Source organism: Cyrtonyx montezumae, unplaced genomic scaffold (genome assembly GCF_038088225.1).
Source record: "Cyrtonyx montezumae isolate F1298 unplaced genomic scaffold, pur_monq_1.0 scaffold_9, whole genome shotgun sequence".
Lineage (NCBI taxonomy): Eukaryota > Metazoa > Chordata > Aves > Galliformes > Odontophoridae > Cyrtonyx > Cyrtonyx montezumae.
In genome coordinates, this window is record NW_027072100.1 from 10699867 (window position 1) to 10966592 (window position 266726).

Sequence of the window (266726 nt, forward strand, 5' to 3'; positions counted from 1 at the left end):
GGCCCCGTGTGCGGGGACCCCGCGGGGCGGTGCGGGGCGGTGCGGGGCTGCGGGGCCACATCCTGTGCGGTCTCCCCGCACTCCTCGGGCCGGCACCGCTCCAGCTCCTCCCGGGGCTGCGGGACGGCCCCACGCGGCCCCACAGCCGGAGCCGCCGCGTCCCGCAGCCAGCCCCCTTCCTCCCCTCCCCCGCGCTTGCACTTTTTCTTCTCTTTCTTTCTTTTTCTTTTTTTTTTTTTTTTTTTTTTTTCCAGCAGAGCCGCGGGCGGGGGGAGGGAGCAGCCCGTCCTCCGGCTCCGGGCGGGCCATGGGGCGGGGGGGGGCGGCAGCCCCGCAGGCACCGGGACCGCACCGCGGAGCCGCAGCCGCCGAGGAGACCCCGCGGGCGGGAGGCAGCGCCGGGCCCCGAGGAAAGACGAGGGAAGGCCCCCCCGGGCGCTCTGCCACTGCCCATTAACCATGGTAATGCCTTCTGCTTCGCTATCCCTTCCCCAACACCTGCCCAGCGCGGAGCCGTCGGGGGGCGGCGGGGCCGTGTGCGGGGCTCGGGCTGATCCGCCGTTCTGCCGGGACCGCGGGCGGTGAAGCGGGGGCCGAATTATGGCTGAGTGCTGCTCTCCTCTCCTCTTCTTTTCGGTGCTCCCCGCGAGTTCCGACCTCACTCCTTCCCGATGGGGGGGGGGGGGGGGGGGGGGGGAAGGAGAGGCCAAGCAGTCGCTCCGTGGCTTTGGGCACGAGTTAACCAACCTTACTGCTCCAAAACCCCACTGCCCTGCCCGTCTCGTCAGGATAAGCCACCGCTAGAAGTTATGGGTGTTTGGGGAGAAATATCAATCTCTATTTAACAGCACTTTGGCTTATTAAAATGGAAATGGCTTTGCAAACGTAAATCTTCTTGTGCTCCCTAATGCCTTTTGTCTCACTCCCTTGCAGCTGGAGGAGGGAAGGGGGCTTACTGGGTCCTGTTTGGTTTCTCCCCACTCCCCACTCTCTCCTCAGTCCTCTGCAAGAGCACAAAGCTCTGCACCATGCTCACCCCAAAGCCTCTCCCTTGATGAAGTGCTCTGTGACACAAAACGTTTCTGGTCATTGTAGGCCAGAACGCCCTTTGGCACAGCCTGGGCTGCATCCGGTGCCTCCATCCATCAGCCAATAGTTTTCCCCAAGATGCTGTCCCCACTGCGTATGGAAGGTCTATGTATTTTTAGCCCGTTCCCAGGAAAGCAGATTGCTTCATTCCATTGATCCATCCACAGGGAAGCTCCTTTGGTTGGGTTTCGTTGGGGTGAGGAGGAAGGTTCTCATCTTTTTCTCTCACTGTAGGGTTGTCCCGCTGTGGGGTGAGTCCAGGCTTCTTCCCCAGCACCTTCCCCATCCCAGATGGGGGAGCAGCGTGAGGTCGGGGCACACATCCTGCTGCCCCAGGGTGCTGTTCCACACAGCACCAATCTGCCCCTATATCTGCAACCCCTGCTTTGGAGCTCAGCTCCAGCATTAATGGTGCCTGGAGCCAGAGCCATGAGAAGGGCACTGCCTGCTCGCTGCCAAGCTGAGTGTGCATGCTTGTTGTTGCCTCTCCACGTCTCTTCATGTCTTGCTGTCACAGCTCTCTGCTCTGCAGCCATGTGCACATTCTCCCTTGCTCTCCTCACATTGCAGCTGAGGCTTAAGATGAACACTTGGATCACTTCCTCCCATGGGCTGCTGCGTCCACGAGCTCTGTTCAATTAATGTCTTTGCAAAACTGGGGAAGCAAAGTCAGTGGGCGATCTGATGCACAGCCCAAACCCTATGCCTTTGCCCATTTGGAAAGCTGTGCTTTGTCGGTGATGGGGCTGTGAGCACGCAGAGCCCTTCTCAGAAAACCCTCCGGTGATTAATTTGGAGTTCATCCTATCCAGCAAAGTATCTGAACCCAAACACCCCATCCATCTCCAGCTGCTTGTCCTTCCTCCTCTCCTCCAGCCACTGCATTCCTGGGAGCTGCTGAGCGCACATCTCTGCTTGGACTCCGCTTAACCCCTCAGCTGCTGCACGGCTGCTTTCCCCATCAGGGCAGCATGATGCGGGGTGCAGTGGGGACACGGGGTGCAGTGGTGTGGTGCTGGCTCTGAGGGATGGGCGATGGCACCTTGTTGCTCTCCCAGCAGTGCTGCTTTCCTCCCACAGGACGCGCAGTCCCTCGACGCAGCGGTGCAGAGTGCCCTCCGTGCCCTCTATCCGCCCTTTGAAGTGACAGCCCCGACAGTGCTGGGCCAGGTGTTCCTCCTGCTGGAGAGCAGCTACCAGGGTGATGGGCTGTGCTGCCTGCTGGACTTCCTCATCCCTGCCAAGCGTCTCTTCGAGCACGTGCGGCAGGCGGCCTGTGTAAGCTGGCGAGCTGCCCCATACCCCATTGTGCCCTAAAGTGTGATGCCCTGCGCAGCTGAGCCATGCCCTGAGCTGCACGCCCCATCCCTGTCACCGTGCCCCATGCTGTGGTGTGCCCATCTCCCCAGGACTGCCTGGCTCGTGTTGTCCCACTGATGTCACCATGCGGGGAGCACACAGCCCCCTGGGAATGGCCACGGGCTCAGCGGGTTCATGGGTGGGATCTCAGTGCTGAGAAGCACAGGAGCTGCAAAGGCTCCTGCTGATGCCCTGCGTTCTCCCTCCTTTGCAGGCTCCCTACTCCAACTGCATCTTCCTGCACGAGGGCTGGCCCTTGTGTCTGCACGAGAAGGTGGTGGTGCACCTGGCACCTCTCAACCCACTGCTGCTGCGCGCCGGAGACTTCTACCTGCAGGCAGAGCCCTGCCAGGAGCACGCAGCACGCATCGCCCTCAAGCACCTCGCACCAGACCTGCACAGTGTGCAGGAGACACCCATCCCCGAGGCCACCTATGCACTGCTCTTCACCAACGAGTGGCTGGAGGAGATTAATTGCAACCATGCTGGGTCCCCCCTGCACACCTGCTTGGTGGCCACTGAGAACGGCATCACCCCGCTGCCGTGGAGCAAGATTGCCACACCAGAGTTTGTTGACAAGCCCAAGGCTGGACCCAGCAGCACACCCGTGGGTGCACCAGGCAGCTCCAGTCTGGAGCCAGCGGCACCAACTGAGCCAGAGGCACCGATCGCACCCACAACCCATGGCACAGCAGAGAGCACAGTGCCCTACAACAACACCACCAGCATCATCCCGGGCTGCAGGGACAGCTGGAAGCCAAACCGGGGGAGGTACCCAGGGCTGATCAAGGTGGAGCAGGCAGGGTTGTGGCAGAAGCCAACCACGCTGGCCGTGCCCAGCCTGCAAGAGATCATCAGCCAGAACCTGGAGGGGGAGTACGTGGAGCTGTTGCAGCATTCCCAGCAGGACCTGGGCCTCCTAGCCACATCCCGCTCTGCAGCAGCACAGCCCCAGGTGGGCTCCTGGCCCTGCAGGGGAGCACCGAGCTCTCAGGAGGTTCCCTGCACCCCATGCCAGAGGAGGAGGCTGAGCGGGGAGCCGGAGCAGCACGGCCCGCGCTGCCGGCACCGCGACTCCTACCTGGCTGCCCTGCAGAACCCAGTGAGCTTCGGCCCCGCGCTGATGGCGGCCATCCTGGAGGAGCCCGACATCCCCGCACCCTTAGCTGAGCCTCCTGCACCGGGGGGGAGCAGGGCCGGCACCTCCTGCACCCGCAGGGCCCGTAGTGGGGGATCAGGAGGGCAGGCGGTGGGGCAGCGCAGCCCCCATCACCCCATGGCCCCCACCCGCTCGGGGGCAGCGGGCTCCAGCCACAAGTTCTCCTTCCTGAAGGGCCCTCGCCTCGGGGACGGCACGGGCAGCCAGCACGAGGGCGGCTGGAGGAAGGTGTCTGCCATTTATTCACCCAGGATGGGCAGAGCCAAGCCAGCCAGGAAAGGTGATGACTGCACGGGGCTGTGGGGTGCTGCGTTTCTCTGCCCCATCCCACCTCACCTGCCCCTCTCCTCTGTCCCCATGCTCAGGAGTGGATGTGGCAGCCACAGCCCCTGCAGAGGAACGGTCCCCGCAGAGCACCACCGGTCAGGACGGCCCCTCCGTGCCCTGGCAGGAGCTGCACGCCGGGCTGCTGCGCTCAGGCATCGTCTGCCTGCCAGGTACAGGGTCAGCCACCTTCTGCTGGGAAGGGCTTTGGGGGGGAGGGCTCAGGGCTTTGCCCTCAAGAAATCCCCGACCTAAGGAAATTTGCCTTCAGTTGGGCAAAAAATAAATCAGGCAGCGAGCTCTGAGCAGCTGACGGCTCCCAGCTGCACGCAGCCCTCCCACACCATTCCTCACAAATGAAGCTTTTCAGCTTTCAGCTGCCAAATGGCGAACGTTCGGATTCTTCCTTTTCCCAAGAACTGAAAAACTGTGGCAAAAACATCCTTGTTTTTTTTTTTGTTTTTTGTTTTTTTTTGTGGGGAAACCATCCCCATCTGAACCACGGCATTCCCAGGGCTAGTGACAGTGTGCAACCCCGGGGGCTGGCACAGCCCTCACTGCCCCTCCAGGGAGTCAGGCACAGCTGGAATCAGGCAGGTCTTGTGCCTGACCCCCGTGCTGTGAAATGCCAGTGTGGGCTGTGCGGAGCCCCCGGGGCTGGCTGGGCAGGGAGGGAGGGATCACTCTCCTGCTTCTGCTCTGCAGGCGGCACCGACAAGCTGGGCAGGGCCCTCCTGCAGGTGACCACCAGCAGCAGTGCCTGGGGGGCTGCGTGGTGCTCTGCTGCTGAGCTGGTGAGGCTGCTCCTCTGCCTCTGCTCCCTCCCCAGGTAAGGGCTGGGAGGACCTGAGGGACTCATTTGTGTGCATCTCATGTGCTCCTTGCCATGTCCACGCTCCCCACTGCAGCCACCCCCGGGCAGGGTGTGCAGGCCCTGTGCCCCTGCACAGCACTGGCAGTGTCACTTCGTGCTGTGCTGAGCTGGGGTTATTCATGGGGACAAATCTGCGGCCCCAGTGCTGCTGTTCCTCCTGAGGACAGGCCTCCCAGCGGGTTGAGTCCTGGGGAGCACTCTCTGCTGGCTTGTGTGATTTGCCTCCTTGTCACTGTGCTGTCTCCCCATGGGCCAGGAAGGATGCAAAGGACAGCGGGTTGACAGCTGTGGTGGATGCCAGGAAGCAGCCCCCCCCTCCTGCCCTGTACTCTGCTCTCCGCTCGGTCCAGGTACGCCGGGGCTGTGCTCTAGGTGCCAGCTGTGTGCCCACAGCCTCTGTCCCATGGCAGCTGCAGTGCCAGTCCTCTTGAGAGCCACATCCCATCCCCCCAGCTCAGAGCAGCCCTACTGGCAGCCTAGCCCTGAGATGCCTGAGGCTCTGCTTTTATCTCACTCACAGATTTTCCCTGTAAGCACCATGGTGTGGGTTTACTGGGACAGACAGAAGCATCCCGCAGCATCATCACCATGCATTTGTTTAGAAAAATCACATCTCCTACTGCCTTCTCATCCCCACATTCCTACAGGACTGGCAACACTCAAACAACTGCCCCTTTGTTCCCAGTTGCTGCTCAGTCTCTCATTCTGGGCACGTCCGCAGTGGCGCGGGAAGTCCCCAACCAGGCACAAAGACCCCATTTCCCCTGAGCAGAGTCCCCCATGCAGACAAGTGCCACTGGTATGAGGGAAGGTACTTGTTCACGGGCCCCTTTCCATGGGCTCCTTCTGCCAGGGGAGCTGCTCTGTGGGTTGGGATGGTGATATGGGGACTGGTTCCTTTTCCCATGCCAGCGAGTTCAGGACCCTTTTCCCTTGGTTACATGTGGCTGTGGCCAACTCGGGTCCAATGGCTGCGGCAGCACGGCAGAACGCACAGGGGGGACTGTCCTTCCTCTGCAGAGCATTTCACCGGGCTGCATCCACACCGTGCTGCTGCTGGCTGAGAAGGAGCTTCCCACCCCCCGAGAGAGGCTGCCTGGGCTGCAGGTGAGGGCTGTCAGCCCCATCCCCTCCTCATATCCCTCTGTTGTATCCCATGGCAGCAGCATTCCACATCCTATGGGGTGACAGCAGTCTCCCCGTTTGGAGCACCCTCCATCCCCTGATTGGGGATCCAGCTCCCTGCTTGGGGGGGAGGGGGGGGGCTCACCACTGCCACAGCTCTTCTGGGCTGTGCCAAGGGCTGCCTGCTTCTTCCCCATCACAGCCAGCAGGTGGACACAGGTTTCAGGGTGATAAATCTAAACCCGAAAGGGTATGTTTTTCATCTAGTGCCACTCAGTGTAATTAATATCATGTGAAATACGAATGAGCCCAATTACCTCGCTCGGCTGTCGTGGCAGATTATTGCAGTCCCACTGACGTCCCATGCATTCAAACACAGCGGAGCTGCGGAGGGACTGCACTGCACGCTCAGCCCCACGAGTGCAGGGCCATAGGGGGATGAGGGCCATGGTCCTCAGCTCCAGGCTGTCCCCAGGGGACAGAACCCACGCGGTCCCACAGCACTCAGGAGCCCTGTACCCCACAGGTGGAGACCCTGACGTCGCTGAAGGCTCTGGGCCGCTTCGTTGACAGCTCCCAGGTGACGGCAGAGCTGGAGGGCTCCTTTCCCTACTGCCACGGCGAGTGGGTGCAATTCTTCCAGGTGTCTGTGACTGCACCGTCAGCCACCTCCTCCCTTCCTGTGGTTCCCCTCGCTCCCCAAAGTGCAGAGCATCCTCCTCCCATCCCACTCCTGTCCCCAGGATAGGACAGCTTGCTGCTTGCCTCGCTCCTGCCATCACTTCCCTGGCCATCTCCACTCTGTTCCTCACTCTGTCAGCTGCTCTGGCAGTGATCCTCCTGCTCCTGCTCCCTGCTGCAGCCCCTGCTCGTGTCCCACTGCCCTCACAGCCCCGCTCACCCCTGTGCTTCCCCGCAGAGGCTGCAGCCCTTCACCACCAGCCTCGGGCGGGCATCGGAGCTGCTGCAGAGCTGCATCCAGGAGCTCCGGAGCACTGACGGTGCGGCAGGGACGCAGGTACCGGGGCTGTCGCCATTTCTCGTGGCTCAGCCCGAGCTGCCCATCCACTGAGTGCCGTCCCTTGGCAGGATGCGGCCGCATGCATCGAGAGGCACCAGGAGCTGATGCGCAGGGTGCTGAACGACCCGCAGCTGGTGCGCCTGCAGCGCGAGGGGGGGGCCGTGCTGGCCCGGCTGCGCAGGGATGCTGCCCGGCTCCACGCCTCACCCCACGCCAGGTACGGGGCAGAGGGGCTGGGACCACCCCCCCGCCGGCAGCATCTCGCAGCGCTGGCACCCGCTGCCCTTCACCCTCCTGCTGTGCGCCTGGGCAGTGCCGTGCAGGAATCCCGCGGGGGAAGCGCGGTGCGCCGGGCTCTGTGCTCGCAGCTCACGCCGCCTGCAGCCATCCCACGGGCCTGTCCCAGGCAGAGCCACTAGATGGGGCCAGGCCCCGGCGCTGCCGCACACGTCCAGCGGTGCCGCTCCCATCCAGCAGTGCCCATCGCATCCAGCGGTGCCGCTCACGTCCAGCGACGCCGCACACGCTCCCTACACAAGGGCCCGGCCCTGCGCTGCCCACCGCTGCCCATAACCCTAACCTCAACCCCGAGCCCACCCCTAACCCCTGTCCCCACGCAGGGCCGGCATGGATGCGGCCGAGGCGCGGTACGCGCAGCTGGAGGAGGAGCTGCATCTCTTGGTGTCACTGTCCAACAGCCGCCTGGAGCGGCTCAGCGCGCTGCGGGACGTGCGGGAGCTGCGGGCCGAGCTGGACGAGGTGTGTGCCGGAGCCGCCCCGAGGAGGAGGAGGAGCAGATAACGACAGGATTGCTCAAGCTTTGGCTTTAGTTCCGGGCGCTGTGAATAACCGAGCAGTGCAGGGAAGGGAAGGGCAATGCCGTGGGCTGTCCCACCGACCCCCACCCGCTCCCTGCAGCTCGGGCGCTGGATGGATGGGGAGGGAGCAGCACGGCTGCGTGAGATGGGAGCTGAGCAGTGGAGCCCCGACGGCTGCGAGAGGTCCACGGAGCACTGGAGTGAGTTCCTGCTGCAGGCAGCGGTACGTACGGCCTCCGGGGTCAGCTCCCACCGTGCTGCCCAGCACTGGGCACAGACATGAGCACTGCAAAATTGGAGCATGGTTCTGACGCCCTCGCTGAGTTTGGTGTACTCGGCCCAGCTCTCCGAGCCTGGGCATGAGATCTCTGTGCGAAATGGGTTTCCAAGGCCTGGCTGTTGTTCCCAGCTTTGCTTTCCTGGGGCTGCTCCCCTCTCCCAGCTGTAGTTGAGGCCCTTAATTTCTCACTCTGCACTCAACACAGACACACTCGGGGCGGTGCAGTCCACGTGGTGCAAAGCCAGGCCACGCAGAGCAGAGATCTGCAGAACACCCAATGCTTTGCTGCCTCTCACCCGCCCAGAGCTGCCTCTCTGCGTGCACTGAGCACACAGCTCTGGCTCCAACGTGGAGTGCTCAGAGCTGAGAGAGAGCCCTGAGCCATCAGCACAGATCTCAGTGCGGTGCCGCCCTGCAGGCCCGGCACCGGCACGGCCTGGAGCTGTGTCAGCAGGCGGACGAGCTGCAGGATTCAGTGTTCCCAGAGGCTGAGCCCTTGCAGGCGGCCGTGGCCCCGTTCAGGACGAAGCTGATGAGCTTCCAGCAGCGCGTGGAGCGGCGGCAGGCAGAGCTGGAGATGCTGCGAGAGCTGCGCCGGTTCTCCGGCAAGGTGCGTGCGCGCTGCCCCGGGGCACGGTGCAGGCGGGCGGCAGGACGTGCAGCTCCGTGCCTTGTTTTGCAGATCGCGTGCCTGAACGCGGGCTGCAGGCGGTGCTCGGCGCAGGCGAAGCACGGCGGGGTCCCCGCGGGGCGAGCCGAGGCTCTGCAGAGCCTGGAGAGCTCCTTCCAGAGGCTGTCGGTGGAGTTCTCCACGGAGAAGCTGCAGGAGATGCGGGCGCAGCTGCGTCGGATGCAGAGCAGCAGCGGGACGGCGGCGTGGACGGCGGCGTGGCACAAGTACCGGGAGACGAGGCAGAGCCTGGAAGCGATGCTGGCCGAGCTGTGGGAGGGGTCCGCAGCCACCGCTCCCGGCCACGGGGCCGCGCAGGTTTCGGGGCAGCCCTCGGCCGGCGATGCGTCCCGCTCGGCTCCGAGCTCCCCGCGGCCGCGCTGCAGTTCCCTTCCGACGTGCGGCAGCGGAGCCCCACCGCGCCCCAAAGGGAACCCCTCCCGGCTCCGCAGCCCTCCCCGCCGCGTGCCCCCTTCCCCTCCGCGCGTCCCCCCCCTCTGCAGCTCAGCAGACGCACGGGCCGATGCCGCGCAGTACTTCCAGGTCTCCAGCCACAGCAGCTTCTCCTCTGAGGACTCGGACTCACAGAACTCACCCGAAGAAACCCCAGCGCTGGTCCCGGCCGTGTCCCAGGACCTGGGACCACCTGGCAGCCCCGAAAAGCCCCCCCCGATCGTGTACCTGGAGAACCACCGTGCCGCGGGGCTGGGAGGGGCAGACACCGAGTGAAGGTGACCCCCGAGCCCGGGCTGTGCTGCGGGAGCCCCACGCGTGGGGATGTGCCCTGCTCAGGGCTGGGATGCGTCAGGGCACCTCTGCCCGATGCTCAGAGCCCATTGGTTTTTCAGTCTTTCAGCATTTAACAGTCCGTGAAGTAGCTGTAACCCCACTTACCGGCCCCCACCTGGTTAACTGTTAATCTGCAAGGCGTGGCCATCCTCCTGCAAAGCAGGTTCATCAGCCCCAGGGCTGGGGGGCACTGCCAGCAGCCCGTGTCCCAGCACAGAGCTGGGGTTGGGGGAGAGCCCCATGCCCCCACTACCACGGTGCCATCCCGGCAACAGTGACAATGGGCACTTTGTTTGGATGCATTCATTAATATGCCACTAATTATATTAATGCCAATAAAACCCCAGTGGGGAACTGTGTCCTGCTGGGTCCTGGGGGCCAGTGCTGCTGGGAGCCCCCACTGCACTCTGCAGGTGCCACAGCCCCAGTGCTGACCCTTCCAGCAGCTCGAGGTCAGACTCCCCAGCAGACAGGCCTGGGGCAGCTGATGGGAGTCCTCTCTGTGTTGTTAGGGTTGGGAGAAGCAGCTCTCCCTCCATCCCACCCACTCCTGCAGGTCCCTGGGCATGATCCCTCCCATCACCATCCAATCCTCAAGGCCCTGACTGCTCCATCCCACAGTGCTGCATGGGACACGCAGTGCAGGCGGGGCCAGGACCATGAGCTAACCAAGGGAGCTCTTGCAAAATGCAATATCTCACATAGAGACTGGTCCAGAAAAACACAGCCCTACTCCCAGATGTCATACGGGCACGGCTCGCGGTCCCACGCGGAGTGGCTCCACAGCTTAGTGGCTCCACATGGTGCCCATCCCAGAGTTTGTAAGCATCAGTCATACCCCCACTGGCCTTGTTTGTGCCAAGTTCACCAAAGTGAGCTGGTTCCCGGGGGGTAGGAGCTGGCAGCACAGTGATCGGCCCCACAGCATCTCCTCAGACCCCACTCCAACCCACTGACCCCGCTCCCACCCACTCATTTCCCTGGTAGCACTTGGGTCAGTGCCTCCCTGCAACCCTGACAGCTGAGCTCTGTCCCATTCCTTTTGGAGTCACCCCGGAGAGGTGCGGGTGGGTCTGTGTGACCCGGTGGTGTAAGGCCATCCTTACATCTGCTCCATTCTCCCGTTTATCCCCATGTCCCCATTGCACTGCGGCCCATCCATGCTGGAGTGACTCTTCACCCCTTTCACAGCACCGCCGCAGCCCCAGGGCTGCCGAGAGACAAAAACACTCACCCATACCTTTGTCATTTTTAGGATGGATTGTTCTAATTCATCCCGGATGCTCTCAGCCCGGTGTGAATGGATGGCTGCAGCCACACCGCGTGGCAGCGAAGCGGGATCTCCTCGGTGCCATCATAGAATTCAGGAGATGAAATCTCCCCAGCAGCCACAAGTCAAACCCTTACTGACTGCAGGGTGCTCTGCAATAACCCCTGCAGTGCTCCGGGAGCTGCTCGGGGCCGAGATGTTCCCCTGAGCCATTCCCACAGGTTACACGAGGTCAGCACCGGGGGTCTCTGGGGGAGCTGGGGGGGGCTGGGGGTCCCGGCCGTGCAGGGAGCTTTGGTGATGCCCCACTGCCTGGCCCCAGCCTGGCCCACACGCCGTGGGTTTTCCATGTTGTTCTGGAAGTCAGAGCGGAGCAACGTTTCCCATGGAGAAAGAAAATCATCTCCCAAACCCGGTTAAAACCTCTTCCCAATAAAACAAACAACAGCTTTCCTGTTGCTTTTCTTTTTCCAAAAGAAAAAAAGAAAGGCTATTTTGCAAACCCTGAGGTTAACTGATAACAGATCGCAGAGCTTCCTGTGCCTCAGCACAGGGAACAGTGTTTTGCCACAGTGCTCAGAGCTCCCTGCCCCCCCTGCCCCTCTGCTCTGTGGTCATGGTGGGGTGCATCGTCCCCAAAAGTGTTTTTGCATCATTCTGCACAAATTTTCCTTAGCTCCACTGGTCCTTCAGCACCTGATTTATGGCTCCGGGCCTGACCAATTAAGCTATAACCTTTCCAGAAAGGCAACTGCAGGAGTTAATCAATGTCTCTTTCCCACCCAGGAAATGGCAAAGCCATTTGTCAGGGGCTGCGGGGGGTCCCCGTGAGCTGAGCTCCCCGCAGCCCACCCATGCTGCTGCGAGGAATGCCTCCTCCCAAAGCAAATGAATGAATGAACGATGGGTGCAGAAGGAGGAAAACAGAGCCAGGCAGTGGGTGCATGGACAAACCAAAGCCCTGAGCGGGAGGCCGTCCTGATCCCAAAGATGTCTGTCAGAAAGCACAGAGGTGTGGGATTACTGCAGAAACACAAAAGGCACAGCGTGGGGAGTGGGACTGGGGTTCTTCCAGAGAGCTGCTTGGAATGACAGCCAGCTGCTGGAGCTGGGCTCAACACGGAGTAAAGCTGCTCTGCTAACAAAGAGAGTGCCGAGCCCCACTCCACACCACGAGCACACAGTGCCATGTGATCCACACTGTCAGAGCCCGGAGCTGGACCCAGCCCAGAGCTTGGAGCTGGATAAATCAGAGGGGCAGGGAGGGCTGGCTTTTCCTCATCTTGAATAGAAAACACTGGCCGGGCTGGAGAACAAAGGCTGTGAAATCACGCATTTCTCCTGGAGCATCCCTTGAGCCATGCAGCCAAGCACTTTGTCCCCATGGCTTCCAGAGAAGGCACTGATCAGCTGTCCACCCCTCCCCCCCACCGGGGTCACCACTCAGCTCTCCTTGGCTGTCCTCAGGAGCAGATTCACTCAGCTCAGCTTTTGCCTCTCCACCTCCGTCCTACACCAGAGAGGGGTGACAATGAGATGACACAGGGATGACACCGGGGTGACACCAGGGTGACATCAGGGTGCCACCAGAGCACACCGCACCCCTCAGACCTGCTCCTCCCAGACCCCCACGACAGCTCCCAGGGCTCCGTGGTGCCTGGGGGAGCTCGGGACATCCCCACCCACATCTGCCCTCACCCCAGCCACGCAGTGAGCACCCGAGGGCGGAGGCAGCCCAGCACAGGCAGGGCACTCAGAGGCAGCTGACAACATAGCTCAGGGCTCGGGGAAGACACTGTCCCTTTCAGGGTTTGTTTGCTCACCTAACTCAGGATGTGCCGTGCGTGGGGCCGGGTGCTGCTCGCTGCACACCCAGCACAGCAAACAGCCGGGACACGGGCACGGCCCCTTTGAAGCTGCTCCAGCAGAGGGTGGGAGCGGGGCAGGCACAGCCCTCCGCGGAACACCTTGAGCACATGGGCTATTTTGGGCATCCGGCAGAGCAAACACCCTCTTAATGCATCCTTGTCTTACTAAGGAGAGTAAAAATAACACCATCAGCGCGGCCACCTCCCGCCTGCAGCATTTCCACTGCGGGGCAGACAGAACCCCCCCTTGTGTGTGGGGCTAAATGGAGTGGGCACCAATTTTGTAAACGGGGGGATTCCTTCTGCAGGAGCGCTGGGGCAGAGCCAGCTCCCAGTGCTCCCAGTGTCCCATCAAGAGCACAGCCACAGCCTGGGTACCACCCCTGCTCTGCTTGGCCCAAAAGCCATGCAGGAATCAGCTCCATCATCAGCCCCGTGCCATCAGCCCCAGCATTGCACCCACCGGGCACACAGACCCCTCTGGGCAGCTGCCCCTGAGCCGGGGCAGAGCTGGGAGAGAAAAATCTGCTTTGGATGTCCCCGAGCAGACGGTGCCATCGCACGGCTGTTTGTCACACACCAACAGGAGCAAATCAAACGCATCCCAACGCTGCACCCCGGGCTGCAGAGTTTATCCAAAGTTCACATGTGGTGAGAAGGAAGCGAGGGCTTGTGTGGGCAGAGCTGAGCCTGCACCCTCAGGGTGAGCCCGGGTGCACTGGCACTGCACTGTCACATGTCACTGCTGGTGGCAGAGGCTCCGGCACACTGAAGTGGGGCTGGGAGCGGGGTCAGCTCGGGACAGGCAAAACCCTGCTGCCATGAAGGGCCCCAGTGCCTACATCCCTGTAGCGGGGAGAGGGGATCCAGTCCCTGGGAGCTGGCAGCCCCTGCAGGCGCTGCTGCCCCACATCCATGGGAAGATCCAGCCCTGTGATGCCCATGGGGCCGGCACTGAGGGGACCATTGGGAGGGAGCGGGTTCCTTCCCACTGCTGCCACCATCACAGCCGCAGTGTGCACACAGGTGATGGAGAGAGATGCAGGGAGGCTTCGAGTTACCCCTGAGAGAGCGGGGTGCGCTCGCTCGGATCCCCTCCCACCTCTGTCTCTGATGCAGAACCAGCAGTGTGATGCAGAGCAGAGCGGGGTCTCAGATGGGGTCGGGGTCTCCACCGTGCTGATAGGGTTGGGGTCTTGGCTGTGGGTTCTGATGGGGTGGGGGCACGGGGAGGGCTGCAGTGCTGCTGGCAGGGAGCGGGCCGGGCGCTGTGGGGCTGCGGGTGCACTCTAGGAACCCTCCGGCAGATTTTCCCTCTGGCATCGACCCGAGCCGTGGTTACGGGAAGGGGGCGGCTGCGGCGGCTCCGAGGCGGCTGGGAATGGCCGCGTATGGAGATAAGGGACGGGGGAGGAAAACTTTATAAGGAGAAAACATTCCGGAGCTCCTGGCACCGCGGTGGGGGCTGCGCAGCCCCTCTCCCCTCCCGCCTCGCCCCTTCCAGGAAAGCGCTGGGGCTGAGAGAAGGGACAGCTCCGGGGGTGGGGCGGCAGGTGCGGGTCCGGCGTGGCCGAGCCCCCTCCACTCCCGTGGGTTGGGATTATTATTTTTTTTTCCCTCGGTTGTTTAAAATAGGTGGGACCAAACCCACTCGGTTTCCTGGAAACTTTGTTTTCGTTCCCCCCCGGCCCCGGCCCCGGGGGAGGGCGCTGCGGCCGCGTTATAAAGGCAGCGGGAGGCGGCGGCACCGGCACCGGGACCGGACGGGACCATGGCCGAAGGTAAGGGCACGCCGCGACCGTGGGGCTCCGGCCCCGCCCCGGTTCCGACCCCGCGAGCTGCGATCGTGAACGCGAAGGGCGGCAGCGGGACCGTCCTCGGCCGCTGTCGTGCGGGACGGAGCGGGAGCCGTGCCACGCACGGGGCTCCGCGGGGCGCTGCGGGACCGGGGCCGTGTGCCCGCACCTCGGCCCGGTTGGAGGAGGCGGTCCTCCCGCGGAGCTGCTGTGCCGGACGGACCCGACGGAGCCCTCCTCCGGAGGGTTTTTGGGAGCCTCGTGCGGGGCGCGGGCAGCCCGCACCTGTCCCGGAGTCCCCGGGAGCCGTCCCACCGCCTTCTGAGCGCTGACGGCCGGGGGAGAGCTGCTGCCTCTGTGCAAAGCTCCGCTCTGGGCTTAAACCTGCGGGGACGAGCCGGGACGAGGGGCAGCTGCGGTCCTGCACGCTCGTTTGCAGCGTCCCGAATGCGGCTCCTCCTCCAGCACGGTGTCACTGAGGTCGCTGCTCACACGGTGTGCGTGCTGGGGTAGCACGGAGCCCCGCCTGCAGAAAGGCACAGCCGGAGAGAGCTGAGCGAGGCCAGCACGGCCCCAGCCACCCCACGGCCCCGGCTGCTGCTGAGCTTGCTGTGTGCTCTCCAGCGTTAAATGCTCTCGTTTACTCTGGCAGCTCCGCTCTGTCTGCCGGCACAGCGTTCAGGGGTCACCGGCCCCGAGTGATGCTGAGCGATGTCAGCGCTCCCTGCTCCCAGCACACAGTGCAGCGCTGTCACGGCGTGGCCGCAGCCTGGGAACCAATCGCTGCCTCTGTCACTGCGTTTCTGTCCCATTTCTCAGCAGTCACAGCGCAGGAGAATGGCCCGCAGCTGAGGCACAGAAACATCTCTGGCATTCCCAGCGCTCAGCCAAGTTCCCCAGCACAGGGCTTTGGAGGGGACGTAGACAGCAAACTGGCACAGATCCTCCCAGAAAGCGAGAATGAGCGCTGGGCTTTACTCTGATGCTGGGTGCAGCAAGATGCAGAGCACGGCCGTGCCCTGGGGGTGCTGGGCACAGTGGCTGCACAGGGCTGCCTGCTGCACGGGGGACTGTGAGGCCCCAGAAATACCCAGGGTGGGGTTAAGGAGAAATCTGGAGTGGGGGGTGATGCTCAGGGCACATCCACTGCTCAGGGCTGGGAAATCCCTGGGAGACACTGCTGGGGCAGAGCCTCACACAGTGCTTCTTGCAGAGCTGGTGCTGGAGACGTGTGACCTGCAGTGTGAGCACAATGGCCGCGAGCACCGGACGGCGGAGATGGGCTGCCAGCAGCTGGTGGTGCGGCGTGGGCAGCCCTTCACCATCACCCTGCACTTCGCGGGCCGGGGCTACGAGGAGGGGGTGGACAAACTTGCCTTCGATGTGGAGACGGGTGAGTGCTGCAGCTCCCACCCCACAGCTGAGCTCAGGGTGCCCCCGCCATCCATGCACTCACAGGGAGCATGCAGCTGCAGGCAAACAGAGAGGAAACTCCGTCTGGGGCAAGTTATTTTAAGGATGCCATATCCTGCTGAGTCAATCAGGCCAGAACTCAGAGTGAAACTGCACCAGGACTCACGCAGGGCAAGGTTTCCTGGGAAGCTGAGCTCCTCCTCGAGGTGACACTGCACACGTTCCCTGCACGACACTGAGCAGCACGCTACCGGGGCCCCTGGGTGCAAAGGGTGGGAGGCTGCAGGCTGGCTTCCAGCCACCGCGCTTGCACAAAATGGGCCAAGGAGCTCTGGCTCCAGCCGAGGCACAGCTCTGCTGGCACAGCACAGACCAGCACCCTCACCAGGAGCTGGACCCTGGAACTGCCAGAATCATCCTCTGGGGAAAACAAAACTGCCTGGGGATGCGTGCCACCTCCTGCAGGACAGAGGGGGATCATGCAAAAATAGCACCCGTATTTTTAGAGCTGATGGATTTGCAGAGCCCTGCCCAGGCCCCCGGGATGCTGCAGCGGGACAGCAGGTTCTGCAGGGGGAGGGGGTGGAGGCAGAGCCCAGTGCTGCCAGAAGGACAGGGATAGCTCAGCCTGGCCTCCCCGAAAGGGCAGAGAGGAGAAACTGTGTCACTCTCATGAGTTCATGAGTATTCTTGGTGGCTCACTGGCGTGCCGCCCTCGCTGCGGGCGTGGGCTGGCGGGGGACCGCCGTGCAGCTGCTCCAGGCCACGATGGCCACCAGCCAACCCCATCAGCACCGGCAACCAGGGCTGGGCCGGGGCCGGTATCCGTGCTCCCAGGAGCAGCGCGTGGAGCCAGCCATGCACGGGTGGCTCGGGTTTGGCTGCGGGGCCCCACGGCTCAGGGGGGAGGCACGGATCGCTCTGTTCTCGGCTCGAGCGCTGCGGCCGCTGAGCTCATGGCTCACCGTGGGCTGTGTGCACGCAGCAAAGCTCCTGCTGAGAGCAGCCCCGTGCTGAGGGCTCCGGGCTCTGTGCCGAGGGCTGCGTGCCCGCACGGTGACCCAGCTGCATGGTGATGGGGGGGGGGGGAAGCTCATCAAAGCCTCACCCCTGGGCTGTGTGCAGGTCTCTCAGAAACAAAACCGGATGGGAATGGCCCCCTGCCCCCATCCCAAAGCCTCTAAGCCCAGATGGGATTTGTGTGGTTTTTCTGCCCGGCCCCGCTCCTGGTTCCCAGCAGGTGGCTTCTGTCCCCCCTCCCCCCTGCCCTGGCAGGCATGGGGATACCATGCACTGCACAGCCCTGCACCAGAGCCCTGGTGCTGGGGAAAGCTGATGTCCCCTTGCTCACAGGGCCCTGCCCCATCGAGACGTCGGGCACCAGGTCGCACTTCACATTGACTGACTGCCCCGAGGAGGGGACCTGGAGTGCAGTGGTGCAGCAGCAGGACGGGGCAGAGCTCTGTGTCTCGCTCTGCTCCCCCTCCACTGCCCGCGTGGGCCGCTACCGCCTGACGCTGGAGGCCTCCACCGAGTACCAGGGCTCCAGCTTCCACCTTGGGGACTTCTTTCTGCTCTTCAACGCCTGGCACCCAGGTGAGGCTCTCACCTTCCTGACACCAGGGAGGTCCCAGGGCTCTTTCCCCTCTCTATGGCTCCCTGCAGCAGGCTAGAAACCCCTTCCTCTGCTCAGGATGCAGCTCCTCATGTGGGCACTCAGCACCCGATGGCTGTAGCAGCAGCTCACAGCTGGGGAGAGGCCCCAGGGAGCTCCCAGGGATGCAGCGATGCAGGAGGCAGCACACAGACCTGCTGGGGGTTAATTACAGCTGGCAATTGGCAGCCACAGTCCTCATCTGCTCACATCCTTCTCCTGCCCCAGGAGCAGCCCCGCACTGCCCTGTGCTGACCTTGGATGAGGGACCAATTTCCTGAATCCCAATGCTTTGTGCTGGCTCTGGAGATAAGGGCTGTGAGGAAGCTTTGCTCACCCAGGGCTGATGCCACAGACATATGGGATTTGTTCCTGAAAGCGTTTCCAGTAAGGGGGGGGCGTTCCCAGCAGTGACCCCTGCGTGGGCCCCGACGTCCGCCAGCACTCCCAGTTCCCATCATTTGCTCCTCAGCCACAGAGCTTCCCAATCCTGGGGAAAAATACCCACAGTGTAAAACAAAGGGAGGGAAAGTGAAAGAGAAGTCAGGACTGAACAAAAAGAGGAAGTGGGGGCCCACTGATGCTTTCCCATCAGCTCAGGTCAAACTGGGTGGAAATTCTTGACCAGCCTTTCATGCAGGAGCAGCCCCAGCCCCCAGTGCCCCATCCCTGTGTCCCCATCCCTTCCTCTCCCCACAGAGGATGCAGTGTACCTGCGGGAAGAGGAGGAGCGCCGTGAGTACGTGCTGTCCCAGCAGGGGCTCATCTACATGGGCTCCCGGGACTACATCACCTCCACACCCTGGAACTTTGGGCAGGTGAGCACAGCACAGAGCAAACAGATGAGAACCCCATTGCTGAGCTGCCTTCAAAACCTGGGAGCACATGGGGAGCTCAGGGCTGCACGCTTCTAATCGGTGCCAGCAGAGAGCTGGCCCTTGATAGCAGCTCCCCAGGGCTGCACCAGCTGTGCTGATAACACAGCACCGTGAGCTGGGCTGCAGCACCCAGTGCTGAGTGGGAGCCCTGGGGCCTGGAGGGGTGCAGCCACATCCCACAGCTCCCTCTGGGGCCACGTGCGGGGCTGTAGCTGTCAGAACCACCCTCCCACACCCATCTGCCGGTGGAGAAATAGGTGGTTTTCCCCTGGAGATTTCTTTTCCCTCCATGCCTGCCAGCTGTCCCGGCAGCAGGATGCAGCTCCTTATCACAGCAGCACAAACGGGACAAAGTGTGCTGCCCCCACCCCCACCCTGCAACGCCTCACCCGTGTTTTCTCCCCTCTCCCTCTCTCACACACAGTTTGAAGATGAGATCTTGGCTATCTGCCTCGAGATGCTGGACATCAACCCCAAATTCCTGCGGGACCAGAACCTGGACTGCTCCCGTCGCAACGACCCTGTGTACATCGGCAGGGTGGTGAGCGCCATGGTGAGTGCTGTGCCAGTGCACACCCACCCTGTGCAGCACCCGCAGGGCACCAGCACCAGCACGCTCCCACATCACAGCCGCGTGCATCCTTACACCGCAGCCACGCGCAGCTCGTGCCTCTCCTGCACTGTGGCTGCACGCACCCCAGAGCGGCTCTGGCTGCCTAACGACGGTGGCAACACGAGGAGCATCTCCTCAGTGCCATCTCCTCGTGTCACCCCCACAGGTCAACTGCAACGACGAGGACCACGGGGTGCTGCTGGGGCGCTGGGACAATCACTACGAGGACGGGATGAGCCCGATGGCGTGGATTGGCAGCGTGGACATCCTCAAGAGGTGGAGGAGGTTGGGCTGCCAGCCTGTCAAGTACGGCCAGTGCTGGGTCTTCGCTGCCGTGGCGTGCACCGGTGAGCACGGCCCCCCATATTCCCCCCCCCCACAGCCACCTGCCACCCCACATGCACTGCAGGGAGGGCCGTGGTCGGCTCACCTCGGCCGCCGAGCAATTAAGCTCTCTGTTATTTCAATTTGTCAGGAAACGGAGAGGAAAAAATGATAAAGAGCCGCTCTGGCTTTGCAATTAGCTCTGTGCTGTGCCAAGGACAGCCCCGGCCGGGAGGGAGGGGCTGAATTTGTGGCTCAGGAGAAGGAAAGCGGCGTTAAGGTCAAGTTTGCAGCGAAGCAATGAATCCACTGAGATCAAAATAATTTCAGTGCCATCACGACTGTCAGTTTGGGGCAAAAGAGAAGGGAAATCCAAGGCCGTGCCCTGCTAAATGCACAGACACGTGGGCACGCTGCAACGCTGCCTGGGCTGCAAGCGTGCACGCCGTTGTATATTTCACATCTCTGGGATTCTGGAGAGGGGGGAGAAATAGCTGAGAGCTAAAGCAGATTTCCTGCGAATCAGAGGAGCTGACAGCCCTCCTCTGGAACATTACAACTGCTGCTCCCCGGGTGCCTGCACACAGCAGGACAGCACTGAGATGCAACGCAGGCTGTGGCACTCCACCTCCACACTCCCCCCAAATCACTCCCAGTCTCTCTCGTGCCCGTTCCCCCCTGTGCCACCAAAGCCAGCAGTGTCCCACCCCGTTACCACCCCCCGAGGCACTGCTGGGAGTCCCCCAGTGCACACCCCAACACTGCCCTGCCCCCCGCAGTCATGCGCTGCCTGGGCGTCCCCTGCCGGGTGGTCACCAACTACAACTCTGCCCACGACACCAATGGCAACCTGGTGATCGACCGCTACCTGAGCGAGGCGGGCGTGGAGGAGCGGCGCTCCAAGGACATGATCTGGTGAGTGCTGACACCACGGCATCCCCGGCACGGTGGGACGGGGCAGGAGCTGCTCAGCACCACGCTCCCCTTGCAGGAACTTCCACTGCTGGGTGGAGTGCTGGATGGCCCGGCCCGACCTGGCGCCTGGATACGATGGGTGGCAAGCACTGGACCCCACGCCCCAGGAGAAGAGTGAAGGTGTGGCACGGCCGCGTCCCCCCACGCCCTGCCCTCAGATGGGGTGCCCCTGTGGCCCCCACGGTGGCAATAGCAGTGGCCCCGCTCCCTGCAGGGGTTTACTGCTGCGGGCCGGCCCCTGTCAAGGCCATCAAGGAGGGGGAGCTGCAGGTGCAGTACGACAGCCCCTTCGTCTTCGCGGAGGTCAATGCCGATGTGGTGTACTGGATCGTACAGAGCGACGGCGAGCAGAGGAAGAGCACCCACTCCTCAGTGGTGGGGAAGAACATCAGCACCAAGAGCGTGGGCAGGGACAGCCGTGAGGACATCACCCACACCTATAAGTACCCCGAGGGTATGGCGGCCGCAGAGGGAGCGCGGGGTCGGCACCGAGGAGGGGGAAACGCCGCTGACCAGAGCTCTTCCCGCCCCGCAGGGTCCGAGAAGGAGCGAGAGGTGTTCTCCAAGGCAGAGCACGAGAAGAGCTCGCTGGGCGAGCAGGACGAGGGGCTGCACATGCGGATCAAGCTGTCCGAGGGCGCCAACAACGGCTGCGACTTCGATGTCTTCGCCATCATCAGCAACGACACGGACACGGAGCGCAACTGCAGGCTGAGGCTGTGCGCCCGCACCGCCAGCTACAACGGCTCCGTGGGCCCGCAGTGCGGCTCCAAGGACCTGCTGAACTTCACCATCCAGCCCCGCATGGGTAAGGTGATGTGGGGAGGGGGTGAGGGGGGCCCTGCTGCAGTGCTAGCAGCCGCCCCAGCACCAAGGCCCAGCTCGTGCTGGCAGCTTCCCAAAGAGGAAATCCTTCCTGCAGCCACTGACCGCGCGCACTGCGTGCACAATGGCTTGAGCAGCAATAATATCCGTGCAGATGTTGGCCTGGGCCCAGGGCAGGGTGCTGTGGGGTGAGCAGAATGCACTGCAAGGCACCCAGCAAGCACCCAGCACCCACGGGTCACCGGCTCAGCGCTCCTGGCTGGCAGAATGCAGCACTTCTGTTTAATCTCGTGGCACAAAGGCAGCATGAAAGCCCTGCTTTAACCCAGAGCAGCAGCCCTGAGCTGCCCCTGCTTTCCCAGCACCCAGACAGCCCCCACCAGCTGCAGCTCTGACCCACCCTGCAGCAAGCAGTGCCTCCTCAGCGTTCTGTCCACACTGATATACCACTGTGGCTTTTTAATCTTTAACAAAAGGATAAAGAATGCTGCACTTGGAGCAGGGTGGAAGCTCTGTGCGGACACAGCAGGCGGATGAGCACATCCCAAAGGGCTGCATGGGATTTTCCCAGCAGCTCCCACAGCCTTCAGCTGGTGGGAAAAGCAGCATTGAGCTCGGGCTGTGCCTAGCAGTGCTGACGTGCTCAGCATCCCCTCTGCAGAGGACACAACCTCCTGTCTGCATATTATTTGAGCCAGAGCTGTCCTGGCCTGAGCCCAGCACACCGCTGAACCCTGCTCTGCTGTTGTTACAAATTAGCATCGCTGCCTGGTAATTAAACACCGCTCATGATTTACATCATCTTCCTACAGAACCTTCAGGGTTTGGAAATGCTGTACAGCTGATACACTGGAACAAGCTAACTTTTAACACCAGCCAAGCTTTGCTCTCCCTACAGGGGCCCATAACAAATGCAATCAGCAGCTGCACGCTGGGATACAGCGAGCAAACATTCACTCCCCGTGCAGCCCAGGGAAGGAGATGCTGCTTTGGACCTGCAGGCTCCTGCATGCTGTCAGACCCTCCTGCAGCTCCTCTGACCCAACCCTGTGTTGGCTCAGGAGTGGCACTGACCCTGCTCTGCTCTGCCTGCAGTGCAGAGGGTGCCCTTGCGCATCCTCTATGAGCAGTACGGGCCCAACCTGACCCAGGACAACATGATCAAGGTGGTGGCTCTGCTGACCGAGTACGAGAGCGGTGACAGCGTGGTGGCCATCAGGGATATCTACATCCAGAACCCAGAGATCAAGATCAGGGTGAGCAAGGGCTCAGATGCTCCCCCATCCATAGGAGCTCAGTCCTGGCATGGTGCTGAGGTCCAACCCTCCATCTCTGCTTACAGATTTTAGGGGAGCCCATGCAGGGGCGAAAGCTGGTGGCAGAGATCACGCTGGTGAACCCGCTGGCTGAACCGCTGAACAACTGCATGTTCGTGGTGGAGGGCTCCGGCCTCACTGAGGGGCAGAGGATCGAGGAGCTGTAAGAGCCACAGCTGGGCAGAGGGGAAGGGGCTGGGGGGGTCCTGGGGCCCATAGCAGCCCCACAAGGACAAGGTGGGAGTGGGGCTGAGCTGGTCCCAGGGCTCAGCTGTGCCACATGGGACCTGGAGGTGCCATGGCACAGGGGGAAGGAGGCCCTGGGGGGCCCCACACACTTGACCCCTCCCCTCCCTACAGTGAGGACCCCGTGGAGCCGCAGGGAGAGGCCAAGTTCCGGATGGAGTTCGTGCCACGCCAGGCCGGGCTACGCAAGCTGATGGTGGACTTTGAGAGCGACAAGCTGAGCGGGGTGAAGGGCTACCGCAACGTCATCATCGCACCCCTGCCCAAGTGAGGGCCTCCCTGAGCCCCCACACTGCTCCAGCCCTGGGCAATGCTGCAGACAAACAACTGTAAACCTTAGCCTGACCCACACCGAGGGCCCACTGCCACCGCAGCCCCTCTCCATCACTGCCATCCCCAGGGGGTGGGTGGCAGCAGATGCTGCCAGGGCCAGGGGACAGTGACAACCATGGTACTACTCCCTGTGCAGCCGGGGCTGAGCCATCCCTTCTCCTCCTCTCCCTCCCCACGGAGGTGGATACAGCCCCAGCTTGGGGCCCTCCTGCAGCAGCCCAGCAGAAGCCTCACTCATTTCTGCAGCTCTAAACACGCCCCTGGGACGCAGAGCACATTTCATAACGCAAACAATAGAAAGACAATCTTCTCCCGCACCGATCGCGCAGCAGCAGCACTCAGCCTGCCAGTTAAAATGCTCTGAATGCCATTTGGTAGAGAAAAGATTGTATACTGTGAGCACAAAGCTGTTTATATGCTATATACACATATAGCATAAATCTATTTATAGCTCTATAAATACATACTGCCTAGACCCCTGCTGCATAGGTAAAGCAGGTTATTTGCTATAATAACTGTTCCTGTCACCACAGAGATGGTGTGGTGAGGAATGGGACGTTGCCTTGACGGGAATTAACTATGCAAGCACTGAATAAAACCTCTATTTTTCACTTATAAAGCCATGCCTGGCTCCTGAGCATCCTTTCCCCCAGAGGGGCCCAGCAGGGCCTCGCTTCCCCTCCCTCCCCCCTCTCCTCCTGGCTTCTCACCCTCCATGCAGCACTGAATCCATGGGGCAAAGATGAAGAGTGCCCACCCTACAACATAGGGACCACGGCTCTAGGGGCAATAGGATGGGGTTTGTGCCCACCCCCTGCAGACAGGGGAGCACGAGTCAGCCCCACACACCAGCAGCACCAAACCTCAGGGATGGCCACTCCAAAGCACGGCCCCAAAAGTGCCCCAGAGGGTTAAGAGGGATAAGCCCAGCACTGCTCACCCTTGGCAGGAGCATTGCTCAGAGCCAGAGATGATGCACAGCCATACTTTAAAGAGCATTTGTTACACGCAGCTCTGCTGAGCCAGGCTTCAAGCTGCTCAATGCCTGGTTTAAAAATAACCAGCAGCTCCTCTGGTTCGAAGCTGGGTCCTGATAAAATAAACATTAGCACAGCTCTTTCTGAAGGTCACTGCCATCCATCCAAAGCACAGCAGAGCAGGGCTGCTTTGACAAGGAACAAAGCCTGCATGGCAGGCACCAAACGCTGCAGTTATGGTCTGTCTCTGGAGCTGGGCTCTTCCTGGGTCCAGTTTCTCCTGCTTTATCCCCAGCCACCCTGCAACCCCCTGCACAGTCCAAGCAACTCCACGCTGTGGGTTTTGCCCTATATGCTTCCCAGCTGATCCAGCAGTCCCTAAGCACAGCACTACACTATGGGCACAGCCATGGCCCTCCTCCTCCTCCATGGCTGCTCTGCAAGCAGTGTTATAGATATATCAACACAGACAGCACCCGCTGCCCAGGAGAATTCTTAATGCAGCATTAGCCCAAGTGCCAAAGCTAAGTGAGACCATTCACACGTGGAGGAGTGGTTATTAATACACCACAGCTTGCTGAGATGCTGACTGGCCAAGAATCAGCTGTGAGCTCATTTCAGTCCCAAGGACCTCTAGCTTGGCTTTATTGATGGACCGAGACAAGGAAAAACCTCCCATAAATCAGAGTGCTGCTGAGAGTTCTGAGGGATTGTCAGGTCTCACCAAAGCCCTCCCTGATGAGCACGGGTGGATTTTCACATTCACCCATGGTGCAGGCAAGAGAAAAAGCCAACACAGACACAAGTGACAATGCAACACAGTGGTCCTAGCACACCCTTTACCCTCAGTTTCCTGGACAGCACTCAAAGCATCTTACAACCCATTTGTGACTGCTGCAGTGGGGCAGATGACCATCACCTGCTGTGCTGTCACAGCAGACATCCCATCACCTCCCTAGAACAGGAGCTTCAACAAATGCAGCAAAAGCTGCACTGATCTGCAGCAAGAGGGTGCCAGTGACAGAACCAGCACAGCACTGAGAGCAGCCAGCCCTGCACTGCCCCCCCCTGCAGGAGGACCACAGCCCACCCCCACCAGGATCCAGCGACCCACAGAGCTCAGCCTGCAGGTGTGCACAGCTCACACTGCTGCACTCCAACCCTGGGGCTGCTCAGCCCGAGCCTCCCCAGCCCAGCCCTCCCACCACCATCCAACCACAGCCCGCTTGTGAAACCACTGCTGGTATTTCCTGGAACGCAGTGCTTGGAATTTGAGGCTCTTTACTTGCCACATTTTAAGAGGAACATTTGTATCCTTCTTCCCTGTAAAGAAATGACTACATTTCACTTGGCTACTCAGACAAGAATTTACTTACTAAGGCGATACAAAGGTAATGCATACCGTGCTAATGCAAATTCCTTTACCTTCACAGCATGGTAAAACGGAACCTCCAAGCTCTCCAGCTTCCCTGTTCTTCTGGGCATAGCTCACTTTTCTTACTTGCTTATCCAAACGTCTCCAGAACACAGCTAGCCCCAGGAAATCTGGTGGATTCCAAACTTGCAAATGATAGCAAAGTTCAGATGGGAAAGAAGCAGCTGATTCCTCTGGCACTCCCCTAAAGACAAGCAGAATTTCCTTATCTCACCCCTCTCACCAGACCATCACAGCAGCTATGTATGTGATGACTCGAATATATACATATATATATTTATTCTTTTTTAATGAGATTTGTATTTTGTTGGTTTGCTTTGTTCTGCACAGCTCTGAATGCTAAGCCACCTCTGACCCGACTTCTTCCAAAGCTACAGCTCTGGACAGGCTCTGACCTACAAAATAAGTTGCCCAAGGTATAAAACCTGTTGACACATACCAAACTTGAGAAGTATTTAGGGCATTTGTTTGTCCTGAAGTTTCCTAAGAACAGCCTGCCTTCATCATTTTCCCACTGTGGACACTTGGCAGCAGTACCCACCTTCCTTTTGGCACTACACACATAGGGGATTTACCCCATACCACTGCTCATGACAAGATTTACAACCCTTTCACCCACAAGGGTAAAGATTTGCCATTAAGATATAACTCCTATTTCTTCTGACAGTTCCTTTTTTTCCCCCCCACCTCTATTTCATGTTATCCTTCATATCCTGAGAGCTAAGGTGCTGCTCCAGCTACATTGCAGACAAGCCCAGAGCTGAGCAGCTTCCTTTATGCTCTTTCCCCAGACTGGTTTGTGGGGGCCAGCTACACCAGCCTTGCTTCTCCACCCTAATTATAACCTGTCATCTTACAGACCTCAGCAGTAGTTAACCAGAACCCAGCTCTCACTCCCTACAGATGTGTAAGCCGACGTCAGTTCATTACACAAATACCTGGTGAGCAGGAAGACTGAAGGGAATACACCACAATGCACTGAAGTAGTTAACTGCATAGGGAGCTGCAAAATAGCTTGGAGGAATTTGTTTCAGCTCTGCAGAAAAAAAAAATATATAAAAATAGAAAAAAATCTCAAAGGCAAGAAAGGACATCCAGTACTCAGCCACATCTCAGGTCACCGAAACCTCTCTAGTTCCTACCAACACCATACAAAGGCTGCTTTCCACTGGAAGGAATCGTTTCAGACTCCCTTCTTCTCACAGGGAGCTGCAGATCAAACTTCCTGCAAGTCAATTACAAAAGCAGACTAAATATAGCCTCCTTAATGAAAGATTTGTAAATTGCTAAAATTGTAAGCAGCTTTACTGACACTCTCCAAGGCACACGAAACAATTACCAAGTTTGCCCAAAGAGACTACTGAATAGCAGTTAATTGGAGTGAAGAACCCACAAGCTCCCCCCAAAACCTCTAAGAGAATTAATACACAAGAAGATGTGAAGATCCTCCTCCTCTAAAGCAGAAAGGCTTTGATTATGCAGCATCAAAACCCTGCAGGAGCAGCAGCCCAATGCTTGCACAGGGAAGTCAGTTTCCCAGCTTCCAGGTTTGGTTTCTGTTTGTTTCAAAACCTAATTATTTACTTGTCCCCTGTACAACCTGAATTAGTTCATGAGTTAGGAAGCCAGACCTCCATGCCTTGTGCTCACCACGTCAGAGCTCAGTTCTGAGGAATGCACTTTATTTCTGCTGCAGCAGTGAACTGAGAAAGCCGTGCATCGATTCGGAGTCTTACTGTTAGAAAATGCAGATCACAATTTGGGTTTGTCAAAATAATGGTCACGTCTTCAACCTCGGCCGTAAGGACAGCTCAGCAGCCCCTAGCTTCAAATACAGAGGGGAACAACACAGAAGTAAAACCCACAGTGCATCCGAGCAGCACCTGCACTGCAAATAAAAATGAGTAAAACCACCACTATTCAACGACACCCTCTTTATTCAAAAATATAGATCTATGAGACATTTCAGAATATACTGCTGTCACAAACGGCAGCCTATATGTCTAAATTAATTCCTAAAACAATTAATATACAGATTTAAGCATTAAAAAAAAAGAGACACACCTTGGGGAAATCGGTTTAACCTTGAGAACGTTACTCAGTCCAGCAGATGCCCTTTGCCCAAAAAGTAAAACCCATGAGACTTAAGTTAAGCAAAATAAAACACGCACGCACACTTGGAGGAAAAAAAAATGCAAAAACATTTCAATAATAATAATAAAAAAAGAGACATACCACTTCCTCACACATGATCTGCCCAAAACAACAGCACGAGATGGCAACACATCTGTATCTTTTTTTATGACAACTTGGAGTTGGGTTTTTTTTGTCTTACAATGGATACATGTAAAATCTGTGGCCAAAACCACTACTGGTTACAACAGAAATCCACCTCCTGGTTTGGGATGCTGAGCTTTGGGTGGGTTCCTTCGTTTCCCTTGATTTTTTATGTTTTAATTTTTGGCAAAAGCAGAAAGAACAGGGTGCTTTACATAAGTGTCATTTGGTCCACAAATGGTTGCAAGATCAAACCAATTCATGGAAAGAAACAGTTCTCTGCCATTGTAAAATTTCCTGTAAATGAAAAAGAAAGCACATTTCTTGGCTGGGCAATATGGGTGCAAGAAGTTTCCTTTAAAAAAAAAAAAAAAACTGAAGTTTTTAACAGCTAAATGACCAAAAACGTGATGTTATTTGACTGAATGCAAATAGGCAACTGAATACTCCACAAAATAAATTAATGAGGACGAAGACCAAGATTTGCATTTCTATAGGTATCTTCTCACATCTTTGACAGCTGCAGCTTAAGACTATAGTGAGGCACAAACACAGCACATCAAGGTAACTAACTTCAGCCCCTCTGTGACAGAGCCCGTGTTGTCAGACCAAGTGTTTCCAGAAACTTCAGGTGCTCCATAGTGACAGATAATGATCAAAACTGAATTTTTTTCCCAAATCGGAATGGTTTTCAATGATCAGAGTCCAGCTTGATAGACCTAACAAACAAACAAATCTAAAGACATCCATGGCAGCTAAAACATTAGCTAGCAAATGAAGAGTATTTTAACTTTTTTCCCCAATAATAAAGTCAACTCACAATCAGTGATACAAAATTAAGTACATCCTTCTAATACCTACATGCATAGATATAGCACATGTGCATACTGGATGTGTATATGGGTCTACTTCCTAGATTAAAAAAGTGTTTATATCACATTTAAATCTCCGTTCATCAAATAACTTGACTAAAGCTACAGGGAGAATGTATAGGATGCTTTCACAGCGTGACCACCTTCGGAGTAATCTGCCACCAGGATCTGACCCTCCACAATCCACCATTCCAACCTCTCAGTTAAACCAAAGCTTCTGCAATCATTTATTTTGTATAATGAAGAGAAAAAATATAGTATAAATCTAAGGTAGCTAGAACAAAATTTACTTCCACTCTCGTTTAGGTAATATCCAGTTCTGCATGGCTCAGCAGAGCTTAAATTATGAAGCTCTCTAATTCACAAAGAAAAGCTGTTTATTTTTATTGCCTGTGGTGAGTTTCAATTTATGTTCATGCCAAAGAGGAACTATTTTTTATGTGAGGCCTACAACAGCATGAGGAACTGTAGGTTTAAAATATTTGTGCCATTGTTCAGTAGGTGCCTTTGTCCTTCACTGACATGATATAGTACCTGCAGACACACATGCACGCACCCCTACGAAGCCCACTAGCCACTACTGCTTTCAGACACGAGGTTCAGAAACCCAGCTAAAACAGGCAAGACATTCTGAAATAATACAATAGTTTTACAGAGGAAAATGTTACACGGTCAGCCTTTCTTCAAACACTTTCCAGATATATATGTACATGATTCTTATGTCTTCTGTGGGGTTACAAGTGCTAAGAGCCAACAAACTAAAGGATAAGGAAAAATTATAAGAGAAGATTGATTATATGGACTATCCCCACTCCCTTAAGAGCTCACAAAAACTCGCTCTTAATCCTGCCCTCCTTGTGAGCCACAGAGAGAGGGTGAGCATGAGCAGCCAAGCAGGTGAAAGCAGGGTCTGAAAGTTCTTTCCTACTGTACATCGGGGAAGACTGGATTTCCAGTCAACATCAGTCTTCTTACTTTTGCTGGTAATAATGGAAACTAGGGGACACCGTTTGCTCTAGTCTGTTGAAAAGAGGTCACCAGCAGATGGCAGAGGTGCCAGACCTCCTGTGACGTTGGGCAGCAGTGACAGATCTGGAAGGCTCTGGATGTGAGATTTCAGCTCCTTGCGGACCTGGGTTACCCGAGCAAGCTTCTGTTTATATTCCTGAGGGAAAGAGACAAGAGACCAAGCATCAAACACAGGTTAACTCAGACTGCTTTTAGTTAAGCCAGGATTATTACTTTTTTTTTTTAAATGAGGATTCTGGGTTTAGGTGGCAAGGTACTGGTCCTCTCCACAGCTACTGCACAACTGCAGAGCTGTCATCTGCACCCAGACCCACAACCTGCATCAACAGGAAGTCCAACAGGAAGCTATGACATCTCAGAGCCACTGATCTTGCCATGATACTTCAGCACAAGTTACCTAAGCGTCCATACATCCACTGAGACGTGGTAGATATATCTGATAGAACTGCCATTACATAGTTGCTCTATTCTCCAGACAAAAGGCTTTTGCTCAGAGCTGAAGGAGGAATCTGACATACCGTTCTTCAGATGCATCCCACTGACAAAGGCAGCAGGCTGAGGAACACCACAGGTATTACTCTTCTGAAATGCTCTTCCTCCCACCCCAGCTTGAAGAATTTTGAGTGCTTGGTTGTGAAATAGAGACTCCTTGTCATGAGACACACAACACATGCTAGCAACTCCAGCAGCTGGAACGTTAAACTGGCACGTGAGCACTGAACACAAATGACCACTAAATATAAATCAGACAAAAGTTTGTCCACACTGGATTGAAAGCAAGCGAATGAGAGCTGCCAACATTTTCAGAACTTAAATGCAACAAAGGGAGAAGAGCAGCAAGTTAAATTTCCCTGAAGCAGCAGCCTGCAAGTAGCCTTCCCATAAATGAGTTTTGGATTGAGCGTTAAAATTCCATTTTGTGGACAGTTCTCTTCGAGGTCTTTATAAACAATCCAGACACAGGGCTAATGCAGACTAAGCAAGTTTTCAGATGGATTAAATCAGGAGGAATTGTTGACTCCTGTGGGGGTGGAAAGGCCTCGCAGAGAGATCTTGCCAGGTAAGAGATGGGCAGACACCAGCTGTGCCTGGGGTGTGGGGGCCGTGCATGGAGCCAGCTCGTGGGACTCCATCCTCGTGGGTCCCTTCCCACTCAGGAGAGGTTCTGTGATTCTCTGCAATATTTACCATCCTCAGACGTCTCCACAACCCGAAACAAACCAGGTAACAGTGATCAGTATTTCATAACGAGGTGACAGAAGAAGAGCTTGGACCCTGCCACTGAAAGACCCTCAACTCAGTGTGCTTAGGAGCAGATCAACACACGCTCCAATTAACCAACACAGAACTCTCAATTAAGGATTTATATCTGTATTATTTCCAAAGTTCTGTGACTGTTCCGTAAACATTCAGTCACAAAAAACAGCTGTTCAAATAAAAAACAGTATTACATAATTTCTTCTGGAATGCACTAATTTTTACCTAATTACACATGTCGGTGGGAGGAAGCATCTCCAGAATGAAACTAGAAGAATGACATGCAGTAGGCCTCCATAAAGCCCGCCGTATCATTAATATACATTTCTTAATTACTTGGCAAAGAGAACAGTTTACCAGAGAACAGAAGTTTGTCTTTGAAGATCAAATGGGAATAGCGCACATTAAATCAAAATGTTTCTGAAGGGTTTACAACTTTAATCCAATCTTTCTAACCTTCTCAGTGATGGAAATTCTCTTCACCTTCTCCAAATATCAAAGCGAGCAGTTCCTGCAGGGTTACAAGCAATGAGTTTACATTCTCTCTTTCATTACGTTGAATTAGAATAGTGAGAGCAGCAGAATTGATTACAACAACTCAAATACACCTGAAAAACCTAGTATAAATATATTCTGTAAGTTTCCAGCCAGCCCCAAACTACTGTGCCCCTTACCTTCCAAACTCACATTCTTTTATAAGGCTCGTCGAGTTCACATAATTCTGCTAGCATGCATGGGAATATGCACTGAAATAATAATTCAGAGCCCCACCAGATACATGAAGTACTGCACTGTTCACAGAGGGGAACAGCAACAACAAAAACACCACTTGAGAGATGGTGTGCTCATTCATTTAGGGTTGCTAGGTTTCGTTTTGGTTTTGTTTCATGGAAGACAAATCAGGATTAAAATAAGAATGCACTCAACGTCCCTACTCGTGCCACTCCTGGAAATACCTCAGTAGGGAAACAAGGCAAGAAAGAATTATGAAGACAAAAAAAAAGAAAAACATTTTTAAGCATGAACACAGAAGAAAAGCAGATAAAGATGAAAGCCATCAAAGCACTGAGTTCCTACTTCTAACCCATTCCTCTAAGAGGACACAGAAGCCAACAACTGGGAAAAGAAAGACCAAAAACTTTATTCTGCTCAAGACTGGGACTTAACAATTAATGCGAGACAGGGTGACAGCAGAATGCCCTCTCCTGCACACATGGAATAGAGACAACAGAAATTCTCATTTTCCAAATACTAACAGAAAGAAGGTAGAGGAGGCTGTGTTTAGAGTGATTTTTTTTTTGAGGGGTGAGGGTGGAGGGGGAGGTGAGAGAGCAGAAGAATTAAATAAAAAGATTAAGAGTCAATAATAATAAAATTGCAAATGAGAAGGGAGTGATGGATACCAAGTCAAGAAAGGGCAGCACTTTCTCAAGAACGTGAAATTATCACTCTTTTACCCCCTGTAGCAACTCTAGTTACTAAAGATAGGGGAAAAAAAAATCAAGAATGGCAAGAAACAAATCATCCAAGCCTAGCAAATGGTGTAGAAAATACAAATTCCAAGAATAAATCAAGAAAAGATCCCCAGTGCTGCTTGAATTGCCTAGATCCCTGAATAAGAATACTGTGAGAACAGATAAGCCCAATATTTACCTTCACTGTAAGAGGAAGGTCAGTTCTGCCCCAGAAGTAGCAGAGCAGGAAGAATTGGACAGTCAAGATGATTAGACTTCACTTGTAAGCTGAAGACATTCCATGTGATTATGTTTATTTAAACTGATTCAGTTTGAGTCTAATTTTCTTTTTAAGTAACTATTTATAAGAGCAAGAATCTTTGAAATGCTCTTGCTTGTTATCCCAATTCTAGTAATTCTAACTTTACCTTATTAGTAGGTTAATGAAGGTGTCAACTAGACTACAAAAGTTTTAGTTAAAGCAATAAGGCCTAAATCCTCCTGTTCAAAAAAATACACAACAGGAAAAATAAGCCAAGAATACAAAAAGACCCACAGGGAAATAGCAGTATCAGCCCCAGATACATTAAACACTGGCTCAGAAAGCACACTGTTCAGGAATGGAAACATAAGGGAGTAATCCAGGAATCAAGATTTCCTAGAAGAGATGAATGCTCACTGGGCAGATCAGATACACAACACTGACTGCATTACAGAACTGCCTCTTGTGTGTGTGTGTGTGATGCTTCCCATCTGCTCTGGTACTGAGGAGTGCTGTCTGCCCACCATGCAGCCAAGGACTGCAGAGGCTGAGCACCAACGTGGGCCAACAGGAGCTTGGGGAGGCACAGCTCAGAGGAGGGAGGCACTGCTCCAAGCACAGAGCCCAGCTGCAGCCACTGCTGCACTAGAGTTCTGAAAGCCAGCTGCAACATGGAAGAAATGTGAGGCACAGCTCTGGATCATCTCGCCTCCTTAAGAAGCAGGAGGTGTATTTACATGGATTTAGCACTTGTCATATTCAGGAGCACACCCGAGCTGTGCTGAGGAGCACGTGTAAGCAGGGGCACATAACCTCCTTCCAGGCTCAGTGGTTTTTCCTTTCTCCCCACAGACCAAGTGGTGGTCATGTTCTGCATTACTGAACTGGAAGCAGCTTTTTAGAGAAGCATGTTTTTCATTTAGCTACCTTACATGACAGGCTTCAAAACTGCATATTGTGGATTTCTTGCAATAAGGTCCATCTACTCCATAAAAACCCACAAGAAATGAAGTGCACTTCCAAAAAAAAAAAAAAAACCACTGCTTGCTGAGATCTTAGTTTGGACACTGTGCATCTAGCTAATTGCCTTGCTGCAGAGTAGGTTTTCATTAAGATTAACAGTATCTGGGATCCTATTTGCCTTTTTTAGGCAAAATAATGAGATCTTTGCTGTAAGCAGGACTTTGAGACTGAAAAAAAACTGGCACTGTGCCACATGAATGCCTCTGCTAATCAGTATTCCTTTTCAGTGTATTCCTTTTCAGTACGCAGAATTCAACATCCACACCATCCGAGTGAGTTGGATGCTTAGAGCCTGGAATAAACATGGAATCAGAATTAAACACCTCTGAACAAACCTGATGGAAGCGTTTCATCCAGAGTAAGCCTTTCTAGAACATTACCAGACTGGCTGGTGTTGATGTGACAGGAAATTCCTTCCAAGGAGTGCAGCACCGCTCGGTGCACCTCGGAGAGTTACACAGCAGACTGCATTTGAGCTTAATATTTGCTCTAGGTCAAGCAGTAACATGCTGTATGCCCTCACATCAATTGTAATTACTGCAAAACATCTAGTTAAGCATTAATGAGAATTCAGAAAGTGATTAAGAGCTCTCAGTCTCCATTTTGATATGCTATAGGTAAATCAGATACACGAAAGCAAAAGATGTCAGGGGAAAAAAAATGCACCAAGGGCTCAACAGATGTGAAAAGTATAGAGTGAGTGAGAAGCCTGGCAGTAAGTGCAGGATCAGGCCCGTGACTCCTGGCTGTGAGGAAGCACTGTTTAAAGTGAAATTCAGTGTTCAGTACTGAATGACAGAACCCACCATAACATTCAGTAAATTAATCTAAAGGAATATTTGCACTTAAAATTACATGCCTTGTAATAGGCGGCTTGACATCAGCTCTGGCCCAGCTGCTTTCACTCTGCAGCGTGCTGCCAAAATGAAAGGAATTCTTCCTTGCTGTCCCTGTAACTGCTTTTAGGCTAGAATCAAACCACCACAATCTTTTTTTCAATAAAGCAGCCTTAATTGTTAGGCTTTCAACTTTTCTGCTGCACCCTGGAAATTGTTATCTTAAAAGCAGTTTGTCCACGTGCTGCGATCTCCAGGCTGGTTTTCTCCCTTCCAATTACCAGCATTTCTCAGCATTGTGTTTTTTCAATCCTTACACCAGACCTCACCTGTGCTGAAGGGTAATTCATTGCCCAAGGCCACCTTTCTCAGCACACTGCCCCTCAGTAACAGCTTTGCTGCAACTGAAGACAAGAGCTCTGCATCCTGAGGTTTCGGCATCACACAGGATTTTGTGCATTAGCCCATCAGGCATAAATGTACCCAGCTTGTATGTATTGATAATTTGTTGTGTTTCCATGAGGGATAGTATTAATAGGATCATTAAACTGTAGCTCTTCAGACAGCAAAAAGCTGCTTTTCAGTACAGAAACTGTATCTGTTTTCATTAATATCACAGTGAAGGACGTTATTTTACAAGTAAAACATGAGAAATACCCCCAGTGAGTCTTGAACAACACATTTATATATCTTGTAATAATACTGAGTCACACTAACACCAGAAACCCCCATTCCTCCACTGATATCCTGGCCTAGATTAGGATCATGAAATAAACAGTCTGCCTTCTATCTACAAAAACCTCCTCATTTGAGAGTCAACAAACTTACTCACAGCAGTGAAAGCTTACAGTCAGTAGCACCAAGGATCCTGGGAAAGGGATCTCAAGAGCACAAATCATTCAACAAGAAGTAATTTAAAGTCACACTGTTTTCAGTTGTTTCCTCCTTTCAGCCTTTGCTTCAAGAAAATGTTTTGGCTTTTTACTGTGCTTCCTAACAGCCAGCAAGGATTTCAGATACCTCTACTAAAACGCTCATTAGCACTACAAAGAAAAATCCAGGCCCTTATCAAGTGGTACTGTGAGAACATCAAACAGAGCTGATAAGCAGATATGGCCTGCCACATCTGTAATCAACAACTTCCATTATTGATTAACCCTCCACAACTCAGGAACAATGGGGTGCTTTAATCAGGCAATATCCCCAGCTAAGATTTGAGGCAAGCATGAATTGTGCCTTCATGTTAAATAAATATCAACGAGCATCTCTTCCAACTAATTTCAGACTTCTATAGTACTAAGACCATCTTATTTTGGCAGAAGGACAAAGACTATTCTAATCAGTGATTAAAATCATTCTTGAGTTTCCAAAGCATTAAAAACGTGTTTACATTTAACAGCACACAAACAACCCTTCCTGCTACCACACAGGATTATTCCTATCAAAGTAGCTCACACACTGAGCTGCTTAACCTTCAATTTTCAATTTAATTTACTTTGTGACTCTGCCAGAGTTAGCTTTCGAATAATGGTCCTCATCAACATCAAACCACAACAAAAAACCACAACTGTAATAATGTTTCAGTCAGTGCATTAGAGACCTTAATGCTGTCTCAAACTGACTCGAGTGTACGATCTGTTCCTCCATTTCTGGAGAGCACTGCTGCTCAACAGTTTGTCATTTGCCTTAAAAAAAAAAAATAATGAAACAGCAGTGTATCATTTAATTTCTTTTTAATATATGTATGTTCTACTAGACAAAATTCCTCCTTTTAGTAAAAGACCTGACCCAAGATTTCCACCAGCATTCAGCCAATCTGTGCCAGAAACAATTTGTTGTTATGGCATCTTTCGTATTTATATTTGAAAGTGTTTTTCAAATCCTCAGTCATAAGACAGATGTTACATTTGAAGAAATTCAAGCTAAACAAGCGAACAGAATCAACTAGCTGCACTTGCTTGGCTGATTTAGAAACATGTTGCCTTGCCAGAGCAAGACTCTTCACAATCACAAGACATTTAGAAACTCCAATATAAACACACATGACGAAGGATACATTCGAAATGAAGTTTACCTCAGAACAATGTTGCCTAGCTGTCAGAAAATTGGGTTTGTCGTGATGGTAAACAGAATTTGCAATTTCTACAGCACAGTCTCCTTCCAGAAGACTTTGTCCTCTACAGCAACTCATGTCCCACCCAGCAGCAGCTGTTCATAATAATCAGCAGCCGACAGTGTAGAGGAAGCCCTTAATGTGTCGCCAAGGGGCAGTTTAACAGATGGCAGAGTGACATACAACCAAAATCATTAATTAAACTTCCATACTAGTCCCATGGTGCACTGCTAAAAACTTCTGTGAGAAAGAGCACTTCAGATAAATGGATGTCTGCTGCAGCCTGTGCACTCGCCTAGGGCTTGTGGCTGATGCTCAGGTCCAGCCAGACCCATTTTCAGTTTCATGCCCTCCTTGCTCAAAACAGCTATGGCAGGAGAAGCAAGTCATCAGCTTTTGGTGTTAGCCCAATTTGTACTCTGCCACAGAAGCTGTAGGTAAAAGCAGCTGTCAAAGGATGGACGCCAGAAGAATTGGCTTGAACTGTACATCTATCAGGTAGAGGTTAGAAGGCAGATGAAGCACTCAGCCATAACGACAACAAAAAGCAAGCCACCAACCTACCACAATACAGCTAGCTACACCAGGGGGATGATGACTTTTTGAGAACGGAGACTTCACTTAGAAAAACGACTACACATGAAGAAGTTCAAGTGGGCCTATATTTCCTTAAAAGCCATCAAGTTACAGGCCTTCCAGAGCCAACACGTAGCTAAAATATCAAACTCAATTTGTTTTCTCCGGAGTTTTTATACCGCTTCCCTCTCTGTTTTGCTCCAAATGGAAACACCACCTACAGTCATCATCTCTTAGATAAACACACACATCTGGAGTCGAGCGGGAGCACCTGGGGAGGCACCCAGCTTGCCAGCAGCGGGTCCATCAGTACTCACTTCCAGCTTCTTCTCTTTCTCTGTCAGTACGTCCTTCTGATTCTGCGTGTACTCGATCAGCATGCGTGCCAGCTGGCGCCGGTCCTCCAGCTCCGCTGCCAGCCGCCCGTTGTACTCAGCCAGCAACAGGCACGCTTCGTCCACCGTCTTTGAAAGGCGCTCGGCCGCCTCTTTGTCTGCAAAAGGAGAGTTTGGTTTTAAACTCTGTCCTCTAGATTACTGCTCTTCAGCAGAAGGGCTACAATTCACCGTCCGTGCACGCAGTGACGTGCCGTTCAGATACGCTTCTGGCTCAGTGTGAAAACAATTCTGACTGCAGAGGACGTGAAGGGCTAGAGGCTCAAGAATGGTGTTTTTCAGCAACTGATGGGATCAACTGCATTTTGCTCTGGCAGAGATGTCAACAATAAGGGATGGGAGGGAATTCCATAACCAGATCAATTAATCTAATACTGCAGGCTGTACTTCTAGAACTTAATTGAACAAATTAGATGGCGTGCACTTAATTCTTTTCTGTGAAAAACTCCTAATTACCAATACAAGCAATCACGTGAACTGCACACCACTCTTCACAGTTGGACACAGTGTGAGCATCTTTCAAAGAAACGACTAAGTGACTGTTCATAATGAGTTATAAATTAAACTACTTCCAGTAATAAAAGTCAAACGGGTTTCAAATTACTTCTCAAAAACAATTGCAAAACCCAGTTTAAATAAAGAGTGAAAGACTTATGAGGACAGCAAGTTTCCTTTTCCATAGCAATCAGCGTGTACGTGTTTACTCAGGACAATTCTGATAGAACTCAAAGGTATGTAACATTCAAAATATTCAAAATCAATCATCCATTTGATAACTCTGGCCCTATTTCCTTTACATGCTGTCAGGATGCCAAGAACTACAAAGCAAGGATACAGAAGCAGAAATTCACCCCATACATTGCAATTCTTTACAGATCAGCATTATATATACACACATATAAAGCTTCTCTTTGCACCAATATTCTTTTATCTTCCAGTTTCATACCTGTAATTTTCTCCAGTAATGAAACATCTTGAACTTCCTGAGGCAGGGAGGCAATTTTTTGCCGCACTGTAGCATCTCCTGATGCTGCATTCTCCAAGTCTTGCAGAGCTTTGATCAAATCCTCCGTCTAAAAGACAAATTAGCTAACATTAAATGAAGGTAACTTCTCTGCCAATTCCTGTGGATGTGTCCTCTCCCATCCGAAGTCATCCACTTAAAAGGAACCATTCTCAGAATATTTTTTGCAGGTAATCTTTGAAGAGTTGCTTCCTCACACAGGAAGTATTCATTAAATTTACAGCACTCCAGTGCTAAGGTAGCTTATGCACAATTAGAGTAGAATCATCATCTCCAAGACTCCATAGTGGAAAACTTATCATTCCAATTAAGATAAGTGATCGTTTAAGTCAAAGCCTAAAAGTACACCACACGCCAGACTGAGGAACCACCTGGCCTTCACACAGCATCAGATTTGGTCTGTTTCTGTTCACTGAGCATCTCTTTGACACCTTCTCTTAAGCTGGCAAGAGCACATAGGCACACTGTTTTTGAATTCCAGAGGTGCATTCTGACATGTAAACAGACAGAGCACCTTGTACCAGCTCAAACAAAAGGGCAACATATTTCCACAGTTACATGTTCTAAAGTTTCCTAAACTTTATGGTAGGAAACAGATACAGCTGTTAAAGCAAAAGTTCATGCTGTCCTGATTTTGCTAAGACACTGCTATCCTCATTTAGGAAAACTAGTTTTTTGGAAGTACACGACACTCCGACTGCACTCCATCGTATCCCCTCAGCTTCACCTCCCAACTGTTCTAACACTGAGAAAAATACATCAGCTTAAATGAATACACTCGAAAGATATCCCAGTTTAAAAATAATGTGGATGAGGACAGCCTAGTGAATAGCTCTGCTGACCTAATGTATCTGCCCTATACAGCTCCAGGATCACGGAGGGAGAAAAGGAGATTTCACAAGCAGAAAAAAAATGCATTTCATATCTTTAATACAAGCCTTTGTAACTGCAATGCTTGCCCTAGAAACAGCATTGATACTTAAGCAGCATTTCAATAGTTAGTTTGAAAACAAATAAAAAGCACTGAAAACTTTTAAGTAAGTAGTTATGAAAGCCTCATCATTTTATCTGGGGGAAAAAAAAAAGCCTATTGCTTAACAGTTATCATTTCTTCGGAAACAGTTACTATTTCTAACAGTAACAAAGAACATTTATCATCAAGAGAAACCAAAAGTTGCAAGGCCTCTGGAGCTAAAACAAAAACAACCACCACTTATTTCTTTGACAGCTGTGATTTATTTTTATTTCTCAAAGTTTACACTCTACCAGATGGATAGTGTAATTTTTTGTATCCTTTTCAAATGAACATATGTTAAACCATTGCGTATTTTGTAGCCTTAAATGGTCAGAACAATCCTCTATTTCATTCCTATTATTTCCACACACCAACATATGACAAAAAAAACCACCCGATTTTCCTAATCAACTCCCATAGAAACCTATCAAAGGTTGAGCTTTTTTGCACACAATGGGAGATAAATGCCCTGCCAATAATAATGATAATGAAAGAAACCTGAAAACCTAGTTCTAATAGAGTTAAAGCTTTAGGTTTAAGAGATTACACACTGATCTCAGAAAGAACGTAAAATAAAGTTTCTCTAGCACTGCAATTCTTTTCTGGTATCAATACTCAGACCTTAGTTTGGTCTACCTGAAATCATTCAGAACTGGCAGAGTTTCAATATGAAAGGAATCTGTTCCATTTCACACTGACATCTCAACCCCCAACTGAACTTCCCCATCCGATGCATTTTACTTGTTGGGAGCTCCACCTTGTGGTGGGATCACACGGGAGGAGGCCTGCAGAGCTCCCACTCCCACCCCTCCCCGCCTACCAGCAGTGGCCCAGCGCTGGGATCTTGGGGTGAGTAGCTCCCAGGGTAATCGTCATCTTCCTCCTCTTGTATTTGCTGAAAAGTCCGCTTTAAAGACGACTTCTTCTCTTCTGCAACTGAAGACACACAAGCAACTCATTTGGATGTGAGATCTGCCCACATTCACCATCTCTACTTCAAAATAACCATTGTGCTCTTGAGGTTTAGGCCTCTCTGAAGAGAGGGGTGACCACAGACAGACTAACACTGGCATCATCTTTCAAATAATCAAATACAAAACACCAAGAACAGCCTGATTTTGCCCACACAGTTCTCTGTATGTGCACACACTCAAACTATAAGGTTACAGTCTTCCTACTGCAGTACACACAGCACATATCTTTGAGCCTCCTATGTTGGAAGAAGGAAAGACAAGTAAATGCTCTCATCTGCCTATAAATGGCAGGTCTTCAGCACTGCTTGGATTCCCCAGTTAATATTACATATGCCAGTAAGGACTTTCTACCAGTAGAAATGAAGCATGGATCCCAAGATACATATGGACAGATGAAATTCAAGTTCTTTTTTGCACCAAGCATCCATTCGCTGCAGTCTCACAATCAATTGAGTAACTGCTGGTTATTCAACCTTTCACTCTTCCATCACAACAGACTCCAGGACAGCTCTGTCAAACTCCAACTCTGCAGCATGATGTGATGGCAGCAGCAGCTACAGGCAGAGCATGAACCAATCTCCCAGCAGGAAACCTATAACACTTCAGAAATAATTTCATAAAGCAAGACAGTGGGGTGAACGAACCTTAGCACAGCGTATCTTGCCTTGAAAGAGAAGACAGTTTATTAAATGAGTCAGAAGTCCTAATACAGCCTTTGATCCAATTACAGAGCATTCAGAAGACAGACCATTCCTCAAACTTGCCACCACAATTTATAAATCAGGCTCATTTGTTAAAAAAAAAAAGTAGAGGACAGAGTCCAGGGAACATCCTTGGAATCAAACCTCAGCAGCAGAGCCCTCACTATTTACCACTTGTATGCACTTAGCATAAAGTAATTAACCAACAGAAGATAAACACAAGATAATCAATATAAGAATGAATGACCACAGCACGTACAGAAGCAAAAACATGAATGAGAATGGGGATTCAAATTGCTGAAAAACCGCTCCTGCTGTGCAGCCAACTGTTCTACCACGAGACACAGCTCTATGTTTGGTAACGCAGAGGATTTGGCATTTCCATTGAATTTTGCCTGAATAAGATCAAATGAGCTTGACTGGAAAGACTCTATGGAAGATAAGTACACAGACACCCACAGTCCTGAGCAACAGCAGCCAGCTGGTGTGCCCCAAAAGCAGCCACTCCCTGATGGGGGAACAGCAGCCAAGGGACACTGCGGCCTGGTAAGAAAGGAGCAAAGCACCCAGCTTTGCAGTAGCATTCTGGGCACAAGAAGCGTGACAAGGGTGGACTGTGGCACTTCTTTTTTCCCTTCAGCACTGGTAAACGTGGGCAGTAGAAGACCTCCCCAAAAATCTGGAATCATCATCTCCATTACATCAGAACAGATGAAAAGCACTTATTTGCAAACTCGAGAGCATTTGGTAGAAAGGGACCCCTGAAGCAGAACAGGATGCCAGGCATAAATTATAACATACCCTGCTTGGGTAGCCTTCAAAAAAATCTAGTAGTCAGAAGTAATCTACCCACTGAAGTCTACACATACAAAAACACCTGTCCAACAGGAGGAGAGAGAAAGCACTAAGAACATCCAATGCCAATCAGAATTCAACAGCAGTATATTGCACACAGCTTCTGAAACAATCAGGGCATCCTTGTGGAAGATGGACAGCTTCTTCCAGGAAAATCAAGAGCCTGCTGTTGACAGCAACATTAAGAAGAGAGAAGTCATCACTCAAGTAGAATTTGGTTTTCCTGCTTCCTTTGCAGTCTTCCTCACAGCTCAGAAATTGAACTACTCCCTAAAAGCCTTACAAAGGAGCAAAGCACTTTTTCCTCCAAAATAACTGACAATTGCTGTCATAAAAGCTCAGCAGTGAATCTCCAGATTGCTGTTGATCTTGTTGCTGCTGTAGTGCCAGGAAAATCCAGAGAGAATTGTAAAGGTATTCCTCCACCAACTGGCTTTTCAGTCTTCAAATCATCTCTTGTGGCTAGAGGAAGCTTACAGCATCAAACACTTCAGTGACAAAGGATGACTTTTCCTACAAGCTGGCAAAGCAGATCTTCCCATCTAGGCCACCCACCTCTTTGTTCTCATCGCCTGCAGACCGGTTTGAGAGCTAAGAAAGCTTCTTTGATTTCACTCTGGGATCATATGCACAGCAAAGAGAAACTGACTGTGGATCCTATGTACACACACTGAACAGGATAACTAGGAATTTTAAACATTGCTCTGTTAAAAATAATCATTTGATTGATTTTTTCTTTTTTAATCTCAAGGCAATATAAAATGAATGAATGCTTATCTGAGGCCTTGCCACTAATGAAACAAGAAGTAAGCTGCACCACTGAAACATTCACCAATAAGCTTCAAAGATGTCTTTCCTCCCTGATACAGGAGTCTCCTTAATTCTGGCAAGTTTCACAACTCCAAGCACAACCAGTGCTCTTCAACCAGAGCAGAGCCATCCTCTTCAGAATGCCATGACATTACAACTGTAAAACAAGTCAGCATCTTGACTACATTCACCAGCTTGAAAACAATAGAATAACTACTGCAAAGCCTTCAGCAATACATATAGCTGACTACCAGACACTGGACAAACACAAGCTCATCTAAAGGCTATAAACACCCCACGTGAAACTACACCTGACCATGATGAAGCTGCATTTGAAAACATGACAGTCATAACAAGAAAAAGCCTCAGAACTCCAAGGGTTTTTTCAACTAAGGAAAGAAAATTGATTTAAAAACAAACTAAAAGAAAATCCACCACAGTGAACTGACAAAGCAGCAACACTCACACTCCTGAAAAGCCCCGAGTTGTTCTCTCAAATAAAAGACAGCATGTTTATGTCTTCAAGTACCCAGCCAAATCCTAAAATCCTCACCATTTGCCAAAAGCATTTTCACTCACTTTCACACTCAGCCCCTCACACTCTACAAAGCTGGATTTCGTATAAACTGTTTCAAGTTCAAAAGTAGCAGCACTGATTGATACCATCTAACAGCCAATGATACTGAGCAGCAGTTCACTGCCACTTCACCTGGAAGTCACAGCTGTGTTTCTTGGACTCACTGTTTCATTATTATTTTTAAGCTAAACAAACTGATACAGTTATCTAGGTGATTTAAGAACATCAACACTTTCAAGCTAGTGCATTTGAAAAGAATTCAGGAACGTTAAGTTCCATCCTCTCCTGACAAACAGTCGTCTTAGGCCTTGTGCCCAGGCTGCAGAGAACACAGAATGAACTATCCCTACAGTTCTGTGATCCCATTCCCAAATCCTAAGTGTCTGAGCCCTCCCAGAACACATTTCCCCACCTCTCACCCCCAGGACTGAGACCTGCATGGAACATCCTGATGGTCAGGTCAGTCAGTCCAAAAAGAGGTCAGGTCAGCTGCTCCAAAAAGAGGAGACACTACGTTGGAAGGTTTTTGCTGAAAGCTGCTAAAGAACCCATTCAGCAATTTTGCCTGAAGCACATTAAAACCCTCCAAACTGCAGCCTTAGACATATTTACATACTTAACTCATGCCCTCATACTCATTCCATACAATTACCAACCTCAGCAGAAGGCTCACACAAATCTTCCTTGTTTTCACCATCTAAGAATGGCCTAAGAGTACTTTACTAATGATTAAGTGTTGCCTCACAAAGCATCATACTTCTGCAGGGAACCGAGCAAAGCGTGGTCAAAGCAGCAACCTGACTCTAGCTTACATAAAGATGCTGACAGCACCTTCAGCTGCAGGGTGAACAAATTCCCTCAACCAGAACACTCGTCATTTTTAATGACCTTCACTTCCCACAGGCCAGGCATCCTACTGCTGCCTGCTCTTCATTACAGTAAACCCAGAAATACTCTCAGACTCCACAGAATGGGCAGCATCTGCCAAAGCAGTACACAAGTAGAGCAAATCTAACGAGTTTGTACTCAGTTTCTCATCTTTCTAGTGATGAGAAATTCTGGAAAATTATTACTTTCTCCTCAAATGACTTCAGCTGGTATAAGAAAAAAAGACACAACAAGCTTCTGGGAATATATGCCAACTTTCATGCATTTAAAAGCCCTTGTCAAATCATAATAAGATGTATACATGCAAAATTAAAAATTAATAGATAAAAGCACCAATAACATTGAAGGAACCACCATAGCAACCCAGCTAACTCTACTCACAGACATTTAGAGCAGGACAACATAGAACTCTTGTGGATATGACAGCTCCCTACGTCCTGCCTGTTTGCTTTCACATCAAGAGACAGCCCTGCTGCATCCTGCCTGCATGTGCAGAGGCAGAAATTACCTGGAGGCTTACTGCCAGCCACAGGGTAAAACACCTGCAAACCAGAACAGAGAGCTTTACAGAATCACACTTTTCTCTCAAGAGAACCCTGAAGAATCCCCCTCACACTCACCCTGAAAACAGCCCAACTACAGCAACCCAGAGCTTAACACCTCCCCATCACTCTTTCAGTGAATTATATCAATTTAAAAAAAGTAAAATACTCAACAAAAACCACATGAATTTACCTTTAGTTTGAGGACTACTGGAGTCTTCCATAGAAAGTTTCAGCTGCTGTATGAACTCACTGCCATACACACTTCTTTCTTGCCAGATGTTAAGCAATCGTTCCAAGGGCTTCTTGCAGCCCTCATCTGCTTCTCTGCTCAAAGATCAGAAAATAATTACTGTTCAGCTGAAAAACATATGCAGTATTTTAAGAGAGCATCTTCCAAGCTAGCACCTGCATCCACGGACATACAAACTGGGAGAGAATCTCTCCCATTACCTAAAACAAACTCCATAAAATACATTAATGATGGATTTTTCCCTTCTGCTGGAACCAAAGATTGCCTGAAAGCATTCTACGTTCCCACCCCAACATATGGGCAAGAACAGCTTTCAAGGAAGGAACCCACTAACTCTCACAACTTCCAAGAACAGTTATAAAACACCTTCAAGTTGACAATGCTTACAATTCAGGGAATTAACTTAAAACAGTTGTTTCAGTCAATAACATCCTAATTAAAAAGCAGGTTGTTTGGCTCATTAGGCACTTAAACATACTCATTTAGCAGACTGAAAGTTAGACAGCCATCCAGAACAATATACCACTAAATACACAGAACATTAAAGTTGTTTAGCTGAGATAATAAGACTTATTGCACTATTTAGAGAAAATCTTAACTAAGTGATAGTCTACCCTCGCTAGGGCTGCAGCTGCCTCGTTTCTCCCCTTTTATGTATGAAATCCCTCTTCTATCTAGCAAGGAAGCCAATGATCAGATAACCATTAAAACAACCAATAAAACAAAAGAAACTACACCCAAGCCAGAAGAACGACGAGGACACTGCAACCTAAGATACCAGCTCTGCTTTAGATACTTCCAGTAATGAAGAAAAGGTATTCATTAAGAAGGTTCAGCAAACAGATGTAATTATTCAGTTTTACTACCCACAGAACAGATCTGCAAGATCTTCTGGTAACAGTTAAAATAAAGCATAAAGGAGTCACACAGAAAGCACAGATGTCTGTACGTGAATCAGTGCCTCACAACTTTGCTCAAATTCCCCCAATGAGAAATATCACCACAAAACAGTTCCTAGGCTAAGCAGGCTGAACCCAGTCTCTACTACAGACAGGGTGTGAATGCTCTCAATTAGACGCAGCAGTACAAGAACACAGATCTATCGAGACAAAATGAAGAAATACATAATGCAACAACATACCTGGCAACATGAGAAAAAGCATCCACGAGAACAGATTCAAATTCCCTAGTAAATTCAGGGCCTTTCCTCTTACTGTTCTGGATGACATCATTTGCTAAGTATAGGAAAGTAAGCTTCCTACTCGATTTTGCTACGGGGGGAAAGAAAAAAAAAAAAGAATTTGCATTTATTTCTCAGCTCCTTGACCCAAAATCATTAGCATTATTTTCAAAGTAACTTACAGATTTTTAGCCTAAAAACATTTTAAAAGATCTCAATTTTACCAAGGCAAACCAGAGGCTCTCAAGTAAATGAGTCCTTGATCTCTTTACTTCTGTGCTTCACTTTGATTTCCTCTAACTCATAAATCAAACACGAGATTAAGTTTCTTTTGTGCGTAACACCTCATCTCTGAGAAAACTCCTAGGTTTCACTCTTAGAAAGTTTAAAAAGGGCTGTTCTAATCCATATGTAATATAAAAAGGCTTTTTTTTTGTTCATTAGCTTGAGGAAAACAAACAACTTGGTATATGACATAATTTAGAACTTAATGAAAGCATGGGAGAATGCTGTCAGAGAGACTCAGATGTTCTTCCAGACAACATTATTCTGAATAACATTTTATTCCTTCCTTATCCCATAACTTTTCCCGTTGTGACACCACCAGGCCCTATTTCACCACAGGCAGAAGCCATGGGAGATGTTGTTCTTCTGAGTACAATAGCAGAGAGAGAAAACAGAGCTCTGTTCCCACAGCATGCCCCATTGAGATCTCTGAAATCCCATCTTAATGGAAGGGGCACCAACCAATGGCCCTGTGGAGCTTTCTCCACGGAGCACTTCCTAGAGCATCACACACTCCGTGGGCACGTGCCCCTATAAACTCACTGCAAAGCTTTCTGGGAAGTCAGTGGTGCTTCCCAAGGCAAACTTCAGCTCTAAACACAACGAGCACAGAGCATTTCTGGATGATGCTACCTGTTTCACTTCACTTAACTTTGACTGCCCCTGTACAGCTCAACAACGGAGAGATACCCCCAACCCAAACCCACGATTTAGCGGGTGGCATCTCTGTCCACAGCTGGGGGCTGGAACTAAATAAAGTTTAAGGCCCCTTCCAATCCAAACGGCCCACGATTCAAATCCAAAAGCTTCTAACCTCCCAAACCCCCACGTACTGCTCTCTCCCATAGTTCCATGCCCGGGGAGCATCGCCTCAGGCCGCAGCCGCACACCCCCAGCCCTGGGCGGGCGGACGGGAGGCGGCCCAGCAGAAGGGTGGGCGGGAAGGTGAGCAGGGTGAGGGGAAGCCCCGGGCAGAGCTCCGCGCCCACCTTTGCGGAGCTCCCGGTGCCAGACGGAGACGATGGGCCCTGCGTGCTTGCGGTGGTGGATGAGCCACAGCGACAGCGTCTGCACGCTCTGCTGGGAGTTGCTCAGCTCCGATAGCTTCTTCTCCAGCGCCGACTCCGAGAAGGAGGACATGGCGGCGGGCCGGCCCCGCGCCGGGCCTGCTCCGCCCGGGGGAGGGCGCGACGCGGCCGCACCGACAGCAACCCGGCGCCACAAGATGGCCGCCCGCCCTCTCACCCCGCCGCGCGGGGTCAAAGGGCAGCGTCTACGGGGCGCCAGAAAGGACAAACGGCACCGCGACCGCCGAGCGGGGAGGGAATGCAGCGTGCGGCGCATGCGCAGCCTACCCACGAAGCCCGCCAAGACGCCGCGACCGCGCGCCGCTTTTTATTTCAGAGCAAGCGCATGCGCACCGCGAGCAACCGCGACTTTTCTGACGGCGCTCTCCCCGCTGATCCCCCTCGGGCTCTTTGTCGCTCCGAGAACCCGCGCCGCGTCCCCGTCACTTCCCGCACGCGAGGGTCTCGCTACGGGAGCAGGTAGGCGCCGCGCACCGCCGGCCGTCCCACCCCGGGCCCCCCGCCATGGCCGTGTTCGACACCCCGCAGGAGGCCTTCGGGGCGCTGCGCCCCGTCTGCGTGCAGCTGACCCAGGCCCAGACGGTGGAGAACGTGGCTCAGCTGGAGGCCCGCCTGGCGGCCGTGGGCGCGGGGGCCTTGCAGGAGCTGCAGGAGTACGTCCTCTTCCCGCTGCGTTTCGCGCTGAAGGTGCCCGGGCCCAGGCGGGAGCGCGTGGTGCAGCGGGTGCTGCAGTGCGTGGCTGCAGTGCTGCTCAACACCCGCGTCAGGAGCCCGCGGCTGCTGCGGGAGCTGCTGTCCGAGCTCTGTGCCTGCCTGCCCCCGCACCCATCCCCCGCGCCGTCCGAGGAGCTGCAGCTGGCTGCGGTGCAGGCGTTGCGAGCCCTGATGCACTCAGCGCAGTGGGACGCGGCCGTTGCTCTGTACCAGCCTTCCTGCCTTCCTCTGCTCGGCTTCGCCGTCTCGCTGCTCCTGGGCCTGGCGGAACGAGAGAGGGCGAAGCAAATTAAGATCGCCGCTTTGGAGTGTTTGCAGGTCCTCGTGCTGCAGTGCGAGTGCCAGGAGCACCCATGTCTGCGTGAGGAGGAGGAGCAGCGGTGCGGGGATTTGTTTGCTTCTTTTCTGCCCGGTGTTTCTATGGCGCTGGCTCGGATCATTGCTGGAGACGTCAAACAAGGGCACAGAACCACTGTTGTTGCCATCAGGCTCTTCTATCAGATCGTCGGCTTCGTAATGGCTGATGAGCAGCTAGCCAGAGTCCCGAAGCAGAAAGAAAAGCTGTCTGTAGAACACAGTAAAGTAGCAGAACTGATAGTCCATAGAGGGCCTGAGTGGAGCAAAAGTACCTCAGAAAAACTCTCCCTCCTCCTTCAAAAAGTGGTCGAAATTTCTTCCATTCACTCTCACTGGAAAGTGAGACTGGAGTTGGTGGAACTGGTCTGTCACTTACTGAGCAACTGCAGGCTGTCGCTGGTGGACTCGTTCACCCATCTTCTAAAGGCCCTGGTGGGGCTGGTTAATGATGAGAACAGCGAAGTGCAAAGCAGGTGTAACGAAGTGCTGCAAGGCATTGCAGAGCAGCAGGTGATAGCTCAAAGCAGAGCCCTCGCTGACGTTCTCTCGGAGAACCTCCATTCCCTTGCCACAGCTCTTCCTCGCCTGATGAACTCTCAGGATGACGCAGGCAAGTTTTCCACTTTGAGCCTATTACTTGGCTACTTGAAGCTGCTGGGCCCCAAGATTAACATTGTCCTCAACTCCGTATCCCACCTCCACCGCCTGTCCAAAGCACTGATGCAGGTTCTGGAGCTGGATGTGACAGATGTGAAGATAGTGGAGGACAGACGCTGGGGCTGTGCGGGTGGGTACGAACCCTTGGGCTGCATGCAGCACGGTGTGCACAAGGGCAGATGTCAGAGAAAATACTTCCGCTTCTTCACGGAAGAAAAAATTTTCCAGCTCCTTCAGCAAGTTTGTCGTGTTCTCGGCTACTATGGGAACATCTATTTGCTTGTGGATCACTTCATGGGGCTGTACAGTGAGTCTGCTGTGTACCGGAAGCAGGCTGCCATGGTCCTCAACGAGCTGATTGCGGGAGCTGCTGGCGTGGGGGTGGATGTCCTTCAGGAAAGGGAAGTTTCACTGAGCATGGACGATCTCAGAGGCTCCGTAACATCCATTCTTCAGGAGTACACAGACCAGGCAAACTGGTACTTGGTCACTAGCATTGATACAGAGGAAGTCAGCCACGAGCAGCTCTCTGTGCCCTGCTCAGGACTTGCTGCCCTCCCCGGAGCTGCGTGCAGCAGTGTTCTGCCATCCCCAGAGCCGCACGTAACGACTCACACCATGAACAGCAACGTGTGGCAGCTCTGCATCCAGCTGGAGGGGGTCGGCTGCTTTGCAGCTGTCCTGGGGAGGGAGTTCAGGTTGCTTCTGTTGTCAGCTCTCTACCCGGTGCTGGAAAAGGCTGGTGACAAGACTCTGCTCATCAGTGAGACCGCGCAGGGGACGCTGGTAGACATATGCGAGGCCTGCGGTTACGACTCTGTGCAGGGCTTGATTAATGAGAATTCTGACTATCTGGTGAATGGGATTTCCCTGAACTTGCGTCAGCTGGCACACCAGCCACGTGCTGCCCAGGTCCTGGGCTCCATGCTGAGGCACTCAGATGCCAGCTTACTGCCACTGGTAGAAGATGTTATCCAAGATGTCCTGTCTGCACTAGATCAGTCTTACAATAACCAGGCTTCCACTTTCCTCGGTGTCCTCCACTCCTTGATGGCAGCTCTAGGTATCAAAGTGATGTTTACTTTGCACAGTTCAGTGTTACTGTGACTAAGGGTCCCTGTCTTTGACATTTGGGCCTGTCACAGGAAGTTTCAAGTAGCTGAGGTGCAACAGAATTACAACTTTGTTTACGGGCAATAGTAATCATTTTCTTTGCTTATGGGCAGTAACAGTAACCAGTTTCTGTCTGCCTGGCCTGCAGGGTTATGGGGATGTGGTTCAGGAAGGATAGTTTTACTCCTCCCATAAATGCTCTGTAGAAGCACGTGGGGTGTATTGCTGTGTCCATCAGGGTTTTAACAGTCACAAGAGGTCCCATTGATGCGACAGCCTCTGCCTGGTTGCATAGTTCAATCCCACACTTCAAAGTCCTTCCCTTCTCTCAAGGAACCTGTGGTAGGTAGCTTGCTGATTTGCAGGAAGGAATCATGAATGCTTAGTGATGTATCAGTTCCTCTTTTGCAGTCCAGTGGTTTGGGCCGTCCTGCAGCGAGGAGCACCAGCAGAGGCAGGCTGAGGAGAGGCACAGCAGCACTTTGTCCCAGATGCAGCAGGAGATAACGAGTCAAGAAGTGGAGCAGTTCTTCCTTGACTACATCAAGCAGAAGCAGATTGCTGAGGGCAACCTTTCTGAGTTGGGTGATGAGGAGACAGGTCAGTACTGGAGCAGAATATCTTTAGCTTAGAGAAAGACAGTGATTTCTGAGGCTTCCTTTCAACACGTGGGGGTATCTGGATGGGACTGAAAGACTGACGTACTCGTGACAATCTCAGATTTGCTCTGAGCTGACTGTAACTCATGGGAGGTGCTGCTTGGCATTGCTTTGTTCTGTTCTTGGGGGAGGAAAAGAAAAGCTATATTTCCTCATTCATAAAAGGTCACTGTAACAGGGTCCAAGACCCAAACTTGCATCTTTTCAGAAGCCTATTTCAGCTTCCTCACCCTCCCTCAGGAATCCCTATACCATTTTCTCCGGGCTCATAATGCTCCTACTTCTTTCCCTCATGGCCTTGGAAGGCCCTGCAGACATTCATGTAAGGAACTTCGTAGTCTTTACTGGGCTATGCTGCAATCCTGACCTTTAAATACTTCATCTTTAAATATCCAAGCTTTTCATTTTTAATAAAAATCAATGGGAAATAAAGAAGTCCGTGGTGAAGAGAGTCTGCAAATGTCAGACCAATTGCTTTGTCCAGTAAAGAAACCAAAACTTCCTCAGTCCCACAGTTTGAGTCTGCCATTTAACTCACTCAGCTCAAGCGTATCCTTGGCTGTATCTAAACATGATCAGAAATGCCAAAGGTCTCATCTGGGAATTTGCAGAGTAGTTGGTGGGTATTCTGATCTCCCAGAGCTTCCAAGTCATCTTCATGGTTTCAGTAACAGTTTTGTCCTCCAGATGAGGTTCCCCCCCTCGCTAAGCCCGAGCCAAGCAGCTCTGACACAGAAGGAGAAACTCCACTGCCAAGCCACGCTCAGCTGGCCAAAGATGTGATGGAGAGGTGCATCCACTTGCTGTCTGACAGGAACCTCCGTGTGCGGCTGAAGGTGGGTGAGCAGCAGTTTAGGGGATAGGTGGTGCCTGTGGAGGGGCCGTAGCCCCCTCAGTGTGCTCGTGAGGCTTCCTGCTGTTGCAAGATCAGTGCCACCGTGTGCTTATTCGGGACAGGCCCTGCAGGTGTCAGCAATTAAAGGGAGGGAGTTTTCTGAAAGTGGTCTGCGTTAGGAGTGGCAGCCAGGCTGAGTGTGATCTGAAGGGTGGCTTTGAGACAAGCATGTTTCCTTGGTGCTCACAACACACTGCGCCTCAGCCTTTGGCGAAGGAAGAAGCATCTTTCTCCCATCCTCCTCCTTCAGTCTGTAGACTTCACAGACTAATGAACATTTCAGAAGTTGCTGGGGTTGTGATAAGCAAGGCTAGAAGCCTGGCTTTTTTCTTTAAATTATAAAATCCTTTGAAGGTGTCCTCTTTTTAAACTGCAAAGCAAGACAGAAAAATGCAGCAGTGAGGCATAACCCAGATTCTTACCACAGCGGCCTCAGCCCTACGAGGTGATCCTGCTGCTGTACAACAGGAACAGCAGGGTCCTAGTGCACAGCTCAGCCCGCAGGATCTGGCTAGAAATCTTGTCCTTATTTCTGCCTGGCCTTGTAGCCCTGCGTGAGTTACATCACTGGGCTGCTCGTTGGTTTCAGAGTAGGCCAGTGTTCTGTGCAATGCTCAGTTATCCCAGCTCATGCTGAGGTGAAACCATACCCTTTTGTGTTAGAATCTTCCTTTGTCCTTGCTTCCTGCTGTGATGCTGGGCATCCACTTGAATGCCTGGTGCTGCAGTGTTCTGAAAGCCTGTTTCCTGTCCCTCGTGCACAGGTCCTGGACGTGCTGGAGCTCTGTGTAACTGTGCTGCATCCTCACGGAAACCATCTGCTTCCCATGGCTCATCGTGCCTGGCCAGCTCTCGTCACTCGGCTGATCAGTGATGACCCTCTGGCAGTGCTGAGAGCCTTCAAGGTACAGCAGTGAATCTTTGCCAGCAGCCTTCAAGCTGGTGCTTAGAAGGCAAGCAGCTAAGCAGCTCAGGCACTGCTGTAGCCAGTGACAGAAACTGACTTTATGGAAAGATTTTTGTGACCTCTTTTTTTTTAAATGTGGTTCAGAAAACAGGATCACCTCCCTGCATTGGGTAGGTTTGTACCACTCTTAACCCCAGCATGTCCACAGATAAAATACTAAGCAGTGCAAGTTACCCTTGCTGGGAGCAGTCTCAGCAACCCCTTTGGAAGCCTGAGACTGAAGAGAGGGGAATGTTTTGCAATTGAAACGTATTCAGGGGAGGGGAGAGGTTAAGTGCAGACTTAGCCTCATAATAACATTTTTAAAGATTTCCTGGCCATACCAACTGGCAGCATTCTCTTCCTGAATCACAAGTTACTCAAAAAACACATTGCCTGAGGTTGACAGCTCCAGAGTTTCACTGGGCTTCCTCTGCTGTGCAGAATGAGACTCATTTTCGAGTCCTTCAGCGTGAATAAAAGGAAAGCTTTGATTCCCCAAATTCAAGAAGCCACGCACTGGAATTTCAGATAGCCATATGTTGCATGTGCCTGCTTTAAAACAGGGGCAAGATCAGTGCACAAAACTAACTCTTGAAAATCATCTCACATCAGAGAGTCCTCCAGCAGTTCTGTATTTAGAACTCACAAGCCACCCTTACCTTCACCTTGCTGAGGAGGGAGAAGCAGTCCCAGGAGGTTAGCAGCGTGAAGCTGAGCAGCAAGGTGCAGCTCATCCAGCCTCTCTGTCCAACATTTCTCTTCTGCTTTACACAGGAGGTGGCAGCAGGTGTGGTCACATTCCTTTCAACTGTAAAAATAAGCAAAAGAGAACGTGTTATCCAGTGAGCTGCTGTTGTTGCTGGGTGCAGTAATCTTGAGCAGCCACCCCGTGCACCTGGAGGTGCACTTAGCCTCTTAGTAACTGCAGTTTCTCCTCTAGGTGCTGTGTACCCTGGCACAAAAGTGTGGGGACTTTTTGAGGCAGAGATTCTCCAAAGATGTCCTGCCTAAGCTGACCAGCTCCCTCCACAACCAAGCTGCAGCAAGTGCCAGAGCTGGGCCTGTGTACAACCACACACTTGCCTTCAAGTTACAGCTCGCTGTGTTGCAGGGACTGGGTGCTCTGTGTGAGAAGTTGGACATGGGTGAGTACCAGGGGAAGCGTGGATTGTATGAGATCTCTGATGTAATTCCGCTCCTTTCATTGTGACTGACCAGACCTGCACTTGATTCCCACCCTTCTGGTGCCCCACAGACTGATCTCCAGATTCATTCTGCCCAGGGCCTTAAACTATCTTTTTTCTAAAGAGGGTCTTCTCACTCTTTACTCTCCAAGAGAGATCCCCAATACTACACAGAGTCTGACTGCTTATCTTATTTGTGCATTAAAATTGGTATGAGTTGGAATACTTGAGTTACTGCAGTCAGACCTGTTGGACCACGCTTTGTTCTTCACTGAAAACCAGCACCTGGATGAGACTTGTGGCTAAGCTGACTGGTTCCGTTTTGGGGCATCTCTCTGGATGACCCTCTGCATGCAGCACGTTATTCTTCTCTCTGGAATTCTTGCAGGTTAAATTTCTGGAGCTGACTTTGATGAGGGAGAAGGCTTGCTGGCTGGTTGCTATTTTCCTCACTCAATACTCTTGATTGCTTTCCTAGCTCCACAGCAAGATTTTCAAGAGAAGAGGTCAGAAGAGCTCTGGGTCAGACAGTTCAAAGGCTCAGAAGCCCATTGCTGCCAATTTAAAGCAGATTCTATTAGGTGGCAGCAGCTGAGTAGGTTACCTCCTACCCTTCTTTTCTGTTCCATTTCTGCAGGTGAGAGTGACCTGAATAAAGTGGCAGATGCTTGCCTGGTTTACCTCAGTGCCAAGCAACCCACGAAGTTGCAGGAAGCTGCCCAGAGGTAATGTCTCTTAAATGCAGATCTATCTGGTGTACGAGTAACTTGGGGAGAGAGGGAACACAGTAACCCCTTTCCTCTTGATCCTTTCTCATTCATTTTCCCAGCATGTCTGCATCCTGTAGAAAAGAGTCTCTCACAGAATTTCTCAGGTATTATTCAAAATGAATTATCCATGTGGATCAAACCTGTCAGAACAGCTCTGCTGTAGGGCCCAGTGAAATGGCTTACCTCCTCCAGCTGCCAGCCTGCAGCTAGGCAGCAAAAGAGGTCTGTTCCTCCCAGCCTCAGCCAGGTGGACCTGTGTTGCTTAGGACGTTGCCAGTCCTGGCACCAGTCTCACTCTGCGAAGGCTGGGAGAGGTTAAAAGAGCACCAACAGTTTAGGTGAACATGCGTTAGCCCCGTGAAGTGTTGACAGCCACACTTTGCTAGTTGCTGTTCAGAATCGTGCTCAACATGTTCCTGCTGTCAGGATAAGGAATCACTGCTGCCATATGTTGTCACCTGGAAACAAGGGCAGACGTTTGAGCAGACAAAATATGTCCAGTTACAGAGTGGAGGGAGTGAATAAGAACACCACGTGCCTCTGTTTGTGCTCAAGGATGGGGAAGAGCCCCCCTCTCTGTGTGGCCCACCTTCCCTCCCCTAATGGGAGAGGCAGCCAGCTGCGAGCGGGTCCAGCAGGCACGGCGGATTTCAGAGGGCAGACTGTTAAAAAGGGAAAAGCTGTCAGCTCCCTTTCACCTGAGTGCAGACCTCCCAGGGGTGTGGGAGAGCTTTTGTGTGGCTGGGCAGCAGCTGAGACAGAGAGAGCTCTCAGAAGCTGGAGCTGTACCTTTGTTTGTATTCCGGAGTTGGTGAGAGTCAGTTTATTTTTACCTTAGTGGCTTTTATGGCGTCGCAGCAGGCTTCAGCAGCATTTGTTCTGCAAAGGGGTTCTTTGCTGTAGGCTTGCATATCCTTGATACAGTATAACGTTCATCTGTGTAAGCAACGCTGGTGTGGAAAGCAGAATGCCAGGATTTATCTGTTTGGAAACTTAAGCTTTTAAATCATTAACAAAGCAGGCTGAAAAGCTGTGTAATTTCTCACACACACACACTAGGGACGGGGGGGGGAAAGCACTGAATTAGCCATATGATGTGCATTTAGGCAAGGGCAGACAATCAGCCTGCTACATGAAATATTCTGCAATTTAAATGCTTCTAAAAACAGATAGAACAGAACTAATCTTATCCGCAGCCCCAGTGCCAACACACATCACATAACTCAGCTTTATCACTGCCGAAATCACATGGGGTAAAAGGATGCCTGGAACCTGTGTGCTGTGTTGATTGATGCTCACTGGCTTTTGCTCACCTTTGTGGTTTCCTACACAGCTCATGAGCTGTGACCTGCCAGGAGGAAGGTCGGCTCGCCCAAAGCTGGCTGCAGTAACTCCCCTCGTTGTCTCAGCCTCATTTTAAAGTGAAGATTCTGTAGAGATGTGAAGGGCTGAGCAGCAATTTTAGGTCAAAGTGCAGCCATCCCCCCCTGCCCCCCCCAGAAAGAAAAAAAAAAGAGATTTTTGTCTTCCAGGAGTGTTATCGTGCTCCAGGGAGACTATTTAATCCCGTTCATGGGACCCTGTAGTTTTATTGGATGAAGCAGTGGCAGTTAGTGAGAGGGCAGAAATAGATGCTGGGAAAAAATGAACCACAGCACAGCTGAGGCAGAAGAAGTGGGGCTTTCCTATGGCTGCTGTGGTATTCCAGGAGATAAACATTACCTTAATCTTGTTTCCAAAGAGACTAAAGCACCAAAGTTTGGCAGGGGGAAAATGGTGTAAATTCAGATGTAAACTTGAGCATCTGACCGACTTCCTAAACGGCCTCACCCCAACCAGTTCCTCAGCTTGAGGAAAAAAAAAACAAAGCACCAAACCCTGAAGGAAAAAAAGATGTGAAGAAATTGTCAGTGCCCTCTGTCAACGCCTTACAAATAGCTCTACGTTTTTTCTCAGCTTGAAGTGACTGTTTTGAAATTTACACTTCTTTTTAATAAATGTTTACAGTCTGTGAAGTTTACCATCTGACCTTTCCGTCACTGTTCTGGGTAGGAATGCTTTCTTCCAAGGCACAGAAATAATTTCCCTGCTCTTGCTGAAGCCTGCAGTGACCTGTCTCTAGTTAATGCTCAGCACAGCTGCACAGCCTGGATCTGCTGCCAGCCCTTTTGTGCTGCACCATGCCTTTGCTTAGAGCCTGGGAGAAGCCCGTGCACCAGAACAGCCACGAGAACCAGTTGGTTAACACAGCTGGAACAAATATGAGCTCTTTCAGGATCTTTTTAGATACCACATTTGATTACATGGCATTAAAGATATCCTTTGGTTTACTGGGAAGCTTATTGGATTCTTACTGACAGCTGTCATTGGAAGCTGGCTCAGACAGACACCTGCACGAGGCCAAATTCAGGGAAATTATATTTAACTAAAAAAAACACCACCACAACAACAAAAAAAAAGAGCAGCAACAGAAAACAAACCTGGATTAACCCCAGGTTTCCTTGCCATGGAAACAGGTTGCTTGGATACTACCCGAAGAGTTAGTTTGGAGCTGTAAGAGTCAAGTTGTTCTTTAAGCTGCACTCACTCTGTGTTACTGGGAGGTGATCCCACACCGTGGGCCACTGTGGGCACGAGAGGCAGCGGAGTTCTCCAGGGAGCAGTGAATCCCTCAGGGGCTGCTCTCTTCATCCTGGGGAGGGATTGGAGACCAGGAATGTCTGCTCCCACCAGCACGGCCAGCGAGTGCCAGGCAGAGGGAAGAACTCCGCTTGCTGAACAAGCAGTGCAGGAGGAAGAACATTTGGAGGTAGTTAATAAGAAATCAGAGTGGGAGAGAGTGAAAGAAAGACCCTCAGGACAGCGTTCAGCTCTCCTGGTGGCCCAGCCTGGAAAGCTGTGCAGGCTGCAGACAGAGCCAACGCCTTCCAACTGCTTACCATAACCCCACTGGCTGTAAGTGGAAAACCTTGCTCCTTACTCTTCTCTCCTTTCTTCCCATTGCTTTCTGAAGCGTTTTCCTCCACTTAATGCACGTGGACCCTGACAGCACCTGGCTCCTCCTGACCGACGTGTGCTGCCCTCACCCATACGAGCCACCCCACGCCAGCCTGCAGCCCCCAAAGCTGCAGGGGATGGGCAGGCAGCGCAACGAGTTCAGTGACAACATCCTGCTCCTGCTGGAGGAGCTGCGGCAACGGGAGAGCACCGGGACTCCGGGAGCACCTCCTCCATGAGCACCTTCACGGCAGCTGGCAGGGGAGAACCACTGCTAGACAGTGCTCACCTGGGAGGATCCCATCAGCAGCACCCGGAGTCGCTCCAGGGGAAAGCACGGCCCCTTTGGGTGCTGACCGAGACGCCTTCCCCTATGGATGGAAGGTTTTCCTTCAGCTGTGTGTGAGGACGAGGTTTGTATAGGGTAAAGAGTCCTTTTCTGGACGTGGCTTCCCAGTGCTCGATGGTTGGGTGATGCCCCTGCAGCACCAGCACCCCGTGCCCCCCCAGCTGTGCTGTGCTGTCCCCATCGGAAACATCACTGCCAACTGCAGGCTTAACGTTTGACCCTCCTGGAGTGGCGGGCACTTTCAGCACATTGGAAATCCTCTTCTGATATTAACTGAAATCAAAACCAAGAGTTACGTGCATTTACAGTGAGTTCCTCACCGCTATTACTGAGAGCAGCATCCTGCTGTCCCCTCAGCATCAGCAAGGCCTTTCCCTTGCAGTTATTGAAGCCAGGCCAAATGAATTGCGCTGCCGTCGAGCCACGGCAGATCCTTTAGATAAACAGCCAGCCTTGATTTACAGCTTGCAAGTGATTTAAGAGCCCCCCTTATTCCCAGATTGCCTGCTGTTCCTCACAGGCCATATCTCAAACCTCTCCGCCCTTTAACGCCCTGAGAAGCGTGGGCTGCGTGCACGTGGCCACACGATGCTGTTTGGTGTGAGTTGGCAGCACCGTGTGGTCAGAGGTGTGAGGCTGCAGGTCTTGCTGCCCCCAACCAGGGTTTCCTGCTCACCTGGGGCTGCCCCTCCATCCATGCTCATATTCCTTGCTTGCCCTGCACGGCCTCAGGCAGCTGGCTGCTCATGGAGACAGAGCCTGGTGGAAGTTTGATGCTGGTCACATGGGGAGGGCTGATCTTGAGTCTTCGTTCAGAAGCAGGCTCAGAAAATCCAGTGCAATAAATGGATTGTCACGTGGGATTGGCTCTGTGTGGTTCTGCTGGGGACCCCAGGTGAGTGTCTGGAGCACAGGGCGGCCATGGGGGCTGCTGGGAAGGTTCCCCTCACCTTTGGGTTCACTCCTGGTGGTTCCTCCAGCAGCCCGTCCCATAGCAGAGCACTGGCTTCATTGCAGCCGGAGCAGAGCAGCGTTCAGAGCGAACCCGCGTGGGGGAGGGGGGTGGCAATGCCGTGCCCGTGGGTGCCGCCCCCAGCCCCGCGTGTCCCCTCGCTCCATCTCCCGCTCCCAACGTTTCCCACCATCTCAGCGAAATGAATCTCTCCCAATAAAACCTGTTATTTTTAACAGCCTGCCTCTAGCTTTTGCAAATTGCCACGCCAAACAGCGATTTGCTCGCTCGCCGTTTGAGGTGATTTGCAGCCCGTTCCTCTCCTCGGCGCAGCCCCAGCTCTTCCCTCTCCTCCTGCAGACGGTTATTACCCGGTGCCTGATCCTCCCCTCCCACCCCGAGATGCGTTTCCCGGCGGAGCGTCCAGCAGAGCCCCATCGCTGGGGCTGCGCGTATCTCTGCCCTGGGGAAGTACCGCTGTGTTTATGGGCTCCGGTGCTGCTCACGCAGTGAGATCGTATCCTTCCCCCCCCCAAAGCTCTGCTGATCACCGTGCCCACCCCAAGCCCCCCTGCTGCTCCCGGTCCCACGGTGCAGGGGCCCCAGTGAGGCTCATTTATGCCGTGCCCCCACCCCTCCAAGGACAGAGACGCCTGCAGGATTCGTTAAGGAGCTTTATTAGCTGCAGGTGGTGCGGGCTGGGAGGGGTTGGGGTGAGGGCAATAGGGCCCCGGGCCCTCTCCCCTCTGCAGCCCCCTCCCCAGCGGCAGTGCCCCATGGTGGGGTCCCGGGGTGCGGGCAGTGGGGCGGCAGTGAGCCCCTCCCCGCACCGTCCTTCCTGCACTGGGCTCAGGCCTCGGCGTGCTGGGGCGGCCGTGGGGCAGGCAGGGGAGAGGCAGTATATACAGTCCCTAAAATGGCTGATGCGGCGATAGATGGGCTGCGAAGGGGATGTGGTTGGTGGGGGAGGGGTGGGGGAACAAAGCAACTAAACGGGGCATCCTACGGGTGTGAGGGGGAGGGGTGCAGGTGGGGTCCGCTCTGCAAAGCACGAAGGGGAGCGGGGAAGGTTCCCAGGGGTGGAGGTGGGGGGGTTCTCAGTGGGCGGGTCGGGGGAGGGGGGGTCCCCAGCACGGAGGTCAGGCCCGGAGCCGCCCGGGGTCGGGGAGGAGATGGAGGCGGTCGGGGGTGAGTCCGTGGGGAGCGGCAGTCCTACAGCACGCAGGAGGCGTCGGCCGCGCGCTTCCTGAGCTCCCTGCCGGCCTTGTGGTGGTGGTGGTGCGGGTGGGGGGGCTGCGTGTCCTGGGGGTGCCCCACGCCCCGCGCCGCCTCCACGCGCAGGAACGCCTTCACCTTGTGCTGCCGCGCCGCGCCTTCGCTCGCGTCGATCACGCGGCACTCGTACGTGCCCTCGTCCGACGGCTTCACCCGCGACAGCCGCAGTTTGTGCGAGATGTTGCTGCCGACCACCTTCACCACCTGCGGCGGAGCGCGGCGTCACGGACCCCCTCCCCCAGCCCCCCAACCCCTCCCCCCCCCCCCACCCCGCAGGGACCGCCCCGCAGCCCCCGCCCCGTCCGTCGGGGCCGGAGATGGATGCGCGGCCACGCCGCTAATTAGCTTTTCTACCAAATTGATTCGCTCTCAGTATTTATCACCCCATGAAATTTAAGACTTATTCACCAGCCAGAGCCGCGGCTGCTATGGGGTTGGGTCAATAAATCAGATTTATGGCCCAACCCCGAGGCCCCCGGCTCCGTTCCCTATAATCACACGGGACGGCAGCGGCCGTTTTTCTGCTTTCCGCCGCGTGTGTCGGCTGAGGGCTCCGCGCGGTTTGGAAATGGGGCCGGAGCCGCCGCCAAAGCGTCACCAAACTCCCCCTGAAATGGGGGGGGGGCACGGCACCGGGCACGGGGCTGAGCCGGTGGATCCGAGCTCGCCCCTCGTGGAGGGGGGGGGGGGGAACGCCGCGGGCACCCGCTGTGCTCCGGGCATTAATTCGGGGAGCACTGCGTGGCCCTTCGGGAGGAGAGTGACAAACGGGGCTCAGCCCTCGGGAAGCCACGCAGCGAATCGATCAAACGGGATGTGGTCTCCCTGGGGCGTTCATTACCGGCTGCGGAATTTCCATGTGCTAATCCTCACCGCCGAGGAGGGGGGAGCGGCGCCCGGCGGTGCTCACGTTGGGGCGATGGGGGACAGAAGGAGCCCCCGCGTGGGGCAGCCCCCCCTCCCTCAAAGAGCGGGGTGCCCCCACTCAAAGTCCTCCTAAGGGCCACGATCGGAACTCACGCTGATTTTCGTTGCGTCCTTCCCGGCCTCCTCCTGCTGCGATGCTTTTGGCTGCTGGGAGAGGACGGGACACGAGTTGGGCTGGAGCACGGGAAAACCATCAGCCGAATCCCACCCCACGAGGAGCCGGGATGGGGGAGGGGCTGGGAGTGACCCCCGTGGCCTCAGCACATGGCAGAGCCCTCGCAGCTCTGCCGAAGGCACAATAATAAGAGCTCATTAAGATACCGAAACCCGCCCTCCCTTTATTGGGCCCTTATCTCTGTGTGAACAGAAAGAGAAACGGAGACAGCTGTGTGCCAAAGCCAACAGACGAGGAAAAGAGGGGCGGGGGGGGGGAGAAGAAAGGAAGGCCACGGGATGCACGTCCCCCCCCCCAACCCCAACCTGCAGCGTTACCTGGTCGGAAGCCCACGTCTGTTTGTCCGTCCAGTCCTTGTGGGTGCGGACGTACCACCACTGGATCTCCAGGGAGTAGGACGGCGAGCCGCTGCCGCGGAAGGAGCACGCCATCTCCACGTCCTCGCCCGCCTGCGCCGTCACGTCGTGCGGGGTCTCGGTGAACAGCGCTGCGGGGGCAGAGCGGGGATGCGGGCGCCGTGGATGGGCTGTGCCCACAGCGGCCCACCCCGGCTGCCCAGCTCCGTCCCCAACCCCGTGTCCCCTCCCCCCCCCCCCCCCACTGGGACCGCCCCGATCCCACCGCCCCGGTGTTGGGACCCCGAGGGGCGGTGACGCAGCGCGCTCGCACCTCTGCTGAAATCAGAGCATAAATGAAGAAGCAAACCCTCTCCGAACGCGGCCCCCAAACGGTCTCCCGAGTGCCGTACGGTTTGCTTTCCTCTCTCAAAACAAATATTGTTCGGAGATGTAATGAGAGTTCTGTTCATCTCCTCCGGAGCGATCGCGGTCCCGCTGTGTATCGGCCTCAGGGTGGGGGGGGGGTCACCGGGAGATGGCACAGTCACAGCACTGTGCCCCCTCCTCAGCTGTACCCCCACCTCAGCTCCACCACCCGGGCCCAGAAGGGTCTGTCCCCACCGGGGGCTGTGGCTCCAGCGGCCGTTCGGTCCCACGGTGCCCCCGCAGAGCCCCCTGAGCCGTGCACAGCCCCGGGGCTCCTTACCGAGCCTGATCCCATCTGAACACGAGTTATTATCAGCATGACAGAAAAGTTAATGCCTCTAATATCGCTCCGTCCCCCCGGACGCACGGCAATCCCGTAGACTTATCGCTTTCCTTTAATCCATCTTAGCGGGGAGCGGAGGAGCGCACGCAGTGTGGGGGCTGAGGGGGCTGAGCACGGCTCCATCCCTCCACACTCCGACCCCCAGCGGCCGGGGGGAGCAGGAAGGGCCTCAATGAACAAACCCCACAACAGCTCCACTTCTGCCACCTGAGTGATGCTCATTCCATCAGCCCATGGAGCTCTGCTCTAATGGCACAAGGGTCCCCATCCCTGTCCCCTTCCCAAGGCAGGGAGCAGAGATCCTGCATTGGAGGATGTGGCACTGTGGGGTGGTGCAGTGGGGCAGCCCCCCCGCCCCCCAGTCTGCAGCCTGTCCCTGTCCCTGACATTGCACTGCGTCCTCACAGACAGAGGGAGGGGGGGGAGGGGGGGCTGCAGGGCCCGCGGCTCCGCTGCTTTATGGCCGCTACCTGTCATAAACTGAGCAAATCAGGATCGATAAATCTTCCAGGAAACAAAAATCAGGGGAAATAAAATGAACTCAATGGGGAAACACAGATAAACGGAATTGAAAACGCCTGCTGGGACGGCTCCGTGCGCTCATAAACTGCAGACGGAGTGGCTGCTGCCCCCCACCCCTCCCCCCGTGGGGCAGGATCAGTCCCCACAGCCCCCACAGCCCCACAGCCTCTGCCCTACGGCCGTGGAAACAGCGCGGGGTCCCACTCTGAGCCCGCAGCCCCGAGCCCAGCGCTCACTGCACCGCACGTCCCAGCGCTCGGGGCCACGCGGGGGCAGTGGGACCGCAGACCCCAAACCCTCAGCGCTGGGAGGGCTGCTGACAGCACCGCCTGGCTGCTCGCTGTGTAAACGCGCACCGAAGGGCGATTAAATATGTATCGGACATTTGCAAAAGCGTATTAATTACCGCGTTAGTGCTCCAGCTCGCTCCGTGAATTATTTACCCCTCTGAACCGGCACAGCCCCCATCGCACCACTGAAACGTCGGCGCTGGGGATAAACCCGGCCCTGCTCCAGCCCTGCAGCGCGTGGGGCTCAGGGATGGAGGTCTGGAGGCGAAGATTTGGGGCTGAGGGCAGGACTTCTGCACACACACACCCCCCCAGCCCCCGCCCCTAACTGTCGCTATTGTGTTTTGGGCAGCGATCAAGCGTGGCTGATTGTCTTCACAAAGCTCCGAGTTATAATCCACCGTTTATTCTGGTTGGGTGAGTCAGGACACTCTGAGCGCTAATTGCCAGCGGGGCCACGCGCCCGGGTAACCCTGCCCCAGCTGCCCCCTCCCACAGCCCCACAGCAGAGCACAGAGAGGGCAGAACGGGAGGGGACACAGCTGTGCCCCACCACAGCCCAAACCCAGCCCGTCCCAGGTGGTGACCGACCCCTCGAGGCGACCGACAGCCGAGGGGACGGACAGTGGTGCCCTCGAGCAGTGCTGCCCCGTCCTCCCAGCAGCCCTACAAGCAGAGGTGATGCGACCCCGGGTCACCGAAAACAAATCCCAGAGAGAAACCGACACAACAACCACTGCCCCCACCCCAGAGCCCCCACAGCCACGGACTGAGACCTCTTCCACTGCACAGCAGCATCTGCCCCAGCCCTGCAGCACTGGGGCTGCACCGCTGCAGGGACACTGCTGGCACCTCTGCTCCCACTGCCACGAGGCCGAGCTAACCCAGAACCCGGGGGGATTTCAGGCATTGCAGCCCCACTCCCACCCCACAGTGAGCTCCCCGCTCCCAGAGCAGCTGTATGGGGCCGGGGCTCCGGCCATGGCACTCCACTCCCAAAGGGAACGAGGAGGAGCAGTTATTTGATAGTAGAAGTGGCAAAAGAAATGAAAACGGGGCTGTTCCTACAGCTCCCACATCACACACTCACGGAATGTGTCTGTCATGGGGTGATCGTTGGGGACAGCACAGATCCACCCGGGGTCCCTCACCCCCAGCACTGCGGTGCGGAGCTGCCAGCGGGGCCGGGGAGGGGGGGACGCAGGGAGAGCATTTGGGATCCACGCGTCCTGCACTGATCCCAAAGCAGCCGATACAGAGGTGGTGCTGGACATCCCCAGCACAGCCCCGGCAGCAGTAGAGCCCCCAGCCCCATGGGGGTCCCATCGCAGCCCCGCTGCTGCCGGGCACTGCTGGCTCCCGGGGAAGGGCTCTGCTTAAAATGAGCTGTCGGAGTCGTAGCGCAGTGATTCCCGGCTCCTGGCCGTCGCCTGCCAGCCCTCTTCGAGGGAAAACGATCGCGCAGACATTTGATGAGGAGAGGTGTCAGAAGTAATTGCGCTGAATGACTGCACGAGCAGCAGCAGGAAAAACACATCGGATGGAGAATTCCCACCAGGAAGCATGAAAAAATCCGGCACAATGCGAAGTGTTTATGAAAGTAATTGATAGAATAATCATTGGTGTGTGAGACAAAGGAGCGGGGCAGCACCCCGGGGAGCCGGGGCAGCGCTCCTGCAGCCCTCAGCCATTCAGCCAGCGGTTATTGATGGAGCCGCTACCGCTTGCAAATGATGCGGGGAAGGAGACAGGGTTCTCCTGCTCGCAATGCGCGCTGCTTACCAAGCGGCTCGGGGCTGGAATCACCACCGGGCACACGATGCCCACGCTGGGGCCACGGAGCCTTCGCTCAGCCCCTCCCCGCACCGCCTGCAGCCGGGCTGGGAGCAGCGGTGACACACGCTCCTGGGGACGCGGTGGGCTCGGCGGTGCCCGGCGCCGGTGCTCGGTCCCGGGAGGAGCTGGGGCCGCAGGGAGCGATCGCAGCCCCAAATCGCGGGGACGCGGCCGCCTCCCCCCCCCAACCCCCCCCGCCAAGCGCCGATTGATACGGCACACGGCTCTGATCGAATTGGTATTCACCTACTGAACAAGAACGGCTTATTATCCATGACCCACTTACTCTCTGCTTTTCAGTATCGTTAATAAAGGTTTCTGTTGTGATTAAGGGAGTCGCTGCGGAACCGCTCGCGGCCCAAAGCCGTAATGGGGCTGCGAGGTGCGCTCCCCACCTCCGCGTCCGTTCCCTCGGTCCCTTCTCCCCCGTAGAGACCGTTTCATCATTTTTTTTTTCGCCGGTTGCTGTATTTCTGAGGGGTGCGGTGCGGGACCTGGATGCCGCTCACCCGCCCCATGGGCCGCATCCCTCCGCCTTCACCCCACGGCGAGGGGGCAGAGCTTCCCCCATTGCCGGCTCCAGCCCCACCAGCGGCTCCCAGAGCAGGGAGCGGCCCCCGACGGCCCCGAGCATCCGCGGTCGGTTCGGGTCCGAGCTCCCCGCGGATCCGGGCAGCGCCAGCCCCAGTGATGCCGCGATCCCACGGAGGTCCCGGTCCCCTCCTCCGGCGGAGCCGCGGGGACGGATAACGGGAGGGGTCGGAAGGAGTCTCGAGGGGAGACGGCGCTCCCGCTGCGAGGGGCGTGCGGCAGCGCACGGGGATGTGCTCGGGATGCACGCGGGGCTGCACGGCGCCCGGCGGCGGAGGCCGAGGGAACGGGGCGGCGGAGCGCAGCCCCGATCCTCAGCCCTCGCTCCGCGGAGCCGCCGCCGCGACGGAGCGCTCCGCTCTGCCGAAACCCGGCGCCGCCGCGGCCCCCGGGACCCCCCCCCTCCGCCTCCGCCGCCGCCGCCGTTCGGTCGCGCTCCGCCGAGCCCGAGCCCCGGGGAGCCGCACCGCCGGGACCGAGCCCCGGGCGCGCCCCTCTCGCAGCCTCCCCCTCCACCCCATCGCCGGTGCCCGGCGCCCGCGCTCACCGCTGCCCTCCGCCGGGGCGTCCCACGGGGGGGGCCGGGAGGCGGCGCCGAGCTGCAGGTAGAGCCCCAGGTAGTGGAAAATCCCCAGGGCCAGGCCCAGGGCGCCCATCGTGCCGCCTCCGTCCCGGGGGGGAGGGGGGGGAACGGGGGGGAGCGGCGGCGCCGCCGGGCCGAGCCGCGTCCCCGGGGCTGAGCCGCGGTCCCGGCGCCGCCGCGCTGCGGAGCTCTTCCCTCGCTTTGCGGAGGACGCCGCTCGCCGAGGCGGTGCCGCGGCTCAGCCCGGAGCCTCCCCCGCCCGGCGGAGGGATCCCGGCCCCGCGCACACCCCCAAAGTTTTTCCCACGGTTCATTCTTAAAGTGCGCGGGGCGGGGCGGGGCCGAGCGGAGCGGAGACGCGGGGTCACGGAGGTCCCCAACAGCCGGGACGGAGCCCGGCGGGGACGGGAGGGGTCGGGGGGGGGGGGGGAGCACCGCTCACTCTCCCCCCCCCCCCCCCCTCCCGCTCTGCTCCCGGCGTTCCTCCGCCCGCTGCTGAGCCCCCACCCCGGGGATGCTCCGGGACCACCGGCGCCGTCCGCGATCCTGCGCCGAAACGTTCAGAACACGAACAGCCCGAGGGCCTCAGCCCCGCACCGCTCCGGGGGGGGGTGTTGGGGGGGGGGGGGAGGGGCACAGCCGGAGCGCTCCGGAGCCGTCTGAAGGGTAATTTGTGTCCCGATCAGCAGCGGAAATCGGATCACTTCGGGTGCTCTGTGCCACGAGGTGACAGATGCTGCCCGCAAAGACATCGGGCTTGGAAACAAAACGCCAACACGCGCTCCTCGCTCCCTCAAAGGGATCCTCGCGCAGCACCGGGGCTCATTTCCCCATCCCGGACCCGCGGGGGTAATGGGGGGGGAAACACAGGGGAACCCCAAAGCCGCCAACACAAAGCAACGGCTGTAAGGAAAGTTGTGCTGCGGCGCTTCCCGCGTGTCAAAATAAAGCCCACATAAGAGCAGACCAGAGAGCATTGATCTCTGCTCGAGTTCATTACTCCATCTAGAGTTACACGTGGGGGGAAGGAGGGGGGGGAGCCGTGATGGATGAGCCGGGCACTGCGTGGCTGAGGGCTGTGCTGGGGGGGCTCGTACACACAAGCCCACCGAGGGACCCACCTAAATCCCTGCCAGCCCCCCCATCTCGGAACCTGCGTGCCCCCCCGTGCCACATGTGTGCTGGAGAAGAGAGGGCAGGGGGCGGGGGGGGGTGGGCACAGGATCCTGCCCCACAAGGAGCCCCGGCTCCCTGCCCGCAGAACCCCACAGCCCCCAGCGTCACCCCAGGTATCAAATGCAGAAGAAAATCACTGGGAATGATTACTTCAGAGAACAATTCACGCTCATTTCCGGCCCATTAACTCCTTCCTCCTCTGCAAAGCCCCCGCCGGAGCGAGCAGTGCTGGCACAGCTGTCAATCACTGCCGCATTGCTCCCTGCTTCCAACCCACCGCTGTAAGGACCGAAGCACTAAACGTGGAGGGAGGAATAAAACGCCCTTTCCACCCCCTCCGTATTGTTTGCTTCTACGTGAGAAAAGCAGTCCCCCAGTTTTATATATAAAAAAGCCGAAAATGAATATCTCAAGTGACTTATTGGTGCAGCTGAAGGTTCGTTTCCTGGCTCTGACAGCATCTCTTCCATTCAGTGCCACCTGGGTCTCCCCTAAAGGATGTCAGGAATTCCTCTGCCGTGGTTCATGCTCACTGTGCTCACCACGGAGCTCGGGGGGGGTGGAGGGGGGGCACGGCTGAGGACACACACTGCAGCCATGGGGGGGAACCACAGGCTCCATCCCAGTGCCACCACTGGGTACCCACAGTGCTGTGAGGAGCAGGGGGTGAAGGTGCTGCTGCAGAATCCCTCCCCTCTCCCTCCTTCCTGAGCAGGTAGGAAACTTACAGAGTGTCTCATCAATCATGTTCTTTCTAATTAACTTCTAATTTACCTCTTTAGTCAAATCTGTTTACAATCAGAGACAAGAAAACGCGGCCCAACAAGAGCTGCAGAGCAGATGGGGCTCTCTGCCCTCACACCCATGCCTGCTTCCCCACTGTGAGCCAGCACAGCCCCACTGCCACCCGGCTCAGCCCACGTGGGGATGAGCACCCAGACCGTCCCAGGCTCTTCCCAGCCCTTGCAGGGCAGGGGGCAGCCAGCACAGAGCTGGAGCTCAGCACAGATCCCCACCACCTCCCAAATGTGCGTCCAATCCCAACACCAGCAGTGCTGCCCTGAGCTTCAGCCCCTGGCCAAAAATATCAGGAGGTTAAACCAGGGAGCAAAGCCTTCTGCTGACAGCTTACCAACGCTCCATAAAGATCTGCTGTTGTTAATTCAGCTCTTGAATCCTTCCCCAGTTAATACAACAGCACTCACCCCAGCTGCCGGGACTCACTGCCCATCTCTGTACCTCTGTGGCTTTTCTGTGCTGCTCAGCACTGCAGCAAGATGGGCCATTCAGCAGCAGCAAATTAAGCTGAAAAGTATCTTAATTAATAAGAGAGGGCTCAGGTGTGCGTCCAACCTGTCCCTAAGACTCCCCCGGAGCAGCAGTGGGGCTGTGCCTCGCTCCTGCATGCCCGAGGCCGCAGTCCACGTGTGGGGTTTTTGCTTTACAGGGGCCTTGAACGTGATCGGGGCTCTACCTGGGCAGGGCAAGGAGTCAGTACACAGGGACTGCCCTGCAGAGGATCCTCATGTGTGTGCAGGGAGTCCTTGCCGCTAAAACACTGAGATCAGGAGAATTATTTATTGCCTGCCCTGCAGAAGTCTGGCTGAGCACACTGACTCCTCCTGTGAACTACCCAGAGGCTCAGGTGGGGCAGACTGAAGAGCTAACAAATGGCAGAAAGGGGAAGAAAGCAATGACAGAAATGCTGCCTTACAAAGCAGGAATGCCACAGCAGCCTCACTTCCTCCAGCAGCTCTCGGAGAGCTGGCAGCCCGGCTATTAGAGCAGGAAATCATTTCCAGTCCAGACTCCATATTAAATAACTCAGCTAATGCATCTAGAATGGAAAATACTGAGGGAAATGTGTTTTCTGAAAGCAGAAGCCCAGCAGAGCAGCGAGGGGAGAAGCAGCCACGCTCCTGCACAGCCCTGGGAGCCAGGCTGACATGGGCAGACACTGTACTCAGATCCAAACCAAAAGCAAACCCCCAAACCTTGACTCACACTCAGCCACCTTCTATCGCTATTTTCAAGAACTTGCTCTGTAAGGTATCTCCCCTAGGCTTCCCAAGTTGCTTCACATTGCTAAGTTCCCCCTGTTCTGCCTCCTCACCTCCCTTCCCTCCTCCTCTGCCTTCCAGGTGTGGTGGTACGATGACTCCAGGGCCATGGAGTGCTGTCCATCAGGGCCACGCACGCACCGCCTGCGTTCCAGGAGTCATGCAAAGCCAAAAACTAAACACAGCTAGAGGACAGAAGGAAAAAAAATCTTTTTAAGGAAGGGGTGAGGGGTGAAAACTATTTTTAAAAATAAGACAAGAAGGGGAAATGAAGAATTCACACAAGTTCTGGACCAGAAATGTGTTTTGTAGCTCCCTGTGGCTCCTGAAGCCACTATTTCCGCGCTGATCCCCTGAATAACAGCATTTGATGCCACCCAGGCCAGCAGTGCCTGCTACAGTCATGATTGAAGGCAGCCTTTAAGCTTCCCTGACAATGCATTTTTCTTGGAGATAAAAAATGAATGCTGCCAGCATGCAAATCTCTCTAAATTAGGCAGGGCCCAGCTTGCTGGAGCAGCGATGTTTTGTGATGACAGTCATTAACTTTAGCAGAAGGAAAAAAAAGATGCAGGAAAAGAGTCTCAGCCGCGTCTCATCCCAGCTGGGTGCTGCTGCTGGGGGAGGTGGTGGGACCCAGAGGGCTGACATCTGGGATTACACTGCAAGTGCAGAAGGGCAACGCAAAGACGAGCCGTGGCCTGCTTACTGCAGACAGATCACTTGGTCCTCCCCCAGCACGGTGCTGCTGGGGCTTTTGTGTTTCTGCCGGGGAACCCACAGCTGCTGTAAGAAGACAGAGTCCCACCTCTGGATTCAGAACACTACCTACACAACCCACAGCCGAGGCCCAGGGGCTGCTGCTCCTGGTCTGTGCTCTGGCAGAGTCTGACAGCTCACTGAGGAGCAGCCAAACTGGACACCAATCCAACCCCTTGGCCTCCCCAGTTCACACCAGCACAGCTCCCAGCATCCTGGGTGGGTACCTTGCTCCTTACCCTTCCTCTCACATGCATACTGTTGTATTTCTTCATGCTCTGAACACGGTGGTCTGGCTTGAAGGAAGAAATCTGCCCTACAGCAAGGTAAGCAGCTGTAATCCAGCTCAAAGCAGACTCCTTATGTAACGAGCAAGAAAATAATAAAAAAAAGCAAACTAATCTTTAATATCTCCAAAATCTCGTTTAGAATAGTTTCACAGAAACATCACTTTTATCGTGCAATCAAAGCTGGAAAGACAGCAGCAGAAGGAGGGGAAACAGACACCACACTGCCCCAGAAACCACGAATAGCCCCTGGCCTCAGAAGTTCTCCAGCAGGTCCATGATCCGCTTCTGCTCGCTCTCCCGGAACTCCTGGTTCTTCCCATCCCCAATGTTCTCTGCGTACTCTGCAGGAGAGAAAGCAGAAACACAGGCTGTGAGCAATACACCAGCCAGCCACGGCCAGCTTCTCCTGCATCATTCAACAGCATGAGTAGACAGCAGCACTTGGACATGAGGCGCCTGTTCTCCAGGCCCTGACCACGAGGCCGTGCCTTCATCCCAGGAGGAGGAGTCAGCAGCACTTGGTGGGAGGGCAGAGCTGTAGAGCTGGCTGCTTTCAGCCCAAGAAGCCCAGCACAGATCTGGACACTGCCAGCCTTCCAGGTTCCCTCAGTTATCAGGTGTCCCCAAGGAGGTCAGAGAGGAACTGTTTCACATTTGTTAAACTTTCCTAACTTTGGGTTTCACGTGTCCATTTCCCAAGCAACTCGAAGGAGGATTTTGGTAGAAGTGGTCCAAAGGAGATCAATTCCCCAGTCTATGAGCACTTTTAATTCTACGGAAGGAAACACACCAATTAAGATTTAACTACAAAACAAACTCATCTTCAGCTAGATCCTGATCAAGGCTTTGCCAATCTACGTGGCCAGGCACAGTACAACAGGAACTCCCCTGCAGCTCTCCTCTGACACCCACCTAAAGCTGGCAGCCCTCATTCCCTCACCAGCTTGCTCCTTTCTGTCACCAGAACCTACATATTCAAATATGGCTTAAAAAGAAGAAATGAAAAGCAGGTTTGGAGCTGTACAAGCAGGGATCTGCACAAATCTCAGTGAATCAGGCACAGCCTGCCTGGTTAGATGGTGTTTTCCAGCCTCCGCCTTCTCTCAGTCTTTTCCTTCTTCCTAAACAAACAGAACAGCTTGTATTCAAGCATCTGAATGGTAAGTTGCTGCAGAAAGTTTGCTTTAATATTTATACGTTCAGCACTGCTACATGCCTCTGAGCTCTATCAAAGCCTTTATTATAGAAGCACTGAAAGGAGTGAGGACAGGGAGAAGTTAGCTGATGTGGGAGACTTCCCTCATGTGTGCTTGCTCTCTCTTTCTCTCTCTCTCCCTCCACATACAAAAAGAGCAGAATTCTTTGCCAACGCCTCTGGAAGAAGTCCTTTTAATATTTATCGACTGCTACAGTACTTGTAACAAGAGCAGGCAGTAGCACTACAGCTTGCTGCAGGTGAATCCTGCTTCCTCTCAGTCCTAGAGAAGGGGATGAGCACAGGGAACTCTCCCTCCTGGTGAAGGAGCAGCTCTCCACCTCACTAATGAAGGCAGCAGCAATTTGTGGCCGTGCTCCCAGCAGCCACCCGCTGAGCTGCCTGCGGGGCAGCCCAGGGGCAAGGGGCTGCTGCTATGGAGCACAGGCAGGAGCTGAACTCCAGCGTGGCACAGGGCTACGAGCCCAGGAGATGGAGCAGCTCAGGCTCTCCTGTCCCCTTCAGGCGCTATCAGAGTGCTTTGTGTCACACAGCTCCCCCAGGAGGAGCAGGCACTGTCCACAAACGAGGCCGTTCCCATGCTTTGTCACACTAAGTGCCTCTCAAACAGATGCAGCAGCTGCAACTGCCTTTGTTTATTGCAGCCCAAGGGCAACGCTTTCCTGGCTGCTGCTGCTGCTGCTCGTGGTGGCTGAGCACTGGGTGGCAGCAGGGACTGTGGGGCTGCCCCGGCAGCTCCTGGTGGTGGGGTGGCTGCCTGCAGGGGCATAGCACAGCGCTGACAACGGGGCTGCTGTGTGCTCCTGACGTCAGTGCCCTGCTGCAGCCCCACTTGAGGCACACAAAAGTCGGACTCAGACTCCCTCACCTTCTCCAGAAGCTCCACATTTTTCCTCCCAAGCATTTTGGTTTCACAGGACCACAAAGCACAACGACTCCCGTGGCAGGCTGTTATTGGGGTGCCAACAGTGGTTAATACTGATTTGAAAAGAGCAGATAAAACCCTCAGAACCAGGCTTAAGAAAACACCCACTGAGATTTTCTGTGTTTACTTGCTTATTTAAAATTCCAGCACTTCAGTGAGACAGCAAAAATCAGACATCAGCTCCCTTTGCCTACAGTTAAACAGAGCTTACACACTGCTGTAGCTACACAAAGGGAAAGGACCTGAGAATGGTTTCTGCTTCATTAGACAAAATACAATGGTTACAGAACAGTAAAAATCAATAAAGAAATACTGGAGCTTGTAATGGATATTGGAAGCCATAAAGCCTGCACATATTGAGGGACCACAGGCCAAATTTAGCATCATCCTTCCAGCATCCCTGCTGCCCCTTGTTGGTTACACATGCTAACAGGTTGGCTCAGCACTCCATAGGCCCTGGAGGTGCCCCCCACTCTGAGCACCCTTCCAGCCACAGCACGTGCTGCTCAGCCACATCTCCAGAGGACAAGCTAGCTGTCCCGCTGCAGGAATGCTGATCTTCAAGGGAAAGAAACTGCAGGGCAAGTGGTCAGCCTGCAGGAGTGCAGCTGATGAGCCTCCAGCACTCCCTGCCCGCTCCTCCCCCTGGAAGTACGAAGCAGTCCTGTGCTTCCTCGCCTGCATCGTAAGTAATTCTGAGCAACCCCAGGGGATCCATCAGCTGTCAGGTTGCCAGAGAAACATGGAGAATATGTAGGCCATAAAATCAAACTAAAAACCAAGCATCTAATTAGTATGCAAAAAATAGAAAATAAAACCTGAACGGGAGCAAAACACTGAACGGAAAGTAAAAATAAACTGGCTCTCATCTGTCCTGAGAGCAAGCTGCAAACCTGCTCAGAAATGCTTCAGCCAAGGGCACAGTCTCCCAGCACCACTCATTCAGAACAGAACCTCCTCCGTTTCAATTCCAGAAGCTGCCCAGTGCCCCCAGCAGGACATCTCAGGGCCCCCAGCCACGCTGTGTCCTATGAATCAGCTCCTCTGGAGAGGCAGGTCTCTGTCTGTGGTGTGTAACTTCAGTTACAGCTAGCTTTGCTGACAAGGTACTTGACAATAGGGATACAATTACTAACAAAATCTAAATGTCACCAGCAAGGGTGGCAGATGAGCTCTGTATGACCCCTGCCTGGCAGGAACCTTAGGGCACTCCAGCCCAGTGCTTCCCAAGGACCCACCAAGAAGTTCATTTCTAAAGTTACTGACAACTGTGACGGCACAAATCTCAAACACTGCCCAGTGTGACAGGTGGGGAAGAGCTGAAGAGAAAGCCCCAAATACTGCACCCATCACTCCTATTATTAACATGACATTGAAGGTCTCTTTAGGAAGCAAACACATCCCTGCTGACATCGCTGTACAATCTGCACTTTCTCTGAGCAGCTCACCAGACGTGATAAAACCATTACAGAAGTTTCACAATGCAAGTCACTGTCTGTGAAAGGAAGAATTGGATGAAGTGTTCATGCAGCGGCCCCTGGTCAGCGTGTGAATCCACAGGGGGAACGTGAGGCGTGCCAGCACACAAGCTGCAGTGCAGGTAAGGCTCTCCAGTACCTGCAGCCTAGGTCACATATGGGAGCCTGGAAGTATGTGCCATGTCCTAAGGAGCAAATGGGCATTTGGAGGCAGGAATCATCAAATGTTGCTTGACCTTCCTGGGAAAGGATCAGGGCCAAAGAGCTTGCCTGTAGCTCCAGGTAACCTGAGGCCTGCACAGCCTCCCAGGAGCACAGACCCCTGCTATGCAAGGAGAGGCACTCCTGGGGGCAATGGATCAGTGCTGGCAGCTCAGGGGGGACTGCAGCAAGAGCCTCAAGTCACGACCCTCCCCCTCAGTCTAACTGGTTGCTTCTGCTGAAGGACAGCAGGCGACAGATGAGAGACACAGCTCAAACAAGCACTGCTCCAATTCAACATAAGCATTCAAAATAACAAGCAGTACTTTAGAATCAGGATCGCAAATCACAACAGCTACGTTTTAAAGCTACAGAGGATACTTTAATGCTATAATCCATATTAATCTGACACTAAGAACAAGATAAATACACCATGGATACCAATATGGTGCAGATGGTAAAGAGCAGGGCCATGCTAATGAAAGATGAGACTCCACTATTCTTTCCTCTAGCATTTGTATACGCTTCCCTTAAATATTTACTCTAGCATCCTAGTGTGGGCCAGTCAGTCTGCAGCTGACAGCAGCATGAAGAGCTGTGGTGTAACATGACAGCAGACAACAGTGAGCATACTAACTCCAAGGCAAAGCCTGCCTCTTATCAGGGATTTCAGCCCTGGTCAGATCTCACAACATAACAGCTGCTCAGAGATGCTCCTGAAGTGAAGGAGAACGACGTACGAAGGCTCATCCTACACAGCAGTGACCAAGCTGTCCCTGGTACAGAATGAAGCATGCTCAGGAATATCTCAACTCACCCTTCAGTATGTGTCGAACGATTTTAATGGAGCTGCCTCTCATGTTCAGAATCTGATGGACTCTCTGACGAATCTGATCAGGAGAGAGAAGGAAGGAATCTTCAACAGAACATAAAGCCATGCGCAACCCCACTTTTCCCTCTCTCTTTGAGATATGAGAGGAAACCACAAGAACCACAAAACCCAGTTCAGCCTTGCTTGTACAGTCCCAGAGCACTTAAAACATCCAGGAAGGTATATGGCACATGTACCAGTAACAATAAAATGTAGTCTCAAACCCCAGCACACTCACACCAGAAAAAAGGCAGTATTTCACAGAGGTCAGGAAAAGTCCCCATCTGCACTCTGTGTCTTTGAGGGCCTTCAAGAGAATATTCCCCTTCAGCACTCTCAGCAGTGGTGTAAACAAGGCCATCCAATTTCTAACTGTGACCTTGCTCATGGCGGTCTGTACAAACTCAGTGATAACCATCAGCTCCTGCACCTACTACTGCCCTCCTAACTGCTGCAACTTCATGAAGCTGCATGGACACAGGGCAATAAGCAGGATTCCTCCCAAATTAAGGGAAGATTAAGAGGTGATACTGGCAAGGATGGTCTTCTTTGCATCATGCAATATTTGCACTATTTTTCATTAGTGTACTATGGAACCATTGCAGTATCTGCTAGGATTAGTCCTGTTTGTATCGTGGATGGAAACACGGCGAACCACCAGCTCTGTATATAGCTTTACCTGGGGAACATTGGCATTACAGATTTCTGCCATGATGTAAGAAATGAGCTGCAGAACAAAGAGACCAGCATCCAGGCGACGGAGATAGAATTCGTCTTCCATGTCATCATCTATTATCTCTCCTCGGCGCACCATGTCCTGGAAAGCAGTGCAAAGAAAAGGGGTCAAGGCTGTCTCTCAGAGAATTTCCCATTACTCATGGCGAAATGCTGGTGATATTTGTAGTTTCTTAAGAAATGCTTTGTCCCCCAAAACACGAACATCCATACATTTCTTATCAAAAAAGCACTTCTAATAAAGTGGATTTAAATCCACAGAATATTTCATTCCATTTTGAACACAGCTTTGCCTTTGCTGGTGTGAAGTGGGTCCACCCGCAAAGCACGATCTTAATTTAAACAGAGAAGTTATGATTCTAAACTGAGCAATCAGGGACTGTGAACAGGAAACAAACCAGTTCTTCATCAGGGTGAAACAAAACCCGTGCTCTTTTGCTGGCCATCTGAGGGTGCTGTTCAGCAGTGCAGGACAAGACTCCAGCAGGCTCTAAGCCCTGCCAGCCTCCAAACCTCATCACGGAGTGGTGAACAAGAAATCAGGTCTCAACTTCTGCATGAGTACAGTTTCACCACTCTCAGCCATTCTCTTCCAAAGCCATTGGCGGGGCAGAGCGATGGGGTTGAGCCTCCAGCTGCAGCCAGCAGAAGAGCTCTGCTTCTACAGGATGGTTTTTCCTTTCCACGCACATAGCGTGCTTTGATAGAGGCCCAGACAGTGCCCAAAGGCAGAATGCAAGAGGCTGCTCCATCCTCCTTGTTTAGACAGAGTGCTTGCTGGTTCAGAACAGTGCACAGCAGCCCAGCAGCGATCCTGAGCAGCTCCTGCAGAGAGAGGCCCTCCACATCACAGGGTGAGCCCACCCCAACTTTTCCTCAGTGACCAACAGAGTGCAGTAACTGATGTCACATATGACCTTTTGCATTTCAGGGGTTTGTTTTTTGTTTTTGTCTTTAGATAAAGGAAACAGCTTGTCACACCCTGCGAGCTCGCTGCAGCCCGTGTGATTTATTATGCAGCAGGCTGGCAGGTGGGCACGCACCAGCACAGCAATATTTTCTCATTAGAGCCATCACCGGCGAGAGCACTGTACCTGTAATGCTCACAGAATGCTTACTCCACGCACACATGCTCCAGGCAAACACACACAAGGTCACCAGCACCAAAGCTGATTTCAGCCACCGCATCTTCCTGTTTCGTCAAACCAAACCCTTTCATCTACCCACAGGGAGAGTCTTCCAGGCACGAGGAGGAAGATTAACCCTGTCCACTGGACAGCGCAACAAACACCATACACAAATCTGACCGAGTGACTTTGAGCTGCAGCTGTTTATTGCTGCCTCCCAGCACTGAAAAAGAGAAAGGCACAGGTGAGCAAATGCTTTCCCATTCCTCCTAGGAACCCAGTTTGCCAATGAGAGAACAAGGCAAGTCCAAGAAACAGTGCTTAGTTATCAACATCATAAAGCCAACTACATGGGCTATACCTCAGGATGCCTCAGCTCTGGTGTCTGCACAACTGCCATTCATTCCAGACTCAAAATCACAGGCATGGGCATGACTGGGCGAAACCTGAAGGCAAGCTCCTGCCAGAAAAGAAGAATCCAATTTTGTGCAAGCAGCAACTTTCTTCACCCTACATCAATGCCAAACTGAATGACTCTGGTCAAATCCGGGCTCTAAAGCCAAAGAATGTCAAGCCTGGCAAGTCAGAGGTGAGCAGCTATTCAATGAAATATCCAAAAACCTCATTAGAGGAAAAAGACAATGCACTCACTCCCTAAACTACTGCTTATGCTCTCAATGCACACAGGCTTAATGGCTGCTCTTCCCAACAGCACTAAACCCCCGAGCAGAAAAACATCAACAGGCAACAAGGATTCTGAATCGCCAGAGCAGGAAACAAAGGCCATTTCTGCTCTGTATTCTGATCCCAGCACGGTGATCACAGAAGCAGAATCCAGGCAACTGTTGGCTTGATTACGCAGGGAAGGCAGCAGTCTTAAGAGCCCTTCTCAACAGAGAAGCAGAATTATTTTGTGCCAGTGAATTAAGCAGATAGGAATTAGAAGATGGGTACAGTTTTAGGCACTTTTTTCACATCCTTTTTATTATTAAAACCAGTAAAAAAAAAAGACCCACCAACAGCCTTTAAATGCTAATCTGCCTCTGTACAGTACCAAATAGCCACCTTACCACTTTGTCTCTCTTTCAAAGCTGTCAAGTCGCTAACCTCCAAATGAGCACTCAGATGCCATTTCTAATCTGCCAGCAATATGTGCTGAGATGCCCCTTGCTGATGGGAGAAGACAGCAATGAGATGGGCTTCTGTGAAGCTAAAATGAGCTTCTCTCGCACTAATGAGGCAGGACTGACAGGCCTCAGGGTGTCAGGTAAAGACTCAAAAACTGAAGATACAACGGATCAGCCGCTGCTACACCAGGGATCATATCTGCCCCGTACAGCCACAGGATTAGGGCCCAAAGCATTCTCTGCATCCTCCTCCTTCCTTATGCATCATCCACCATTCCCCAGCAAGGCTGAGAGCAGACTTTGCTCACAGCAAATCAATCCTTCACATAGCAATTAGGCTAATCACTGTGTTATCTCCTCTGATCACTTCTGAACATACCCCACGGAAGCAAACAGCTGGGTAACAGGAGATGAAGGGATGCTCTCCTGCTGGACCACGTTCTGTTTCACTGTCCAGATTCATGGTGCAGTTTCACAGCAACTGTTATTCGGAAAAAGCTGGCTTAAAAAATTCCTCCCCTCCCTCGTACTCTCAGACATTCCCACGCCTTCACTGCCAGTCTGAAGGGCTGAGCTATAAACCAGATCACTAAAAGAAAGGAAAGGGAAGAGAACTGCAAGGGCAGGAGCTTCTTATGCCAGCTGCACTACTGAAGATAAAACTCCAGGTATGATACCTTCAATCATTCTTTGTATAATCAGGTTTCCACTTCTTGTAATGCAAGACTTACACCAGGATACTCTGTCCATCAGACTCAAATCTCTCTTTCTCTCTCTCCTCAGGGTAGGCTGAACCTGTAAAATCTCATTGTGTCTTTTTTTTTCTTTGGGACAGGAAAGGATCTGTATTCCAGGTTTCTGGAGTACTAACGATGTCCTCAACCACAAGAGGAAGGTCAAAAGCCCCCCAAGTGACAAAGCACAGATTCTGCAGGACTGCGTTCACACATTCACTTCAGTGATTCATGAGCAACAACCACAAATGCTAAAGCAGCCTATAAATTCTATCAGAGCCAGACAGCTCCCTGGGCTTCTGCCCACCCCTGCCTGAGGAATCCACTGGAGCCTCTTCAGGTCTCAGCAAACCATTTCCCACTGACCCTTTTAGAGAGCTGAAAAACAAAGACAGCCACAACCCCAGGATTGTTCCAAGTGAGAAGTGAAGCTCAGCATCCTATTTCATGAACTCTCTGCCCAATATTCTAACCCCACTCAGGATGCTGAAAACAGAAAAAAAGGGCTATTTTTGGAAAGGAGAAATGTGATTCATAATGACTGCAAATCACCACTAATACACTTTGAAACCCTGGGCCCCAACCAGAAGTGGAAGGCACACACAGGAGAGCAGATGCATTTCTGACCCCTTCTGATGGTGGAGTTCACCAGAACAGGGCAGTTCTAGTGTTGATGCTTTGTGTTTTTGTCTTACAAAAGATAGGAATTATCAGGTAATATTTAGATAGACCTTATTCTGTACTATTCAGAGAACAGCTTATTCACCTGCTGTTTACTGCCCTGCCAGTACACACAGAACAAAACAATAATAATAATAAAAATCGAATGCTGCTTTGGCATTTCTCTGTCACTGGGGACCCGTGTGTCAGAGAGCCCTGAGAACATCTGTGCTGCTGCACTCCCTGCTTAAAAGACCTCGCAAAGCAGCTCTAACAATAATAACAAACTTTGAAAGACACCTCGTGGCTCTGTTCCATGCTGAATAGAAGAGGATGTTAGTTCTGCTGGGAATTGCTTCGTTTGGGGAAAAGTGGAGCTGTGGGATGTGTGATGATAGTACTGGACATAATTCAAGTTTATGGACCTGTCACCAGAACACAAACACAACACAGTGCACATATTTTAGCACATTTAATCTCACAACTACTCTGAGAAACAGCAAAACATTTTATCTCCCAGCTGTGGAGTGGGGATACAAATAAAAAAGTAGCTTGGTGACACACTGAGTATCATCTATGGTGCTAAGAAATGAGCAGGATTGGAACTGGACAAATTTCCAGTCTAGTCCAGCCCAGAGTCCTAGCTTCCTAATCTCTACCACCAGGCTCTGAACACCGCTTTGAAAACCAACGTCCTTCACATGCTGAGTACAAATCTGCTTCTCAGGGGTGACATGCAGCATGAGTAAATCTCAGTAAAACACTTTGATATTTTCTGTTGAAATATACTGCAGAAGGTCAAAACACATATGGGATGTTTTTGCCAAATCCTATTATTAGCACTAATAGGAGTGAAAAACTGAGATCTATTTATTGTGGTCAGGCCTGCAGAGCCCCACAACAGGGCAGAAGCACACTGCTTTCTGGATACAGGAAAAAAACCTTACTGCTTATGTTTTCTTCTGTGTACCAGTAAACATGAATGGAGTATTATTAACCAAATGGCTTCTATGCAAGCTGCTTCACAGCCAAACAACTCCCTTCAACACAAACCCCCTGCTCTGTGCGGGCTGTTTGCTACAGGTGTTAGCATCTGCAGCCTACTTCAGGACCTCTTTGGATACGGGGCACACACGCACTGGCTCTGCATGCAGCCTTTAGGAGCTCTGTACAGCAGCTGCCCAAACGTTGTGGGATTTCAGCCAGAAAAAATACAAAAAAAAAAATCAGCTCTGCTTTTTGAGTTCTAAAACCCACACACCAACATCGAAACGCAGAGAATAAATAATTTCTTCTTCCGTTTTGAGGTAGATGAATGGAGAGTGGAGGGATAGCAGAAGAGGGTAAAGGCCGTTTGTCTTCAGGCCACTGTCCGCCTGCGAGGCTGCAGCTGTCCATATGGAGCCCAGATGCTGGCAGCAGCTCCGTTCATCTCTCAGCCCTGTGCCTTTTGCTGCTGAGCTGCAGTGCCCCCCAGCATGCCTGCCAGTGCCCAGAGCAGCGGCCTTGGCAGTGTGGGGATGGCTGTCTGTGAGGCTGCTGGGGGCTGCAGCCAGGGCACACCGAGTGCCCATGCGGGGACGGTGCTGTGGTGATTATCTCTGTCAGCACTGATCAATCTCATGCCCTCCTCTGTGCTGATACAGATAATCTTGTGGGAAGCGTGCCAAGCTCGCTAACAGCTCTGCAAGCTGCTTCCTGACTCCGACAGCTCGCTCTCTTTCACAAGGTCTGTTCCAGACTCAGTTCCAAGAAAGTACTGTGCGGTACCCAAGCTCGTGTCATTCAAAACGATTCACTGCTGGTGTGCTCAGAGTGCACCAGACTTTGGCGCTGGCCTCATCTAGCTAATCAAACTAGAGGTTCCCTTGCAGGCAATCAGAACTCTACAGACCGGGGTAGGAATCCTCGCACATTACCATATAATTGTCTCCCTGCATTTCACTTACTCTCCATCTGCCAAAACAAGCAGCATTTCAGCCAAGTAAAAGTGAAGGCACACCAAAGCACAGACTTGAGCCCTCCTAGTAAAGTTCACACTAAAAATCGACCAGAAACTCTGCTGTGAATGAGCTCCCAGCTCATCTCATCTGAGGGAATCAGAAGCTGGAGAGGGGGCAACAAGAACTGAGGGGTAATGGCACAGGGATGAGCTTGGGAGGGCAGCTGGCAGATTGGCAGTGGAGTGCCATGCCTGTGCATGAGCAAAGACACGTGGAAGCACAACTTATGCAATACATACATGTTTCTCTCCATCAATCTTCTTATCAGCTGCCTGCATGGCATCCAGGTACTTAAAATACAGTTCCATCAGCCTATCAACCTGTAAGGTCAGAAGAGAGAGACCTAAGCAAGAGAAAAAGAACAATGCAATCATCTTATCCTTAATGCTATGCTGTTCTCCTCCCAGCTGCAGTCTTTGCAGAATAACAGGTAATACTGTCACTCACAGGAAAGAATGCACTGGAAGGTTGGTACAAGTGCTGGACAGATGAGCATGCTGAGTCTGAGAGCATCTGAGTGCAATCCCATATCACAATTCAGCCTCATCAGCTGCAGCTAAAAGGAAGTAAATAGACGTGTTCCTGGCTCTCTCTCTCTCTCCCCCTCTCTCTCCTGTGTTCTGCTTCTCCAGCTCTCCTGCTTTCTTAAATCAACTTTTCTGTCTATAATGAATGTAATTGTCAAGCTTCTGTTAAATGCATGAGACACTTCGGTTCTCCTGCTCTCTGTATCAGGCAACTGAAACTCTTCCCAGTGATGGGAAATTTTCTGCATTGGTAGAATCAGTTACGAAAAAACACTTTTAAAACATACTGATGAGGAATACAGAAGAACTAGTATTTCCCCAGTGGTAGAATTTACAAATCCTCTGAGAATTACTGGTTTGCAAAAGCTGCTGTTTCTGTTCCGTAGCTGTTTGATCCATCCACTGTCATGTAAATATTTTGGAAAGAATTTCCCAGACTAAACACCACCAAAGCAATGCGTTTTAGAAGAGGACTGGGGAATGCTGAGTGTGTACTAATGCAACTCCTGCAATTTCTGCAGAAGAGCTTTACCAGAAAAAAAACAGGCACCTTTCCCTGCTCCCCTCGTCCTGTCAGAGTGAGCACAGCGTGTTATAGGCTCAGCCCTCAGCAGAGAGGCACAGCACAGCACTGGAAACCCCTACTACCATGTGCAACAGGTAACAACAACGCATCTGATGCAGGAGGCCAAGCACCAGAGGCACTACCAGATCTCCAGTTTGCAGACAGCAACACGAACAGGAGAACAATGGCACGAGAGCATACACGTCCCCACAGGCAGGAGCAGGGACTGCTTTTTAGTAACTTTTTAGTAACCTGGCCTTACCAGGCACCCTCCCAGCCCTGCTGCCCGCGGGCTGCAGGCACATAGCAGCACACTCACTCACCTTCTCACTGTCATTCTCTGTAAATTTATTCAGCAGCCTTGTCCTCTGCTGCCCTCTCAGGTTTCGCAGGAGGGAGGCCAGGATGGAGCAGACATGTTCTAGAGAAACAAAATGAAAATCGCGTGCCGAGATCAGAAGTAGGGATTTATTTTCTCTGTAACATGCCATCAAATTTACTACTACCACTCCCACATGTAGCCTCGATGAGCTGGGTTTCCTTTCCAGCACAGCGAGCTGTGTTCATGGGGTGTGTGGGCAGCTGCCATCCACAACTGAGCCAGGAAGGCCTCCCCAGCCCTGCTGCACTGCTCCTGCTGCACCAACTCTGCCTTTCCTCAGCTACCTTGGAAAAAGTGACTTGCACTGGTGCAGAATGTGTACTCCATGCAAGTGCCCAGGCTGGCAAAAAAAGAGCAGGATACAAAAAGCACCACCTACATACCTCTGAGGTCTTGCTCAGTTTATATTTGCTACTGTCAGTTTCAGAGCTCTGGCACAGTTGGCTCAGTGCACCCAGTCCAGGACCATGGCAGTGGCAAGGGTGATCCCGAACTCCAGCACAGCCACCAGCTGCACACAACACACAGACAGAGGCTGCACAGTGCTGCCATGAAGCTGCAGCAGTGCCCAGTCCCACACCCCACTGGTGCTCCAATTCCTTACAGCATTACTGCAGAGCCAGGACGTGCTGCTCAAGTGTTGAAGCATCCTGTAGGGTTACCTGTTCTCACATGCCCTAAACACTCACATTTTTAAGAAGTCCCCTAAGTATCTCAAAACATTTTGCAAAGAAAAATATTATTTGAAAATACTGACAACGGAATGAAATAGTGGCATTACTGATAGATAAGTGGGGCCTGGAAAGGTCCAACCCCAACCGCAGAGCCCAGCAAGCTGTGATCATACTGCAGTGCTCTGTGTAGGACAAAATTCCAATGATTGAGAAAGTTCATTTTTGTGATTTCTTGTAACAAAGAACATTAACTTTAATTGATGTACATAATTGATGTACATACAACTCTGCACTTAGCATCATGGCTCGTTCAAATAGCAGACTCCTGGCCTGTTTTGAAGGCCTGACAAGGGCAAAAGTAACAAACTGGCACAATAAAGTACTGTTTAAGTGGACTGATGCCCAACCTAGGTGTTCATTTTAGAAGACCACAAAACAAAAATGCCTCCTGCCTTCTGACAGAAGGTCTTTCACCAAAGACACTCGCTATCAGGTCGCTGTTCTGTCACTGCCCTTTCAGTTCTCCATGCCCAGGGAACTCATCTACGCAGGCATTCATTCCAAGGGCTTTGCCAGCTTTTAATGTGTGTTGCAGAAGTGTAAGAGCATAGTGACCAAGGAACAGGTTCTGCTGCTGTTGTTAAGGGTTACATACAGCTGACTGGCTCCAAGGGAGGCTTCCCTTCTGCTGGAGGGTGAACAGGCAAAAAAAACCCACACTGATAGGAATTCTCATTTGGAAATCAGCTGAACTAATTTCTCAGGTTATCAAATTAAGTATTCCTAAGTAGAACTGACATCGAGTCAAGAGAAGGCATTTAAATTAAGACGAATTGAACAAACATCCTTTTATAGTTCATTAGACTCTCCAAGTGAGCAAAACTAGGCTGCAATAACTGTATAGAGAAAGAGCAGAACATGCAGCCCATCAAACAAGCTCTGATTGCTTCGCCACAGCCTCTCTAATTCAGAAGGAATTGGTGTTCTCTATTTTTAGCTCACTGAGTCTGCTCAAGAATTTCAAGTTGGAATCCAGCACTTGGAACCGACGATTGGCTCAGGAAGTCCAGAGCCCCAAATCCTTCTGCCTTTCTGGACAGCTGAGATATGCCAACCCTCAGCTCTGTGAGCAGTTTTAACACAGCATTCAACATCCCATCGCCTGCATTCCAAAATCTGCAATTAACTCAAGTCTCACCCTAAGAATCACCCAGAGCCTATGCATATGGGGCTGCTGGGAACTGCATCCAGGTGGATGGGGGAGCCCTGTCCTGACCCTGAGCTGCTTTGCAAACACCAGGGCAATGCCTGCAACAGGCTCCAGGAGAGCCCTGTGAAACATCTCCATTAACTGCCATTGTCAGTAATTAACCTGCCCAGTGATGCAAAACAAAGAACACTGGACTTGGTACCAGAGCATCTGAGAGTTTATTTTAATAAAACTCATTCTGAGATTCAATATATTAGCATTCACCATTTCTTCTGATTATTAGTGAAGGGACACATTTGCACAGATAACCCCATTTTCCCAAAGGCACATTTGCTTTTTCCTTTCACAGAAATAGCTCCCTTCAGGGAACTATTCCATCCCTTTAGGGCTCCCCAGGCTGCCACCTGATGCTCACAGCAGCCAATGCTGTCATCTGCAGATGAAGTGAAATGAAAAATTAAGTCAGCGACGTGGGCCACAGATGCAGATCTTGCTACTCAACAGCCCATATTCTAGTTTGAGCCTTCTCTGGGTAAGAAGAATTAAATAAGTGCATTTTAATACAACAGATGAAGATTGCAAAGCAGCCCCAGCCTCCATCACTTAAATGCAACCACAGAACCATCTCCACAGCACCGCCTTCCAGGAGCTGCTCTGCCAAGACATTACCCTTGTTAATGTAATGCTAGCAACTTTCTGATGCTCGTGCTCCAGAGCAAATGTACTGTTACCAGCTCACCACTGGCACATTTTTCAGGAAGAAAACAGCCACTTAACTACATCTGTCACTTCTCCTCACCACCCTGCCTGCGAGGAAGGAACAGCCCACTGCAGCCTAACCAACCTGTCCCAGCTCTGCAGCTCTCCCAAGCAACAAGCTCCATGTCACAGGGCAGCAGGAGGCATTTCCTCGTGCCTTTCCTCCTAAGGACGTTGAGTATCTGGTTCCAACTGCACTGACATGGTGCCTGGGTTCAGAGCTCTCTTTCTGTTGCTGTTTCCCACCTGCTTCCCCATGGATTGCTGCAACAGTTAAGGATGAACACTGCGCAAGCCTGCGACCCACTCACACCTCTTGAGCTCTTGACAGTACTCATCTCTTACAGAACCGAGAGGAATAATGAACAGGCACAACATCTCAGGCATCACTGGAAGCATTTACAGCTTCTTCCTAAAAGTAGTCAAGTATTAACTAAATGGAAATGGCAGTGTTACCAGAAGCAGGCCGGCTCTGACCCTAGATTCACAGGGTCTTGCAGTAATATTCCAGAGCACATTTTTGATAAAAAAGAATTTTCCAGGAGAGAGAGGAAACAAAAAAAAAAATAATAGAAAAAAAAAGCAACTTCAAAAGCATGCAGTTTATTTCTGCAATGCTTGATGTTCATCGAGTCACACTTCAGTGCCCAGAGCCACGAAAACACTGCTTTTGAGGTGACATTTGTAGTTGCCTCATTACTCTTTTCAAAAGAGTTTTGCATCAAAGAGTTAAGAGCTTCAAACAACAGACCCTACAGGAGTAAAATAACTTATTAACAGCACATGAAATAGAATTGCTAGGAAGTGCTGATACCAAAACAAGCAGGGCAAGTGAGTCATCAGCATCCAGCACTGCAGCAGTGAACAGGCAGGCTGCATGGGGCTGGGTGCTGCAGGAGCAGTGGTGGGCTGGCACACACACCTACCTTCATGCTCCTTTTCAGTGGTTCCAACCTTCTTGATCTTCTTGGGAGATTTCATGAAGAGGGGAAAGATGGTCCTCAGGCCAAGAATGTCAACAAATTTGTGGCAGTTGTCTGTGCCCTCGGGTCCAATCATGGCATGGTCCAGCACCTTCAGGGCACTGCTGCGGGAAATCTTCTTTTCTCTATGGAAAAAAAAAAGGTGAAACTTAAACTTTTCAGGGACACGAGGAGCTTTGGACTACACTACTTCAAAGAGACAGCATGAAAAGGGAAATTAATGTGACAAGGGAAGTCACAGAGAGGCAGAGAACAAGCTCAGAGCAAGATTTCCTCCAAGGAGCCAAAACATTACACTGACAAATGCTCTTCTCAGAACCACGGTTGACGACAAGCTATTATCTTTTCATTTCTTTTCATTATTTCTATTTCTATTTTCTTTTTATTTCATTTTATATTTTATATGTATATATATTTATTCTTTCTCAACTACTGAGGATGTTATTTCTTTACTACCACACAAACATTAGCATAGAGCAGGCAGGGGAGCCTCGGTGGGTACACCAGACCAACACTGTCACGCCACAAGGATCAGGATTTAGAGCTGGCAATAATTCACTTTAATAAAGGAGTGCACCCTATGAGCACAGCCCGGTGGTCAGCTGGAAGGAAGAAACCCCCACCTTCCCTATACAGAAAGGACAGGGAAAATAAAGTACTTCTCAGGCTAGATAATACAAGAAATGTTTTCAGGGGAAGTAATTGCATATTGATCAGCATTTAGGAAGGTTGCACTGAGCTGATCTCTGGAATATTCATTGGGTTTAAGTTCAGGCTTTTAGAGATCAATAGTTCCTTGACTGGACTGTCTAGAGTTGATTTTATTTGAAATATTTATTCTGCTGGAGGGCAAGTCGTTTATCTTAGTCTCATCTTGGTTTATTGAGGTAACTTTTAGCTGAACACTAATTCAGAGACAAGCACACAAGTATCACCAAACGGAGAGTGACTTCAGTCTAATAGAGAACCCTGAATTACAGCTTTATTTACAACCACTGTTTCCTCCTTTAATACCTCTATGTCTCAGGGAATTTATTATTTCTAAAAAGAAGAGGTGCTAACATTATTTGGTCTTTCTGTATTAGCACAATCTCTCACCAACATACCAGCAAATGAAAAATACTACATTTCATGGGAAAGTTCTGTATAAAATGGCTCTGTTTAATTAACCACAAGACTTCAAAAAGAGATGGTCTGAGTTTCCAGAGTGTCATTAGGAACAGCAGGGCAAGAAAACATTAAAGCATTTTAATAATCATGAAAAATATACCTTGAAATAATTATTGTTGAGCTTTGAAGAACTGTACAGAGCAGTCCATTTTCACCTCATTTTTGCTATACAAGAGCAAATGTTTTTGTGAGGGTCACAGAAGTGCCTCTGAGCAGGAGGTCACGTTGCCCAAGCAATGCACTTTCCTGTGAGCTTCAGATAATAACAGAGAGCCATGCATTTTCCCTAAGCAACAGAGAATCTTCTTGACACATTCCCCTAGGGAATCCAGAGGCTGCATCCCTTCCAAACCCTAACACAATTTTACAGCAGAAGCAATAAAAGCCTCATGTCAGCGTGCACAGAACTGACACTAAAAGCCTGCTCTTCTCTCTTTCGGCTTTGTAAGGCAAACTGCATCTAGGTTACTAAGGCAAAGCTGGAGGATTGTGTACTAAAAAGTGTTCCCTGACCTCAGAAACAGCACTGAAATTAATTCTACGTGACATTTACAAACTGTCCACTGCTGCCTGTCCCCCATCCCGCCAAACCCTCTTATTTTTGGTAATGAGGCTCCATCAAACACCCTGCCTCTGTGGCTGCAGAGACGCAATCACATAACAACCACCCCAAGCTGCTTGCCTCCTGCAGCCACAGCTCTGCCCTCACAGACACCTCAGCATCCACGTCGCGCAGTGCTGTGTTCAGGGGGTTCAGGTGCCACCACCGCCTGCCCAGGAGCCCACAAGGCAGCAGCACATCAAGCTGATGGCCACACGTTTGAAGTCTCAGCATAACAGGCAGTGGTGCTGCTTTCATTACTGTCTGGAAGAATCTCCTGAGCACATTAAATGTTTGGCTGAAGGATGCTGTACTTGCCCGCAGTGCCGTGCACGCGGCCACTGGCAGAACTACGTGGTGAGATGTATTTGGTCACAGCAGACACAGAATCCCGTGTTCCCTAAGACAGTAATGGAGATTCAAGCCTGATATCTTTATTCTCACACAGCTTATCTATCTCGCATCGCTGTCAATAAACTTTCAACTCTTTGTCCTTTCATCTGCACAGACCATGGTACAATGATTAACCGTCTTTAGAGGAAATACAAAAAATAACAGATCTTTCCCCCCAGCCTTCAGGAGGAGAGAAAAATATTCTGCCCTGTTGTGGGCAAGGTGGTGAATCACAGCTGAATGACATCTCTATTCTTTGTTGTTTATCATGAACATATAAAGGTACAGAAGTGTGATACTCTCAGACAGCTCTCCAGATAACAGCCATCAAAGCATGCTCCTAACGTACAAAGTAGCCTGAAGGCTCCACAGCCACACTGCCCAAGGGAACAGGAGCACCTGCAGCACACACTGACTGCCAGTGACAGAAATTAACAGAATCAACTGCCATCTTCACAACCAGCAGACACTAAATATGTAAGAAAAACCACGACTACATACCAAACAGCTGCAGCATCAGTTCTTCGTCTGAATCAGCAACAAAAGTACCAGATTAACACTTTCAAATCCTGTCTGAAAAGATCATTCAGGAGCAAGAGCATTACCATGTCCTGCTAGGCACTGCTCACTCTAGATGAAATTACGGAGTGGGACAAGTGAGGGTCAGAAGGAAGCTAAGTTGGGAATATGATTCAGTGAACCATCAGCTCACAGCATCTGCTCAAACAGGTAAGAACAATCTTAGCTTTTCTATTTATCTTGACTGGACAGATGAAAGGAAAGAAGGGAAAGGAAGAAAAGAGGGGGAAAAAAAAATCTAACGGTAAGCATAGTCCAGACAGCAATAAGGGATAAAAACTTCCAGAAAATATTCACTGGATGGTTCCTCTTCTTCCACTGCCACTTTACCAATCCCACATAGACTGAAGCCTTGGAAACTCTATGCATTTGACACCATGGAGACGACTTAACCTCTTTTGAGATACATCAATGAATGGAGCCCTTACAGCAAGGTCAGCTTCAACATGGCCCTGTGCTCCAACTTCCCACAATTTCAGTTCTTTCTGTTCCAGCACAGATGCTGCTGGCAGTTAATCAGGCTTTGTCTTCCTAACCCCTTCACAAATACTGGGGGTAAAAAATAAAAAATAAAAGAAAAAAAGGTATTCAGGAAGAAACTTTCCCTCTTGTCACAGTTTTCCAGCTGGGTCCTAGTACAAAGGATGGTAAATATTAGAGACCAAAAATTGGGGAAAAGCTATCAAACATCCAAGTATTGAGTTCCACCCACATGGCATCAGAACTCCAAGTAATTAGTTCTACAAGGCTAGCTCAGCAGCTTAGTATGTGAGGCAGAGGGAGGCTTCCCTCTCATCCCTAGTTTTGGAGCTTTTCTTTAATTAGCCTCAAGAAAACTCAGTGTTCCTATTTGAATAATCCACATTTGGTTATTTATTCAGTTCCCTGCTGCTGCACATTACCCAGCCATGCGCTGCAGGAATACATCATTCCTCGTTGGTGTTTGCTAACCAGCTGCTGTATGCAGCTCAGCACACCAAGGAAAGCGAGACAGAGCCCTGCTGTGCCCAGTCCTGAGAAGTCTCATCTCACAAGACACAATTCCAGGCTAGGAAGGCAGAAGTTGATGCAGCAGAGAACTCTGGAGACTCAAGGTGTGACAAAACACATTACAAGAAGAAAAGAATTTTTATGCCTATTTCACAAAAGTGTTTTTTGTATCAACATCCACAAGAACAGCTCAGCTTAGATGACATACAACACAGCAAAACCTGAACTAGGGAACAAAAGGAAAAAACATACCTCCTACAGACATCCAAAGGTTCTCTCTTACCCTTATAAGACCCTTATAAGGTTCTTCTGAATCTCGACAGGATTAGTGCCCTAATCTATAACATTCTCTCATCCGGGTGTCTCTCACAGTCCTGTAGTGGTGCTACTTTCCAGCAGCTATTATAGTAAACCCATTTCTTATGAAAATTTAAAAAATGGAGTTAGCATGCCTGAGAAGGCACAAGTAACATGCTGGAAGAAGTCAAGCATACTAGAACACAAATTGCATAAACAGAAAAATACAAGTATCTAGCCAGAACACGTGCTGGTGGGTCAAAAGCAGGCAAAAACATCACAAAGTGATGTGGTACCTAAGCATCAGGTTCATCAGCTGGAGACCCTCGCCTTTGAGGAACCGATCCCGGTTGGAACTGAGCATCAGGCAGGAACAAAGAGAGTCAAACAGGTTCTCCATCATTTCCTGTTCTTCTGCTGTACTGGGGTTGTGACGTTTAAACACCTGCACGACAAAGAAAACGATTTCCCCACAGTGGAGGGGTTTGACCCGCACTGTTGCAGTGTGTGCAAACGTTCTGCATCACAAGTTCTAAGCATCTGATATGCATGAGCCTGCAGTCATCCAAACAGCAATCACACACCTGACCGATGCACTCTCGTGCAGCTCTGCTGCCCTTTTTGCTGTCCTGACTGTATACCCACAAATGAGCAACAGCCTAATGCATGACTTGAAAGATGATGCATGGCCTCTGAAGAGAAATGCAAACTCACTGAGAACATAATTCACAAAACTATGCAGATAAGCTTGTTACAAGAGGACTCCTAGGCTAATGCATACCTGAAGGATCTGCTCTGCACCACCCTGCCCTATCAACAGGGCTACTGCCTGATTAAGAAATGTAAGCAAACTAAGAACACGTTAACTCCAGCTAGCTCAGTGCTAGAAGCAAGGCAGCACAGCACTTGGAGTGCTCAAGATGGACAAACTGTAACCCAGGAATTATGCCACCACTCAGATAAAGTGCTCTCCCATTTCGGTACCCACAGACTGCTGGGACAGTGCTGCACCCTGGCTCTGTCCCACCTGCCCACCCCCAGCCTGCGGGGCTCCTGGTGGCAGGGAGGATTACTCACAGATAACTGCTGAAGCAGCACATCGATCCCATCCAGCTCCCCGAGCAATTCTCTGTTGTCTAGGCAGGAGTGGGGGAAGGGAGAAAACAGAGAAAAATGAAGCTAACTGTCAGATTTTACTGCCATCTAACACTGATACATCAGCAAACAAAATCGATATGGCTTGACAGAGCACAAAAGCTGCAGAGAAATAGCAGGCGCATGCGCACACAAGAGCACACATGGGAGCGATAGCCCAAGCAAAGGGAAGCCAAAGGCAAAAGGGTGCTGACGTGATCTGAAACCAGCCCAGGGCCCAGCCTAACAGCACATCAGCACCAGAGGCAGCTCTCACCATCATTATTCTGGAGTAAAATAGCCAGCACCTCACTGCAGTACAGCTTGTTGGCATCGAAAGGCATCTTAGCCTGTTGGAGGAAGAAGGAACAAAAGACTCATCAGGGACTGCTCTGCGTTTCACTGAAGCTCAAAAAAAGCCTCAGAACACTCTCCAGTTGTGGGTAACACAGAGCTCCCTGCTGTGATAAGGGTCCCATGGCTTCATGTGATGTATGTGTATGTATGGCTTCTCCCTGTTCTGAAAGTCCACACCTGCCACCAAGAAAACACATCACAGAAACGTTAAACAGGAGCTGTCAGAGTTGGGTATGTAAACCAAATGTCAGTTAGGTTTAGCCTGTGCAGCCACATACTGTCCATCTCATACATTCCCTCCATACCCAAATACATTTTTTAGAAAAGCAAATTAAAAAGTAGTGATTATTGTTCCTCCTGGAAGAAAAAAAAAAAAAAACAAGTATAAATCCCTGCAGTGATCTCTGAATGGGAGCCAGTGCTCTCAAATGGTGCCCAAGATACTTCATCTGTAGAAAGACTAAACCTCAGCCAATCAGAGAATAATGTGAACTGGTTTGCTCTTACTATAAAATTAAAGAAAAGAATTTAAAAAACTCTTAAAAATTATCAGTAACTAGGCATTCAGATTCACTGCTCCAGAAAAAAAAAAAAAAAGACAAAGCAGTAAGTGCAAGGTTTACACACAGCATTTGTCACCCACAATTTCTCCCTCTAGAACACAACTACCTGCAGCTCAATTGAGCAACCCTGGCTGCACAGGGCTACCAGGGGCAATTATCTCAGCCTGAGACCAAAAGAAAGGGCACAATCCAAGTGCCTGCAACAGGAAACATGAAAAGCAGGAGGATCCCAAGTGTCACAAGTATTGACTTTAAATAAAGCTTTTCATTAGGAACAATCCCTAATCATGCCACAGCTGATGGTGTTTATAGCAACCACGCGGCCCTTCCAAGCAGGCGCTGGCACCAGGGGGGCACTGCAGCTCCCAACACAGCATGCACCAACTGCTGTCCTACAACAAGCATTAGGAAATAAGGTCCTGCTCTTTCAAGGCTGCACAAAACGCCATCAAGCCCTGCTCACGTTTGGAGAAGCAAGCTATTATGCTCTCCATCTGAGCTTTCCGTGGCAATTCTGACCATCAGAATGCAATTATGCGACTTGAAATGTTGTCAGCAAACAGAAATTCGCACCCTGCGCCGTGTGCCAGATGTCCTTATCAACTCACAGACAAAGCCTTGGTTTTAAAAATCACCCCAAGACAGTCTTCAGCAGCACAGTGCTGTACCCAGATGCTGAGATACCAGTTTAATCCTAAACACATCTGTCAGGGCGTGAGATTCAGGACCAAGCACTGCCAGTAGTGAAGGCTCCCGGGCAAGGGTTTTATTAGCATGCATCTCCCCACAACGACAGCTTGTAAGCAAGAAAAAACACTGCCTGATCACACTTCCCTGAGCCCAGAGGGAGTTAACACATGCCAGGGTGAAGGGAACGCATGCATTCAGCACCGAGTTTTGCAAGCCTTTAACATTCATGTTCTGCTTGCAACAAGCAGGGGAATCCAAATTGTGATTATTTTGCTTTCCCAAGTTTCGAAGTCTTTCAGCTGCAAGAGTAATTATAAGGCAGGCAGCAGACCTGCACGCAGTACATACCTGCCTGGAATAAAATTAACTGTGCCTTTTGTACTTAAGCAGAAGGAATACAATTATGTTACTACCTGTAGTGAGAAATTATGAGTTACTCCTGCTAACAAGTACACGAGGGGCACAGAGAGCATACGCATGACCATAAAGCTGTATTTCTGTGATTCAGAGGGCATGTTAGCTGTACAGACATTTAAATGTAGAGGTAATAATGCCTTGCTAACAGTTAGGAGAAAGCTCAGAATCTGACTTTCTTGCACAAGCTCTGTAAGAGAGTTAAACTGTTGATTCCTTTCCTAATTTTTTCCATGGAATGTTTGGGTCCCTTTTCACAAGAGTTCAGCTGTGTACCTCGCTGCCATAGGATACTAAAAACATCAACAGTAAATGTGAAATCATATGCAACCTACTTAACAGTTGGAGGAGAGTTTTGAATTCACCATATTCAGAAATGTTAGAACTTGTCACAAAGATACCCTACATAAACTGAAAGAGCCAATAACATCCCAGGCTTCTAATATTATGCCCAACACCTTCTCCAACACATCAGCTCCCGGTCCAGTGGCTTGTCAGTTTTCATTGTGCATCTCCCAAGTGACAACAAGAAAATAAGCTCACCTTCAGCCTCTTGAGCAGCCACTGCATGAGGCCCTGCTGTGCAGCTTCTGTGCACATCTCTGGTCGGAACTCTGCCATGTTCTCAACGATTGCTAAGAAGAAAGGGACAAAAAACATCCATTTTTGCCCCCTACCCATGTATCAGCTCAGACCTATATCAACACAGCTTTGGCAGCTCCTTCCTGCTCTTGTCAAAATAGCGTATTTTCAAAATATCACCTTTTTAGAGTTAGACTTAAGTTCAGGCACTGTTCCAGTTTTTACACTGCCAACACAGTCCACCTTCACGCAATGTGACACCAGCTCCTGCTGGAAGATGCCTGAGATACCTTCCCTCTACTAAAGGAACAGTTCTCATTGCACAGATCTATTTCAACAAGATTTTGCTGCTGTGCAGGAACACAAGTACAAGTCTCTTGCTTTCAGTCCCTAACTCATTCTTCTAGTCCCCAGCAATGGCAAGGAATCAAAAAGAATACAGTTCTGAATGACTGGAAGGTGTGGATGATAGTGTGCTAATAACAGAAACATACTGCAAAAGAGCGCTGTGCAAAGGTTGGTGAACAGAGGGGCAAGGATGTACTTGTATGAATTACAAATGTTTTATTATCTGAAAGTTAAATATATTGCTAAGACATCTAGAGCTCTCAACTGGGTATGCAGAGCTCATGTACGAGTACATAGGAAATACAAGGTCAGCAAAAGGCACAGAAATCCATCTGTGTATCAGCATGCTAACATAACAGCTTTGGGAAAGGCATCCCACCCATACACACGCAACAAATGTTAGCTGAAAAGATTATACTTTACTGCAATTTACAACTGTGCTTGAAAGAAATTCACCGCAGGTTCTCCACCTCAGTGTTGGCAGCTCAAGGGCAAAGCATGTGAGAAGGAAAGGAAAGGGAGGGACAACCCACCCTCCCTTTGTATACAACACACAAAGAAGCGAGGAGCTGTGCAACAGCCACTTACCAAGCGTGTTGTGGACACCATCAGCTTCCTCTTTCACGCTTTCATCCAGGCGCTCTAAATTCTGCACCAACAAGGCCACGACCTGGCCCTCCACCTACAGCACCGTGGTCATGGGCAAGATGAAAAACATGAGAGCAAACTGAAAAAAGAGGACGAAGGAGGGCCTAATAGACAATAAATAAATAGATATCAACGAGCCGTGCTGAAACGCCCTTCCAGACATGATTCTGATCAGGAGACATTAACGATCATGCTCTAAAATCTCAAAGGTAGCGAAAGGATTCACCAAGTAAATCTGATGCTATGTTTGTCCTTATTAATTAAACAGGTTTTACGTTTCAGATTAAGCACAGAAACATCTGGAGGGAAAGCATGTACCTTGTCGGTCTTATTTCCTGCATCGGTCCTAATTGATTTATAATCCCACAGTATTCTTAAGGCACCATAAACCAGCACGATCTAGCTGCCAGCTCTGTGAGCAGTCCCACCTTCAGCAGCTTACAGCTGGTCTGCCTGCACTTTGTTACATCCTCCACCTTACTAGGCATAAAAAGCTGAGGGAACAATGCTCACACACACAGATTCAAATCTGAAAGATGAATGATCACCAGCTGAAGCCTGACATTTAAATCCTGTGAAGATGAACGCACCAAGCTGACTTCAGTGAGTTAACGAAACCCTGACAGCAGAGCAGGAGCAGGAACCCACACCTGCAGCTGGGGTTGCAGCCCCTCACCACAAGCAGTCTGCACTTACAGCTGCAATTGGACAGAGGCCAGATTGACTTTGGCTAACATCCCACTGTGGATGTGAGCTTGGAAAAGTTAGACAAAGTAACATCTGTGATTCAAAATGCTTAATTGGTTTTGCGTTCAGCGAAACTATGGAAAAAATACAAACTACCCTAAAACATCAGAACTATTTATTTCTTTTTTTAAAGTAATCTACAAAGCAGATACCTAAACATTTCTCCCAAGACACGCACGACCAGGTTCTTTCAGGATGAACAATAAAACATGTAAAACTTGGCCATTACCAGTGGGCTGGTGACAAGGCACACAGAGAAAGGACTTTGCTTGATTTACTCTCTCCCCACACGTTTTACAGAAAACACCTTCTCTACCAGCTCCTCTCTTCCATTTCATTCACTGAGAAACCCTTCCACAAAGGCACAATAATTAATGACAGCCCAGAGCCAGCTGGAGGAACCCAGCTCCAGGCCAATGTCATTAACCTTTGGAGGTAGCAGCAACTGGACAAGAAGGACTGTAGGAGAAAACAGTCACCAAGCAAAACGATCAAAAGAAAACCAATAATTTCCTGTCCTTCAATTTCAACCTAACAGTCACAGAACAAAACAGAGTCACAATGTTTAACAAATGCAGCAGTTCACCAACAGCTGCCTGAAGGTAGAACAGACACAGAAATCTCAATTTTTCCTGGGTACTGCTTCTCTCAGCTTGGCATCCCCCTCCCCCTGCCAGGGGACAGGAGGCAACCAGCACAAACACCAAGATTCAGCAAAGTCCACCAGCACAAGACAAGGCACTCAGATGGTCTGACACTGAGCAATGCACCTTCTACTGCATGTAGGTCATTTTCTGGGGACAATTAATCCCTACAGCACAAGGACCATTAAACATAAACTCTCTGCCACCCTTAAAATGCATTAGCTCTGTTACAGGAGAACTTCAAAGCTTTTATTTCTTATTAAGAAAAAAAACCATAACCTCACTATTACGACATGTTTCAGTTCAACTACAGCTAGGCTTACACATACACCTGAGCCAGCTACCTTCATCGTGGTGCTGGCACTGTGTATGCACAGCCATGGAAAGCACAGCAGTCCAGGGGATTCACTGTTCAGCCATTAAAGTAATGTGGAGTTTACTACTTACTAGAGCGTCTATGAGGACTTCAGCTCCTTCTTCACTCTCATGGAGAGTATCTATATCAGTCAGCTCTTGGAGCAAGTCTACCACAGCTATGGAAACATGTGCTAGATGTTAAGGACAATCAACACAGCACCAAACACATTCAATATTAAAAAACAAACAAACAAAAAAACCCCAACAAACATTGCTTTTAGGCCAGTGAGCTCATGACATGACAGAGAATGGGTAACTCATTGCACAAATGGGGCACAGGAACACCAGACCTACGACCACCAGAATCAGGGAATCTAACAACTAGCAACAAGATAAGAAGGAAGGTCATTGTGGGCTTTCTGTGTCAGGATATTTTCCTGTTGCTTGATAATACTGGCTTTTTTTTTAAACACATATTTTGAAGTCAAAATTTCTATAGTTGGCTTGAGTGGGCACCACCTTGCACTGCCAAGATCGAATGCAACCCAAAAGAAATGCATTATAGTAACCTGATTAGGGTATGATGCTCCCAGTGATACCCAGCTAACCCGATCCAGCAGACACCTAACAAGGCCACGGACGAGGCAGAAGCACTAACCCCCTTCTGCCTGGCCCAATTAGGACAGCATGCTCCTCTAACCACGTACCTCTCAGGAGCAGCAGAGCTTCTGCCAGCCCAATTTTCACTCATTAACACTGGACTGCATAACACACGGCTCCCCTGACTGCTACACAGCTCTCTTGCACTAGGAGACGTATTCCACCTCATTAGAGCCACTTTCCTATTCTCTCAGACACTCTGATCAATCTTGCCTGATTCCCACTAGGGTAGAACAGGGTATGCAGTTTTCCACATGTCCTATATAACAACTTTGTGATGAATCTCTTTAAAATTCATAGGCTAACAACCCAGCCTCCCAGTTCTCCTGTTTGTGCATTTGCTCAGGCATAGATGCAGAGGCAGGAAAAGTATTTTAAAACATCTTTTACAGCAATGTTCTGTGGCTTACTGGGAAAGGTTGTAAGAGAGCTGCCTGTCCCACTCCCACGTTAACCTGTGTTGGGCACTGCTAAAGATATTTATCAGCACAATTACTGCCCTCACGATAATCTACAGCAATCCTTAGCCAAGCCAAAGCTGCCTGTATGTTCTTGTGTGTGACGGATTGATGCCACTTCCAGTTGCAGTTGCCATCAGGAAGCAAAAAGACTGGTGGCAGCAACTTACTGGGCAGGCAGTCACCTGCACTTACACAAAAGCGTGCTCAAAGGTGCCAGAGTACAAGTTCTGAAAGCAAGTTAAAGCATGTCTCAATAAGCAGGTGGAGTGAAATAACCTGCCTTGCGTTTATGCTACAAGGAATCAATTTCTAAGCAACAAAAGATAGAAGAATGGGCCATTAGGAACCTCATGAAGCTCACCAATCTCTCTTCCTCTTCCTAAAATTGCCATCCACAGGGCAAATTTCTACCCCTACCTTAACTGACAGGCAACTTGCAAACTGATTTAAAAAAGTCAGTGGCAAAACTGACAAGTCCTCACCTGCAGCTGTGACTCTAGGACAGCTTTTCATGGCTGAGGGGACAAAAGAAGCTGTACTCCTGTGCACTGCCTATGAACTAGCCCAGCTATCCCAGCCACAATCACTACAATGTGAACGAGAAATTTAGGATAGCCTGTTAACACCATACACATGGCACACGAGATGACCACAGTGTCTGGTAAAAAAAAATACAAAAGTAATTAAACGATGGTGACCATGGAACTGGTTATGCATGGAAGGCATTCCCTACTGTACAACAGTAAATTGTTAACAACTGTTTAGTTGAGAGATTGCAGATATTACATTACAGATTGCAGATAAGGAAAGCAGTGGTGGGTGCTGCTTGGCAGGGACCAGTATTCAACCAGGTCAAGGTTAAGCCAGGTACAAGACAAAACAGCCAAACGTGGAAAATAATTTAAAAACCCAACAGTGCTTACTAATGGAAACAATGTTCTCTAATGGATATGCAAAAAAATATTGATGTTCTGTTTCTACATTCTGATCACTGCACCCACTTAGAAGGAATGAATTATGACTTCTTTAATACGTAGTACTACAAGGAAAAGTGCTAGAAAAGAGAAAACCAACATCTCTACATCAGAGCACGATATTTACTTCTTAACAGTCCTTTTAAAATTGAGTATTTCAGAGCACCTCAGAAAGACTGATGAGTACTGTCTACTTCTTTACAGATAAAGAAAAGTCAAGAATTAATGACTTCCCCAAGGCCACAAACAACAAAAAGAAAAGACAGAAACCTCCTGTGGTCCCAAGTCAAAGTCCAGTGCCCTTCCTACTCCTGCTTCCTACTGTGGTCCTTCCATTCACTAACGTTTGTCAACAGAAGATCTCTTAAATCATGTCACAGCATTTCAGTTTGTACTACCATAGACTATTTTACAAGCAATGCAGATTGAGCCCTATTTTAAAGGCTGCACAATGGTAGACAAAGCACAGTTCTATTTATCAGCTGAAGGCTAAGCATGAAGGCACAAGGATATTCAGAACACAACAGTTTTTATACCAGCCTACTAAAACTTCAACAGCACAGAGAGGAAATTCTGAGAATTTTTCATATTTATAAATTAGGGTGTAGCACTGCAGTGAGCTACTCCATGGCAAAGAGCTGAAAGCATGAGCTCAGCCCTCTATAAAAAAAGGGTAAATTAGTTTCATTTTTATAGGAATTGTTCCAGACAAAGTCTGCACACAGTTCAAGGTTACATGCAGTTAAGCCCATACTTCAGTTTTTGCTGTGTTGGTTTCAGCAATGTCATTCATCTGTTCATACTTCTACAGCCACTCAAACTTAGATGAAAGATTAATAAAACAAGAAAGGAGAACAAAAACACCCAAAAAAGAAATCAGAATCAGTATTACTCGAACAAAGAAGCAGGCACTTGAAAAATAAAAAAAGGCATAAATTCAGTGCAGTGGGAAAGAAGAGAAAAACACACAGTAGCAGCCTGTGAAAGCAGGCTATCAGAGATTACGGAGGTGCAGAAAGCCTCTCACAGGAGAGCTGCCTTAACCACTGGAGGATATCTGTGTTGTCGTGTCCCAGCAACCCAAGGAGAGACTGCACGGCGTTCAGTTCCACCAGCAGGTGGTACAGGTCTGGCATCGTTGCAATCACATGCATCTCCTGAATGATGTCATTTAAATCCAGTTCGGATTCCATGAACCTGAGGCAACACAAGAAAAGCACATTATTTGTGCTCTACAGACACAGCCCTTCTCCAAAAAGAGAGCAACAACCTGTCATCAGATCCCACCTAAGCCTCAGTCAGCCCATCTACATGAGGCCCCAGCACTGATTCCCTGTGGTCACATGGAATGAAAAGCTTACACCTTTGAAAACAAAGCTTCTTCAGATACCTAAAAGGAAGATTACAAAACCTCATTTTGTTTTTGTGCTCCCAAAATAAAAACAACAAACTACACTTTTAATTTCACAGTCCTTCATACGAACAACAGCAAGAATTTAATAAATCAGAACATTTCCCTTGGTTGCAAATTATTTTTTTCATGTCACAGTTGAAAATCTTTTTTTTTTCCAGCCATATATGGATCTACACCAGAAGCCTCAATAATCTCATTTTTAATTAGCAAAGTTAGTTTAAATGCAGTTTATAAGAACTAAATGGCATAACTGTTATTTCATAAGTCTCATGTAAGTGAAAACATCTATGTCACCAACAAGTCAATCTAGGGCTGAAACAAAAGCAATGACAACAGTGGTAGTGCTGAGGGGCCAAAAACAATCTTACTTCTCTGGATTGTCAGGAAACTTGATCCGCAGCTCCTGGTTTTTGTAAGACCTCTTCTCAAAGGTGAGAATCATCTTTTTCACTGAGCTTTCATCCAAAGGTTCCTCCTAACCGAATTGGAAAGGGCAGAAAACAGAGCTTAACAAGGTTAGCTTGAAGGGGTATGCACAGCAGCTTAGTGAGACTGCAGGCAGGCCAGCAGCACCCAGCTCTCTGCAGAGAGCTGACACAGCTCATTCACCATTAGTATTCCTTTATTGATTCTCCACACCTTTGACCTGAGCAAGCTCTGCAGAGTGAACCCTTACAAACCTTTTGTAAACCAGGGGTTTACCAGAAGCAGGTTATTCATAGAACAGCTAGAGAGCTTCCCTGCACTGTCTAAAACGAAGCATCAGTGACAAAAACAGCCATTTGCAACAGCACTATCTGGCACCAACAGCTCTAGTGAAGCTTTCTGCTTCCAACAGAACATAGTAAATTTGCATTAGCAGCTTAAGCCCATGGGCAATTTCTTTCCAGAAGTTCATTGCGCCATGTCTTTCTGCAGATCTACATTTAACTGCCCTGAGTTTATGTTCTTTTGTATTTTTCTCACTTGGATAAGCCTTCACTTCCATTTTAAAGTCTTTTTCGAAAGAAAAAAAAAAAGAAAAAGAAAAATCAATATTTTACTCTACTACTTCCCTTTTATTTTGGAGAGTCTTCTAAAGCATTTCTCAATTGGCAGTGTTACATCAGCAGTACACCTTTAGCTCCCTACCTGTTACCAACAAATACAATCTCATTATTTTCCTTGTTTCTGGATTTTAAGGCACTCCTTTTACTGCAGTTGCTACTACAGAAAGCAGAAAACAAACCAGTCCTCTCCACCCCTTACACCACACTTTGCACCCTGCTCATGGTTGAATCGATTGCTTCTGGTATTAAGGATTCCTTACAGGGTGACTTGAAGCAGTACTCTTAAACCAGACAAAAAATTTCCATTTCTTCAGCAAACTCCATTACAGTAACAACAGCAGTCTACGGGAAGATAGTTAAAGTCTTCCATTATTACTGGATTTTCTGCTTTCTCAAGTCCACCCTGCCATAGCACTTCAGAGTTATGTCACCACCCCACTCTGGTAATCAATACTACAACACCCAAACCACATTCTTCCTCCAATGGCATTTCAATCCACAACAGCACTATCACAGGTGCTGACATTGCTTCCCTCTGTTTCATTTGTCTCTGCTCCCCCTAATACATATTACTGTAACATCTCCATTAGAATCCTCTCTTCGTGCATGCCATATTACAGTGCCTTACAGATTAGCTTGCCTCCATCACATTTACTGATACAAAGAGCCTTTTGATGGCACTTGGATTAACTGTGTTCCAAGATAATAAGCAAGAGACAGGAGTTCTAAAGGAACGGAGGACTCCCAGTCCTTCCAACAGCTGGGTGGGAGAGCTGCACCTCACAAAGACTCACACAGTGCAGGAATTCACACAGCTTGAGCTGCTCAGTGGGGCTTCTGCCTGCAGCCATTCATCCTGGAGCTCAAATGCTACAGAAATCTGGCATTATCTTTCTCAGCTACCAACTACCAGCAACTGACTGCAACGGCAATAGCTCAACACCAGAAACACAAGGGAGATTTTCAGAGATGAATGTTAGCAACACTATATGCAAAGGAAAGAGATAGTATCCAAACCTACAAGATTCTGCAGCGGTGAGAATATTTATTTAAAATTAAAAAAATAAAATCAAACAGGACACAGACATCAGGAAGCAAATATCTTTTAGATTCATACCAATCCACGCGTCACATTTATAGCGATCTCTTCCCTGGCCCTTGGCAGAAAGGCCAATGCTGCATTGGATTTCTGTCTCCAAGGCTTGAAATCATTTGCCCTTGACAGCTGCTACCCCCCTCGGCTGACCCGAGACCTTTCTTGTGTAGAAGAATGTTTATTTGCAGCTGCTGCACAGTTATAAACAGAAGGAGAAGGAGAGCAGCTGCACTCTTGGGAGTACTGATGAGAATAACAGCTAGAAAACTAGTTAGAATCCAGAAAATATTTTCTAAAAATACAATTCAAAAGGTGATTTGCATACTCCTCACCTAAAACAGACTGAAATCTTCTCCCCTCACACTCTTCCCCTTTAAGCCTCCAGAAGATAACCTTATGTTGAAAGAAAGCCCCCACCTTAGGCTGCACGTGGCACGTGACCAGCTCATCGTCATCTACATGGTACTAAATGAACGTCTCAGAGAAGCAGTTTAGTTTTTGCTCGTTCCCCACAGAACACAGAGATTTACCTCCTCATCCTCCTCTTCTCCATCCCTTTCAATTATCTGAAGAAGCTTCTTCTTCTCATCATCTGTTTCTTCCTGCACAGCAGACTCCTCTTCCCTGTGACGGCCGTGCTCCCGCGTGCTCGCTTGTTTCCGTCGTGCTTTGATTTCTTCTTCCTCTTCATCACGTGGCCGCTTCGTCCCTCGGTTGGGCTACAGTCAGAGAAAGGAGGTGAGTGAGTACAAACCCTCTGAGACCCTCAGAAACCACAGCATCAGCACTACCAGAGGTGCTGAGGAAATCCCGACGAGTTGTTGAACCTATTTCCTTACACAACACCGAACAACTCTGAAAACCAAAAAGGAAATTAATTTAGTTAAGAGGAATATCGTATGATGAGATGGATGGCTCCGCCAAGAGCTATGTCAACACCCTACCTCGTTTGATCTATGAATGTGATTCGTGGGAAAACAGCTTCATAGGGAACAGACTGGTACTCACAGATGAGAAGGGCCAACACACACTGCTCAGAGGCTGCGCAGCCTGAAGGCTCCAGCATCACCTGGGAGCCTCATGTCTGAGGGACACAAGGCCAACATGCCTAAGCATATAGGAGTGAAATATAATATTTTTACCTACCTAGTACGTGAGCTCATGGTGAATGCCTGCATGCAGCTCAATTCCCCTTGATTTCCCCCATCCCTTTGTCTGAAGTTTGCGAGCACTGTGTGGAGATCGAAGCCCAATTACACAAATGCGGGACAGGAACAACACTGCTCACTGCAGCTCTGCAGGGCTCTGGCACCAGACTTAGCAGTGGTTTACTTGGAACAACCTACCATTTTATTCTACAATTTCCATTTAATTGGCAAAATTAAACATAATTTGCCAGGGACAAGAAAACATCCATTAACCCTAATCCCACGTTTTAATTCAGACTGGAGGGGATGAAAGCATTTGCAATAGAAAGAAAATCTCTCTCCAAAAATAATAGGGATATTACATTTGGTCTCACACTTTTTGAAGGACAACCAAGTGTTCTATGCTCTAGCTACAGGAAAGAAGAATTTAATTTGTTATTATTTAACAGCAGTGTGCACATTAAGAACAGAAAGCAAACACATTCGCACTTTGTCGGCTGATCAAGTCACCCAGAACATGGATTCTTATTTTATCAAGTCCAACAGTCGTCCAACCTATTTCCTCAGGTGCCATCCTGCAGAAATGCCAACCCCTCTGCTCAGTGGTCTCTTTGCCAAACACACTGCGAGATGCAGCATGCTCTCACAAGTGCAAGGACAGCCTTTAACTGAGCTGGAATCAAACCCAGGAGGAATCCAAAAGCACACACGGAGAAATGAGCAACCTAAGTGCTGGCAGTCACAGGAGGAAGCCCTACAACATTTGCCTTCCATGCTCCTCACTTAAAAGTTCCAGAAAACCACTCCTCGCTCTCATTTCTAAACATTAAAAAAGGCAAATCCAATGAGACTGGAGCTGTAATGAGGGACCAAGGGAGCTGTGCTTTGTCAGATGCAAAGTAATGTACCACGGGCAGGGACTACATCAACAGAACAAAACCTAAATTAAAACTCTATCATGAAACCAACCCCATTTCCTCTGAGTACACAATCCACAGCAGCAGCATTTACATCCTGTTTCAATCTCAATTATTTTTTATCCTTTTTTGTATTTATGCATTGTTGGGGGGGGGGGGGGGGGGGAGAATCTTCTATAATACATAACAGAAGTCATTATGATAAATTATGGAAGTGCCCAGCATGCAATTATTAACGCTGCCAACATACTGGCAATAGACAGTAATTGAATTCCCAGGCAAGCGTTATTAAGCAGGCATTAAGGTTTTTCCTTTTGTTATTGATGTTATGCTAAACCTTACTGAGAATATTGCAATTTCTCCACCAGGTGCTATTACCACTAAGAAATCAAGGCAGAAGTGAAGCACCTGTGCTCCTGCCCAATTCACCAGAGACGCACAGCCACGAGCAGCTGATTTAAGGCAAGCATTAAGCTCCCGCTCATTGATTTTCAGCTCTGTTTTGCACTGGTACTTCCTAAAGGACTGTTATGAACCAACAAGAATTAAGCACGCGCTGCGCTCACACCGCTGCGTTTCGCTCACGGCCGCACACGCCGTGTTTAAACACCTCTGCTTAAATCATCCCCGAGCTGCACGCACGCACCCGAGCTTCAGCTTTCTGGCAGAGAAGGGGAAGTTAATTGTTTCATAAATAAAATGTGGATTTTGGTGTTTTTTTTTTGTTACCCGGTTGTGCTAAGGTGCGTTTGGCACAGAGCTGGAATTCGTTAGAAGGCGCGCAAGAAAAACATTTTTAAATTGCTTTATTAGTTAAGCTTAATTTTGTTCCTCTCGAATGCAGCGCGTGCACGGTAATTTATTCAAAGATGTTTCCATTTAAATCCAACCCTGAGATCACCCCCCACGCACACACACACAAATAGAAAAGGTTTTTAATGAGAAAGCTGGTATTTGTAAAAAGCAGTGAAACAAAAGCTGCTGAGCCACACAGAAGAATTCTCCCCCTGGGTCCGTGCCACACCACCTGCACTCAGGGCACCCCCAGCCTGAGCAGCACACGTGGGCACTCACTCCCCTTGTGTGCTGCAGAGGTGAAGAGGATGATGCCCCAAACCTCACAGCGAGGACAGAGATCAAATATCCCATGGAAATGTGAATTGCTTAGAGCTCACCTTCCAGCCTACGGAGCTCTGGAGAAACCTCACCAAAGGAGTTTCACATTACCAAGACATCCACTTCCTAAGTAACCTTGTTACTGTGAAGCTCTGGAAGTATTCGTTCATGAAATCTGAAATCAATCACTGTAAGTGACACAGTGCTGTGTGACCACATCAGCCAACTGCAGCACACAGAGCATCGCTGCAGAACGCTGCCAGCAGCAGGTCAGGGCTGTGAAAGCACACCTCACACCTCCACAGCCACCCTCACTGCCTGCTGAACTGTGCTTCCAGCCTCTGTGACAAACCAGGCACCTCTCAGTGGCCCTCAAAGCATCTGAAAACTTGCCCCCCTGTAACGCAAAGTGTTAGCCGTATCCAGAAGAAGCAGCTGCTAAAGCTAGCAGCCCTGCAGCTGCCCACAGGACACCTTTGAAAGCTCAACACAGGAGTGATGTGCCCCAGCTCAGCCCTCAGCTGCAGCCACCTCTGCGAGGACAGAGCCCGATGTGCCACACAGCCTCAGCACAGCTGGTAGCCCCAGCAGCAGGGCAGGGAGGCACACAGGTTTCTCTGACTTTTACACGCTTTCCAGTTTGGTGGCCAAAGACACAGGTGGAAAAGCAAGCAAAAGGTCTGCATGCAGCTGCAGGAGCCACACCAAAGAAGCTCCCAGCTTAGGGTCACAGGCTCAAGGCCAACACGCCCCAACCAGGAGGCACTCAGCCCAGCTCCACTGCCTCCACCATCAGAAGCATCCATTATGTCAGGAATCCACTGCAAACTGTCTGTGCCAGCAGCTGAAATTGCCACGTTCCCCCCTCCCCCCATGGTATGCTGAGATCCATCCCACCACAGTGTTCCACCAGTTCCACCAGCAGGACAGCCCCACACAAACCACGCCCTGTTACTGCTTCTCCTTTTGTTATTCCATTTCACAAATATTTCATTAAAAAATTAGCAATGCGTAATCAGCACTCAGTGGTGAAATCTGCATTTAATGAGAATTGAAATAATCTCCCTTATCCCCTCCCACGCCAATTGAAAGAGATGTCTGAAAATAACCAGAGTTGGCTTTGTCCCTGTAATTACCCGCTGTAATCAGAAACCAGACACGGAGGATCTGGGCACAGTCTTTCTGGGCAGAACAGCAGCAATATTTAATCATCAGTTTAGACCATCTGCAACTGTTTTGCAGCAACACAAAGTTTATGGATTTCTGAGCTTTGTACGAGCTGCCAGGTGCTGGGTCTGTTTATTTGTCCCTTTTTTTGTTGTTTTTGCTGCAGGAGGTTCCTTTTCCCATTCTGACAGATACTGAGTGCCCAGCTGGCGGCACAGAGCCCAAAATCTTCCACACCAGATCTGGTGCTGAGGGAAAACATCTTGATTAAACAAGGGCATGGATTAAATGTTTAGAGGAGAAAATTTTGAAACGATACAAAATTCTTTTTTTTTTTTTTTTTTTTTTTGCTGAGGGAAGCTGAGAAAACTGACTCATTTGCAGCAGGAGATTAAAATCAGACAGCAGCCATCACCCAGCCCTCCCCCTGACAGCCACTGCCGCCCTACAGCGAGGATGGATGAAGCCATCCCAAAGCAGCACACTGCTCCATGCGAGGAGGGCATCGGACCTCACAATGGTTAACCTTTGTGCAGGCAGAACCAGAGCAGGGCAGGAGCTGCTTCACGAGCAGCAGCAGCAGCTCTGCCACTGATGTGACTCTATCCTGCCACAAGGCAGCATCCTCTGAGGCACAAGCACGACACAGGGCTGGCCGCTCTGAATCTAATGAGAATGTACATGGGGCAGCCCTGCTGTGATGCCTGGGGGACAGCAGCTGCAGGCAAAACCCGTCACGCCCTGCTTTCATTCCAATGTTTCAGCCACAGCTACCCCAAAGAAAGGGACTGTGTCTTCCCAGAAATAGAGCTTCTGTACTGACTCCTGCTCCCCACCTCTCACCTCTGCTCATCTTTTCACCTAATTCCAGAGGCGTGAATGTGGGGACATGTGAAGTGCAGCACTATATCACCTACTGATACAAAAACATGCATGCCCAGGTGAGAGACCTGAAGAACACAAAACCTCCAGGACCAATCTCAGTTGAAATCTGAGGTTATTCCTCAACTATTTCAACTCAGCAGCAAGAGAAGCTGCTGCAGCACCTGGCAGCCACAGAGCAGACCTCTACCTGCAGCTTCCACATCACACTCTGTGCTGCCATGAGCAGTGTGACCCAAGGGCAGGAAAAGAGCCCAGTGCAGAGCCATAGGGCAATCAAAGAGACCAAAGCATGAGCATGTGCTCTGACAACAAACAAGATGGAACTCAGAGGAACACAATACTTACAGAGCAAGAGAAAACCAAGGAAAATCCAAACTAGAACCAGATTAAAATTTAAAACAAATAGAAGTTCAACACTGTTTACCTTTATGTTCCTTATGTACAAACTGCTTCACAAAACAAGTAAATAACAGCACTGCTATCAACAATACTTCACTCTTCTTGACCTCAGCTGAGGGAACACGAGGAAAAATCATTCTAACTTGATATTTAGAAAGCACAGAGAAAAGACACAGGGAAACCAAACGTGAACAGAGCTGAGAAGAGCAGGGCAGCACAGCCAGCACCACGCACGCAGCAGGAGGGACAGCACGGACAGAGGGCAGCGGGACTGACACGGCAAGCCCCAACTTTAAAGGAGAAAGAAAACACTATCCTAGAGATGACACGAGTGGGAATCTGGTGTAGTCCGCAGAGAAAGTTTGCTCTTACAGCCAAACTCCGGGCACCGCGATACCACAGAGAGGAAAAACAGAGGGAGAAGTTTCTCAAAACCTAAACGTAGTTCTTCCTCTCTCCTCGCAGAGTAACACGCTCTGAAGTTACAGCAGCGCCCTGAGCAGCAGGACGGCCTCCTCACGGCCGAGCAAAGCCCGCGCGGCGCTGCGCGAAACGACGCTCCGCGAGCCGGGGAGCGGCCGCACCGCCACGCAGCTTCACCCCGCCGGGCCCCGGCCCTGAGGCAGCTGCAGCTCAGGGTCAGCTGGGCCCCGGGGCCGTCCCCTCTCCGCACCTGGTAGCTGAGCAGCTCCCCCACGTCCATGGCACCGACCGGGCCCCGCCGCCGCCAAACTGCCTCCAAGTGCTGGGGCCGCGCGACACCGTGCCGTAAAGCGAGAGGCGCAGGCGCACTGCGAGGGCGCCGCTCTGCCGGAAAGCGAGGCGGGGAGAGCGCTGCCGGAAAGCGAGTGCGGCGCCGCACTGTCGTAAAGCGCCGTCCCGGCACCTGCGGGATGCGGGGCGGGCTGGCGAGGTGATGGATATGGGCGATGGGGGGGGGGTTCAGCTTGGCCCAAACCTCACGGAGCGTATCTCGGCTGTGCCTCAGCGCCTTTGAGCCGAAATCGTTGTTCATGGCCCAGCAGCGGCTGCGGCATCGGCCCAGCGGGAGCGCGCTGGGGGGAATTAAAGAGATCCATTACGTGTGAGACGGGCGCGGAGCCCCGCAGAGAGCGTGAAGTACTGGGGCTGCCGGGCTGCGAAATTAACGCAACAAATCTGCGCCGTACGGATGGGATAAATCGCAGATAACTGCTGGCTCCATCAGCTTCCCGTTACCGAGCACTGGGAAACGGCTGCGGGGCACTGGGGGGCACTGGGGGGCACTGGGGATGGCAGTGAGCACAGGGCTGTGCAACGCAGCTGCTGCCGGCTCCTTTCGGACGCGCTCCCATCTCAGCTCTTCCTCACTGCACTCCGACGCAGCCTCATCGCAGCCCAGGAATCCCAACTCTCGCCGAGCTGCTGCAGGGTGGGATTCAATAACAGAGCGTTTTCATCTGCTAAGAGCAGTGGGAGCGCAAAGTGCTGGATTAAAAAGCAAAACCAGAAGCAAAAACAAATCCAAGCAAACCCAACCAACTCCAACAAACAAAAAAGGATAGAGAGGAGAAGAAGCCCTCGGTGCAGGGCACGGAGCGGGTCTGGCACAGAGCTGCAGGAGGGCCGTGCTGTACCCCCACACAGGGATCCCAGCCCCACAGCTGCAGGGATGGATGGACGGTTGTGGGGAGGATCCCTTTCTTCGTTCGATTCCTGGTTAGGTTTCCAGATGCCTCCAGATCTAATTCCGAATAAATAATTGTACTGAGTAACCCAGGTCCCCCGGTGATTAACTAAACACACGGAGGCTTGCTGAAATTGAATTAGTGGTGTGCGCTCAGCCGTTATTGCCCTCCCCACATCATGCATATTAATGAGGGGTTATTAAGAAATGTAAATGATGCCTCAGGGGGTTGGGAGTGCAGGGGGGTTCGGGGCGAAGTGGGTTGATATGACAAACCATTAGGAAAACAGCCTGATTGAAGCCACTTTTTAATTATGTCAGATCTTGCTCTTTCTCGGGTGCAGCGGCATTTCCGGATGTTTTCGTTTTCATTAAAATGAGAAAAAGAGAACAAGTCATAACTGGAATGTTAAATTAGCATTTGCAAAGCAGAAAATCCACGGGCGCTGAGCAACCCCGGGGTGAAGCGGGGGCTCTGTGGGGTGGGGGGGGGGGGGGCGTAGGGCTCCGACCCTCTGGGCTGAGCCCAGCCCCAGCATCGCCTGCCCTTTGCCTGTTCAGCACCGCTGGCCAGGGGAGAGCGAGCGTGCCAAAGCTCATGCATTTTAACAGGTTCTCGCAAGCACTCCCCACACCGCGGAATAAGAGCTGACAGGTGCAGCTGAGTTAATCAGAGTGGATAATGGAGGGAAAGAAAGAAATCTCACACCAAATTGCTGCAGGAATCATGAGCCTGGGCTCAAAGGTATCCAATTAAATGGGGATGAAGCTCTGAGGCAAAGCCTGCCCTTCCCCGAGCCCACCGTGCCGCGCAGGAGGGACGGGGGCCTGGGATTTTGCAGGGACTCAGCCACACGTGGGGAGGGTCTCAGCCCCTCAGTGCCACGGGGACAGCCCCATCCTAGCGCCATTGCCCCCCAACCATGGTCAGGGTGTGTGGTGTCCTCATGCCACAGCCATGCACTAGTCCCGTACCAATCCCATCCCTCCAGTGCTGGCAGAAGGCTGTGCCAGCGAGCAGCTCAAAAATGCATGCCTAACACAGCCACGCTGTGGCTGATGCCATCCGCCAGCATCATTGCCACTTTATCACAGATAAATCAGGCGGCCCAGGATGGCAACTGCGCGCAGGAGTTTGTTAGTATTCAGGTCTCTCCACTCTGATGGCTTCATAACTCCAGACTTTCCTCTTAATTGCACCCATAAGTGTTGAAATTACTGGAGGGTAAAATGCAGATGGGCTGTAACCTTTCCGCAGCTCAGCACTGCACGGGCTCAGTGCTGGCAGGGAGGTGCGGGCTGATTTTTCTTCTGCCCTAAATGCTGATGAAGCTGGGAACCATCCCGTGCCAAAGAGAGGAAGAGCCCTGCCCAGGGCACAGCCAGCTCTGCCCATGGGGTCCCTGGGGTGGACAGCATGTGGTGGAACGGAGCAAAGCCATGCAATCACACTGGGTGTGCAGGGCATGGCAGCATGGGGTGTGCAGGAGAGAGGTGCTGGGAGTGCTGTAGCCAGGCAGCACTGTGCTCCCACCACAGCCCCCACGGTGCTGCTCACAGCCCCGGCACAGCTGGAGCCGCGGTGCTGTAGTGGCATCTTATTTATGGCTCTGCTTCCCCGAGTTAAACTCCACAAAGTGTGACAATCAAAATTAAGGATTTCTCCAGAAAGTCTGCCCGGGGGAAATAGCTGGTGAGGCCGATGGAGATTTCCCAACGGTGACTTTTAAATTAAAGGGGAAAAAAATTTCTTTAATTTGGCAGCGTGCTTGGGATGCAGCTCACTGGGCACGTTATTATCCGGCTCAGCAAATGCTCCTGGAACGCGCTCACTCCAAACCACCCCCCACCCACGGCCATGCCCATGTCCAGGCCCCACATCCCTCACACCCCACTGCTGCAGAACGACCGACTTCTGCCCTACATTGGGCACCACTGATCCCACAGGGACCATCACACAGCTGCTGTGGCTCCAGCAGTGGCACAGGGACACTGGGGCCGAGCCAGGAACGTGGTGCAGCCCAGAGCATCCGCCTCCCCCGATCCTTCCAGATGAGGCAATGAAATTATTTTTCTACTTGAGTAGTTTTCAATTTAGATTAAGAAAAATCTGTGCTCCGTTAGCGGCGTTGCAGTAAATCACGAGCGAGAGGCACGCTGTGGCTGACAGCCCGATCGCTTATCGGCTGTGAACCTTCCTCACATTGACAAGCTCCAGGGTGTGACATTGAGTGAGGGCGGTTGCAGCACTGCCTGGGGCGTGGGGGTCCCACTGTGCCCATGCAATCTGACACAGCCACCCCCCCTCCCCAACAGCGCATCGCAGAGAACTGGGAACAGCCCAAAGGGGCCGGAGTGTGAGGTGCAGCCCTGAGCCATAGCATTCTGGGGGTCCCATCTCCAGACTTCGGGGGTGGCACCACCTGCACCATGCATCCCGTGTGCACTCCCATACGGAGCCGAGCAGCTCAGCCACGGCCGTGCTCAGCTTCATGGCAGCAGCACATAGCACCCAGTGTGGCAGTGGCCATCCCCATTGGCAGCTGTGCCACTGCTGAGCTGGGTGCAGTCCCCACCGCAGGTCCCATCCTCACACATGGCTCCATGCCGCTGGCACTCTGCAGGAGCACCTGGCCCTGCACTGTCAGAAGGAGCATTTGACAGCAAACAAACCATTTTTTTTTTCCCTCTGGCTCTTTCAGCTCATTTATCGCCTGCACGGGGCAAGCAGAGCTGTCATTGCCTGAACCTCACTCATCCGTTTAACCTTGGGGGAAGAAACACATTTGTGGTGGATAGCATGCATCAGATGGTGGCACGGGAAGCGCCTGTAGCTGCTGTGCCTGATGGATGGGCTACACGGGCCTCGCCTGACCTGTGCTTGTATGTTATCTGCATTGCTGCAGGAGGCTTTTCATCACGCCGACAGCTCCGCCATCACCTGCCTGGCAGAGCTCCTCACCAGGCAGCAGCCACGCGGCAGGAAATGGCGAGCTGTGGTGTGGGAAGGCTGTGCCATGTGCCTGGCAAGGATGGCATCACCACCTGCACTTTCATCTCCTCTGGATGGGGCCGTGGGGAGCAGCTAGACATGCCTGTGACACGGGGAGCAGCCAGCCCAGTGTCAGGAGCTGCAGTGCCTGTGTAGGGCTGCCCTGGTTCCAGGCACAGCACTCTTCCATCCCTGGCCCTAAACAGCACTCATCTCTGGGCACAGACACCCATGTTTCCCTGTGCTGGGGGAGCCCTGTGGCTGTGCCCTGCCAACACGTGTGGAGTTGGGTACAGCACGTGTTGGATACAGCCTGGCACACAGCTCAGCACCGGGGTCACAGCACCTCCAAGCAGCAGCAGGAATAGCTCCCGTCCCCGGAGGCACTGGAGCAAAGGCTGGGAATAAACGACTCTGTTTATGAAGCCCATAATGGAGCCAGCAAAATCAGTCACTCGGCACAGCGGCAGCGCTGCGCTAATGGGACGTTATTTATGGCACTTCCCTGCCGGCGCGGGAGCTCAGTGCATCCCACTGCCAGGCATTGCACCCTACACTGCGTGGCACAGGAGGGCAGGAGCTGGGGTGGGCAGTGGAGCTGTGGTTCCAAAACTGGGGATAAAATGGGGATGGCACACATGGAGCAAACAGCACCCACGATGCTGAAGCTCTAAGGCCGTGGCAACTCAGAGCTGGGGGCCGAGGGGGCCATCGCCACCAGCAGTGCCAGCAGAGGGAGAGGCCAGGCTGTCACAGGTGTCCTTTGGGTGACATTTTGCCGATGAGGGGTCCTGTGACAGTGATGGAGAGGGTACTGAGCCGGGCAGCACTGTGCCCGGTGACGGATGAGCGCTGCCAAGCGCCGACACAGAAACCATTTGGTGTGGGGAGATGATAGATGCTAACACTAATTTTAAACACAGGCAGCCGAATTCCTTCAGACAGGCGCGGCGCTCAGGATTTAGGGCACAGCTGCTGGGTTCAGATAAGGTGTGAAATCAGCCCGGCGTGCTGGGTGTTAACCAATAACGAGTGCCTCGTGATGGATGGGGGCATCTTCCCACTGCAACCTCACGTTTGGTGTTTTTCACATCTCCTGGCATCAATTCTGCTCCCTGCTGGGGGATGTGACCCCCCAGCCCTTGCCTGCAGGAACTCACAGCCTGGGCACTGTGCAGGACTCACAGCTGTGCCCCACTGGGTGACACAGTGGCTGCTGCCACCACATTCACTTCCATGTCCCCTCCCTGTGATGCAGCCTGGGGACAGCCCCATGCCAAGGGGCTCTGGGCCACGTGGGCAGCACCAGGACACAGCTCAGCCCCAGATAGTTACAGCAAAAGTGATGTTTGAAATGGCAATTGCTGTGCTTGTCTGTAGCATTTAATCTTTCTTCTGACCTTATGAAAAAATCTATTTGTGTTGAGATTTTAAACTCGGTTCTTAAATCACCCACTACAGGCTTCACACTGTATTAATTTCTCCTCAAGCAAATGAGTTTGGTATTTGCTCTCTTCCAGTAACATCGGCACCAGAGAGCACAGCAGACGCAGGGCGCTTCCACCCCTTTGCTCAAAGCTGAGCATGACACATACACCTCCTTCTGAGAACTGGAAGAGGAAAAGCAGCACCAGGAGAGCCATCCCCTCCACCCCACCCCATCCCATTCTACTTCATCCCACCTCTTCCCATCCTACACCATCACACCCCACTTAATTCTACCCTACCCCATCCCACCCAATCCCACTCCATCCCATCCCATCCCTCTTTCCCCACTGCCTGGAGCTGCAGGAGCTGCATTGGAGGCAGCAGGGCAGAGCAGTGCTGGGATGCACAGCTGCAGTTGGAGCCTACAAGCTGCCGGCACGCTGCCATTGATTCGGAGGTGATTTCTACAGAGGTGAAGCATGGTCAGCTTGCCTCATTATTGTGCAAATTTCTGGAAATGCAAGCCTCTGGGTGCACCTGGGGAAAAATGTATTAATAATATTACTTCTGATTATGGTCACAGGGCACTGTCTGCTTGTTCAGTGGTGCCTGGGTTCCCGTTCCCTTTCTGAATCTAATACCAGCTTTATTTCTGTATCAATGGCATTGGAGTTCTTAGGAGATATTTTATCACTGAAGACTCACTCCCAGTCCTGTGCCAAAGTTCTGGCTGCAATGCAGGGCTCCCTGCTCCAGCACCAGGATCACAGACCTTGCTGGTGGCAGCCTGGGAATCACCAAGTGACACTGTACTGTGATAACAGGCATGTCATGTGTATGGCATGGCACAGCATGGCATGGGTCAGCATAGAATGGCACAGCTTGTCCTGGCACAGCTTGGCATGGCTCAGCATAGAATGGCACAGTTTGTCCATTCATAGCTTGGCATGGGTTAGCATGTAATGGCATGGCATGCATGGCTCAGCATGGCATGGCACAGCTTGGCACAGGTTAGCATGGCATGGCACGGCTTGGCATGTCTTGGCATGGCATGGCACAACTTGGCACGGGTCAGCATAGAATGGCTTGGCTTGGCAAGGCAAGGCTTGGAATGGCACAGTTTGGCATGGCTCAGCATGGTATAGCACAGCTTGGCATGTGTCAGCATGGCATGCCATGGCTTGGCAAGGCACAGCTTGTCCTGGCACAGCTTGCATGGTGCAGCATGGCATAGCATGGTTTGGCATGGGTCAGCATGATATTTCATGGCTTGTCCTGGCACTGCTTGGCATGGCACAGCATGGCATGGCACACCTTGACACGGCATGGCAAGGCAGGGCACAGCTTGGCATAGTACAGCAAAAATGGCTCGGCTTGGCATGGATTAACATGGCACGGGTTTGTATAGCATGGCACAGCTTGGCACGGCTTGGCATGGATTGGCACAACTTGGCATGGCACAAAATGGCATGGCACTATATGGCATAGCACAGCATGGCATGGCTTGGCATGGCATGGCAAATCTTGGCACGGCTTGACATAGATTGACACGGTGTGGCAAGGCACAGCTTAGCATGGCACAGCTTGGCATGGGTTAGCATGTCAAGGCATGCTTTGGCACAGCTTGGCATGGCATGGCATTACTTGGCACGGCTTGGCATGGCTCAGCTTTGCAAGGCAAGGCAAGGCTTAGCATGGCACAGATTGCATGGCTCAGCATGGTATAGCACAGCTTGGCACTGGTTACTATGGCAGGGCAGAGCTTGGCAGAGCTTGTCATGGATTGGCATATCGTGGCATGGTACTGCATGGCATAGCACAGTGTAGCATAGCAAGTCTTGGCATGAGTTAGCATGGCATGGCACAGTGTAACATAGCACAGCTAGGCATGTCTATGCATAGCATAGCCAGGTTTGGCATGGCTCAGCATAGTAGGTGTGGCTTGGCATGGGTCAGCAGAGAATAGCACAGCTTGTCTGGGGACAACTTGCATGGCTCAGCATGGCAAGGCAAGGCTTGGCATGGCACAGCTTGGCACGGCTTGGCATGGATTGTCAGGGCTAGCATGGCACAGCATAGAATGGCACGGATGGACATGGCACAGCTTGGCATGGCACAGTGCATCCCCAGGTTGCTGTGGATCCAACCCCCATGCAGGCAGAGTCAGTGGGAGCCCTGATCTTCAATCAGCTGAATGGGCATGAGCAGAATGCCAAAGCTCTGCTGACTTATTGCTGCGGAAACGCTTAATTTAGGCAATGCACTTAAAGGAACTAATTAGAATTGCATTAATATTTATGGACCTTATGGAGAAGCCGATAGTCACTATTTGAGGGTATTAACTGTTATCTTACACCAGGCAGGACTGTGGTGTTTGGAGGCAACTCTAATTGTGGCGAGGGCATTCAAGATCTCACCAAAAAACAGCCAGCCTGGAGCTGCACACTCACACAGTGTTTGCAGTCCTAATGATCGTCAGTTGCAATTATTATCCCTGCCTGGAGCTGCTGATTATTGCCCCAGGAGGAGGATCACAGTCGCTGCTTGGGGCAGACATGGTGTGCTCCCATCCACCTGTGCAGGGGATGGGCTGGTTACCAGCGCTGCAGAGGGGCTGGTGGCTGTGGGTACCTGCAGGGCTGGGGCTGCTCCTGGGGCAGGGACACGGAGGGGTGTGTGGGTGGGATGGGGCAGAGCCCCTCTGCACAGTGTCCGTTGCCCTGCCTGCACGGCCGACCTCTCGCTATAGCAAAGTTCACATCAATTCTCCTTCCCCTCATTTGTCTGTAAACCATGAAGAAAAATCACCTCCGTCTGCCCACATCGGGCCACTGCCATGATGTATGGCTGTAATAAAAACCCCATTTTGGGAGGCCGCCTTCCTGTGCTGCCAGCCGGGCTGTGCCACGACCCAGAGCTGCTGCCAGCCCCTGGGCAGCAGCATGTGTCCCATCCCCCCAGCTCCACTCTGCCCGTCTGGGGACATTATGGATGGAGCTATTAGAGATGGGGTTATTAGAGCTATAGAGCCACGCTGCAGAGTTGGCCACAGTGCTGCTGATATCAGCCCAGCATCCATGAGTGATGCCCAACCCTCCCACTGCCACCCCATCCCCATCTCTGCCCCAGTGTCCCACCAATGTGCTGGGAAGGCAAGACAGAGGCAGTGGTGTTGCTCCAAGCCAGGAGTCCTGGCAACTTTATTGTGTGGGACAGAGTGGTCAGCTCTGCAGATGTGGGTGGGCTGCGGTGTCCTGGGGTCAGTGCTTGTCCAGCCCTGGGGAGAAAGGCAGAGCAGTGAGCAGGGCTGCAACCAGGTGGGCTCTGTCAGGTGCTGCTGTCCACCACGAGGCTGTAGCAGCACTGCCTGTCCTCAAAGCCTGCTCTCCCACATGCGCACAAAGAAAGGTGAAGACACCTGCAAAGAAACAGCCTTTTCCTCCTCTCCTGTGCAGGCTGAGAGGATTGGCAGGATTAATATTTTGATAACCAGGCACAATTATTATTGCTAAGAGCATTGCCTGCTTCATGCCGAAGACAAGCCCAGCTCCCAGGATGGAGCCGTGTGCTGATTGGAATCACCGAGCAGGAACACTCTGAGTCCCCACGTGGTGCCCACGTGCACAGTGGATGAGCAACGGTGGCTGCTGCTGCCTGGCCACTGCAGCACGGCTCTGCGTGGGATAGCTCCGTGCCCTGTGCATCCTTCACTCCCACCCGTGCCCAGCTCTCACCTGAGTGGCAGACCCGCTTGCACTCCCGCAAGGTATGGAAGTTGTTGGCATTCCCCTTGCAGCCGCCGTACAGGAACTGACGGCATGACTTTGAGTCAGCGAAATAAGCGTAGCGATACTCAAAATTCGTGCATGGGCCACGATCCGGGGACTGGTTGCACAGCTTCTTGAATTCAGAGCACCTGTAGCATAGGAAGCTCAGCATGGCCAGAGAGAGGCTGAACCTGGAGCTCCTGCCTGGGGGTGAGCGGCGCTGCAGGTGGTCGGGGCAGTCGAGGTCACTGCTGCAGGTGCTGTTGCAGCAGCTGCTGGTGTGTGGCACCTTCTTTTTGGGGTCGGTGTCTGGACTGGCTGTGGACGGGGAAGGAGAAGGGTTTGTGTCCATGGGGTCTGTCCCAGCCATGGTAGCATGCCTTGAGCCCTGCCTGCCCTTACCTGGCACCTGCTGCGGGCAATGGAACCGGCTGCTGCCCCTGCAGTTGCTGTCGTCTCTGCATTTGTTCTTGCAGTTGGTGGTCGGGTCAGGATCAATTGGTGGGTGGAAATCCTCCTTCACTGGGGGTGAGAGGGGGTCAGGGCTCCACCAGCCCCTGCCCATCTCGTCCCCGCCCTATCTGTCAGGCAGGAAGCCACAGGGACCGAGGGGTGGGAGAGGTGGGGTGCGGGGACACTGCAGCAGTCCTTGTGCATGATGTGCCCATGGGCAACGGGCAGTGATCAGACCTGCCCAGACCAGAGCATCCTGTCCCCGTGCCAGGACTCAACTCACACCTCAGACAGCAGAGCACAGGCCCTGTAGGGCCCACACGGCTGCCGGGAGGATGGGACCCCTCACCTTGCTGGCACTCCTGTCCACAGCCACTACTGCCCGGACACTTTGAGGAGCAGCTGGGTTTGCAGGGGCTGGTGGTATTTGTGCTGGTCTCAAGGCATTTACCAGTCTCCCCTGTGAAGAGAAAACAGTGGGGGAATGACAGCCCCTAGCATGGTCCCTGTAGCTCAGCACGGGCAGCAGAGACCAGAGCAGCTCAGCCTCACTGTGGGTTCTGTGCCACCTTTGCACCCAATGCCCTATTCCCACTGCCCCTTCCTCCAGCACAGCCCAGCAGTGCGTGGGGCATCGCAGTGCCCGCAGAACACCGCTGCTGTAGGGATGCACTGAACCTGGGGCAGAAGGAGCACCTCCTGCCACCGCCTCCAACCCTGCATGCACATCAGAGCTGTACCCTGGCCTCGGGGGCTGCTGTGGCTTTTCTTCCCGTTCCCCTTTCAGTGTGACATCCCGCCTCGAATCCCACGGCTCTCCGACCGTGCCCTAACCGGGGCACACCGGGACTTACCGGGTCGCACGGTGGGGCCGGGTGCCGGTGCCATCTCACCTGCCGGTGCGTGCCCCGACGCCGCCCAGCCCCGGCCCCACAGGGCCGCCAGCAGCAGCAGCAGCAGCGGACCCGGCTCCATGGCACTGCCGTCGCAACGCCCGCACCCTGCCGACCTTATGTACGGTCCGGAGCCCTGCCCTGGACCTTGCGCAACCTCGGGGCTCCTCCCGGCTCGGTTCAGCACGGATTGACACGGCTGGGCTCACCACTAACTTCTCGACTCGGCACAGTACAGCTCGGTTCGACTCAGCTTAGCACGGCTTGGCACGGCTCGGCTCTGCACGGCACAGCACGGCTCGGCCCGGGTCAGCTCGGCTCGGCTCGGTTCCGTTCAGTGCCGGGCAGTGCTGTGCTCACCACTATCTGCTCGACTCGGCTCAGTTCGGTTTGACTCGGTTCGGCACAGTTCAGCTCTGCTCGACTCAGATCGGCACGGCTCGGCGTTCAGTGCCAGGCTGTGCCGCGGTCTCAGCCCCGTGCTTCGGCGGAGCAACAGCCTCCTCTGCCGGCCAACGCGCACCGCCGCTGTCCCGGGATGAAGCACGGCACGGCACGGCACGGCACGATCGGGACGGGGCACGGAGGCGAGTGGACTGCACGCACCGGGCAGGAGGTCTTCACGGCCCGGATATCTGGATGCCCCATCCCTGGAGGTGCCCAAGGCCATGGATGGGGCCCGGCGCAGGCTGATCTGGGGTGGTGGAGTGGGGGGAGGTCTGGGGGGTAGCCCACGGCACGGGGTGGGGGGAGGTCTGGGGGGTAGCCCACGGCACGGGGTGGGGGGAGGCTCTGGGGTCCCTTCCAACCCAACCATGCTGTGATGCGGTGCCTACGAATCCCCATGCTGCCACCGCGGCACTGCTCGTGGCCACGTCGGGGCGTCACTCTGAGCTGCCCTGCGGCGATGGGACGGTTCTGCAGCCTTTTGTTTCTCTTGCTGAAGGTTCCCTTTGTTTCAGGTGCAGTCTCTCTAGCAACAAGCGCGTTTGGCTACTGGGAGCATGGATGACGCAAACAGGAATTTCCGAGCTGGGAAATACGATCGGCGAGCTGCACAATCTCCCCTCTGAGACGGCAGCGATCGCGTCGGCCAGGCACGACGGCACACATTTGCAGGTGGGCTGCGAGAAGCCCCGGCAGGAGCAGTCCCTGCGCCCTGCCCTGCCCACCTGGTGCTCAGCCACTGCCTCTGCCTATTCCCCACTCTGCTCCTCCCCACCAGCCCCAGCACCATGCAGCTCCCACCATGCAGCTCTCACCCACCACTCCCCAGCCCCCACCCAGCCTCAGCCACCACCCACAGCCGGGAACAGTGCTCTGGGCATCTCACTTCCTGGGCATCTCTTTTCCACTGCATGGCTCTGCTGAGCCAAGCGAGCCCAGTGCCCACGAGGCAGGCCCTGGAGCAAGAGGCAGCCGTGGTGGATGGGTCATGGCACCACGTGCACAGCCCAGTGGGGACACGAAGGTGCTGCTGGTGTCCGGGTCACCATGGCTGCGTCACCCACCTCGGGGCCACGTGGCACAGAGCAGCCCTTCGCTCTCGGCACCGCTCACCCTTTGCTCCCTGTGAGCTCCCCACCCCGTCTGGGGGCTGCAGCAGAGTGGGGGAAGCCCCCAGGAAGGGCAGTGGCACCCTCAGGGACCGGGTGCAGTGGGGCATGGGGCGGGCAGGAGGCAGCCCTGCACTGACCCTGCCGACGTGACGCACCCAGCATGCCGGGCCCTGCAGAGGAATGGTGCAGGTGGGGGCACAGCACCTTCCCACGCTCCGCACCCCCCCGAGGCCACGCTCACCTCTGGGGACCAGGGCTGTGACCTGCAGCTCTGCAGGCAGACATGGGGACGGGACAGGCTGGAGCCAGTTCTGAGGAGTGGGTGCAGCACAGTGGGCAGACATCCTCCTGCCTCCCACCCTGACCCATAGCTTGTCCTATCTCTCTCCAAGCTCAGACAGCATCTGACGTGAGAGGTGATGAGTCCCACGGCTCTGGTGAGGAGATTGCCCTTCGTTGGCCGTCCTCCTGTCCCCAAGCCACGGAGCCCCAGCCCCTTCCTTCGTGTTCCCTGGCCTGTTGCCCATGTTGCCACCACTCGGGCACAGTGCTCGCGTCCCCACCCAGCCTGGCTGTTAGGAGTGGGAGAGGGCCATGGTAAATGATTTCTCAGTTAATGACATCACACAGGGCTGCTGCTGCCTCGGGCACAGCCTTGAAATGCAGCAGGAGTTTCGGCACCCAAAGGTTATGTGTGTGGTGGCCCCTCCCCAGCCTCATATGGATATAAACCCCCGCTGACCTGCCCAGCCATCAGCATCCTCGGGAGCACCATGAAGGCCACCAGTGTTCTGCTTGTGGGCATCCTTGCTCTGTGCACACAGCTGCAGCCAGCTGCCACGGCCGCTGGAGTCATAGGTGAGTGCATGAGGTGGGCACAGGGTCACTGCAGCTCCCAGGGCACTGCAGGGCTGGCGTCCCTCAGGTGGGACGCACTGCAGCAGCACAGGGGCAGGCACTGCCTGCAGCTCCTCAGCTCTGAGTGGGGCCACCGAGATCCATGCCACGCAGGCAGCACAGGGGGAAGAAGAGCTCGGGGACAGCAGCAGAGCACTTCTGCCTACATGAGGCACACCTGGACAGGTGGGACAGCCTCCAGAGGGGTCAAAATTCCCAGAGCATCAGCCCATGAATGTGACTGTCTGTCACGATTTAGCTCAGGAAGCCCCCGAGCTGCATATCACCTGAGCCTGGAGGAAGGGGTGTCCCCGTTTCACGCTGTCTCCCAGTGTCCCTTCCTGCTGGGTGCACCACACCTGGCACAGCCACACTGCTGTTAGGCATTCACTGTGCTCCCCATGGAGGGGCTGTGACCTCAGCTCCTTCCTTGTCACCTGCAGGGCAATTGCAGTCACCAGGTGCAGTGCATGGCACAGTCCCTCTGCAGAGGGAAGAGCCCTCATCGGTTTGGGCTCCTGGGCCAGGATTCTGCCCATGACATGCAGCTGGCTGCTGCAGCTGCACAGAGCCATGGCTGTCCCTGTCCTCTGGCATGGAAGGACCCGGCAGAGCCAGGGCAGGGATGGCAGCATCCTGAATGCTGTGTGTGGGCGACGGGAGCCAAAGCATCTTCTGGGCAGTGATGCTGATTGTGTGGGCTGAGCCAGGCACAGCTGCGGGCCGTGCAGCCGGCATGTTCTGTGCCTCCCCAGCTGCTCCTGCTGGCTGCAGGCAGATCCAGGCAGAACAGGAGCTCGGCAGTGTTCCATGAGGGTCATGGTGTCACCCCTGGGCAAAGCCCGGCACCTTGCCTTGCTGTGCACTGCTTTCACTGTGGGTGTTCTCCTTGGAGGATGTTTCTGGGCTCCCACCCTCTGCAGTCTTCCCTGCTGCTGGCTGCTGTGGTGCAGCTTGGCTGTGGGAATCCACATGCCGTGGCCCCCCAGCCCCATCCCACTCACACAGTGCTGAGGAAATGCTGCACTCTACAGGTTTTACAAGCCAAAGGGACCAATAAGGGCAATTAGAGGATCAGCCATCTGAGCAGAGTGATGAACCTCAAAGGCAAGTGCTGCTGGCATCACCAGCACAGATGCAGCAGCACAGACCGTGGTCCTGGTGGGTAGCACTGCCCCAGTGCCAGATGCCAGCCCTGCTGCTGCACTGTGTTGGGACACAGTGGGAGCCCATTGTCCCTCAGCCCGGTGCCACGCTCACAGCCTGGCCTGATGCTCAGCCCAGCCCGCTGCTGGAGCACTGTGCCCTGGTGCAACAAGGCTGCCTTTATCCAGGAGCTCCTTTGTTTCTCCGGGGCCGGGAGCCCCTGCTTGGAGCAGTTCCTCAGCACAGAGCACAGTCCCTGGCACGCAGCAGGCACTGCAGGGCGTGGGGCGATGCCTGCTGCTGTCCCAGCGCTGTCCCGGCGCTGCCCCGTTCCCTCCGTGCTGCCCAGCAATGAAACGCAGTGAGTGTCCTGCGGGTGTCAGCGCCGGGTCCTGTTACTGCATAAACACACGCGCTGGGGAGGGGACCGCGGCAAATGCAAACAGTTACTGATTTACTGTTGCTCCGTGCCTCGCTGCATTGTTGACTGTGGGGTTAAATTACCTGGAAATAGATGCTGGCCGAGCAGACAAACAGCTCGTGACCTCGGAGTGGGCCCCAAGCCCACGCAGCTCCAGGATGCTGCAGCCCAAAGCTGTGAGGGCTGTGGGTGTGTTGGTGGGGGCACAGAGCTGTAGGAGGGCTCCACTCCCACCCTCACTCTGCAGAGAGGCTCAGCCTGGGTGTGTGCCCAGGACAGGACTGGGGCCAGGGATACTGTGGGTTCTGCCCAGCAGACCAGCACCGTGCAGAGCACTGGGTCCCACTCAGTGACCAAATGCACCGAGCCAAACCTGGAGCAGTGAGCAAAGGGCCGAGGCCCCTCGGGTCTCCCAGCACAGTGCTGGGCTGCTCTGCTTCCGTCAGCAAACCCAAAGGAATGAAAACCACTGCCGGCAGCGCCAGCAGATGGGCAGGAACTGGTGGAGCGGCAAACAGTGATGAGAGCCAGCAGCCACGTGGGGTGATTAGGGCTGCTTGGCCTGCTCAAATACAGCACGGCTTGGTGCTGCTGGGCACACAGTGCATGGGATGCAGGGGAGGTGACCCACAGAGGGGGCCTGGGGATGCATGGCCCCCACCACACCGTGCCATGTAGCCAGAGCACACAGCAGCTCAATCCCTGCCTGCTGCCCACCTGAGCACCGCTGCATCCCCAGGGCTGCTGGGGATGTGGGCACTGCAGGGAGCTGCAGGGAGCTCCCTGACTGCAGCAGAGATGCGAGGGAGAGCTGTGCATCATGCAGGGCAGCCTAGAGGGCTCTTCAGTGAAACAGCAAAAAGCTCCAGGAAAACAAGTGGTGGAACAGGAGCCAGTGTGCTGTGCCTGCAGCAGAGCCCAGCCCGGATGCACAGCTCAGCTCTGTCCCTGCTGCAGGGCAGCACACCAGGGAAGGGGCTGCGCTCACATGCACCATGGCTGCCAGCGCAGGGACAGGACGGGTCCAAGCACAGTTGGCACGTGCCCCATGCGTACTGCTGGCCCCAACCCAGAACTGACCAGTAGTGGGTCTGCCACGGCTCCGTGCCCCATGGGCTGGGGGCTCCCGGCATGCCGAGCTTGGCGATGCAGCGCTTGGCTGCTGTTCCTGCCGGGCAAGTTTTCTGCGTAGACGCCTGGGCTCCTCGAGGCTCCCACTTCCTGGTCAGCAGCCAGCAGCGAGCAGATACCTGATACTTGGGGATTGTGCAATGGCACGAAGGGGGAGCCTGGCCGGGCCAGTTCCTTATGAGCCACCCGGAAGGCAGTCCCCTCCCGCCCCACCTGGAGAGGAGCTTAAAGCCCAGCCGGGTGGCCCCGCACGCGCACAGCTCCCCTGCACCATGCCCAAGGCCAGCAGCGCGCTCCTCCTCGCGGGGCTCCTGGTTCTCTGGGCAGAGCTGCTGCCAGCATCCGTCCTGAATGTCACGAGTGAGTATGAGCGCACGGCCCCGCGGCAGCAGCCGGCATCACTCCTGGCCTGGGGCCTGCTGGGGATGGGCTCCAGGCACACGGTCCGCAGCGTGGCTGCGCTCTGCAGCATCCCTGAGCCCACCACGCCTGGGCTGGGAACAGCATCGCCCGCCTCCAGACAGCCCTCCCACCCACACCGTGTGCCTTTGCCTTTCAGTAAAAGCCGGCGTGTGCCCGGAGCCAGCAGTGGAAGAAGCGAACTGCACGATGGGGTGCCAGTCCGATGGCGACTGCGAGAGCACCCTCAAGTGCTGCCCGGCGGCCTGCGGCAAGGCCTGCCAGGAGCCCAACGGTAACGCTCCCAGGGTCGGTGCAAGCCCTGCTCCCGTGAGCCAACGGCTCCGGAGCTCCCGGCGCTCGGTAGCGGTGTGGTCCCGGGCACCCCCTGTGCTCTGGCTGCAGCAGTCATGGGGTTCTGCATGGAGCCCCGCAGGATTGGGCTGTGTTTCCACGGAGCAGCTGCCCACACAGCCTTGGACGGTGCTGGCCACGCTCACCCCTTCCTCCTGCCCACAGCTCGGTTGGCTCTGAGCATCCGTGGTGCTGCTGAGGTTGCTGCCAGGGGCGGAGAGCAAGCGCCTGCTGCATTTCACATCCCTCGGGGAGCACCAGCTGCACACTGCATCAGCCCCAGCACTGTCCTGCATCCAGCTCTGAGCTCAGGAAGGGTCCCCCAGCAGTGCCCTCCCCGGCCCTGCGCCAGGCACGGCCCCACAGCCGCACTGCTGCAGGGTGCTCACCATGCTGAGCTCCAGCAGCTGCAGCACAGCCCTGTGCACTGTGCTGGGGACAGCGGGTCTCACACCGCATCCTTCACCTTGCAGAGAAACCTGGCACCTGCCCGTCCGTGAAGCCAGGGATCCCCATGCTGGGGCTCTGCATTAACCAGTGCAAGATGGACTCCAACTGCTCCGGGAGCCTGAAGTGCTGCAGGAACGGCTGCGGGAAAGTCTCCTGTGTGACTCCACTGCACTGAGGTCAGTCTGCACCCACCCAGCCCTGGGCTCCTGCCCCACCTGCCCCGTCCCGCTCACAACCCTCTGCTCCCTTTGCAGGTGCAGCCTCCTCCATCCTGGCTGCAGGGAAGCTGCTGCCCGACACAATACCGCACGGCCCAGCCCCTCGTGCCCTCCTGCCCAGGATCCCAGTGCGGAGCCTTCAGCCTCAGCTCCCACTCCAGGACCCCACTCGGGGCACACCACAGCCCCCTGCACTCTCACCAATAAAGCAGCAGCTCCCTGCCCTGTTTGTGGCTGCGTGCGTCTCCGTCCTGCTGTGCTCCTGGCTGGGTGGCTCCCAGCTGCGCTCTGCTTCACTTGACCCAGATGGGTGCAGGTGCAGGCGGTGTCTGGAAGGGTCTGCACCAGACTGTTCCCACAATCTGATCCCAGACCCCATTTCCTCACGGCTCCCCAGCCCGTGCTCCTGCTCAGCGCTGTCCCACAGCCCCAGCTGCTCTGATGTTTGCTCCTCAGTCTGTTCAGGGATGTGCTCCAGCTAGGGCAGGATATGCAGTTGCAGCTGTGTCCATGGAGCGGAGCTCTGCGATGGCCTAGGGGGATGACAACGCTGCTGCTGCTGTGTGCAGTGGTACAGCATCTCCCAAAGCTCCTCCTGCACTACACACTCCCAGCCCCACCAGCAGCACAGTGCCCATGGCAGGAGCCTGAAAGAGCCATGGGCAACGAAGCCCACGTGTCCCTGCCCCATTCCTGCCTGCCCTGCTCAGACCTGGCCCTTGCTCCTGCTGCTTTCCCACTGTCCCCAGGAACCCTACAAATCCCAGAGACTGTGGGAGCTGAGGAGCCCCCAGGGCCAGAGCAAATGGTCCCGTGGGCCAGGGATCCCACAGAGCACAGCTGAGCAGCCTGCCCCACACAGCCTGATGCCTGCAGCACAGGTGTGTCCTTACACGTCCCACTGCAGCTCTGCAGCACCACTCCCATCTCCATGCATGCTGGGAGGTGATGGCAACGCTCCCTGAGCAGGATGGGGTGGGCTCTGGGAAGCAGCAATGGGATGCACAGACTCACCAGGCTCTGCCAGGTGCACACATTGGGGAGTGCAGGGAGCAGGGTTGGGGAGCACCTCCTACGTCCCCCGGCCTGGCTGTTTGCGGGTCACTAGTGACCTGGAAAGGGAGCGCTGCAGGGGATGCGCCAGCCACGGGCTGGGAGCCCAGCTCTGCTCTGGGAGTCTCCCTCAAAGTGAATTGTTCATGCTCAGTGCTCCCACAGCCCTGGAAACCTGCACTGCCATGGGCTGGTGCCCCCCCAGCAGATTTAAATACCTACGGGCAGTCGCAGCACCACAGATCCCCCAGCAGCACGATGCTCAGCAGCTGTGCCATTGCACTGCTGCTCCTGGCCCTGTGTGCTGAGCTGCCTCCTGCCCCAGCCCAGCTGCACCGTGGGGATCGTGGCAATGCCCCTGCTGCCAGCCCCCCACCACGCTGGGCACAGCGGGGCCAGCGGCCGCCAGCCGCCCTGCCTGCCCCCAGCAAAGCAGGGGTGTGCCCGGCAGTGGGGAGCAGCCCCACACGCCCCACCAGGAGATACTGCCTGTCTGACCACAGCTGCCCCGGTGCTGAGAAGTGCTGCCTCCTCGGGGATGTGCGTGCCTGCCTGCTCCCTGCCGCAGGTATGGGGAGCTGTGGGGCTGCTGGTGTTGGGGATGGGTGCCCCAGGGAGAGTCGTGCTCCCCAGCACACAGAGCTTCTCCTTTCATAGAGAGCCTGGGCAGCCCTGGGACGCTGAGCTGTGGGGCGAGCTGCTGCAATGAGACGGCGTGTGGCCATGGGGAGAGGTGCTGCGCCCGCTGCCTGCGAGCTGAGCCAGGTAAGGATGTCTGCATTGAGGGGCTGTGCTTGTGCTGGGCTGGAGGTGCCATGGAGCAGAGCCAGGGGTTGGCAGTTTCATCATTGTGAGAGCCATGCGTGGGTGCTGCAGGGCTCTGAGCTGTATGCCCTCTCCAGCCAAATCTGGCCTTTGCCCACGGAAGCGAGCCCGACGTGATGCTGCCTGCCCCAACCTGTGCACCGATGACAGGGACTGTCCTGGGGACCAGAAGTGCTGCTTCTCTGGCTGCGGGTTGGCCTGCAGCGCCCCATACACAGGTACCTGCTGCCCCCAGCCCCACTCCTGTCCGGGCTGTGCATGGGGTGCATATCCCCCTGCCTGGGTGGCACACTTGTGCACTTTCTGTGCGTGCCACAGGGGCAGGATGGATGCTGGAGGGGAGGGGGGGGCTCAGGGCAGGGGCAGGCTGCAGCCCTGAGCTGTGCACAAGGCGTAGGTTCCCTGTGCAGCCACACTCCCACGGGCACAGTGGGGCTGTGATGCTCAGGGCTGTGATGTTCGTGGCTGCTCTCTTGCAGCAAAGTCTGGTGCGTGCCCCGTGGTGCTGCGGGGCTCCCTGGGTCCCTGCTTGGAGCGCTGCGACAGCGATGCCGACTGTCCTGGGACCAAGAAGTGCTGCACCACTGGCTGCGGCCACGTCTGCAGACTGCCCACTGAGGGTAAAGGCTTTGTGCCGTGGGGCAGAGACTGTGCCACGTTCCCATGTGTTCCCCTCCCTCCAGGGCCAGTGATGTGATCTGGGCCTGGCAGGGGGGCAGCAGCCAGGGGTCAGGGGCTCACCATAGTGCTCCCTCTCTCTACACGTGCTCAGTGCGGCCGGGGCTCTGTCCTTCCACAACCACCAGGGCTGGTGAGTGCCTCATCCTATGCCTGGAGGACAAGGACTGTCCACCCAGCCAGAAGTGCTGCCTGCAGGACTGCGGCCGCGCATGCATCTCCTCACTGCAGGGTAAGGCCAGCCCCAAACTTTGCCCACAAGGGAAGGCACAGGACGGGGCACTCATGCTCTGACCACCACATCTATCTCTTCCAGGCACAGCCTAGCCCTGGCCAGGGGGATGGCACTGGGAGCTGCCATTCTGGGGCCATTCCACTCCACCACCATTGCAACACCCACCACCCCACTGCTCCCATCCCTCTGGCTGGGGGGATCAGTGCTGTTTGACCTGCTCTGGCCAGGGTCTCTGCCACCCCACCTCCCACAGCTGTGCTCCAGAGACAAAAGCAGACCCCCACATTCAGCCCCTCAGGCCACGCATGGCACAGACAGCCCCAGTCTGCCTGGAAACACTGACCCAGAATAAACCAGCATGTGGCAGCCCGGCAGCTCTGGGTGTTTTCTGTTGCCTGCGGTGTGCTGGGGGTTTTCCATGGCCCAGGTACTGCAGGTGGACATGTGGCTGCAGATAGCCCCAGGGCAGGGAGAGGAGGCCCTGTTTCCATGCTCTGCCCCCCAGGCACCACCACCCCACACTCAGGGTCCCAGGGGAACACCACTGCTGTCCCAGCGGTCACGGACAGGAGTGCCAAAAACCTGTTGACTCAGATTCCTTGCAACAAGAAAGGGTTTATTTGCATCATGAAGTGTGAAACTCAGGTTGGGAGTCAGGGGCAGATGGAGCACTCAGCCTGAGGACAGGGCGAGGAGCAGCACCCACATGCTGGGGGCCACACAGCCCTGCTTGCTCCTATCCTGGCCAAACCCATCACTGTGCTCCATCCCCTGTGCAGTACTGTGGGGATGGCATCTGTGTGACCTCAGCTGCCCTGTCCCTGTCCCATCCCCATGGGTCACTCTGACCCAAAAGCACAGCTCAGACAGAGATAAGCGGGCAGCTGGCAGGGTGCCTGTGGTGCCTGTGGTGCTGGGAATGATCCCTCCTCCTGTTCACTGCCCGCTCCCCGCCAGCCGGGCTGCAGCACCCCTGGCAGCTCCTCTGGAGACTTTAAACCCAGCACTGCCTCAGCTGTGGGCACACAGCATCCCTGCAGCACCATGGGCCTGGGGCTTTGCATCCTCCTGGGGCTGCTCATCGCTGGGACAGAGCCAGGCACTGCACCGGGGGATGAAGGTGGTGAGTGCCAACAGGCAGCTCTGGCAGGGGGGTCTGAGGCCAGCCCTGTCCACGTTCACCTTGTGTGCACCTCCTGCCCCTGATCCACAGTGATCCACTTCTGAGCTGGGACACTGCTATCCCCTGCTGCTTTTGCACAGCTCAGCACCAGGGATGCTGGGTTGGGTCAGGAGCTGTGCGAGGACCGTGCAGGGCAGCAGGATGAGTGCTGTGCACACCACACTGCTTTGGGGTCTGGTGGCTGGCAGCTGCTCCCTGCCACTCCCTTACAGCCCTGGGGCCAACTTGGATCAGCTTTCTCCTCAGACCATACCTCTCCAGTCCTGCATGCAGCAGCTGACCCATGCAGATGGGTGCTGCTCGGAGAGGTGGTGGAGTCTCATCTGGAAGTACCCAAGACCCATCCGGACGTTTATCAGTGCGACCTGCTGTAGGGAAGCTTCTTTAGAGGAGGGGTTGGGCTCGATGATCTCTATGGTTCTCTTCCAACCCATACAATTCTGTGATTCTGTGATCCTCTGACCCAACCCCCCGACCCCGGTGGGGCTGTGGGTAACGCAGTGGGCACAGACCATCGAGTGTCCCCGTCCCACCCTGCGTGGGATGAAGCTGCACCAGAGCAGCCCGGTTCAGCACTACCACCTCCTCCGCAGCGATGGGAGCTTTCCTTTGTTTGAGTGGAGCAGCTGCTGTTTGCAGTGAAACCTTCCCGGCAGTGTCTCTGTTTGCAACTCAAACAGCACAGCGCTGCCAAGAGCTGACACGGGGTGTTTGCAGAAGCGGTGCTCCCACGGCATCCCCCGGCTCAGCACAGCTGTGGGCCAGGGGAGGGAGATTCCCGGATGCGGGGAGTGCGTGCTGCCCTGAGCCCCCCACTCAGGTGTCCCCACTCCCCAGCCCACCCTGGCGTCTGCCCCCAACCCTCATCTCAGCCCCAGCACACGCCGTGTCCCAACGCCTGCGATGACCACAGTGGGTGCCTGCAGGACCAGAAGTGCTGCTTCACCGCCTGTGGCTTCGGCTGCGTGACACCACTGCAGAATGGCAGCAGTGACCTCTCTCCCCCTGGAGAGCCTCAGCCAGGCCGAGAACACACAGCAGGGTGATGCAGGGAGGATGAGCTGCAGGGCAGGGGGGTGTGCTGGGAGGGGAAGGGATGCACGTGGCATTGGGGTACACGTGGCATGGAGGGGTGTGCTGGGTTGCAGAGGCTGCAGCCACCCCCTCCACAGGCAGGGGGCTGTGGGGGCATGGTGTTGCTCTGACCCCACATCCTGCTACAGGAGAACTGCAAAAACCGGGGCTGTGTCCCCGGGACTTCATACGGTGCCTCCCTCAGGAGCCCCCTCTCTGCACCAGCGACTCAGCGTGCCCCGGCTGGCTCAAGTGCTGTTCCCACGAGTGCCGCCTCCACTGCACACCCCCAGCAGAAGGCATGGCATCACTGGCACAGCCCCAGCACTGTCACCAGCACCCCTTGTCCACCAGCCCTAGCCCTGTCCTTGTCCCATCCCCATTGCCCTGAGCAGCTCCAGCACCACAGGCAGCCTCCATCTCCCGAGGCAGGGATGGGGCAGGTGAGGGCATCTGGGATGGGGTGTGGGGGATCCAAGATGCAGCGGGGGGGAGATCCAGGACATGGCACAAGGAGTGCCACCAAGGGCAGATTTCCCAGCGCTGCCATTGATGCCCTCGGGGTGCACCTCAACCCCAGCCACTCTGCTCGGTGTTGCAGAGAAACCTGGTGCCTGCCCTGCAGCGGTGAGGGCACAGAGCTTCAGATAGTGGGGACAGTGCCATGTCCCCCAGTGCACAGGGGTGCTCAGGGTCACTCCTGCCTGCTTTGCTCCACCAGAGAAACCCAAAGCCGGGGAGTGCCCCGCGGTGCTGCCGGGGCTGGAGGGGCCGTGCCGGGAGGAGTGTGATGGTGACAGCGACTGCCCCAGTGCGCTCAAGTGCTGCAACAGCAGCTGCGGCCTCCAGTGCCTGCCTGCAGCGCCAGCCCGTGAGATGGGGTGGGACGGGGTGGGACGTTGGGCACAGGCGGGGCCACGGCCTGGGTACCAAGGATGCCCACAATATAAGTAGGCAGAGAGAGGATGAGATGGGAGCAGTGCACACAGCAGCAAGGACATGATGGGGACATGGTGGGGGCAATGAAGGCACCCTTCAGCGGCCATCCCACTCTCACCTCCTCCCCACTGACCCCACTGTCCAAGCTCTGCTCTGCAGTGCAGACACTATCGGCCCTGCTCCTCCCACCTGGAGCCACACCAGCAGCCGAGCTGCCACCGTGGCCAGGACTGTCCCCGGGCACAGGGTGCAGCTGGGAGCAAGGGGAATGTGCTGTGGCCATGTCTGCATGCCTGCCTCTCTTGAAGGTGAGCCCCTGGCCTGGGATGGCAGTGAACAGCAGGGACAGGGATGGGGTCTGCTGTGCTCTGAGCCCACAGCAGCACCATGGCCGTCCTGCACCGACAGGGACTCCACACCAGAGCCATGTGCTGGGGCTGCCAAGGCTGTGCCCGCAATGGCCCCATATCCACCCATCCATCCCTATCCATAGCACCTTCCCCTCTTTCTACCCAAGTCACATGCACACCTGGCCCCAGCTCAGCACCAGCTGACTGTCCCTTCCTGCCACAGAGCATGATGCTGCCGTTGTGCCACAGCACGGTGCTGGCCGGTGCCCTGAGCAGTGTGACACCGACTCAGTGCCCTCAGGGACAGAGATGCACGTGCTCCAGCCGTGGCCACGTCTGCATGGACATGCCCAGAGGTGAGAACCACGATGCAGCCCCATCCTGGAGCCGCAGGGTGCCCCATGCTGAGTGCCCACAGATGGGTGTCCCACAGAGTGCTCTGCCTTGCAGGGAAGGAGGGAGCGTGCCCCATCCCCGGGGGCAGCAGGACGTGCTTGGTCCTGTGCAGCTTCTATGGGGGGTGTCCCCAGGGCCAGAAGTGCTGCAGCAATGGCTGCAGTCAACGTCTGCACGTGGGTACTTGATGGTGAGGAGACAGGGACAGGACCAGCTCCAGGGGACATAAGGGGACTTCATTCCCCCCAGGGGAGACAGAGCCTTCTGGAAAGGGTCATGGACCACATGGGCCCGGCTCAGCTCCTGGTAGAGACACTGCCTTCAGGGTGAGGACACCCAAAGGGTTGAGGAGCAGAAGGGATCTCTCACCAGACCTGGCCATGGCAAACCACTGCAGTGACAGAGCACTTGTCCATGACCTTGGCCACTGCTCCTCACCCCCATCCGTCAGGGCTCCCTAGAAGCACATTTCCCTTTCAGGCAGTGTGTGATGGGAGAGCAGCAGCTCTGTGGCAGGAAGGTGCCTTCGTCTGGGGATGTGGGGCAGTCACAGCCCCAAGCTGGCCTGTTCCCTTCTCGTTTTCACCAGCAATAAAGCAAGTGCATGCCATCTCCAGCTGCCTCTGAATCTCTGTGTTGCAGAGCCCAGCACTGATATCGCCCATGAGGGGCATTGGTTGGGATCCCTTTCACCAGCACCAGGCAGGGGGTCTGCACAGCACATGTGGGACTGCAGGGGTTCAGCAATTCAGGGTGGGCACAGTCCCAGGGCTGGGAGCAGCTCTGGGGTCCCCACTGAAGTGAGGATGCATATCCACCGCTTTAGGACCTGTCCAGGTCACAACTGCAGCTTGAGGGCAGAACCAGAAATGGAAACCAATTTAGATGTAAGCAGGAGCTGTGCTGGGGTGGCCGGATCTGAGACCTGGGGCAGGAAGAACAGGAGCCAGACCTGCTCAATGACCCGTCCTTGTATTGACAGCTGCACAGTCCCGGGCAGGGCTGGGCTCCTCTGGGCAGGGCACAACACAGAGGGGCAGCTGAGCTGTTGTGGGCACCACAGCCCAGTGTTGTGCTCCTCGGGCAAGCCATGGCTCCAGCACGGCCACCAAGAGCACCACCACCCCCCTGCCCTGGGGACAGGGACAGGGACATCTGCCAGGGCTGGGGCTGTGCACAGTGGAGAGGTGCTAACGGGTACCTGGAGCTGAGAGGTGTGGGGCTGGGAGCAGGGCTGCGTGGAGCATCTCCCCACGGGGCAGGGGCTGGGGGGAGCCCCGCTGGCGCAGCTGGGAGCCCACGTGGGAGCAGGCCTGGGAGCACTCCCGCAGGGTCTCAAAGTTGTTCCTGTTCCCACCGCAGCCGCCGTAAATGAACTCCTCGCACTGCTGGCTGGACACGTTGTAGAAGAAACGGATGAAGAGCGCCTTGCAGTTCCCACAGACCGAGGGCAGGTAGCAGAAATCTGTGTGGTCCCAAGGGCTGAGGTGAGCCGAGGTCAGAGACCACTGGGCTCAAGGTGAGAGCACTTTGGGGCCCCCATGGCACCGAGCCCCTCCCTGCCCAGGGTTAGGTCTGCCCCCATCTCCCCAGGAAGCCATATCCCCCACCCCCACACAGGCACAGCTCAGGAAGACCATCCATGAGCCCCCTCCCACTGTGCCAAGATCACCCCCGCTCACCACGACCCCCACGCACTGCACACTGCTGGCCCTCACCGAGCACCGGCTCCTGGCACGTGTGGCCACACTTGCTGGGGCAGCATTTGGTGGCACCAGGACAGTCAGCATCGCCAGCACAGTGAGAGCAGGAGCTGTTCTTGTGGCAGGAGCTGCAGTCCTCATCCAGAGGGCTCTCCATCTCCAGGATGTGGTGGCAGTACCCGGGCTTTGCTGAAGGACACAGTGACCAGGGCTGAGCAGCCGCATTGTTCCCACAGCCCCACAGCTCCCTGCACCACTCTCGGGGTCCCTGAGCATCCCCTCCTCAGGAGCTGCCCCCACGCACTCACCTGTCCCCATCTGCTCCTCTCTTCCAGGCACGCGCGGGGCTGGGACAGACCATGCAGAAAGGGGGAGCAGGAGGAAGAGGAGGAGGAGGCAGGCTCGCTGCACCATGGTGCCCACAGCTGCCGGCTCTGCGCCCCGGGTGTGGTGTGCTGGGATTTAAGGTGCTCCAGCGACAGGGAAGGGCGGAGGGTACGGGGCAGGCGCCCGAGTACTGCTAATTCCTGCCGTGCGGGTAACGAGCCGCACCCAGCGGGCCCGGCTTCCTCGGCGGCATCTCAGCCACAGCCCTAAAGCTGGGGGGACTGGTAGGACGGGAAGGATGCCCTAGTGCGGCCCTCGGGGCGTCCGGCAGCATGCTGGGACTGCGGTGGGGATAGGGATAGGAACTGGAAAGCAAAGGGGAAGAGATGGAATGAGGATGAGGATGGAGATATGGTAGGGATGGGATGGAGATGGGATGGGGACACTGTTCCCACCTGCTTACAGCCCCTTGCAGCCCTGGAGTGGACACCAACAGGACAGAGCTGGGGCAGTGCACGCTCCCCAGCACCCAGAAGCACCCGGTGCAAGTGGGTGGGTGTGGGGTGAAACCAGCAGAGGCAGAGAGAAGCAGATTAAGTTCTTCCTATTCAGCAGGAATAATTGTCTTCTTAATTATTGCTGTAATTACTGTCCCACCGGGAAGTCAAGGGAGAGGAAAGCTCTGCCGGGAGAGGCAGGAAAGTTGGACCCAGGTGGGTGGTGGTGGTGCCACCCACCTGTGGCTTTCAGCAACTTTCCCCCACATCTCAGAGGACTGAGACCCCTGGCAGTGTCTGGGCACAGGACACCAGAGACACAGCACAAAGCAGGGACATAGCCAGCATGAGATGGCCCCCACCTCCCCACCACTACAGTTCAGCGACCCCCCACACCTCTTCAGCCATCCTGAGCTGTCCAGGAAATTCCCCAGTTGCACAGAAGCTTTCTGCCCCACACCCAGAGGGAGGGCAGGGCCACAGAGCCAAAATCCACCAGGCTACATTTTTCCACCACTATCTCTGTGCGGTATCTCACCCACCCAGGGGGTCACTACAACCACTGACATCGTGCTCCAGAATGGCTCCCACCATCTCGTGGAGTCGAGCTGGGGATGTTGGGGCTCACAGCACCTGGGGGCTGTGGGCAGGGAGAAGTGGGGGCACCATGCAGGGAAATGCCCAGTGCCGCGGAGCTGCACTGACAGCCCTGTCCTGCCCTGCCCCAGGGACACGTAGCCTGACTCACAGCAGTGCCGGGCAGAGCTCTGCCTTGGCAGAAATAGCGACCTGGCCAGCCCGGGGAGCACCCAGGAATGTGGCACCTCCCAGGGCGGTGGGAACCGGGCCGGGCTGTGCCACCTTGGGCATGGCAGGGCAGAACCGAGGGCAGAGCGGGTGCTACGGTGCAGCAACACCCGCTGGCCCCACGCAGAGCCCATCAGCACCCACTCCCCCTGGGGAGGGCACAAATGTCTGTCCCTGCAGCCCACCACGAGCAAGGGCACGGGGCAGTGTCATTGCTCGTGGCTGCTCCCTTTCCCGCAGCTCCGCCAGCTGCTGGCAGGCGTGGGGTGCTGCATGCAGGCAGCTCAGACCGCACACGCAGACACGTGTGTGCACGGTTCATTGGGCACACAGCACACACGCAGCTCGGGCTCTGTGCACACAGGTATGCACTTACAGAGCGTGGCTTGCACGCTCACACACGTGCCCAGCTGGCATCACACACACGAACACACGTGCCAGCAACCTGCCGGCACAGCATGCTGCAGCTCTCCTGCTGCCAGCACCCGGCACTGCAGGGGAAGCCCCAGCACTGCCATGCCCACACCCTGTGTCTGGCATCTGGCAGAGCAGCAGCTCCCAGCACAGCACGGCCACAGTGCTGGGGGGGCTTCAGAGGGAAGAGTCGGGGACAGAGCTGTCACTGCACGGTCTGGGGCACAGGCAGAGCTGAGCTATGGCTGAGGATGGAGTGGGAGATGAGAGGCAGCTCCAGCACAGTGTGATGAGCACCCATCCTGGCTTCCCACGTGGCCTCCACTCCCCATCCTTGGCATTGGGACCCTCTGGCACCTCAGGGTGTGGGGTTGGGGGCCACCAGCTGGACTCAACCCCTAGCCACAGAGCCAGGCTAGAGCAGAACGGGGCTGTGGACCATGTCCGGTCACAGGATGTCCCTCAGGAGCCAGCAATTGTTCCCAGTGGCAGAACAATGGCCAGAGAGCTGCCAGGGCACCACGGGCTGCTCCACACTGCCTGGCCCTGGAGCCTCCTCCACCTGCCCTGCAGTGCCCAGCCCCAAGTTGGGGTCTCTCACTGCCCACCTGGTAGTGCTGGATGCTACAGCACATCTGCACAGCTCAGCTCTCAGGGCTGCTCAGAGCACAAAGCAAAGCAGCTACCCCTTATCCCCCACCTCCACACTCCCTGCACTCTGTGTCCAGCAGCACCAGCCCCTGGAGGGAGGGGACATGGGGGTCACGCTCGGATGGAGCTGGGGCAGGGACACGGTCACTGGCACCAGCCTCTGTCCTGGGGAGGCTTTAAAGCCCTGCCTGTACTCGACGTGGCCCCAACGCTGCCACCCCTGCACCATGCGGGTGCTGTTGCTGCTGTTGCTGCTGGGTCTCTGCTGCCTCTGGGCCCGGCTTGTGGCTGCAGGTGAGCATGGGATGGGACTATGGGGAGGGCCCAGGTTGCTGTGTCCCCACAGCAGAGACCACCCTTGCACCACGACCAGCAAACTCGGGGATGGCTCAGTGTGCCCCAGGGTTAGGGTGTCCTTTCTCTCCCCAGGGTTCACCTAGCCCCTGCTTGGACCTGGACCAAGGACTCCACTCGTGCAGTGTCCTGCCAGACAGCTGGACAGCTAGACATGGACTCACCCATTGACTGCAGAGCTAGCACTCATCACCCTCCATCCCACCTCCATCCCTCCACCCTCAGCTCAGAACTGGGCATGGGGGTCTCTGTGTATCTTCCTTGCCATTAAATCCCATCTGCAATGAGCTCTGCTGGTTCCTGTGGTGTCAGTCTCCTGGTGGACCCCCAGCCCCCGTGGGAGGGACGTTCCATGGCAGACAGTTGGTCCTGGGGCCAGCACACACATCCTGCCTACAGCCCCAGGCTGCTCACCCAGGCTATGACATGTCAGGGGCACCTCTGGCTCTGTGGAAGAAGCTGGTACATCCACGCAAGCTTCCAGTGACAAGGAACAGCTTGTTGAACTGAGCAAGTGGCCCGTTGTGGGATTTATTAGGGAAGAGAAATTCCTGCCCAAAACAGCACTGGTGTCCAGGACTCGCTCTGGCTGAGTGAGATGAGGGGAAGCTGAGGGCAGTTCTGTGTGCCCATCTGCCGCGGGCTGTCCTCGCACCTTGTGCCTGCACACGTCCCACAGTGCTGGTCACTGAGCATCATTGTGGTAACTGCTGCCAGCATCGCTGCCGTCACCACCACTGCAATCCTCAGCCATCAGTGTCACCGTATCCACCGTCATATCCATAGTCATTCTCTCCATTTCCACCATAGTCATCACTGTCATTGTTACCATCACCGTTATCATCATCATTGTAGCCATAGTAATAATCGTGGTCATCTACATCATCATCATCGCTGTCATCGTCATCATCGTCGTCATCACTGTCATCACCCTCCTTACCGTCTCCATCAGACTTTGGTTTCTCTCCTGACTCGGGCTTCTCCCCACTCTCCTGCTTCCCCCCACCCTCAGGTTTTCCCAGCTCTGGTTTCTCCCCCAGCATGGGTTTCTCTCCAGCCCCCGGCTTTCCCCCACTCCCTGGCTTCTTCCCACTCTCAGTTTTCCCCCCACTCTCAGTTTTCCCCCCACTCTCAGTTTTCCCCCCACTCTCAGTTTTCCCCCCACTCCCTGGTTTCCCCCCACTCTCCGGTCTCTCCATTGCTCCTGGCGTTATCTTTGGCTTTTCCCCAGCCTCACCCTTCCCCTCACACTCTGGCTTCTTCCCCACGCTGGGTTTCTTTGTGACCTCTTGCTTCTCCCGCAGTGCAGGCATGCTCGCTGCGGGTCTCTCCCCACTCCCTGCTCCATTCTGTGATGCAGGTCTCACTGCTGGCTGCTCCCCATGCAGGAGCTGCTCTGCACTGCCCCGCTCTGCCCCCGGCTGCTGCTGCTCCGATGGGCTCTGGGTGCTGTTCTGCTGTTGGCACCGCACTTCCACCTGTGGTTGGGTCACGGGGATGACGGTCACTGCTCTGGGCAGCTCCGGGCAGCCTGGGTGGAGGTAATGGAGCAAGGTGAAACACCGATGGCAGCGAGTTCTTAGCAAAATGAAATGAAGGTGCTACGTATTATTTAACCGGGGCATAAATACGTCACTGAGCACGGTCGTGAAGCAAGCACGCATGCTTTCCTGTTAAGCAATAGAAAGCAAACACGCACAGAAATAGCACAACACACTGCTGACATACACTGCCTGCCTCACGGGTCCTCTCTAAAATGGAACTGGACCAAAACGTTAGGAAGGCATCGCAGCCACTGACCACCTGGCAAACCAAAAGGCTTCAAGCCTGTTCTTATCTAAGACCTAAAGAAATCCAAGTTTCTGGAGAACACTTAGGAGACGATGAAGGCATTTCTGCAGACAAATTTCATCACAGCGCAACGGCCCCAGCGCCTCATTGCAGAGCAGCAGCACGTCTGGCCGACACCGAGCAGTTAGTGCCTGCTAGTTTGAGCTCTGAGATAAAACAGCCCAACTTGTAGTGAGCACAGAGCACTCTGGAAGAGGAGACGGGCGGAATTTTAAGCGCTGCTCTAAAATCGGCTCGCTGCTCGTTCAGAAAGAAATGTGATTTCCATTTCTTTGAAAGCTGGCCGTTTTTCTTGAGGGAAAAAGTAAAGAGGAAAAAATGATTCTTTCATGGGAATTTCCCCTCCTGCAAACGCACTCCCAGGCTGAGAGCCTTGCAGCGGTTGGTGGGAGCGTGGCGGGAGCCTGCACACAGCCCCAGGCACAGGTTGGGATGGAGGAAGCACCTCCCCAGCACTGCAACTGTGTGCTGGTGCCGCTGTGGGCTCTGTCCCCATTAGGGTTCAGCCTCCAGGCAGAGAACCCCGCTGGCACCAGCCCCATCTGGGCAGCCGGGCTGCATCTGGGCAGTGCTCAGGGTATGGGAGCCCTGGTCCCAGCCAGCATCACGAGAAAAGCAGCATCAGAAGGAAATAACAGAAAGCAAGAGAAGCTTCTGGAGACGGCGTACTCCAAATCGGACTTGCATGACATTTAGCATTTTGAAGAACCCAAAGTTTGAGCCTTAAGCAGGGCTAGAGCTCGCAAGGGTGGCAGCCCTCGCAGAAAGAGCACAGCACACCTCACCGACCGCGCAGCGCTGCCCTTCCCGGGCACGGGGCCGTGCTCACCTGCAGCGGGCGCGGCGTGCAGCGGGGTGCTGAGGGCCAGCAGCCCCAGCAGGAACCAGCCACCCACCGGCATGCTGCCAGCACCCTGCCCGCCCGGCGCCGCGCCGGGATTTAAGGTTCTGCAGAGAGGCGGCTCCGGGCACCTCCCACGTCCTGTGTGCACCGTGGGACACCCGCAGCGGAACGCTAGGCTGTGGCCAGCCCTCCTCAAGGCACCCTTTGCTCCACTCCTCGGCCCATAAACTCTTAATGGGCACTCGTGACGTCAATGAGCTTCATTCACCCCCGGAGGCACTTCCTCACTTCCAGGAGCCGGAGAAGGAGCGGCAGAGCGAGATCCCCCCCCTCCACTGCCCCGGAGGAGCTCAGCTCCACCTGTGCAGGGCTGAGTGTCAGTGCTGTAGTTTGTTATGCTTTAAAATCAGCAGGAATAAATGTCTCCCGGCAGACAGAGCACGGAGTACCGCAGCGCTGCGTGGAGAGGCAAGCTGCCCAAGGCGGGCACTGCAGCTCAGCTCCACACTGCTGCTGCCACATCAAGGATGAACAAAGAATTCAGTGTGCCACCACGTTTATGTCTCTGAGCTCTGCATCAGGGTATGAAGAGTCTCTACCGCTGCGAGCAAGAGCACACCACTCTGCATGAGAACTGAGAAGGCAAAGCTCCCACACCACAAAGCTTTGTCCAAATGGTGGCAAAGACCACACATGGGCAGCACTGGGGCCATATGCTCAGCAGTGGGAAGGCACAGGGCCTGCGTGCCACCAATCCTGCGTGGGAAGAAGGCTCAATGCAAGAAATGAGCTCGAAGTACAGGTTTCTTCCACTCCTTGTGGCCATGACTCAATTCCAGAACTATTTCCCTGTGAAACGCCCGTGTCTGCCTAAGTCCCTGTGCCCCACACCTCAGCACACTGGTGTCACCGCTGTGGCTGTGCTGAGAAGAGCTCCCCAGGACCCCCCCTTGCCATGGTTCCCTACCACCTGCTGTGTTCTCCAGCCCCAGGGTGTGGGCAGCTCTGCACAGCCTTGGGGACTGCTGCTCACGGGTCCCTGCCTGAGATGCACTGACACCTGCTGCAGGTGGCACTGATGTTCTCCAGTCACCCCACAGGAGAGGTGTTGCTGGCACCGGTAATGATAACTGTGCAATTATCTCCATTATTCTTTATCCATAGATTACTATCCACTTCCTACCTTGAATATGACGAAGGCAGAGGGCGAATTCAGCTGGTGCACGTGGCAGTGACTCAGGGTGGCCCAAGGGGCAGCACAGCACCATTGCCAGAGCCACTGGGGAGCTCCTGAGGGCACTGCCACGCTGCCCGGGGGCAACCCCGAGCTCCCTGGGAACAGTACAATTGCTACGGCACATTTACACTCCTACAGATCCAAACGGTCACAACGTAGAGAACTGGGAAGGCAAATATCTTACAAGCATGCTTGTGTACAGAAATAAGCAAGCTGGTAAGGCCCATCCCATAGATCCTGCTCTGCACAGATTCGAGTCCCCAGTGTGCACCTGTGTCCAGTGAGCAGAGATGGAGCAGCACACGGAGCCCGGTGTGGCCAAACCCAGCAGCCCCAGATGTGCCCCGGGAGCTCAGCAGGGCGATGCCACAATGCTGCTGAGAACGTCACCGGTCCGGGTTCCTGCAATGAAGGACTGTCGCAGCCACCTGATGCTTCCAATTGTGAATTCCGGTTTTGTTTTGGTTTGTTTTGTTTTGTCTTGGAAGCAGCAAAGTACCAACACAACAGATTTCCCTACCAAAGAAACCTTTAATCGTCACTCCGACAGAAAAATCTCCAGTGCTGCGCGTCGCTCCCGGGGCCCAGCGGGGAACTCACTGCCACTCCGCCCCGGTCGGGGCGGGAACACCGGGTGAGAAACCGCGGATTCGGCGCTTCCAGGAGAAAAACAGTGTTACGTTCAGAGCGACGGCGCTCTCCGGGAAGCGCCGCCGACCGACAGCCACCGCCACCCCCACCGCCACCGGGAGCCGCCCCGGACCGCAGTCCCCACCGGAAGTCTCGGCCAGTTCCGGCGCTGCGGGTCGCGTCCCGATGACGTAATGCGGCCGGCGCTTCCGGGAGCGGCGCCGCGGGGCGGGAGCGGGGCGCCATGGGCGCCGCTCGTGACGCGGAGCAGCAGTCGGGGCCGCCGGGCGAGGAGGGCCCGGGAGGCGGCGAGGAGCAGCCGGGCGGCACGGTGAGGCGGGCGGGAGCTGGCGGCGGCGGCGGCGGCGGCGGCACGGGCCGGGGGAGGGCTCGGGGCTGACGGTTGTGTCCCGCAGAGCCCCTGGAACATCATGATCAAACACCGGCAGGTGCAGCGGCGCGGCCGGCGCTCCCAGATGACCACCAGGTACGGGCGGGCTGGGCCCGCGGGAGCGGGATGCACGGCGGTGGGGCCGGGATGGGCCTTGCGGGGTGCGAAGTGAGGCTGCCGGGCCTCACTTCTTCTGACTCCCCCTCTGCTCCCGCAGCTTCACTGACCCAGTGGTGTCCATGGACCTGCTGCGAGCCGTGCTGCAGCCCAGCATCAACGAGGAGATCCGGGGAGTCTTCAATAAGTACATGAAGGTGAGCTGTGCAGGGCTCCAGAACCCAGCTCCAGACGCCAAGTGGGAGCAGCAGGGGAGCTGGGCGCTGCACCCTGGCCAGACCTCACCTGGCTGCTGACATCTTGCTGCTCCTTCCCCAGTTTTTCCAGAAGGCAGCACTCAATGTGCGTGACAACGTTGGGGAGGAGGTGGACCCAGAGCAGCTCATCCAGGAGACGTGTCGGAGCTGCCTGGAGCAGGTGGGCACCAGCACACATGAAAGTGTTCTGAAACTATTGCTGGGATAAGGCCTGGGGGCAGATGTACCCAAATCTTTAGAGTCTGTAGTGGCCAGCTGTCAACAAAGTGTTTAATCCTTAGATGTGGCCTTTATACTTCACGTGGCCCAGAGCTTTCCCATCAGCAAAGGTGCCTTTGCACACAGACCTTCTATCATAGGGTGAAGCAGGGGTTGCTGGCAGTCCCTCTTTGCACCCAGCATCAGGTAACCTTCCTTCTCTTCCTGCAGGCCAAACTACTGTTCTCAGATGGCAAAAAGGTTGTGTCCAGGTTGCCCCATGAGCAGATGGGACCAAAGGTAAAAGTTGTTATTGTTCTCAGAGGATTAAATGACCTGTAAGAGCTGGGAGGAATAGAACGAAGGGGTTGGAATTATTCATTAGCTGCACAAGTGAGGAGGTAGAGCTGAGACATGTTATGGGGAAAAGTAACCTACAGAGCAGTGCAGACCCCGGGCATAGCATCTGCGTGCTTCACACTGATGTGGGGGGGCTGCAGCATTTCTCTGTGCCCTTGTGCTCTCTGCCTTGAGTCAGCAAATGAGAGCTGCAGGCTGTGTGTGTGGGGCCATGCCTGACTGGGGTGGGAGAAGGGTTCGTCTCCATCCTCCCACCATTCCTCTTCCAGCGTGCCCGACAGATGGATGAGGAATTGAATCGTCGAGGAAGCCCCCTTCCCAAAAAGGTAGGAGGGTTTTCCACATGAGGGATTTTATGTTCTGAGAGACTTGTTCCTTGCTCCTGTGGTTATTACCACAGTATGAGAGTGTGCAAGTGTGAATGTTTTTTGTGAAGGCTCAGAAGTGCTTGCTCCCGTGCCAGTGTTATGCTCATTGTGAAAAGATCTGCTTCTGTAGAAGGGAACAGGTAATCAAAAGGGTCCTCTCAATCTGCACAGCTGAATGACTGAAGGATTTCTTCCATACAGAGAAAGGGACGGCCTCCAGGACAGAGCCTGTCAAACGATCGTGGGGTCTCAGGCATGTCTGCGTGAGTATGGGCCTTGAGCTGCTGCCTGTGCTTCAGGGGGCAGTGGGAAGCAAAATTGGCTGAATTAAAGGGCCATCAAAACCTGCAATGTCCTTCCCCCAGCCCAAAAGAGAGGTGCAGGGAGAGATGCCAGAGGGCAAGAGAGTTTTGGCTGAGGTTGAGTTTCAGGAGGCAAAGGCCTTCCAGGAAACAGTTTTAAACAGGGCCAAAAGACACACAGAACCAGGTGGATGATTCAGTGAGCTGTGTGTGACACAGGTGGTAGCAGGGAATGCAGCAGAGATGAGGGCCCAGAGCTGGGTGGAAGGTATGAGAGGGTGGATCTGGAAGGGTTCAAGCTCAGATTTCTGCCACTGGGAGCTTGTATCTGTCTACACTGATTTTTCTAGGACCTATTCTTACTTCACTTTCCTTTCCTTCAGGTGGAAGCTCAAAGTCTCTGAGCCTGTGAGAAGGGATGGACCAAAGGTATTGGCTGACTGGTGCTGCTGGGCTCACCCTCTCCTCCCTTCGCTTCCGCTAGCAGAGCCCTGCCTGCAGCGGCAGCACAGAGCAGTCCTAGATTGTGCCTTACCCTGCTGGGTCTTTACAGTGCCTGGAAGCCTTTGCTTGCTTCCTCCAGACACTGTAGCTCTGTGGTGTGGTACAGCTGTTAGGAGGCATAAGGAGAGCCTTAGTAGGTAGTATCTAGGAGGATCCCACAAGTGTTTCCCACAAGGGAAACAGCTTAGATCAGCCCAAGGTGATGCATTTTCCTTCCTCTGTGGCAATCCAGAGGTTTGTGGCTACCCTCCCTCCCTCCCAAGCCAGGGGGCAGTTCTTAGGTTCCCCATCAGAGAGCTGAGGCTCATGGAGCATTGGCTGGCACCAGCTTCATTTCTAATGTTGCCCCTTTTCCAATTGCTCTGTAGTGGGATCCATCCCGACTGACTGAAACCACAACCTTTGTGCTGGGATCTCGAGCAAACAAGTAAGGAATGGCCCTGTTGACGGAGGGTGGTGTCTCCCAGGCAGGAGCCCGTAAGACTCCTCTTGTCACCTCGCTTCTCTGCCTCAAAAGCAGTAGGAAGGGCTGAGGCCTGGGGAGGAGAGGAGGTGCCCCATGCTGCTGCAGGGCCCCCCTGCCCCAGTGTAACAGCCCCTTGTGTTCCTTTTTCAGAGCTCTCGGGATGGGAGGAACAAGAGGGCGACTCTACATCAAGCATCCCCACCTCTTTAAGGTCAGATACCACAGCAGGATGCCTCCTCCTTCGGGGTTTGCTCAGAAGCAGTTTGTGATGGGAACTGGGAGCGTGTGCTTCGGCTTGCTTGTTTTTTTCCTCCCCATACCCCATTTGTTACCTTATAGCACGTATACACAATCTGGCCAGCACACTGAAACATAAGTTAATGTTAGTACAGCCTCTGAGGTGCTGGTTTAGCCCAAAGTCAGGGTTTTCTTTGAGAGGAGAGCAGGCAGGGCAAAGCCCTCCCTCTGGAAGTCCCCCAGCACCGTGCCCTGGGGCTGAGGTGCTGGCAGTGGAGCACTGGAACGGGCTGTGCCCCACAGGAGGGTGGTCCAAGTGGGAGGTCTGTGTCCTGTGTTCAGCCAGGTCCTTGCTGCTTTATTGCAGTACGCAGCTGACCCGCAGGATAAGCAATGGCTGGCAGAGCAGCAGCACATGAGGGCCACTGGGGGCAAGATGGTGAGTATGCCCGGGCTTGTGCCCGCTGCAGCCCAAGAACTGTGCGGAAACCCGCTCAGGACGGACAGGGGCGGAGGAGCAGAGAGGCAGGCAGCGTGCCACGGGCAGGGCCATGTGGCAGGACAGGCAGAGGCAGGGCTCGGGCACCTCGGCCAAGAGATGTTTGCTGCTCCCGGGGCTTGGGCAGGCGCAAGAGCCAGGAATGCAGGGACGGGGTGGTAGAGCTGCCCCATGGGCACCGCAGGTCCCGGCAGAAGCACAGTGTGTGTCTCGCCTTGCTGCAGGCCTACCTCCTGCTGGAAGAGGACATCCGCGACTTGGCGGCCACTGACGACTACAGGTGAGGCACGGTGGGGTCACCTGAATGGGTCCCCAGCATGGGGACCTTGTGGGTCCTTGCCTGCCCTAAGAGCCTGTGAGCTGCACTCGGCCCGCTCTCCTGCAGGGACTCAGTGGAGCTGCGGCTGGAGGAGCTGAAGCCCTTCGTCCCACCTGCCTGGATGACGGAGAAGATGCAGAAGTACATGGAGACGCTTCGCGATGGGGGGGACCCACCGCCGCCCCCTGAGCTCCCTCCTGAGGGTCCTCCTCCCGAAGGCCATCCCGAGCCCTCAGAGCCGCCCTCGGGCCCGCAATAAAAGCCGCTGCTTCGCACCCGTGTCCGCGCTTGCTGGGTGGGGGGGGGGCGGCCCCTTTAAAGGCGCCCTGGGACGGGGAGGGGAGTGGGGGCCTCCTGCGTCTGCGCCGTCCCGCCTCTTCCGGTTCCGCCCGCCGTTTCCATGGCAGCCGCGTGGTCGGCGATAAGCGATTGGTTGGCTAGAGCGGAAGCGCGCGCTGATTGGTGGGGGGGTCGCGAGTTTGAAACATTCAAACGGAGTGCGGGAGCGACGCGGAACGGACGGCGGAGGGAGAGGGGCCGGGAGCGGAGCGAAGCGAAGCGAGCCGAGTCCAGCCCAGCAGAGAGCCGCGCGGGAGCCCGAGGGAACGGCCCACAACCGCCATGGCCTCGCAGAACGCCGACCCTGCCGCCGTGCCCAGCGCCGCCGCCCGCAAAGGGGCTGAGGCGGGGGCCACGGCCGCCCGTGGCTCTGTGGGGAAGAGGTGAGGCCGGGCCGGGGGGCCGAGGGGGTTGGGCAGCCCTGCCCGTGGTTGCCGGTTCGGCCCGTAACGCGCTGTCCCCGCAGGCTGCAGCAGGAGCTGGTGGCGCTGATGGTGAGTGGGACCGAGGTCGGCGGGGGCTGGGCCGGGCTGGGCCGGGCCGGCTCTAACGGTGCTGCCGCGCAGATGTCCGGCGACAAAGGCATCTCCGCCTTCCCCGAGTCCGACAATCTCTTCCGCTGGATCGGCACTATCGATGGCGCGGCAGGAACGGTGAGACCCCGCACGGCGCCGCACGACGCGGCTCCCCCGGTCCCCCCACCCCGCTAACTGCCGCCCACAGGCCTACGAGGAGCTGCGTTATAAACTGTCCCTGGAGTTCCCCAGCGGATACCCCTACACCGCGCCCACGGTGCGCTTCCTCACGCCCTGCTACCACCCCAACGTGGACGCGCAGGGCAACATCTGCCTCGACATCTTGAAGGAGAAGTGGTCGGCGCTGTATGACGTGCGCACCATCCTGCTGTCCATCCAGAGCCTGCTGGCAGGTGGGTGTGCTGGGCGTGGGGGCTGTGGGTGCCTCGGACCCCCCTGACCCCACCCTTATGCACCCTTTGCACTCTACCACTTCCTGAAGGGGGGTTGTGGTGAGGAGGGGGTGGGCCTCTTCTCACTGATAAATAATGACAGGATGAGAGGGAATGGCCACAAGTTGCGCCAGGGAAGATTTAGATTAGACCTGAGGAAACATTTTTTTTCTGAAAGAGTGGTCAGGCACTGGAATGGCCTGCCTAGGGAGGTGGGTGAGGCACCATCCCTAGCGCTGTTCAAGAAGTGTTTAGATGAGGTGCTAAGGGATTTGATCTAGTAGTTGGGTAGGGATAGTGATAGGAGGATGGTTGGACTAGATGATCTTATAGGTCTTTTCCAACCTTATGAACTTATCCCCAGAGCCCAACATCGACAGCCCGTTGAACACACACGCTGCCGAGCTGTGGAAAAACCAGCCTGGTGAGTGCCCCGAGGGTCCCCCTTGAGCAGTGGCAGTGACACAGCCCCGCTGCCCCAACCTCAGCCTGCACCCCCTCTCCCCACAGCCTACAAGAAGTACCTGCGGGAGATGTACGACAAGCAGGCTAAGAGCCAGGAGACCTGACCCCCACCACGCTGCCCCCTTGCCCCTGTCTGCTGCGCCTTTCTGTATTATAGGCTGTTTTTAACTTAATTTTGGAGTGCGAGCTACGGTTAATGTATAAATAAATTGCATGTCTATAACTTTTTCCATCTGCTTACATGCACTGCACAGCTGGGCTACGTGCAGAGCTGTGGGTAGGGGTGCTACAGGGCAGGTGGGGGCATGGAGGGACGCAAACACACGTTGGGTAATGCGGGCTTTATTACTGCCCTGTATGTGGCAGCTCCTAGGGCCCGAGGGGGTCCCATCCTCCTGAGCTGAGCCAGCCCTGCACCTCCTGCCCCCAGCTCACAGCACCCTGCAGCAGGACCCAGTGCCAGACCCTCGTCCGTGGAACGTGGGGGCTGTGTCCCCTCTCAGCCCCGCCACGTGTGTGGCTTCCACCGTCCATAGCGGGATGTTAGCCGTGCTCTCCATCTCCACCAGCATTGCCCTCACCTGCTCCATCTCCTCCTCCAGGCATGGGGGAGCTGGGGGCAGCTCGGGCCCCTCCCCTCGCCCCCCTCCCAGCCCGGTGCGCAGCGGGGCCACACCACCCTCCCCCGGGGAGAAGATGTAGCAGAGGCGGTGGGCGCAGCGCAGGTCCTGCAGGAAGAGCTCCAGGGCAGAGAGGAAGAGCACCCACAGCCGCTCCAGCTCTCGCCGCTCCTGGGGGCCCGCTGCCTGCCGCAGCCATGCCAGCAGTGCGCTCTGCAGCCCTGCAGGACGGAGAGGCTGAGTGGGCTGCAGCCCCTCTGCTCAGCCCCCGTGCTGCCCACTGCACGGACCCTTACCGACACTGAGCTCCCGCACCTCCGTGCTCCTCCTGTGCCGCTCCTCGCGCAGCTGAGGGCCATCAGCACTGCCCCCCAACTGCAGCACCAGCTGCCGGTGCCCCGCTGCTGCCTTGCAGAGTGCGGTCTGGGTGGCTGTGCACACCCCCTGTGCCCCGCAGCCAGAGGCAGCCCCTCGCCTCGGTGCCATCCTGTGCCAAAAGGACTCCGCTTCTCACTGGCTCTGCGGGGCGGGGATGGGTCCTGAGCTGGGGTCCTGCGTAGTGCCGCTCCCGTTGCTCCCACAGGAAGTGGGTGTTCCCTGGACCCGTGAGCGTTGGCCCAGGACGCGTCCCGCTCTCAGCACCCCTGTGGCAGTGCTCCTCCCCAACTGCAGAGGCTGCACGGAGACATAGGTCCCCAGGGAAAGCTGGCACAGACCAGGCTGGCTTTTCCAGCTTTGCCTTAATCCCTGCACAGAGCGGTGGCTGCTGTCTGGGGGGGGGCAGCAGCCCCCTGCTTTTTTTGACAAGTTATCCCATCCTATCCATCAGAACCCTGAAGCAGTGTTGTCCCCTTTTCCCCCTCCTTCCCCGCAAAATCCAGCGTGTTCTCACATCCCAGAGTGAGCAGGAGCAGCCTCGCAGCGCTGCCTGCTGGGACCCTGGGAGGACAGGGCTGCGTTTCCTGCTGCTGCTGTCGTGGGAAGCAAGTGCTCCTGATGGAAACTGTGAGCTCAGCGCTGGCTGGCGCCCACCCAGCAGCCCATGGGAGCTGCTGCTCACGCACTCATGGGTCAGCCTGGCTGGTTCAGGGCACGGCACGGCGTTGCACACTCCCCCGTGGCCCCTAGCATGGGACACAGTGCCACAGCCCCCCCAGGCACTCCCATACTGGCAGCTCAGCCTTTCCCCTTTTAATGAGGTTCATCCATAAACCACATCTGTCAGAGTCAAGGAAAAGCTCAGCCGCCGGCCGAGGGGCACAAGCTGCTGCAGGGCTCCAGCGGGTGGGCAGCGAGGGCAGGCGCTGCAGCGGGGCTGCTCCTGGGCAGAGGAGCAGGGCTGGCTGCCACAGCCGGCCCGAGGAATGTCTGATCCCTTACTGCACGCCCTCCATCATCTTCAGGAACTCTGCAAGAGAGCAGCACAGTCAGACCCAGCTGCCCCACACGCACAGCCCAGAGGGGCTGGGCAAGCTGCGGGGCTGGGGCTGCCGCTCACCATCGAAGTCAATGCGGCCATCGTTGTTCTTGTCTGAATCCTTCATGAGGTCTTCTATTTCCTCCTCGGTGACGTGCTCCCCGGTGGCCCTGAGGATCTCTCCCAGCTCCTCGATGTCGATGAACCCATCAGCGTTCCTATGGGAGAGTAAGGGCAGGATGTGGCCCTGCTCGCCACCAAGGACTGGCGCCAACAGGCACCGCCCCACTCACTTGTCGAAGATGCGGAAGCAGTTGGCCAGCTCCTCCTCGGACTTGCCCTTGGCATCCTCTTTCATCTGGCGCACCATCATCACCAGGAACTCCTCGAAGTCGATGGTGCCGCTGCCTGTGAGGAGGGAGCGTGGTGTGGATCAGGCTGAGCACTCCAGCCACCCAGCACCCCCATGGAGGCTGCTCACCATCCTCGTCCACCTCCTCGATGATGGCATCCAGCTCCTCCTTGGTGGGGTTCTGGCCCAGCATCCTCATCACTGTGCCCAACTCCTTGGTGCTGATGTCCCCACCACCGTCCGCGTCAAACATGTCGAAGGCAGCTTTGAACTCTGCAGAGAAGAGCAGTCAGGGCCAGGGCTCGGGTGATGGGACGGGCCCTGCACGGGCCAGAATGGGTCCCCACTCCCTTCCCCGCTCACCAGCGATCATTTCCTCGCTGAGGAAGGCGCGAGCCTCTGCCTGCTGGTCCGTCTGTAAGGCACGGGGAGAAGGGGTCAGTGCCCATCCCACGTCCCCCTGCACTGCCAGCACAGCCCCTGCCCAGGGTCAGCAGCACAAGGGGCTCTGCAGCAGTGTCCGGAGCAGTGCAAAGCCTCGGGCTTCCCAGCACAGCCCTGCAGCACGTGGCTGTTCCCTGAGTGAGCTAAGGCCCCGGGGCAGCCCCTGCAGCTCAGCTGCCCCAAGCCCCATGCAGCCGCCCACCAGGGGTCCATGACGCAGGGGCTGCCATGCTGCCTTGGCATCCCAGGCACGCGGCACTATTTTTGGACTCTCTTCAACTCCCCTTATAGGGAGCAGTGCTCTGCAGGCACCTGTTTGCCCTGGATCGAGTTTCTCCTGGAGGCGCGGGCTGTCTGGGGCTGCAGAGGTGTCGCATGACCCAGCGCTCGGCTTTCAGCGCCTTCACACAGCTCAGCTGCAGCCGGGGCTGCTCTGATCGCCCCATGCACCCAATACCCCGAAGCAGCCACGCGCTCCCTCCCTGGGACACATCCCATGGGGGCACACATCCTACAGGGGTTCATATGCCATGGGAAACAAGTCCCACTGCCCCCACGTCCCTGCTGCCTCGTGCCATGTCCAGCCTGTGGGGACCATCCCTCTGCCATTGCCCCATAGAGGTGCATGGCAGCCCCACACCACAGTGCCCAACACCTTCGGCCTGGCTGCGTCTCACCCCGGCACCACTGGAGCTCTTACCATTGACGCCATCTCTGCTGCTCTCCTCCCGCAGGGAGTCACCTCCTCCTGCACCAGCAGCCCCCAGATGCTCCCTGGCTCCCCAATTTGTAGTGTCCCCGTGCCCCCAGCCGTTGGCCCCCAGCCCCGGCAGCCTATCAGCTCCCTGGTGGAAATCCGGCCCTGCTCATTGGCAAAGGGCTCATTTTACCTAATTTAGCCAAAGCGTTATTGGCCAAGAGCGGGGGATTAAACGTGGGTCTGAAGCTGGGATAGAAATTCAAGCCCTGAGGGGAGGGACACGGCATCTTGGCAGGAGTGCGGCTTCTTCACCTGCACCTCCTTGCCCCAAGACAGCTCAGCATGGAGAGGGTTAAAAATAGCCCCAAAGAGCAGCATCCCCCTGACACCAGGACAGGGCTTCCCCTGTGTCAGGCCGGTACTACAGACAGGGCCGGACAGCACTGCCCACACCACCGCTGAGCCCGCAGCACAGACTGGGGCAAGCAGGCAGCACTGGGGCCATGCCCCCTCCCCCACCCCGCAGTACCCCAGCTGCTCCGGCTGTGCCCAAACCACCGTTTCCTCCTCTCACCCCTAATTTCTGCTCTGGAGGGGCTGAGGCAGAGCTGCAGCCCCCAGCCCCAGACCAGTGCTGGCTGTGAGCAGCAGACGGGTGAGGAGCAGGGCCCTCCAGTGGGTCCCCGCTCTGCTGGCAGCCGCTGCCTGGTCCTGGCAGGTCATGGCTGCTCCGTGACTTTGGGAGTGTGGGAATGATGCCCGTGGCCTCAAAGGCGTGGCACAGCCGTGCCTCTGCCAGGCCCGTGGCCCTGGGACTGGCTGGCCAAGTGGCCCATGGCCCACGACGCTCCGGAAGGGCTGCGGGGCTGCAGCAGGGCTCTCGGTCCCGCAGGACCTGTGCTGGGGCAGCTCTGCAGCACCCCACAGCCGAGGCAGCACAGCACAGCGAGGAGCAAGCACGGAGTGATGGCAGCAGCTGGGCCTTCCTCGATATTAATAGACATTCCCAAGAAAGCATCGAGGACGGAACAGGCATGGCGCTAAATAAGGGCGGTGAGCACCAGGCACCGGCCGTGGCTGCAGCCCAGGAGCAGGGACGAGGGGTGCTGGGATGTCGTGGAGTTGGGGTGATGCTGTGTCGGGGTACCAAGGTGTCAGGGTGCCGGGCCAGCGTAAGCTGGGGACCATCAGGGAGCCGTGCCCAGGGGCTGTGAGGGCAGCGAGAGACCCGGACCGCACCGTGCCGAGCCGTGCTATGCCGTGCCGAGCCGTGCTATGCCGTGCCGGGATGTGACAGCCCCGCCGCGATCCGGGTTCCCAGCGGAGGCGGAGCCGCGCAGGGAGGATCCCGGGACGAGCAGCGGCGGAGCGGCCATCGCTCGGCACCGCCCGGCGCGGCGCGGCGCGGCCCGGCACAGCACGGTACGGTCCGGCGCGGTGCTGCTCCGGAGGGGGCGGGACTGAGGGTGGGAGCGGGTCGGGAGGGCCGAAGGGTCCCGGCCGGGAGCGGGGCAGTCCCGGTGCGGGGTCCCGCAGTGCCCCCCCGCGCCCGTCCCGGTGTTGGGGGGCCGGGGCTGACCCGTCGCCGCAGCCGCGCCGCGGGGATGGCCGCCCGCATCCTGCACCGCCTGCGGCACGCGTTGGGCGCCGAGGGCGCCCGGGAGGAGCGGACGCACGACGGCGTCGAGACCGAGGACTGCCCCGAGAGCTCGGAGCTGGAGGACGACACCGAGGGGCTGTCCACGCGCCTCAGCGGCACCCTGAGCTTCAGCGGGCACGGGGAGGACGAGGAGGAGGAGGACGAGGAGGAAGAAGAGGAGGACGGCGGCGGCGGCGAGGAGCTGCGGGCGGGGGATGCTGCGCAGGATGGAGGCAGGTGCTGGGACGGTGCCCCGGGCTCCCGCCGCCGCCGCGCCCGCTGAGCCCTTCTCCCCACACAGAGTGGGGCCCGGCGGCTCGGCCCGGCAGCCTGCTGAGCCGGCAGCTGCAGGAGCTGTGGCGGCGGTCGCGGAGCAGCCTCGTGCCGCAGCGGTTGCTGTTCGAGGTCAGCAGCGCCAGCGTGGTCAGCGAGCGCTCCTCCAAGTACGTGGTGAGTGCGCCCGCGGGGCCGCGCCCGCGGAGTGGGGGGGAGGGGAGGGGTGGTCCGGGCGGGCGGGCGGGCGGGCGCTCACTTCTCTCTGTCTCTCCCTGTGCTGCCGTGATGGTGCTGCGGCTCAGATGAGCCTCAGGTAACTACGGCCGGAGGCTCCGGCTGTGTGAGAACCGCCCTGGGGGCGCGGCACGCCCATCCCCCCCCCATCTCCTTTTGCTGCTGTGCGCTCGGTTCTGGCGAGGCCCCATCCACAGCACCTCCCGACCCACCGCTCCCTGCCCGCAGCTCTACACCATCTACCTGATCCGCTCCGGGCAGCTGGATAAGGCCCCCGCCGCCATCGCCCGTCGTTACTCAGACTTCGAGCGGCTGAACCGCCGCCTGCGCGGCCGCTTTGGCTGTGACATGGCGGGCATCGCCTTCCCCAGGAAGAGGCTGCGGCGCAACTTCACGGCCGAGACCATCGCCAAGCGGAGCCGAGCCTTCGAGCAGTTCCTGTCCCACCTGCACTCCATCGCCGAGATCCGCCGCTCCCCCGAGTTCCTTGAATTCTTCTTCCTGCAGGACCTGCGTGCCGCGCAGCGCCTCACCTGCACCGGCATGTACCGCGAGGCCCTGGCCACCTGGGCCAACGCCTACCGCCTGCAGGACCGCCTGGGGGTCTGCGGCTCTGGCCGCTTCCTCCTGACGCTGGCCGGGTTGGTTGTCTGCCACCAGGAGCTGGACCAGCTGGGTGAGGCCCACGGCTGCTGCGAGCAGGCGCTGCAGCTGCTGGAGGCCCAGGACAGCCACCCGCTGCTGGGGCCCTTCCTCCAGGCTCACGTCCACCTGGCCTGGAAGGTGGGCAAGGACAAGCGGCAGTCGGAGGCCCGGCTGCAGGGCCTGCAGGAGGCCGGGGTGCCCTTGCAGCAGCAGCCAAGCCTGAAGGAGTGTCTGATCAAGGAACCTCTGGAGTGAGGCTGAGGGTCGTGGGGTGCAGGACAGCTCGCGCCCCAGGGCGGGAGAGGGAGCAGTGAGGGATGGGATGGGGCACGGAAGCAGAGCTGTGTCGGCACAGCCTGCACGTGGTGGCCGGGAGCAGGGTTGGCCCCTCTGGGAGCCAGTTCTCAAAAATGCACTTTCTATGTCAGTGTTTCCACCGGTGCTGGGTGCTTGCTGCCTACGCTGCCTGTCAGGAGCCAGCTGCTCCATGGGGTTCTTGAGACAGATGGGATTTTAGCTGAGGCACACTGGCACTGCATTAAAGGGACAAGGTTTCTGGCCAGGAACTTCCAATAACAGAAAATAAAAAGGACTTTATTTAATAAAGTCTTGATAGGAGAAAGAACAGGGGCTCCTACAGTGTCTGTGTAGCTTCACTCCTCCCTGAGGAACCGCAGAGGGACACCCACCACCAGGAAGCCTTTGCACCTCCCAGTCTAGGTGGGAACATCCTTTTTCTCCCCTTTCTTTGTGTCTGCTGTGCTCCCCTCTCCACCCCAGCTCCAAAGAGGAGGCTGAGGTACGAGCAGCAGCAGCAGCTCACCCGTCAGTGCACGAGGAGGGCAGCAGAAGTGAGAAGGGGAAGCCACGTGGGCGTTGCAGTAGCCCTTTCCACTCCTGTGACCCTGTGTGCTGCAGGGCACAGCCAGCTCCAAGTGCCCTGGTGCTGCCCTCTTGTCCTCTGCCACCAGAAGCTCCCTTAAAGCAACACAGAGGGGACAAACTCCAGGGCACAGAGCTCAGCTGCTCATGTGATAGCTTTATTCACAGTGAGTGAAGAGTGGCTCAGCATAGCGCGCCATTATGCTGCGCAGCTGGCGATCAATGGCAGCAGTAGCACTGCAGCCCGTGCAGATCCACCTCAGCACTGAGGTGCTGACACCAACGCTCCCACCCGTGGGACTCAGCCCCTTCTCTTCTGCTGCTCCTTCTGCTGCTGCGTGGAGTCCTGCCCCCGCCACAGCCATTCTGACGCAGGCCTTAGCCCCAGCTCACTGAGCTTGGTGAGCCAGAAGCTGCTGGCTTCCTTGGCTAGAGTTTGCTTTGATTTGAGTTCTGCTCCACCCGGATGACTCCTTCCTGTGTGCAGGTGACAGCCAGGACCCCATCCCTGCGCCACAGGCGCCCGAGCACCAGCCCTCGGCACCCACCTGATGCAGAGAGTGCTGTGAGACCACGGCCCCCACAGCTCTGTGTGGGCAGCATCACTCTGCCACACAGTGCCCAGGGAACCAGCCAGGACTCACCAGCCCAGGGGCTCTCACACTCATACAGCATCCAGTGGTCAGATCGGAAGGGTGCGTGGAACCACATGGAGTGGTCGAGGGACACCATGAATTTGATGTTGTACTGACGATGGGGCAGCAGGGCTGTGCCCAGAAAGGCGTAGTCAGAGATGTAGGCGGCCACGCAGCAGTGCACCTTCATGTCAGTCTCTCCTGCAAAAAGCCAGCGCTGTTTGTTCAGTGCCAGGTGACTGTGGGACACATCTGGACATGCTAGGCAACATAAAGCTCCAACAGCTGTGTGTCCCCAGTGCCAGCTTGTGAGCCCAGCAGCACTGCTTCAGACCTTCAGCCCTTGCTACGTCCCCAGGCTGAAGCCTGCAAGATTGAACACGGCAAATGAGCATTGTCTCACACTCTGGCCCCCTGCCCTTACTTCAGTCCTGAAATCCCCAGACTTCTCCCAGGCTTAAGACACAGGAACCACAACCCTCCCAGCCCTCTTTCACGAGTGTGAGAGGTTTTGAGCCCCAGCCCTGGACTCGTGCAGCAGCCAGAGGCCCCTCCAGGCAGTACCCACCTATGTAGCCTCGAGCTCGCACCCAGAAGAACTGCTTCGGTTCCTGTGGCTCTGTGCAGAATATATCTGGCGGGTTCACAGGTTTGATATCAATCGGCACATCTTCAGCTTGGATCTTGTTCAGGTGCTTTCTGTATCTCTCTGCCAAGTTAGGATTCCTTGAGACCAATATGGAGAAGTGAAGTCAACGCCCAGTGCCCACAGAAGACAGCGGTGTCAGCTCAGGGACCCAGGGCCAGAAGGAAAAGCAGGAGGGCACAGCTGCTGACTGCCTTTACTTCCCTTGCAGGTGTACACACGAACTCCTTGGGTTATCACTGCAATCCTTTCCCATCTGCTTGTGTCCCTGTGCCTCCCTAAGCCCCAGCACACAGGAGGAAGCCCCCAGGGTGCCCTTTCCTCTCCACTCACTGCAGGAACTTCTCAATGAGCTCCTCCTGTGTCAGCAGCTCCTCAGGGGGTGGCACGGTGGGCATGGTGAACTGGTGCTGCACAGGGCTCTGCTGGGCCAGCTGGAAGGAGGCCTGGCAGATGAAGATAGGCTTCCCATGCTGAATGGCCTTCACAGAGCGGACGGAGAAGCTCTTCCCAGTACGGGTCCGCTCCACCTCGTACAACACCGGCACCTTGGGGTCCCCTGGGTGGATGGGAACCTTTGGCTGTGGGGCAGCCACACACCACAGAGAGCCCCGATCTGTAGTGGTGGAAAGCTGGGGCCGGGCAGAGGAAGCACTGCTCTGCTCTGGTGGACACAGAACAGCAGCCCCAGTCCCGGCTCCCCACCCCTCCATCCCTGACAGATCTGCCCGCCAGACCCCGGTACCCGCGAGCCGCCCGAGCCCCGCGGCGCGGTCCCACCTGCCCGCACGAAGTAGCAGTGCAGCGAGTGGGCCTGGAGGTCACGGCTGACGGCGCGGGCGGCTGCCACCAGGGCCTGGCCCACGATCTGCCCGCCGAAAAGGCGCCGCGTCACGGGCACCCAATGGTGCTGGCCCCTGCGGGGAGAACGCGGCGGCGGTCAGCGCGGCGACAGCGGGGAGGGGCGGGCGGGCGCTGCACCGCGCACCTGAAAAGGTCGACCTCGAGCCGCTCCAGGTTGAGCACGCTGGTGATCAGCACGCTCCGCAGGTCCCCGGCCGCCGCCAGCCGCTTCGGACCCGGACCCGGACCGGGACCCGGACCCGGACCCGGACCCGGACCCCCAACATCGCCCGGCGCCGACATCACCGCCCCGACCCGGAACCGGCACTGCCTGCACTCACATCCGGCAGCCGCGCCGAGCGGCAAGAAGTCCCGCCCACAAGGCGGGAGGTGCGTCCCACAAGATGATTGGGCCTTCGAGTCGTCCATCACCGGACTGGCGGCAGAAAACGCTGCTCTGGTTGGCCGGCCTGCCGCCAGTTGGAAAAGAACGGCTGTGATTGGTCAGACGCCGGGCGGGGCGGGGCTCCGCCGGGTTGATAAGGGCGGTGGGCATCCTCGCCCTCCTCGTTTTCGCCATGGAGCTCGGGGCGCGGTTCCGCACGTACCGGGAGTTCAAGGAGTCCCTGCTCGCCTACCAGCAGGCCTACGGCTCCCGCTATAGCCTGCGCAGCTGCACCTCGGTGCGCTTCCACAACCGGGAGCACGGCACGGCCGTTCGCGAGGATGTGATGTAAGGCGGCCGCCTCCCGGCGTCGTGCAGGCCTTGGCCCGCCGGCAGCAGCAGCACGTGCTGTGGAGCCCCTCGGCCCTCGCCTGTCCCCTGGGCCCAGAGCCCGTGTGCACGTGGCAGGGCCACACCTGCCTCTGAGGAGGTCCCACGTGCGGTGTGGTGGTGCTGGTGGTGTCACGGCCCTGCTGCTGTGAGGATGAGCTGTGCCTCTGTCTTCGTGCTCACGTGCACTCTCTGTGCTATCCCCCGTGCCGCTCTCTGCTGCCTTGGGGCTGTTGCTCTGCTCTGTTCTACTCTGCCTTGTTGTTCTCGCTGCCCCTTGTAGTGAAACCTGTGTTTCTGGTATTTGAAATGATGTCTGTTGTGGCATTGCGAATTACAGCTGCAGCCTTTTTCCATTGGAGCAGTAACTCATCAAATATTGGCACCTGATAGTGTTCCCTGGCTGCTTTTAGCCGGTATGCTAGAAAGGGTTTATCAGGATTCCCTTTTGTAGTGCTGAGTTTTGCAGGCCTTTGTTCCTGCTGGAGCCAGGCCCTGCTCGTGGGATCGTGGCCCTGCTCAGCCCTCCTCCCTTAGAACATGATCTCACATCTTAAAGCCTTTCTTGCCTTGCTCTTTCAGATACAGAGGAGTTGCAGACATTTTATGTGCATTAAGGGAGCAAAATATGCGGAGAGCAGAAACTTTCACTGATGGCTGTGGTGCTTATGGAGAGCAGGGGTAGAGGCAGTGTTGGGAACAGGGATGGGGCTGCATGGTGCTTGGTGATGGTGGCTGTGACTCTTAGTTTCTTTGTTCCCGCTGTGCTTATCCCAGGATTTCTGAGTAGAGCAGCCTTGCGCATCTGGGGGATGTGTGGTTTTTTTTGTGTTCACTAATTGGATGTAGAGAAGACAAAGCTAGATGTTAAAAATCTAACAGCATTGTTGCTCCCACCATTAACTTTTTCTCAACGTTTGCAGGTTCATGCAGGTGAAGTTTGGTTGTGCCCGGACCCAAAAGTACACTAAGAAAAGGAAGCAGCATCCCAATCTGTGTCCAGCTTACTTTATTTTGCAATATAATAAGGATATAGACCAACTTGTGATCAGTGAACTATGTAGTGACCACGTACATGTGGATACAGAGTTTTCCCTGAGCAGAGGTTTAACCAAAGGAGCCAGCACCACAGTGGATAGCAGCCCTGCAGTCAAGCTGTGCAGGCAGCAAGCAGGTGGGACTGAAAGCTCCAACGTGGCGGATGAGAACTCACCTGAGGCTGAGCAACCTGTGGATGAAGCATCTGCCCTGTGCAGGATTCCTGCGCTCTCAGGGGCCACGAAGGAAAATGACTTTGCCTCAGGAGCAGCCAGAGTCACTGAAGTAGTAAAAAAACGCCTGAATGCAGACAGTGGGGCATTGGCTTCAGTTGATGTAGGCAGTGATCAAGGGCTAGAGAGACTCAGCTTCCAGACCAGCAAGATGAAGAGCTTATTTATGAAGTTTCCTGCCAGCCTTCTGTTGCACAGGGTGCAGAGCCAGAAAGGACATGTTCTCTATGTGCTCTTAGTGGAGAGTAAAGAGCGAGTGGGGAAGATCGTGCACTGGTCAGTTCTGAAAGCTGACACGGGACAGAGCATCAGCAAAATGCTGACTGTTTTCAAGGAGTTCAATCCTGACTGGCAAAAGGTGAAGGTTATTTTTGTTGACATGTCCTTCCTTCACAAAGCTGTCCTTCATGAGCTCTTCCCTTCAGCTCAGGTGCTCCTTTCTGTCTACCACACTGTCCGACTGCTTGAGGAGAATGTGAATGCAGCGAAAATGCCATGTTATGCCAAGTATGAAATGAAGCTGGCCTTGAAGAAGGCAGTATTTTCCACTTCGGCTGACAGTCTGGATGTCCTGTCTCAGATGATGAAAGAGGTGGTTAACCCAGAGCTGTACGACTACCTCCAGGCCAACTGGTTCTCCTGTGAGCTGCTGTGGTACATGCACACCAAGAAGGGCCTTCATTCATGCAATACACACATTGACAGCCTGGATCTCATCACACACCGGATATCTGCTCTCTTTGGCCAGCACTCCTCCTTGGAGGCAAGTGTTCTCCATTTACTGGAATGTGCGGACTGTCTCGATTCCAAACCTCTGGAAAGTTCCTCCTGGACTCCCTCATGCACCAAGGACTGTCAGAGAGGCCTTCAAGAGAAACCTGAAGCGCAGGCGTGTGCTGCCACAGAACCAGACCCTCTTTTTGTCTCTCAGGTTCAAACTGAGCGCCCCCATCCTCCCAGGCAGGTGGTGCCCAGCATGGTGGTGGAGGGGCAGGGCTGCAAGCTGGAGGCACTGCGGGGCAGCTGCACAGCACTGGGCTACCAGCTGTGTGCCAGCGAGTGGGAGGTGGTGCAGATGTCCACGCAGCTGATCAGCGCGGCGCCGGGCGGCGTGGAGGTGCGGCTGCTGGAGGACACGCACCGGGTGAGTGCCGACCGCTGGAGCTGCAGCTGCTACTTCCAGCAGCGCTACCGCCTGCCCTGCCGCCACGTGCTGGCCGTGCTGCATGCCGACCGCAGGAGTGTGGAGGGCAGCATGGTGGGCCACCGCTGGCAGAGGAAGTACGAGAAGCACCCGGTGCCCGCAGGTGTGCCGGAGCACGCGGGTACCCAGGCGGAGGGCCGGCAGGACCGGATCCAGGCGCTCAGCAAGGAGCTGGCCAACCTGCTGCTGCAGAGCGATGGGGCGCAGCTGGAGGAGCGCAGCTCCGCGCTCAGGGCCATCGTGCACGCGTGGGCCGAGTCAGGTGGGGACGTGAAGCAGGAGGCGGCGGGCGCGCCGTGACGGGCGGGCGCGCTCCCGCGGGTTAGGGGCGCGGTGCGGCTTCCTCCGCGCGGGGGCGCCGTGGCCGCGCGTGCGTCGTGACGTCACAGCGCGCTCGGCGCTGATTGGGCGGGGCGCGGCGGGCGGCCATGGCGGGGCGCCGCTGCGTGGTGTCCTACGAGCAGGACGCCGAGGGCCGCATGGCCGCCGTGAGCTTCCAGAGCGCCGCCATGGGCGCGCTGTTCGCCCGCTTCCCCCGGGCCCTGCTGGTGCACCGAGCCTGCGGCCCGAGCGGGCGGGCGCTCTACATCTTCCTGGCGGACGGGCCGGGCCTGGCGGTGCGCGGGGCCGCGGTGGTGCACCTCGCCGTGCCCCGCGACGAGTCCGCGCGCGGCCTGGCCCGAATGTGCGACGCCTTCCGGGCCTTCAACCCCGCCTGGCGGCGCACCCGCGTGCTGCTGGTGGGCCCCGACCTCCCCGAGCCCGTGGTGCTGGGCCAGGCCTTCCCCGCGGCCGAGGTACGCCTCTCAGCCTTCCATGTCCGCAGGCACCTCCAGGAGCAGATCCACCGGCTGGGCCTGGAGCACCGGACCGAGCAGCTGCTTCTCAGCACCCTGCACAGCACCATGTGCACGGCCACGGAGAGCAAACGCAGGGAGATGCACCGTGTCCTGAGTGAGACGGTACCGCCAGCCCTGCTGCCCAGCTTCCACGCTCACTGGCTGCTCACTGATAAGATCTGGGCTACGCACGGGGAGAGGAGCTGCAAGAGGAGCAGTGACTATTTTAAGCACCTGGAGACCATCACCCAGGGCTTAAGCCAGGTTTTCAGTGCTGAGCTCTTCCTGGAGGCTTCCATTGCCTCCTTAGCAAAGTACTACCAGAAGTGTGTTTCGGACAGCCCTCTCGATGACATTGTGTGCTCCCCTGCCTGTCCTGATGACTGTGCAGCTTCCCGTAGCCCACCCACCTCGAGTTCCCCTCTCCAGCCCCTGGCAACATGTCAAGATCAGCCATCCCAGTGCTCTGTCCAGGACTCTCCCATGGCAATGGCAGCTCCTCAACTCCCAGTGGCCCTGCGCAGCCAGCCTGCACCTCCCCAGCCTCTCCTCCAGAGCGGGTCTGTGAGCACTTGCTCCTTGTTCATTCCTTCATCTCCTGCAATTAAAGTGGAGGCCACAGAATATCCAGAGGGGGACAGCGATGAGGAGGTGAACCGAAAGGCTGAAGAGGTTATCATGCAATCCTTGTGCGATATTTGCACGGAGTCTGCTGCCAGGCTGTGCCTGAGCGAACTTGCTGTGGTTCAGAAGTCTGTTCAGCTGATAGGCACCAGTGCGGATGCTGTTGATGTGCAGATTCTTGAAGATGCTCATAAAGTGACTCAGGAAGGGCTGGTCCGCTGCACGTGCCACTTCTACCAGACGTTCCAGTTGCCCTGCCGGCACATCCAGGCTGTGCTGAACTTAGAGAGAAAGACCCTGCAGCCTGAGATGCTGGGGAGGCAGTGGCAGAAGGGATGTGATGTCACCCAGGGCAGGCAAGATGATGATCTCCTGGAGGACCTGGAGAGCCCTTGGGATGATTCTCGGGACAAACTTCTGGCTGTGTCCTCACTCACAGCAGAGATCAGCCGGCTCCTCAGCTGCTGCAGTGCAGAGCAGTTTGAGCTCCGGTGCTGCATGCTGCGGGCACTGGCTGACAGCTGGATCGGGCCCTACGTGAGAGTGAAGCTCTAGTATGGGACAGGGAGCCAGGCTTGAGGCTGGTGCTGCTCACAGCTCGGCCACGTTCCTCCTGCTTTCATTGCTCCCTTTATTCTGACTGTTCCTGCCAGGAGTTAGGGTGGACGGGGCTGGCTGGGTCGCTTCATGAGTGAGCATCCAATCCTGCATGGGGGAGCTGTGGTGCTGGTTTAGAAATTCCCAACTGGACTGTAATGGGTAACGAGCTGCTGACCTAACGAGCAGGAAGTGTGTGGAATGAGCTGAGGGTGGTGTGGGGAAGGAAGCAATGGTATAATAATCTGATAAAATTATTTGATCTTTGGCCAGCACCTTCAGGTCCTTCCAGCATCCGGCTGTGAGGGTATTGTGCAACAAAGCCAATAAATGGGCCTTTGTCACTTTGGAGCTGTGTGTGTCTGAGGCCGTCCTTCCCTGCTGGGGGGCAGTGAGGCTGCTCACTTGGGCAGGGGTTTTTTAACGCCTTTCCCTGGTTTTCAAGTCTAATTTCATTGCCTGCTAATTAGGTGAGTGAGCCTGTGTTAAGGAGCAGCAGAACCTGACGGTGGCGATCTCTGCTGCTGGCAGTGCTGCCCATGCTGGGGCGTTTGTTTATCTCGTCATGGCAGCTGCTCTTAATTATTCAGAAAATGAACCGCCCTCCCTCCTGCCTGCTGGGGGTCACAGCAGTACAAACAGCACTTCTGCAAAGCACAGAGCGAATGCTTTGAGTGTGTGGGGTGGGGGAGGAAAAAATACTAAGAAGAACAAACACACACATTCACTCCAGCCTGCAGAAGCTGTCGTGCAGCTGGTGAGCTACCAGCCCCCTCCAGCCCGGGTGGCTGTGTTGGGGCACAGCAGGCTGCGGCTGGGGGACGTGCTGGGGACATCTGGTGAGGGGCAGAAAGCAGCACAGAGCTCTCTTGGTTGCTGTAATCCATTAGTGATGTGTTTCCCATGGTTGGTGCGTCAGTAACACTTTGGTTTTAGAGTTGGCCTGTTGTAGTGGAATTGCTGTGGTTGGGGATTTTCTCTCATTTGAATGTTTTGTCGTGTTATCTGATAATATTGGATTCCTCTGTCTAATTTTAGTAGAGAGTTTCCTAAGACATCTTTCTGTGAGCTTAGAGCCATGTGTTCCAGCTGCTCCTGGAGTGGTCTCCCCAGGGAAGCACAGCACAGGCACACGGTGAGCTGAGGTTGGGTGCAGGGGCTGCACTGGGGCTGCCAGACCTCCCTGAGCTGGCTTCATGGCCATGTGCACGAGGAGCAGCCACTGCTGGAGCTGCTCCCTGCACGTGGTGTACGGACAGCAGTCCGACCCTTCCGCCTCTTCACAGAGAGCACAGGAAATAAGTCATCCCATTCCCAGTAAACATGTTTCCCAAGAGCGAAACTGTGCGGCTGGGACAGGGCCTGGCTGCAATTTACCTTCCACGTGAGCAAGGAGCCCTGCAGCCCTTTCTTGAGGGCCTGTTGCTGGCAGCAGAGCCTTTCCAGGCAGCCCTGTCCCTACTGCAGGCTGCTTCCAGGCAGAATGTAGCCTAAGCTCATCCTGCACTTGCCTCTGGCAGTGCTCAGAGCTTGCTGCAGCACTGGGAAGCAGTGCCCCAGCACACAGCACCCCATACTCATAGGCCTCTGTCCCGCAGCCCCAGGGCTGTTGCTGGGGGCAGGCAGGCCGGGAGGACCTGCAGGCAGTGCTCAGTTCCCCCCACGACGGACCCAGGAAATGATAGCTTTGTTCCTGGGCTTTGTACGCCAGCACCACGCAGTGAACTCAGACCATAGCTTGAAGTGCTTTATTACTCACTCTCTCCTGTGATACCTTCCAGGGTGGACACAAGCCCAACCAAACCAATTTACACAGAGGAAAGTCCCTCTGGCATGCTCTGGAGGGCTGGGGGCCGTGCCAGGCCACACAGCTCCCTCAGTTCCTTCACTCGTGTTGGCAGTAGTGCTTCAGCAGGGGGGGTAGATCCAAGCCATCGATGGCCAGGCGGTGCACAATGTGCTTCTGGATGACCAGCCGGCAGAGTGTCTGCAAGGAGGGGACTGCAAGAGAGCAAACAGAAGGAGCTGGAGTGGCTGGGACAGCGACATCAGGAGGGGGGTGTACACTCCCTGCACACCCCTCGCTTTGGGGCAGTGTTTGTCCTCCTGCAGGGCTCTGCTGGGGGAGAGCTTCACCCTGCAGGGTCCTCGTGCTCTGCCCAGGCTGGAGCTCTTGGAGCTGCAGGGCTGAGTGGAGCAGTCCTGAGCCTACACGGTGTGTTACTTTGGTGTTTTGCATTTGTTTTCTCTCGGGGCTGCACGCAGTATTTTCCTTTCATCCTCAGCCCTTCGGTGACCTGTGTGCACCACACTGCAGTCAGCCTCCCGCTGCAGGGGGGACTCACACGGCGCTCCTGGAACACGTCTTCCATTGCCCCCCCCCCGTGACACGCTGTGGGTGGATTCCTCCTCTATGAGCTGTGGGAAGCCCCCCAGCAGCCGGGGCGGGGGGGCTGACAGTGGTGTCATGCTGTGGAGCGGGGCCCTGGGTGGTGGCTCAGCTGCTCCACTCTCGCACAGCCGCCAGCACGAGGCCTCGGGGCAGCGCCAGACAAAGCAGCACTGTGCCCACCGCAGCCCCGGCCTTGGGCTGCCCCTGGATGTCTGCAGTGCTTATCACGGGCCAGACCTCGCAGCCCTGAGCACTCGGTGAGCAGCACTGTGCCCCAACCTCCCCCCACCCCCCTCCCCACACACAACGTCGTGTCGCCTGCCTTTTGGCTGCAGGGTTTCACTTCACCGCCCGCGCCCCAGCTAAAGCAGAACTGCAGCAAAAACTGATTTGTAAAGCCAACGGGAAATGCTGTAGAAAGAGCAGCTGCTGAAATCTGCAGGCAGCTGGCACCAGCTGGCTCGCTGCGGGGCCCTCACCTCGCGCCGTCCCCCTCTGTGTGCTGCCCTTGCTGCTTCCACCCCCACTGCTTCCAGCGGGAAGCGGCTGGCACAGAGAACACAGACATCAGCCTTGGGAGGCTGAACTCGGGGCTGGGGTTCCCTGTGCAGGAGTCACTCTGCCCTGGGTCCTGGTATCTTGTTTGCTTTGTCTCTGCCCTTGTGCCTGCTACGCCAAGACCTCATTATCCCCCAATTATGTAAAGCACAGGTGGCACGCAGCGTGATGGTGGCCCGGCCATCAGCACCCAGGCACTATTTCTTCTTCTGGTTCACATCCTTTATCATCCCGAGCACGTGCTTATTTTTCCAATACGACTGTAATTAGCCCCTATTAGCTGACTGCTCGCAGGAGCTCGTAGCTGCACGGGGCTGCCCATCCCAGCCCCACCCTGCCGGGGGACACTTAGATGTTGCCCAACAGCCGTAACACTGCAGGGGTCAGCCCTGGTTCTGCCTCCACAGCCCCGGCTCCGGGCTGCCTCGTGCCCGTGGGGTGAGGCTGGGCAGCGAGCAGCCAGCATGGGGCTGGAGGGGGACCCTGGGCTGGGCTGAACCGAGGCAGTGCTGGAGCTGCTGCCAGCTCCACAGTGAGGGGTTCAGGATCCACACCGCATCCGTGCCACTGCTGCAAGTGGGGCCTCACTGCACTCTACAGAGACTTGGGATGCTCCGTCTTGCCCCCCTCCCCATATCACTGCACCCCTCATCCCATCCCGCTCAGACGCTGCCCACCAGACCGCGGGGTCACCACGCAGATACCCACAGCCGTATTCCACCTGGATCACACGGACGCTCTTGGTGGAGGCGAAGACATCAATCACGGCGTAGAGCGGCCGCGCAGCGGGCAGGCCCCGGGCGCTCGGCCCCATGTCCTCACCGTTGATGACGATGTGCATGTCGGCGGTGCCGTCGGGGCGCGGGGCGTACAGCACGCCGATGCGGCTGCGCAGGGCGGTGGGCGGCAGCACGTTGCTGCGGTACAGCTCATCCAGGAGGTGGCTGTAGCGCCCGGGGCGGCTGCGCCCCACCAGTTTGTCGCGGGGAATCCTCACGCCCTCGATGCGCAGCTCGGGCTCCCAGAGCGGGGCCGGGGTCGGGGCCGGGGCCTCCTGCCCATCGACCGACACGCGGTTGTGACTGCGGGTGATGGCGAACACCCAGGTGTCCCCCAGGCCGACCAGGTCAGGCAGCGAGTACTCGGGCACGGTGCCCAGGCTCTGCGGGTCGTGCGCCGTCAGCCCCACGCGCAGGTGCCCGCACCAGCCCAGCTCCTTCTCCTCGATCTCCACCAGGAAGATCTGCCCGGGTGCCAGCGGCTCGTGGCTGAAGCACAGCGCGTTGGCAAAGCTCTCGACCCGCGTGGCCCGTGTGCGTGAGGCGTCCAGGAGCACATTGGTGCCGTGCACGCGGTGGAAGCGGGTGGGAGTGTGGCCCGGGGCCGCCATGGCCGCGCCGCTATTTATAACCTCAGCGCCGGGCAGCTGCTGGCAGCCGGCGGCGGGGGCCGGTCCCAGGGCTCAGGGCCCCGCGGGAGGGCGGCGGCGGCGCGGAGGTCCCGTGCTGCCCACTGGGCTGTGCGGGACGGGGCCGCGCGGGGACGGGGCCGCGGGTTCCCCGCTTCTTTCCCGCTCCCTGCCCTACGTCGTGGGCTCCCGCCCCGGGGCACTGTGCCCGCTCGCATTGTCCCGCGGTGTCAGAGATGCGCGGGGGGTGCGGGGCACTGCGACAGCCCCGGAGCGGTGTGGGCCCACGCAAAGGGTCCGCGCGTGAAAGCGGTGCGTGGCGCGGGCGGCCGATTCGTTTCCACGTGCGCGCGCGGCGGGGAGGGGCGTGACCAGCTACCGAGACGGCACGCCGATTGGCTGAAGCTATCCACGCCCCCTCCATGAAGCCACGCCCAGCCTCACGTGACCTCTCGGAGGTCATATGGGTGCGGGTCATGTGCTGCGGGGCGCTGCGGCTGCGGGATCGGGGTGCGGGGTGAGCGGTACGGCTATCGCGCGGCACCGCGGGTGTCAGAAGGGACTGATCCTTTTGGGGCGGTCTCGGTAGGGCCGGGACCAGCGGCAGAAACCGCACCGCACCGGTGCAGGGCGGCGGAGCTCGGTGCGGTTCGTTGTGTGTGTCCGGTCCCGCGGCAGCGCCCGTCTCTGTGCCTCCCGCAGATGCTGCTGCTGCTGTGCGTGCTGCTGTTGGGGCTGGGGCCGGCCCTTGCCGCGCCCCCGGGCCACGAGGTGATGTTCCTGCCCGGGCTGCCCAAGCAGCCGTCCTTCCGCCAATTCTCGGGGCATCTGTGCATCGGGCCGACCCAGCGCCTGCACTACTGGTACGTGGGGCCGGGCTGGGACGTGGTGCCGGTGTATGGTGCTGGTTCGTGGAGTCAGTGCTGGTGCTGGCCGGGCACTGGGCGTTCATGTTGTGCACCCCGCAGGTTTGTGGAGGCCCAGAGCAACCCGCAGAACAGCCCCCTGGTACTATGGCTGAACGGGGGCCCTGGCTGCAGCTCCATGGAAGGCTTCCTGAAGGAGCACGGCCCTTTCCTGGTCAGTGATTGCAGCTGCCCGGGTGCTGCGGGCCTCCGTGGTGTGGGCAGTGCCCCGGGCCCTGTGGTGTGCCGCCCGTCAGCCTCTGCTCCCTCCTCAGGTGCAGCCCGATGGGGTCACGCTGAAGTACAATGACTACTCCTGGAACAAGGTATGGGTACTGCTGCGGGCAGGGAGTGGCTCCTGCCACACCCGCCACGGGGAACTATGGCTCTGAGCTGCTCTGTGCTGCCTCCCCCTGCCCCCCCAGCTAGCTGCAGAGCAGGGAATGTGGCTCTCGTTGCAACACCGGGGTGGGCCACGCATGCACAAACGGTATCATAGGTGAAGGCCGCTGATGCTGTGCTCCGGGAGCTCCCTGGAAGGAGAACCCTGGACTTCCATGCTCCCCTGCCCCTCTGCTGTTCCCACAGATTGCCAACATGCTCTACCTGGAGTCCCCTGCAGGAGTTGGCTTCTCGTACTCTGAGGACAAGAAGTATGCCACCAATGACACTGAGGTGAGTGGCGAGGCAGTTGCAGGTCTGGCCTGGAGCCTACTCCCCCCCCCCCATGCCACCCCCCTGATGCCACCCGCTGTCCCTGCAGGTCGCACACAACAACTACCTGGCACTGAAGGAGTTCCTGCGGCTCTTCCCCGAGTACTCCAAGAATGACCTCTTCCTCACAGGGGAGAGCTATGGGGGCATTTACATCCCCACGCTGGCAGAATGGGTGATGCAGGATCCCAGCCTCAACCTGAAGGTGAGGGCACGGCCTCACTGGGGCCCAGCGATGCTGCGTGGGGCGGCCCCAGCCCCACAGCCTTTCATCTCCCTGGGTGCCGGTGGTGAACGTGTTCTGCTGCATGAGGCTGAGGAGTGCTCCCAGGCGCCCAAAGCCTTTCCTGTTCCCCCCACGAAGTAAACAGGGCCACATCTGCTTCCTGCCTGACGCCGATGCTCTGCAGCTTCCCTGTGAGGAGCTGCCACAGCACAGAGTTGTTTTCTTCTTGCCCCGCAGGGAATTGCTGTGGGAAACGGCCTCTCCTCCTATGAGATCAACGACAACTCCTTGGTGTACTTTGCTTATTACCACGGCCTGCTGGGCACCCAGTGAGAGCGGGGGAGCACTGCTGGGGGGGAGGGTTGTGCTGCTGGTCCCTGTGGCACAGGGCAGGGTGGGCTGTGGCAGATTGCTCCAACCCCTGGTCTCTGCCCGCAGGCTGTGGAAGGACTTGCAGGCCTTCTGCTGCTCCCAAGGGAAATGCAATTTCCATGACAACTCCAACTTGAACTGCACGCTTAAGGTGAGGGAGCTGAAATCCCCGAGCCCTGCTCTGTCCCCTGCGAGCAGCAGCACTGTGCTGGGTGTGTGCCATGGTCCCTTGAACCTTGCTGAGTCCTGAGCCCTGCCTGTGTCTCATTGCAGATGGCAGAGATGATTGAGATTGTAGAGGAGTCTGGGCTCAACATCTACAATCTCTACGCCCCGTGTGCTGGCGGTGTTCCTGGAAGCATGAGGTGAGAGCAGCAGCAGCAGCACTGTCCCCAGGAGCAGGCAGCGTGCAGGTCCCCACCCGCAGCAGCGGGCTGGCAGGGACACTGCTTCTGGCCACTTCTCCAGAGCTCTCAGCCTGTCGCTGTGCTCGGTCTGCCTGCAGGTATGAGGGTGACTATCTCATCGTGCATGACCTGGGAAACTCCTTCATCCGGATGCCCATGAGGTTCTCCTGGCGCCAGGTGAGTGTGGGCACCTGTCACAGCACGCTGCCAGCACCCTCCACCTGCACAGCAGGGGACGGGGCAGCTGTCCCCGTGGGCAGTGCTGAGGTGCTGCTGCTGCAGGGCTCTCCTGACTCCCCCAGAACCTGTTCCGGATGCCCGTAGCCCGCAGTAAGGTGCGGATGGACCCACCGTGCACCAACTCCACGGCACCGACCACGTATCTCAATTCCCCAGAAGTGAGGAAGGCTCTGCACATCTCCCCCGATGCCCCGGAGTGGCAGGTGTGCAGGTGAGAAAGCCACAAGTGGGGCTGAGCGTGCAGCACGAGGCAGCTGCTGAGCCCACTGCTGCTTCCACAGCTTCGAGGTGAACCGCAGCTACAAGCGCCTGTACACGCAGATGAACGAGCAGTACTTGAAGCTCCTCGGAGCCACGGTGTGTACGTGTGGGGGGAGCGTGCAGCCTGTGGGATCAGCTCTCCCACACAGGGCCCTGGGCAGTGCTCATGCTCTTCCTGCTCTGCAGAAATACAGAATCCTGGTGTACAATGGGGATGTTGACATGGCCTGCAATTTCCTTGGGGACGAGTGGTTCGTGGACTCCCTGTGCCAGAAGGTAAATGGGCAGAGTGAGATCTGGTCCCTGGGTCAGCCAGGCGCAGGGGGGCCCTGGGGCTGGGCTCTGAGGGTGCTGTCTCTGTTCCCAGGTGCAGGTAGCTCGCCGGCCCTGGCTCTACACTGAAGGAGGTGAGAACCAGATCGGGGGCTTCGTGAAAGAGTTCACCAACATTGCCTTCCTCACCGTCAAGGTAGGGCTGAGCTGGTGCAGTGCAGCTGGTCCCAGTGTGGTCAGACACTGCTGTGGGTCAGGGTGGTGGCCCCACGGTGGGATGCTGACTGCTGGCACCTGCTTCCTGCAGGGAGCCGGCCACATGGTGCCCACGGACCAGCCCCTCGCTGCCTTCACCATGTTCAGCCGTTTCATTAAGAATGAGCCATACTAAGAGCTGGGGAGGCTGTGCCCAGGGCCTTGGGCTGCCTGCATATACACCAGTCACCTCCCACACAGCTCATCCTCACTGCCGCTCAGCTGCACCAGGGCTCCCCTGAGTCATGAACAACATCACTGCTGCAGCTGGCGGGGATCCCCCCGGCCCCAGAGGGCTCTGCTCAGCCCGGAGGTGAGCTTTCTGCAGGAGGAGCCCCTAGGACTGACTCCATCCCTGCCGGGCACTGCAGTTGTCTCTTTGCTGTGGCTTCCTGTCTCACCTCCTCTCTGTCTCTGGAAGCAACTACTTCCCTCCTGGGGTGGGAGCAGTCCTCACCACTTCCCCTCTGCCCTGCGGCCTCTGCACGCACATGGCCTGGGCAGGCTCTGAGCCAGCTGCTCTCTGCTAAGCACAGTTGATGTGGTGGCTATGGGCTGTCCTGCAGGGGATTTCTGCTCCCCTTGAAACCACTCCCAACCCGACCTCAATGAAAGGCAATTTACAATTGTGTAAATTACAGAAGACAATCTCACTGCCTAGGTCACTCGCAATAAACTCTGAATAAGGTGGTCCTGCTCCTCATTAGTGAAATCTTTGCAACTCTCTGCTACCCCCTCCTTTTGCTGTCTTTTGCTGTCTCAAGAGTGGTTCCTAACAGAGGAGCCAGCAGCAGTGAGTTCTGATGTGCTGTGCATGGTGTGCTCAGGAGCCAGAAGCTTGTGTTCCCTTTCTTCAGAGGGCTTCCTGAAAACAAACCATCCCAAAAGCAGGGGAGAGCTTTTCTCCCCAGCTCTCCCCCAGGGCTGGCAGCTATGTGGTCTGGGGTGGGCTCATCCTCCAAGCGATGAGGCAGTGCAAGCTGGCATTCGGTGGTTTATTAGTGTATGGGAAGGGGTGCAGCAGGGGTTCTCCGAGCAGCTGTCTCCACCTTGCTGCTGCCCACCTGGGTGCATATGCCCTTCGGGTTGTGTGAGTGGTACTGGGGATGTTGCTTCCTACCTACAGTCTACGGGTCCAGCCCAGGATCTGACCTTTGTCCAGGGTGAAGGAGCAAGTGAGCAGAGCTACAGCTGCTGGGGGTCTGCGTTGGGTGCTGTGGGCTGCATGGTGGGCTCAGCAGTGACTGCAGGGGCGGAGCGGTACTTCTCGATCACTTCCCGCAGCCCTTTGGAGAAGTGGAGGTCAGCTCCCACTGTGAGAAATCCCTGTAAAGGAAAGAAGTATTGGCACAGGTCTAGCTGTGCCTGCAGCCACTGGGATGTAGTGCCCATGTCTGCTGGAGGGACTGGAGTTGCCCTTGTCCTGCTCACGCACCGCGTGGTTGGTGACCACCTCCCTGGTGAAGTCCATGCCTTCTGGCAGAGGAATCTGCACACCCTTCTTTGTTCTCTCTACAGGGAGGAGGAGATGCAGTAAGCCCCATGACACCGCCCCAAGCCTTGCCGTGCATAGGCAGTGGTGATGCTCACCGTTAATGATGGGCATGATTGTCAGCTGCAGCAGAGTTTTCAGCGGGGCCTGCAGTGAGAACAGCTGTGGGGAGGGGAGGGGGATGAGTGCAGAGCTCCTGGGCAGGGTAGGGCCTGCTTGTGTTTCTCAAGGGTCCTGCACAGCCCTCCCGGAGCTGCTCCCTGCTGTGGCTGGGTGCTGCCCGGGACAGTTAGCTCCTCCCACATTCCAGGCCGGCACAAGGTCTGCTCACCGCCAATGACTCCAGCGCTGACTGCTTGGAATAGATGCGAAACCTGCAGGGAGGGAAAGCAGCTGTGAGCTGGGGCAGAGGGGGCTGTCCCTGCAGCCCCGGTGGGACCCCAGCGTGGGCCGTACCGTCTCAGGTCCAGCTGCACACGCAGTGCCTTCCCCTGCAGGTACACCTTGGCACTCAGCTTTGATTCCTATGAGGAGAGTGAGTCCCATGGGAGCCCTGCTGTAGCTGTCATAGGCAGGCAGCAGGACAGGCTCTGGGACAGCAGAGGCTTCCCGGGGTGCTCCTGCCCCATGTGCTTGGGCAGGCACAGGCAACCTGGCAGCAGCAGCACTCACCATGGCCATGCTGGAGAGCTGGACAGCAGGGCGGTCCGCAGGTACCAGCGAGATGTTGAGGAAGGCAGAGACAGAGACAGAGGTCCCTGATGGTTTGATCACACAGCGGGGGGGAGCTGACACCTGAAGCACCAACCGCAGGGGAGCATCCACCACAGCGGGGTTCTGGGGAGAGGACAGGGGAGCCAGGCTGGGCAGCACTGCTCCACCCCAGAGTGGGGGCCCTGTGCCTCTCCTGCCCCAATGGGGAGCTCCTCTCACCAGCATGAAGATGGTCCCAAAGAAGGTGGCTCTCAGCAGAACCTCCAGGTCCTTGGGCACCTGCAGGAAGAGCAAGCCTCAGGGGTATGAGAGCTGGCACTGCTGCCCAGGCAGTGCCTCGTGAGCTCCTCCCCCTGGCAGTACCCCTTCTCTGCACAAGACCTGTGCACAGGGTCAAACCGTGCTGCTCACCTTCTCCCCCTTGAGCTCTATGGCCAGCACACCCGCCTGGAAGTACGCATGCATGGCTGAGTCAAAGAAGTACTCAGAGAAGGCAACGTAGACCATGCGCTCGGTGTCCTTGATCACCGGCTCCACCGCGTGGTTCTCCAGCTCCTGGTCCTCCCTCGCACGGTAGAAGAACATGCCCTGGGATGAAAGCAGTGGCTGTTTCTGCAGCTGCAGCACTGCTTGCTGTGCCCACTGTTTGTGTTGGTGCAGAGATGTGCCCATAGGACCAGGGGAGGATCTGGTGCCAGACCTTGAAGTCCAGGTCGAGGGTATCTGGGGAGACTGCTGGATCACGGAGCAGGGAGTAGTCAATCCCAATGTGCTCATCCACGTAGTTCCTCACTGCCAAGGAAGAGGAGCTGTGAGGACAAAGCCTACAGGGTCGCCTGCAATCCTGTGCTCAGCTCTGCACAGGCTGCAGTGAGCAGGGTCTGGTCCTATCCTGCTCACCTGGCACTGTGTCCAGCAAGGAGTTCAGCAGTACCAGGCTGGCATGCTCCAGGGATGGGCAGATCTGTGGGGAATCACTCAGTAGCAGGGCCAGGACTCCTGGCCTGGAGGAGGACCCAAGCAGCCTCCAGCATCCCTGGGTCAGCCCCTCCTGACTGCAGCAAAGGGAGCTCTGTGCCCATCTCTGCTCACAGCCCTACCTGCTGGCTGAGAAGGAAGCGCATCCCTGTGACAATGAAGGTGCTCAGGAACTCATAGACCTTCCTGCAGGACAGAACAGCTCTGCAGTACCATTCCAGCCCTGTTCCTCCAACCCCATTCTCACAAAAACACAGGGCACGGCCTGAACGCAGCATGGTGGCGTGGACAGATCTTGCCTGGCACAGGGGCATGGCTGGCACCGTAACATCAGGCGTACCTGAGAGTGCCAGAGAATCCTGCATGCATTCTGGCAATGGAGGCATTGCAGGACATGTTGGAAATCTTGAGGCGCCCAACCTCATCCTTGGCCAGCTGCAGCACAGTATGGATGTGGACTCCATCAGCAGAAGCATTGATGGATCCGATGTCATAACTGGAAGCCAGGGGAGCAGACAGGAGGACACAGGTCCCATCAGACCCAGGATTGGGCAGCATGGCACCTGTGGCCCAGCTGTGGGGTGGGCTGGTGCCCGGTGGGCAGGGGAGGGTAACTCACAAGAACCAGTAGAGCAGCTGCCGCCGGAAACGTAGGCTGATGGAAGCGTTGTTGATGTTGAAGGCGAGGTTCTGCTGCGGCTGGAAGTGCAGGTTGGAAAATGGCAGCTGCAGGTCCATCACCTTGACCCTGCCAGGGAGGGGATGGTAAGGCCGACCCAGGGGCTGCTTGCACGCAGGGAGCAGGCAGCACTCACTGGCTGATGTTGTAGTGGAACTGCCCCTCCTTCCCGTGCAGGTCCGACACCGTGATGTTCTCCAGCTCCTGCTCCACGAAGCGCAGACCCTCATGCTTCACTGCAATGCAAAACGAGCCTGGGTTGCCCACAGCCAGGCTGCGCCGCACTCGGCCAAAATCGCCCGCCCTGCCGGTGCCTCCGTGCAAGCTGGCTCCCCGCCCTGCCTGGGAGCGGGGTCCCGGCCAGCCCCTTACCGAGGTCCAGCCCCTTGGAGGTAATCCGGATCTTGCAGCCGGGTGGGCTGTGCGAGGCTGTGGCCAGCCAGGGCGGCAGCAGCAGCAGCAGCAGCAGCAGGAGGCGGCTGCCGGCAGCCATCTCGTACCTGGGGGCAGAGCACGGGGTCAGCACCGGGCTAGTGGGGCGGACGGGGGATGCCCAGACACCCTGGCAGGGATGTGGCTGCTGCACAACCCGCCCTCAGCACAGGGGCAGCCTGCGCAGGGGCAGACCCAAAGGAACACCCCATAGCTCTGCTGCACCTCGCAACGTGAAATCCCACAACAGTATCCAGATCCCCATCGCTTGAGTGGGCCAGCACCCCGGGGTGCTGTGTGCAAGCCCCCAGCCCAGACCCCGTGGGCTCGCAAGATCACTCCCCCCCCAGATGGATAGCCACTGCCTTCAGTACCAGCAGCATCCTGCCCTTCCTCAGCACACCCAGCTCCCCCGACTGCAGGGAGAGATGAGCGCTGCGGGGAACCCCAGCACCACACAGAGAAGGGAGTCCTCTCCCACGGGCTCTGCAGCCCTGGGAGCAGTCCCCAAGGTGTCCCCAAGGACAAGCATCTGCCTGTCTGCATCCCATGCTCTGAAGCTGGGCTGGGACAGAACCAGAGACTTCTCATCCAGCAGCAAAGGCAGAGCTGTCTGCGGGATGGCAGCGACAGCAAAGGGCTTCCCCCCACTGTGTTTCTGCCCCGTTCTCTGCAAGGGAGAGGACAGAACCCCTCCTGCTCGGGATCTGGAGCCTCCATCCTTCCCCGAGGGCCACGCACAGACTGGGGCAGCTTGCCTACACAATGCTGGCTCAGTTCGTATACTTACAGTGTGACTTGTCCTCGGCTTCCCTGGTCTGGGGAAACTGAATCACGTGAAGGAAGGGAGGGAGAACACCAGCAGCTCCAGGAGTTTCTTCTGAGCTGGCTCAAGCTCCCCTGCATTTATATATCCCACCAGCCGCCACCCCTTGTGAGCCCACAGCTGGGAGGAGACACAGCAGATGGAGGATGAAGGGCTCAGGCATGCCGACCACACAGTGCAGGGTGGCCTCACCATTTCAGGGAAGTGCTGACCCTCAGCCCTGCTGGTGCTCAACTCCCCACCGTGCTCTGCCAGCTCCAGCACTGCCCAGTGGGCTCTGTGCCATGGCTGAACCAGAGTCCCTTGGGCCAGAGGTACGAAGGGAGCTGCTTTGTGCCCATCCACGAGGTGAGCACCAGATAGGGAAACTGCTGTGGCTGCTGGAGCCTCAAAGCCACTCCAACACTGTGGCACACACTGGGGTCTCCAGGGCTCAGCACTGCGAGAGGCACTGCCAAAGTGATCCAGCAATGCCCACGTTCCCTTTCTGATCCAGCAAATGCCCGTCACCATGAGGCCAGGGTGCGTGGCACTGCCAGCACTGTGCTTTTCCACAAGCCCCTTTGCATTCCAAAGGACAAGGCTTTACGTTTCCCATCCGCGGAGCCTTGGACAAATCCGGCTGAGCCCCCTCGTTCCCCCTCCTGCAGAGCGCAGTAGGTCTGAGCCAGCACTTTGTGGTCGGGGCGATTATCTGCACACAGAGCTGTGCTGTGGGGGCCCGTGCTCTGCAAGCAGGCAGACTTAGGAGACTCGGTGCTTACACAGCACTTATCCCTCACAAACTGCTTTGCCAGCATTAACTAATTACACTGACCCCAGTGCCCCGGGTGCAGAGGGCAGCCCTACGGTGAGAGCGAGCGGCCCGCGCGGCTGCCAGGCGGGAGGCCGCGCTTCAAAGGCGCTCCGCCGGCGGCCTCGCCCTGCCCGCCGGGCACCGCCCGCGGAGGGTGGACGTGGCCGCGAGGCCGGGCCCGGCCCTGCCCACATTGGGGCGGTGCCGACGCGCCACACTCAAGATGGCGCCGGGGCATACGGAGCCATCGCGACGCGCGCATGCGCCGCTCCGTCCCCAGAAGCGCGGGCCGCGCTCCGCGCAGTCGCGGTTCCTGCGCGCCTGGGCGCGGAGGACAACGCGCACGCGCGAGAGGGCGCCCCGGCGGCGGCGCCTGCGCAGTGCCTGGGGCGGGGCGGCCCGCGCCTGCGCGCTGCCGGCCCGCGGTCCCGGCGCAAGATGGCGGCGGCGGGGCGGGCGAGGCGGAGGTGGGGCGGCGGCGGGAAGCGCGGCGGTGCGCGGTGCCCACAGCCCCCGGCCTCACGCACAGGTAAGCGGCGCCGCTGCGTGGCCGGCGGCCCCCGCGCCGGGGACGGAGGCCGGCGGGCGGGCGGCACGGCGGCAGGTCGGAGCGAGGCGGCGTAGGCCCGCGGCCGCCATCTTAGAACGCGCCCGCCGCCGCCGCGCTCGGCCCCGCTCCGCTCTCCCCGCGGTCCTCCTCCGTAACAGCTCCTGTCTCCGCAGCGGCCCCCGCGGGCCCGGCGCGGGACGCCCCGCTATGAGGATGCGGCCCCGGCGCGCTAGCGGCGAGCACCGAGCGACGGCCCCGCGTCCCGCCCGGCAGCAGCGCGGCCCCGTAAGTACCGCCCGGCGCCGCCCCCCTCGGCCGCGCCCCGCGCCGCTCCCGGCCGCCTGCAGAGCCGCTCCCGGCTCGGGATCGCCGCCGCCGCTCCTCTCCGCACCCGCTCGGTCCCGGCCCGCGGCCCCGTCCCAGGAGCGGCTGCCGGTGCGGGCGGTGCCGTCCGCTCCGCCGTGGTTCGGGGTTGAGGGAGAAGCGCTGCCGCTCAGGTGCTGTCGCTGCACCCCTTTGTCTGCGTTTGCTGTTGTCCTGTGTGAAATCCCGCCTTGACAGAATGGAAGCAGACGCTGGCTGTACTTCACTTTGTGTCCATTGCCGCCTCGCTGCGCTCTGTTCGTGCGGCTGCTCCTATAGGCTGTGAGCTCTCTGGGCAGGGACGGCGTTCTGTGTCTGTGAAGCACTATGCATCGTGTGGTGTATAAAGCAGTACTGTAATCACTATAAAGCCGTTGCTCTGGGTCCCTTTCACTGAGTCACAACACAAGGCACACAAAGATTCAATTCCTTCTGTCAGGACTCCTGCTAGTTTATTTCTTTTTTCACAGAGCTGAAGGTTGCTGGGATTTAATACTCACCCAAACTGATAAAGTGATAGAGCTGCTTGCGTACTTTCCCCATCCTAATTTATCCATAAACAGGAGAGGGGAAAAAACAAGAAGCCCCGTCAGACCACTGGTTGGAGCTGTCAGTGTAAGAAGTGCTGGGAGTTGTTACCCCTCTGACACCTGGTGCCATCTGTAACTTCATAAAATCTGCGTGGTCTGCTCCCATCAGCGTGTAACAGTTAGTTATAATATTGTCTTTGTAACGTGCGTGACGCACTGGCAAGTGTAGGTAAACGTTCCCTTTTTAAGAAGATGAGGCTAAACATTTTTAGAAAGTTCCTGCCCAATGAAATACTAATGAGGCTCCTGATGTGCAGCCCACGATCTCTTGGCCTCAGCTCAGCTTTCTGGCAGACGGTGCCTGTATGGAGGGGCTGAGGTGCTGCCCAGGTGGCAGCGGCCTGGAGTGTGACTGCAGAGGTCACAGTACGGCTGGAGCTCAGGAGGAAGTGTCAGTAAGCAGATATGCAACACTCAACGCTGGGGTGATTAAATGTACAGGATGCATTGCTGCAGTCTGTAGCAGATGCTTTTGCCTGTGGGTGTGGATGTTATCTCTGTAGCTCTGAGCAGAGGCCATAACTCCGGGTTTCTGCAGTGCCTTTCCATGCGTACCCCGAGGGAAGGATGGAAACATCTTCCCAAGCGTTGGCAGGAGCTGGTGTTCCTCAGTGCTGCCCTGCATCGTGGTGATTTCACTGTCAGTGCTGCAGACAGCCTGGCAAGCACCTGCCTGCTCGTTCAGTCAGCTCTCACCATTCTCTTCTTTTGAAAAGTCCAATGGCATTTTTCTGGACACTGTTGGGAGTTAAAAACACACTGATGTACAAGATTGTATGTACACAACAAGACTGAGTACACAAAGCTCGTGTGTTACGTAGGGCATCTCCAAAGGCCTGAGTAGAGTTAAATAATGGAGGTAGACAGTAATTACTGAAAAGCCTTGTTTGCCCCAGATTGGTGCTGGAGAGCAGCAACCTGTAGTAATTGTGCTATTTCAGAAACTTCCCTGGGGGAAGAAGAGTGAATGAGAGGAAAAACCTGGCTGTTCTTTTACAGCTAACAGCCTTAAATGATGATTAAGAGAAGTGGCACTGTTCGAACAGACTTTTCTTTTGCATAACTGTTGTTATGTAAATGACACAGTACCAAAGGCTTAAATAGCCTGGCAGTTAGTCCTGACAGTTAGTCCGTGTCTGGAACATAATGAGGAAAATAATTCGTAGTTGCTCACTCCCAGGCTGTGGTTCTGTGAGCCACCAAAGCTGTTATTAGTGAGGCACTAGGGCTATTCTGTATGGCAGAAGTTGTTTAATGACTGCTTTTTGTTTAAATTGGGTATGGTTGTGTGTGTGTAAATACTGGTTTAAACTGGCCCTGGGGATGGCAGATAGGGCCAGTACTGCTAGTCTGGTAGTGGGTGGTAAATGTTCACAGTGAAGCATATTTTATTTTCTGTGCCCTCAGTACATGTGGGGTGAGGCACTGCAGTCCTAGGGGAGGGAGATGCAGCTGAAAAGTGAGTGTTTTGAGTGCTGGCCATAAGAGCTCCCTGATGTACTGTTCAGAGCAAGCTATATTTGGGATAGTTGATATTTTTCAGGACTTGGGTCTTTGTGTGGACAGGTTTGTGCCTGTTTTATTGCTGATCAGCTTATCCTTTGAATGGGCCGTGTGGATCTGGGATCTTTCCTGCTATGACATGGATATTTTTGTCTGATTTTTCTAGTGTGGTTGCTGAGAAATGGCCAATGAGAATCACGGAAGCCCTGCGGAGGAGGCATCTCTAATGAGTCACTCACCTGGCACCTCCAACCAGAACCAGCCCAGCTCCCCTAAACCTATGCGACTGGTGCAGGACCTGCCAGGTACTGCTTCTGCTTCACCCACAGGGTTCTGAAGGGCCCCACCAGCAGGGGAGGTGGAATGGGACTGCCAAGGGAGTTTAGGAGTGATGCTTTTTGCAGTGTGCAGTGATGGGAATGGGGACCTGAATGGTAGAGCTTTTCAGTACTGGTCTTATCCCGGTTCTTACTGTGTTCTCAGATGAGCTGGTGCAGGCTGGCTGGGAGAAGTGCTGGAGTAAGCGGGAGAATCGCCCGTACTACTTCAATCGCTTCACCAACCAGTCCCTGTGGGAAATGCCTGTCCTGGGACAGCACGATGTCATTGTAAGTAAGCACATATCTGAGGGCTGTGCTAATAATACTGGGATATTCTGCCTGTGTGGGAGGGTCTTCTGTATCTGCAGAACTCTTCTCCCCATCCAGTATCTGGCTTGGATCTGGTGAAACGTGATGAAACATTTCTCATTCAGGTGCACTGCTCTAACAACCTTGCCACGGGGGAGCTCTGTTGCGTTTTTCTCATCTAAGTCTCAAACAGACTAACCAAATAAACAGTACAGGCACAAGTCTAGAAGAGAAGAAATTGGCTTTCTGCAGGTGTATTAGTGTCATTACTTTTGTCCGCTTGGAGCTGGGGATGGTGCACAGGAAAGTTAAAAGGTCTTACTGCCTTTGGTACTCTGCAGTAGCAGCTGATGAACTAATGAATACTGTTGTTTGGATGCTCTTAGTCAGACCCTCTGGGATTGAATGCAGCTCCTATGCCACTGGAAAGTGGAATGGTAGAAACCTCAGTGGAGAACAAGCAGAGGAAGAGGAGATTCTCTGAGGAGGTCCCCCCAAGTGGCAACAGTGTGAAAAAGCCCAAGGTGAGTCTGGTGTTGTGGAACAAATAGTTTTGAAGATGATGTCAGAATGGAAACCCAGAGGTTCCAGAGTTTGGGCCTGTTATTTTTTTATTTGGAACTGTGCAAGATCAGGCCACCCAAGTACAGCTCAAGTTGTAACAGATCACGCTCCAAAAATACAGAATTGGAAGCATACTCAAGTCCTGCCAGTTTGCCATTTCTCTTACAGCCTTAGGTGGAGCATGGGAGCTGAGAAATAACAAATTATGACAGAAACATGGCAGCTTACATGTCCATGTTAACTTAAGTGCAAGCAAAACATGCTCTAGTGATTCAGTGATTATCCTAAGTGAAGCACTGGTACAGGACTGTTGGGTATACTGTGATTCCTCCCTTTTACCCTTCTCTATGGGGGCAGTAATTCATCTTCTACTTTCCCAGTCGGATATTCCGGGGACCCCATCTGCTCAGCCAGTCCCCAGCTCTCCCAGTATTCCAGGATCCTCTGTTCTGAAGGCGTGGTGTGTTTCACCTGAAGATAAGCAGCAGGCAGCTCTTCTACGACCAACTGAGTGAGTTGTATCCATTGATTTCTGTTCATAGGGGCATAGGGTAGAGGCAGCTAGTTTTCCAAGTGTATTTGAAGAGTAACCCCAGGGACGTTAACAGCCTCCCCTGTCTTTGCAAGCAGTCTTTGATAGTTCAATGTCCTGGCTGGTAAAACAGCCCCAGGAAGCATCTTTAAAAGTCATATCTGATAATTAGCCAATGATCGGATCATCCTGATGACATTTCTTTCTGTCATAGAGTATACTGGGACCTGGATATTCAGACAAATGCGGTGATTAAGCAGAGGGCACCATCTGAAGTGCTTTCTCCACACCCTGAAGTGGAGCTGCTTCGATCTCAGCTCATTCTCAAGTTGCGGCAACATTATCGTGAGCTCTGCCAGCAGAGAGAAGGTAAGCTTCTCTTCTCTCCCCTTATTTGTGTTCTCAGTCCTGCAGTACCACCTTGTTCTTCCTTCTGGTTCGTCTTTCTCTTCCCAGTGGTTCCTTTATTTGATAATGATACTCTCGTTAAGCTGACCTCTGATGTAATGATCTCTTTGTCAGGTTATTTCACCCTTTTTTGTGCTTCTCCAGGCATTGACCCCCCAAGGGAGTCCTTTAACCGCTGGATGTTGGAGAGGAAGGTGGTTGATAAAGGGACAGACCCTCTTTTACCGAGTGACTGCGAGCCAGTAGTGTCTCCTTCCATGTTCAGAGAAATCATGAATGACATTCCCATCAGGTACTGTTAAAAGACAGGACAGATTTTTAGGGTTGTCTTTGTCTTGGGCTAGTCCAGTGATCTACCTGCTTTAGTTTTCTACTTTTGTCTTTTACTTTTGCTGATAAAGTGGAGATGTAAAATTTTGGGAACTGGACCTGGCCTTCCTGGCAGCTGTGAAACTGATGCATTTGAATTTATACTTAACCTCAGGCTATCCAGAATTAAGTTCCGTGAAGAAGCCAAGAGGTTGCTCTTCAAGTATGCTGAGGCTGCAAAACGTCTCATTGAGTCCAGGTGGGAGTTCCTCTTGGTGTGTTCAGAAGTGAGAAGTTATTCATGGTAACTTTTAAGAGGACCTGCTGTGTCACTATTTAGTATTAGTCATCTTTTTACTGAGGAAAAGCAAAGCTAGGAACACATGGGAGGGAAACAGTGGTTCTGGAGCTGTCTTTTGGTGGTAATGTTATAGTGAGGTCAAACATTGGGAAGCTAAATGCATGCAGAGACAAACAAGAATGTGAAGTACTGATTATGGAATGCCTTTGTCATTTATCCCTCACATAACAGAAGAGTGCTTGGGCACTCACTTGTATGAAAGAAGAACAAGCTTAAGATGATATTTTATTACACCGCATGTATTTTTTCTGAAGAGCTCTGCCACAGATCAGAATTAGGAAGGTAGACTTGTGGGGAACAAACACAGCCACGCAGCTGTGGCTTTAATCTCACTTGCCTGTTTTGTGCAGGAGTGCATCACCAGACAGCAGGAAGGTGGTGAAGTGGAACGTGGAGGACACCTTCAGCTGGCTGCGCCGGGACCATTCTGCTTCAAAGGAGGACTACATGGTCAGTATGCAGCTTGTGCAGCTCAGAGCAGTGGGGCTGTGAGAGGATGGGGTGTTCAGGGTCAGATAAAGATCCTTCTTGAAAAGACCACGATTGCTTTTCCTCCGCTTTGTGAAATGGAAGCAACGAAGGTTCAGAGACTCTGCACAGCTCTGGGGAGTCAGGTGGTGGGGTATGTGAGGGACTGTGGTTCTCTGGTTCTGTAGGACCGCCTGGAGCACTTACGCAAGCAGTGTGGGCCCCATGTGTCTGCTGCAGCAAAGGACTCTGTTGAGGGCATCTGCAGCAAGATTTACTACATATCCCTTGAATACGTCAAGCGGATCCGGGAGAAGCATCTTGCCATCCTGAAAGAAAACAATATATCTGGTACACAGTTAACCTTTTCCTTCTTCTTGGTCTCTGCTTCTTTCACATCGCTACCATTTTATAGTCCTGTTCCTTTTGGGTGCCAGCTCTTCTCAGACATAACCCCTCCAGATCCTGTTGCAGCTTGTTTTTGCTGCCTGTGTCACACCCAGTCTGTGATTCCTTCTCACTGATCTTTAGTTATAGCTCTCCTTTTTCTTTCTGCTTAAGCTGAGGGTAAGCTTCTGTCCAAGATAGGTGACCACAAGGTGGCAGAAAGGTTCCTTTGCCTCCTGCCTGCAAGTATTCACTGGTTTTTGAATAACTTCGGGGCAAACTGAAATAACAGTAACAAGGAAATGGTTTTACTCACCCACAGCGTGCCTTATGGTGCAGGAATGGTTGCGTGAGGTCTGCAGGTTGACTGTGTTACAGATGGAGAAGTACTGTGACATGGTTCCTCTCTGATGAGTATTTTGGGAATCAGTTCTGAACTCAGGTAGCTGCCTACGTGATCTGTGAAGGACCACCCCTGTGATTTTGGAGAGGTTACTCCGCTCTGTAGCCTTGTTCCTGTCCGTGCATGTTCTGAGGTGGAAGGGAGATCTGTCCCAGAAGTCCTTGGATTCTAATGGGCTGCCTTGCTCTTTATTCTCCGTAGCTGAGGTAGAAGCTCCTGAAGTCCAGGACAGGCTCGTGTACTGTTACCCAGTGAGACTGGCCATCCCCTCCCCACCTCTCCCCAGTGTGGAAATGCACATGGAAAACAATGTGGCATGTGTGCGGTACAAGGGGGAGATGGTGAAAGTGAGCCGCAACTACTTCAGCAAGCTGGTAAGAGCTGAGTGCCATGCCTGCATGACTGCTGTTGCAAATTGCTCTTTCCTGAGAGCTTTCATTTCTCCTCCTCCTCCAAGAAGGGACTGTGCAGTGGGACGGAGCACTGACCTGGTGGAGGCTGTCTGGTATTGCCCTAATGGTAGCACAAATGGGGTCAGCTTCATTCTGCTTAGTCAGGGTCAGACTTCTGCTGGGAGTACTTAGGAGGTGGTGTGTGTACATGCTGTGCTGCAAGAATGGTTGTACTCACAACAAGACAGCCCTTGCTGAGAGAGACTTGCTGATGCGTTACATTCATTCATGCTAGTGAACTGGATAGCTTGCAGTTCATTCCCACAGTAAGAGCAGATGGGCTGAAAAGCCTTCATGCAGAACCCTTCCTGCTCCTTTTGTTCATTGGTGTCCCTTCTCATGTCACGATGTTGGTTCTGTTTGTTTTTGATGTCTGGGCCTTCTCTTCCAGTGGCTTCTCTATCGGTACAGTTGCATTGACGACTCTGGCTTTGAAAAGTTTCTACCCAGGGTTTGGTGCCTTCTCCGTCGATACCAGGTACTGTCTCATTGCTGTTGTGCATCAGAAACCTGGGGAACTGAACTGAACTGCCATTACTCTGGGAGGTCCACAGCTCTCAGAGCCTGGTGCAGAACAGGGCTTAAACTGACTCAGTGGTGGGGCTAAAACGTAATGGAAAACCTTGGGTAGTTTCTGACACTGCTGTGAGGCCTAACTGAAGGTTCCCGGGGAGTATATGTAAAAGTTCACAGTTGGTTTGACAGGACCTGAGCTGGAGGAAGTGTCTAAAGAGTGTTCTTAGGTACATTCAGGGAACCTACATGAATTTGAGAGAGGACAAGGGGGCCCTGCGTACCTGGAGGAGTGAGTGCGTGGACCTGTAGGCCTTGGTTCATATTCCATGAAGGGAGCAGCAGGAATAGCAAGTGCAGAGACCACTCACCGGGGTTTGCTCTCCTCAGATGATGTTCGGTGTGGGTCTGTATGAAGGAACTGGCCTGCAGGGGGCACTTCCCGTGCACGTCTTTGAAGCCCTCCACAAGCTCTTTGGAGTGAGTTTTGAATGCTTTGCCTCGCCACTGAATTGCTATTTTAAACAGTACTGTTCGGCCTTCTTGGATACAGACGGGTATTTTGGATCCAGGGGGTGAGTCTTCTGTTCTGCTGCCCTTTGCTGTGTCTGTGTGGGTGCATGCACGTGTGCAGAGCAGTGATTCAGGACAGGCTGTCGTGCTGGGAGCTCATGGCAGCAGCTGTGCAGAGGGATGTGTGTTTCAGGCAGGGAGTGGACACAGCGAAGCAGCCAGCAGTGTGCCTTTATTCTAGCCAGAGCTGCCTAATCCTGACATGGTGCAGTTTTTAGGTTTGTCAGTGTTGTGAAGAAGGGAAGAACTGTGCCCTCAGGCAGTCAGCTTGTACCAGCAGTCAGCCTTCAGTGACCTCAGGTGGAATGTGTCCCAGTGACTGTTTCTTCTATGGAGAAGTGGCAGGGCCTGCACTGCTGAGAATTCAGTCCTGAGTATGAGTGTCTTCTGTGAGGAAGTAGATGTTTTTTAAGGGACATCAGTCGGAAGTGTAGCCTCTCTGATAGCCATCTCTGTCTTTTTCCTCTAGCCCGTGCCTGGATTTCTTCCCTATAAGTGGGTCTTTTGAGGCTAATCCTCCGTTCTGTGAGGAGCTGATGGATGCCATGGTCTCTCACTTTGAGGTAGGTTTGCTTGCCTCTGTTGTTTTCAGTGGAACTGTGCAGTCATCTGCTCCCCACTGCTCTTACATGCTCATACCAAGGCTGTCATTCAGAAAGGAGAGTGTTGTGAGTGCTGCTGTACTGCTCTGGAAGCAGAGCTGTTTTATTTTCATAGAAGGCATTAGGTACGTCACCGCTCAGACAAGATTAAGACTGTTTTCTTTTTGGACTAGAAACTGCTGGAGAGCTCCAGTGAGCCCCTCTCCTTTATTGTCTTCATCCCTGAGTGGAGGGACCCTCCCACGCCTGCCCTGACCCGCATGGAGCAGAGCAAGTTCAAGCGGCACCAGCTCATCCTTTCAGCCTTCGATCACGAATACCGCAGCGGGTCTCAACACGTCTGCAAAAAGTAGGTGCTCCCCATGGGCCCTTCCACCAGAGCCTTTCTGCTGAGCTGCCTCTGAGGGGAGCTGTGTGGCTGAAATGTCTTGTCCCGAGTGGGAATCGATGGGAAAAACGGAAAAGGAAAGCGAATGCAGTGCTTAATCATCCTGGGTTTTCAGGAGGTGCTGTGGAATCCACAGTGTTTGTGGATTTTCACATTCATTTAATGGTGGCTGAGGTGTTTAGCTAATTCAAAACTTGGAGCGATTGGGTACAAGTCCACTGTGAACTGTTTATCTCATTTAGCACTGTGGTGATGTTCTGTGTCCCTCTGCCAGCTCTGTAATTTGGCAAGCCAACAGCTGAGCAGTGTTTCCTGGGCTGCCAAATAGCAGAGTGCCTCAGCAGTGCAGTGTCATTCAGAAGGAGGGCTTTCTCCTTCCCCTTTTCCACATAGTGGGTGAAAAGAGACAGAGAGGAATACTTGCCCTACAGTCTGCGTGTGGGAAGAGGAGAGGCAGGTGGCGGGGAGAGTATTCGCCTGTAGTAGTGTGACTTATTGGCAGGGGGATCGCCAGGGGGTGCTGAGTGCCTGCTTTCTTTCCTTGCAGGGAGGAGATGTACTACAAGGCTGTGCACAACACCGCCGTCCTCTTCCTGCAGAACAGCGCAGGCTTTGCCAAGTGGGAGCCCACGCCAGAGCGGCTGCAGGAACTCGTTGCAGCCTACAAGCACTCGGGCCGGACCCTCAGCTCCTCCTCCTCCTCCTCCTCCTCCTCCTCCTCCTCCTCCACAGACAAGGAGCGAGAGCTGGGCCGGGAGCAAAGCAGCAGCCGGGAGAGCAATGCTAACTGAGGTGCAGAGGTGAGAGGCAGCAGGGGAGGTGCCGGCGGCCCCGAGGAGGCGGGCCGGGCAGGAGGAGAGACTGCTGGCTGTGCAGCACCGGCCCGGGGAACTGTTGCCCAGCAGCTCAGGGCACGCACCTCCCTGCGAACTGCGCGCCGTGCACACCCAGCAGCGCCAGGAGCGCCCGGCTGCCGGCAGGGGGAGGAGCTCCGGGGAGAGGGACCCACGTGCGGGGCAGCAGGAGGAGCGGGCGGCCCCGTGGGCGCCCACGCGTGGACAGAAGGGGCACAGAGCTGGGACGCACGCGAGGGAGGAAGGACGGCACGAGGGACGGGCGTGAGTGCAGCGCTCACCTGGAGCGGCCGCAGCCCGGCACGGGCGGGAGAAGTGCGGGCACCAGACCGGCACACCAGCACTGCTGTGTCCGTAGTGTAAGTAGCTGTGTCTGTGTGCTGAGCTCCTGGCAGGGCTGTGCCCGTGGACCCGCGTTTCCTCCCCACGTGTGTGAGTCCCGCGTTCGCCGCCGCTGTGTACGGAGCGCAGAGGAGCGGAGGAGAGCGGTTCCTTTGCTGTGTAAAGACGTCTTTGCAGCTGTTTTTGTAGTTGTTGTGGTTTTTATGCAGAGCCTCTGGGTTGTATTTAACCTCCGTGGGTTTTGTTTGTTTTCTAAGGATTAATTTAACACCGCTAACCATTTTATTACTTTTATCAAGAAGAGCAAAGTCTATTTTTGATTTCCGTTTCCTAGTTCTTAGGAACATTAAAAACCAGCATTCAGCTCTGCCCCGTGTCAGTGCCTTTCCTCAGCAGCCCTTCTGTGACCTCACCTCTGTCCCACTCTGAACAGAAGAAAAACGGTTTTGGTTCTTAGTTTGACAGAACTGATGCTCTTGATCTGTGTGGCAGAACTCTAGGAAATCACTGAGGAAGTCCTCTGAGAACTGAGCGGTGCTGTGCCCAGAACGTGGAGTGATATTTTGGACCATGGAGTGGTAGAAGGTGCACTGACAAACAGGAAAAGAGAGTGCTCATGAGAGCATGGGGTGGCTTTGCTGGAATGTTACTGAGATGCCTCAGCCATTGTATGCCTAGGAGAAGGGCAGTGGGTTTTGTACAGTGTATGAAAGCCTTAGGCCCTGGAGAAGGGACTAATGCCAGAGGGAAGAGCCTGAAAGACACTAACGGGAACAGCACGCGTGATTGCATGGTGAGCTGAGGCAGCAGGATCAGCTAACAGCTGCTGGAGGTGGGCACGGGGTGCTGGAGAGCATCGGGGGGAGTGTTCTCACTGCAGCAGCAAGCCGATGGGGGGGGTGTTTTCTGTCCCAAAGGGAAACGCTGTGAGTGTGAGTTAGCTTCACCGCGTGGGGCCGTGCCTGAGCAAACAGTTCCTGAGCTCTGGAGTTAATGCTGAGGCTCTCCCGGGATGCTTCCCCTGCAGGGAGGTAGCTGAGCCCCTGCAGTGGTGCTCGCGGGACAGCGGAGAGCTCCAGCAGTGAAAGGAGCGACTTGCAAAGCGCTTTTCCCTTTCACTTTGTGCTGGAGCCGGGCAGGCTGCTCTGCAACCGCCAGCACACGCGGCTGCTTGCAGGTAGCGTCGCTGGGGAAAGACGAGGACACCTCCGTCCTTCACCCTCACGTCATGGCCAATTACCTCATTAAATATTTAATTTGCCGTGTCACGGTGCTCAAACAGTCGAGCTGCCCGCCGCTCCTGCAGCCGCGGTGCTCCGCGCTCAGCCAAGAAGCGGAGCATCCTTCCGCCCTCCCTCCCCCCCCCCCCCCCGTTGCCATGCCAACGGCGCGGCGGATGCCGGCGGTCCCTGCGGCTGTGCCGGCCCCGCAGCGCTCCCCACACCTCCCCATGGGGCGGCCCATCCCCCACCTCGTGCACCCCAGGAGCCCCCGCAGGTACGGGGGGGGAACGGGAGGCGGGAGGGGGGGAGCCTGCCCTGCCCCGGGGACACGGGGTCCCGTGTGCGTGGCGGTGGGGGCTGAGCCACACCGAGGACCCCGGGCCCCCACACCCTGCGGTGCGGAGCGGCTCGCAGCTCCCGGGAAAGCCCCTAACCCCCCCCGAGCCGGGCGGGGGGGGGGGGGGCCGAGGAAGGGCTGAGCGGTGCCGGCAGCCGCGGTGGGAGCCGGGCTGAGCCGCAGCCGAGGAGGGGACCACCGCGGTGCGGGGATTCCGCGGGGCTCAGCCGGGCACTGCCCGTGGGCCGCAGCGCTGTGCTTATGGGGGGGACCGTCCCCAGGTCCCCTCCCCATGGCCCACGCGGACGGCGCTCGGGGCAGCCGTCAGCTCTCGGCCCAGGAGCTGGAGTGCCAGATCTGCTACAGCCGCTACGACGCCCGCACCCGCCGAGCCACGGTGCTCCTCTGCGGGCACCGCCTCTGCTCCCGATGCCTGCGCCGGATGGTGGCCCTGAGGGACGCGTCCCCCCGACGGCTCCGCTGCCCCTTCTGCCGCCAGCGGAGCCCGGTGCCCGGCGGGGCCGACGGCGAGGGGCCGACACACCGTGAGCGGGACCCCCCCTCTCCCCCCGAGGTCCTGCTGTCCCCGGGCGTGCTGCATCCCTCTCCCGGCCCCGACTGCCTCGTGGTCACCATCGTGGAGGTGCCCGCGGGCGCGGTGCCCCCGGAGGGGTCGGGACCGCTGGAGGTGGTCCGACGGCATCGCCGCGACCCCGCGCAGAAGAGCCGCGCCCGGAGGTGCGGGGCCGCCCCGCGCTGCCTGCTGGGCGCCCTGTGCCTGCTGTACTGCAGCTCGCTGCCCCTCGGCATCTACCTGCTGCTCAGCCAGCACCACGGCCTCGGCCTCGCGCTCGTCAGCCTCCTGCCCGCCGCACTGCTGCTCTGCATCTCCGGCAGCCTCTGCCAGTGCCTGTGCCGGGAGCTCCGCGCTTTCCCCTCACCCTGAGCCGAGCTCTGCGCCCGCGTTGGGAGCACGGGGCCCGCACGGCGTTCAGCCGTCTCAGCTCCTCCTGCTGTGCCGGTGAGGGCTGCACGATGCTCAGCGCTCACCTGGAGCGGCCGCAGCCCGGCACGGGCGGGAGAAGTGCGGGCACCAGACCGGCACACCAGCACTGCTGTGTCCGTAGTGTAAGTAGCTGTGTCTGTGTGCTGAGCTCCTGGCAGGGCTGTGCCCGTGGACCCGCGTTTCCTCCCCACGTGTGTGAGTCCCGCGTTCGCCGCCGCTGTGTACGGAGCGCAGAGGAGCGGAGGAGAGCGGTTCCTTTGCTGTGTAAAGACGTCTTTGCAGCTGTTTTTGTAGTCGTTGTGGTTTTTATGCAGAGCCTCTGGGTTGTATTTAACCTCCGTGGGTTTTGTTTGTTTTCTAAGGATTAATTTAACACCGCTAACCATTTTATTACTTTTATCAAGAAGAGCAAAGTCTATTTTTGATTTCCGTCTCCTAGTTCTTAGGAACATTAAAAACCAGCATTCGGTTCTCCTCTGTACCCCTCACCTTCCACGCCCTGAGATCTCCTCTCCCTCCCCTGCCCAGGACCTCCTGGTTCCCCTTTTCACCCTCTCCCTCCCATGCCCCTTCCATGCACATCCCCGCCCCCCCTCCCCCCCGTCCCCCGTCCCCATCCCTCTATGTCCTTTTCCCCACATGTGCCCCCATCACCATACACTCTCTGCACCACCTGAGCTGCGGGTGGTGGCAGCCCCAGGACGTGGTGGATGAAGGGTGGGCACGAAAGCACCGCAGTTCATTCTGGTTCAGCTCTGGGGGCTCCATGGTGGGGGAGTGGGTAAGGGACCAGGCCCTACTCCTGCCCCAGTGTCCCCTCTGTCCCCCCACTCTCTTCGGGGCCAGGTGCCACCATTGCTGCCACGCTCCAGATCTTGGGTTGGTGCAGCTGCTCATCCTTCCCAGCTCCTGCCCCCCCCGTGGGGCTGCTCCCGCTCCCATCCCTCTGGGTGTTGGGGTTGGGGGGGGACTGTGGCGGGGTCCCCTCGCTGCCCTCCGTGCCTCGTGCCACCCAGCCCGCTCGGTTCTCCTTCTTGAGGCGCCGGCGTGCGTTGGCGAACCAGGTGGAGACCTGCGTCAGGCTCATGTGGCTGAGCACGGCCAGCATCACTTTCTCACCCTTGCTGGGGTAAGGGTTGCGGGGGTGCCGGGCCAGCCAGGCCTTCAGTGCTGCGCTGCTCTCCCGCGCTGTCCCCGCCTTCACCCGCCCCGGCTCAGCGTGCAGGGGCTGCTGGCAGCACGGGGGGCACAGCCCCGTGGGCACCGTGCAGGGTGGAGGGACCTGCGGGCACAGAGGGGTTGGGGTGGGTGGGGGGCTGCGGCTCCCCAGGCTGAAAAGGGTTCTCAGACCCCTGGGAGCTATTGGGATCACTTACCACGGGTGCCAGGATGCGGAGGTGGGGCGGCAGCAGGTGGTAGCCGGGCAGCACAGGGCAGGGCAGCAGGGTGGGTGTGGGGCCCTGCAATGCTCCCCATGGTCCCCCGCAGCCCCTCAGCTCCTGGATGGGGCTCCCCTGACCTTGAGGTGCTGCCATGCTGCTGGAGTGCTGCTGGGGGATGCTGTGGGGCTTTATATCAGGGTGGGGTCTGCGGTGGAGGGCGGCTGATCGGCGTATTAGTGCCCTGGCAGCGCCCCTTAAAGCCACAGTGCAGATCTGGGGCAGTGGTGCCCTCTTGATAGGCACTGCCAGGCAGAGAGCAGCCCCACGGGGGTGGGAGCAGCCCCACGGGGGTGGGAGCAGCTCTATGCCAGGTCTTGCACCCCTGAGCCCATGTAGGGAATGGGGGCACTGGGGGCTCAATGCCACCCCACGAGTGTCCATGGGATGTGGTGAGGACATCGTGCACAGGGCTGCAGTGCTCAGAGCTTTATTGCAGTGCAGGGCCCTGACAGACCCATTCTCAGCCCTGGAGACCCCGGTGTGGTGTGGGGCAGCTCTCTGCCGCCTGCACTCTCCCTATTGCCTGTGATAGGAAGCAGCTGAGGCCGCTCTGTCCCAGCTGTGTGCAGGAGGCTGCAGCTGGATCCTTGGCTGCAGAGGGCCAAGGGGAGGGAAGGGTCCCAGGACCCTTTGTGCAGTGCAGATCCGGGGCCTGGAGGTGGGGGGCAGGCGGAGGTGTGGTCCCTGTGCCCCCCATCCATCTCCTGCCCACACAACACCCGCCCTGAGCAGGATTATCCCCCAGGTTGTATCTGTCGTTAAATACCGACTAATAACGCTCTCAGGATATTAAATATGTAACAAACCCGCTTAGTGCTGGCCAGGGACGTGAAGGGGAAGGTCACTGGAGCTAATGAGCCCTGCAGCACCTCTGGGCTCACCCACAGCATCCACCTCTGGGCTCCCTGCAGGCAGTGGCAGCCTCCAGCTGAGGAGCCCACCCGGGCCCCCATGAGCAGCAGCACAGTGACCCACTGCCACCCACCCCACCCCATCCCCACCTCTGTCAGTCCCGTACTCCACAAACCATGGGGCTGCCGGAACATCTGCACTGCTGGGAGGGGATGGAGGGGCAGGACAGCTGGAGGAGAACAGGGGTGGACAGGACCAGACAGCTGGGGGAGCCAGGGCCAGCCTGCGGCCCCATAACCTTGTCCCTGCAGGACTCTGCCAGCCGCAGTCAGCACAGCGGATCTGCTTTATTAGATAATGGGGCCGTAATCTAGGAAAGCGCCTGTTAACCCCGTGCAGCACAGCTGGACAGGGAGGGCCACCACCAGCACACAGCTGAGGGACACAGCTGGAGCAGGGCTGGCAGCAGGATGCTGCTACGGGCAGGCAGGCATCGCGCAGTGCAGAGCAGCCAGTGGGGGCTGAGGCTGGCGGCCACCAACTGCCCCACTGTGGCTGGGCAGGGGGTACGAGCAGGCTGGAGCTGCCTGGGGATGCAGGGCAGCAGCAGACAGCGAGCACTGCCCGCAGCCCCCGCTGCAGTTTGGGCCCTGGTGCCCAAATTCCCCATGAGAGCTGTGCCAGGAGCCGGGCTAAGCCCGGCAGCACCTCCATGCCGTGGTGCTGGGTGCTCTCAGTGCCTGGGTGGGTCCAGGCCTTCTTCCCCTCCAGAGATAATCAGTTTAATGCAGAAGCATAGAACTAAAACTCCGAGATTAGCTGTTATAATCACATGTAAACACTTCCAGACAATCCGCTCAGGGAGGGGCAGCGTGTGTAGTTTGGGACAGTGTTACACGGGATTTAGGCTGTTTACCACTCGATTAATTTCATGGCTGGAGCCCACCCTGCCCCCAGCTGCCCTGCAGTCAAGGTGACCGTGATGGCACGGAGCCCACGTGCTGTGCAGGACAGCAGCGCTGCCCTGACCCCCAGGCAGCACGGAGCCGACTTTCAATCTCTTTTTATTCGTAAGCATATTCAAAGCTTGAGAACGTCAGAATCGAACCCCTCCCATAACAACTTAACACACCAACTCTGCCACAGCGTCCGTCCCTCTTCCAAAGAAAAATAGAACATCTTCCACCACCTCCACCACCTCTCCCTCTGTCGGCTTCCTCCAGTCCAAAGCCCCACTGCTGCCCGCCTGCAGGCTGGAGGGAGGGGGGCTGCCCTCAGCCCGGCCCGCGGGAGCGAGGAGTGGGGGCTGAGGCTGAACACACCTCAGCATCTCACACCACACCACGGGGCTGTGCTCGGCCCCACGGCTCCCCTGGGATCCCTGCACCTGGGCAGATGCTGAGTTTGGCCCACGCAGACACCACATTTTCAGGAAAAGGGATTTCAGACCATCAAGTGCAACAGGCAGAGATGGGCCACGCCAGAGTGCCACCACTGCCCACACTGTCCTGGCACTTGGGCTGTGGCACAGCTCTGCTCAGGATGGCCGCTCGTGCCAGGCAGGACTTGCAGGACCCTCGCTGTGCACGGCAGAGCAGCAGCACGCCCTTGCTGGCATGCACTCAGGCACGTCCCTCGTAGCCCCAAAGCAATAAGGCAACTGCTGGCTGGAGAGGCTCCTGCTGGTTGCTGCTGTCCTGCTCAGCACGCATGTCCCTGAGCATCAGCCAGGCCTGTCACCAGTGCTAATCCGCCAGCGTGATGACATCGTAGTGGATTCCCTGCTGCAACTGCTGGATCTGCTCCGCCGTCGCCTCCGTGGTGAACACACTCTGTGCCTGAGCCATGGCAGCATCAGCCACTGCTGCACAGAAGAGGCACTGGTGACCACACAGGGCTCAGCAAAGGTCTCCCCCCACAGACCACCAGCTGCTCCCCCCAGCCACAGGGACAGGGGCAGGCAGAGCGGGACTGAGGCACCACAGCATTCAGCAGCACCCGCACAGGACTGGACCCGGCGAGCAGGGGGAAGAATGGCACTGCCAGAGCGTGGCCCTGTCCTACCTGACACTGCCGAGTGTGCAGCTGCTTCCAGCTGAGCCTGGGTGACAAGCTGCTGCTCAGGTGAGACAGGCATGTACTGGATCTGCAGGGAGGAGAGAATAAGGAGAGTTCAGGACAGCACAGGGCCACTCCTGGCCACAATTGCTGCAGTGAGTCTCTGCCCCCTTACCTGCGGCTCCTGGAGAAACTGGCTACCTTGTTCATACTGGATGTGAGTGATCTGACCATCCTGCACCTGGAGACAAGAGCTGCAGTAAGGCTGTGTTAGGGCCGGGAGGCTTCCCTGCCTCCCAAAGCTGCAGCTCAAACACAGCAAGCCACAGGGATGAGGAGGTGACCCCAACACACGGCACCCTCACTGACCTCACCCACTGTACAAGGGGAACAGCCAGCCTGGAGCTTACCTGGATGTGATGTCCTTCTGGGACAACAACATACTCATGGGGAAGCAAGTGCTGTACACCATCCTGGGCAATGATGTACTGAACCTGCAAACACAAGGATTCAGATCCATAAAACCAGTCACCACCACCCAGACCCTGCTCTGTGTGAGGGCTGGCTCTCCTCTGGCTGCTGTGCACTTCTCTTCCACGCCACTCCTCCCCACACCTCCCCTCACTCTCTGCTTCAGCCCCATGTGCTCCTGGGACGTGCACAGCACGCCCTCACCTGGTTGTCAGATGTCACTAAGTGCTGCACTGTCTGTCCATCGGCAGTCGTTATCTCCTGGATGTACGTTGCCTCCTCCTGTAAGTCAGCGAGAGCCGGGTGCTGTTGTAGTGTGGGCAGGACAGAGCCAGCACAGCCCACGGGGAGTGGTGGGGCAGCAGGATGAGGCCAAGCAGTGTGACTCACCTGGCTCGTGATGCTCTGCTCCTGAGCAACAATGATGTGCTCCTGCCCCAGTGCCTGCTGCAGCCGCTCGGGGGCCAGCACTGCCTGCCCGGACTGCAGAGCCGCTGGAAGGGGGACAAAGCTGGTGGGGCACTGCCAGGCCAGGCCAGGCCCCCAGCTCTGCTCAACGAAGGTCAGAAGTTAAACCCAACTCTCCCAACTCGAAGGAACCTAGAGGTCACCGTGGGTAAAACCCAGACCTCTCCATCAGACCGTGAACTCTGCTTCACTGGCAGCCCTAACCTTCAGCCCTAAACCTTCAAACTCCTGGCCCAGGCCACTTCCAGCCCTTGGAAACCTGTGGGAGAGTATCAGAGCAGGGAGAAATCTTACTCTGCAGGGTGGCCAGCGTGTCCTCATCACTGTTCAGTATGATGGTCTGCTGGGCAGCAGCTGCAGGTACCTCAGGCTTCTTCCCTTTTGAGCTGTGCAAACGCTGCATGTGGAACTTGAGGTGTCCGTTACGGTTGAACCTACAGGAGGAACAAGAGTGGGGTGGAATTTGCCATGGGAACACGGGACCTTCTTGTCTTTGCAGACCCACAGGCACCACAGACACATCATCCTAGGACACGGCCTGTCCCAGCTCCTACAAGTTTTCCATTGGCTCACACAAATACCAACTTCCCCCATCCACAAAACTTCTTTGAAGACTAAGCTGGGTCTATCAGCAGCAGGAACTGTTCCCAAAAAAGCACAGCCTCTCTAACAGATTGCTCTTGGGGTCAGGGCAGCCAGCTCTTTGCTAATATCGCATGTTCTCTCAAACTCAGAGCAGCACTGGATCTCTAGAAGCATAAACAGTCGATCAGAACTCACCTCTGCCCACAGATCTGGCAGGCAAAGGGCTTCTCATTGGTGTGTGTTAGCATGTGTCTGCTCAGGTCCTTCTTGTTCTTGGAGGCAAAGCTGCAGTGGGTACACTTGTGTGGCCGAAGGCTGGCATGCTGGACCATGTGGCTCTGGGGGCAGAAGGACAAGGGGAGGGTCAGGAAGCCCTGTTTCTCCAAACCATTTATTTCCAGGGTTGTTGTAGAGCACCTACCCGAACCTCTGGCCAGAGGGCTGCAGTGAACGGACAGTCAGGACACTTGAAGGTGCTGGGCCCAATGTGGGCTCTCTTGTGACTCTCCATTTCTGCTCTCCCTGTAAACATGGCTGTGCAAATCTTGCAGGAAAACTTTTTGGCTGTGGAAATCTTGCACGAGAGCTTCTTGGCTGCAGAAACCTTGCATGAGAGCTTCTTGGCCATGCCTTGGAGCGCAGGCCACTTGACTTTGGGGGATGTGACTTCTTGCCCTTCAGAGGTGGGGGACAAAGTTGAGTCCTTCTGGAGCTGCCGGGTGACACACTGCACCAGGGGCCACTTGACAGCAGCTGGCTGTGCCTCCTGGCCCTCTGCCGGCAAAGGGAAGGCAGCATCTCCATTGAGGGGCTAAGAGAGAAACACAGGTCACACCTGCTCACCCTGCTGCCTGGCAAAGAGAGAAAGCTCAGCCTCCTCACCTCCACGTGTTGGAACTGGTTCCCTGGGACACTGGATGACATGATGTAGCGATTGTTATGGTCCTTCAGAACCTCTGTCATCACAGCTTCGCTCACGACGACTGCATGTGAAGTCTCTGCAGAGCCCTCCTCCTCACTGCAGGCAGAAGGCAAAGTCAGAGCAGACCTGTCGCACCCCCTCCCCACTCAAAGTCTCCTCTTTGAGGGCAGAGGTGCCTCTGACTCCCCCTCCTCCCACAAAGCTGACCTGTACAGCGTGCCTGGTGCCTGAATCTCCTCACTAATGGGTGTAATGATGCTGTACTCTGTGTTCCCACCAAAGGGAATAGTGATCTGCTGCAGTTCTGAGGCACCCAGGGCTGCCTCCTCGTAAGCCTCCTGCACCAACGTCTCCCCACGGTCTGCCACGTGCAGTGTTACCAACTTCTGCTGCTGCTGCTCAGAGGAATCCAGCTCTGCCCCTTCCTCCTGTGCCTGCGTCTCACATGAGGCCTGCACCTCTCCCGAATCATCAGGTTTCACTACTGCCACCTGGGGGGGGAGGTCAAGTGGTCAGCAGTCAAGGCTCTGCAGATGCTCCCTCCAAAGGGAACAGGGCTGGACACTGCACAGACTGCAGAGGGCCTGGAGCCTCTCCCTGCAGCAGACACAGCCACCCCCAGCCCTCCCCACCTGCAGTGAGCCCGCAGCAAGCTCTCGCTGGGTACTCATGTTCAGCAAAAGATCCAGGGCAGTCTGCGTGGCCAGCTCTGCCGACCCGTCCACACCTGGTAGGTCAGAAACAAGAGTCAGGGTAAGCACAGCACTCCACCACTTTCTCCTCCTCTCCTCCCCTTCCCTGGGAGCTCACCTTGCTCATAGATGATGGTGGCTCCCTCCAGGGAATCCTGAGAAAGGATGGGGGGCTCCGTGTCGGGCACGGCCTGCACCGCCTGGTAGGTGACAGGGCCGAGAGGGGCCTGCAGGACAGAGCTGCAGTGAGCCAGGGGCGAGGAGCAGGGAGGAGCAGGGGCACGGGCAGTGGCACTCACTGGTGGACTGCCCTCGGGCTCAGCTGGGGCCTGCACTTGGCGGTGCTGCTGCTTCAGCTCCTCGATCTGCTGCAGGGTGAAGAAGGGGCGGCGGCGGCAGGGCGGCTCCTCAGGGTGCCTCTGTGCCCACTCCTCGAAGGAGTCGGCGTGGCGGCAGTGCACGTGGAGGCGCAGGTTCTTCTTGTGCTTGGTGGTGAAGTGACAGAACTCGCAGGCAAAGGGCTTCCCTCCTGTGGGACACGGGAGGCAGGAGTCCAAAACGGGTCCCCCCCAAGGGGACAGCAGGGAGAGGACCCCGGTGAAGCGGGGTTGGAGGGCGTGGGGCAGCAGCTTCTCTCACCCGTGTGCTTGACAGCCATGTGTGAGACCAGGAAGTCCTCCCTGAAGGTGGAGTACTTGCAGAAGCTGCACTTGTAGGGCTTGTCACTCATATGTGACAGCTGGTGGTTCAGCAGGACCTTCTTGTCCTCGCAGACGTAGTCACAGAACTCACACTTGAACCTGCCAGGACAATGCCATCTGTCACACACACAGTGGGTGAGTCCTGCCCTCCCTCTGAATGGGAGCCCACACTGGCTCTCCCAGCAGGCCGCAGCCAGGCTCCCACCTGCGGTTGGCAATGGCCTGGATATGTGTCAGCAGGTGCATCTTGAACGTGTAGCGCTTCTTAAAGGACTTCCCACACTGCAGCACAAAGCAGAGCAGCACTGGTGTCACGTACAGCCCCACTGCTGCCAGCTCTCCTCCAGGCCCCAGCCCCTCACCTTGTCACACATGTGTGGCTTCTCCGTGCTGTGTGTCTTCATGTGCTGAGTAAGCCTCTTCTGCATGGGGTAGATACGGTTGCATACTGGACATGGGAAGGAGTTCAGCTTTGGGGGCTGGAGGGAGAGCACAAGGATGAGCTCATAGGGGTCGAGGGGAGGTCACCAGTTTCCTTGCCTCTCTCCCTACCACAGGACCTGGACTGCTTTTCCTCAGCTGATCCAGAAACACTAGGCACAAAGAAATTGTGGAAGACACAGACGTGCCTCTTCCCATATAACAATGCCAAGAGACAAGCCAACGGGGAACTCGAACTCACCGGATCAGCTCTCTTTTTCCTGAAACAGAGAGAAAAAAATCCCTTTGTCAGCCAAATCCCGAGTTGGAGCTCCCCTGCACACCACAACTACCCGTTTTGGAAAGGACCAGAGTTCAGGTGGCAGCTACAGCTGCACTTCCAAGGCAAGAGAAGTGACACCGATGACGTTTGGCCAGGCTGCAGGACAGTCCTCAGGAACTCACCCCACTTACCTATCCCGACTGTGCACCGTGGAGTGTCGGATGACATCCTTCTTGTACACACTGGTGTAATTGCACTCCTCACACTTGTAGGGCTTGCTGCCTACGTGGTTGAACATGTGTTCCTGCAAGTAGGAACGGGTGCCATGAGGCCTGGGGCTAGCAGCCAGCCTCTGTGGGGATGGGCAAGGGACAGATGCTGCTCACCTTGAGGGAGGACCAGCGTCGGGAGCGGTAGCTGCACTGGAGACACTTGAAGAGCTGTGGGTCGTTGGCCTCGTGGGAGTTGACATGGAAACGCAGATCTTCATGCGTGAGGAAACGCGAGCCACAGATCCGACACAGGTAGGGCCTCATCAAGGGCTTGGGTGACTTGTAGTAGTACCTGCACACACAGAGCTGGGACTCAGAGGTGTGGTGGCCAACAGGGGCTGGACCGGCCCTGGGCATTAGGCCAGAGGGCCCAGCACTGGCTCGGCACACACCCCTCACCTGCGCCCCATGTACTTGCGGTATTTCTTGCCCAGGAAGCGGCGGGAGGGCCGGCCTCGCCTCCTGGGGACGACATCAGCTTCCTCAGGGCCGGTGTTGGAGGAAGGGTCCTTATTCTCTGAGTCAGACTGGCTGATGCTGGGCTCGGCCATGCTCTCGCTGGTCCCATTCTCCAGCCCAGAGGAACTGGCTGCTTCCGAATTCTGCAGCTCACAGCTGGGTGCGCTCTGGGATGTCACCAGGGGCTCCACCTCCTCTCCTGCTTGACAGGACACAGCACAACACCGTCACACACACTCACCACGAGCTCCCTGGAGCTTGCCTACCACACTCTGCTCTGACCCACCCTCGGGCATGTCCTGGGGCATGTCCCCCAGGCGAGGAGCCTTGCGGGGCCTCCCTGGGCGTCGCCGCGGCCTCTCCTCGCTGGACGTGGGGACAGAGCGGCTGTTCTTGGGCTGTCGTCCACGGGGCTCATCCTCAGCTGGATTATAGTCACTGTCCTCTGCGGGTAAGTGGCCCAAAACGTCAGACACAAATGAGGGGAAAGACTGAACTACATAGAATGTGGTGAGAACGAGCCCTACCTTCAGGGTCATCGATAGCACCGGCATCCATAATATCATCGTCGTCTTCTTCCTCTGCAACCTCTTCCTCTGCAGACTTTGGAGCAGAACCCCCTTTTCGTGGGCGTCCTTTCTTGAAAGTCAAAGCTGAACCCGCTAACACAAAATCCAGAAGAACACCACTTTACTGAACTGTATGACAGCACAGGTATTCACACTCACACCACTCCTCATCATTTCCCAGAGACAACGGTGGTCCAATCTAAATTAAGATATATTGTTCTCAGTCCTCAGCAGGGGCAGCACCACACACACCTGGCTGGAAATGTCGCTCTTTCATGTGGTTGATCAGTGTTTTCTTGGAGACACTCTTGTACTGACACATCTTGCACTTGAACTGCTGCACCACCACCACTTCCATCATCTCCTCCAGGGTCTCCAGGTCTGGCTGGTCCAGCTCCTCCCCACCATCTGCCTCTCGAACCTGGTCTGGCTGCGTGGGCAGCTCCAGTGCTTCTGACTGCTCTGAAGGGCCTGGCTGGTCAAGGCACGTGGAGGTTGGCCCATCAGCAATAGCTTCTATTGCCAAGCTATTGGCCAGAGCAGAAGTGGACATCTGGGACACAATGGGGGCACCTGAAACATCAACACTGGATCAGCCAGGGAAAAATCTTCACCCGCACCCAGGTGCACATAAACCTTGAGCACAGAGCTGAACTTGGCATCCACTCCCGCCCTGTGCCCTGGGAGCTTTCTCCCTGTGGCTCATGCTTTCACACAAACCATCCCCTGTAGGTTTTATTCTTCACTACTAAAACGGGAGCAGGCTCAGAAACAGAGAAAGCCACTGCTGGAATGCACCAGGTGCACTCTTACCATCATCGGGCCCTTGCAGAATGAGGTACTGAGTAGTCTCTGCTCCCCCATCTTCAGCACTTGTCACAGCTATGCAGCCTGGGGAGGGAAAGGACAGGAAACGATAGTATCTACCAGAAGCTGGGGCTGAAGTGGCTCTCCTAAGTTCCAATAGGAGGAGGAAAGGGTGCAGGACATCTGTCTAAGCTTACAGAGTCTGCATAGAGCTGCTGTGGCCCTGAGGCCAATGCCGCAGAAAGCCAGAGGCTGAGCTACTACTCAGCAAGCAGCTCAGAAAACCTCCAGCTGCTATGGCAAAACGAGGTGAGAGACCTTGCCAAACAAGGACAAGATCTATGCATACACAGGTGTGTACTTCCCCTTACCTCCCATGTCTTTAGCAGCTCCCTTCCCGAGCCCACCCCATGCAGGGCCAGGGGACAGATCCACCACCAGCACGGCACACACTCACTCTGGATGATGTCAGGCCCAATGGTGGACTCGATGATTTTGTCGATGGCAGAACCCAGGTCTGAGGAGGTGGATGCAGTGGAGTCTGACACAACCGTGGCTCCGTCGCTGATGACACTGGAGTGCACCAGGACCTGCGGGGACTCTGACACCATGATGGACTGGCTCACGGTGGAGACGCTGGAAACCAAGGTGGACTGAGCGATGGAGGATGAATCAGGCAGGTAAACGCGGGGAATCGCATCGGTGCTGGAGCTGCTCTCCGACACCTCCTCCTAAGCCAAAAGAGCAGAGGCAGAAGAGCTGAGCTCAGCGACGCGTGCCGGGCAACCACTGCACACCAACGCCGGCTGTGCAGCACCGCACGGGACGGGACCGGGGCTGTGACCGAGCACCGCGACCCTCAGCTGCGCTCCTCGGGCAGCGGCACCGGGGCGCCCATAGACAGAGCCGTCCCCGCCCATCCCCGTACCAGGCACACGGCGCTGCGGTCGGAGCTCTGCCCCACGCCGGAGTCGTCCGCCCGGGACGGGAGCGCGGGTCCCGCGGCGGCGGCGTCGCTGCTGTCGGCGGACGCGGACACGGCCTCGGAGGTGCCCACGCCGCTCTCGGACGGTTCCTCCCGCGCCGCCTGCGGGGCCGCATCGCTGCTGCTCGGCACCTCGCTCTCCTCCATGCCCGCCCCGCCTAGGCCCGGCCTGCACGGGGAGCAAGCCGTCAGCCCCGCGGACCGCCGCGCCCCGCTCCCCGCCGCGCCCCGGCGCCGCCGCCATCTTTGCCGCGGGGTCCCCCCCCACCCCCGCCCCGCGCCGCCTCCGCGCGCGCGCACACGGCGGGGCGGCCGCGGGGCGCCGGGAGAGCGGCGGGAACGGGAACGCCGCGTGGGCCGGGCCGTCCCCGCACCGCGCCTCGCGGCGCTGTCCGCTTGCTCTCACCCGTCCCGCCTCGCCGCTCCCGCGCCGCCCCCGGGCCCGGCACCGCGGCGGCCGCCATTCCCCCGCCCCGCGCCGCGCAGCGCTCCTCCCGCGGCCCCGCGCCGGGACTACTTCCGCCGCCCCGCCCCGCCCCGTCCCGCCGCGCGCTCGCCGCCGAGGGGTCGCGCCCTTCGCTCCGGCCGCCCCCTCCGCACCGCCCTTCGATACCTCGCGGCGCCGCTCGCGGTCCCCGGGCGGGGCGGGGTCCGGCGTCCCGGAAGGACTACTTTTCTGCGCGGAGGGATCGCGGCGGTTCGCGGTTCACGCGTGTGACGTCACGAAGCGGCGCCCGGGCCCTGAGCGTCGGCGTCGCGCCGGGTGGCGCCCGTCACGTGACGCGGGGCGGAAGCGGCGCCGCCGGGTGTCGGACCCGCGCCGCTCCGGGGCTGTGGCGCCGCCCCGCCCGCCACGTGGCGCTCCCGTGCTCGCACCGTGGAGTGGGGTCGCGGCTTTCCGTGCCCCGTGGGCCTGGGCTGCCGTTCCCTGGGCTGCCCTCGTCCGCTGTGGCCGAGCTCCGCTGGTCTCAGCCGTGCCGTGCCCCGTGCCGTGCCGTAGCTCCGGCCCTGCCCGGCCTGGCCGCCCCTGCTCTGTACTGCCATGCCGGCAGCTCCGGCGGAGCCTTCCTTTGGCAGCTCCTCGCCCTCAGATGCTCTCTCCGGTGTTCATCTCTGTGAGCAGCGCGGCCTTCTGCTGACAGCTGCTGCTCCGTGCTGTGCGCGGTGTTTGGGCTGCTTCCTCTGTCCCCAAGGCAGGGAGGTGCTCGCTGAGCCGCGGGGAGTGAAGCTCAGCCCCCGCCATGCCCCGAAGCCGTGGCCGGTAGCGCGGAGTGTTGGTGGCTGCCGGGAGGTGATGCCGTCTGCCAGCTGCGGAAGGACAGACAGTGCCTCATCTGGCACAGTGTCTGTAAGGGGTCAGCCTGCCAGAAACCCCATGGCCGGGGTTGGCTGTGTGGGGTGTGCCAGGTCAGCATGCTGTGTCATCCACAGTGCTCCCGGCCCTGGCTGAGGGGGCAGTGGGGTCTGTCCCACCCGAAGCCATTGCTGTCCGTGGAGCAGTCTGGTCCCACGCAGTGCCCTGCCCTGCATGCTGCAGAGGCAGTGACAGAGCTGTTGCTGTGCCATTGGCATGGTGCTTCCGCATGCATTCCAACTCCTTTTCAAGCTAATTAAATGCAACCTTGAAAGGTTTATGCCCTACATCTATCACCGCCTGACGACATTGCTGAAATCCATCCCCGGGCTGGGCAAGCAAGCTGTGAGATAAGGGAGTGCTGCACAAATGCTGCTGCTGCAGCCACGCTGCCTGCTTCCTGGGCCCAGGTGCCAAGCTGCTGCGTGTATGGAGCCAGGGTCACTGCCGTGCTAGGAGCTGACAGACACCGAAGTGTTTTTTCCCTTTCTCTTTTAAGCAGTCCTGCTGCGTAGCTCTGCAGTTACTGTGGAGGAAGTGGCCGCCAGCACGAGGAGTCAGGAGGATGTGGGGCACTCTGGTGGTCAATGTCTCTCCGTGGTTCCCTGCTCAGTCCGGGGCAGCAGCGCTGCGCATCTGTAGGACGCATAGGGGGCAATGTTTGAAGGGCTCGGGCTACGGGAACCACGGCGGAGGAAACGGGGCGGGTTGGACCAGCAGGGGTCTCTTTGTCTCCATGCAAATTCACGTTTTGGGACTTTTGGAAGATCACCCTGATGAGTGACAGCTCCGGGAGAGGAAGACTGTGGCGAAGCACTCCGAGTCCTGGGAGCCTCAGGGTCTCGTGGGCTCTCCCAGCAGTGGTTGTGCTGATGGAAAGTTGCTTAGAGCTTCTCTGTTACACTGAAGGCTGACCCATATTTCCTGTATTGGAGAACTGTCCTGAGGTGCATGGCATGGCTCGCTTTAAGAATACTGTATGTGCCCTGGGAAGGGTGAGCAGGGAGTTCCTAAGCCACGGCACAGTGCCTGTGCTCTGTTCTGGCAGCATGGCTCCTTTCTGATAACTGCTGTGGTGGCTCCCGTGCCTGAATTCAATGGAGGGACAAAGAAAATGCACTGCAACAAAGAAGCTGTGGGAATCCAGAAGCACCCAGCTTGTAGCATGTGCCCAAGTGCTGGGCTGGGGAGCACAGGGTTAAAGGCCCTTTGGGATCTGTCCGAGACAGCAGCACAGACACTTGTGCCTGTGGACAGAGCCACACAGCATCAGCAGGAGATAGGCTGACCCTTCATGGGCTGTTGGTTTCCCAGCTCTGTGCCTCCCACCCTGGGCAGGCACTGGAAGGAGCTCCACCAGCTGAGCTGTGGGCGTGGGACTGGGAGCTCTGTGCTGTGACCCGGGGCTGCACTGTGCCCTGTCCCTGAGCAGTGGCTCGCTGGCTGTGCTGGCCTGTGGCTCTGCTGTGCTACCACAATAGCTTCTCCGTGACCTAATCTCTTGGGTCAGCATCCCAGAATAGGTGGTGGCTTGTGCTGAGTGCCGTGCCTTCCCAGCCGCCTGCAACCCGAGCCTTCAAGCAGCCACAGTCAGTGATTTTGTAGTCGCTGCTGTTTGTTCCTCCTGTGTTCCTTTTTTTTTTTTCTTTCTTTCTTTCTAAAGAAAACATTGCCAGCAATGTTTGTGTAGCTGTAGGGCATTAATCCACATCAACCAGCCTCGGATTTATATCCCACCTGGGGAGGGCGGTTGCATCAGCACATTTTGTAAAACGTTGAGCAAAACAGCCCTTGCTGCAGGAAATGGGTTTTTCTTCACGCTGAATTGCTTCACCGCTCAGCTCCTTCCCAGCAGCACCTGGGGGTGTCCAGGGGACTGCTGTGTGCAGGGGTACGGGCTGGGCTGGCTCCTGGGCGAGCAGCAGACTCACTGTGTGCTGGCTCTGTGCTCCCCATGGCCAACGGGGCTGTGGCTGAGTGAGGTCGAGGGCCGAAAGAAGCCAACAAAAGCCCTGGGATGAGGCTGCCAGGTCCTCCAGGATTTGCTCAGTGGGGCTGGGCCCTCTCGGTGTCCTGCACCCCACGCAGGTGCCCGAGGTGCTGCCACTTCAGCTTTGTCTGCATCAGTGCTGCAGGTTGGCACATGTCACCCTGACTGGGACGCACTGGGGTCTGCAAAGTGCGGACGGCATTGGGCTGTGCCCCTCCGCCCCTCCTCGCACTGCTGCTGCCTGTTGTTTTCTTTCCCTTCTGGAGTGCTCCTGTGGCTTCCTTCCCAGAACCTGAGACCTCGGAGCCACGGTCCAAGGCCGCCGGATCCCACCCTCCCCTCTGCTGCTGATTCATCACTGCTGGTCAGTTGAAAAAGGGTAATCAGCAAATTACTGAAATATAAGTAAGATAAACAAGGTGGGCAGGAGGCGTGCGTGCTGCAGGGCCCAAGCAGTGCCTCGCTGCCCCAGCTCTGCACTCAGTGCTGCGTGGCTGTGTGGGCTCTGAGGTGTCAAAGCAGTTGCCCAGCACGGGCCGGGCTGCTCGCTGCTCCCAGGGCTGCCTGTGTTCATCCATATGCCGGCGCTGACAGTGGAGCTGGTCTGAGTTAATTTGGCAGCAGCCGTTAGAACAGTTGTCAAATGTTTTGCTGAAACCCAAGCATGTTGCATCTACCACTTTTCCTTCTGTTTCTTGTAGTTTACAATTAAATACCACCAGTTCTGCCCATATTTCACCTTCCATAAACCCCCGCTCCTTATTCCTGGAGCTGTTTCATTGCCATCAGCCAGCGGGTTTCTGGCACTGCATTGTTCCTTTAACTCACGGGACACAGCAGGCAGGTGCGTGTCATTGTCACCATTGCAGCTCTTCCCTTTTTAGAAAGCAGCTGCTGTGCCCATCAGTGCCAGGGAACAAAGCACTGCCACCCACGCTGTGCTGATGGATGTCCGGCACGCAGAGCCCTGTGGTGGCATCCGTGTCCCCAGGAGCTCCAAGCAGTGCTGTGCTGAGCTCATCCCACATACTGCTCACATCTCCTCGGGGTCCTGATCCCAGGGGGTGGCCGTGAGGCTGCTGGCTGCTGCGGGGACCCCTTCCCAGTGCTACTGTGTGCTGGAGGGGAGCTGGCAGTGAGAGTGGCCCTGTGGGTTGGGGACTGCCTCCCATGGCTGGTGGGACAGCTTGGGGGATCCATTCTGTGCAACTGGGAGCGGGCTGGGTGCAGCCAGCAGTGACAGGCAGTGCTGGTTTCGGTGCCTCCAGGGGGATAGTGAGCCACCAGCTGACACGGGCTGTGTCATCCTGACAGCACGGCACCTGCGGGCAGAGAGCTGAGAGCTGGCACGGCTCCTGCTCCTGCCCAGGTAATGGGAAAGAATGCACCAGAGGCTGGTGGTAGGGTGGGGAGTTCCTGGGGCAATATGGGGGCAGGGAATGAGGGGCCATGTGGGGTCCTGGGCAGGGGGCATACAGCGCTGGGCTGGTGTATGGTATCACAGAAGTGCCACGGGGGGGACAGTGCTGCCCCAGCACAGTCTGCAAAGGAGGGTCCTGGGCCCAGCTGGAGGATGTGCTGCAGCCCACACAGGGCTGGCGTCAGGCAGCAGATATGAGAGTGTGTGCAGGAATGTTGTTTCTGTCTGGAGCCGCTGGATGAGGAGTTCTGGGGCTTCCAACAGCTGACACAGAGCTGCTCCTGTGCCCTCAGTCCCGCTCTGTGCCAAGCACCCCTTGCCTGGCACACCACAGCCACACCATAACCACGGTGCTCCCGCACGCTGTGTCACCAGCACAAGGCACTGACTCCCCCATACTGCTTCCTCTTGCCGTCACTGTGCTCTGCTGTGCTGCTTCCCCAGTCTGTGCGTCAGGAGAGCGTCTGGTGCCGGCCTCGTGTGTGGGCCTGCACCTCTCTCTGCCACCCCTTGTCCCCATAACCAGCTCCTTGGGGTTCCCAGCATAATGCAGTCCTATCTCCCACCCTGGTGCACCCCGTGGCAGTGGCTGTGAGTGCACTGCCCTGGGTCCATGGGTCTGTGTACTGCCTTGGGGTCCCTGGCTCCATCCAGCCCCTTGCTACATACCTGCAGCCTGCATGCAGCAGCTGAGTCCCACCAGACTGTGCCCCATTCCTCCAGCCCTGTCCTGGACCCCAGGGCACCTTCCCATGGGGGGAGGGGCTTTATGCAGCACCTGTCAGCATGGGGAGCACATCTATGAGTAAGAACATGGGAAGGGGCTGCAACTGCCTCTTCCTTCCCCTTTTGATGGAAGTGGTGGTGACAGACATCCTCGTGGCCTGGCGGCCGGCGGGAGCAGGGGACGTCTGCTAGGGATTTTCCATGCCGTTCACCCTGACCAGGGCTCTGAGTGTGGAGGGTGCTGCCAGCATTGCATGGCTGTGACGTCTCCCAGCTGCTCCTGGGTCACTTGGCATCCCCACTGCCCTCTCTATCACTCCCTCCTCACCCACTGGCAGCCCCAGTCCCAGCCCACCCCAGCGTCCCTCTGCCCACACAAACTCTGCTGCCCATCCCAGCTCCCTCATCTGCCCCACTCAGGCTGGGGCTGCCTGCAGGGCTTTGGAGTTCCCCCACCCCACTCTCAGGCTCCCGGTGCACCCAGACACGGGGGTTTCCCTGCCCCTTCTCCTCACAGAGCCCCAGAGAGTCACCAGAAAATCCCAAGGAGGAAGCCGGGTAGCAGGGCTGTGAGTCAGTGGGAGAGGCCAGAGTGGGGGCCAGGGCTGCAGCTGCCTGCCCCGTGGGTGCCTGGCTCCCACTGTGAGGATGCTCAGGGCTGTCGCCATCTGTACCTGTGGGTCACTTGGAGCCAGCTGGGTCAGGCTGCAGCTCTGTTCTGTGGGGTGGCTGCAGTTCCCAGGCAGTGCCGTGTGCCTGGGCTGTGAGAACTGCGGGAAATGAGGATGGGAATAACGTGGGAAAGGCCCAGAGATCTCCCACGCTGCTGGATCTCACACAGCCCCTCCAGTTGCACCCCATGGCAGCATCCCCTTGTGCCACACGTTCAGCTGTGCTTTGAGCCCTGCTGTGCCCTGTGCTGGGGAGGGGCTGCAGCGGGGACACCGCGGGCTGTGCACGTGTGTCACGCCGGGCTCCAGGATGGGGCTGCCCTGTGTGGCAACTTCCTCGCCGTGTCACTGGGTGTTGCTCTTGCAGGGCTGCGGATGCGGTGAGGCAACCTGGAGGTTTCTCAGTGCTTTTCCACAGGAGGGGGACACGACTCCAACCCCCACCCTCCCGCCCAGAGCTCTCTGCCCGTGGGCTCCCACAGCACAGCACCACATCCCAGTAGCACTGAGAACTGTGGCCTGGCTGCATGGGGCTGGTTGTGAGCATGGCTGTGGGATGCCTGCGCTGGGCAGGAGGTGCTGGAGGCTGCATCCTTGTGTGGGTGATGCTCCCCAGGGCCGTTCTGCTCCCTCCATCCCAGCCTTGCAGGTCTCCAGCACCTCAGGCCAGGCCAGAAGCAGTTTGTGCAGCTCAGCTGAGCCTGGAGCAGGGCAGAGGGGAAAACTTGGGGTGTGAGGGAGCAGGGAGCACAGGATGGGTCTGTCCTTCAGCTGCAGGCTCACAGGGCAGCCCGGGGCTGTGAGAGTGGTGGGGGAACCTGTCTGTGCCCCAGGCAGCATCACGGGGTTGATCTGAGCCTCCCGGCTTCCCAGCTGACGCTGCGCCTTTCTCTCCTCTCTGCCATCTGTTTTCCTCTCCCTCCTGTCCCTGTTTGCTTTCCCCTTCCCCACTCCTGTTCCCACAAGCGTCGGCACTTTGGGAGAAGCAGGAAAACACCATCCGGCAGCGACGAGGTTTGTGCTGCCCTGGGAGCCTGACTCAGCTGTGCCCTGGGAGGATGGGGCAGGTCTGTGTCCCACGGGGAGCACTGCAGTGTCTGTGTGCTGGGCAAGAGTGTGCCCATCCTGCAGGGCTCTGATGGGCACCACGGGGAGCTGCTGTGCCAGAAACGCTCTGCCCACTGGGAAGACACAGCCGTGGTGGTGTTATGGGGGTGGAGGCTGCATCCCAGTGAGGGGCTGAGGTCTGAGCAAGTCTCTGCCCAGCCTGCATACGCTCCTCCTCATGGTGGGCATCGGGCTATCAGGTGGGCAGGCTGCAGGTGCCAGGGCTCTGGGCAGGGATCTTCTGCCAGCCCAGCTCCCCACGGGTCTGTCCTCGTCATCTGCCCTTGGCTGGATGAGCTCGGTGTGGTGATGCGGCTGTGGGGCACTGCATGCCCAGCTGCCCCCAGTCCTGGCACACTCCTGGTTTTGTCCATGGACAGGGCACTGCCCATCACAGCCACACTCAGCCACTGAGCGTATGCAGGCATGGCCGCCCCACCACCGTCCCTGTGCCGTGCTCACACCCTGCGTGGCCACCGGAACCGGTGTGTTTAGTAAACAAGGTGATGAAACAGTTAAAGCAGCAAACTGAGGAGCCTGAGTGTGCGTTTCGTCACCGTGGGAAGGGAGTGTGAGTCCTCAGGGCTGAGGGTCTGAGGGTGACTCACTGCCCTCCCCACAGCATAAATAGGAGCAGAGCAGCAGCACCGGGCACAGCTTCACCTTCCTCTGCTGCACCATGGGGCTGCTCCTGGCCCCGCTCGCCCTGGCACTTCTGGCTCTCTGCCGTGCTGCACCGCTGCACAACAAGCCACAGGCAGTCATCACCTTCCCAGGGGAGCTGCTCAGTGCCCCATCGGACGTGGAGCTGGCAGAGGTGAGGGCAGTGTGGCCCCACAGCGGCCCCTTCCCACCACCTGGCCCCAGAGACACTGGGGGTCTGCGGGCTGGGCTGGGGACTGCCATCCGCCTGGAGGTGCAAGTGCTGGGACCCAGTGGGGGTGCAGTGTGGGGAGCTGCCCCCGAGCCCCTCTCACCTCGCTGAGCCCCTCTGGCTGCCTTTCCTCTCCAGAGCTACCTGCTGCGCTTCGGCTACATCCAGGAGGCAGAGATGAGGAGGAGCAGCAAGCACGTGTCCCTGGCCAAAGTACTGCGCAGGATGCAGAAGAACCTGGGGCTGGAGGAGACGGGGGAGCTGGATGCCAGCACCCTGGAGGCCATGCGAGCCCCCCGCTGCGGGGTGCCTGATGTGGGGGGTTTCCTCACCTTCGAGGGGGAGCTCAAATGGGACCACATGGACCTCACGTACCGGTGAGTTTCTGCTCTGGGAGATAGGAGCCACGTGCCCAGGGTGATGGACACCTGGGGATGCAGACAGGCAGGAGTGCTCTCACCCTGTGCCGCCAGCCGGCTGGGGTCAGCACGGTGTAGTACAGCCAGCAGCACCTGCCCTGCAGTGCCCAGGACTGTACCCAAGCCATCCCCAGGTCATCTGCCCTGCTGGGCTGCATGGCACTGCTGTCCTTGTGGGGCTGGGACAGGTCCCCACCACGTGTTCAGAGCCAGGTCTCTCCTACCCCACTGTCAGGCTCCTGACAGCACTGAGCCGCAGCCTTCCCCTGCAGGGTGATGAACTACTCCCCCGACCTGGACCGTGCCGTGATAGATGATGCCTTCCAGAGGGCGTTCAAGGTGTGGAGTGATGTCACTCCCCTCACCTTCACCCAGATTTACAGCGGCGAGGCGGACATCATGATCATGTTTGGCAGCCAAGGTGACGACCCAGGGCTGTGTGGGGGGTGGGAGCAGGCACAGCCTCCAGGGAGGGGCTGGTGATATGCGCTGTGCATTACCACATCCCCCCGTGGTGCTGGTGGGGCTCTCCATATCCAGGGCTCTGCCTCCAGGCACCCGCAGGTAAAGGCAGCAACCGGTGCCTGGGGTCCATGTCCCTGAGTGGTAACGTGGTCTGATGTCACTTTTCCCCACAGAGCATGGTGATGGGTACCCCTTTGATGGCAAGGATGGTCTCCTGGCCCACGCCTTTCCCCCAGGCAGCGGGATTCAGGGCGATGCTCACTTCGATGATGACGAGTTCTGGACTCTGGGAACCGGCTTAGGTAAGGGCAGGGCACAGTGGGTTCATGGGGGCTCACGGCACCTGTCTCACCCCGTCCCACTGAGCACCTCCTCTCCCTGCAGAGGTCAAGACCCGCTATGGGAACGCCAACGGGGCCAGCTGCCACTTCCCCTTCATCTTTGAGGGCCGCTCCTACTCGCGGTGCATCACAGAGGGCCGTACAGATGGGATGCTGTGGTGTGCCACTACCGCCAGCTACGATGCCGACAAGACCTACGGCTTCTGCCCCAGCGAGCGTGAGTAGTGGTGGCTGCTGGCTGCACGGCCCTGTGGGACTGGGGCCCGCCTCACCCCTTCACCCCCTGCAGTGCTCTACACCAATGGTGGCAACAGCGATGGGTCCCCCTGCGTCTTCCCCTTCATCTTTGACGGCGCCTCCTATGACAGCTGCACCACGGACGGGCGCTCTGACGGCTACCGCTGGTGTGCCACCACGGCCAACTTCGACCAGGACAAGAAATACGGCTTCTGCCCCAACCGAGGTGTGAGCGGGGCGGGTGGTGGGGCCCTGTGGGGTGAGGGGCTGGCGGGGTCCCAGCCGTGGGGCAGGGTTGGAGCCAAGGGGTAGGGGCAGCCCCACTGATGCTGTGCTGCAGATACGGCGGTGATCGGTGGCAACTCCCAAGGGGACCCGTGTGTCTTCCCCTTCACCTTCCTGGGGCAGTCCTACAGCGCGTGCACCAGCCAGGGCCGGCAGGATGGGAAGCTCTGGTGTGCCACCACCAGCAACTATGACACCGACAAGAAGTGGGGCTTCTGCCCAGACAGAGGTACTGGCTCGTGTGCTGCGGGCTCTGTGGGGCTGCAGTCCCCAGCAGTGTCTCCATCCGTCCTGGTACTGAGACTGCTGCTTCCTCTCAGGTTACAGCATCTTCCTGGTGGCTGCCCATGAGTTTGGACACTCATTGGGTCTGGACCACTCCAGTGTGCGTGAGGCACTGATGTACCCTATGTACAGCTACGTCCAGGACTTCCAGCTGCATGAAGATGATGTCCAGGGCATCCAGTACCTCTATGGTGAGTGGTCCCTATGTAGCTGGCACACTGTGGGCATGGATCTACAGTTAAGTGCCATGGGGTACCCGGTTTTCTGCACCCCAGGTATGTTCCTGGGGTGGGTCCTGCAAGGTGCCCTCTGCACCCTCACACCCCCTCCTACCCACACAGGTCGTGGCTCTGGCCCTCAGCCCACCCCCCCAGCACCTTTGCCCACTGAGGAGCCCCAGCCCATGCCCACTGAGGCCGGCAGTGCCTCCACCACTGAGGAGGAGGAGGAGGAGACTCCAGAGCCCACAGCTGAGCCCAGCCCCGTGGACCCCAGCCGGGATGCCTGTGTAGAGAAGAACTTCGATGCCATCACTGAGATCAATGGAGAGCTGCACTTCTTCAAGAACGGGTGAGCAGCAGCTCCTGGCTCACCCACACCAAGCACCAGGGTGATGGGGAGCACATCTCTGGCGCTGCCAGGGTGGCACAGGGCAGTGATCTTCCCTTCCAGGAAATACTGGACCCACTCCTCCTTCTGGAAATCAGGCATCCAGGGTGCCTTCTCTATCTCTGACACCTGGCCTGGCCTCCCAGCGGTCATCGACGCGGCGTTCCAGGATGTGCTCACCAAGAGGGTCTTCTTCTTTGCTGGTGAGCACTGCCCTGCCCCGGTGTCATGGCACCACGTGCAGAGTGCTGCCTGGGGCACGAGGGCCTGCTGACACACACGTGCCCCATGCAGGACGGCAGTTCTGGGTGTTTTCTGGCAAGAGTGCCGTGGGTCCCCGTGGGATCGAGAAGCTGGGCATCGGGAAGGAGGCCGGCCGCATCACAGGGGCCCTGCAGCGGGGACGTGGCAAGGTCCTGCTCTTCAGCGGGGAGCACTACTGGAGGTGAGTGGCTCGGGCAGCAGCCCCGGCCCCGTGCTGCGGCAGGTGGCTCACTGCAGCCCTGAGCGCTTTGCTGTCCCTGCAGGCTGGATGTGAAGGTCCAGACGGTGGATAAGGGCTACCCCCGTGCCACTGATGATGTCTTTACTGGTGTCCCCCTTGATGCACGTAACGTCTTCCTGTATCAAGGTGAGCAGGGACTTACGAGGCTGTCACCCCCATGCTGCCCACAACCCCCTGCGGACTGGGTTCCCCCACTCCTCACGTGGGACAGGGCAGTAGCAGCATCACCTCACTCTTTCTAACCCACCTCTCTGCCTCCTTCCCCCAGACAAGTACCACTTCTGCCGGGACAGCTTCTACTGGAGGATGACCCCACGCTACCAGGTGGACCGCGTGGGCTACATCAGATACGACCTCCTGCAGTGCCCCCAGCACTAGGGACAGAGCAGCAGATGCTCTGGTGCCACGCTCCTGCCTGCTGCTCCAGACGGTCCACCTGCGGCTGTGGGGCAGCCATGAGGCAGCTGTGGGGTTACCCCTGCCGTGCCAGGGCTTGCAGTGTCCCTGGCAGGATGGGGCAAGTGCTCCTGCCCCCCCAGGGGCCGCCCGTCTGGGGAGTGGGATTCGCTGCATGCTCCAACTCCGCTGCCCGGAGGCATTTGCCCGGTGCAAACTGCACACGGATTCGTAATGACTTTGTCTTCTCTGAGCCAGTAACACTGGGTCGGCCTCGGCGGGCAGGGACACGGGGCTCTGTGCCCCCCCGCCTGTCGCCGGCTCTGCCAGCCGCCACCTGCACCTTTGTAATAAAAACCATCCTTTGGAAGCGGACTCTGAGTGCTCAATCAGCGCGGGGACCAGGCCTGGGGGTGCCGGGGAGAAAGGGGACCGCGGGCGGGGCTGCAGCCATGCCCCAGAGAAGGAGAAGCCTCCATCCTCATCTCCCGTGCCCGACTCCCGCCCCGCCCCCCGCGCCCCATGCGCAGCCCGGCCCCGTCCGCCCCTTCGAGCCCGGTGGCACGGGGGCTGCCCGGGACCGCGGCAGGGCGGGGCGGCCGCAGCACCAGAGCTATAATTAGAGGCCGTGGTTCCAAGGAAGCGGTGGGCAAAAAAATCTGGAGGAGAGCGGCTCCCGACCCGTCCCGTCCCGTCCCGTCCCGTCCCGTCCCGTGGGCACCGAGACCCGGTCTCAGCCCCCCCGTGCGGCGGTAGCTGCGGGGCCTGGCGGGGCGGGGCGGGGAGGGGCGGCCCGCAGTCCGTCCCGTCGGGCCGCGCCGGGCAGTGCCGCGCCGGGCGGGGCGGCGCGGCGGGCGGTGCCGCGGGCACTAGGACCCCGGTCAGCGCCCGGCGGCGGCCGCGCACCCGCGGCAGCCGGAGCCCGGAGCCACTTGTGGCGGCGGGGCCATGAGCCGGCGCTTCACCGTCACCGCGCTGCCCCGCGAGGGCCCGGCGGGGGCTCGGGGCGCGTCCCGCGGGGAGGGGGAGAGCCGCCCGCATGGCCGCGATGGCAGAGGTGAGCGCGGCGGAGGCGGCCGGGCACGGCCGGTGGGGAGGGTCGGCGGGGAGGGGTCGCGGGGCACGGCCGGCACAAAGGGGGGCGCGGGGGCGGGGCCGTCGGGGCGCCCCGAGGCAGCGGCTCTGGGCCGGGGGTCCCCGGGGGCTCAGAGTGGGGCTGAGGGGTGGGGGAGAGGGGGTGAGGAGCGCAGAGCTCAGAACGTGGGCAGGGCCTCCCCCAGGGGTGCGCTCCGTGCCCATCTCCGTCTGGGGGACTTTGGGACCACTGGGGGTGATGCAGTGGGCAGCACCGGGGCTGCAGGTTGGAACAGGGGTGCGCGGCGCGGGGACATATGGGTGGGGGATGTGAGCTGCCTGTCCCTCACCCAAGGGTGGCTCATGGGGATGGGGTGGGGGGCCTGGAGCGTTGTGAGTCCCCCAGTGCTGGGCTGTGGGGTGGGCAGTGGTGCTGCGGCCAACTGTCGCCTCACAGTGCCCAGGGGACACCGCTCAGACTGCGCCGTCACCGCAGCCGTCACCGGAGCCGTATCGATCCCAGAAACCCAACCGGGGGCAACGCGGGGCTGTGACCTTGCGGCCTTGGCAAAGGGCGAAGGTGGGTGGGGGTGTGTGGGGCAGTGGGATGCCCGGGCCGGGCTGTACCCCACGCTGCACTCCAGCCCCATCCCATGGCTGAGAGCTAGGGCCCACCATCTATCCCGCACCTCCCGGGCGGACAGGCCCTGAACGGGAACGGAGCAGCGGGTGCTGAACCAAGAGCTGATGGGTGGGAGGGTGAACGCCGGGCACAGGGCAAGAAGAAGGCAGTGTGTGCAGGGATGTGGGGGAACCGTGGGGCTGGAGACCCCCAGGGGCCTCCGCTGGGTCCCAGCAGGGCCGTGACCTTGTGCCCTCGCAGAGGACAGCGCAGCCCAGCACCGCCAGCAGCCGCCTGGGACCGGCCCCGCAGCCCCCTCCGCACACAGGGCCAGGAGTGCTGGGAGCTGCGGGGGCTGCACCCGGCCGTGCTGCTGTCCCACAGCAGGTTGGGGGGTCTGAGCATCCCCCCCTGCACCGCTGGCTCTCCTGGCAACCCGGAGCGTGGTGGCGGGGCCTGGGAACATCAGTGTGGGTCTCACGTGGGGTCACAGCCGACTGTGGGAACTGCTGCACGGGGGTACGGGAGCCCACGGGCTGGGGGCCGTTTGGAGGAACCCCCTCTGCCCCCCAACCCTCCCTGCTTTTGCCAGGGAGCCCCGACGGGAGGCAGGGTGGTGTGCTGCTCCCCGTGGCGGTGTCGGCAGAGTGCGTGAGGCTGCGGGGCGTCAGCGGGGCCCTGCGTTGTCAGTGGGGCTGCGTGCGGCCGTGGGGCCTCGGGGGGACGTGGGGGGCGGGAGGGGTCGCCCAGAGCAGCGCTCGTTCGCCGCCAGAGGCCGCTGCTGGCTCCGGAGCGGAGGGGGCGGGGAGGGGCCGCGAGGGGCGGGGTTTGATCGACGTGACCACGCCCCTCCCGGCCCCGCCCCGCCCCTCCCGGCCCCGCCCTGCAGCCATTCCCGAAATAGCCCCGAGCGCGGTCGGGGGCCGGCTCCATCCCCGGGCCCGGTTGCCGTGGCAACCCCGGGATGCGGAGGGCCGGGGGCGCTCCCGGGGTCCTGGAGCGGCTGCAGCCCACGGCGAGCCGCCCTCCGCAGTGCGGTGCGGTGCGGGGTCCCGCAGCCCAGACCCCCCGCAGCCGGGGCCGTGGTGTTGAGCCCTGGTTGCCATGGGGTCGGCCTCCCCAGGAAGCTGCTGTCCTGGGGGGCGGCTAGGGTCTCCCTCCCCGTTGTGCTGGCTCTGCGATCGACCCCTGCTCTGCAGGCTGTGGGGTGCCAGCACGGGGCCAAGTGGGGGTGGGTGGAGGTGTGGGGGTATCTGACTTGGGGGGCAGAGGGGCATCCCTGGAGTGAGCCCCCCCCGTGTCCTCAGGCAAGCCGGGCTCCGTGGCAGTCGCTATGGCAACCAACTGGTTAAGGAGCCTCTCTCGTTGCCATGGAAACTGGACCCGATGTCATCTCTTTTCACTGTTCCATGATGCTTTGGGGATGGTTGTAACCGTTCTCCCAGCCCCGCTGTGGGCAGGGGTTGTGGGGTGGCTGTGCTGTGCTGGGGCACCCACAGCCCTCATGGCATCCCAGTCATGAAAACACCCAGCCACGGACCCAGCTGCAGACCTGGGGGTGCTTGGGCGCAGAAAGGCAATTTCCCATTTTCCCCCTTCTTGAAGCACTGAGTGTGGGGCAAACATGGCTGTGTGCAATGAGCAGTTCTGTGCAGAACCCCTTCTCACTGCCCCAGCATGAAGCCATGGGGAAAGCAAAGCCACGGGGCCCGGGGCCTGGGGGAGGTGTTATTAAAACAGCCCAGGGGCTGTGCTGTGCAGGGGCTTGCACTGTGTTGGGCTGCTCGCCGTGCCTGGCCCAGGTGATGACAGGGTTTGCCGTGGCTCCTGGCTCCCCAGCACGCCTTGGGGTTGTGGGGCCAGGCTGTTCCGGTGGGTGGGTGTCCCCCATGGGGCTCCTGGCCATCTTCTGCCACTCCTACCCAGTAACAGAGCAGGGCTAGTCTGGGGCTGTCATTGGTGTGGGGCTGTGCTGTCGGTCCTGTCTGTGGCTGCTGTTTGATGCTGGCACCGGGATCTCACACGGCTCCATCTCAGCGTGGGGTGGCTGAGGTGACACGGAAGGGTTGCGAGGTGGCCACGCCATGCCAGCTTCATCCTGCCCGCGGGGCCGTGCGGCCGTGTCACAGCAGATTCTTCCCCCCTTGTCTCTCCCCGGCAGCTTGCTGTAAGTGGGGCACTGATGCCATGCCTGGCCCAGTGCCAGGCTCCTGCGTGCACACGGGCGCGGGGGCCACTTGCAGCTGATGGAAGGCCCTGTGCCTGCGGACAGCCACCTGCTGCCCCCTGTCCCCTGTTCCCTCTGCCCCGTGCTTTGTGCTGCCGCAGCTCCGCTGCTGCCCCCGCTTCTGGGTGCTGCCAGCTGCACCGAGGCCATGGCTCAGTGGAATACAGTGTGCAAGGGGGGCACGTGTCCCAGCCCCACACCCTGCCCACGTCAGACCCCTCTGCTGCAGCCCCTTGGGAGTGGGTCAGCGCCATGCCGGGCTCCCGGCATGCTCCGTGTGCCCTGTGCCCTGCCCCATGCCGGAGGGACCCCGTGCACGGGTGAAGTGATGTCTCAACCCCCGCACTGCTGGCAAATCCCAGCCCCTGAAATGGAGCCATAATCCAGGGATTAGGAGATTAGTGGTCTTTCACGTGCTCGCCCCCCCCTCTCTCCCCCCCATCTGCTTTAGCAGGAAAATCCCTCTTGCGTCGAGCCCACGTTCTGCGGCCTCCTGTGCAAAGCTGCCACCTCAGTGCTTGGCATTTGCTGTGGTGGGCTGGCCCTGCACCCCCCCCCCTCCCCCTTCCCCCGACCCTGTGAACATGCAGGGGCTCTGCCCGCTCCATCCCACTTTGCCCTGGGCTCAGGGCAGCCCTGCTCAGCTCCTGCTTGGTGAATGAAGCACCGCTGCTGTGGGTGCTGAGGCTGCCCCTGTCTGTGCTCTCTGGGCGTGCCCCCATGCTGTGGGGCTCCCTGGGGCTGCGCAGTGCTGTGCTGTGCCCCACTGTGATGGACACTGAGGGCCATGGCTGTGCTGAGCCCCGGCTCCCCAGGGTCCTGACCCCGCAGCGTGGCAGGGCTGGGGAAGGGCGGCGGAGCCAAGCCCTGCAAGGTGAGGGCTGGGAGCATCCGCGCTGCAGAGCAGCTGGCCCCGTACCAGGAGAAAGTAAACAATTAATTACAGCCGTCAAGAAGTAACTAACGCCAGCGGGCTGTCATGATCTCAACCCGCTCCTGAGGAGATGCCGGGAGCTGCAGCCAGCTCCGGCTCTGGGATCCTCCTGAACTGAGCAAATGAGAGGAGAAGGCGCTGCGGGATGACCTCTGGGGTCAGAGCAGTGTCCCTGTCACAGCCCTGCCCCAAACTGTGCCGAGAACCGTCGCCCCACCCGGACCCCGTGCTGGCCCTGGGTCAGCGCAGCCACAGCCCTTCAGGGCAGCCCCAGGCTCCGTGTCTGCATTGCTGCGTGCCCGAGGGAGGGGGCTCTGTGTGGGGACGTTCCTGCAGGAGGGGGGACCCCTGGGGCCCTTGCAGTCTCCTCAGGCGTGCTCATTCCCAGCCTGTGCCCCTCGGGGACAGCTTTCCCCACCCTGCATTGCCTGCTGCAGCCTTGGCCAGTGCCTGCCCTGCTCCTGCTGGCCCTGGCTGTGCCCGTCTTGCCGGGGCTCACCCAGATGGCGGCACCGCTGCAGGCTGCTGCTGGTGCTGGGCTGGAAGGCTCAGCCCTGGGTTAGCGTCCCGGCTTTGGCGGCGGGCTGCCTGGGCTGAGTCCTTGCCGAGCTCCCCGCTGCCCACTGGGGCTGGGGGCTGCCGAGATTGGGGCTGCCCTGACCCCTCTCAGTGTCCCCTGGGCCGGTGTTGGTGCAGGGCTCCATCTCACACCCTGACGTGTGTGAGTGCCGGGTCCCCGGGCAGCGCCCAGGCTGCGGAAGGGACGCGGTGCTGCGCCAGCTTAAGGGGGGGGGGGGAGGGGGAGGGGGGCACCTGCAGGCACTCGAGTGCCCTAATTCCTCCCCCAGCCCTGGCTGAGCCCGGGGAGGCGGCGGGCGGCTCTGCTACAGCTCCTTCCCCCTCCCTCGCCTCTGCCTGCCACCGCTCCCCTCCCCAAAAACCCGACAGGGGATAATGCCTCCTGAATACATGATGAAGTGAGTAGTCAGGCTGGGCTCCGCCGCTGCTGCTGGGAGTGAGTGAGCGTGTGAGTCTGTGCATTGAGGCATCTCTGCACTGCAGCCTCCTCCTACATCCAGCCAGAGAGGCAGAGAAAGGCGCGGAGGGAAGGCGGCTTGTTGCGGTGCGAGGCACCGGCCCCTGGGAAGAAGCAAATCCCTGGCAGCCGCCCGAGGCGCGACCGGAGCAGCCCCGAGCGAGGCGGCGGGCAGCGGCCATGCTGAATAACCTGACGGACTGCGAGGACGGCGACGGGGGGGCGAGCCAAGGTAAGGGGCAGCCCGAGGGCGTCGGGGAGCGGGGGAGCGGGGACTGCGGGGCCGCAGCCGCGGGGGCGCGGGCAGAACCGGGAGCAGCGCGGGACCGCAGAGCTCGGGGAGGGGGCTCCGGCCGCTCGGCGGCCCCGCGACGCCGCGGTGCGGGTCCAGGCGCTGCCCGCTCCGGGCCCCGCGGGGCTGCGGCGGTGCGGGCGGTGCGGGCGGTCCCGCTCCCGCTCCCGGTGGCGGTTGCGGTTTTCCCGCGGCGTCGCCCCCGCTCGGAGCCGCCCCCGCCGCCCGCCCGGCCCCGCTCCCGCAGCTGCCGCAGTCCCGGGGAGCGGCCGGGCCGGACCGGGGCTCGCCGCGGAGCCTGCCCCCGGGGCCGGGGCTGCTCTCCGGCCTCCGTCCCTTCCCGGCGGCGCTGCCCCAGCCCTCCCGGGCCGTATCGCTGCAGAGATCTCTGCGACGGTCCCATCCCGGCTGCCGCCCCCGGCGCATCCCACCCGCTGCCGCCCCGCACCCCCACCCGCCTCTCCCCGGCCGCCCCCAGCCCTCCTCGCTTCTCCCACCCCCGGCTGCCGCTCTCGGTCCCGCTCCCCCGTCGCACCCCCCACCCCCCTCCAGAGCTCTCCCCTCCGCCCGGGCCCGGCGCTGCCGCTGTCCGCGGTGCTGAAGCCGTGCGCGGTGCCGCCGCCAGGGCCGCCGCGGAGAGGGGTCGGGGCTGCACCCCCCCGGGGCCCTGGCCCCCGAGCCCCATGGCACCGTGCAAAGCCGAGCTGCACCGGTGCAGTCCCCGGTTTCCCGGCGGCAGGGACGAATGCAGCATCCTCCTTCACGGGTGTTGCTGGCAGGCACGGGATCGGGCCAGGAGAATGCATCCGCGTACACGGGGGGGCCCTGCGGTGCCTCTCTGACCGCCCCCATTCCCTCCGGGTCCCCTCACGGGGTCTGTCGGGAGCCCCGGCCAGGAGGGCCTCGAGGGGGCAGCTGGGCTGACAGTTGCAGTGTGAGTTCCCGGCCGCCTGCAGCGGGGCTCCGGGCATTGCCACACACAACGCTTTCAGTGTGTGCTCCACGGCTTGTTTATCTGCTTGTTTATTCAAGGTCAGGGCTGGCAGGAGTTTTTGGGGTCACCTTGCCTGGCCAGGTGTAGCTGCCCCACCGGCCAAACGCTTCCCTGGCTCTGACCCTTTGCCCTATGCAGCAGCAGGGGCCGTGTTGTTCATTGCGTCTCCGTTGTGGCAATGCTGGGCTGCATGGAGGCAGGTGTGTCTGCCCTGCTGCTCGCAGGCTGCGTTTCTGGGGTCTGGCGTTGAGGTTGGATGCGGTGCTGCTACAGATGGGCCACGCAAACTGTCCCTGGAGCAGAGCCGAGCTGAGCTAGGTGGTGCTTGTGGGGCTGCGGATGCGGGGCTGTAGGAAGCGCGTGGCTCCGTGGGGATGTAAAGCAGAGGAGGGTGCAGGGGAGAGGCACTGCAGGGCCCTTCCCCCCGCACCTCTACCGAGCGTGGTGGGGGTGGAGGACTCTGGCGGATGCTGTGGGGGCTGCTGCTTCTCCTGCACCCTGCCCAGCTCTGTCTGGGGATGGTGATGTCCCAGCCCAGGGTGGCAGAGCCGATGCCTGCCAGCAGGGACACCGCTGGCTCTTTCAGGCCCCGTGGTCACTGCTGAGACCAGCAGAGGAGCTGCTGGAGAATCCCTGGTCCCCCCCTTGTGCCGTTTGGGTCCCAAAGGCCAGGCAGCAGCCCCTCTGCAGACCCCTGTTCCGGGCAGCCTGAGGGAGTGCTTGATGACAAGGGCTGGATGGGATCCAGCGCTGACAGCCCAGCGAGAGCGGGGCCAGGAGCAGCCCTGGGGAGGGGACAGGAGCAGGGCAGCAGGCAGGGCTGCAGTGTGACATAGGGCTGGCTGTGTGCACCGCTCTGCTCCGGGCATGGGGATGTCAGATGCAGCCCTGCCGCAGGTGCCTGTGCTCTGGGCTGGAGGCACCTGGCTGTCCGAGGAGAGGAGAGTCGGGGCGGGGAGCTTGGCTGTAGCATCGTTCTGCGGCCATTCCCGTAGCAGGGCTCAGGCCATGGGAGAATCTGGGAAGCTGTTTAAATGCAGCCAGCCAAAGCGCCTGTGCTGGAAATCCTGAGCCTGCAGGGCCGGCTGATCAAAGAGAGGATAATCCTGGGTTTAGGAAGGAAGAGGATAGGTCTGAAGTAGCAGTTGGTCTAATTTGGGTCAGGCAGTGAAAGAATCCACCCCAAGCGGCCGCTCGGTGTGCTGGCCGGCTGCAGGGGCAGTGTCTCTGAGGTGGGGGGGTGGGGTGGGCACTGCACCCCTCCAGTGCTGCAGCGATGCCAGCACTGCAGGGCCTGACAGCACCCCAGGGCTGCGGGTCAGTGCCAGGACCAGTGCACACACAGCCGAGTGCCCTGGATGTCCGGAGGGGGACAGAACAGCGCTGTGGCCGCCCTCGGGCAGGAGCTCCTGCGACATGGCAGCAGCTGGGGCCATCAGCTGGGGGACACGTGCTTGCCCATGTGCTTGCCGGCCCACAGGGATGCACAGAAGTGCTGGCGTGACCTGGGGGCTGCTCCTTGCAGACAGCCCTGGGCAGAGTCCCAGAGAGCTGGAGCAGGCTGCTGCCAGCCAGTGCCAGCGAACTCTCTGGCAAAAGTCAAGGTGCCCTGTGATCCTGGGGAGGAGCTCCAGCACAGCCCCACGGCCCGGGCAGCTTGTGCAAAGCAGGCAGGCATCGCCCTGCTCCTGCCCTGCTCCTGGGGCTGGGGGATGTGACTTGGCCGGCACCATGCCGAGGCAGGGCTGGAAGTGCCTCCTGCAGGCATAGGTCCCAGTGGCACTGCCCAGTGCCAAAGCAGGGCTAGGGGACGTGCAGTGCCAGCCCTGCAGAGGGGCAGTGCAGGAGGAGATGCCAGCTGCAGCTGGGCTGGGGTGGGGGCAGCATCCAGCTGGGCCCTGTGGTGCCATGTACCGCAGTAGCACGGACCCAGGTGCAGGTGGTGGCAGGGGGCTGGGGCTGCCCCTTCAGCATCCTCCTCTTGCCTGCTGCTCCCACCCATCTGGGGGGCTGCAGCCCCCAGTCCCAGGGCTGGCTGTGCTGGCAGCATGCCACAGGGGGACAGCCTGGCAGCAGCTCTGCAAAATTAGCCCTCAGGGTTTGGCTCCGTGCCCCCCTCCCCCCCCCACTCCCACCCCTCAGTGGTGCTCAGTCCCTGTGCTGTGTAAAACGATTAAGGAGGATTTGGGATAAGGGACATGATGCTTCCCAATGCAACTGAGGGCTGAATAAAAAGCCAAGAGGAGATCACATCGTGATGGGTGCTGCAGCCCTGCCTGGTGCTGCTCTGTGAGATGTCCATGGCTGTGCACGGACGGTCCCACAGCTCTGGATCCCCAGCAGGGAGTGGGCCGGGCACTGGGGTGTCCCCAGCACGCAGGGCTGGTGATAAGCTCTGCCGTGAGCAGCATTACGTGGTCTCCACGCCGGGGCTGTGGTTCCCTGCCAGCAACCCAGCCGCGAGCCCTTCCAGCCGCCGCAGCAAATTAAAAGGCCGATTCATGTTGAGTGATCCCTGGGGAGGGGGGCAGCTCGGCGCCGGGATCGAAGCCTGGCACGGCTCGGCTCTGCTGTTGCGTGGCCCTGGGCAGGGCTGGGGTGATGGGGCCGTGTCGGGCCCGTGGGCATCAGGGTCACATGGCAGCCTGCGGTGTCCACGCTCGGTGCCTCGGACAGGGTCTGGCTGTGGTGGTGGTGATGGGGTATGGGGTGACCCTGCCCAGGGTGGGCTGCTGTGCCCCTGCCCGGCTCTGCACAGACCACAAATCCTCTGACAGCTGCTGGGGAGAGGCTGCACCAGCCCCTCTGCGGCAAAATGGTCTCCAGCAGGAGCGGGGAGCACAGCCATCACCTGGGACCCCGCAGCTGTGGCACTTAACTCCTTCCAGCCTGCAGAGACAGGGAGGGGGCCTGGGCTTTGCCCTGGGGACGGCAAAGCTGAGCATCCATGTGACCCCACCTCCCTCCATCCTGGGGCCTCTCCCGGTGTTGGTCCCTCTGTTTGGCACCACCAGGTGGAGGACTCCTGGTGCCCAGGCTGGAGCCAGCACGGGTCGCCTGTGCTGCTGCAGGGGACAGCTCCAGACTGTGAGGCCGTGGGGCATTGCCCACCATGGGGGCACTGTGTGTGGCAGCAGGAGCCTAAACCCCAGAGCCTGGGCCCAGGGCCCTGCCCAGATGCTGCCAGTGTTCTGGGAGGGGGCAGCATGGTAGGGGGGGGGAATCAGCGAGGTTTTGGGGTGCAGTGATGGTGCTGGCAGGTCAGGGCTGCTGTGCAGTGCAGATGCCCCGTGGTGTGGCTGTGCTCCATCACTGGGAGCCGGGCAGTGTTGGTCCCATGGGGACATGGCGATGTGGGGTCACAGGGGCTGGGTGCCCGCAGGATGCTGTCGGGCCGGGGTGCTGTGCGGTGCCGTGGGGTCCGGCGTCTGTCCGGCTGTGCTGTTACATAAGAGCAGGAGCAGAGGCAGCCGGCTCGCTGTTACCATGGAAACCAGCGTGGTGATGTCGTCGACCGGGTACCAAGCGGTGAGGCGAGGCCCCGTGGCTCTGCTCACACTGTGGGGGTCCCGAGGCCCCTCTGGGCTGCCCACCCCCACCCCAGTGCCTCCGTGTGTCCCCTCGTGTCCCTCTGCACATCTCCCACATGTCCCCTTGCAGTGGGGCTGTGTGCACCCTGGAGAGGAGGGTTTGGACATCCCCCAGCCCCTTTACAACCTTTACAACCATTCTGGGGTCGGGGTCCCAGGGCTGGCGAAGGTGTCCCTATTTGCATTATGTTTATAGCATTTCCATGCTCCCCGGGGCCTGGGCTGTGGGTTGAGGTGGTGGGAGCCTGGCGGGTGTCCGCCTGTGCACGCGGCTCTTATGTAACGTGCACTTTACACGATGCTTTTGGCAGAACCGTCCGGGCAGGAGCACTGCCCCTCACTGATGGCCCCGTGAGCAGTGCTGGGCAGTGGGTGGGGGCTGTGCTCTGTGCTGTGGCACCATGGGGACCGCAGCTCTGGCCCCGCTGTGGGCTGTGTGCGGGCGAGTGGTGGGAGCATGTGGGTCAGCATCACCCACAGCGTCGGGGGTTTTGCCCCCCAGCCGGCCAACAGCGGCTGCAGGTGGTGAATCATGGCCACACACAGGAGAACTTGCTCCACCGAACCCAAAAATGAGTCAACTGTTGGGAGGCAGACAGCCTTCAAAGCAGCACTCTGCTCCCGGCACGCCGGGTCTGTCCCGGGTTGCTGCGTTGCCCCGGCTCATGGCAGCCCATGCATCACCCCACAGCTCCAGGCTCTCTGAGCTCTGCTTCCAGTGCCTGCAGAGCTCCTGTGGGCACAGAGCAGCTCTGGGGTGCTCCATGCACAGAGCTTGCCCAGCCCTGCTGCTGTCCTGCCCTGCTCCCTGTGCTGCATGGGTGCACTCACACTGCGTGCTGCTCCGTTTGGTTCGTGGGCATTTCCCAGCCCCACACGCTGCCCACCCGGCCCGGCCTCTCCCTTCACTGTTCGGTGGCTCTGCCTCGGTGCTGAGAAATGCAGCTCTCAAATGGCATCCATGCTAGCTGCCGCTTTATTTCCAGCCTGATTTATTTCTGCTGCTCTGCAGCTCTCTGCTGCTTTCTTTGCTATTAAGCCCGACTCGTCTTCTGCGCGAGGTCATTATGCAGCGCAGCAGCATCTGCAGGCTCGGGGCAGTGCTGCGGGACAGCCCTCGGTGCTGGGTGTGTCCTCACCCCGCGGGAGTGTATGGAGGATCAGTGAGCTGCTGTGGGATGCTGGGTGGCCCGGTTCCCTCTGGATCCACACCATGCTCTCTGCCTGGTGCTGGCACTGCGGATGCACTCCGGTGAGCCCGGTCAGTGCTGTACGGCTCTGTGGGAGCAGCTCCTGTGGGGACCGTGCAGGACTGGGTGCTTCCAGCTCACCCCTCTCCTCCTCTGTCCTATCCTGCAGGCGATGGCAATCCCAAGGAGAGCAGTCCTTTCATCAACAGCACGGACCTGGAGAAAGGGAAAGAGTACGATGGCAAGAACATGGCCCTCTTCGAGGTAGGGCATGCAGGTGGCTGGGGTGGGGCCGAATGGGACCTGGGGAGGGGGCCATGGGCACAGGGACCCTGAGAAGCCCATGCTGGATCTCCTGCTGTAGGGCCAGCAGCAGCCACGGGCAAGGGGCATGCAGCCCATGGGACGCACCACGCTGTGGCTTGTCCTGGTGTGAGCAGTGCTGTGCTGTGGTCTGGGTGCTGGGCAGGGGTGGTGTGGGACCTCATCTCTCGGGTGCTGCTCTCTGCAGGAGGAGATGGACACCAGCCCGATGGTCTCATCCCTGCTGAGCGGGCTGGCCAACTACACCAACCTGCCACAGGGCAGCCGGGAGCACGAGGAGGCTGAGAACAATGACGGGGGCAAGAAGAAGCCAGTGCAGGTGAGGGGTGCAGGGCAGCCTCTGCTCCTTTCTCCCATCCCCTTCAGGCTGTGGCCTGTCTCAGGGCTCCAGGTCCCTCCCATGCAGGCACTGCCTCCCTGACATCCCTCTCTGCTCCAGACCCCGTGAGGGGCTGTGGGACAGTGGGACCACCAGTTCCCTGCCTGCTGTCACCTGGCTGCACAGTTTGCAGGGTGCTCGTGGCCAAGCTGCCCCCTGTCCCTCTGGCCGGCCGCAGTGAGATGCACGCTGAGCTCTGACTGTTCCCCTCTTCCTCCGTAGGCTCCACGGATGGGCACCTTCATGGGCGTCTACCTGCCCTGCCTGCAGAACATCTTTGGGGTCATCCTGTTCCTGCGCCTCACCTGGGTGGTGGGGATCGCTGGCATCATGGAATCTTTCTGCATGGTCTTCCTTTGCTGCTCCTGTGTGAGTCCCCCCACCCCCCACCCCTCAGCCTCATCCTGGGGGATCCCACTGAGCCAGGAGTGTCTGCCTCCCCCCCTGAGCTGGGCTCTGTGCCCCGTGCCAGCGCTCGCTGCTGTTCAGCAAGCTCAGGTGCTCCTGCTCCACTTAGCAAGGAGAAACCACCCAGCTTCCCAGAGGAACTGGGAGTGGAACAGTGTTCAAACCGTGACCCAGATTACACCTGGGTGTGGGTGGGATGTGGTGGTGGTGCCCACTGCCTGAGACCGCTGTGCCTGGGAGCCAGACGCCCTGCCTGGACAGTGCAGGGTGGGGGGGGAGTGGGTGGGCAGAGACCCCACAGCCCATGTCCTCTCTGAACTGCTCAACCTTCCAGGCAGCATCACAGCATTCCACCGCAGTGCAACGTCCCAGCCTGCCTGTCCCGACCCTGCAGCCAGTCCCAGTGCTGCCCCATGGCCTCTGCTCTCTCGTCCCTCTCCTGTCCCCTACCTGAGCTGGGAGTGGGCTCTGACACTGTTTTTCCTCCTGCAGACGATGCTCACAGCTATTTCCATGAGTGCAATTGCCACCAATGGAGTGGTGCCAGGTAGGGCTGAGGCTGTGCCTGTGTGTACTCAGGGTGAGGAGTGATGGCTCCCTCTGGGGTGGGCTCCTGCCAGCTTCTATGCCCCAGAAGTGCTGTGCCAGGCTCTGGGGCTGCCCCACGCCGTGCATGGGATGGCAGCTGTCACTGCCAGCCGCATCCCGGCCCTCTGCCACCAGCCCCGAGCGGGGTTCCCCGGGGGTGAGCACGGAGCTGGAGCCTCCACCCCATCCCCAGAGCTGTGAGGTGCAGATGGCAGCGGGAGCCGTCAGACACAGCTCCTCCTGCCAGACTGGGGCGGCCGCGGGGGAGCTGCTTCCCCGGGCGGAGCCGGGTGAGGAGCAGGGGGAGGATGGGTGCCGGGGTGCAGGATCCTGATGCTGGGGGCTGAGCACTGCTGTGGCCGGGGCTGCCCCCTGAGCATCTGTTCAGCCCCACGGAGCTGTGAACGTTGCCTTCCCCGCTGCTCCCGGGGCTCAGCACAATGCTGGCTGCCCAGCGCAGGGTGTAATTAACGCTATTTATCATCCTGCCGCCGGCCGCAGGGCCATCGATCGCTGCCGCCTGGCTCTAAGGGCTCCTCTGGGAGGAAGGAGCAGGGCACGGCCCGTGTCCCTGGGGCTGCAGTGCCTGTGTGGCTTCGCAGGGGACAGGTGTCCCTGCAGCCATCATGCCCAGCTGCCCGGCTCCTGGGAACAGCTCTGCCAGCTCAGCTGTGCAACTCTTGGGATGGCTGAGCTGCTGCGGGCTGGAGCAGGGTGCTGGGGGTCCTGGCCCCAGCTGGGGCACTGGGAGGAGCAGGGGTGCCTGCTGGGGGCTGCGTGGGACCAACCTTTGCTCTCTCCAACAGCGGGTGGCTCCTACTACATGATCTCACGCTCCCTGGGCCCCGAGTTCGGTGGGGCTGTGGGACTCTGCTTCTACCTGGGCACCACCTTTGCTGGTGCCATGTACATCCTGGGCACCATCGAGATCCTGCTGGTGAGTGCTGTTGCCCTGCCCGTGTGGAGCTTATGTCCTTGCCTGGCAGCTCCTCCCTCACCTGCCGGTGCTGCTGGGGGGGCACAGCTCTGCTGCCGTGCTGCCTTTTCCAGGCAGTGATTGCACATCTCTCCTCCAGGCCTACATCTTCCCTGCCATGGCCATCTTCAAGGCAGAGGATGCCAGCGGGGAGGCGGCCGCGATGCTCAACAACATGCGCGTCTACGGCACCTGCGTCCTGACCTGCATGGCTACTGTGGTGTTCGTGGGGGTCAAGTACGTCAATAAATTTGCCCTGGTCTTCCTGGGCTGCGTCATCCTCTCCATCCTCGCCATCTACGCCGGTGTCATCAAGTCGGCCTTCGACCCTCCGAGCTTCCCGTGAGTACGACGTGCCCTGGGCTGGGGGCTGGGGGCTGGGGATGTGTTGCTGAGTGCCTGTCCCCCCCCTGCCAGGATCTGCCTGCTGGGTAACAGGACCCTCTCGCGGCATGGCTTTGACCTCTGCACCAAGGTGGTGCTGGAGGGCAATGAAACAGTGGGCTCCAAGCTCTGGGAGCTCTTCTGCACCTCCCGCTTCCTCAATGCCACCTGTGATGAGTATTTCACCATGAACAATGTGACTGAGATTGAGGGCATCCCCGGTGCTGCCAGCGGCCTCATCCAAGGTGGGTGCACAGTGGGGGTGGAGGCGTGAGCAGGGCCGTGGCAGCTCCACTTGGGGTTGGCAGAGGGTGTCCGTGGAGCAGAAAGCCAGTCCTGGTCTAGTGATGGGGAGCATGGTGAGCCCTGCCTGGGGCTGCTCTGCCCTCGGGTGCACTGGGCAGCAGGAATGGCTGCACTGCGGGACTCGGCTGGTGCTGTGGCCACCTGAGCATGGCTAGTGTGAGCCCGACAGCTCTGAGTGATGCTCAAAGGCTGGGGGGGGGGAAATGAATCCTCCCTTTGTTTCCTTTCGGCCTTTGGAAGGCTGGATATTGATCTGAGGTTTAGCAACGAGTCCTCAACCCTCAGGGGTACTGTGCTGCTGCTGCTGGAGCGCAGGCACTGGAGCAGGAGCTGCTCTGCAGCCGGGCCTGGAGGGCAGCCAGGGCACAGAGCACCTTGGCAGCGCGGGGAGATGCCGCTGCTGACCTCCTTTCTGGAGCTGCTGGTGCGTTTCCCAGGTGCTCACGCTCCTCAGCTGGGCACTGGAGGATGATACTCCGTGCCACACTCGGGGTTACTTGGGTGCTCAGGGGCTGCTGGGGGCTTTCTGTGCCAGAGGGGCAGGGCAGGCTCTACCCTGGGCTCTGGCTCTGTCTGTGCACAATGTGCCTTTCCCAGTAGGGTGGGCTGCAGGAGGGGCTGTCTGTGGGATGCAGGGAAGGAGCGCAGCAGCGGGTGGCAGCCCCAGTGCGATGCTGTGGTGATGCTGCCTGCCCCTGGCCAGCAGTGCTGGCTGCTTTGTGCTGCTCCAGTTTCTCGCTGCAATCTGTGACCAAGGCAGCACGCGCAGGGACATTAAGCCTGTTACATCAGCCCCACGCTTATAATCCCATCAAAAACATTATCAAGTTACTTTGACACGATCCACTTTCCTTAAACCTGTGTTGATCAGTATTAATTATATTACCCTCTTAATTATTTGCTCCGGGAATCCCACGTCAGCTGCTCCAGTATCTTACAGGGACAGCAGCAGGACACACTTGCTCTGCTCACCCACCCACCCTTGGGGCCCATGTGTTTCTGAAGTCCTCCAGGGGCAGGGGGTGCCCACCACCCTCCAGACACATGGCCCTGTGGCTGTGTGACACGGCTGGGATGGGATGGGGTGGGATGGGATGGGATGGGATGGGATGGGATGGGATGGGATGGGATGGGATGGGATGGGATGGTGCCCAGCACCTCCGTGCTCTGTCCCCTCTGGGTGCAGGGCTCCAGGAGGTGGCTGTGGGTGCAGGCAGCACTCCGCACGTGTCCTCACAGTGTCTGTGTCTCCTCGCAGAGAACCTCTGGAGCTCCTACCTGACCAAGGGCGTGATCGTGGAGAAGCGGGGGCTGCCCTCTGTCAGCCCCCCGGACACCCCGGTGGACATGGACCAGCCCTACGTCTTCAGTGACATGACCTCCTACTTCACGCTGCTCGTGGGCATCTACTTCCCCTCGGTCACAGGTGGGTGCTGCCTCTCCCCACTCACACGTGCTGCTGTGCCTCTCCCACAGAGCCCACGTGCGCTGCCGCCGGGCCCAGTGCTGCCACGGGGGTGGATCACAGCCCGTCCTCCCACGCAGCTCCGGTGCATCGCTGTGTGCTGACAGTGCCCGCGACGCCGGTATTTATAGCTCCCGGGGGAGGAGGAGCCCTCCCCTGCCCCAGTCCCACTGCAGAGCCTGTTGGGACCCCTGTGGGATGCGGGAGCCCAGTAGGACCCCTGTGGGCTGTCCCAGCTCAGCACTCACTGCCAGGTCCTGGGGGTGATGGCCCCTGGGTGGGCTCCGGTACCCTTCTGCCCGGTGCTTGCTTCTGGCACGATGTGACTGTGTGTGGATTTGTGTCACATCAATAATGTAGGCTGAGCCACAGGTAGATGTGTCCCTGCTGTGCACACGGCAGCCTGGCTCATGGGGACACATGCCAGGGCTGCTCTGGATCCATGATGCTGTAGGATCAGGGTCATTAAAGTCAGAAAGGACCGTGTCTTGTCCCAGCCACAACCAGCCCCTGCAGCCACTGCCATTCACTCCCCTGCTAGAGATAATTAAGGGCTAACGAAACAAGTCACAGTGGGTTTTGTACCTAATCCCTCGGTGGCCTCAGCCTGCGGGTCAGGAAGGAAAGTGCTGGTGGGACGTGAGGTGGGTGGCTGTCCCTGTCCCGGCACCGCAGAGCCAGAGCTGTCCTGCCAGCGGGGACACGGCCCTGCCACCACAGCATGGCTCTCTGTCCCCAGGCATCATGGCTGGCTCCAACCGCTCTGGGGACCTGCGGGATGCGCAGAAGTCCATCCCCACGGGCACCATCCTGGCCATCGCCACCACCTCTGCAGTCTGTATCCTCCAGGGCTCGGTTGGGTGATGGGGAGAGGACTGGTGGTGGGAGCAGCAGGGCGGGGGGAGATCTGCTTGGGGTGTGGTGGGACAGACGGGTTCCAGCTCCGGGCAGGGTGCTGCGTGGCTCTGCACCTTGCAGGCTGTCCTTGACCGCCCCACAGACATCAGCTCCGTCGTGCTCTTCGGGGCATGCATCGAGGGCGTTGTTCTGCGTGACAAGTGAGTGCCACTGGGCTGCGTGGGGCAGGCGTGGGGCAAGCTAGGCTGTGGGAAGGGCTGGGGGGCAGGGACAGCTGTAGGGAACGCAGCAGGATGCTGCAGCTGGAACCGTTGGGGTGACACAGTGGCATTCTGGGTCTGGTGGGGACAGCGTGCCTGTGGGCAGGATGCCCGGCTGTGCACCAGGGCAGATGCAGAGCTCACAGCGGGCTCTGGGGACTCGTGGGTGCCCCTTCCCCCCATGCTGTGCTGCTCCCCCACTGCTGGTCCCTGCAGCTCGGGCTGTGCGCAGCGCTTGTTTGTCAACAGGCAGCACCGTGTATGTAGGGCAGCCCAGCTCGCTGCGCAGCAGTGACACTTCTGGGTCGCCAGCACCAACACAAACTGGATCCGAGCCACACGCAGCCTTCATCGGCCCAGTCCTGTCAGAGGGGGTGGGAAGCCCCCATCCCACGTCCCCCTGCTCCCTGCACCATTCAGGCAAGGGCCGGGCTGGGTGCGTGCTGCCCGTGGCTGGGGGTGACACCGGTGCCCCGCAGGTTTGGTGAAGCTGTCAATGGGAACCTGGTGGTGGGCACCCTGGCGTGGCCGTCCCCGTGGGTCATCGTGATCGGCTCCTTCTTCTCCACGTGCGGGGCCGGGCTGCAGAGCCTCACTGGAGCTCCACGCCTCCTGCAAGCCATCTCCAGGGATGGGATCGTGCCCTTCCTCAGGGTGAGCAGCCCCCAGTCCCCGCAGTGCCCCCCACAGCTGTGGGGCAGGCTGGCTACCCCCCACCTTGTGGGCACCGGGGCTGCAGTGGGTTCGACCTCGACCTGTCAATGGGAAGAGAGTGTCGGGAAAGGTCAGGATCCCCCTCCCCCCCTCTGCTGCTGCTGCTGCTGCTTAATGTTTTATCTGCTCTCCGAAGACGCGTTCTCACAACTGCGTCTCTCCAAATCCGAACCGACAGCTTCCCCCGGGGAAGAGCAGGCTAATTTTAACCACGCGCCTCCGCCCTGCCAGCCACATTCGGAGCGCTCGCACGAGGACCGCAGCCTGTGCCCTGCCGTGCTCCCACCCCACACCCAGCCCCTGCCCCTGAGTACACCGTGGGGGTCTGTGTGCCAATGTGGCCAGGACAAGGGGCTCAGCTGGCTGCTCTCCCGCACCGCGGCTGTGGTGGCTGTGATGGCAGCAGCTGTGTGCCCCCACCTCCAGGCTCGGGGCCAGGCTGGCAGCGTGGAGCATGTGGAGCTGCTGCTGGGCCCCTAATGCCCCTTTCCTCTCCCATCCCAGGTCTTCGGCCACGGCAAAGCCAACGGGGAGCCCACCTGGGCTCTGCTGCTCACCGCCTGCATCTGTGAGATTGGGATCCTCATCGCATCCCTGGACGAGGTGGCTCCCATCCTCTCCATGTAGGCAGCACCTTCGGTGTGGTGGTGGCTGGGCGGGTGCCCCTTGGGCGGGGGGTCTCAGGGCCTCCCACAGCCCCCATGCCCCTCATCGCTCCCCACGGGGTCTGGGCCGTGCCGTGTCACACATGGCGCTGATCGCTCTCAGATCCTGGGGGAGGTGGAGGTGGGGGGGGGAGGTGAAGCAGCGGGGTTGGCTGCAGCCCACTGACCGCCCCGTGCTCAGCTGCTCCCCCCCCAACCCCCACAGGTTCTTCCTCATGTGCTACATGTTCGTCAACCTGGCCTGCGCCGTGCAGACGCTGCTGCGGACGCCCAACTGGCGGCCCCGCTTCCGCTACTACCACTGGTGAGCGGCGGGGACGCGCGGAGCCGGGGGCTGCGGGGCTGCGCGGTGCTCACACAGTGCCCTGTGCAGGACCCTCTCCTTCCTGGGCATGAGCCTGTGCCTGGCGCTGATGTTCATCTGCTCCTGGTACTACGCGCTGGTCGCCATGCTGATCGCCGGCCTCATCTACAAGTACATCGAGTACCGCGGGTAAGGGCCGGGTAGCGGCTGCGGGGATGGAGGTCCCCACGTCCCCGTGGTGCTGGGGGGGGGGGGGGGTTGGGGGCTCATGGCTGTGCTCCAACACCGGGGCTCCCAACGGCCGTGCCCTGAGCTGCTGCCGTGTGCTGCAGGGCGGAGAAGGAGTGGGGTGATGGGATCCGGGGGCTGTCGCTGAGCGCTGCCCGCTACGCACTGCTGCGGTTGGAGGAGGGGCCCCCCCACACCAAGAACTGGAGGTGAGGCCGCGGGCGGGGGGGAGCGGGCACCATCCAGGCGGCGGGCGCTGACTGCAGGACCTTCCTTCCAGGCCCCAGCTGCTGGTTCTGGTCCGTGTGGATCAGGAGCAGAACGTGGTGCACCCACAGCTCCTGTCCTTCACTTCACAGCTCAAAGCAGGCAAGGGCCTCACCATTGTGGCCTCTGTGCTGGAAGGGACCTTCCTGGACAACCACCCGCAGGCGCAGAGAGCCGAGGAGGTGAGAGCTTCCCAGGCCCTCCCCGCACCGCCGCCCGCGCTGTGCCCCACGGTGCCCGGCTGTGCTGCTGGGGGGCACTGCACAGTGCGGGCAGCGGGACCTGCGGGACCCCCTGGAGCACCAGGGATGCCGGGTACCTGCAGGGCGTGGGCCTGGCTCCTGGCTGGAGCTGCACGGCACAGCACGGTGCCGGGCTGTGCAGCCCCTCGGCTGAGCCCCCCACAGCCCCCAGAGCGCGGGCGGGGGGAGGAGGAGCGGGAGCTTTCCCAGGCAGAGCGAGATTCCCCTCGCACCTCGCGCCAGCCAGGCGGCACGTTAATGAGATTAAGCCCTCAGAAGCAAACAGTTTCTCTCCCATGCAGACATGTTATAATTTCTCTGAGTAAATAACTCTAATTGCTGCTCCGCCGCCCGTCAGAGCCCTGGCACGGGGACTCCCTCCGCTCGGCACGGCGCAGAGCCACGCGCCGATGCTGCTCACAGCCGGGCCTCCCCCGACCTCATCTCACACTGCCGTCCTTCCTCACCCCACAGCCCACACGCCCCATAGGCTCTGCTCCCCGCACCCCTCCCACCCGCTGGCTGCCCCGGGCTGGTGGGCACCGTCTGCTGTGCGGGGCCGCATCCTGTCCACGGTCCCTCACACCCTCTCTCCCGCCGCCAGTCCATCCGCCGCCTGATGGATGCGGAGAAGGTGAAGGGCTTCTGCCAGGTGGTGATCTCCTCCAACCTGCGGGACGGCATGTCGCACCTCATCCAGTCCAGCGGGCTGGGCGGGCTGCAGCACAACACGGTGCTGGTGGGGTGGCCCCGCAGCTGGCGCCAGAAGGAGGACCACCAGACCTGGAGGAACTTCATCGGTAGGGCTGCCTGAGCCGGCCGGGCGCTGCCGGGTGCTGCCGTGAGCGGTGTCGGCTGACACGGCCCTTCCCCCCCCCAGAGCTGGTGCGGGAGACCACGGCAGGGCACCTGGCCTTGCTGGTGGCCAAGAACGTGGCCATGTTCCCGGGCAACCAGGAGCGCTTCTCAGAGGGCCACATCGATGTCTGGTGGATCGTGCACGATGGAGGGATGCTGATGCTGCTGCCCTTCCTCCTGCGGCACCACAAGGTACTGTGCCGGTGTGGGCAGGGGACGGGGCTGCCCCCACCGTGCGGTGCCCACACCTCCCTCCCTTCCCCCCTCACAGGTCTGGCGCAAGTGCAAGATGCGTATCTTCACGGTGGCTCAGATGGATGACAACAGCATCCAGATGAAGAAGGACCTGACGACATTCCTGTACCACCTGCGCATCACGGCGGAGGTGGAGGTGGTGGAGATGGTGAGCAGTGGGCTGGGGCCGTCCGCCGGGGTCCTGTGTGCAGGGGATCCAGACATGGAGATACAGCACTGCGGGGATTGCAGGGCTGGGATGGGGCGTGCTGAGCACCGCAGCTTATCCTGCTCCTCCATCCCACAGCACGGGAGCGATATCTCTGCCTACACCTATGAGAAGACACTGGTGATGGAGCAGCGCTCCCAGATCCTCAAACAAATGCACCTCACCAAGAACGAGCGGGAGCGGGAGGTGAGGGAGCGTGATGCTCCACACCCGGCCCCGCTGTGTGCCCCCATCCTGCCCCGCTGTGCGCTGACCCCATCCCGCACAGATCCAGAGCATCACGGATGAGTCCCGCGGGTCCATCCGGCGCAAGAACCCAACCAACACGCGCCTGCGCCTGAACGTCCCCGAGGAGCAGGTGGGCGACGGCGAGGAGAAGCCCGAGGAGGAGGTGAGGCACTGCGTGTCATGTCCTGCCTGCGGGGGCAGGGATGGGGTCACCGACTGCTGCCAGCCGCTGCTCACCGCCCCTCTGCTCTGCTGCAGGTCCAGCTCATCCACGACAAAAACGCCACCACCTTCTCCAGCAGCTCGCAGTCTCCAGCTGAAGAGGCGGAGTCGGCCCCTGAGAAGGTGCATCTCACCTGGACCAAGGAGAAATCCGTGGCCGAGAAGAACAAGAGCAAGAGCCTCGTCAGCCCCGAGGGCATCAAGGACTTCTTCGACATGAAGCCGTACGGCCCCACGTGCTGCTGCCATGTCACCGTGCATGGGCTCATGTGTCCCTCCTTGCCTTGAGCAGAGGCCTGCAGCCGGGTCCCTGCACACCCACCTGTGCAGTGGGGGAGGGTGGGAGGTGGAGGAGGGGGCCCTGCACAGAGCGGGGAATGGGGGCTGGGGGACACCAGGTGAACTCCTGGCACTCACCTCTTCTTTCTCTCTTTTTTCCCCGACTCCGTTGTGATCCTGGCAGGGAGTGGGAGAACCTGTAAGTATGGCTCAGGTCGGGGGGGGTGAGCACTCGTGGGCCCCACACACAAGGGCAGCTCCATGCACCCGTTGGTGGTCACTGGTGGCATGGTGCCAGCGAGCTTTGCTGTGCTGCAGCCCCAGCCCCGCCCCTGCCCCGTGCCCCCCCGGGGTCCCCCGTGTGCCCCTGTGCCCAGCCCCAACCCACGTGTGCTGTCTCCCCAGGAATCAGTCCAACGTGCGGAGGATGCACACGGCTGTGAAGCTCAATGAGGTGATTGTGAAGAAGTCCCAGAACGCCAAGCTGGTCCTGCTCAACATGCCAGGGCCGCCCCGCAACCGGAAAGGGGATGAAAACTGTATCCTTCCTGCTGCTCTGGGGGTGGGCTGAGCGACCCTCCACAGCGGCTGTGGGGCTGGGGCTTCTTGCAGCCATCGCTGGGCACTGCCCGGTGCTGGACCTGCTTGGCTGAGACTGATGGGGTTATGGTTGGGGTTAGGGTTAGGTGGGCAGGAACGCCCCCTGTGGGGATGGACTCAGTCACAGCCCCCATTGCACAGAGCTGTGCAGGTGCACGTCCCTCCAGCTGTGCTGTGGGTGCTGTGGGTGCTGTGGGTGCTGTGGGTGCTGTGGGTGCTGTGGGCTGGGCTCCCTGCTTCCCCCCCCGTGTTCCTCCTTGACGGCCACGCAGACATGGAGTTCCTGGAGGTGCTGACGGAGCGCCTGGACCGAGTGCTGCTGGTGCGTGGCGGGGGCCGGGAGGTCATCACCATCTACTCCTGAAACACGGCGAGAGAGGTTTGTCTGCACCCCGAGAGCCCCACCACCCCGCACCGCGCTCCTGGAGGGAGGAGAGAAGCCCGATGGCAGCCGGTGCTCAGACCTTCACCTGCCTTCAGCCGTGCCCCTGACCTCTCCATTCGAACTGCAGCACCAGATCTTCCGGGAGCATCCAGCACCTGAGCAGCTGTTCCTCATTGCAACGTCACAGCACTGCTGTCTTTGTTTATATATAAATATATACAGTGTTCTGCGGACTGAGCACCAGAGCCCAGCGCTGCCCCCGCAGCTCCCGGCCGGGCAGGAGCCCGCTGCGTCCCGATGGACCCCAGGCCCCACTGCTGCCCCACGGAGCTTGGCTGGGCACCGCTGCCCGATGCTCACACCCCGCAGAGGTGCTGGGAGAAGAGAGAGCCCACCAGCATGCTTTCCTCGCCAGATGCTCCTCTCCCCACCTCCAGCAGCACCCGATGGCCCCGGGAAGGACCGTGCTGGGCCTGGACAGACCCAACCGCCCATCTGGAGGCCGTGGGCCACGCTCACCGAGAGGCAGTTGTGATGGTTTGGAGGGGGTGAGGGTGGGGGGCAGCTGAGCGGGTCGGGATGCTGGAGAGCAGCGGTGCCACCCCGGCACGAGCCCCGGTCGGGTTGGGTGGGGCTGAGCATCCCGTTCCCACTGCCCCCAGCCCCCTCTGCCCAGGTGTTGCTCTGTGCTCGTGCTGCGGCTGCTGCCCGAAGCTGCGATGCCCAGAGCAGAGCAGAGGTCCCACCAATGTGCAGTGTCAGCACGAGCCGCCCCAGGGCTGTGGGAGCGTGGATGCTGCTAACCCCAGGCACCGCCGGCTCTGGGCCTGGCACAGAAGCTCCACGGCCATGCTGGGGGCACAGGGGGCCGCGTGGCCCCCACCTCAGCCAAGCGCCGGTCCCAGCAGCCCCGTACCCCACTGTGCACTGGGGCTTTGTCCCTGTGCTGAGGCACAGGGTCCGGAATGCTCAGCCCTGTGGGTGGTTCTCAGCATATGCAATGTGTCCGACTGCCCCCAGCCCCACTGCAGCAGCTGTGCCGGGCTCTGCGGTGCGGGGTGGTGGCGGGGACCCCTCTGCCCTAGTGCTGGGCAGCACCCGGCCCAGCTCGGTCCCCCTGTCCCACCGTGGCCCCAGAGCCACCCCCTGAACAGCTCTGATCCCGGCAGCAGCCGCAGGGCCGCCCCCCTCTCCCCCACAGCAACTCTCATCCAGAGAAACTGAGGAGCTCTCAACAAATGTGAACGGTTCCAGGAACCGCGCAGGAAGCGGTGCCGAGGGCAGCCCGGCCCCGGCCCCATGTACATAGTGTACATAATACAGTACGTGTATTTTTAAAGTGATCATATTTATGTTAATAGAACCAGATGAAGTCTATATATAGAGATCTATATCTATACTGAGAGATGCAGGGCTCTGCTAGCACCGGGCTGTGGGGACAGAGGTGTGACGGCCGCAGGGCCCGGGGAAGGGCCAGGTCAGGGGCTCGTGCTCTCCTCAATTCAGCTTCTTAAAAGTTTTCAGGGAAAAGAAATTACAGACTTTTTCTGAACTCGTTTCACAGCAGATTTGAGCTTCCACTCCAAGTGCAGCCTGCTGAGAGCTGCCCTCTCCCGGCAGCGCTGTGTCTGCTCTGTGCCCCTCTGTGCCCCCGCACGGAACAGCTCCGTCCCCTCTTCCTCTGCAGAGCTCCTCTACTCCTCCAGTTCCAGGCCAAAGCTATATGGGGCTGCTTAGATAGCAAAGAAGTGGTTTGTGGGCTTTATTTGGCTTTTCTTGGCTTGCTTTTTTTTTTCCTTTTTTTTTTTTTTTTTTCCTTTTGGCTTTAAGACTCCTTGGACACACTCCCGGACCAAACCAAACCCCAGCTGCACATCTGTGCCTGCCTGTACCCTGCTCCTACATCTACACCACTCCCGAAGTGCCTCCGTGTCTCCAGCAGCAGCCCCCTCCGCAGGCAGCTCTGCCGTGTGCGCAGCTTGAGGCAGGAGAGCAGCCCCGTGCCCCCAGCGATAGGGGATGGGGAGGCCGGGTTTAGCCGAGGGCTCGGCTCTGCCCCTGCGCGGCTGTACGGCTTAAGTGCTGCTTGCAGCCTCCCGAAATGGTACCGAGCACTTGGGCGGCAAGGAGGCGCGCACACCCGCCTGCTCGCTGCACTAGCAGCGTGCTCGCCCGGCCTGCAATGCTTCCAGCTGCTCCCCACCTCTGCACGAGGTGCTTCGCTCCCCGCACTCCCTCTGCCCTCAGCCCGCTCCTCCACGGAGCAGACAGCAGCGAGAGCCCGACCCGAGCGGCAGCGCCGGGGCAGGGCGGCACAGAGCCCTTCCTCGGGCTGCGCACGCGGGCGGTCAGGGATGGAGCTCTCTGCCGAGCGGGGCCAGGGCACACCGCTCGGCTCCATCGCTCCCCAGCATCAGCAACCAGCGCCGTGCCAACCTCCGCGGCCCCGGCTCCGCCAAGGAGCAGAAAGGCAAAAAAGAAAAAGCATCCTCACCCCGCAGCAGGAGCGGGGCGCGGCCGCCTCCGTTCCCCCGCCGGGCAGCAGCCGGCTGCAGCAGGACGGGCTCGCCTTCGGTCTGGAGAGGGCCAGCTGTAGCGGACAGCGCTGCATGTTAGTTTACAAACCCAGCCCTGCACGTTTGGCCTCTGTGAGCGTTCAGTTTCCCCAAGGAGCATCCTTCCGCCGTTCACCGTGCTGAGGACGTGTCCTCCTGCAGCAGCACGCGGCTCCCGGGCGGCCGTTCAGCCCCGGGGGTCCCACAGCCCCAAAGAGTGGGGGCTGCTGCCCGGGCTGTGGGCACAGGGAGGGCTGGGGGGGGGGCGGGGGGGGCCAGGCCCCTCCCGGGGCTGCAGGATGGGAAATGCAGGACGGGGAGGTGTGAAAGTCACCGGTCCCACCACTTTCTGTGCTTCATGTGCAATATATTTGTTCTGAATGTTAGCACCGGGTCGGCTCACCCGAGAACCTTCGATCCCCCGCAGCTAGGTGTCCATCCAAGTGACTTCTATTCAAGTGCAATACTCCAATAGACATGTAGTGAGCGAGTAGGCTTTGTTTTAGAAAAATCTGTGTGCAGAGCAATGCAATCGCGTTTAAAAACCTTGTAAATAAAACAGGTCAACGAAAACGAAGAAAAAAATACAAAAAAAAAAAAAAGAAAAAAACACCAAAACAAACAAACAAAAAAAAAGAGTATGAGGTTTGCATTTAAGTTCTGTGACCGCTTCAGTACCGTGCGTTAGGCCGCCTCAGTACACACCCTGTGTTCTCTGTGCAGATATTAATGGAGGAGTGGCTCCTCAGCTGTTGAATGCTCCCTGTTAATGCTTTCCTGCTTTACCTGTATTCATTTTTCTAGACTCCTGTCTGCACAAAATGCAATAAATGATTTTATTACACCCTTCACTGTCTGCATGGCAAGTTCTCATTAGCTGCTCCTGTAGCAGCACAGCACCCACTGCTCCCCACGTGTCAGAGCTCCCTGCACTGACCCTCGAGGGCACGACGGCCCCTCCTGCTTCAGCACCACTCAGAATGCATCTGAGCGCTGGGCTCGGTTCTCTGGTGAAGGCACTGGAGCGTGCTCGCCCTTCTTATCACACCCCACGTACATCCAGACCAGCACTCCTGGCCCACACAGTACTGTGGGAAGCAGCACCCAAAGCTTTGCTGAAATACACGTGTGTATGGAACAGCTGCAGTGCGATTCTGCTCGCTGGGACTCGTGAGCCCCGCAGCGAACGGCTCTGACTCAGCTCCAAGTCCACCAGGTGATGCGAAGCACCTGAGAGGTACTCTGAAACTGACACAGAGCAAACTCCCGCCACAGAAGGCAGCGAGGCGTGCCCCCAGCACTGGGCAGTGCCTGCAGCAGCTTACCTGGAACACAGCACCAGCAAGCACGGCCGTGGAACAACACGCCCTGTGGTACTCGAGCTGTCAGGCGTGAAAAAATGCAACAGAATGATTTTCCTGCCTTTTTATTACAAAGTCATGTCCTTCTGTTAACAGCACAGAGAGAAAAAAATGCTACAACACAAACCAGCTTGGACAAAAGGAACTCCTCTGCTCCAAGAAGTGCATCTGTCAGCTCTGCAGGGCGGCTGTGCAAAGGACTGCATGGGCAGAGGAGTTCTGTGTTCTGGTATCAAAGCACGTTAAAAACACGGGGAAGGATCACTGCCCGATCCACTCGACTGTCCACTGCAGCTACCAAAGGGTTGAAAGAACATACAAAATCATGATATTGCGTACTGGCACTGCCTCTCCACCTTAGATGGACAGAACACCAATGCAGATGAAGTTTCAGAGCAGACATTCACCTCCTGTGAACGGGCTGTGGGCATCTGCAACACAGCTCTGGCAGCTCATCAGCGTGGCTGTGGCTGAGCTACATAAGCAACCGTCCCAAAGCAAGACTGTCAGAAAAGGAAATCTGTACATGAAATACAATAGACGGATCTTCAAACTGATTACTTGGGTGCAGGAAAAGAAACCAACAGGCCATTTAAAATCTTTGCCTCTGCTGGAAGATCTCCTGTTTCGGATCCACCACTGCACTCGGAACAAAGCAGTCAGTTGCCATGGGCCAGGCAAGGCGAGGTGCTTTCAGCAGCCCCACTGTGCCAGGACGGGACAGCCCAGCTCAGCTGCAGGAGGACAACACTGCACTGCCCTCTGAAACTGGCTTACATGGCATTGGAAGAAGAAGAAATAAAAGAAAGAAAGGCAAAGAAACAGCACCCATCCCAAACACCTGCAACCCCAGCAGGCCCAGGCAGGGCACGGCTCCTTTCAGTCTCACAGCGTTTCCCCCAAAACTATACTAAGATCAGAATGCACCACTGTGTGAAGATGCACCCACTCATGGGACTGAGGAAAACGCAGAACTGTCACTGCAGCAACTCCTGGGCTTGGACAGAACAAGTGAATACCCAAAGTGGCTCTCTGCATATCTTGCCACTGAGAAAACAGAAGAGACTTCTCCAAACACTGCTATCCCGACCAAGGTGAGGAAGGGCAGCACTAGTAACACTCAGCAGCAGTGCCACCGGGAGTACACTCTCCACGAAGTGGAGAGGACATGCACATCCAGGGGCATTCATCCCGTGTCAAGGTCAGGAGGCTCTTTAAACAGCTAGAAATATGGAATGGCAAAGGGTAGGGGAAAGGGCCTGACAGCTCAGCTTTAATAGTGTCGCTGGTAGGAGCCCATAGGTTGCTGGGTGGCAGACCCCGCTCGCCCCTGGGCCACTGTTTGACTCACAAGGTGGGAGAGTGCAGGACCACTCTGGATAAGGGTGTCCAAGGCTTTCTGTACACTGGGGTTGTCAAAGTTGATACCAGAGGATACTGGCCTTTGGGCAGGTACACTGCCAGGCGCAGGGAGACGGTTCTGGTGCTGACCATAAAGCGACTGAGCTGGAGGAGGAGCTCCAGGTCTTGGACCTGCATTTCTTGAAGGGCCTTGGAGAGAAGGAAGCTGCGTGTTCGGAGTTTGCAATCTCTGCTGAGCCTGGTTTAGATTTCCAGCACTCATCTGTGCTGACCGGGCCTGACTGCTGGTCATGCTAGTGAAGTTCTGACTCGGAGTGCCACCCGATGTGCCCACAGAGGGTGCAGAACTGCTGTTTGCCACAGCTGCTGCCGCCGCTGCCGCTCCGCTGTTGAAGAGACTGAGGATTTTTGCCTGGAGCTCCTGCTGAGGATTAGCAGAGGATGCAGGAACAGAAGGAGCAGAGACCAGAGGCTGTGATCCCTGATGAGTCTGAGTGCTTGGAAGGCTGGACTGACTGCCCAGAGATGGTGCTGAAGGAGCTCCCAGAGATGGTCTCGACATGGGCGCTGGGAAGAAAAGAAAGGGAGTTAAAGCTCTGCAGATGTCCTTGAAGAGGCACTTAAAGGAAACTAGTGAGACAGCCACCAAGGACACAGATCTCAGGGAACACCCACTCTCTAATCAGAAACGCTGCACAGCTCTGGGGAACCCAAACCACTTGACAGAACTGGTGCCCTGTGTTCAGCTGCCAAACCAGTTCTGGAGCACTGCGGTTTCCCTGAGAGAATCCCATGAAAAAGTTGTGTCATGTGAAAGATCAGAACAGTCTCAGGACTCCTGGAGGCACATCCATCTCCATAAAGGGCACTCTGTAAGGATGTTACAACAGCAGGACTCCTCTGTAATCCCAGTACTGATGTCCTGCCCCAGCCCAGAGAGCCCACAAAACCATATGACAACTAGTGTCATTCAGGGCCGAGACACTTACCCTGCAGAGAATCAGTGCTCCCCCTCAGTAACCTTTCCTTCCGGTCTCTCAAGTAATTGATTACTTTATCAGTCTCCTCGGCAGTTAGATAGCGATTGTCTGCCAGAAGGTTCAAGAGAGTCTGAATGCCCGGGGGGTGGGGGTGGCTCCCTCTGGCCCCCTCCTCCATAGGGGGCGGGCGCTCTCTCTCCTGCAGCACAGCCTCATCTGCCATCTTGGCAGCCTGCCGGGCGATCTCCTCACGCTCCTTCTCCCGTGACTCTGTTTTGTAGCGCTCGTAATTCCTCGCCACCAGCACCATGGCGTCAGCCTGGGGCATGTTGCGGTGTTCTGCACACGGAGAAGAAACACTGTGAGTAAACCAAAGCAGCATCAGCTGGAGCTGCCTCACACCCAGCAGGCAGGCACCTCCCAGGGACTGCAAGCATAGGTGTGCAAAGCTCCCTGGGCGCACAGCGAGAGTTCAGTTCCCTAAGCCAACAAGGCTCAAGGCTTTCACCCAGCAAGGCCAACCCTCCTACAGCTGAGGGCTCTGGGAAGGTTTCATACCAGCCCAGATGGGCCTAACATCCAAATGAAAGGAGAAACAGCTCCCTCTACCTTTCACACAAATTCTCGGTGCTCTGAGAAGAGACAGTTCCAGCTGTTCAGTTGGATGAGCCCTCAGACAGGCTCCAGAATTGCACTCTCAAGGCACATCTCTGGTTCCTGGAGCAGGACACTCATGGGGATATGCTAAAGTTCAAGTGCAGCATATTTAGTATCTAGAAAAGAGCTCTGCATCAATCAATTGCCAGAGTTCTTACCAGATCTGATACACTGCTCGCTCCAGTGAAGGAGAAACTTTGGCAGGGGAACAGATGTTAAATTGAAGGAGATATAAACTAAAACAAAGGGAAGTAGAAAGCCCACTGACAGTGTGCTTGTGCTGTATTTCTGCTGGAATTGAGAGAAACCTAACACCACATCTGCATCATGTTAAAAGGAACCGTGCTTCTTCAGTCAGTAAGCAAACAAGAAGCAGTGAGTGTGCACTGAGGTGTTCACCACCACAGATGAACCTGACGAAGCATTTCTTGAGAATGCAATAAGGGAGGAGTAACCTTTGAAAGCTCAGATGCACTCAAAAATCCATGAACAATGCATGAACAGGCTTATGATCACAGCAGAACACTGGCTTTCCTGCACAAACCTCTGACAAGATTCTCTCCCCACAGAAATTAAGCAGTCCTTTTGACAAGGGACAAATAAGGTACAACAGCATCTTGCAAATAATTATATTCACATTTCTGACATGCCATCAAGTCATTAATAGATCTGTATGTCACAGCATGGAAGGGGAACTACTGGAGAAAACACATCCTAGAGCAGTACTTCGTGTAGTTCAGAGTGACTGCACAGCTACGCCACTAGTAAGACCTCAGTACCTTGTGGGGTGCCAAACATGATGTTAACAGTGCAAGAACGGTGGACTTGATGCTGCTGAGTGATGACAATGGCAAAAGGAGATCCTCCTCTGCTCACATCGTCCAGGGCTTGCGTCAGTGACATCTCTGTGTTGAGGAAGATCAGGTCCACCACCATGCCCAGGTCCCGCACCTTCCGCCCCACGGACTCTGCGTACTCCCTACCACAAAGCAAAGCCAGCACAGTCCAACAGGTCAGCCACATACAGAAACAAACCCCTGCACATTCACGTCTGCATCTCAGATTCGTTTTTCTGTACTTCACTCACCATCACTATTCTTCAATACATCTATCTGTAGACAAACAGAGAGCAAACAGTGCCATTGCTACAGCACTTCTTCCACTGTACCAAGCACAGGGGTAACCCCTTGTTCCCAACACAGTGCTTGCCCCCCAAACCACAGACACACTAGCATTTTTGACACAAGTCCAATTGCCTCCTAAAATTGCTTTCAGCCCTTACATTGCAAAAGAAAGCGTATGTTTCTACTGGCACAGCCTGCATTTTTACTTCTACATTAACAATTGCACATGTAGTACAATAAAAAGGTTTGAGCATTCAGATTGCTGCATGAGATTTTCCCTGTTAATTTTACACGTGCTTTTGTTATCATTTATGACTACTGTCAGCAGTGATTTTGTATGTCTTGCACACTGTATTAACAGCATTGAGAGGTATCTGACTTAGTAATCCAGATCAGATAATTACTGACTGGATGGAGCTGAAACAAATTTTAGCTCCTTTCAATCTGATAGGAGCTCTGAAATGGACAACCCCACGACTCCACACTGACAACATCTCTGCACCATCCGCTGACTGGCACACGTCAACAAGTTCTGTTATTCATGGGTTGAACGATACAAGTACAGGCTGCTCTATCCAGCAGGGTTACATGAAGAGTATGTGGAAAAGTTTCAGGAGAAGGTGTGCCGTTAGCTGACAAGATGAGAATGTATGTAAAGTGCAAGATATAGTGATATTTCTCCATCTTTTCAGCCAGTCAGCATTCCCACAACAGCAAGAGGCTGTAGCTTTCTGAGGGCTCCAAAGCCACTCTTCTCAAGGGAATTTGTAAGAGAAATAGTTCCAAGGCCAGACTAAGATTAATTCCACTGTCTACCACCACACAAGAATAAAAGTGGTCATAACTGCTTTCTTACTTGGTCTGTTTATTCACCACTATCACAGAACAATCAACAGGTCTCTCTGCATCAAAACGCCTCTTGATTTCCTCATAGTACTGCCGGTACAGCTCCTCCCGGCGTCGCTCCTCACGCTTCAGACGGTCTGAAACCCAGCCACAGAAAGAACAAAGAACACTCTTTGGATCTGCTCGGAGCAACGAGGGGCGCACAGCTGAGCACCAAGCCATCTAGCGGCACAGAAGGCAACGCACCGTGGATATATGTCTGTCCTTAGCACTGCAGGCATCTACGTGGGCTCTGGCCATTGAAACATTAGTCTCAAAGGTACCAACCTTCTGAATTCACAGGAGCTCTGTCAAAATGCTCTTTGTAACGGTCGTAGTAAGAGTCGTCCTTCCGCCGGTAGTAGTCGTCCACGCGAAGGTAGCGGTCGTAAGGTTCATCCCGCCTGCAACATTGACACAAGCAGCCGTGGTTCCCACGCCCCAGCGTAATCTCAGGCAACAGCTTTTGCTAGTGTATCACACGCAGACCTTCCTCAGATCTCATTACTGAGGCACCCAGCCGATCCCCTCAGGACACAGAGCATGCACCATCCTTGGCTAGAGTGACCTTCCTACGTTCAAGGCCCAGCACCACTCAAACTGACATAATCACAAAGCGAGCGCCATAAAAACGTGTGGGCAGACAGCACCTCGAGGAATTACCTGTACAAAGGGTCCCGAGGGTCTCTCATATCCCGTGGATCCCTCATGTCCCGTGGATCTCTCATCTCTCGTGGATTCCTCATGTCCCGTGGATCCCTGTATCGATCATACAGTGGCTCCCGTGGGTCACGAAAATCCCTGACATCACGAGGGTCCCGCAAGTCTCTGGGATCTCTGATATCCCGGGGGTCTCGAAGGTCTCGCAGGTCCCGGGGGTCTCTGTGGTCTCTGGCATCACGTATGTCTCTAGCTCGAATATCTCGAGTGTCTCTGGAATCTCGCCCGTTTCTGCCATCCCTGGGGTCTCTCCGTGGGCTGCCCCGAAGCGGGGAGCGATCGCGTCTGGTATCGCGGCCGTCCCCGTAGGCATAGGGCTCTCTGAGGAAAACACCAGGGCAATTCTGTTAGACTGCTAACGACACAGGCTACCCCCACAGCTCTTACCTGAGATACCAAAGCGAACCTTCTCTCAGGAACTGAATCCTCCCTCCGAACCCATAACAAGAATTGCCCCAAAACACATTTCTCAAAGCGAACACATCTGGAGAAGTTTCTTAATAACAACATTTATCTCAGCCAAAACAACTCCGAGAGCTCCCTACTGGAACATCACTAGAACTGTAGTTCACCTGTGGAAGGAGTGAACAGGCACTTCAGAAACCACCACCTCAAGGCCTCCGGCCTCCGATGTCAGCTGTGGATCATCTATCGAACGTGTACTTGCAAACTCCTTGAGAAAATTTAAGTTGCTATATCCTACCACCCACAAATATGGAGCTAGGAGCATTCAAGAAATCCATTAAATTCACAAGTCTCTGACAGGAGAACACCTGAAATAATTTGCTACTGGCACGTGATTCAAAAGAGCTGGTTGGGAGCAATGACACAGTAGGCTCCGTGCTGCGGTTGGCTCCGTGCTGTTAGCAGAAAAAACGAGCTAACGCTGCGTCCCGACAGGGAACGGGCAGATCCTGTAGGGTCAGGGTTACAGATCCTGTAGGGTCAGGGCTACGATGCCCCATGTTAAAAGGGTACCAAACCCAAGCAACACATCAGCATCGAGAGCAGGATTCTGTCCCATCTGAATGATCCACTCATTCAGACTTTGTACCATGCTGTCTTCAGAGGAGAGACCGATGTTCCAGTTTTCATCTTTTCCAGTGCAGTAGTTTGGTTTTTTTAGAGGCCATAATTTGTTTTCCAAAGGAAATACAGCTTTAGCTGTAGTCTAACCCAACCCTAATAAAATCTTGCAAAGAAACTACTGTGCTTCACACACTTGCAGCGTTCTTTCCACAACCACAGGAAAAGAGAGAAGAAAAAAAGCTTTTTCAAGTCTGTTTCGTAAATAGAAAGTCCTTTATCAGACTCATCTAATTCAGGAAAGATAAGAACACAAATCCACTTCCACTACAGTGCACTGACTTTGCAGTCACTTGGAGAAGACAGCAGGAGCAACACGTCGGATGCACTCACATTTCAGTATGAGGTAGAGGAGACAGTAGTGAGGATGTGCAGAGCCTAAGTGCAGACTTTGGAGGGTTACACACCCAGGATTGTTGATTTTCTGTATTTCAGATACAAAACAAACGTGGGGACATACTACTGTGGTGCTGCTGAAAGCATGTAAAGCCTTACAGAAACACCGTGCTCATATAAAAGCATACTCCTTCACTCTCTTGGGCACACAAATCAGCTTTTTGTTTGAGATCTGTACAAAACCACAGCCCACAGGAGATGCACGCTGTCTTCCCCTGCCCCCTCCTCCCCCAGCCTGCAATGAGGGACAGTGGAAGCCCAGGGAAAACTTGGGATTTGCTCTGATGGATGCTGAGTACCTGACCTTCCTGTGGTTGTAAGACTACGTAGCAAAACAGCCAGATGCAGTGTAATTGTTTTGCAATATGACATTTATTCCATCTGAGGTGGGGATGACCAGAAGAGGCCACATTATCTGCAGAGACAAAAATTCAGAACAAACAGTGCACAACTGCAGCACAACTACAGATGCAGCAGTGGGATGGGCCCCTCTGCTTTCTGACCTGCTGCCAGCAGAGGCATGAAGGCACAGCAGTCCCTTGCCTCCATCAGCATGGCCCAGCTCCTGCAGTGCCCACACCACTGCCTAGGCCTGTAGCAGGGCTCAGCCCCATGCCCCGACACCAACAGCTGCTGTTCACACACCTGCAGGGTGGTCCAGGGCCCAGTCTCTGTTGCCTGACTTCCACCTCGATGCCTGCATCCTTATTATTGTTGGTGCCTCCACTGCTGTTTGGAACCAAGTGTCAGCAATATAGGGGGGCCATGGTACCCACAGCACTAGCTGAGTCCTGTGCCTGTGGCAGTGCACCTTTGCCTTTGGCAGCCATGGTGGTGGTCCAGTCCCAGTGCTCACATGCCTCCAGTGCTCCTTTAGGGGCACAGACTCCTGTGTGTGCATACAGGATCACACAGATCCCAATGCTCACAGCACTGATGTTCCCCCACACATCCTTTGCAACATGACCTGAGGTCCAACATCTGTGGCACTGGCACCTAATTCTCACACTCCCAGCACTACTTGGGCACTTTTATCATCACACACTGCAGTACCACTAAGGCCAAAGGTGTGCCATCAGCACCTGCAGCATTCTTCTTGCCACTATCAAGCACAACTGACAGTGTCCAGGCCCATGGCATGCTGCATCCATACCTTGAACACCTGGCCTCATGCACAAAGCATTTCCTGGGCCTGCTGCCCACGCACTTGGCACTGTGCAGGAGAAATGCAGCATGTATAAACATCAAGGATTGCAGATGCTCATTCTCTGAGTTTTGGTGGTAGATGTCTTCTAAGTCACACTTTCTTCCCCATTTGTTCTTACTTTTTTTTTTGTTTTAAACAGGTCAAGTTAATAGACCACACTGTGCATGTAAGAACTTGATTACTTTCAAATCCAGATGTAACACTCCTTAGGGTGCAAAGCCTTATACTAAAACTGAAGGAAATGCACACCTTATACTAAATGGCGACCACAGCACGTCTTCCAGCACCCCTGTCAGTGCCACCAAAAGGAAAAGGAAGTCTTCATCCACATGCCTGTGACTTCATATGCAGAAGGCATGCAGGAGCTGTGTTCCCACCCAGGGGTGGGAGGCTGGAAGCAGGCAGAAGCACCCCTCTGGGTGTAACTGCAGAGGCGAGGGCTGGTTCAGTGAAGAACACACACAGATGGGACAGTGAAATAGAGACACGAGCACTGCCTTGTGCTTTGCTTGTGTGCACTTTCCCAGTCTCACTGCAGCACTGGAAGCTTTTGGTATCAGAAGCAGCAAGATCCTGAAGCTCTCTTCACTGAGAAGACCACAGCCCCTCAGCCATCTCTACATGGCACATGTGCCTCATGTTCTGACGCTCGAGTCAGGAGCAAATAGCAAGTTTATTCTTCCTCACAAGTCTCCTACGACCTGTGCTGCAAAACGTAACACTTAGTTGTAGTGTCAGCAGCAAACATGAGGTTTCCCCCGCGCCAGAAGGGCTCTTAGAGGTGGAGCAGCCACATCCCAACTGTCTCACTTGAGTGCTTCCGTTTGCATGGGGAGGTGGCAGCAGGGAAGAGAGACAGACATTTAGCACAGGCAGCTGGGCTCGTGCCCGAGAAGCCTGCCTTTCCTAGCATAACTCACTGCTTCCAGGTACTTTACCTTCGTGCCGGACTGGACCTTGATGAAGCCTTATTCATATTTCTTCTTTCCGCTGCTTTATTAATATCTGTAAAGAATAATCAACCCATCTGTTCAATGCTATGGAACAAAAAAAAGATCATCAGCACAATTCAAATGAAAGCAACTTAAGCTTAATAACATCCAGATGGTGCAAGAAAATCCATTCAGCAGAGAGACATTGTCACTTTGACATTTTTTTTTATTAAGTTTAGATAGTACAATGCAATGAAATGTTCATAGATTTCTGATTTCAAAATAGGGTGGACAGCTCAGGTGAACCTCTAACGCTTATGATCAGGTCTACATCCAGACTCTTCACTCCATAAGAGGACCTCTTTCTTCTGCAGTCTATGAGCAAACAGATTACAACTCATGGACTCTAGGAGAAAAAGCAGAGTCTGAAGAGCTCTGAGAAAGAAAGCTGGTACCAACCAGTCTTAAATTCACAGCCAGTCCTGTTGAACGGAGCATGCTGCTACCCTTGTAGCTAGTAATGCAAGGCTTCTCAATTGGCACATGCAACTGCCTTCCAGGGACTGCTGCAGCATTACAGCATACAGCAGGATGCAAGGAGCCTGAAGCACGAGCTCCCCATGAAGTTAACACAGAGCACTCAAAGCACCGCTGTTACTGAGATGCAGAGAGAAGCAGCAGATCAGAAATTTGAAAACTGGTTGGCTTCATGAAGCAAAATACAGGAGTAAGAGAGCTGAAGGAACAGCCTTCTGTCCTCAAACCAAACTGAAGCTGCCCCAGACTAGTGGGAGCCAATATCACCACACTGGAGAAACAGCCTCCAGGCTGTCACACATTCCCTACACAGTTCTGTCCTCTGGAGATACAAAAATACCTTCAAGCACTCATGGATCTTTCACCATAATCCAGCAAGAGAGAATTCTCTCCAAGCCTTTCACCTCGTGCTATTAACCACTATATCTAACAGTTACACTGCATACACAAAGTCGCTATCTTTCTTGCATTTATTTTTAACTTAATGTTTGACTTTAGGGAAAAATACTCTCATTTAAGCAAGACACTACCTGCGTTTTCAGTTTAACATCTTTATTTTGCTGTTTAAAATGCCATGATAGAAACTTATTGTGATTTTCTGCACTCAATACCACATTTCTTTCAAATTATAAGTAATTGTTTCAATCTGGACAAAATACGTTCACATGAGACACAAACACCTCTGACAGGGATCCTTCCCTTACGCGAAATGATTTAACAACATTTTATTTCATGCCAACGGTATTTACAGATTAAGTACTTGAACACTGACAAACTTCTGAAGGGAAAAAAAAGAACATTTTCCATCTTGCAGGAGCTGTAGGTGACAGGGTGCTGCCATCCTACAGCACAGTCCCCTGAGCAAGCACAGGTAACAAGGTTCTTCAACTGCACTGCTATCTCAGGTCAAGCAGTGGCACTGACTCAGAGCTCATCTTTTTACAAAACATCCAATTCTGATTAAAGAATCTCCATAGCACAGGAACCACCAAAGCTCCAATAAATTACTCCAACTACCATTTATTTTGCAATTAAAAATACCTGCTTATTTCCATCTACAGACTCATCATACCTACATCTACCAGACCACAGCTTGCTTATCTCCAGGTCTGCCTGGAACACGGATCCCATCACCCTGAGCCTCTCTCTAGGGCATGTTTTTCACACTCTTTAACCCTTCAGTATCGTCTGATGCTTCTCCCATCTGGCACATTCCCTTTTGAGCAAGGCAGATCAGAACAGGCTTCCACAGGCACCAAACCCTCCCTACTCCCAGACATCTTTGGTACAGGGGAAGATGACAAAGGCACTCCTGCTGGGTGCAGATCTTCACATTTGCCTTTATTAAAAGCTCAGTTCTGCCCGCATTTGGCTTAGAAAGAAGTCCAGATCATTTCGCCATCAGTGACTCAATCTCCACTATTTCATTCCCTTTTAAACCATGAAAGTGGGTTTTCTTTCCAAGTCACTTATGCAAACACCGCATGGCCAGGAACCAACTCTCCCAGAACGCTACTCAAAACACTGAGCGATTTCATCTGTGCTGCACAGAAATTCATTTTAACTCCATTTAATGCTACGTTGCTTTTAATTGTGCTGGCTTCTTAATCAAATCAAGCATCTTACAAAAGTACTTTACATCAACACTATTACTTTCATCCAGCAAACTCACAGTACAAGAGGAGTTTGACAGGATTTACTTGGATTGGAGTTATTTCCTCACCCAGCACTCAGTAAGAAGTGAACACAACCCATTTACTGCTGGGGTTGCTGCCAGGCTGGGCACCCTCAGCACTCTGCTGGGCCCTGGGAACTCCCCAAATGTCCAAAGCTTGGAGGAAAGCATTAAGAGCCTCACGAGGTTTTTGTGTCACTGAATCTCAGATGTCAGATTTAATTTTTTTGGAGGATAAGTTTTGGTAGCTGCCATTTTTAATTTTTTTTTTTTTAATAAAAGCTTGCTACTGAAATGGAAACGGTAAGAACACCTTCTGACTCTTCAAAAAGAGCATGAAGAAGCATTAACTGAAGACTGGGTGGTCTGTTCTAATCAGAAATAATATTATTTCCAAATAATTACACATCAGTATTTGAGACAGCTGCAGCTGTACCTGTAACAACTTCTGGACTTGGATAGTGAAGTCTCCTTGCAGCTTTCCCCCCCCTCCCTGTCCATTGATCATCTCCACCTTCAGGCTTTCACTGCTTACTACCCCATCGTACTATTTACTGCTCCTTTCATTCCTCCCTAAATCAAACAGTCTTTAAGTTATCATGGAAATAACGTTTCTCTCACATTTAACAGATTGTGCTCAGACTTCCAACAATTCATTTCTGTTTCAGTTTGCTCCCAGCACATTCAGCAGGACTACGTTCATCTTCCAAAAAGGGCCTTTTTAAAGTGCCTTGTGTTTATAGGGCTACTCAGATTATTTCCCATGCACAAGAAAATCCCAGTTAAGTGTACTTATCTAACAGGCCACTGTGACCAGCTCCTCTGGATCCATCAACATGAAGCCCAGGCTGGTTTACAGAATGGTTGTAGCACTAAGCATGTGAAGCTTCCAACCAATGCTTTCCAGGGCTTACAGGTTGATCAGCAAGAACCCATTCAAACACTAACAAAAATAAATTCAGAGGAAGACCTAGGTAGCAAGAGAAAACGCTACAGACGAACCACACAGCACTTAACAGCAAATAACTCAAAGAAAATACATACCTGGTAAAAGTGACTTAGACTAATGCCAGGCAAGTTTCACAGATTTTTTCAGAGAGCTTTTGAAGAAAAGCACTCTCACTACCAGAACGCATGCTAAGGTAGGAGAGCAAGGATCAGTTTCCTTACCTAATCTATACCCTTTATAAAGGCGGCCCTTCTCACCGTCCAGAGCGGCCTGGACATCTTCTAGACGGTCATACTGCACGAACCCATAGCCATGGTACATGCTGAGGGCTGGAAAAATTAACAGCAGGGCAAGACCAGTTACAAGGACAGGACAGCAAGGATCCCACACCCAGGCCTCACATCACCCCACCAGACGGAACAAGCAAAGGGGCTCTACCCAGAAATGTCTAGGCAAGTTATGGGAATCTGCATCTGCTAGGATCAAAATGCAGAGCTTAAGAACTCTGAAATTTATTTCTTAAGACAATGCCACAAAAATAGATCAACTTCCTTCTGACAAGGCAGTGACCAAAAATATCAGCCCACGAAGTGACCAAGACTTGATTAAGAGACTACAAAGTCACTCGAAAGAGCAGATTTGCTTGATATAACATCACACCACAGTCCCCAAAGATAAAGCATGCTTGTATATATGCACTAGATTACAGCTGTACTCAAAAGAATTACTTTTTCAGAGAGAGAAAGTGCAGGCAGATAAAGTTATCATTAAAAGGTCACTTTCGAGGGAAAACATTAGTCATTCCTCTCATCACCAGCAAACAGCATTTGACAAGCATGACAGTTATTTCTGACTGAATTCCCAGCCACAGAGAGGCATAAGATAAAATACTAACCCCTGATTTTGCCATATTTTGAAAATATCTCTTCCATTTCTTCACGAGTCATGTGGTCTGTGGGCAAATTGCCGACAAAAAGTCTTCTCTCTAAATCCTGAGGATTGGTGCTGTTAGTGAAGTCGCTCTGTTTGATGCTATTGCTCTTGCGTCCTCGGGCCATTTTGCTTTCGTTCCAAATCCAACTCTTCGCAAAAAAGAGAAATGGCCACGCATATAATTTCAATCCATGACATTAAAATTAAACTGGAACAAGATTAAACTTAACAGCTTTGCAGAATAGAAGCCAACCGGGTCTGTTTGACGCAAGCTTTGCTCCAGAGAAATCTTAACACAACTGACACAGAAGTCAGGCAAAAAACACGTGTCTCAGCACTTGGGGTGAGCTTTCTGTAATGCTGAGAGGTAGGAAACCTAACCTATTTCATGGATGTGTTCTAATGATTCATCACCAAACTAAAATGGAATTAAAACTCATTTTTCACTGACGAAAATGTAGCTTTCCAACACACTCATGGTTTTATCTGCTTCTTCTGTTCACTGGTAAGAAGCGTTGAGATTTAAGCAGTATTTTAATAAGCAGAAAGGAAACACTCATCAACATTGCACAACAGGATCCAATTACTTCTCGATAGGTTTTAAATGAGATGTCACTGCGTACTTTTAAATGTGCCTAAGTGACTGTACTTGGATCCCTTTCCGACAGGGGAAGGCAGCTTCTCATTCATACCACTACTGAGCAGTGCATCCTCAACCCCACCACCACACCACCTCCCACTGAAGGCGGGTCCACAGCCGGGAACGTCACCCCCCCCCCCCCAACGAGCTGGAGCACTCAGCAACATTCACTGCACCAACAGCTCCAGCACAGGAAGGAAACAGATCCACCCACAACATCCAGACAAAAAAACCCACCCAGGATTCACCGTTACAAGATGAACCTGCAAGGTTGAAAACTATTTGTAGAGTGAAGAGCAATCCCTTCCTGTTTATTACACGATGAGAGAATAGGAAGGAACTCGGGGAAAAAAAATACTGTGAAGTTGAGTACATCATCAGAGACTTTTGGTATCTGCCACGAGATGCCTCCAAACACAGCCCCTAACGAGAACCTGCATTCGCTACTATCTGAAAGCATGATCTAAATAAACACACCAAACATCCAAAAGCATAAAATGGTTTCACAAGGGTACTTCTACCACACTTGACATGAGAAATGAACATCTTCAGGATTCGAGGCATACAACTTTGATTATTATTTTTTATTTTAAAAGACTGTTAGATTTACATTTGTATCGCTTGTCTTCCTTCACGTAACCCCACAGCACAGGAAGGCAGGGAACATCTCCCATTCTAATATTTTGTTTTAAAATGAACTTCTACAACAGGAAGGGGGCACAAAACACCCCAAAAACAACAGGCAAGCTCAGTGCTTACACCTTATTTGCTTCAGTCCTCCTGTAAGTTCACTCCCCTGCTACACACATAGCTTTACCCTCCCCGTTAACAGCACCAACTCCTGCCCATTTATGCAGGTACTAATTTGGATCCTACAGCTGCAGCGTGCTCTCCCATCAGCTGAAGGGAAAGAAAACGAATGCTCTCTCAAGCTCCGCATGGAGCCCCAGCCCAGGGAGCAGTGGCTGCGCACAGGGACAGGGCCGGGGGACACAGCAGCTGGGCGGGCACTGCCCGAGCCGGGGCTCGGAGCCCTGACAGCACGACTGGGGCCGCGCACACCCACCCCACAGCGCTGCCAGTTGCGGTAGGCATGACGTCCTCCTTTCTGTATAAAGAATATTAATGAATACCCTTTCTTTCTGCTAGGGGTGGTGGGGGGAAGGAAGGCAGCAGTCAGCGTTCTGCCCGGCAGGTCACTCCCCAGGCACAGCACTACATCCCGAGCGCTGACCCACACCGAGGTACCGCGGATAACGCACTCGGGGCCTCGTGTGGCCGCTCAGGGCCCGCCCGGCGACCGCAGAGCTGAAGCGGGCCCTGAAACTCACTTCGTACGTTCAAGCAACGCGCAACAAGTTCCCGGGCACCGCACACACAATCACAACAACCCCCAGCGGTGGCAAACGGGCGGCGTCCGGAGCTCCCGGCCCAGCGCGAGGGGTCCGCGCCTCCCGGCCCGGCCCGGCCCGGCCCTTCCCAGGCGGCCGCGGGGCCCTCCCCATGCCGTCTTCCCGCTGCCCCGGGAATGACGGAACCCCGCGGCACCTCGCCGCGGTACGCCTTCCTTGCAGCCTTCCTTGCGGCCCGCCGCGCACTTACCGCCGCACCGGGCCCGCTCCGCCTCAGGCCGCCGCCCGCCAGGACAAAGGCGCCAACTGCCGCTGCCGCACGGCGCCGCCGCAAAGCGCGGAGGTGAGAGCCGCCGGAAGGGCGCTGAGCCGCGCTTTACGGCACGGCGCGACGTGCTGACGTACGGCTCCCGGCACACCCCGCGGCCAACGCCGCCGCAAAGCACCATGGGAATTGTAGTCTGGCGTTACGCGGCCGCGGGGAGGCGCTCTCGAAGCCCTCATCGCGCTCCGGCCGCCGTGCGGCGGTGGGCGCTCCCGGGGCCGAGGGTGAGCGGGGTGAGCCCGATGCCCCAAGGGACTCTGAGGCAAGGCCACCTGTCCCGGTGTGCAGCGGCGCCCAGATGTCGGGACTTCCCAGGCTGAGCCTGCGAGAGCCGGGCCCAGAAATCCCCATCTCCGCCTTTGGCTTCGGCTCTGTCCTCACAGCTCCCCCAGGGCTGTGGGTGCGCCTTGAGAGCATCGGTTCTGGGAAATGAATGACATCACGGTGGGGAATGCGGAGCACATGGCATGCGGCTGCGGCACAGTGCAAGGCCTGCGGGACAGAGCAAGGCCATGGGACACAGCGAGCCCTGTGGGATGCAGTGACCCTGTGGGATGCAGTGACCCTGTGGGATGCAGTGAGCCCTGTGGGATGCAGCGAGGCTGTGGGACACTTGCTGAACGCCTGCTGCCCTGGAAGTGGTGGTGTTACTGGAGCAGTGCCCGTGCGGAGGATGGCAGCAGCAGAAGCGGTGTCCTCGAGGCTGAGTGGTGTGACAGAGGTGTGGCACATGGACACAGTGGGGCTGCAGGAATGGACAGCAGTGCTATGTTGTCATGGCACAATCTCTGACAGTCCCCCCCCGCGTACCTGCATAAGGGGAAGTCTGCAGGGAGGAGAGGAGCCGGGAACTTCCTTGGGGATTGCTCTGGGATGGAGAAAAAGGAGCCGGGGCAGTGGGCAGGCACAGGGCCCTGCTGCCCTTTTGCCTCTTCCCGTATCAGGCTGATGTGTTTCTGGGAACTCTACGCAGATGCCAGAGCCTGTGGGGAACACTGAGGGGCTCCCTGGGCTTTTTAAAAGTGAAGTGAAACTTCAGATTTCTGCCTGAGGAACGAGGGACCGGCACAAAGACCTCTTCTGCTTCCCATGGCAGATTCCCGTCTGTGGCCGCACCTCCTTCACCCAGGAAGGAGCAGGCGGGCGGCAGCTCCAGGCTGACATCCACCCCCAGCTCATCCGGGCAGGGCACACCGTGCGGGGGTCTGCGGGAAGAGCCCCGGCCCCGCACAGCTCTTGGCCACGCTCTGCGGAGCGGGAAAGTCCCGGGGCGGTGGGGGCTGCCGGTGGGGACTTTGTCGCGGGAGCGAAAGCCCGGTGACTGCAGGATGGGCGGCCCCTACGGCCCCTTCCTGGGCGGAAACGGGTCGAGGCGTTAATACCGTCTGCACGGCTCCGCACGGCTCGGTTCGACTCGGGACGGGACGAGCGGATCGGATCGGATGGGCGCGGCTCGGGCCATGGGGCGGCTCGGGCTGCTGGGGCTCCTCTGCGCGCTGCTCCTGGGCGTAAGTGCGGCGTCCCGTGGGGCCGGGGAGCGGGGCCGGGCCGGGGCTGTGCTGCTGAGCTCCGTGCCGCGGGGCCGGGCTGCGGAGACGCTTTCCGGGGGGGTGTGCCCGGTGCCGTCGGGCCGCTGTGCTCCAGTCCCGGCAGGAGCGAGCCCGGGGCCATCGTCCAGCGCTGTGCCGGGAAGGACGCAGGGAGGCCTTGGCTGGCTGCCCCGAGCCCGGTTCCTGCTCCCCGGAGCAGAGCTTCGACGTCCCTCGTTCTCGTGGCTGGTATTCCTCCAGCCGGGGCTCGGCTTGCTCCATCCTTCCCACTCCGTCGTGCCTTCCCTTGCCCCAGAATCCCCATCACCGGGGTCTGGGGCGCAGCTGTGAATTTGGGGAGTGGAGAGGGACATGTGGGGCAGGACCCTGTCAGCAGGAGTCCCACCCAGCCTGTGTAGAGGCAAGGCATGGTGTGTGTGGGGCACGGTGTCCTTGCTGGAGGGGCCGTGCTAGCCCGTGGCTGAGCTCTGTTGTGGGGTCTTGTGGGTTCAATGCTAGGCCTGGGGGAAGCAGCAGGAGGGTGGGTGTTTGAGCACCCTTTCAGTTCCCCTTCCTGCCTGAAGTCACAGACGCATGGTTGGGGGGGGGGGTGCAGTTCCCCTCTACAGGGTCAGATGTCCAAAGCCAGCCCTTGCAGTGCCCCTTTATACTGTCCACAGAACCAAGGGAGAACGTGGCAGTCTGTGTGGGTTTGACATTCCTGCCCAGGGAAGGGTCTGGAGGCACAGTTGGCACTGCTCCCCCAGCCCAGCACTGCAGCACTGGTGGCACTGGCAGGGGCCCAAGGTGAAGAGCAATCACCACCCAGTAGGAAATCTGGGAAAGCACGGGGCCGCCCTACAGAAGCCACTGTCATCCCACTTCAAAGAGAGCGCTGGCAGTGCCAGGCAGTGCAGACAGATCTGCTGTGGTCTGTGGTTAGCCCAGACATGGGAAGTGTGATGCAAGGAAAACCTCACCTTGGGGCATGGCTTGGAGGATGCGCAGCTGTGCAGGAGTGTGGCAGAGCAGCATCACTTCATGAGTCTCTTCTCTTCCAGTATGGGCAGTCTGGTGATGCTCTGAATTGCTCTGACAAGCAGTATGAGCACAAGGGGAGATGCTGCAACCGATGTGAGCCAGGTACAGAAATGCCTTCCCCTCCTCAGGGCCCTGCAGGCATGGCTGCTGGGGCTGCGTTTGGCAATTGAGCAGCATGCCACAGTGACCCCAGCACCCACAGCCCTCAGTGCTCCCACGTCCTGCTGGCAGAGCTGCTGCCTGTGAGGGAAAGCTCCCTTGTCCCCCCTCACCAGCCTTCCTTGCAGGGAAGAAGCTGGCCTCTGAATGTGACAACACGGAAAACTCTGTCTGCACACCCTGTGAGATCGATCACTACCAGCAGGGCTGGACTAAGGAGAGGCACTGCACGCCTCATGACATCTGTGAGGACAGTAAGTGCTCCATGTCCCCAGCGTGTGGGGCTGCAGGGGCTGCTCTCCACTCAGGCTCACTCCCACCCCACTCCCTTTGGCAGACACTGGCCTCATAGTGAAGAGACACGGAAACACGACGCACAACACTGTGTGTCAGTGCCGGGCCGGCATGCACTGCTCTGATGCCAGCTGCCAGACCTGTGTGGAGAACCAGCCCTGCAGGGAGGGCTTCGGCTATGTGGCAGGTGAGACATGGCTGCTCCCGTCCCTGCCATGGGCCCCATGTGCTGGCAGCATTGACCTCAGGGATGGAGGCTTCCTCTGCATGGGGCTGTACCAGAGCTTAGTGAGGGCTGCACTGCTGCTGACCTTCCTGCAACTTTGACTTCCTTTCAGCCATGGCTGAGGCCCGGATGACTTCACCGTGTGAGCCCTGTGCAGAAGGCACCTTCTCCAATGTGTCTTCCAAAACCGAGCCGTGCCACCTCTGGACAAGGTCAGAGTGTCAGCCACACCCTGTGCCCCAGCCCTGTTCCTCCCTGCACATCCCCACTGCCACCACCCTGTTGTACTGGGTCGAGGCACTTGGGATGGCCTCTGCAGGGCACAGCACCAAACTGGTGCAAGGCAGGAGTGAGGGCATCCAGCCACAGTGAGACCCAGGTGGCTGAGCTGGAGGCAGGTGTTGTGGCTGTCCCTTACTGTGCATGAAATGCCAGAGCCCGGGGGGGGGTGGTGTGTCCAGACCCCAGCTCACACCCATCTGTGAAAAGCTGCTCAATAGTTACTCACATTCCGTGGTAGAAATGTGAGCGTTACTTCTGGACTGCATTAGTCTCGCCTCAGCTGCCAGCCATTGGATTTCACTTTGCTCCTATCTATGGTCAGAAATTACCTCCCCACTGAGCCACTTGTGGCATGCCATCGAGCCATCTCTGAGCTGTTCTGCAGCAGCTAAAGTCCCCCAGCCTCAGCATCCCCCTCCTGTGCCTCAACCCCAGGCACATGCCCACCTCTGGCGGTTCCAGCAGCTTCTGACAGGGCCCCAGCATCCCCGTCCCACCCCAGGAGCCCCACTGCTGTGCCCCAAATATGCACCTCCATGGCCCAGTGGCCGCTTCCCACATGCCCTTGGCTCCCCAACCCCATGGCTGTGGGGTCCCACCGTGGTGACACAGTCTTGTTCTTTGCCTGCAGCTGTGAGGAAAAGGGGCTCGTGGTGAAGGTAAAAGGGACGAACACTTCAGATGTGATCTGTGGTAAGTGCCCTGTACCCTGCTTGGTGCAGAGTTGGTGTGGGCTGGAGCTCCGTGCAGCACCCACTGAGACCCCATCCCACAGCAGAGTCGAGCCGGCGCTCTTCACTGTCGGTGCTGATCCCCATCACAGCTGCGGTTGTCACCTGCCTCGTGGGCATCTGCATCTACTGCCTGGTGCACACAGGTGAGGAGCCAGGTGGGGAAGGCAGTGGGGTGGCACTGTGGCACCCAGCTCCTCCAGCTCTGAGCTCAGAGCTTGTTGCAGGGCTGGGGGCCAGGCAGGGCAGGGCCTTCCCCAATGGTGTCCTTCTCTCCTTTCCCTGCAGACCTCAGGCACTGCGGGCCGAAGCAGGTGAGTCTGCTGCAGCCATGGATTGGGGGCTCTGTTGGCATGGTAGGGATGTGTATCATGCAGGCTGCAGAGCTGGGGCGGGGGCTATCCTAGGGAAGGGGCCACCAGGAACCCACACAGAGTGAGGCCCCTGCGCTGCATTGGGAGCGAGAGCATTAGGAGCCCAGGGAGAGATGTGGGTGCGGGCAGGGGCTGAGACTTCTGTTCCTCCCTCTGAGCCTGCTCCTGGCCCTGACCTCCTGCTCCCACGCAGGCTGAGGCTGAGGTGCCCAGAGAGCTGGAGACGCAGCAGCCTGAGGAGGTGGACTTCCCAGTGCAGGAAACCCTGTTGGGAGGGCAGCCCGTGGCACAGGAGGACGGCAAGGAGAGCCGCATCGCAGAGCAGGAGCAGCTGTGAGAGTGCGGGAGCTGCCCCTGATGGGAGCACCGGGCAGGGCCCGGGCTGATCCCCCTGCAGTCGGGGCAGGAGGTGAGCACAGGGCCCGGCTGCCAGCGCAGCGATGCCACGGGGCACAGCTGCCCACACGTGGGCAGCACAGCCGGGTCGGGGCACCCAGCGGAGTGCCGGGGAGGGCCGCAAGTGGGCAGTGCCCACGGCGGGACCGAAGCAGAACCCGACAGAGTGCCACGCGGGGCAGACCCGAAGCGCAGCTCTGTCTGGGGGACCCTCGGTGGCCCCACGTGCGGTCGCCACGGGGATCCCAGCGGCTCGGTGGCAGTGCCGGCCCGGTGCGGACGGGATGCGTGGGAGACAACAAACCAACACCTCCCAGTCATCGACCCACGCGCGACCGCAGCGCGAGGCGGTGCGTAGCCGCTCCGGCGCCACGAGGGGGCGCTGCGGGGCCGCGGGCGGCGCGGAGCGGCGGAGCGTTCCCGCGCATCCCCACGCGGGCGGCAGTGGGGTCGCGGTTCGGGGACCCCGCTGCCCGTGTCCCTTAGCGACCCGAGGAGGAGGCTCTGCCGGGGTCGGTCCGGCTCAGCCCCGCTCCCCTCGGCCGCCCCCGGCCCCGCAGCGCTTCGTGCCCCACGCAGCCCCACCGCCCGGGCCGAGCTGCGGTGCTGCTGACATTTCCGCGGTTATTGCTCCGCTCCGAGCTCTGCCGTCGCCGTTATACATTGGGAACAATTACACTCAATTATTCTCCGCCACGCCGTTGACAAAAAAAGATGGCATTTAAACTTTAATTATTCTCTCGGTGTGCGTGAGCAGCATGGCCCGCAGCCCGGGCAGCCCCTCCCCGCTGCTCCGTCCGCACCGAGCCCTGCCCCCGGGGTCGTGCACCCACCGGGGAGGGGTGGAAGGGTCCCAGCACACACCCTGAGCCCGGTGGGGGCTGCGGGGAGCAGCCACAGCCCACCACGCACACGTGCAGCGTGGCATCAGGAAGGCAGTAAATCCCAGAGCCCCGAGCAGCTGCAACTCGGAGCAGCTTTTTCCATAAAGGCAGAGGCACATTATTTAAGGCTGCTCCTAAAACCTAATGTTAGGTTTAATAAGGGAGATAAAAGCATGCCAGCGGCAGTCCTGCACGGAGCTGTGCAGTGCTGGTGGGTGGGCCCTGCATCCCCTCAGCACAGCCCCACCAACACCCGGCCCGGGGATGCCGTGATCCCATTCCTGGCAGCACTGCCAGCAGAGGGCTGGCATGCACAGAGCCCTGGGACCCAAACACGGAGCTTTTGGCCCCACATGGCCTCCCTGGCTGTGCCCCCCCCCCCATGCTGTCCTCTCCCCACCGGCCCCCACGCACGCCGGGCGTGTGCCATCTCATTAGCGTCTCTGTCCCCCAAAGTGAGAAGGGAGAGAGCGTGAGACCTAATTGAATGTAACTAATTATTCACTCTGCAAATGCTGTTTAAATGGGATTGTGAGGGACAAAATTACTCATTCTGAAAAGGGGAGAGAAAGAGAGAAAGACAGAGAGAAAACAAATAGAGGCGGGTGCTGGAGCTGCAGCTCCCTCTCTCCCCAGAATACCAATTACTGGATGAAGTGATTGTATAAATCTTTACCGAGTGAACGAACTGTAGTAGTCACTTACTTCTGTCCTCCTGCTACACGGAAGCAATGAAAAATCATCCCTCTCTGCAGTCCAGTTAAGGGCTCCCAGGCGCTGCGTGGCTGTGCAGCTCAGCCCTGGTGTGTGTTGAGGTGATGACCCTACAGCTGTGGGGCCAAGCACTTGGTGCTGGGCTGGGCCCAGTGCTCACGGTCCACACGGATGCAGCACTGGGATACACAAGGCTGAGGGATCCTGGACTCTGTATGGCACATGTCCACCTGGTGCTGTGGGTAGGCCACGGTCACACTGATGCTGTGCTCGTGGTGGGACCATACAGGCGATGCTGGGACACAGCTGTCCTCCCTTTGCTGTTCGGTGCTGCCAGGCCTCAGCCGCCTCATGTGCTCACAGGGCTGGCACAGTGCAGTGCTTCCCAGCCCTGTCCTGCGCTGGAGGCAGCATGGGTCTCCCCATGGAGTCAGCCACTGGCGTCCTCAGCCACCCCAGCCCGGCATCCCTGTGTCCTCATGACTCAGCCACACCTTGAAGACACACTGGAAGAGATGTGATGTTGGGTCTCTGTGGGGCAAAGCAGCCCCATGGCCAGACAGCGGGGGGGGGGGAACCGAGGGAACCCACAGGCTGTCTTTCCTTGTGCTGGATGGGATCTGCCTGCTGCCAGCAGCAAGCTCCCATGCACTGAGTGGGTGTGGGCGAGTGATAACATCATCATCATCATAACAAATGCAGCTGTGCAGCTCCATTCAGTGCTTATTGGCTTTCTTCTGTTTATCTATAAATAATTGCAGGGACACAATAGACTTTTAAGACTGCCAAAGAGTTCGTCTCCCTCCAGGAGCCATACTGCCACGGTGCTGCCACCTTATCTGCTCGTAGAAAGATGAGGGTGGGAAAAATATTTACTGTCGGGGATATTTGTCATCTGCAAATTACCTCTGCCTACAGCCTGCAGCAGGAGCAGGGCTGACAGCTCCCAGCTGCACCACAGGAGCACGAGTGCTGCATTCCCCATGCGGCCCCAGCCCCCCCCTACCCCCCCCCACCCCATGTGCACACAGGTCTGAGCCCAGCAAGGTGCTCAGCCTGCCACCCCCACCCCCAATCCCACCGCATCCCACCCGTCTGCAGCACAGCACCTTTGAGTAGCAGAAGTATCACTGCGGTATCCAAGAACAGATCTAATTGATGTGACACCAATTATTCAAGTATCACGAAATGCAGAACTAATGCATCTCTGTGTACAAACCTCCTAGCCCCTGACCATGAAATTATAACTCTGACGTGGAAGGAGCCAGCTCGGGAGAGCCAGCGCTGGGCCAGCACTGCCAGGATGCTGTCAGCAGCATGGAGGGCCCCACAGACCCTCTGACTGCAGGAGAGCAAAGCCCTGCTGGCTCAGGCAGTGCCAGACCTGGGCAGTGTCAGCCCAGCAGTGCGTGGATGGCATGTGGAGCTCTGCAGGTGGCACAAGAGTTGTTTCTGGACTGCTCAGCAGCTAGCAGGGCTCTTGGCTCGGACGTGGACTGGTGCTGGGAAAGGCCATTCGTGGCGTCTGAAACCTCACTGTGAAATTAAGCTATGCCTGGACACACACAGCTCGCCATAGCAGCAGTTTGCAGTTTGTAAATTGCTTTTTGCATTAAATTAAAGGGACGGCCGATAGCCCCACCAGGGCAGGGCCCTGGACCCCCACGTCACGCTGCAGCCCCAGGTGTCACCGGGGCACTCCCAGCTGTGCTGGGGGACACAGCACAGTGCCAGGCTCTGCCTCCTCCGGGCACATCTGGACGTGCTGCTCGGATGGCCAAGGGCTCACCCCACTTCTGCTTCGCTCAGTGTTTTCATTAAAGACCCGGCTGATGGAATAGAGAAAGCACTTATTAAATTTGCAGATGACACGAAGCTGGGAGGGACTACAAGTATCTTGGAGGACAGGATTAGAATTCAAAATGATCTTGACAAATTGGAGAAATGGACTGGAAAGAATAGGATGAAATTCAACAGGGACGAGTGCGAGGTACTGCACAGCGACGGGAGCCGGTGGCAGAGCAGCCAGCATGGGGACAGCAGGGGGACAGCAGGGGGACCCCGGCATCCCGAGGCCATGCCCAGGGCCCCCCCCCCCCCCACTGCCTTCCCATCACTCCAGCAATTAGAGCTCCCGCCAGCGCCCTCCGCCTGTGCAAACACCCGAGACTCATTTAAATAAATTAAGAAGACATAATAAATCAAAGGGAAATGAGGGGCTGTGCCTGGGGGCAGGGGAGTCACTCGAGTTTAATTACATTGGCAAAGCTGCTGCAGCCGGCACGGCGTGTCCCATGCACGGCTCTGCATGGGGGGCAGCCGGGCAGGCACCCAGCACCCATCACACAGCACCCAGCACCCAGCACCCATCACACAGCACCCACTGCCTGGCCCAGCACAGTGCCCAGAGATTGACGGTGCATCCCTGGCTGCTCAGACACTCTCGTTGGTGTCTTCGGAAAGAGCTCCGCGTAGAGGCAGCAGATTTATGAGACTGGCTCTGGATCCCCCCCGTCACATCAGAGGCCAATTCGTCTTCCCAGGGCTGAGGATGAAATTAAATTATTGTAAAATAAATCTGTAAAAATGATGAAAAGAGCGTCGCGCGGCAGCCGGGGCGGGACGCGGGAACACACGCGCGGCCGTGACGGATGGGGCTCACCGGGTGATAAAGTGCCCGGGACCCAGCAGCTCAGGGATTTCTGCTGTAATCTCACTAAAGAGATGTTGTTTACAGGAAAAAAGGGTATTTTGGGGAGGAAATTGCATTTCAAGGTTAAAGGAAAAAAAAAAATTGGAGCGAGTCTCCCAAGGAGCACACTTATGTGCAAGACGGTGGCAGAGACAGACGAGCACGCGGTTCTGGGCAGTGGGGCTGGGGCTCCTTGCACACACATGTGCATGCAAAGGGCTGAGAGCGTGCAAGCTGTGCTTTGCAGCTTCCCAGTTGTAGCCTCATCCTACAGAA

At 56.5% G+C, this 266726-nt stretch overlaps 27 protein-coding genes across 40 annotated transcripts; 16 read left to right on the forward strand and 11 right to left on the reverse strand.

The window, feature by feature from the left end:
- Window positions 1-336: 336 nt before the first annotated feature.
- Window positions 337-11038, forward strand: KIAA1755 (KIAA1755 ortholog). Its single transcript, XM_065754258.1, has 15 exons — window positions 337-462; window positions 2170-2367; window positions 2663-3887; window positions 3973-4104; window positions 4637-4760; window positions 5062-5155; window positions 5826-5912; window positions 6457-6573; window positions 6850-6948; window positions 7020-7168; window positions 7572-7710; window positions 7870-7992; window positions 8468-8659; window positions 8732-9450; window positions 10764-11038. The coding sequence occupies exons 1-14, from the start codon at window positions 460-462 to the stop codon at window positions 9446-9448; spliced, it is 3399 nt and encodes a 1132-aa protein (XP_065610330.1). The 5' UTR covers window positions 337-459; the 3' UTR covers window positions 9449-9450; window positions 10764-11038.
- Window positions 11039-14239: 3201 nt separating this feature from the next.
- Window positions 14240-23642, forward strand: TGM2 (transglutaminase 2). Its single transcript, XM_065754527.1, has 13 exons — window positions 14240-14427; window positions 15656-15835; window positions 17209-17451; window positions 18209-18327; window positions 18812-18940; window positions 19167-19347; window positions 20104-20239; window positions 20316-20419; window positions 20514-20753; window positions 20835-21107; window positions 22220-22380; window positions 22467-22603; window positions 22801-23642. Exons 1-13 carry the CDS (start codon window positions 14418-14420, stop codon window positions 22955-22957), a joined length of 2070 nt encoding a protein of 689 aa, XP_065610599.1. The 5' UTR covers window positions 14240-14417; the 3' UTR covers window positions 22958-23642.
- Window positions 23643-28783: 5141 nt separating this feature from the next.
- On the reverse strand, window positions 28784-47869 carry RPRD1B (regulation of nuclear pre-mRNA domain containing 1B). Of its 2 annotated transcripts, XM_065754140.1 has the most exons (8): window positions 47619-47869; window positions 46306-46435; window positions 45105-45238; window positions 40385-40500; window positions 38472-38598; window positions 37448-37623; window positions 31323-31377; window positions 29658-29745 (listed from the first exon to the last, which is right to left on the reverse strand). In XM_065754140.1, exons 1-7 carry the CDS (start codon window positions 47767-47769, stop codon window positions 31327-31329), a joined length of 885 nt encoding a protein of 294 aa, XP_065610212.1. In that variant the 5' UTR covers window positions 47770-47869; the 3' UTR covers window positions 29658-29745; window positions 31323-31326. The 2 variants fall into 2 exon arrangements, with proteins under 2 accessions (XP_065610211.1, XP_065610212.1); XM_065754139.1 differs by lacking the exon at window positions 31323-31377 and having other exon boundaries at window positions 28784-29745; window positions 47619-47867.
- Window positions 47870-48183: 314 nt separating this feature from the next.
- On the forward strand, window positions 48184-58967 carry TTI1 (TELO2 interacting protein 1). The gene is made up of 7 exons (XM_065754536.1): window positions 48184-50508; window positions 50970-51158; window positions 51905-52053; window positions 52877-53017; window positions 54002-54206; window positions 54883-54970; window positions 58029-58967. The coding sequence occupies exons 1-7, from the start codon at window positions 48222-48224 to the stop codon at window positions 58249-58251; spliced, it is 3282 nt and encodes a 1093-aa protein (XP_065610608.1). The 5' UTR covers window positions 48184-48221; the 3' UTR covers window positions 58252-58967.
- A 1433-nt stretch (window positions 58968-60400) lies between these two features.
- VSTM2L (V-set and transmembrane domain containing 2 like) lies at window positions 60401-66719 on the reverse strand. 2 transcript variants are annotated; one of them, XM_065754144.1, is made up of 4 exons: window positions 66584-66719; window positions 62008-62177; window positions 61609-61659; window positions 60401-60792 (listed from the first exon to the last, which is right to left on the reverse strand). In XM_065754144.1, the coding sequence occupies exons 1-4, from the start codon at window positions 66690-66692 to the stop codon at window positions 60526-60528; spliced, it is 597 nt and encodes a 198-aa protein (XP_065610216.1). In that variant the 5' UTR covers window positions 66693-66719; the 3' UTR covers window positions 60401-60525. The 2 variants fall into 2 exon arrangements, with proteins under 2 accessions (XP_065610216.1, XP_065610215.1); XM_065754143.1 differs by having other exon boundaries at window positions 61609-61662.
- Window positions 66720-70994: 4275 nt separating this feature from the next.
- Window positions 70995-109656, reverse strand: CTNNBL1 (catenin beta like 1). Its single transcript, XM_065754151.1, has 16 exons — window positions 109555-109656; window positions 103780-103968; window positions 101473-101579; window positions 100748-100887; window positions 97686-97783; window positions 95788-95881; window positions 94813-94904; window positions 92523-92595; window positions 92189-92247; window positions 91408-91556; window positions 87025-87206; window positions 83397-83494; window positions 82221-82301; window positions 76275-76412; window positions 75542-75614; window positions 70995-71245 (listed from the first exon to the last, which is right to left on the reverse strand). Exons 1-16 carry the CDS (start codon window positions 109582-109584, stop codon window positions 71157-71159), a joined length of 1692 nt encoding a protein of 563 aa, XP_065610223.1. The 5' UTR covers window positions 109585-109656; the 3' UTR covers window positions 70995-71156.
- A 15792-nt stretch (window positions 109657-125448) lies between these two features.
- Window positions 125449-126884, forward strand: LOC136060020 (WAP four-disulfide core domain protein 2-like). The gene is made up of 4 exons (XM_065754261.1): window positions 125449-125594; window positions 125794-125928; window positions 126461-126613; window positions 126692-126884. Exons 1-3 carry the CDS (start codon window positions 125507-125509, stop codon window positions 126610-126612), a joined length of 375 nt encoding a protein of 124 aa, XP_065610333.1. The 5' UTR covers window positions 125449-125506; the 3' UTR covers window position 126613; window positions 126692-126884.
- A 6097-nt stretch (window positions 126885-132981) lies between these two features.
- SPINT4 (serine peptidase inhibitor, Kunitz type 4) lies at window positions 132982-135544 on the reverse strand. The gene is made up of 4 exons (XM_065754103.1): window positions 135400-135544; window positions 135107-135280; window positions 134538-134853; window positions 132982-132998 (listed from the first exon to the last, which is right to left on the reverse strand). The coding sequence occupies exons 1-3, from the start codon at window positions 135503-135505 to the stop codon at window positions 134579-134581; spliced, it is 555 nt and encodes a 184-aa protein (XP_065610175.1). The 5' UTR covers window positions 135506-135544; the 3' UTR covers window positions 132982-132998; window positions 134538-134578.
- Window positions 135545-142910: 7366 nt separating this feature from the next.
- On the forward strand, window positions 142911-146992 carry DNTTIP1 (deoxynucleotidyltransferase terminal interacting protein 1). Of its 3 annotated transcripts, XM_065754100.1 has the most exons (13): window positions 142911-143034; window positions 143120-143190; window positions 143312-143408; window positions 143530-143628; window positions 143898-143966; window positions 144296-144352; window positions 144596-144657; window positions 145080-145125; window positions 145569-145627; window positions 145817-145877; window positions 146271-146342; window positions 146627-146682; window positions 146788-146992. In XM_065754100.1, exons 1-13 carry the CDS (start codon window positions 142948-142950, stop codon window positions 146978-146980), a joined length of 1029 nt encoding a protein of 342 aa, XP_065610172.1. In that variant the 5' UTR covers window positions 142911-142947; the 3' UTR covers window positions 146981-146992. The 3 variants fall into 3 exon arrangements, with proteins under 3 accessions (XP_065610172.1, XP_065610174.1, XP_065610173.1); XM_065754102.1 differs by lacking the exon at window positions 146271-146342; XM_065754101.1 differs by lacking the exon at window positions 144296-144352.
- Window positions 146993-147309: 317 nt separating this feature from the next.
- Window positions 147310-148715, forward strand: UBE2C (ubiquitin conjugating enzyme E2 C). Its single transcript, XM_065754118.1, has 6 exons — window positions 147310-147443; window positions 147527-147554; window positions 147627-147713; window positions 147784-147988; window positions 148392-148451; window positions 148538-148715. Exons 1-6 carry the CDS (start codon window positions 147343-147345, stop codon window positions 148594-148596), a joined length of 540 nt encoding a protein of 179 aa, XP_065610190.1. The 5' UTR covers window positions 147310-147342; the 3' UTR covers window positions 148597-148715.
- LOC136059941 (regulator of G-protein signaling 9-binding protein-like) lies at window positions 148711-149633 on the reverse strand. Its single transcript, XM_065754116.1, has 2 exons — window positions 149409-149633; window positions 148711-149333 (listed from the first exon to the last, which is right to left on the reverse strand). The coding sequence occupies exons 1-2, from the start codon at window positions 149596-149598 to the stop codon at window positions 148924-148926; spliced, it is 600 nt and encodes a 199-aa protein (XP_065610188.1). The 5' UTR covers window positions 149599-149633; the 3' UTR covers window positions 148711-148923.
- A 655-nt stretch (window positions 149634-150288) lies between these two features.
- On the reverse strand, window positions 150289-152120 carry TNNC2 (troponin C2, fast skeletal type). Its single transcript, XM_065754244.1, has 6 exons — window positions 152026-152120; window positions 151245-151296; window positions 151011-151154; window positions 150823-150937; window positions 150611-150747; window positions 150289-150520 (listed from the first exon to the last, which is right to left on the reverse strand). Exons 1-6 carry the CDS (start codon window positions 152035-152037, stop codon window positions 150489-150491), a joined length of 492 nt encoding a protein of 163 aa, XP_065610316.1. The 5' UTR covers window positions 152038-152120; the 3' UTR covers window positions 150289-150488.
- Window positions 152121-152859: 739 nt separating this feature from the next.
- LOC136060190 (uncharacterized) lies at window positions 152860-153603 on the forward strand. Its single transcript, XM_065754523.1, is given in 3 exon segments — window positions 152860-153004; window positions 153007-153491; window positions 153562-153603. Coding segments are annotated over 3 exon segments (672 nt in total).
- On the forward strand, window positions 153546-155469 carry SNX21 (sorting nexin family member 21). Its single transcript, XM_065754026.1, is given in 3 exon segments — window positions 153546-153912; window positions 153915-154114; window positions 154403-155469. Coding segments are annotated over 3 exon segments (1155 nt in total). The 5' UTR covers window positions 153546-153629; the 3' UTR covers window positions 155075-155469.
- A 374-nt stretch (window positions 155470-155843) lies between these two features.
- ACOT8 (acyl-CoA thioesterase 8) lies at window positions 155844-158167 on the reverse strand. Its single transcript, XM_065754027.1, has 6 exons — window positions 157971-158167; window positions 157763-157899; window positions 157316-157541; window positions 156905-157062; window positions 156346-156537; window positions 155844-156249 (listed from the first exon to the last, which is right to left on the reverse strand). The coding sequence occupies exons 1-6, from the start codon at window positions 158126-158128 to the stop codon at window positions 156131-156133; spliced, it is 990 nt and encodes a 329-aa protein (XP_065610099.1). The 5' UTR covers window positions 158129-158167; the 3' UTR covers window positions 155844-156130.
- A 236-nt stretch (window positions 158168-158403) lies between these two features.
- On the forward strand, window positions 158404-161375 carry ZSWIM3 (zinc finger SWIM-type containing 3). The gene is made up of 2 exons (XM_065754524.1): window positions 158404-158558; window positions 159524-161375. The coding sequence occupies exons 1-2, from the start codon at window positions 158404-158406 to the stop codon at window positions 161373-161375; spliced, it is 2007 nt and encodes a 668-aa protein (XP_065610596.1).
- Window positions 161376-161503: 128 nt separating this feature from the next.
- ZSWIM1 (zinc finger SWIM-type containing 1) lies at window positions 161504-163486 on the forward strand. The gene has a single exon (XM_065754525.1). It carries the CDS (start codon window positions 161504-161506, stop codon window positions 163091-163093), a length of 1590 nt encoding a protein of 529 aa, XP_065610597.1. The 3' UTR covers window positions 163094-163486.
- Window positions 163487-164976: 1490 nt separating this feature from the next.
- NEURL2 (neuralized E3 ubiquitin protein ligase 2) lies at window positions 164977-167734 on the reverse strand. 2 transcript variants are annotated; one of them, XM_065754115.1, is made up of 2 exons: window positions 166807-167734; window positions 164977-165136 (listed from the first exon to the last, which is right to left on the reverse strand). In XM_065754115.1, exons 1-2 carry the CDS (start codon window positions 167473-167475, stop codon window positions 165044-165046), a joined length of 762 nt encoding a protein of 253 aa, XP_065610187.1. In that variant the 5' UTR covers window positions 167476-167734; the 3' UTR covers window positions 164977-165043. The 2 variants fall into 2 exon arrangements, with proteins under 2 accessions (XP_065610187.1, XP_065610186.1); XM_065754114.1 differs by having other exon boundaries at window positions 166794-167734.
- A 208-nt stretch (window positions 167735-167942) lies between these two features.
- CTSA (cathepsin A) lies at window positions 167943-171469 on the forward strand. Its single transcript, XM_065754111.1, has 15 exons — window positions 167943-168010; window positions 168196-168356; window positions 168462-168573; window positions 168674-168724; window positions 168987-169073; window positions 169162-169317; window positions 169576-169667; window positions 169777-169861; window positions 169984-170075; window positions 170216-170294; window positions 170420-170568; window positions 170639-170714; window positions 170805-170894; window positions 170986-171087; window positions 171199-171469. The coding sequence occupies exons 1-15, from the start codon at window positions 167957-167959 to the stop codon at window positions 171280-171282; spliced, it is 1470 nt and encodes a 489-aa protein (XP_065610183.1). The 5' UTR covers window positions 167943-167956; the 3' UTR covers window positions 171283-171469.
- Window positions 171470-172107: 638 nt separating this feature from the next.
- PLTP (phospholipid transfer protein) lies at window positions 172108-176464 on the reverse strand. The gene is made up of 16 exons (XM_065754248.1): window positions 176232-176464; window positions 175382-175509; window positions 175146-175245; window positions 174950-175078; window positions 174671-174826; window positions 174453-174516; window positions 174253-174316; window positions 174053-174144; window positions 173764-173940; window positions 173572-173631; window positions 173311-173475; window positions 173095-173162; window positions 172970-173012; window positions 172737-172800; window positions 172582-172658; window positions 172108-172472 (listed from the first exon to the last, which is right to left on the reverse strand). The coding sequence occupies exons 1-16, from the start codon at window positions 176345-176347 to the stop codon at window positions 172332-172334; spliced, it is 1644 nt and encodes a 547-aa protein (XP_065610320.1). The 5' UTR covers window positions 176348-176464; the 3' UTR covers window positions 172108-172331.
- Window positions 176465-177493: 1029 nt separating this feature from the next.
- On the forward strand, window positions 177494-187641 carry PCIF1 (phosphorylated CTD interacting factor 1). The gene is made up of 17 exons (XM_065754583.1): window positions 177494-177592; window positions 177787-177898; window positions 180236-180374; window positions 180553-180677; window positions 181085-181222; window positions 181643-181773; window positions 182009-182163; window positions 182347-182494; window positions 182687-182770; window positions 183223-183322; window positions 183529-183691; window positions 184332-184504; window positions 184974-185060; window positions 185486-185670; window positions 186138-186231; window positions 186444-186619; window positions 187206-187641. The coding sequence occupies exons 3-17, from the start codon at window positions 180251-180253 to the stop codon at window positions 187447-187449; spliced, it is 2127 nt and encodes a 708-aa protein (XP_065610655.1). The 5' UTR covers window positions 177494-177592; window positions 177787-177898; window positions 180236-180250; the 3' UTR covers window positions 187450-187641.
- A 1441-nt stretch (window positions 187642-189082) lies between these two features.
- LOC136059939 (E3 ubiquitin-protein ligase RNF182-like) lies at window positions 189083-190360 on the forward strand. Its single transcript, XM_065754113.1, is given in 3 exon segments — window positions 189083-189112; window positions 189114-189351; window positions 189696-190360. Coding segments are annotated over 3 exon segments (933 nt in total).
- Window positions 190361-194045: 3685 nt separating this feature from the next.
- On the reverse strand, window positions 194046-203069 carry ZNF335 (zinc finger protein 335). 7 transcript variants are annotated; one of them, XM_065754465.1, is made up of 28 exons: window positions 202813-202870; window positions 202350-202575; window positions 201879-202152; window positions 201428-201505; window positions 200867-201187; window positions 200573-200707; window positions 200332-200490; window positions 200001-200244; window positions 199701-199878; window positions 199506-199618; window positions 199294-199312; window positions 198974-199090; window positions 198817-198893; window positions 198550-198710; window positions 198210-198439; window positions 198029-198137; window positions 197851-197945; window positions 197426-197709; window positions 197179-197314; window positions 196718-197107; window positions 196492-196634; window positions 196006-196145; window positions 195634-195737; window positions 195448-195525; window positions 195183-195266; window positions 194948-195013; window positions 194779-194860; window positions 194046-194578 (listed from the first exon to the last, which is right to left on the reverse strand). In XM_065754465.1, exons 2-28 carry the CDS (start codon window positions 202551-202553, stop codon window positions 194460-194462), a joined length of 4140 nt encoding a protein of 1379 aa, XP_065610537.1. In that variant the 5' UTR covers window positions 202554-202575; window positions 202813-202870; the 3' UTR covers window positions 194046-194459. The 7 variants fall into 7 exon arrangements, with proteins under 7 accessions (XP_065610537.1, XP_065610536.1, XP_065610533.1 ...); XM_065754464.1 differs by having other exon boundaries at window positions 199986-200244; XM_065754461.1 differs by lacking the exon at window positions 202813-202870 and adding an exon at window positions 203020-203069 and having other exon boundaries at window positions 198029-198439; window positions 199986-200244.
- A 7275-nt stretch (window positions 203070-210344) lies between these two features.
- Window positions 210345-214443, forward strand: MMP9 (matrix metallopeptidase 9). The gene is made up of 13 exons (XM_065754580.1): window positions 210345-210491; window positions 210687-210925; window positions 211240-211388; window positions 211606-211734; window positions 211817-211990; window positions 212063-212236; window positions 212351-212524; window positions 212616-212771; window positions 212922-213150; window positions 213253-213392; window positions 213484-213634; window positions 213717-213820; window positions 213963-214443. Exons 1-13 carry the CDS (start codon window positions 210354-210356, stop codon window positions 214070-214072), a joined length of 2067 nt encoding a protein of 688 aa, XP_065610652.1. The 5' UTR covers window positions 210345-210353; the 3' UTR covers window positions 214073-214443.
- Window positions 214444-215038: 595 nt separating this feature from the next.
- SLC12A5 (solute carrier family 12 member 5) lies at window positions 215039-237991 on the forward strand. Of its 2 annotated transcripts, none has more exons than XM_065754109.1 (26): window positions 215039-215147; window positions 226219-226313; window positions 226561-226692; window positions 226975-227121; window positions 227653-227707; window positions 228555-228685; window positions 228825-229066; window positions 229142-229353; window positions 230673-230840; window positions 231619-231717; window positions 231880-231937; window positions 232477-232651; window positions 233216-233334; window positions 233582-233680; window positions 233750-233869; window positions 234013-234117; window positions 234189-234357; window positions 235022-235217; window positions 235298-235467; window positions 235547-235678; window positions 235817-235924; window positions 236007-236129; window positions 236225-236412; window positions 236652-236666; window positions 236873-237006; window positions 237340-237991. In XM_065754109.1, exons 1-26 carry the CDS (start codon window positions 215039-215041, stop codon window positions 237429-237431), a joined length of 3393 nt encoding a protein of 1130 aa, XP_065610181.1. In that variant the 3' UTR covers window positions 237432-237991. The 2 variants fall into 2 exon arrangements, with proteins under 2 accessions (XP_065610181.1, XP_065610182.1); XM_065754110.1 differs by lacking the exon at window positions 215039-215147 and adding an exon at window positions 220085-220215.
- A 4131-nt stretch (window positions 237992-242122) lies between these two features.
- NCOA5 (nuclear receptor coactivator 5) lies at window positions 242123-257147 on the reverse strand. 2 transcript variants are annotated; one of them, XM_065754399.1, is made up of 10 exons: window positions 257054-257147; window positions 254774-254960; window positions 254100-254207; window positions 250724-250790; window positions 247040-247417; window positions 246665-246780; window positions 246348-246474; window positions 245147-245346; window positions 243720-244049; window positions 242123-243297 (listed from the first exon to the last, which is right to left on the reverse strand). In XM_065754399.1, the coding sequence occupies exons 2-10, from the start codon at window positions 254934-254936 to the stop codon at window positions 242642-242644; spliced, it is 2145 nt and encodes a 714-aa protein (XP_065610471.1). In that variant the 5' UTR covers window positions 254937-254960; window positions 257054-257147; the 3' UTR covers window positions 242123-242641. The 2 variants fall into 2 exon arrangements, with proteins under 2 accessions (XP_065610471.1, XP_065610472.1); XM_065754400.1 differs by lacking the exons at window positions 250724-250790; window positions 254100-254207; window positions 254774-254960 and having other exon boundaries at window positions 257054-257068.
- A 1080-nt stretch (window positions 257148-258227) lies between these two features.
- CD40 (CD40 molecule) lies at window positions 258228-262554 on the forward strand. The gene is made up of 9 exons (XM_065754576.1): window positions 258228-258636; window positions 259719-259800; window positions 259986-260111; window positions 260195-260338; window positions 260490-260589; window positions 261291-261352; window positions 261438-261536; window positions 261679-261704; window positions 261958-262554. Exons 1-9 carry the CDS (start codon window positions 258571-258573, stop codon window positions 262099-262101), a joined length of 849 nt encoding a protein of 282 aa, XP_065610648.1. The 5' UTR covers window positions 258228-258570; the 3' UTR covers window positions 262102-262554.
- Window positions 262555-266726: the final 4172 nt, after the last annotated feature.

What these genes read in the sequence shown, in the direction of transcription:
- CD40 (XM_065754576.1), top strand. Translation starts at nt 258,571, where the DNA reads ATGGGCGCGGCTCGGGCCATGGGGCGGCTCGGGCTGCTGGGGCTCCTC. An exon ending in CTGCAACCGATGTGAGCCAG is followed by an intron (nt 259,801 to 259,985) that starts GTACAGAAATGC and finishes CCTTCCTTGCAG; the next exon opens with GGAAGAAGCTGGCCTCTGAA. An exon ending in GGGCTTCGGCTATGTGGCAG is followed by an intron (nt 260,339 to 260,489) that starts GTGAGACATGGC and finishes ACTTCCTTTCAG; the next exon opens with CCATGGCTGAGGCCCGGATG.
- SLC12A5 (XM_065754109.1), top strand. Translation starts at nt 215,039, where the DNA reads ATGAGCCGGCGCTTCACCGTCACCGCGCTGCCCCGCGAGGGCCCGGCG. An exon ending in AGAACATGGCCCTCTTCGAG is followed by an intron (nt 226,314 to 226,560) that starts GTAGGGCATGCA and finishes TGCTCTCTGCAG; the next exon opens with GAGGAGATGGACACCAGCCC. An exon ending in CCGGAAAGGGGATGAAAACT is followed by an intron (nt 237,007 to 237,339) that starts GTATCCTTCCTG and finishes ACGGCCACGCAG; the next exon opens with ACATGGAGTTCCTGGAGGTG.
- TNNC2 (XM_065754244.1), bottom strand. An exon ending in CAGCGAGGAAATGATCGCTG is followed by an intron (nt 151,155 to 151,244) that starts GTGAGCGGGGAA and finishes TCTTCTCTGCAG; the next exon opens with AGTTCAAAGCTGCCTTCGAC. An exon ending in TGGCCGCATTGACTTCGATG is followed by an intron (nt 150,521 to 150,610) that starts GTGAGCGGCAGC and finishes GCTCTCTTGCAG; the next exon opens with AGTTCCTGAAGATGATGGAG.
- VSTM2L (XM_065754143.1), bottom strand. Translation starts at nt 66,692, where the DNA reads ATGGGCGCCCTGGGCCTGGCCCTGGGGATTTTCCACTACCTGGGGCTC. An exon ending in AGACGTGGGCTTCCGACCAG is followed by an intron (nt 61,663 to 62,007) that starts GTAACGCTGCAG and finishes GTCCTCTCCCAG; the next exon opens with CAGCCAAAAGCATCGCAGCA. An exon ending in AGGACGCAACGAAAATCAGC is followed by an intron (nt 60,793 to 61,608) that starts GTGAGTTCCGAT and finishes GCTCCGCCGCAG; the next exon opens with GTGGTGAAGGTGGTCGGCAG.
- ZNF335 (XM_065754461.1), bottom strand. Translation starts at nt 202,553, where the DNA reads ATGGAGGAGAGCGAGGTGCCGAGCAGCAGCGATGCGGCCCCGCAGGCG. An exon ending in TCTGCAAGGGCCCGATGATG is followed by an intron (nt 201,188 to 201,427) that starts GTAAGAGTGCAC and finishes TTGATGTTTCAG; the next exon opens with GTGCCCCCATTGTGTCCCAG. An exon ending in CAGGCCATTGCCAACCGCAG is followed by an intron (nt 198,711 to 198,816) that starts GTGGGAGCCTGG and finishes TTGTCCTGGCAG; the next exon opens with GTTCAAGTGTGAGTTCTGTG.
- PCIF1 (XM_065754583.1), top strand. Translation starts at nt 180,251, where the DNA reads ATGGCCAATGAGAATCACGGAAGCCCTGCGGAGGAGGCATCTCTAATG. An exon ending in GCCTTCTCCGTCGATACCAG is followed by an intron (nt 185,061 to 185,485) that starts GTACTGTCTCAT and finishes TGCTCTCCTCAG; the next exon opens with ATGATGTTCGGTGTGGGTCT. An exon ending in GGGTATTTTGGATCCAGGGG is followed by an intron (nt 185,671 to 186,137) that starts GTGAGTCTTCTG and finishes TTTTTCCTCTAG; the next exon opens with CCCGTGCCTGGATTTCTTCC.
- PLTP (XM_065754248.1), bottom strand. Translation starts at nt 176,347, where the DNA reads ATGCAGGGGAGCTTGAGCCAGCTCAGAAGAAACTCCTGGAGCTGCTGG. An exon ending in TTGGGACCATCTTCATGCTG is followed by an intron (nt 173,476 to 173,571) that starts GTGAGAGGAGCT and finishes TCCTCTCCCCAG; the next exon opens with AACCCCGCTGTGGTGGATGC. An exon ending in GTGCAGCTGGACCTGAGACG is followed by an intron (nt 173,013 to 173,094) that starts GTACGGCCCACG and finishes CCCTCCCTGCAG; the next exon opens with GTTTCGCATCTATTCCAAGC.
- LOC136059941 (XM_065754116.1), bottom strand. Translation starts at nt 149,598, where the DNA reads ATGGCACCGAGGCGAGGGGCTGCCTCTGGCTGCGGGGCACAGGGGGTG. An exon ending in GGTGCGGGAGCTCAGTGTCG is followed by an intron (nt 149,334 to 149,408) that starts GTAAGGGTCCGT and finishes TCCGTCCTGCAG; the next exon opens with GGCTGCAGAGCGCACTGCTG.
- CTNNBL1 (XM_065754151.1), bottom strand. Translation starts at nt 109,584, where the DNA reads ATGGACGTGGGGGAGCTGCTCAGCTACCAG. An exon ending in GAGAAGAGGAGGATGAGGAG is followed by an intron (nt 101,580 to 103,779) that starts GTAAATCTCTGT and finishes CAATTCGGTTAG; the next exon opens with GAGGAACCTTTGGATGAAAG. An exon ending in CTGATGAACCTGATGCTTAG is followed by an intron (nt 87,207 to 91,407) that starts GTACCACATCAC and finishes TTTTTTCCATAG; the next exon opens with AGAAAAGAAGATTTCCCGCA.
- ZSWIM1 (XM_065754525.1), top strand. Translation starts at nt 161,504, where the DNA reads ATGGCGGGGCGCCGCTGCGTGGTGTCCTACGAGCAGGACGCCGAGGGC.
- NEURL2 (XM_065754114.1), bottom strand. Translation starts at nt 167,475, where the DNA reads ATGGCGGCCCCGGGCCACACTCCCACCCGCTTCCACCGCGTGCACGGC. An exon ending in GATCCAGGTGGAATACGGCT is followed by an intron (nt 165,137 to 166,793) that starts GTGGGTATCTGC and finishes GCTCTCTTGCAG; the next exon opens with TCCCCTCCTTGCAGACACTC.
- ZSWIM3 (XM_065754524.1), top strand. Translation starts at nt 158,404, where the DNA reads ATGGAGCTCGGGGCGCGGTTCCGCACGTACCGGGAGTTCAAGGAGTCC. An exon ending in GCCGTTCGCGAGGATGTGAT is followed by an intron (nt 158,559 to 159,523) that starts GTAAGGCGGCCG and finishes CAACGTTTGCAG; the next exon opens with GTTCATGCAGGTGAAGTTTG.
- ACOT8 (XM_065754027.1), bottom strand. Translation starts at nt 158,128, where the DNA reads ATGTCGGCGCCGGGCGATGTTGGGGGTCCGGGTCCGGGTCCGGGTCCG. An exon ending in CTGCTACTTCGTGCGGGCAG is followed by an intron (nt 157,542 to 157,762) that starts GTGGGACCGCGC and finishes CCATCCACCCAG; the next exon opens with GGGACCCCAAGGTGCCGGTG. An exon ending in GTGTGAGAGCCCCTGGGCTG is followed by an intron (nt 156,250 to 156,345) that starts GTGAGTCCTGGC and finishes TCTCTGCATCAG; the next exon opens with GTGGGTGCCGAGGGCTGGTG.
- NCOA5 (XM_065754399.1), bottom strand. Translation starts at nt 254,936, where the DNA reads ATGGCCCGAGGACGCAAGAGCAATAGCATCAAACAGAGCGACTTCACT. An exon ending in TTATAAAGGGTATAGATTAG is followed by an intron (nt 250,791 to 254,099) that starts GTAAGGAAACTG and finishes TATTCTTTACAG; the next exon opens with ATATTAATAAAGCAGCGGAA. An exon ending in CCTCGGGACCCTTTGTACAG is followed by an intron (nt 246,781 to 247,039) that starts GTAATTCCTCGA and finishes TCAATGTTGCAG; the next exon opens with GCGGGATGAACCTTACGACC.
- LOC136060020 (XM_065754261.1), top strand. Translation starts at nt 125,507, where the DNA reads ATGCCCAAGGCCAGCAGCGCGCTCCTCCTCGCGGGGCTCCTGGTTCTC. An exon ending in ATCCGTCCTGAATGTCACGA is followed by an intron (nt 125,595 to 125,793) that starts GTGAGTATGAGC and finishes TTTGCCTTTCAG; the next exon opens with TAAAAGCCGGCGTGTGCCCG. An exon ending in GGCCTGCCAGGAGCCCAACG is followed by an intron (nt 125,929 to 126,460) that starts GTAACGCTCCCA and finishes TTCACCTTGCAG; the next exon opens with AGAAACCTGGCACCTGCCCG.
- TGM2 (XM_065754527.1), top strand. An exon ending in TGCCTTCGATGTGGAGACGG is followed by an intron (nt 15,836 to 17,208) that starts GTGAGTGCTGCA and finishes CCTTGCTCACAG; the next exon opens with GGCCCTGCCCCATCGAGACG. An exon ending in GCCCCAGGAGAAGAGTGAAG is followed by an intron (nt 20,420 to 20,513) that starts GTGTGGCACGGC and finishes CGCTCCCTGCAG; the next exon opens with GGGTTTACTGCTGCGGGCCG.
- CTSA (XM_065754111.1), top strand. Translation starts at nt 167,957, where the DNA reads ATGGGTGCGGGTCATGTGCTGCGGGGCGCTGCGGCTGCGGGATCGGGG. An exon ending in ATGACTACTCCTGGAACAAG is followed by an intron (nt 168,725 to 168,986) that starts GTATGGGTACTG and finishes CTGTTCCCACAG; the next exon opens with ATTGCCAACATGCTCTACCT. An exon ending in CCGGAGTGGCAGGTGTGCAG is followed by an intron (nt 170,569 to 170,638) that starts GTGAGAAAGCCA and finishes CTGCTTCCACAG; the next exon opens with CTTCGAGGTGAACCGCAGCT.
- TTI1 (XM_065754536.1), top strand. Translation starts at nt 48,222, where the DNA reads ATGGCCGTGTTCGACACCCCGCAGGAGGCCTTCGGGGCGCTGCGCCCC. An exon ending in CTCCTTGATGGCAGCTCTAG is followed by an intron (nt 50,509 to 50,969) that starts GTATCAAAGTGA and finishes CCTCTTTTGCAG; the next exon opens with TCCAGTGGTTTGGGCCGTCC. An exon ending in CAGTGCTGAGAGCCTTCAAG is followed by an intron (nt 53,018 to 54,001) that starts GTACAGCAGTGA and finishes TTTCTCCTCTAG; the next exon opens with GTGCTGTGTACCCTGGCACA.
- MMP9 (XM_065754580.1), top strand. Translation starts at nt 210,354, where the DNA reads ATGGGGCTGCTCCTGGCCCCGCTCGCCCTGGCACTTCTGGCTCTCTGC. An exon ending in GGGCTTCTGCCCAGACAGAG is followed by an intron (nt 212,525 to 212,615) that starts GTACTGGCTCGT and finishes GCTTCCTCTCAG; the next exon opens with GTTACAGCATCTTCCTGGTG. An exon ending in TAACGTCTTCCTGTATCAAG is followed by an intron (nt 213,821 to 213,962) that starts GTGAGCAGGGAC and finishes TCCTTCCCCCAG; the next exon opens with ACAAGTACCACTTCTGCCGG.
- UBE2C (XM_065754118.1), top strand. Translation starts at nt 147,343, where the DNA reads ATGGCCTCGCAGAACGCCGACCCTGCCGCCGTGCCCAGCGCCGCCGCC. An exon ending in CGTGGCTCTGTGGGGAAGAG is followed by an intron (nt 147,444 to 147,526) that starts GTGAGGCCGGGC and finishes CTGTCCCCGCAG; the next exon opens with GCTGCAGCAGGAGCTGGTGG. An exon ending in GCTGTGGAAAAACCAGCCTG is followed by an intron (nt 148,452 to 148,537) that starts GTGAGTGCCCCG and finishes CTCTCCCCACAG; the next exon opens with CCTACAAGAAGTACCTGCGG.
- KIAA1755 (XM_065754258.1), top strand. An exon ending in TGCCTCTGCTCCCTCCCCAG is followed by an intron (nt 4,761 to 5,061) that starts GTAAGGGCTGGG and finishes CCCATGGGCCAG; the next exon opens with GAAGGATGCAAAGGACAGCG. An exon ending in TGCGCCGGTTCTCCGGCAAG is followed by an intron (nt 8,660 to 8,731) that starts GTGCGTGCGCGC and finishes CTTGTTTTGCAG; the next exon opens with ATCGCGTGCCTGAACGCGGG.
- RPRD1B (XM_065754139.1), bottom strand. Translation starts at nt 47,769, where the DNA reads ATGTCCTCCTTCTCGGAGTCGGCGCTGGAGAAGAAGCTATCGGAGCTG. An exon ending in CAGTAGTCCTCAAACTAAAG is followed by an intron (nt 40,501 to 45,104) that starts GTAAATTCATGT and finishes GTGTGTCTTCAG; the next exon opens with TTGCAGAAGAGAAGAAGTCG. An exon ending in AGAAAGAGAAGAAGCTGGAA is followed by an intron (nt 29,746 to 37,447) that starts GTGAGTACTGAT and finishes TCTTTCCCTCAG; the next exon opens with GAATATAAACAGAAGCTTGC.
- DNTTIP1 (XM_065754100.1), top strand. Translation starts at nt 142,948, where the DNA reads ATGGGCGCCGCTCGTGACGCGGAGCAGCAGTCGGGGCCGCCGGGCGAG. An exon ending in AGGAGCAGCCGGGCGGCACG is followed by an intron (nt 143,035 to 143,119) that starts GTGAGGCGGGCG and finishes TGTGTCCCGCAG; the next exon opens with AGCCCCTGGAACATCATGAT. An exon ending in GTCGGAGCTGCCTGGAGCAG is followed by an intron (nt 143,629 to 143,897) that starts GTGGGCACCAGC and finishes CTCTTCCTGCAG; the next exon opens with GCCAAACTACTGTTCTCAGA.
- SPINT4 (XM_065754103.1), bottom strand. Translation starts at nt 135,505, where the DNA reads ATGGTGCAGCGAGCCTGCCTCCTCCTCCTCTTCCTCCTGCTCCCCCTT. An exon ending in AGAGGAGCAGATGGGGACAG is followed by an intron (nt 135,281 to 135,399) that starts GTGAGTGCGTGG and finishes TGTGTCCTTCAG; the next exon opens with CAAAGCCCGGGTACTGCCAC. An exon ending in GTGCCAGGAGCCGGTGCTCG is followed by an intron (nt 134,854 to 135,106) that starts GTGAGGGCCAGC and finishes GGGACCACACAG; the next exon opens with ATTTCTGCTACCTGCCCTCG.